The sequence below is a fragment of the Heptranchias perlo genome, chromosome 3, assembly GCF_035084215.1.
Source record: "Heptranchias perlo isolate sHepPer1 chromosome 3, sHepPer1.hap1, whole genome shotgun sequence".
Lineage (NCBI taxonomy): Eukaryota > Metazoa > Chordata > Chondrichthyes > Hexanchiformes > Hexanchidae > Heptranchias > Heptranchias perlo.
The window spans coordinates 102135057-102378849 of record NC_090327.1 but is presented as its reverse complement, the minus strand read 5'-3'; the positions used below and the strand labels follow the sequence as shown (position 1 = coordinate 102378849).

General features: G+C 42.6%; 1 protein-coding gene across 3 annotated transcripts; it reads right to left on the bottom strand.

The window, feature by feature from the left end:
- Positions 1 to 217: 217 nt before the first annotated feature.
- On the bottom strand, positions 218 to 204207 carry golga4 (golgin A4). 3 transcript variants are annotated; one of them, XM_067981366.1, is made up of 26 exons: positions 203961 to 204207; positions 188100 to 188201; positions 183702 to 183800; positions 154848 to 154931; positions 150884 to 151204; positions 143753 to 143800; positions 132539 to 132595; positions 126010 to 126108; positions 123628 to 123781; positions 122318 to 122505; positions 113777 to 113860; positions 111030 to 111177; positions 97921 to 98099; positions 81465 to 81596; positions 77191 to 77346; positions 61822 to 66110; positions 53658 to 53779; positions 48811 to 48941; positions 44950 to 45063; positions 39318 to 39347; positions 38092 to 38160; positions 37911 to 37986; positions 32577 to 32677; positions 23414 to 23500; positions 4669 to 4729; positions 218 to 741 (listed from the first exon to the last, which is right to left on the bottom strand). In XM_067981366.1, the coding sequence occupies exons 1-25, from the start codon at positions 204024 to 204026 to the stop codon at positions 4700 to 4702; spliced, it is 6966 nt and encodes a 2321-aa protein (XP_067837467.1). In that variant the 5' UTR covers positions 204027 to 204207; the 3' UTR covers positions 218 to 741; positions 4669 to 4699. The 3 variants fall into 3 exon arrangements, with proteins under 3 accessions (XP_067837467.1, XP_067837471.1, XP_067837468.1); XM_067981370.1 differs by lacking the exon at positions 183702 to 183800; XM_067981367.1 differs by lacking the exon at positions 4669 to 4729 and having other exon boundaries at positions 203961 to 204206.
- Between the last annotated feature and the right edge of the window lie 39586 nt (positions 204208 to 243793).

Genomic DNA, 243793 nt, shown 5'->3' with positions numbered 1-243793 from the left:
GAAGTAAAGGCCTTCAGTTTCGCACACTTCTCACTGCAAAACCAAGGAAAGTACTGTGATTAAATGGCAGCCATTTTATGTAGCTCAGTTGTGACAGAGGTGGTGGAAGGGTGCTAAAACGGTTAGCAATGCCATGTAAATCAATCTCGGAAAAGCATTTCTCTGAACATTTACAAACAAGTGGTCGGGCTAACAATAAACAAAGACATCAATGTAGTACAGTAAATAAAACTTTATTTCACTTTTCCAAGTGAATGTTACAAGTTACCCTTCTGCTTAGCATAGATATGAATCATGTATTTACAATTTACAGTAGTGTTTTTCCAAAATACAAGTACAAAAGCTATAGTAAACAAACGAGGTACTGCGATTCAGTATCTTTATAGGCTGAAGCTCCAAGGATATGACCTAGCAAAAAAAAAGCTGTACAGAAAGAAGCATTCCAGTCAAACATTAACAGTGTCCATTAACGGCTTATATCCCATTAGGAATTTATTGCACAATTTATCCTAGTGCCATTTAACAAGAATCTGCCAGAGTTAACATCAGAATAACGTTTTTGTCTTTTTTAAATTTTAGGTTTTGTACAAATCACAGTAAAAGGCCATAGAAACATCATCTTGATAACAGTACCACATTACCCTTCTCCCAAGTCCCAACCAGATAAATAACATCCCAGCAGCATGATCATGGAACAGCTCCCCGTCACTCTTGGAGGCTTCCCAGTTAGCGTAGCCAAGTCTGGAAAAGGAAATAAGGGATCATTTTGTTAAGTACATTGTAAATATTTTCCTGCTTATTCTCAGATCATAATATGCAATTACTTAGCAATGCAATCAAATGACATCTTTGGTCCATGTTTCTAATGATTAAAGTTTTGGCCACCCACAAAAGACATATAGATAGGTTCATGAATACACCATCCATGGTTTCTGCAATACAAAATGTCATTTTAAGTAGCTCAATTACATTTTAAAATCCATAAACAAAAGCACAATTTTCTAATCAGTCGAATGACCAACCCGATCAGAGGGGCAAAAGTGCCCTCACAAAAGATTTCAGTAGTGCACTCTATTTATTGCACAATCCAGACATGAATATCAATATTAATCTAATTACAGAGCAATCGCATGATACGATCTATTCCACTTAAACAAGGAGGAAAATTAGCTGGTGTACTTTCTGCTATAGCACTCCCATCCCGATCTTTCCATTTCAGCTTTAAGAAAACACAGCCATAGATATATATGACTTGTTATGAAATATCTTTGATTTTGTCATCTTACAGAGACAATTTTGGGCCAACATTTCCCTTCTCAGCTGCTCCAGTGATGTATATCCAGAAGGTTTTTGATAAGGTTCCACATAGGAGACGGTTAACAAAAGTGAGAGCGCATGGAATTGGAGGCAATCTATTGACATGGGTAGGAAATGGTTAGGAGGCAGAGAGTAGGGATAATGGGTATGCACTCAAATTGGCAGGATGTGGTGTCCCCCAGGGATCCGTATTAAGGCCTCAACTTTTCACTATATTTATAAATGACATAGATGAAGGAATAGAGAGCCCTATATCCAAGTTAGCTGACGACAAGTTAGGTGGCACAGTAAGTAGTGTAGATGGGAGCAGAAAGTTGCAAAGGGACATTGGTAGATTAAGTGAGTGGGCAGAACAGTGGCAGATGGAGTTCAATGAAGGGAAGTATGAGGTCATCCACTTTGGACCTAAGTATTTTCAGAGAATTTTCTAAATGAAGAAAAGCTAGGAACTGTGGAGGAGCAGAGAGATTTAGGGGTTCAAGTACAGAAATCATTAAAAGCTAGTGGACAGATACAAAAAAAATAATTAAAAAGGCTAATGGAATGTTGGCTTTTATCTCAAGGAGGCTGGAATACAAAGGAGTGGAAGTTATGTTACAGTTATATAAAGCTCTGGTTAGAACCTATTTAGAGTACTGTGTTCAGTTCTGGGCACCGCACCTCAGGAAGGATAGACTGGCCTTGGAGGGGGTGCTGCGCAGATTCACCAGAATGATACCTGGGCTAAAAGCGTTAAGTTACGAGGACAGGTTGTGTAAACTAGGCTTGTATTCCCTTGAGTAAAGAAGATTAAGGGGTGAACTAATTGAGTTATTTATGATTAAAGAGTTGATAGGGTAGATGGAGAGAAACTATTTCCTCTGGCGGGGGAGTCTAGAACAAGGGCCATATCCTTAAAATTAGAGCTAGGCTGTTCAGTGGTGATGTCAGGAAGCACTTCTTCACACAATGGATCATGGAAATCTGGAACACTCTCTCCCAAAAAGCTGTTGAGGCAAGGTCAACTGAAAATTTCAAAACCGAGATTGATAGATTTTTATTAGGCAAGGGTACTAAGGGTTACGGAATCAAGGCTGTTAGATGGAATTAAGATACAGTTCAGCCATGATCTGAGTGAATGGCGGAACAGGCTCAAGGGGCTGAATGGCCGTCTCCTGTTCCTACATCACTGCAATGACTGCACGTGTCCCAAGCGGCTCCATTCACTTCAATTGGAGTTGACAGTCTGGATGAGCCTGTGAGGCAGTACAGAAATGCCCAAGCCTGAAAACCCTCCACCAGACGGTTATCCAACAGTACCTAGTCGTTAGTGTTTTTCCTCCCCCACGATTAGGTGGATCCTGATTACACAGGCTGGAGAGCCAAAGTGTCAGTTCCTGTTAAAACACATGGAACTACTCCAAGATGCACATGGAGCATCCAGGTAATGTTTGTCCTTAGCATGACCAAGGAATGAAAATATCCGTCTGCACAAGATTGCAAAATTGAAGATATTTCAAACTGGGTAATATGCATTTTTGATGGCTTTTTCTCAGGACAGCAACGGGCAGTTATCTGAACAGAAAGCTCTTCCTCCATACTTTCTTTTTCCCTTTGAGTTGTTTTTTAAATCCATTATAAATATAAATGTTTCTTAGTGCACTGACAATTGTGTATGATGAATTAGGTTGTTTTACTGCAGTCTTTAAAAGCTAAGAAGCTTAATTTGAAGACTCAAGGCAAGAAAAATTTCCCCACTGCACTGAAAACTGGCATACACCTAATCATAAAATGTTCTAATATATTTTGGGGGGGGGGGGGGGGGCGCGCGCGGGGAAAGAGGCCTTGAGTCAGACCTGAGGTCAGTCATCTGTCAACCCTGACACAGAAATGGCAGATGACAAGCAAGAGCAAAATGTACCTGTTCTATTACATGCTGTAATCAGGTGAAAACTAAGAAAAATACTGGAATTGCAATCAACTGCTAGAATTGACTTGTACTGCATAAGAATTAGAGAGGTGTGTTATTGTGGAGACACCGCTGAATGTTAAATAATAGCATCTGATTCTCCCAAAAGGAACCACATCTCAGAAAACATGATAGCAAAGCTTGTGATTTCTCAGGGTGCTTTCTCCACTGGAAGGGCCAGATGAAGGAATCACCCCTTTGATATAAAAACATTTTCCTCATATATCACTAGGGTAAACACAAGTAACCAACAAGTAGAACCAACATAGCTATGTCTCCATTTAGAGACTGAAGCTTCATGTATGATCGTCTACCCTTCTGGGTGAGCTAAATTCAGTGCCTCATCATCATGAGATAGTTAGTTAACGACCCAGAGGCCACCAAAGGGTGACTTCAAATCACAAGACTGTAGTAATGCGAAAGCCATATAACAAGCCTGCAAAGGATCAAGGTGAGGTCCCACACCAATACTGAAGCAGTTTTTTTGTGCACATTCTGTGGGCTGCCTCCCAGCTTGTGGTGCTTGAATTTCTGGTAGGAAAACATAGAATGGCTGGAACTGAGCAGGAGACAAGGCCACTTTCAACCCCTGGACAGGACAACCAGAATCCTCAGGGTGAGAGTTTCACTATATAACCATGCCAAAATCCATCTCAATGTTCCAGATATTTTTCTCAGCAAATCTTCAACCCATTCACCATAGAGGGCCTGATTAATGATATGCATTTCTATAGAGCACATCTTGCAAATCTAGAAGTACACCAGGGGACATAGTTTCTGTTGCAGTGGCATCATCTGCATGAGGTTCTTGACCCACAAAGAGGTACACAGACAAATGGTCTAAAAATTGCAACCAAATATGCCATTATGAATTATGCCATTGTCTGAAGGAATTCCTTCTGCAACTTGGTCAAGGCACCAAACTGTAATTGAGTTTGACAAGATTGTAACACGTACATATATAAACCATGTAATCTTGATGTGTTAACAGCTAACTTTTTAAAATATGAACATGATTATTAAAATAACAGGATACATTTTTACGGCTAAAAACACTTCAATCTGTTTGGTGTTGCTATTTGGTCTTTCCATTAAAAAACAGGAGTTGAAGTACACATTTGTTTCCTAGACATTTCACTTGTTGGTCACCTTCAGAAAACTGAAATAAAAAGTGCAATCCATAATAGGGCAAACTATGTGCTGTGGAAGGAACAGACTCGAAGGTTGAATGCCCTTTTCTCTTTCAAGAGTTTTCTGTGTGAATGTTGTCCTGCACCGTTAGTCAATGGCAGTGCCTGGGTAGATGAGCTATAAAATACTGAGCATCAATTTGTTAGTAGGATAGCTTTGTTATGTTACAAAAAGCTGACAAAAAAAGCAGACAAACAAAAGGTATCACTCACCCACGTTAAGTGAATGCACCACCAGCCAATCTCAGAAGATGCCAGAGCGAGGCGAGGGATACTACAGAGCCAGGGGTGGGGGAGGGGGGGAATGAGCATAATGGTTTTTATTAGATGAATAAGAAACACATCCAACACCATGGAAAATGCATGTAATAGAGATAGCTGTTAAATGAATTGTCCAAACAACTGTAAGGATTGTTAAACCAGCATCTGAATTGGTAGAACCAGTAAGGAATGGGGGGGGGGGGGGGGGGGGGGGCAGTGACGAGAGAATGGTTCTACATGGGACAAACAGCTAGTTCCTTGAAAAGGCCTGACAGACTTTTAGAAAAGGGCTCCATTAGCATTAAGCTGGCTTAACATGATACAATTAATGTTAAATTTGAACTCTGTGCATAATCTAATTACCTAAATTCGAACAACTCTCTATTGCACCTTAAATATTTGTATGAAGAAAATCAATAAAATGTGAATTTAAAAACATGAATTGGCCTCTTATAATGTTATTTACAGGTTAATCTGTGATTGACTCAGATGCTGGTTTACCATCCACCAAGATCATCCACTTGTACATGAAGTTAGTTTGCATTTATGGACACCAAATATAAGCTGAAAGTGAGATGCTAAACTCCAGTCATTACTACTGAATATTAAGGTACAGCAATAAACAAATGTTAAAGAATTGGGCAATTTTTGAAAATGGAGCAAGCTTCAATAATGTTTGGATATGCTGGAACAATGAGACACAGCCTGATCAGATGCACATCACTGAGTCACAGACCAGGAAAATAACAATTCCAGTCTGATCTGTGCTAGATTAGCTGATCTCAGGTAGAGTTGTGGAGGAGGTTGCAAATGCCTTTAGCTAAAGGTGAAGCTAATGATTCTTCGATCAAAAAGTACCTGAATACAGTTAGTTGTGCCTCACTCTGCCTGCTGTCAGTAAATGAACTCATCATCAGTTATACTGCTTTTGAGGACTCTCAAGGTGACTGTCAGTCATCCCTGGAAAGCCAAAATGCTTACATAAAATAATGCAGAGTATTATAATGCTCTCTATGCTTTTACGTCCTCAATAAACTAAATGTAAAACACAAATATACAATTAATTACACAATAACAGGAGTGTTATAAATAGGTTACATTCAGGGGGACAGTAAATTATATTTCCTACATGAGAACCATAAATTAGGTGTCTCTTACCTGTTAAGTGTTTCATTACTTCTTTAGTATGTAGTCAATTTTTTCCTAACTTGCTGGTTTCCCTCTCTCTCTCAGTAATAGATGGCATTATACACCCAATTAACATCTCTTCCCAGTTATACTGTCACTGAAGAAATATTTCTACTGCATCAGCTGTGTTTTAATTTGTCAGGACATACAGACATCCAACTGGCTATATTCCAAGAAATGAAGAGATGAACCAACTTTTAAACTGATCAATATTTTCAATATGACTTCCTGGCAAAATACTCTGCTAGATCTGTACTATAACTGGAGACAAAGCTTGATTTAAAGTGTACACTTTGAAATGGAGCCAAATTCACACACATGCAAACCTGATATGGAAAATTGTTGATGCTGCACAAGAACTTCATCTCATCCACTTTCCTGACATATCCAATTGTAGTACAACCAAGCAAAGAGCAAGTCTGATTATATGAAAGGGTGGGACTGCCGATTCTAGAGCCCCCTGGATATCAAGGAGCATACAGGGTAAGGTAAGACAGAAAAGGAAAGCTTATGTCAGACACCGAGAACTCAATACTATCGAAAGCCTAGAGGAGTACAGAAAGTGCAGGGGTGAAATTGAAAAGGAAATTAGGAAAGCAAAAAGAGGGCATGAAAAAATATTGGCAAGTAAAATCAAGGAAAATCCAAAGATGTCTTATAAATATATTTAGAGCAAAAGGATAACTAAGGAAAGAGTAGGGCCTATTAGAGGCCAAAAAGGTAATCTATATACAGAGGTGGAAAACGTTGGTATGGTTCTTAATGAATACATTGCGTCTGTCTTCACAAAAGAGAGGGACGATGCAGACACTGTAGTTAAGGAGGAGGAGTGTGAACTACTTGATGGGATAAACAGTGAGAGGGGAAGTATTAACGGGATTAGCATCTTTGAAAGTAGATAAATCACCAGGGCCGGATGAAGTGTATCCCAGGCTGTTAAAAGAAACAAGGGAGGAAATAGCGGAGGCTCTGAGCATCATTTTCTAATACTCACTGGATACAGGCATGGTGTCAGAGGATTGGAGGATTGCTAACGTTGTTCCATTGTTTAAAAAGGGAGCGAGGGATAGACAGAGTAATTACAGTTCAGTCAGCCTAACCTCGGTGGTGGGCAAATTATTGGAATCAATTCTGAGCGACAGGATAAACCGTCACTTAGAAAGGCACGGAGTAATCAAGGACAGTCAGCATGGATTTGTTACGGGAAGGTCATGTCTGACTAACATGACTAAATTTTTTTGAGGCGGTAACAAGGAGGGCAGTGCATTTGATGTAGTCTACATGGATTTTAGCAAGGTTTTTGACAAGGTTCCCACATGGCAAACTGGTCAAAAAAGTACAAGCCCATGGGATCCAAGGGAAAGTGGCATGTTGGATCCAAAATTGGCTCAGTAGCAGGAGGCAAAGGGTAATAGTCGATGGGTGTTTTTGTGACTGGAAGGATGTTTCCAGTGGGGTTCTGCAGGGCTCAGTACTAGGTCCCTTGCCTTTTGTGGTGCATATTAATGATTTGGACTTAAATGTTGGGAACATGATTAAGAAATTTGCAGATGACACAAAAATTGGTCGTGTGGTTGATAGTGAGGAGGAAAGCCATAGATTGCAGGAAAATATCAATGGACTGGTCAGGTGGGAAGAAAAGTGGAAAATGGAATTCAATCCAGAGAAGTGTGAGGTAATGCATTTGGGGAGGGCAAACAAGGCAAGGGAATACACAATAAATGGGAGGATACTGAGAAGTATAGAGGAAGTGAGGGATCTAGGAATGCATGTTCACAGGTCCCTGAAGGTAGCAGGACAGGTAAAGTGGTTAAAAAGGCATATGGAATACTTTCCTTTATTAGCAGAGGCACAGAACATAAGAGCAGGGAGGTTATGCTGGAACTGTATAAAACACTAGTTAGACCATAGCTTGAGTATTGCATACAGTTCTGGTCACCACATTACAGGAAAGATATAATTGCACTAGAGAGGTTAGAGAGGAGATTTACGAGGATGTTGTCAGGACAGGAGAACTTTAGCTATGAGGAAAGATTGGATAGGCTGGGGTTGTTTTCCTTGTAATAGAGGTGTCTGAGGGGTGATTTAATTGAGGTGTACAAAATTGAGAGGCCGAGATAGAGCGGATAGGAAGGACCTATTTCCCTGAGCAGAGAGGTCAATAATCGGGGGGCATAGATTTAAAGTGATTGGTAGAAGGATGAGAGGGGAACTGAGGACATTTTTTTTCACCCAGAGGGTGGTGGGGGTCTGGAACTCACTGCCTGAAAGGGTGGTAGAGGCAGAAACCCTCAACTCATTTAAAAAGTACCTGGATGTGCACCTGAATTGCCATAACCTACATGGCTACGGATCAAGTGATGGAAATTGGGATTAGGCTGGGTGGCTCATTTTCGGCCGGCACGGACACGATGGGCCGAATAGCCTCCATTCTGTGCCGTAAATTTTCTATGATTCTATGAAGTTTCTTTTTGTTTCTATCATGATATATTGCATAAGATAGAGTGAGAAAGGTGGAGAGAGACACACAAGTTTAACCCAGAAGTTAATTTCCTTTAGTCACATATTTGGTCCGTTTGGGTGTGCTGCTAATCTGTTTCCACTGCCTAGCGCCAGGAGTCTCCAAAGGCAACTGTGGGGCAGGCAGTGAACGCAGGTGGTACTCGTGTTATCTACCGCAGGAGGAAAACGGCTGAGTGCACCGTGCCAAGACTCAAACCAGGGAGCATTCAGTCCAGAGTCCAACATATATCTAACTGCAACATTAAGATTTAAAAATAATTTCAATTTAATAGTGACTGCACGTGTCAAATTATGAGAAGACTTTAAAATGAAGACAAAGTTAAATAACTAAAATTTATTTAGGATTTTAAATTTTAAATCTTGCTACCCGAACAAGATAAAACAGCTTGTATGTACAGTGACATGATGTCAGTTTTCCAAAGTGTAGATTTCATGTCTACATGAATGAGTCCGACCCTTTGTTGTGAGAACACACAGGGCCTGTTCAAGTATAAATACAAAAATACATAGGTCTATGTCTATGCAAAGTATAATTGTACTGCTAGCAATTGAGCCTGCTGGAATCAGGATAACAGCAGTACATTAAAGAATCTAATCATTAGAAAATAAACTACAGTAAATGTTTCCATGAACTTTCATTTGCTAAAAACAATTTATGCATCTTTCTCCTGCGCCCTTAATGGTGCACTTTCTTTACTAGCTAAATATGCAGCAGTATCCAGCTAGGCAGGTTTTATCCAGGCCAGGCCAAAGTAACAGCTGCTGTTAAGGTGAATGGAGCTGCTCTGGGATGCATGCAATACATCTCTGTGACCTGTCATTGGCACTGGATACCAGCAGAGATGTCATGGTTGGTCTCCATGAGGATAAAAATAACTGAATAAGATACTTAATAACTGGTATTATACATCTTTCCATATTTTTATAAACAAACTATCTACATAGGAAGTACTTTTAATGTAAAGTATCACCCAGACTTCACTTCTTCTTTGAAGCACTTCAATTTAAGTTCAAATTTTGTCAAATGTTTTAATTTGACTTCCAGGACAGTAATTGCAGACTACTTCACATGCCATGTGCTGGATCTATTAGAGAGAGATAGATTAAGCAGGTCAATGCATGGCACAGCATGTAATGTAGGAAATTCTTGGCCCACTGGGACCACTTCTGGGAAAGGGAAGTCTGTACTATCAGGTTAACTTTCACCTAAACTGAGGAGGCATCACCGAGGCTGATGGGATAAATAAGAGAGAGTCAGGAATGATTTAAACTAAGGAAAGTAGGTTTGAAGGAATAACTGCATGGATCAATTAATAGGGAGGAGTCATTCAAATACAGCGAGGACAAGAAATGATCGAAGATGTACTACACAGCAGACAACTGGAAAAGATTGACGGGTATGGAATTAGAGGGAGGGTAGTAAATTGGATTAAAACTGGTTAAAAGAGCAGAAACAGATCGTAGAAATTAAGGACGGTTTCTCAGATTGGTTGGAAGTGGATAGCAATGTCCAAATTTCCAGACAATGCTAAAATTGGAGGCATGTTAAATAATTCTGAAGACCCTAGGAAGCTGCAGATAAGACGGCCGAATGGGCAAAAAAGTGGCAGATGAAATTCAGTGTCAGTAAATGTGAGATGGTACGTAATATAATTGCAATATAAGAAAGTAATTTGACTTTCAATGGGGGAAAAGATGGGTGATGTGGAAAAGTAGAGGGATTTGGGGGTTCAGGATCACAAGACATTAAAAGCAGCACCTGAGGTGGATAAGGCCATTAAAAAAAAGCTAATGGAATACTGAGTTTTATGGCAAGTGGCACAGAATATAAAAGTCAAGATGTAATGGTGAATCGATATAAAACCTTTAAACTTTAGGAAGCTTGTTGAGGCAACAGAGGGTACAATATAGAACAACAAGGATGCTGCCTGGTATGAGGAAATACAAATATGAAAACAGACTTGAAAATTGGTGGTGTTTTTATTAAAAAATAAAATGGCTGAGTTAGAAGTGATAATAAATAGGGAGCTTACAGATGTTGTAGGAGTTCCTGAAACCTGGCTAAAGGAAGGGGATGAATGGGGAACTAATTGACAGGGCTATGTACGCTTCAGAACAGAGAAGCGGATGGAGTGAAACCATTTATCGGGGAAGGTTTGTATCTTGGTGAGAGGAAGGAACTGGGAATTGTCAGTCTCTTTGGGTGGATCTGGAAGATACAAAGGGGAAAAAGTTAATGGCAGGATTATGTTACAGGCTATTACAAAATAAAATGGGATTTGGATGCACTGCTGTGGGAAATGATTTTTTAAAAAGTTAGAACCACAGAAGTTTACAGCATAGCAGGAGGCCATGTGGCCCTTCGTGTTTGTGCCAGCTCTTAGCTAAAGCAATCCAAAACTAATTTCAATGTCCCAATCTCTCCCCAAAGCTCTGTATTTTCCTCTGCTTCAAATATTTATCCAATTTTCACTTAAAAGTGGTCTCTGCCCCAACACTCCCTGCTGCAAAGCATTCCTTGCACCTATCCATTGCATCAAGAAAGTTGCTTTTCTTCTCTATTTCAGGAAGGCATTTGGTGCTGTTCCACATATCAGACAGATTCACAAGGTCTGCACCCATGAGATAAATGGCAAAGTATTAGGATAGATTGATGAGATGGCAGAAAGACAGATCGCAAAAAGTGATGGTATGTGGGGAAATGTTTGAGTGGACTCTATTTTATTTCAGACTTCAAGACGATAGGATTGAGGTCTTCAAAATGATGAAGGAAATGTATTCTGTTCAGGTGGATGGGTTATTTGAGCTAGATAGAGAGGGAAGAACTACAGGCTATTAGTACAAAATACAAAGAGAGTTAGCTTAGATGCCAGGAGATACTCTTTTTTTTCTTCACAAAGTCATCGGTGGGGGCGGGTGGATTTTAACTTGCCAGGATGGGGTAAATTCTTAAATATGTGAAACCTGACCCCAACCCGCTTTGGACAAGCCTACTGACTGTTCTCCGCCCCACCCAGCCCCGTTCCCATGCCAACCTGCGATACCTCTTCCCACCCACCACCCCCATATTTTTGGATTTCCCGGCCGCTAAAAGTCGCCTTCACTCCCTCCATGCCTCCCCGTAAATATTGGGACCATCGATTGCCAGAATGTGTGGTATGGATACGCTGCAAATCTTCGAAAAGGAGCTAGATGATTTCCTGTAAGTGAAAGACATCTCGAGTTATAGAAGGTATGTGGGTTAGCTGTGACTAGTGGTATCAGTTACCATAGTCTCCTGGAGCTCGCTTGATTGCCTTAGAATGTCGGAGAGGAACTTCCCAGCAACTGCTTCCACATGTACGCCGATAACACCCAGCTCTACTTCACCACCACCTCGCTTGACCCCTCCACTGCCATTCATTTGTCACGCTGCTTGCCCGACATCCAGTATTGGATTAGTAGAAATTTGCTCCAATTAAATATTGGGAAGACCAAAGACAATAGCCCCGTCTGTCGGCGGCCGGAAAACCCGGAATGCGGAGGTCTCCCCTCCCCGCCCGGGGGGCTGGGGGCTTAGAGATCAGATCGCGGGAGGATTGGGTCGTGGGTTAGGGAGATTGGGTCACCGGGGTGGGGGGGCGCGGGGAGGGAGGAGAGAGAAATCGGGTCGTGGTGGTCTGAAGGATACAGCAGGTTTGCCCGGGCAGCACTCCTGCTCCTCCTGGCCCACAAGCAGTGATGGAAAAGCATGTACCTGCTGGAGCCAGCAGTTCTCACGGTTACACCATTCATGGCGGGTTGGGGTGTGGTTTCCTATTTTTAACAATTTAACAACCCCCCTACCCTGTGCATATTTCCCTCCCATCCTAGGGGGTTAAAATTACACCCATTATCTTCAATCCCTGCCACAAATTCTATTTCCTAGCCACCGACTCCATGGCCATTATCTAAGGCTGAACCAGACTGTTCGCAAATTTGGCGTCTGATTTGACCCTGAGCTGAGCTTCCGACCCCATATCCTCTCCATCACCAAGATCGCTTACTTCCAGCTCCGTAATATTGCCCATCTCCGCCCCTGCCTCAGCTCATCTGCTGCTGAAACTCTGATCTATGCCTTTGTTACCTTTAGACTTAACTATTCCAATGCTCTCCTGGCTGGCCTCCCACCTTGCACCCTCTCTAACTTGAGCTCATCCAAACTCTGCTGCCCGTAATCTACCGTGCACCAAGTTCCGTTCACTCATCACTCCAGTACTCCCTGACCTACATCGGCACCCGATCCAGCAACGCCTCAATTTTAAAATTCTCATCCTTGTTTTCAAATCCCTCCATGACCTCGCCCCTCCCTATCTTTGTAACCTCCTCCAGCCCCACAACTCTCCGAGATCTCTGCGCTCCGCCAATTCTGGTCTCTTGCGCACCCCCAATTTTCTTCGCTACACCTTTGGCGGCCGTGCTTTCAGCTGCCTAGGGCCTAAACTCTGGAATTCCCTCCCTAAACCTCTCTGCCTCTCTCTCCTTAAAACCTACCTCTTTGAACAAGCTTTTGGTCACCTGTTCTAATATCTCCTTATGTGGCTCAGTGTCAAATTGTGTTGGATAATACTCCTGTGAAGTGCCTTGGGACATTTTACAATGTTAAAGGCCCTATACAAATGCAAGTTGTTGTTGATGGTGCATGAAGGTTTAACCATGTCTGGATGGGACAGGCTGGAAGGATCAGCTAATATTTTCCCATCCTTTTCTGTACATTCATTACCCAGTTGCCTGTGACTCCCAGAGAGGTCAGTATTGTTTATAATCTATTAATCTTACACCTGAACACAACATCAACTCTTTCTATTATAAATTCCTATGTCTAATAAAAACTGGCTATGTAAACTTGTCACACTATAATTAGATCCTCCTGCTAGTGGAGCTGCTGCAGTTTTTTTAATAAATAACTTTGAAATGGAATATATTTGCCAAGTTGTTTAAGTTTGCAAATAACACCAAATTGAATGCAATGGCCAATGATGCTAACCAATGTGTTATAATCCAAAAGGAATCTGGAAAGTAGGTCAATAGGCAAAAAAAAATTGGCAGATGGAGGTTAACACAGATGAGGGAAAAATCATGAGATTTGGTAGAAGAAACAAGAATGTGGATTACATTCTAAATGGCAACATGCATGAGGTAACCGAGCAGGAAAGCGATATTGGGGTTTTGATGGGCAGGTTGTTAAAACTATTGGTTCAGTATTCGAAGAAAGCAAACAAAATGTTGCAATGTATAGCCAAGGGCGTGAATTATAAGGATACGGTAGTGATGTTGAAATTGTATCTGGCCTTGGTGAGGCCACATCAGTTTTCGGTGTTGGTCCCAGTATTATAGGGGAGATGTAGCATTACATGAGGGAGTATAACAAACAGCAACTTGCATTTATATTGCGCCTTTAATGTAGTAAAACATCCCAAGGTGCTTCACAGGAGCAATCTTCAAATAAAATTTGACATTCAACCACATAAGGAAATATTAGGACTAGTGACCAAAAGTTTGGTCGAAGAGGTAGGTTTTAAGGAGCATCTTAAAGGAGGAGAGAGGGGTAGCGAGGCGGAGAGATTTAAGGAGGGAATTCCAGAGTTTAGGACCGAGGTAGCTGAAGGCACGGCTGCCAATGGTGAAGCAATTAAAATGGGGGATGCGCAAGAGGCAAAAATTGGAGGAGCGCAGAGATCGCAAAGGGTTGTCGGGCTGGAGGAGGTTACAGAGATAGGGAGGGGCGAGGCCATGGAGGGAATTGTTAACAAGAATGAGAATTTTAAAATCAAGGCATTCCCGGACCGGAAACCAATGTAGGTCAGCGAGCACAAGGGTGATGAGTGAACTGGACTTGGTGCAAATGGTCTGGTTCAGCCTATGACAGTTGCCAGGGGGAGGGATAGAGTCGGTGGCTAGGGAACGGAGTTTGTGGCGGGGATCAATGACAATGGCTTTGGACTTCCCAATATTTAGTTGGAAGAAACTTTTGCTCATCCAGTACTGGATGTTGGGCAAGCAGTGTGACAAATCAGAGGCAGTGGAGGGGTCGAAGGAGGTGGTGGTGAGGTAGAGCTGGGTGTCGTCAGTGTACATGTGGAACCTGGCATGTTTTCGGATGATGTCGTCAAGGAACAGCATATAGATGAGAAATAGGAGGGGACCAACGATAGATCCTTGGGAGAATCCAGAGGAAATGGTGCAGGAGTGGATAGATGGCATTGCAGGTGATTCTCTGGCTACGACTTGGGTAGATAAGAATGGAACCAGTTGAACCCAGTCTCACCCAGCTGAACGATGGAGGAGAGGCATTGGAGTAGAATTTTACAGTCTATGGCTGCAGATAGGTCGGAAAAGATGAGGAGGAATAGTTTATCACAGGCACAGTCACACAGGATGTGATTTGTGACTTTGATCAGGGCCGTTTCAGTACTGCGGAAGGGGTGGAAACCTGATTGGAGGGATTCAAACATGGAGTTACAGGGAAAATGGGTACAGATTTGGGAAGCAACATGTTCAAGGGCTTGAGAGGAAAGGGAGCTTGGAGATGGGGTGGTAGTTTGCAAGGACAGAGAGGTGAAGGGTTGTTTTTTTGAGGGGGATGATGACAGCAGATTTGAAGGGGAAAGGGACAATACCTGAGAGGGAACCGTTAACACTATCAGCTAACTTGGGGGCCAGGAAGGGAAGTTAGGTAGTCAGCAGTTTGGTGGAAACAGGGGTCGAGGGAGCAGGGGGTGGGTCTCATAGTCAAGTTGAGTTCGGAGAGAGCACGAGGGGAGCAAGGAAACTAGAGAAAGATGCGAGTTCAGGGCTAGGGCAGGGGGGAAACTAAGGGGATGTTTGGTTTGGTGGGCTGGGGAAAGTAGGGATGGTCTCAATCTTAGTGACAAAGTAGTCCATGAGCTCCTTGCACTTATTGGAGGAGACGTGAGAGAGGGGTTTAAGAAGACTGTTTGTAGTGGAGGAGAGAAGCTGGGGGTTATCTTTGCATTCCAGGATGATCCTGAACTTAGAAGGCTGAGACTTAAAGAACGAAGAATATGAGGAAAGAGCATCTATCCTGGGACTTCATTCTCGTCAGAAGAGGAGGATGGGAGGGGACCTTAACTGATTGCTAAGATTTTCTAGATTAGAGAAATTAGATCCAGGAAAGTTCTCCTGTCTGGCACAGGGTTTAAGAATCAGGGGACATGGTTTAAAGTTAAGGGTGTGAAAAAAAGAGAGCACTTTTGTTAACTTTTCTTCAGTAGAAGGGTGATAGAATTATGAAGAACATTACCAGCAAGGGTAGTGGAGCAGAAAACCAAAAAAATTTGGTGCCCAGAATTGGATACAATACTCCAGCTGAGGCCAAACCAGTGATTTATAAACATTTAGCATAACTTCCTTACTCAGCTTTTTTTGCCTACATAACAATGACTACACTTTAAAAGTAATTCATTGGCTGTGAAGCACTTTAGGATGTCCTGAGGATATAATATGGTTCTTTAAACACATACAAGTTATTTCTAATCTTTTCAAATTCAGTTTTCACTACTCCAAGGTAACAGTTACATGAGACTACACAGATTACATTTGAGAATTCCAATCAGACCTAACATCAACACTGATATGACTAGAATCTCACAGTGCATATCTTGGTCCACTATAAAGTGGTTTCATTGTCAGCAACTCAAGCTGAGTAAAATAATTGCACAAATCTTGCATTCTTTTGGGATTTTATATTGGGGCTGAGATCATCAGGAGCAAGTAGTCTCAATGCTTCATATCTAACTTGTTTCCCTACATTAGAGCAGTGACTACACTTCAAAAGTACTTCATTGGCTGTGAAGTTCTTTGAATGTTGTGAAAGCCGCTCTGTCAATGCAAGTTTGTTCTTTCTTCACAAAAGCTGCAGTGCAACCAATTGGAGTGAAACTAACTTTCCAAACTTTAAAATGTAAAAAGATTTAAGTTCCTAATATTATGTAAGAGTCAACTCTCCTGCTGGCTTTTTTCTAACATTACAAATTTCATGGGCAAGCTGAAGCTAGAATGTGTTTAAGGTCAGAGTAACTTATTGCAGTCTGCTCATACCATTCTAAAAAGCTAATCTTAAACATGTCAGATAACATGGTGCTACAAACAATGGCACTATCCTCACTGTAACTTTTTGAGCATGAATAATTTTAAGACTGATATAGTTTATGATAGTTTCTACATGATTCCTTGCAATGTATTTTCTAATAAAACAAAGCACATTATTTTAAAAATATGGCCAATTTTTATTCATAAAATCTTCTGCCAAGTATTCTGAATCATGAGTTGAAAAAAATCCAACTTTTAACATCGCATTTAATCATCCCAGCAAGGGCACCTTTTTGGATTGCTGGATGACTTGTCCTGTCAGTGTAAGTTTCAAGAGAATTGTTACATAAAAAAGGTACAGGCTTTTAGTTAGGAGCCAGACATATACAGATAGTTCTTCACAGGTCCACTGCAGAACACAAATTGACCAGAACAATCACACCATGAATGTACTTCAGGAAAATAGGGTGGCTCCTCCTGGCACTGACAAGAGCCAATGTTGCAAATGAGATTTCTCCAAAACACAGAAGCACATGAATGTTGCTCATAAGCAAGCTGAAACTTACCATTTTTCAATGGGATTGCAATCACATAACTTTTCATTCATTTTCACATCACTTAAGTACAATATAGGAAACCTATTCTGAAATTACATCTGTAACAACTATATAAAATATAACTGTCCTGCTTACCTACATATTAAAATATTTAAATTTAGATGTAGTTTGGTATACAGAAAATAGCTTCAACAAAATGTAAGCCAATTAATTATTTCAACCCACTGAACTCAAATATTAGTTACATTCATAGGACAACATGACCATGTACTCTTCGATTAAGTAATGTTGTGGGGCATGTAGAAGATTGCAGCACAATAAATAGGGCAGATTAGAAGAGATGTTAGAGTCAGATTTCTGGAAAGATTGGAATCCCACTCTACAACACATCTATATATTTTTTAAGTCTCCACAACAACTCAAAATATATCAGACATTGTCCAAAGTTATAACGTAATTTGCCTTGAACTTCTTCAGCAATTAGTCAGCTTTCTCTTTAAACTGAAGCTACAATACAATATTATAATTTACAAAAAGGACTTGAGTGCCAAGGCAAAAGGAGATAATGCAATGCCATTTTTGGTAGGAATAATAAGGCGGCCACATTCTCCTTGGAAAATGAGAGTCTAAACAGGTTTTTTTTTAAATTCCTTCATGGGATGTGGGCATCGCTGGCAAGGCCAGCATTTAAAGGAGCAGCAGAGGGATTTAGGGGCACAGATACACAAATCACTAAAAGTAGCGACACATATTAATAAGACCATAAAAAAAGCAAACCAAGCACTGGGGTTCATTTCTAGAGGGACAGAATTGAAAAGCAGAGAAGTTAAGCTAAACTTGTACAGCACCTTAGTTAGACGACACCTGGAGTACTGTGAACAATTCTGGTCTCCATACCATAAAAAGGATATACAGGCACCAGAGTAGGTGCACAGAAGATTTACTAGGATGATGCCAGAACTGAGAGGTTATACATATCAGGAAAGATTGAACAGGCTGGGGCTCTTTTCTCTACAAAAGAGAAGACTGGTGGGGGTAGGTGGTGGTGACCTGATAGAGGTCTTTAAGATTATAAAGGGGTTTGATCAGATAGACAGAGATGATGTTTCCACTTGCGGGGGAGACCAGAACTCGGGGCCATAAATATAAGACAGTCACTAACAAATCCAATAGGGAATTCAGGAGAAACTTCTTCACCCACAGAATGCTAAGAATGTGGAACTTGCTACAAGGAGTAGCGACTAGCATAGATGCATTTCAGGGGAAGCTAGATAAACACATGAGGGAGAAAGGAATAGAAGTATATATTGATAGGGTTAGGTGAAGAAGGATGGGAGGAGGCTCACGTGGAGCATAAACACCGGCATGGACCTGTTGGGCCAAATGGCCTGTTTCTGTGCTGTACAATCTTTGTAATTTTAGTCCTGGTTTTATAAGTGTTAATTAGATTTCTAGACATGGCATTCTAGCTTTATTATAGATTACTTCAACACTCTGGAGACAATTGTTGGTTTTTTTTTTTAAGGCAGCTCACAAAAAGGAGACAAAATTAAAAATGAAATGTAATGTGTAGAAACCACACCAGAAAACTATCAGCAAAAAGAACATGGGTTGTACAGATGTCAACACGTCACTGCCAAGCAGTAACTAGTTTTTACACTTAATTTATAGGCCTTTCCATAACAGACAGGCTCTTGAAATTAATTCTCTGCAGATTGCACAACTCTAGCTGTGAAGGTGTAAAAGGTATCGTACTAAAAAAATGCTGTAACTATATTCAACTTTCAGTGTGACATTTTTGGCTCAATATTAGCATTGAAAAACGGGCGGGTTGAGGGTGGGCGGGGGGGGGGGCATTGAAAATTGCCACCATTTCAGACCCACCCCAACCCACCCATTTCCTGTTTTCACCGGGGCGGACGACCAACCCACTCCCAGGAGGCGGGTCGGGCCTTAAAACCTTTCAAGGAGGCTCCAGGCCTCCATTTTTCTGGACTTCCCGTTTTCAACTCCGGGGGGCCGGGATTCCCGAGCCTTCTGTTTTACACCTTGTGAAAGGAGGCAAGGCGGCCCAAGACTAATAGGTAGGTGCCTAGAAAGGCACAGCTTGTGGGCCCGGAGGAGCAAGAGTGCTTCCCCCAGGCCCAACAAGCCTATCTGCACCGACCCCCCCCACCACAACGATCGCGGACCCCCGACCCTCCCCCCAACTCCGATTCTCGATCCTCCGACCCTCCCCCCCCCTTTCCGATCCTCCGACCCCCAAACCTCCCCCTCAATGATCCCCATGCCAACCTATGCCCACCCATGCCCCCCAATTTAATAAAAGACTTAACTGCAGACTTAACTTAAGACGTCCTCTCCCTGGCTGGTCTCCCGTCCGTCTGAGACCAGCCTGTCAATCAGGCAGGTCAGTCGGACGGAAAACCAACAAAAAAAAACGTCCTGATATCAAAATTGTAAGGACATCCAGGAAACCCATACTAATAGGTTTCCCGACCTCAATTTGACACCCCCGCCCCGTTCCTGGCTCGGTTTTAAAATTGAGCCCTACATTTTAGTTGAAGTAGGATGTAACCAGTGAAACCAACCTTTATATTACTAAGTGTAGCACACACTTGCACTTCTGTATTTTGTATGAGGTCAATATTCAAATCAGTGCTTTTCTATTTAAATGCAGGGGTTCTTTGTGGCCACTGAACAGCACCAAATGTTCTAAGCCGAGCACCAGCTGTTTCAATCCCTGGTGTGCAGCTCAATCTGCTGCTACAGAGAACACAAAGAACCACTGTTTTTAAATAAATAGCACTAAATGAATGTTAAAAATTAATGTTAAAAGAATGTCTACAGGTTCGTATTTAAGAGGAGTGACTGCTCACCGACATTTCAAACAACTGAGCGATGGTCTGCTACGCAGCGCTGGCTCTGCAAGGTTTTGTAGCATCACTACCTTCTTTCCCAGGAGTCCAGCACAAACGGATGAGTACAAACAACTTGAATTAATCAGTATAACCAACTGAAAACATGATTTTGATTTAATTTGATTTGATCCTTACAGCCTTGTGATCATCACAAATGGTGGTGAGTACCTGTGGATTTCACTGTATTACTTTAGGGAAAACTCCTCCATGTTATCAACTCCAGAAAACATGGGGGAAAAAGAATACCTTTCATTTTCTTTACAATCAGATTATTTTTCAACTTTGCCTTTATAGACCTAAACTAACAGCTTTATGAATAGTCAGCAGAACAGAATCAAGACTTGCCAGAAGATAATCTAGGATAAAACTCGGTGCTCCAGTGCTTTCCAATAACTTTGGTTATGGTGCACCAATAATCTGCACTGATTTTTTTGGAAAATCCAGGGCCAAGAACGCATACTGCAGGATACCACCAAGATTGAATAGACGAGGCAAATGAGGAGGCAGCGATCAGCTGATAGCAGGCTTGGGTCTTAAAAGCCTGAAGATTGTAGGTGAAAGGAAAGACTAATGGAGGTAAGGGGTTCAAGTTTTCGGATAAAAACAGAAAATGTTGGAAAAGCTCAGCAAGTGAGGCAGCATCTGTGGAGAAAGAAACAGTTAATGTTTCAGGTCGAAGACCTTTCGTCGGAACTGCAAGATAAAGTCTTCGACCTGAAACGTTAACTGTTTCTTTCTCCGCAGATGCTACCTCACTTGCGGAGCTTTTCCAGTATTTTCTGTTTCTATTTCAGATTTCCAGCATCCGCCGTATTTTGCTTTTGATCATGTTTTTAGATCTTGGGAAAGAATTGAGTTAGAATAGGAGACTGTACGATGAGGCTTAATTTCAACATAGAGGGGATGTAAGGAATAGGTAGCGTGTGGAGGACAACACACTAGCTCAGAAGAAAAACAGTATGGACCATAGGAGTATGGATAAAATACAGAAAGAGAATCTGTGTGTGAGAGAAAGAGACGGAGATTGGAAGCTACACATGAAAGAGGGATCACCTATCAGAGCTGTTTCTTTTATCCTTTGCAATTTGCAAGGTATTCAAGCTTTGCACATACTTTACATAAAGTGATGAAGATGGCATCATAAATCATGACAACAAAGCCTATGGGTTAATCAAAGTGATATCAACGGAAGGAGGCCATACGGCCCATCGAGTCCGCGCCAGCTCTTTGTAAGAGCAATCCAGCTAGCCCCACTCCCCCGCCCTTTCCCCGTAGCCCTGCAAATTCTTTCCTTTCAAGTACTTATCCAGTTCCCTTTTAAAGGCCATGATTGAATCTGCCTCCACCACCTCCTCGGGCAGTGCATTCCAGATCCTAACCACTGGTTGCGGAAAAAAGTTTTTCCTCATGTCACCTTTGGTTATTTTGCCAATCACCTTAAATCTATGTTCTCTGGTCCTTGACCCTTCTGCCGATGGTAACAGTTTCTCTCTATCTAGACCCTTCATGATTTTGAATACCTCTAACAAATCACCTCACAACCATTTCTGTTCCATATACCCCCAGATCTCTCTGTTCCTGTACCCCTTTTAGAGTTTGCCCTCTGGTTTATATTGCCTCTCCTCGTTCTTCCTACCGAAATGTATCACTTCGCATTTTTCTGCGTTAAATTTCATCTGCCAGGTGTCCGCCCATGCCACCAGCCTGTCTATATCCTCTTGAAGTCTATCACTATCCTCTTCACTGTTTACTACCCTTCCAAGTTTTGTGTCATCTGCAAATTTTGAAATTGTGCCCTGTACCCCCAAGTCCAAGTCATTAATATATATCAAGAAAAGCAGTGGTCCCAGCACTGACCCCTGGGGACCACCACTGTAAACCTCCCACCAGTCCGAAAAACAACCATTCGCCACTACTCTCTGTTTCCTGTCCCTTAGCCAATTCTGTATCCATGTTGCTACTGCCCCCTTTATTCCATGGGCCGCAATCTTGATGATAAGCCTACCGTGCGACACTATATCAAATGCCTTTTGAAAGTCCATAGACACCATGTCAATTGCATTGCCCTCATCCACCCTCATCAAAAAACTATCAGGTCAGTTAAACATGATTTACCTTTAACAAATCTGTGCTGGCTTTCCCTAATCAATCCACACTCGTCCAAGTGACTGCTAATTCTGTCCTGGATTATTGTTTCTCAAAGTTTCCCCACCACTGAGGTTAAACTGACTGGCCTATAATTGCTGGGTTTATCCTCACACCCTTTTTTGAACAAGGGTGTAACATTTGCAATTCTCCAGTCCTCTGACACCACCCCCGTATCTACGGATTTTGGAAGGTTATGGTCAGTAACTCCACAATTTCCACCCTTACTTCCCTCAGCAACCTAGGATGCACCCCATCCAGACCGGGTGACTTATCTACTTTAAGTACAGCTAGCCTTTCAAGTACCTCTTTTTTATCAATTTTTAGCCCATCCAGTATCCACTTAACTCCACGACACAGTGAGCTGGGACTCTAGTCAATAGAAACCCACGTATGGCATGTAACTCCTAAAGAACGCTGGGACAAAAGATTTTAAGGATTCTGAAACGCTCATTATGTTGACCTCAGAAAACAGTTTTAAAGTATCAGTGTTAAAGACCGTAACTGTTATTTTTATCCACTGATTTATTTTTACTTCTGAATAATTTTTACGTTAAATAAACTAATTTTTTTTTTAGCTTGAACAGTGTCAGCATGGTATTTTCTGCTGATTCGTAGAGATCGAGAGTATATCGTAGCACTCCCGTTCCATTTCAAATTCTGTTTGTACAAAGAACAAACTTGCAATTGTATATAGCACCTTATCACATCTTCAGGCACTCCAAAGCGTTTTACAACCAATAGATAACTTTTAGAAGTGTATTGTTTACCCTATGACCCACAATCTCAGGTATACTGCTCTTTCGATCAAGTTCAGTTCATATGTGGTAGAGCTCTGGGATTAGGGGTCTGTGATCTGCTCTTTTAGCTGTAGGATATACTTGGCCTGGAGAGACTGGGTTAGGGAAAAGGAAAATGGATTGATCAATATTCAGTAACTGACTGCATTGTATTTAACACAAATAACAGATGATAGGATTTCTTAATAGGTGATTTGCAACGCTTTTTTTTGTTTTGTTATTCTTTGCATAACATGACAAATTTAATATCACAGGGTTCAGTTTTGCTATAATTTTGGTTATTGCTGCACACTGTATCCATTCACATTCAAGTAAATGCAAACTGGGGCATCTCATTTGCAAGGCTTAGTTGAAACCCAAAATCTAATCGATACAAGCATCAAACATTCTGTTCCAAAAATTAAGATTGGTGCCTTACTCTGAAAAGTCACTACATTGTGTACTCTGGAATTGGCTGAAGAGATTCATAAATTAGTACTTAATATAGACTCACCGTAGATCGAGAATCTTCCCGCTCTAATATCTTCTGTGTCTGATCTGCTGGAAACTTCAGCACAGTGGTTATAACTTTCGCCAAAGTCTGAAATTTAAAAAGGCAATATAATTTCACAGATCCAAATTTTTCTCCCCAAAAAGATAACCTGGAAAAATACTACAATATTCTGACATCTAAATGAGTTGTGGACTACAAACCCTCAACAGAATAGTCAATAGTTCCTAGAAATAATTTGGTCGGGAAACATGAAATAGTCCTCTACTTGACTGCCACTATTTCAATTGCGATTGTTTCAAATGGCAGCAAATTACAATGCTAATTATGCTCATCACTTCAGAAGGACGTTTCCTTTGATGGAAGCTTGATTTATGCAATTTAATGTCATACGGATGCTATAAATTCAGTAAAATAAATTATCTTGAAGTTAATAAATTCTCCAGATTAAACAGAGAACTGTTCCAGAGTCGTATACCATTAATTACTTTAAAGATTTGTTAAATACATCTTAGGAAATTAATCTATTCCAGGTGTTGAAACCATTAAAAATACTTCCAGTAGGAATAGGTAACCTTTTTAACCAGTAAAACAGATTAGGTTTTTTTCGTTGTAGCTACCACAAATGAGATCTCCATCTCTTTTTAAAAATACATGCAACATTACATTTTTTTTATATATAGATTATGTAAGTCATAAAACATAAGCAATTTCTCTTTGGAGTACAGATAAATAAAATGATTGGCCAATTATTATTTTAAGCGAACATAAAAATAGCACAAAAAAAAATTCTTGATTTAAGTGTAGAGGAAAGTGTTGTTGAAATTATTTCAAGAGGACTACCACTTTGGATACAAAACTGGCTTAGTGGCAGAAGGCAGAGGGTGATGGTCGAAGGTTGTTTTTGTGACTGGAAGCCTGTGGCCAGTGGGGTACCACAGGGATCGGTGCTGGGTCCCTTGCTGTTTGTGGTCTACATTAACGACTTGGATATGAATGTAAAAGGTATGATCAGTAAGTTTGCTGATGATACAAAAATTGGTAGGGCGGTAAATAGCGAGGAGGATAGCCTCAGTCTGCAGGACGATATAGATGGGTTGGTCAGATGGGCGGAACAGTGGCAAATGGAATTTAACCCGGAAAAGTGCGAGGTGATGCACTTTGGAGGGACTAACAAGGCAAGGGAATACACAATGAATGGGAGGACCCTAGGCAAGACAGAGGGTCAGAGGGATCTTGGTGTGCAAGTTCACAGATCCCTGAAGGCGGCGGAACAGGTAGATAAGGTGGTAAAGAAGGCATATGGGATACTTGCCTTTATTAGCCGAGGCATAGAATATAAGAGCAAGGAGGTTATGATGGAGCTGTATAAAACACTGGTTAGGCCACAGCTGGAGTACTGTGTGCAGTTCTGGTCGCCACACTACAGGAAGGATGTGATCGCTTTGGAGAGGGTGCAGAGGACATTCACCAGGATGTTACCAGGGCTGGAGCGCTTCAGCTATGAAGAGAGACTGGGAAGATTGGGTTTGTTTTCCTTGGAGCAGAGGAGGCTGAGGGGGGACATGATTGAGGTGTACAAAATTATGAGGGGCACAGATAGGATGGATACTAAGGAGCTTTTTCCCTTCGTTGAGGGTTCTATAACAAGGGGACATAGATTCAAGGTAAAAGGCGGGAGGTTTAGAGGGGATTTCAGAAAGAACTTTTTCACCCAGAGGGTGGTTGGAGTCTGGAACTCACTGCCTGAAAGGATTGTGGAGGCAGGAACCCTCACAACATTCAAGAAGCATTTGGATGAGCACTTGAAATGCCATAGCATACAAGGCTACAGACCAAATGCTGGAATATGGGATTAGAGTAGACAGGGCTGATGGCCGGCGCGGACACGATGGGCCGAAGGGCCTCTATCCGTGCTGTATAACTCTATGACTCTATGTCTGATGACTAATTTACTTGCATGCATACAGCACTCCCAGAGCAGCAGGGAGAGGAACAAGGAGGAATTTTTCTCTCTGCCAAACACTGGCCATCATGGTTACTCCCAAAACCATATTTATAGGGGGCAAAAAAAACTTCTCTGATTTATTGAACCTCAATACTGATTAACCAGAGGAAAACTGATTGTCACGAACTGACGTGAGGCCATTCGGAAAAGCTGAGCTGACTACTTTCAGTTTGTTGAACTCTTGCCGAAATTCCTGCAGCAACTAAATATCTTTGCTCTCACTTGGATCTCAGATACAACCCAGATAGTCAGAGATGCAGCTGAAATAAGTGATGGAGAAGAATAGTAGATGTTATAACCAACAGCCTCCAAAATTGCCCCAGCTAAACAATGGAAGGCATGCACACATGACTAAAAACATTGTTGTATTTAGACTAGACTTAGGTTCAAGCTTTCTCTGGCACCTCTTTTCTCACGTGAATAGCAGAGCAACAGTTCTGATAAGTAGACCACATTTCTTAGGAAATGAAATCTGTGTCTTTTATTCTATGCTGTACTGAGTTAGCGTAGTCCACACTCAACAATTAACTCTAATAATGGTAAATTGCTTACAGGAGAATACAAAGAATGCCCACTACTGTTCTCAGTTCAGAAAGCGGAAATTATTACATCGCTAGATCACTCTCTGCAGGTTATACTACTGTGCTGATTTACTTACAAATAAAAATTAACTGAAGCAAAAACAATGTCAGTAACTTAGGATACATGCAAGTGTGATGACTGGTTAAGAGAGTCTGCTGTTTGCCAAACTCCTGCTGACAAATTATTGGAAAGTCAGTTTCTACCTAAGTGTTGTTTATGGAGTTTTACATATCTCTGGCACGATGATTATAAACTAATGAGCAAAAGATAATTTTTGGCTCATAAGGGTATTTCCACTTCAAAATTCAAAGAATTTTTTTGAGCAATATTGTGATTGATTAAAAGAAAAATTTTAGATAAGTTAGTTAAGCTAAAGGAAGGCAAGCATCATCACCTGATGGAATACATCCTAGGATCCTGAAGAAGTTACGGGAGGAAATTGCAGAGGCCCTAGAAACTATATTTCAGGGCTCTATTGAATGTGAAGGTGTGCTGGAGGACTGGAGAGTGGCCAATGTTGTACTCATTTAAAAAAAAAGCTAATCCAGATAATTACAGGCCAGTTAGATTGACATCTGTGTTAGGGGAAATTTTAGATTAAGGATGAAATTACCACATATCTTGATAAAGAGAAAATAGTTGGAATAAACCAGCACTGATTTCAAAAGTATGAGTGTGCCTCAGAATACTTTGAGGAGGTAACAGGCATGGTAGATGGGGGAAATGCAGTAGAAATGGAATTTAGAAAAGCCTTTAACAAGGTACCACATGGGAGATTACCAGGGAAGATTATGGGGTATGTAATTAGGGGGAGGATAGCAAACTGGATTAAAAATTGGTTACATGGGAGAAAACAGAGTAGCATTTAAGGCAGCCTTTCAGAGTGGTTGGAAGTGGCTAGTGGTGCCCCTCAGGGTTCAGTTCCAGGGCCACTTCTATTCACTGTATATATAGCAATAATTTGGATATAGGTCTAGAGGGAGTGCTATTGAAATTTGCAGATGATACCAAAATAGGAGATATAGTTAATTCTTTAGACGACCAAAGGAAACTGCAAAGTGATATTGATAAGATGAAGGAATAAGCTAAAATTTGGCAGATGGAATTCAATGTAAGAGTGAGGCGATGCATTATGGTTAAAAAAAATAGCAGTAGTTATACTCTGAACGGAAGTAGGCTCATTGCTGTGTAACAGCAGAGGGACTTGGAGGGACTATCTGCAGTACTGAGCTCCACATTATAAGAAAGATATTGAGGCTTCGGAGAGGGTACAACACAGATTTGTTCGGATGCTCCCTGGCATGAAGAAATAGAAATACGACAAAAGACTTGAAATATTGGGTCTTTTCTTCAAATCAGAACAGCACAGATTACGGGGCAATATAATCAAAGTTTTTAACATTATGAAAGGATGGTACAGGATAGATAGAAGCAGACTGTTTCCAGTAGTCGAGAGGTTAAGAACGATGGGCCTTAGATAAAATGCAAGAGATTTAGAACACAGGGCAGGAGAAAAGTCTTGAGTTGTGAGGTTGTGGATTCACATCCCGGGTTAGTGATTGAGGCAGAAACTAGGTCAATATTCAAGATTAGATTTGATGGGTGGGATGAAGAAAAAAGGGGTAAAGGGATATGGGAACAGAGTGGGTAAATGTGATTAGAACTATTTGTTCGTGTGGAGGGTAAATGCTGACATGGACTGGTTAGATCAAATAGCCTGTTGCCATGTTATAACTTCTACATATTTCTATGATCTCTTTGTGCACTGACTATTACAGGCTGCAACACCTCTGAATTCCTCCTTGATCGCTGTCTCCAGTGTATTTCCAAGATCCCGAAAATGGCCTTCATCACGTATGGGACTGTGTATCTCAATATCAGAGGGAATATTCCTGAGAGACGCTGCAATTGTACTCACTGCCTTCATGCCTGTCAATAGCCACTGATGCTATATGCCATTGAGTGGTAGTCTGCAGAGCAGATATCTCTCGCTACCTAATACTGCCCATCAGGATGGTAAAATACATCCAGACCAACTAGACCAGTCTCATTCAACAAGGCAAATGACTTGACTTACTCATGAAGGGTCCTGTCTCATCAGTACCACCTGAGCTCAATCTTGCCCTTTCTCACCTGTGATTCGTGACTGTTGTAACGTAGGAAATGCGGCAGCCAATTTGCTCACAAGCTCCCACAAACAGCAATGAAATAAATGACCAGATCATCTGTTTTACATGTTGGTTGAGGGGTAAATGTTGGGCAGGACATCGGGAGTACTCAGCTGCTCTTCTTCGAATAGTGCAACGGGATCTTTTAAGTCTACCTGAGAGGGCAGAAACAGCCTCAGTTCAACGTCTCAACTGAAAGACGACACCTCCGACAGTGTAGCACTCCCTCAGTACTGCAATGGAGTGTCAGCCTAGATTATGTGCTTAAGTCTCTGGAGTGGGGCTTGAACCCGCAACCTTTTGACTCAGAGGCGACAGTGCTACCACTAAGCCAAGGCTGACACATCAACTCACCAACTTGCACATCCCACAGCTGAATTGGCACTCAGCATTATTTTAAGCACTTCTTTAAGCACTATTAAGGAGCCTACTGAGTGATTCAGCAGCATTATTGCAGGGTTTTTGTAATTGGCTGTTTAGCTGTGCATCAGTTGCAAAGCATCCAAGCTCTAAGAATGCAACCCATGTTAAACCCATTTCCCAAGTGCACTAACAAAAATGGGAGAAATAAATTAATTCTCATTTGCATCACAAGTGCATTAAAAGTAAATTAAATGACGAAGAGTGTGGTCTATGAAGGAATGCAGCATGAGTTTATGCAAAATAAGTTTTCGAAAAAGTTATTTGGAATGGAATGGAATGTTCGGAGATCTACAGTAGAAAATGGAAAGTATTTCAGGAAATGTTGATGAGACTACAATCAAAATTCATTCTGAATAGCTCAAAATAGATTAATGGACAAAAGCGGCCAATGTGGTTAAATATCAATGAAAAGATTAGGAATAAACAGGTAGCATTCAAAATTATATAAATTATAAAGCCAAAGTAGGTGAAAAAAGTAACACGATACTCAATTAAACTAAATATAAGGTTGTTGAGCACAAATCACAATAAAGGGTTTTTCAACTATATACACTTAAACAAAGGGTGGTCCACTATAAAACTGTAGTGAGAAGCTGGAATCCAAAGACATAGAAATAGTTACTTCATGTCTGTCTTTACTCAGGAAGAGGAAATAATTGACTACGTCAAGTGTCAGAATTCCACAAATGACAGATGAGGAACTAACCAGTCTACAAATTACATAATATATAACGCTCTTGAAATAAGTACTTGATCCAGACTACTTGCATCCACAAACAAGAGGAGATTGAAGTTAGCAAAGTTTTAACTGAAATACATATAAGTTTGTTCATATCAGAGCCCAGAGTCCTACATCTATTATATCTACTTATATAAAAGTCTGGCGTGTAGATTGCGTCTTCACACTTCAGACATTGAAAAAAATAAAGAAACCCAGATATGGGTGTTGCTGACACAGCAGTTTACAAGCAGTTAACATTACCATACAATTTTACAAGCTGCTACAATTAACTGGTTTTGTCTATTTATACCATTTTCCCACAGAAAGTACACTGACCCTAATGGGACAGGCCAGCAGCTAAACCTGACAACCGTGTGTCCAGACTGCCCATGAATAATGAATGGCATTGGAGATCCACGAGTTACTTAAAAACGCTCAAGAGACATTTGCAGAAACTAAGACCAGTAAGTCTTTTGTAGGGAATGTCTAACATGATTTTGAGGCATAACCGATGAGGACTTGGAAAAGGACAACCTTAAAATGGCAATCAGCATAGATTCAGGAAAGGCAAGAAGTTGCTGGATTTTATTTTAAGATGCCAGCCTGAGGTCTGTGTGTAATTCTAGTCACATAATCATAGGAATATTATTAACTGTGACAAATATGGAGGTGAACAGGCTGCCGGCTCATGCGGTGGACGCAGATTTGCTGAATTCCTTCAAGCAAGAGCTGGGCCTGTTTTTGGCTGAGGCGGAGATCACCTCCTACAAAAGGCAGGCAATGCATAGAATTCAAGGCCAGAGTGATCTCCTGGAATAGTTCTGATCGCCTGCTTAAGGGGGTCGGAGAAGAATTTCCAGGCTTTTTCCTCTTACATTGGCCTGGATTTTTAATCTGTTCGTTTGCCTCTCCCAGGAGAGCACATGGTTTCAGGTGGGGAGGAGAGTCTATATATTGTGTGGCACACGGTATCACAATTGTGTGGGACAGGCTGGATGGACCAGAGGGTCTTCTCCTGTCAGTCATTGTTCGTATGTCCTAATCATCAGCCAAACGATGGAAAGAGTCGGCAACAATGCTATCAAGCAGCACTTACTCAGCAATAACCTGCTCACTGATGCTCAGTTTGGGTTCCATCAGGATCATTCAGCTCCAGACCTCATTACAGCCTTGGTCCAAAGGTGAACTCCAGAAATGAGGCAAGAGTGACTGCCCTTGACATCAAGGCAGCATTTGGCCAAGTGTGGCACCAAGGAACCCTAGTAAAACTAAAGTCAGTAGGGGTCAGGGGAAAAACTTTCCAGTGGCTGGATTCATACTTGGCACAGAGGAAGATAGGAGCATAGGAACAGGGTGGTTGAGATTGTTGGAGGCCAATCATCTCAGTCCCAGGATATCGCTGCAGTTGTTCCTCAATGCAGCATCTTAAGCCCAATTATCTTCAGCTGCTTCATCAATGACCTTCCCTCCAACATATGATCAAAAGTGGAGGTGCTCGCTGATGATTGCAGTGTTTAGCTCCATTTGCAATTCCTCATAATGAAGCAGACCATGTCTGAATGCAGCAAGATCTGGAAAACATCCAGGCTTGGGGAGGGATAAATGACAGATTACATTCATGCCACATAAGTGCCAGGCAATGAACATCTCCAAAAAAAGTGCCTAACTACAACCCCATGACATTTAATGGCATTATCATCACCGAGTTCCCCACAATCAACATGCTAGGGGTCATCATTGACCAGAAACTCAATTGGACCAGTTATATAAATATCGTAGCTTCTAGAGCAGGTCAGAGGCTGGGTATTCTGTGGCAAGTGGCTCACCTCCCAACTCCCCAAAGCCCTACCAGGACCAAGCAAGCACAAGTCAGGAATGTGATTGAATATGCTCCACTTGCCTGGATGGGTGCAGGTACAGTAACACTCAAGAACCTCGACACAATCAAGGACAAAACATTCCGTATGATCTTCACCTCATTACCAGCCTAAACATCCACCCCTTCTACCACCGGCATACCCTGGCTACTATCTTCAGGATGCACTGCAGCAAGTCATCAAGGCTTATTTGGTAGCACACCACAAACCTGCCACCTCCACCACTTAGAAGAATAAGGGCCATGATGTGGAGATGCCAGTGATGGACTGGGGTTGACAAATGTAAACAATCTTACAACACCAAGTTATAGTCCAACAATTTTATTTGAAAATCACAAGCTTTCGGAGGCTTCCTCCTTCGTCAGGTGACATTCACCTGACAAAGGAGGAAGCCTCCGAAAGCTTGTGATTTTCAAATAAAATTGTTGGACTATAACTTGGTGTTGTAAGATTGTTTACAAGAATAAGGGCAGCAGTTGCACGGTAACACCTTCACCTCCAAGTTACACACCATCCTGACGTGGATATATTTCGCTGTTCCTTCATTGTCAGAAAACTCAACTGGGTCAATAATGTCCTTCAGGGTAAGGAACCTGCGACCCCTACCCACTTTGGCGTGCACGTGACTTTATTCTACACTATGTGGTTGACTCTTAACGTCCTCCGAAGTGGCATAGCAAGGCGCTCAGTTGTACATACAATTGTTATGAAATGAAGACCCAGCACCATCTTCTCAGGGTAACCTGGGAGAGACAATCAGTGCGGCTATGCGAGCATCAGCTACATCCGGAGAACAAACTTTTAAAAAAACCCGCTTACAGATTTTACATTTTAGCACAAATATCCTCTTAAGTTGCATAAAGAATAAACTTCTGGTTTTTGAGAAATTAATGAAAACATTTATGATGCCGCCACCTTTTTCCCTTCCACCTCCTGGTCTTCTGCAGGTTATATAGATAATATACTACTGTATAGGATAGAGTTCCTTAAGTCCTACCCCACAGAGATTACTTTCAATAACCTAAGGAAGAATGTTTTAAAAGGGATCTTAATCCATGTAGTCAGTACTTCCTTCCCCCATCTTACAACCTTAATTTTTCCCTCACAAAAGAAAGTATATGAATAATCAAAAGAATGGTGAAATTAGCACAGCATTATTGTCATCTTAAGAAGTCATTTAATGAAGAAATTTCTGGCAGGTAGAAAAACTCAGCAAAAAAATCATCTGAACAAGCCAAGGAAAAAGAAGTGATTCTAGTAATACCGTAAATACCTGAGCACTTGTCAAATATTTTTTCCCTTTCTTTGAAAAATTTTTTTATTTGCACTGAAACTTCGAGGGTTTAGGTAATCAACTAGCACACCAAATATTGTCATAATGCCATACCTTAGTTTCCTTTCCCATCATGTATTCAAAAAGCACCTTCTTGAGGTATTCCAATTCTGTGGGTTCCGATATCACAGAACCATCGACAGCATAATTTCCATCTGTTCATTAACACAGAAAAATATCAGTGAAAGGGAAAATTTTATTAAAAAAAGATGAAATCTAGACAATGCCAACATCTCAGCCAATATAAAAAGCATATTTCTCAAATTGAGATAGAGATAGAAAAACAATGGAACTTAACATCCTTTGAAGGTGTCAGTAAAGACAATTAAATACAGAATGCTGCAGTTAAATCTAAACAGTAACATTTAGTAATGTATGAAGATTGCTCCACATGACAGTCCTGCACGTGCTACCAATTGAAATCTGATCGAGATATGCCCAGGATGTGGCTGTGGAATAACCCTTAATTGGCCCAGTAGCCTCTCCTCCTAGAGGTGTGGTATAAACTTATCACCCGTTTGGCTATCAGCTGTTTAGTCTCCAGCTTGCCTTGGGTCCTTGCACCATAAGAAACAAATGACTTTTGAGACTATCTGAATTGTGGCATGTGATAGGCACAATTTCAGGATCAGATCAACAATGTTCCATTTCCGACTTGTGTGGCAGTGGATAAAATAATATGTGGCACGAATGTTACTTGCCGCTAAGTGCCAGGCAATGGCCATCTCCAACAAGAGACAGCATAAAATAATAAAACCACAATTTCCTGAGCTAAATGAAACTGGGAACCAACCTTAGCTTAAAAATTCCAAATAACCCATATGAGGATGCCAAATAAAATACTGTTAATCTGCAATAAGAGCTAGCAATACACTCAGTCTGTGAAACAGCAAAATGCAAATCACAATGCAGTTTTCCATTTAAGAGATTCGAACAGTACGTGCATAAACCTGTGCAAAACTAAGGTAACAGGTGGAAACCAGTGAAGGGCTAATTAGGCACAATTTTCAAAAAGTTTGCATAGAACAGATACCAATGGGGGTAACAAACAAAATACAAATGGGTCATGAAAAGCTCAAGTGGCCACAACATGAACCCAAATAATACTAGACTTTAAAATCAATAAACTGACACAAACTGGTGGAACTCTAGAACATGAAAAAGGACGAGCTAACTTAGTAACAACATTGCACACCACTGTGTGCTGGAAACTTCAGTTGTGGATATCCTGCATAAACTAATGAAAGTTACCGCAGGACACCAGAGCTGACTTCCAGAGGTGAGGTGAGAGTAATTGACCTTAATATCAAGGTAGCATTCAACCAAGGGTGGCACCAAGGGGGACCAGTCAAACTGAAGTCAATGGGGTTCAGGTGGAAAACTCTCCAATGGCTGGAGTTATATCTGGCAAAAAGTAAGATGGTTTGTGGTTGTCGGCAGCCAATCATCTCGGCCAGAGGATGAGGTTGCAGGAGTTCCTCAGGGCAGCATCTTAGGTCCAACTATCTTCAGCTGCTTCATCAATGACCTTCCCTCCTTCACAAGGTCAGAAGTAGAGCAGTTCATTGATGATTGCACAGTGTACAGCTCCATTCGCAATTCCTCAGATAATGAAGCAGTCCATGACAACATCCAGGCTTGGCTGATATGTGGCACGAATGTTACTTGCCGCTAAGTGCCAGGCAATGACCATCTCCAACAAGAGACAGCATAAACACCTCCCTATGACATTCAATGGCCAACCATCGCCCACCATCCCCCACCATCAACATCCTGGGGGTCACCAATGACCAGAATCTTAACTGGACCAGCCACATAAATACTGTTGCTACAAGAGCAGGTCATAGGCTGGGTATTCTGCAGCGAATGACTCACCTCCTGTCTCCCCAAAGCCTTTCCACCATCTGCAAAGCACAAGTCAGGAGTGTGATGGAATACTCTCCACTTGCCTGCATGGGTGCAGCTCCAACAACTCAAGAAGCTTGAAACCACTCAGGACAAAGCAGTCTGCTAGATTCACACCCCATCCACCAGCTTAAGCATCCACTCCCTCTACCACCTGTGTACTGTAACTGCAGTGTGTGCTATCTACAGGACACACTGTTGCAAATCGCCAAGGCTTCTTCGGCAGCACCTCCCAAATCTGCATCCTCCACCACCTAGAAGCACAAGGGCAGCAGGTGCATGGGAACACCATCACCTCCAAGTGCCCCTCCAAATCACTCACCATCCTGACTTGGACATAAATCACCACTCCCTCATCGTTGCTGGGTCAAATTCCGAGAACTCCCTTGTAGGAGTAGCTTCACCACAAGGATTTCAGCGGTTCAAGAAGGCGGCCCACCATCACCTTCGCATGGACATCGAGGGGTAGGCAATAATTGTCAGCTTTGCCAACAATGCCCATATCCCGAGAATGAATATTAAAAAAAGGGGACAGTAGAACTCAACTACTTGTAGTCATCTTTCAATCACCAGGCCATCAAGCGGATTGTGTCTTGGTGTATCTGTAATATTTGGTCCAGTTGTCCAACTGTGAAAAGCAGAGTGATCCTGCCTCTTCTCACTACCATAATGTCGGAGAACCAGAGGTTTGCAGGAACAGTAAGGAGCTTCAGTACACCTTTTACTCTGTCTATTCATATCTTTAGAACTACCCGAGATCAGGGGAAACAAACAAAATTAATACAGTAACTTTGGTTCCAGGAAAAGGAAAAATTGTCCAGCGTCCAGGCTGGCACAACCATTGTCCTCAACGAGAAGCACTTGAGCTGACGGTTGTTCAGAGAATCAAAATGGACCTAATTCCAGATGCTTCTAACTGCTGAAACTGTTCAAGAACTCCCCTTGAGTGGATCTTGCACATGTGACTGTGAGCTGCGAGATGACCGAGTGTATTTCAATGCTGTAAACCAGGATTATTCCTGAGTCACAACAGCTATCATATAACTCAGAGCAGCAGATAGTAAAAGCATTCTATCTTGCTAAAAGGGCCGAGATCTAAAATGAGGGGACAAGCGTGAGCTGGGAAGCACAGAAGCAAGGACTGGAAGTTATATCCACTGCAAAGTTGTTGAAACATATACATACTGACTTGCCCTGTGCAATGTCTGGAAGATTTCCAGACCTATCTTTAATTCTAATTGATTGATGTTCCAGGTGGACTGCTCCATTGTCCACTTGCCTTGCAGATGGGCATCCCATCCTGTTAAGGATGCATCTTTTACCACCATCAATTGTAGGGAAGACTGTCATAGGAAAATGCCCTATAGTACATTGTCCTTCTGTGATCAGTATCGGTCCAGGCCAAGACCTAAATGATCCTTCCTAGTTGAGAAAGGGCGGGTCTGCCTTGGGACCAGTGAAATGGTTACATAAAAAGTTGCTGGAAACTACAAACATTAAAGGGAAATGAGAGATACTGGATACTATAAATTAGATATTACATACCAGGTACTATAAATTCATCTAAAGATTTAAAAAAAAAACCTTCTCCTCAAACAGTGCAGCTAACAATATTAGTTTCTGCTTAGGCAACAACTAGATGACTATGACTTCAGTGTCCTTGAATTGTATGGAACATCAGCAAAATGGTTTTGCTGGCAGACGTCAAGAATGGGGCCCTTCTGAGTCAAGCTTGTGCTGGTATACTTGAGATGCAGACAAGCATTTAAATCAAAACCCTGGGTACTGAAGTATCTGGAATCATAGTTTATGTTTTGAAACTACCCAACTGTGCTTCAGTATTACAGAATGGAAGTGTACATCTTTTTCAGTCTATGATGCTAACCAGACTGCTGTGTATGCTGCCAGGATAATCAGTGATAATGTGACCATCTTGTACATCTGCTGCTTTCGGAATCAGTGTTGCATATGGAGACTCAGTTTAGGGTGCATTCCCTTGTCTTTCTCGATTTAATAATTTGAGTGCGTCGGCCCAGATCATTGGCATGATGGCCCATAGTAGGCTGACATGAGAACTGCCTGATGTGATCTGTGCAGAATCCAGGGGTTAAGATTCCTGACGCTTTTGGCAACTCTCATTTAAGGTCCTTAATATAGTTAGAGTTTTGATCTAATTATGTACCTAAACCACATTCCTTCTCGGGGAAGGTGGTGGGAAAAAGAGAAAAAGACAGCCCGTTTCCTAATAGACCATGTAGCCTAGGATGACCAAAGGTGATTACTTGTGTCTCCCCTGACTATAGGTGGCGAATCTACATAGGAACAGCTGTAAGCCATTCAGCTCCTCCACCAAGTCTCTGAGAACTGAAGCATCACTTCCTCACTTTTGAATTCCAATCCCCTTGAGATAAAGGCCAACATTCCATTAGCCTTTTTGTACCTGTGCACTAGCTTTTGGTGATTTGTGTCTACTACTATCACAAGTGGTGCCAGGACCTCTGTGTGAGGTGCTACTCTGTGCCAATAAACTGTCGGACTGAATGATTGGTTGGGGGGGGGGGGGGGGGGGGGTGGTGGGGGCACTGGAATCATCTCAGCATGCTAGTCTTATTCTGAATAATACAGCAAACACTGATCAGCCATTCATTACGAGTGTGTCTCGAAGTTCCAGCATTACACTTGGACAACTTTCATATCAAACAATAATTCTGGCTGTTATTGCTTGTGAATGATCTATTGCATTTGCACAGTATTTAAAGCTTTTTACTTGCGTTCGTGCAAACATGCTGACTCAACAATGGAGGTGCATAATTTGTTTTTGATGCAGGCAATGTGTTGCAAGAGCCAGTGCCGCAGTGCTGGGACACGTGCTGAGTGCACAATTCAAATTCATGTCTTAGCATCTTGTTAGCTAATGGTTTTGTTGTTTTTCTTGCCAGATTAGGTTGCTTTTCTATGGCTTTCCAGTGAACGCAGCATTGCTCATTGGTGTTATCACATGACCTAAAAAGTGTAGCTTTTCCCTTTCTTGTATTGTCCCGAAAACGACAGCCAAATCTGATATTTTCTGGTGGTACACCTGTAAAGAGTCTGGACACTTCGTCCCAAGAGGAAATCGACACAACGAGCAAAGATCCTTTAACCTTCAGAAAAGACTGCAACAGCACAGTTCTTGAGCCTCCATGCATCGCAATACTAGAAAACCATATGCATCACCGACTATCAGCAATGTCATAACAATAGTTCAATGCTAGGCACATGGCTTCCTCAAAGTTTCAAGGTAGGCTATATTCCTACAGTGTAAGCAGCGTTCTGAAAGAACCAGCTTTTCAGCCAATTCACAACCCAAAACCTGGATACGTATATCAAAAGTATATCTGCAGCATTTTAAGAGTGAACAATTTTAGGAAACTACCCAAATGTTAACAAGTTGGCATCTCCATCTGTCTGTATTAAGACCAAATGGGATTCCCAATTTCTCACCTCTGTATGGTGCTCCAAATGGTGACATACAGGAACTTTTCTCATGGACCCTAAGTTGATCCTCAAGTGAATGAATCTGGAAAATAAACCCAGGAGAACAATTCAGTGAATAAGAATCTGGGTGCAGAAACTAACTGAAGAGGATAGCTTGTATAATAGAAAATATAAAATCTGCTTTTACCTGCTCTCTAAATTCCTGTTCCTGGAGTCTAGCATCATTAAGGAGAGTAGTCTTCTGTGCTAGCTGTGCCTGATAGGTTAAGTAAAAATATCTTAGCTTCAAAAAATTTAATTTTTCTAAAACTGTAAATTAATTTAAGACTTAGGATGCATTTACACAAGACCTTTGACATCAGTGGGAAGCAGATTTTGGCTTTGCATTGACACTAAAATTGTGCACCATAAATTAGATTAAGGGCCAAACTGACTCCAACACAAAACAGAGCTAGCTTACATCCTCCAGGCAGTCTCACTTGAATTAGCTCTGGTATGAGGTCAGACTCTAATTCTGGATTCAGGGTATTGTATCTGCAGCACTGGTGTGAAACGAAGCCTCTCCACATCAATGTTACAGATGTAGCAAATGTACACTTAGTTTCATTAATCCAAAGGATTTAAAAATCGAATACATGCTACACAGTAACAAAATTAAAAGATCACTTAGTGGCTCAGTAACTCAAGCGGTCAAGCATTTCACTCTTAAATCTCAAGACAGGAGACAGATCTATTTTGAAAATAAATAGCTTTTCAAAGCACAATTCTAGGTATGGCAAACTATTATTTTATTCAGCTAGATTTTCTGTAATAATATTTTCATATTGTGTGCTGATAAAGATTTTTGTGACATTTGGCTCTTAAACACTGTCGGTATATATCACTATTTTGCATACCATTCGATAGTTCAACCAAACAAAATGAATAGAATGATGAATAACACATCAAATTTGGTTTAAAAATAGTCTCAGAAAGTTAAGAGTAAAACTGCATTTAAAGAGTTTGGCTTTCAGGTCATATAGGATTCCAATAAACAAAATCCACAGTACTTTTTGAATCTTGAGAAAACCAAGTAAGTTCAGACAAGCAATATGATTTCAAGCATTAAAGTCAAAGCATAACGAACAGCAGAAAAGTGCGATTTAACAACACAACTTTTTTTGCGAGTACACTAGCCATTGCTAATTATTCCTTGCAAGTAGATCTGAAACACCAAAACCCAAAAAAGTCTTGTAAAACAGAACATCCATAGAACTCCCAAGCACCCAACATAAAAACATGCTTTTATTTGAGAACTATCTAATGCTTTCCGTACTTTTTCATTGCTCTGTATGTTACTTAAATCTGTGTTTCCTGGATTTTACCATCTCAATTAGTAACCGGCATCAACAAATTATTCTAATACTGTCTCACCTGCAGTTCTGTCACCGTGAGTGGACGCCCCTGCATAAATCAAACAAAAAAACATAAAAATACTGATAATGTAGCTTTATAATACAATTATGCTTCAACTCTTCATTAATAGAATCTGTGGTTATTGTATAATAATTATGGAAATAGTTATAGGTTTTTCCATTACAATTTCTCACACTATGAAAGCATCGAGATAATGCTGAACAGTTCATTTAATAGCACATATCCACTGCAACAAAATGTAACATGTGGAGAAGAGTTAGGGGGGAATTTTAACCCCACTCGACGGGCGGGGGGCAAAATCGGCAAATATGCAAAACCCGACCACTACCCGTCGCAAACGCGCCTACTTCCGTTTTGACCGCGGCGGGTTTGGGGGCGTCCGAGTAACCCGCTCTCAAGAGGTGGGTCGGTGATTACAATATGTAAATGAGTCTCAGATTTTGGCAGCCATCTGAATTTAACAATGGCCAGCCGGGTTTACCAAGGCTCATGGAATCTGGCAGCTAAAGGAAGGCGGGAGCAGCTGGATCAAGCAGGTAAGTGCTTTTGAAAGGAGGAGTGCTTCTGATTTATTTTTCCTGTATTTGTTGTCTTACTAGAACCTTATTCCTGCTTTTGTACATTAATTGGAAAAAAAAAAGCCCTGTTTTCTTTGAGGTAGTTGACACTGTCTTTCAGAAGTAAGGAGAGGGAGTCCCTGAGAATGTGTCAGTATTTACAGGGGGTCACCAACACAAAAGTTTGAAGACAATTGGTATGCAGGGAGTAAGATATATTGGTTACTCAAGAGTTAAACATGGACACAGAGAACTGCAGGTCAGTCGTGCTTATTTTAAGTGCACAACGCAAAAAATGGTTTTGTAATTTTATTTAGTGTCAAAAATTTATTATGTATTTTATACAGTGTTATGAAATATAAACAGATTCTTGAAATTTAAAATAAATCCTCCCAGAATAAAGTATTTACATTATCAGAGCTGTTAAGAAAATTAAGAGTCTTAAATTTGGCTTACTCTGGGTTTCACTTACTTTCACACAACTAAAGCTTCTTTTTGCAGAAGTTAATACACATTTTTAGAGAAATGCAGAATTCAACAGTAGAAACAGACAAGACAAAGAATATATGGTAGGAAATTTATTTGGTGCACAAGAATATTCAGTATGATCCCATAATGGAAATTTTATTAAGATTAACTTTCTCATGAAAGGCATTTTAAATTAATGCAGTTGGCCTGCTTTAACACAGGATCTTACCGATTATTATTGCTTACAAGTTATAAATAGATCCTATAGGCAGAATATACCCAGAATTTTTTTTTTGCATTCTTGCAATGTTGCTTGTAAAAAGTGCAATACTGTTTTAAGTATTTTAATTTCAATTCAGCAATAGTTACAACTTTGTTTAGGATCCAATGCATTTATTTTAAAAATGTTTCACTGTAAATTCCATTTCTTAGAAATCAGCTAGCATTTATTCTAATGTGGCTTAACTGCTTTTCAAATTGCTTTAAGTATCAATTTACCCTTTAAAGGATTTATTTTCAACTAGTAAAGGTCTCCTGATTCAATGTATAATTAACCTTTCAAAAATTTTACTCGCATTTTCAGTCTAAAATAAAGCCAAGCTATAACTTAAGTTTTATTTTAAACTGGAAGGATAAGGAAATATTCATTGCTTTTGTATACTGTAGTCATTGCGACCAGTAGTTAAAAGAAAATTGTTTGTGTACTTCAAAATTGATTTGAAGAGTTAGTGTATTAGCATCTTTTCTTGTACAATAAACTTGGTAAGCATGCTCATTTAAACGACACTTCTTTAAAAAAAACAGTATGGCAAATAAAAGTAACTGGCTGCTGAAAGATTTTGGTTCTGCACACCACACACACCGCCAGAATTTCCTCGTAATTTTCGGCACAACAACAGCGTAAGAGCCGCATCGCACTGGGTTTTTCCGAGAAAATTCGTAAGTGACTCACTCTTGTTTTACACCAGAATCTCATAATGCACTAATTTACTCAATCATTTACGCCATTCCAGTGTTACATCCGCTGAAACCCCACTTATCTTATTAACATTGCCCCCATGGAAAAGTCCAGAAATTGTGATTTTTGTGCATTTATGCCAGTTCTAAATGGCGAAAATTTACACCCAAAATTTTAGGCACATCAGGACCCGAAGTCACTATATCTGGAGTTATACAGTGATTTTTTAAAATTTCTCCTTGGAGATCTGCATTGTATTCTCTATGTCTTTGAATGCTTTTTTTTTAAATGGCATCAAAATCTGTTACATTTAGAAGAGAAAAGCTTCCACAATTGCATTTTTGTAAACATGCTATTACAAAATTAAATTGTCATGGAATATAAAAAGAAATAGTAAAGTATTGTACAGATACATAAATAACAAAAGAAAAATCAGGATAGGGATAGGGTCACAGCCACTAAGGGATATACACGATAAACTCAAAGGTAATGACAGCGAAATAGCAGAAATATTAAATAATTATTTTGCGTCAATATTTACCAGGGAGACTAACATGGTGGGCATGACTTTAGAAGAAGAGATCAAAAAAGATATAAAGACATTTAAGATAGAAAGGGGAAGATAATTGATAAACTAATCAAACTAAGGGAGGATAAAACTCCTGGTCCGGATGGATTGCCTCCGCGCATATTAAAAGAAGTTAGGGAAGAGATTGCAGAGGCACTATTACATATATATAAAAATTCATTAGAAAAGGGAATAGTAATAGAGGACTGGCAGACAGCTAATGTGATTCCTATGTTTAAAAGGGAGATAGAACAAGTCGAGGAACTATAGACCAATTAGCCTAACATGGTGGTAGGAAAGATAATGGAATCCTTACTCAAAGATGTAACAGAAAAACATCTAGAAATTGAAAATATAATAAAGAATAGTCAGCATGGATTGCTTGACCAACCTTACTGAATTCTTTGAAGGAACAGAAAGGGTAAACAAGGGCAATGCAGTGGATGGAATATATTTGGATTTTCAAAAGGCCTTAGATAAGGTAGTGCATAGTAGACTCATGACCAAGGTCAGAGCATGTAGAGTCGGGGACAAAAAGCAGAATGAATAGCAAGCTGGCTACAAAACAGAAAACAGAGAGTAGGGGTTAAAGGTAGCTGCTCAGACTGGTAAAAGGTGGGAAGTGGTGTTCCACAAGGATCGGTGCAAGGAATCACTGTTAAACAATTTGGATTTGAGAATCGGAAGTACAATTTCAAAATTTGTGAAGGATACCAAATTGGGGGATATAGTTAATACTGAGGAGGACTGCAACAAAATACAGGAAGACATTAATAAACTTGCAGAATGAGTTTGTAATTGGCAAATGAATTTCAATATTGTGTGAGGTGGTACATTTTGGTAGGAAGAGTAAGGAGGCCACATACTCCTTGGAAAATAAGAGTCTAAATGGGGTAGAGGAGCAAAGGGATCTGGGAGTACCGATACACAAATGACAAGGTAGCGACACAGGTTAATAAGGCCATTAAAAAAAAAGCAAATTAAGTGCTGGGGTTCATTTCTAGTGGGACAGAATTGAAAAGCAGGGAAGTTAGATTAAACTTGTATAGAACCTTGTATAGACCACACATGGGAGTACAGCTCTGGCCTCCATATTATAAAAAGGATGTAGAGGCATTGGAGGAGGTGCAAAAAAGATTCACTAGGTTGATACCAGAACTGAGAGGTTATACCTATCAGGAAAGATTGAACAGGCTGGGGTTCTTTTCTCTACAAAAGTGGGGGCTGAGGGGTGACCTGATAGAGGTCTTTACGTCTACCCTATCAAAGCCTTTCATAATCTTTGAGAAGATGGTTCCACTTGTGGAGAAAGTAGAACTAAGGGCCAAAAATATAAGATAGTCACTAATAATCCAATAAGGAATTCAGGAAAAACTCCTTTACCCAGAGAGTGGTTAGAATGTCGAACGCGTTACCACAAGGTATAGTTGAGGTGACTACTTTAGATGCATTTAAGGGGAAGCGAGATAAACACAGAAGGGAGAAACGAATAGAAGGATATGTTGATGGTGTTAGATGAAGAAGGGTGGGAGGAGGCTTTTGTGGAGCACAAACACCGGCATGGACCGGTTCGGCCGAATGGCCTGTTTCTGTGCTGTACACTCTGTAATTCTATGGAGCTAGATATTAGAATCATAGAAGTTTACAACATGGAAACAGGCCCTTCGGCCCAACATGTCCATGTCGCCCAGTTTATACCACTAAGCTAGTCCCAATTGCCTGCACTTGGCCCATATCCCTCTATACCCATCTTACCCATGTAACTGTCCAAATGCTTTTTAAAAGACAAAATTGTACCCGCCTCTACGACTGCCTCTGGCAGCTCGTTCCAGACACTCACCACCCTTTGAGTGAAAAAATTGCCCCTCTGGACCCTTTTGTATCTCTCCCCTCTCACCTTAAATCTATGCCCCCTCGTTATAGACTCCCCTACCTTTGGGAAAAGATTTTGACTATCTACCTTATCTATGCCCCTCGTTATTTTATAGACTTCTATAAGATCACCTCTAAACCTCCTACTCTCCAGGGAAAAAAGTCTCAGTCTATCCAACCTCTCCCGATAAGTCAAACCATCAAGTCCCGGTAGCATCCTAGTAAATCTTTTCTGCACTCTTTCTAGTTTAATAATATCCTTTCTATATAGTAGGGTGACCAGAACTGTACACAGCATTCCAAGTGTGGCCTTACTAATGTCTTGTACAACTTCAACAAGACATCCCAACTCCTGTATTCAATGTTCTGACCAATGAAACCAAGCATGCCGAATGCCTTCTTCACCACCCTATCCACCTGTGACTCCACTTTCAAGGAGCTATGAACCTGTACTCCTAGATCTCTTTGTTCTATAACTCTCCCCAACGCCCTACCATTAACGGAGTAGGTCCTGGCCCGATTCGATCTACCAAAATGCATCACCTCACATTTATCTAAATTAAACTCCATCTGCCATTCATCGGCCCACTGGCCCAATTTATCAAGATCCCGTTGCAATCAGAGATAACCTTCTTCACTGTCCACAATGCCACCAATCTTGGTGTCATCTGCAAACTTACTAACCATGCCTCCTAAATTCTCATCCAAATCATTAATATAAATAACAAATAACAGCGGACCCAGCACCGATCCCTGAGGCACACCGCTGGTCACAGGCCTCCAGTTTGAAAAACAACCCTCGACAACCACCCTCTGTCTTCTGTCGTCAATCCAATTTTGTATCCAATTGGCTACCTCACCTTGGATCCCGTGAGATTTAACCTTATGTAACAACCTACCATGCGGTACCTTGTCAAAGGCTTTGCTAAAGTCCATGTAGACCACGTCCACTGCACAGCCCTCATCTATCTTCTTGGTTACCCCTTCAAAAAACTCAATCAAATTCGAGAGACATGATTTTCCTCTCAATAAAATATTGTGTCATTTTATGCTTAGTCTGTGTTTATTTACCTTTCCTATGTCGAATAAATCGCAGGTACACCATGTAATCCACACCGCATGCGATGTCACAGCACTAGATATGAATCATTCGTACTGCTCATTTATAGTGTAGTGCTCATTCATAATAATTATTAGTTGCGTTACCTGTTCCATATTCTGATTTTCCTCATCGCACAATATGAGCTGATGTTGAGCTTGTAACTCGACTAGTTGAGCCTGTACCTCAGTCACCTTAGCAGCCATTTCTTCTTCTCGAGACTTAAAAATGTCATAATTATTGTAGTTACAATCACATTTACTCATGCATATTTTGCCAACTCTTGGGGAATGGGGGAGAAGAAAGATAAACATCAATGGTGAGATCAACATCAGGTTTATGAGCAATTAAAACAGTCAATGTCATGTTGACTGTCTGGGTATTGCACAAGACAGACAGCCATGCAGGTGTAGAGTTATTCCTCAACAAAGTACCTTTACAGAAAAACGGACATGGTACATCCTGGTGTTGTCCTGCAGGGATGGGTCCCCCTGTGTTGGGGGACTTTGGGCTGTGCTGATCCTGCCCAATGTTGCCGTATTGTCTAAAGAAAGTTGTATGAGACTTCAAGGATCCTTGGGCCTTTTTCCTCACTTTCATTTAATGCAGAAAATGACTTGGCCAATTCTTCTGATAAATACTATGGGCTCGATTTTACCAGGCCGGCGGGTTGGGTTTCGGGAGCGTGGTCAACACGCTCGGTGAAATTAGTGGGTTGCCAGCGCGATCGTAGCAGGCAAACCACTAATTGGAGCCACTTACCTGCTCTCCCGGGCTCCGCGCTGCTGGTCTGCGCGTCGGGCGGGCTGCGCATGCGCAGTACGATCTGTCAGCTGGAGGCTCTCTAGTTAAAGGGGCAGTCCACCACTGACAGATGCTGCAACCAACAGAACAAATTACAGCATGGAGCAGCCCAGGGGGAAGGCTGCTCCCAGTTTAATGATGCCTCACCCCAGGTATCATCAGATGGGGTGAGGAGGAGGAGGAGGACAGAGCTCTTCCACCCGGCGGGCGGGAGGAAGCGGCCTGCCTCTGCCACCAAGAAGGCCTGGCTCGAGGTGGCAGAGGAGGTCACCTGCACCACCAACATATCGCCCACCTGCATACAGTGCAGGAGGCGCTCCAATGACCGCAGTAGGTCAGCCACAGTGAGAACACGGAGTCTTTCCCCTACACTCCGTCTGCCACAACACTGCCCCCACCCCACATCTCCTTCGGCACCGCCAACACTACTCTGTCACATCACCCCTCATACCCACTCAAACCCCATCCTCATTTTACCTGCAACTACTCACCTCGCGAGTACTCACCCCGCCACTAACACGCAACCCAATCCTCATATAATCTCATGGCTCTATCCCATACTCACCCTCTCGTGCATCTCCCTCACGGCCAGCCTCACTCAACCTGCCACCACCTGTGCTGCAGCCACAGGGCATGCATCACATATGTGCAGTAGGCAGCGTAAGGCAAACGTGTCGTGAGCATGAAGGGGATGCACAAGGGTGTTTGAGGGTTTCTCATGGGTGTTACCTATATTGAATTTCAGAACAACTCACATCTCACATTATATTGGCACCACCACTGCCATGTCTCCGCGAATTGTGTCTGTTTTGTGCAATAATGCCCGCTCCTGGGTATCACTATGAGGACCCATCACTGATGCCACCCATTGTGTTACTGCAGAGTAGGTGCAGGTGTATTTGCAGGGCTCTTCCGCGCAGACGACTGAGACACATCGGCGGTGTACCCGGCTGCACCCTGGAAGGATGCGGTGGAGAAGTTGTGGAGGGCAGTGGTGACTTTGGCAGCGACAGGTAAGCAGATGGTGCTGGGGCCAGCCAGGAGCAGCTCGGCATGAAAGAGGCTGCAGATGTCCACGACTACATGTCGAGTGAATCTGCGCCTCTGTGTGCACTGCTGCTCGGAGAGGTCCGGGGAGCTGCGCCTCGGTCTGTGGACCCTGTGGCGAGGGTAGTGCCCTCTGCAACGTATCTCTCTCTGCGGTTGCCCTCCCTCCTGCTGTACAGGTGGATGTGTCACAGCACTCTGTTGTGGAGCTCCACGTGTCAGAGGTGGACGGCGTGGATGGTGAGGCTGGTGATGCTGTTCGACCTCCGAGGAGGTCATGACTGCAGCTACGACGGCCCCCATCCGCAATATGTACATCTGAGGGAGTCCGCAAGGTAGGCACATGTCTCCGGACCCCGGGGTGAGTGTGCAGGTTGGTGACTTTGACCGTCAGGAGGGAGGTGGTGGAGGCCACACTTTGTCCCAAGTGACAGAGCGGCCTCCTGCAATGGCTGAGGGTCTCCCCCCCCCCCCACACCTGTCAGATGGACCTTTGCAGCTGTCACAGGCTGACGGCTGCAACACGTCCAGTTCAACTAGGACTGTTTCCCCCAGTGTGTGAAACAGTCCCATGTTTCTCCAAAATCTCACAGTGTCCCTTAATCAGGTCAGTTAATGACCTGAACAAGGAAAATAAATACACTCAAGTGGCATCCCGCTGGCTTTAATTGCCTGCGGGATTCCCACCAGCGGGGGCTACGCACGCACCACCGCACGTCATCGGGGAACCCGGAAGTGGGCGGGATCGTGGCGCGATCCGGTCACGTGCCTGGATATCGGGATTTTCGGGGCCCCCCCCGCTGGAAACGCACAGGAAACCCGCCGGTAAAATCGAGCCCTATGTTCTGGTATTGTCACGTGAATGCAAAACCTCAATATAACTCGAATGCAGCTCACAAGTCCTATTGTGGGCTTTACAGATTTCCATAGGGAATATTTATACTACAGTGGAACTTCATTACCACAGATACCTCATTAGCCCTTGGTGCCAGTGGAAGGGCAGCCTCGGTAAAACTTGGAGATGCATAAGGAATTGGCTGAGAGACAGAAGTAGCAGGTACTAGCTAGGGGTGATGGAGGGAGTTGGAGCTCTACTGAGTCAAACACCCCCAAGCAATCAGGGCTGTTGCCCCTTTTGCTTCTAATCCACATAAATGATCTAGAATCAAAGGCGCAATGTAAGCTGGACAAATTTGCAAATGGGAAGAACAATGGCAGATGAAATTCAATACAGGTAAGTGCAGATTTTAGACACAGACACAGAAGACATAATTAATAGCATCAAACGAGCTAGGGGAGAGGTTGAGAGATGGTAGACCACACTGACCAGTCATTGCAGAGCAGCAACTAACAATGCAAAACAATGCTGAGTTACATTGCCAAGTTTACTCAAGTGCAATTCTGAGGCCATTATACTGAAACTGTGGTGCTCTGATCAGACTCCATCTTGAATACTGTATTCATTTTTGGTCACTGCAGCACATCCAAGCTCTGGAAGTGATGCAAAGACGTGCAACAAGGCTGATGCCTAGTATCAGAGGACTGAATTATGAGGAAAGATTAGAAAAACTTAAACTCTTCAATCTTAAAAGGAATTGAATAAGAGCGGACCGTATAGGGTATGTGTACACTAAGTGGGATAGAAATGGTTAATCCTAAGCAGTATTTCAAATTCAAGGTCTTCTGTTAAGGGTAGCAGAGACAAAAACTCTGAAGCCATTCAAGAGGCAGTTAGATGCTGTGATGTGGGATTGCAGGTTTCTATGATTTAATGGCCTCCCCTTGCCTGTACTTACCTTGTGACCTCTACATGGCCACAATTGCAATAAAGTTGGCTGCATTTTTATTCCACAACTGTTCCCATTAGTATTTCCACACTAGTCAGCTCTCATTGATATTCAATTACTAGCTTTTCTCTCAGGCAACTCCAAAACGCAATTCTGAACACCAAATAGTGAGCAATCAGACGCATTTCAAAGGAAGGGCTTATGACTTTTAAATTCCCTGCTGAGCTTTTAACATCAGTATTATTCAGCTATCTTTGTCCATAAAGATATTGTCCATAATGATTTCTGAACAATTAAAAATGTGATCGTTAACACGCCAGCATTTAGTACCTGCAAAATCTCTTCATATTTTTTTGTAGTCCTTTGTAGACAATCATCCTTTTCAGCTATCTTGTGGTACAGCTGGTTTACATCCTCCTTGTGGGTTTCCAATAGCTCAGCCTCCACTTCCTGGGCTTTGCCTGGGAAAGTAAACAAATGTCTGAATTTACCACACTTCAGTTTATGTATCAGGTTCAAATAGTATGTGATTGCACAATCTAGGATACAACAGCAATCAATCTGCAGCCTGAACACAATATCCTCTACACATACCATAAATTGAATTATTTTCAACTTTTTTTGAAGCGCAAACACAGTTAACAATACAAAGTTAAAAGAGCAGTTTGGTGACACAGGATGCAGAAAATCAATGCATGGCACCATAGAGCAACAGGACATGGGTTTGTTTCCGAGGTCCCACACATTTGTCACTGTCCAAACTCAACTTGGTCACTATGAGAAAGCAGTGACCAAATAATCTCCTCCAAGCTACTTTCATGAGCATCCTACTTCCAGTTCAGGATGGAATTGGTAGAGGAATGATGGCGGGTTGCTTCCCCTCTTGGCCACAGCCAGTGGGTAGACCAGGAAGGCCAGGGAAAGCAGAGACAATGAGAGGGAGTCTTACCCTCATATTATTATTATAAAAATTGAAAAAAAGAAAGGACTCCCAACAGCCCCGTGACCAAATTGTCGCTTTTCTACACAATGACTACACTTGAAAAGTAATTTCTGCTAAACAGATCGAGACTTCCTGAGGACATGAAAAGTGTGATATAAAAAGTTCGTTCTTCTTTCTTTCTTAAATGCACCAGCCAGTATGGCACTGATTCATACAAGTCAAAAAGGTCAGAGAATTGATCCTTGGTGTGTGCAAATTTACCCAATCTCAATGCTCAATTTACCTGAGTGTCCCTTGGCTCCGGAAAGGATCCTGGTGAAAGGGTATTTATGTGGCTGAGGACAGGGTCTCCTGGGTAAAATAGTCTGCAGGTACCCTATCTAGGCTCAGACATGAAGAATGGCTATTTAGCCGAGTTATTAGAGGACTGTGGTATCCAGCAACAGTAACCCACCATGAGTCAGAGAAGGTGGAGCAAAATGATAGATTACTTCACCATAGATATATTATGCAACTGAAATTCAACTTGCAAACTGAAGAACTAATTCTCTCCATATCATGGGGGGGGGGGGAAGGGGGAAAGAGAAGGAAGGGGACGATGTCACCTAAGAACAATATCTGTTTAAGAATACATCTCTCTGAAAGAAGGCAACCCCTCATCCCGCCTTCCAGGAACTCAAACGGAACTCAGACTGTCACATTTGCAAACAGGACAGCTTAAAAGATTAAAACAGAGCAGTGCAAAAAACTCTTCCATTTTAGCTTCCAAAGTGGAACCTTCCCTGGATACCTGCAGTAATTTCTCAAACATTAACAAAAATTTCAAGAACATTGTGCAAGGAGATTTAGCTGCAAGGCAAGGATATACAGCATTAGAATGGTGGTTGAAGTCATCAGATAAACGATGTCAAAGCACCTAGTTCACTGCACCTTCAATATGCCTACCTCTTTCTGGGCCTAGGCTCCTCTTCAGTATGTAGTTGGGACATCTCCCAGTTGGCTATGAACCCATGAGCTACAGCTACATTTACTTTACAGACTTCCTCCCTTAAGGGAGGCACTCAAACCAGCCAGCCATCCAGGTAAAGATTAACATGAAACACCATCACCTCAGAAGGGGAAATTTTTACTACCAAGAAGCTTTTGATCCAATTCTAAAAAATGATTCATGCTCAATGGTCAAGCCCTGGAAAACAGTGCTTGGAGAATCTGCAGCAAGGTAGTTATCTTGAACTTATCCTTCAAAATGAAGGCAGAAGCAGAACCCCACAAGATACCTCCAATTAAGTAGAGGTTCTTCGTTTAATCCAACTTAAGTAAATCTTTGGATTGTCTGGAGAAAACAAGGGCCTCTGAATTTGCTTAGAAATGGAAAGCATAAAGGGCTAGATTTTAACTTCAGGCATGCAATGGCAGACAGCGAGCGAAACGCACACCCGTTCCTACCAGCAGGAGGCCTGAGCTATTTTAAAGGCCAGGCCTTATTATCTGCTGCTGGGGTGCTGTGCGCCTTGAACGGGCGCCCTACTGCAGCTCAACGACTGCGGGCTGGCGTAACATTGAGCAGCCTGGAAGCTGAATCAGACAGCAGGCAGCTCGGCCCAGAGGAGGAAGGAGCGATTTCGGGGTTGGGGGGGGGGGGGGGGGGGTGGAGCCCGGGGCGGCAGTGGCCCACAGTATTCTTGTGAAGCCTGGAGGAGCACGCCTGCTCCTTTTGGCCCCACAAAAATAATTCTGTACTTATCTTTTTGGCCCTTATCTGCTTCACCGCATGGTTCAACCCCCCAATCTCTCCCTCCCTCCACGATCTCCACTCCCCACCTCCCTCTCTCTCCTCTCCACTCCCTTTTCCTCTCCGGCTGCGGCCCACCAGCGCAGGCCTTCCCGCCCGACAGCCAACCAACCTCTCAATCTGGCAGGTTGCTGGCCGGGAAAGGATGAAAAAGATTTTAAATGAGTTTCTACCATTAAATTCAGCAGGGTCTCCACGTTACCTGCATTTCCCGGCCACTATGAACCCCCCCAACCCCACTCCCTCCCTGTAAATATCGTGCCATAGTTATTCAGACCCCAACGCCCGATAAATGAAGCTACAGGATTTTGAAATAATCAGAGTGATACAGCACAGGAAGCCGCCATTCAGCTCAATGTGCCTGTGCCGGCTCTTTGAAAGAGCTATCAAATTAATCCCACTCCCATGCTCCCCTATCCAATTCCCTTTTTAAAAGTTATTATTGAATCTGCTTCCACCACCCTTTCAGGCAGTGTATTCCAGATCATAACAACTCAGTGTAAAAAAAATTTCTCCTCATCTTGCCTCTGGTTCTTTTGCCAATTACCTTAAATCTGTGCACTCCGGTTACCAACCCTTCAACCACTGGAAACTGTTTCTCCTTATTTACTCTTTCAAAACCCTTCATAATTTTGAACACCTCTATTAAATCTCCCCTTAACCTTCTCTGCTCTAAGGAGAACCCCAGGTTCTCTAGTCTCTCCAAGTAACTGAAATCTTTCTTCCTTAGTACCATTCTGGTAAATCTCTTCCATACCGTCTCCAAGGAGTTGACATCCTTCCTAAAGTGTGGTGCCCAGAATTGGACACAATACTCCAGCTGGGGCCTAACCAGTTACTTATGAAGATTTAGCAAACGTCCTTGTTTTTGTACTCTGTGGGAGTAATTTTAATCCCCCAGGACAGGTGGGACAGTGGCAGGGGGGTTAAATTACTATAAATGGGAAAGCCAACCCCAACCCACCACGAACGCACCTACGTCCGGTTTTATCTGCGATGAGTTTGGGGTAAGTCAAGTAACCCGCTCGAGAGGCGGGTCGGTAATTATAATATATTAATTAGGCCTCAGATTTATCAGCGATTTGAACTTAACGCCTCCATCACAGGTTTCCCGAGCTTGGGAAATCTGGCAGCTAAAGGGAGGTGAGAACTGCCGGATCCAGCAGATAAGTGCTATTCCAGCACTGCTTGTAGACCAGGAGGAGCAGGAGTGCTTCCACCCCCTGGCCCCTCCCAAGCAATCCTGCCACAATCTTCATGGTTTCATTTTAATCTCTATATCTTCAGTCATCCAGGGAGCTCCAGCTTTGGATGCCCTTTCTTTCCCCCCGTGTGAATGTGTCTAGTCCATACCTGAACTATCTCCTCTTTGAAGGCCTTCGATTATTCATTTACAATTTCACCTGTCAATTTTTCATTCCAATCCACCTGGGCCAGATCCCTTTCCAACTCACTGAAATCAGCCCTCCTCCAGGACCGTGATTACTCATTGCTAGTCTATTTCTGATGTGCAGATGTAGATACAAGGCAGCTTTAATTCTACATGCAAAGCATTTACTGAAATGACCAGTACAATTTTCAGATAATTTTAACTTCCATCAGTAAAATAAAACCAACATTTTACACTGTAGACATGGTCATGAATTATCCATAACCATTTATGTTACTCATGAAAGGCAAACTTTTATAAAAAGTACATGAAGACTTCCCCAAATTATACTAACTAATATGATCTTAATTTCTCTACCCTATTTTTAATACCTTTTCTCACACTTTTTCAGTTTTCCTGGCACCATATATCATGCACCACTTTTGTTAAGGGGATGAGCAGTGATCTGCTCTGATGCCATTTTCTATTTCCACTCAGTAAAAATTACCCTGTAATGTTTGGTTTATACTCTACACTTTACACAACACAACTGAGTGGTCTCCGTCCAATGAACCCTGCCTATTTCATCATGTGGCCTTCTTTTACTTCTAACACATAGTGCAAATAAAGCAAACTGGAAAACAGGATTTGATTCTGCACTCAATTGTTTCAGTTCAGATTGAAACAAATACAACTTGCACATTTTTTTCCCATTTAGGACTTGCATTTCATTTCCGTCTGCCTTCTTTTTGAAAAGCAGGTAGCGAATGGCCAACAAACTTCCCAATGATTAGTGTAGGTCCTGTTACATAATAAACAGTATATGAGCTTTCTGTGAGGTTGAACACTTTTTACAGAGCCTATTTCATCGCATGAAGAACACATTAAATCTACAACCGCAGCAAAGGGATTCAATTCTCAGCGGAAAAACTTCAACCTATAAAAATAAAGGCAGGAAGAGAGGTTTATGATTTCTCATTTTCATAACCAATAGAACCAACAGACTTATATTTACTGAATTATCTTTTTGCTAAGTAAATATGTACAAAATCACTTCTTGTTCTTATACTTACTAATGGTCTCTTTGACCGATGTATCTAGTTCTTGCTCTTTCCGAGCGAGCTGTGTATTGAATTCTCGCATTAACTGTTTGAGAGTGGAGTTGTGTTTCAGCTGCAGATCCTCAAGCTCCAGACTGTAAAACGAAAACAATGGTTTTCAGCACAAGAAAAGCTCAGTAATACTTCCAGCTTGCCTTAAATTAAAATTGTGGTCTCAGTGATAACTTATTACCTATTAGGACAGAGGTAAGTAGGGTAAATAAACAAAATGAAGGATTAGCAAATACAGTGACCACCTAAGATGCCCAAATACACTTAAGCATTCACGGTTGGTACCAATTTTAGATTGCATTCTTGCTTCTGACTGTTTAGTTCACAGAGGTGAAAGTTATAATGTGACATCTGGGGAAAATTCATCAACTGTTTTAATCAAAATTCATTGATTAACATTTGGGAAAAAAAACTAATAAAAAATTGACACTTGGCAAAAGCATAATACATATTTCTGTATTAACACAATGAAGCATTTAGTATTGCCCCTAGTTAATGCTCCTACTGACTTCTTCACAGAACTGTGTGTCAATTGGAAATCTAACAAATTGACTCATTATATATACACTAATAAATCTGAAGCTGTAAATAGATTGCATCTTGGTGACAGCAAATACAGGCTTAACAGTTAAATATTCCAAAATCAAAACTTCAAGTTGTAGTCTTCAGGAACAGACCAACTTGTATTCCTACAGCATCAGGGGCTGAGCATTGCTTCATGTTAAGGCATTGCCCATTCACCTCTAGGATCTGGGTTCAAATTCAGCCAAGCATGATGGGATAAAAGTTTGCACTGCAAACTTTAAGGGTCATAAATGACAAGAGTTGAATGATTCACAACCAAGGGTTAAAGGATACAATTCTCGAGTACAAAACTGGCCAGGATTCAGCAATGACATTTGCAATCTCACTTCAAGTCACAGAATAGTTCATCTAAAAAGTACCACTGAGATAACAGAGCAGATGGCGCTCTTTCAAGGCTGGGTTCAGCGAGCATTGTTGGGCAAGTAAAGTGCTCTTCATTTTACATCTTAAGCCTTTGTTGGTACAAACCAGGCTGCATGAGTAAATATATTAAATATCACTTGATTCATGTTGACCACTTTATGCAGGCCGGGTACAATGGAGTCTTCAGCTTCCTTTAAACTGTTCAGCATCATTGCATAAATGCGCCCACATACATCTGTGTCTCAGGTGGAATTAATGTTTGCATATGTACAGTGCTGTTCCAAATTTAAGATAAAGCCAGAGTACCCATCCCAAATAACCTCATCATATATAGATTATAGCTACCTGCCAATATGAGGCTACCTGCTCAAAGGGTCAGATTGACAGCAGTAGGTAGGTAAACAAGGAATTAATCTACCATTGTTTCATCAGGCTGTATGACTCTCAGTCGAGACAGAACAGCTAGAATCCAAAGAAATTAAGCAGCTCAATACTGTGTGTGAATTAATGCCACTACAGAATCAGTATATTTTCATATTCTTACTTGTATGTTACATTATTTCACTTTTAAAAAAACATAATATTCTTATCACTCTGAATGGAACAAAATAACAAAGGTTTAGCAGCAGCATTTTCGTTTTGGAATGTCACCATGGATGTTTCGAGGTGGATTATTATTTTGACCGCTGCCTTATATTTAAATAGGGAGTTTCTGCAAGTGATTTGCTTTTATTACAATTCCCAGAAAATAAAACAAATAGTTATATCGCAACTTATCTCATCCATAAGACATCCCAAAGCCAATGAATTATTTTGTTATGTAGACAAACATGGCAAACAACCTGTACATGAACCCACAAACAGCAAATTTTATCAATGGCTAGTTAGTTGTTTTTGGTTGTGTTGGTTGAAGGAAGACTATTGGCCAGTAAACCAGGAGAATGCCTTCCTCTTTTACAAATAGTGCCATGGGATCTTTTATGACCACCTGAACTGGTGGATCAGGCATTCAGGGCATCAGTTTAACGTCTTAAGACAGCAACTCTGAAAATGCAGTGCTCCCACCATATTGCACTGAAGTGTCAACCTAGATTGTGTGCTTTAGTCCTAGAGTAGAGTTTAAAACTGCAACCTGATTTCAAGGCAAGAATACTACCAACTGAGGCAAGTTAAACCTGAGTTATTGTATAAAGGTTACATATAAAAATATATTTTGTATATGCACACAATAATCTTTTTTGGGGGAAGAAGGGAAAGAGAAGGGGGAGGTGACTAAATTACAACACAGCAGAATAAAAAAAGAACTGATATAGCAAACAAATGCCACAGTTGATAGCAGAACTCAGCTAGCAGTTGTTTTTCTTGTACGTTCAATACACTTTGTATCATGAAGATAAAGGGGTTTTAATTACATCAACTTAGAGGCAGTCATACAACATCAAAAATAAATGGTAAGTGGTAAATATTCTAGGTGTCAGAACATTACCATAAAGATAGAAAATTGTATTGTGAGCAGAAATCTGTATTTTGGCCAATAGCCCAAATTGTCATGTACTTTCTTTTGTACATTTTAGATGGCTACATGGAGTCCAGGTTTGCAAACTGCTATTCTCTAAGACAGAGCTGAACATCTTCTGAGCAATTTTAGTTTCCCAAGGTTGGCAATGATCTTGATTTATTGTGCTATCCTCCATGTGCCTCAGGATTCTGACCCAGCAGTAGATATTTTGGCCTGGATTCAATATCTGCTTCCAAGATTGATTTGGCAAACTGGATATCTCTTAGATAATCATAGAATCATAGAAAATAGAAGCAAGAGTCGGCCATTTGGCTCTTTGGGCCTGCTCCGCCATTCAAAATGATCATGGCTGATCATCTAACTCAGTACCCTGTTCCTGCTTTTTCCCCGTATTCCTTGATCCCTTCAGCATTAATATATCTATCTCCTTCTTGAATATATTTAATGACTAGGCCTCCACTGCCTTCTGTGGTACAGAATTCCACAGCTTCACCACCCTCAGTGAAGAAATTTCTCCTCATCTCGGTTCTAAATGGCATACCCCGTATCCTGAGACTGTGACCCCTGGTTCTGGATTCCCCATCCATCGGGAACATCCTTTCTGCATCTAGTCTGTCTAGTCCTGTTAGAATTTTATATGTTTCGATGAGATCACCTCTCATTCTTCTAAACTCGATTGAATATAGGCCTAGTCGATCCAATCTCTCCTCATACATCAGTCCTGCCATCCCAGGAATCAGTCTGGTAAACCTTCGTTGCACTCCCTCCATGGCAAGGACATCCTTCCTCAGATAAGGAGACCAAAACTGCACACTATACTCCAGATGTGGTCTCACCAAGGCCCTGTATAACTGCAGTAAGACATCCCTGCTCCTGTACTCAAATCCTCTTGCAATGAAGGCCAACATACCATTCGCCTTCCTAACTGCTTGCTGCACCTGAATGCTCGCTTTCAGAGACTGGTGTACAAGGACACCCAGGTCTCGTTGCACCTCCCCTTTTCCCAATCTGTCACCATTCAGATAATAATATGTCTTTCTGTTTTTGCAACCAAAGTGGATAACCTCACATTTATCCACGTTATACTGTATCTGCCACGTTCTTGCCCACTCACCCAACTTGTCTAAATCACATTGGAGCCTCTTTGCATCCTGCTCACAGCTCACATTCCACCCCAGCTTTGTGTCGTCTGCAAACTTGGAAATGTTACATTCCATTTCTTCATCCAAATCATTGATATATATTGTGAATAGCTGGGGCCCAAGCACTGATCCCTGCGGTACCCCACTAGTCACTGCCTGCCACCTGGAAAAAGACCCGTTTATTCCTACTCTCTGTTTCCTGTCTGTCAACCAATTCTCAATCCATGCCAGTATATTTCCCCCAATCCCATGTGCTTTAATTTTGCACACTAACCTCTTGTGTGGGACCTTATCAAAAGCCTTCTGAAAATCCAAGTACACCACATCCACTGGTTCTCCCCTATCTATTCTACTAGTTACCTCCTCAAAAAACTCCAGTAGATTTGTTAAGCATGATTTCCTTTTCATAAGCCCATGATGACTTTGTCCAATTCCGTTAATGCCTTCCAAGTGTTCTGTTATCACATCCTTTATAATAGTCTAGCATTTTCCCCACTACTGTTAGGCTAACTGGTCTGTAATTCCTTGTTTTTTCTCTCCCTCCTTTTTTAAATAGTGGGGTTAATAAATGCAGCTATTAATGTTCAGTAAAGGTATAGAGTGAAGAGCGTGACATTTTTGGTTTCAGGTTTTAGAACCCTTTTTCTTGTTAACAGTTAAGTTGTCAAGGAAAAAATTCATTGCAGAGGGACACTAGATCTGTCTCTCCAGGAACATACAGAGATTGGAGGTATTGTTAGGCTATCAGAATTACCTGAACTCCCTTCACTTAGGTTTTCTGAATTCGGAGGATAAGGAGGAGTGTGCAACAGAATTTCTTCCGTCAGGGCAGGCTGCACACAGCCAGAGCCATGTCATAAGTTCTTTTCAAACACAAGCTCAAAAGTCTTTTCGTCACAGGTTGTAAAAGATACATTTCTGAATAACTCCATTCTTGGAAAGGGATTTTCCACCTGAGTGTACAGTTCATTTATGGGATTAATATGGTTGCAACTCAGCAAGCCCGTTACTAAACTGCCCACAGATAGGTTCATATGGTGGATCAATAACAATAACAGACCCGATTTAAATCCTGGCAATAGGGAGTGGGATTGAGTACAACCCTTACAAGCAAAATTCATTGCTGTGGTGATGTCACTCTACATTGATCAACCTTGCACAAGAGCCTAACAGCCCCACAAAGCGAACCATATCACCCCTAGTTCTTACTTGATCAGATGCCATCTGGACTTGAAAGGCACCCACAGACCCAAAGACCGCATGTGGGCAGCCCTACCCTACCGTCGAAAGGAAGTATTCATTAGTAGAGCCAGAAACATGTACAGGAAGTTTATTTTGATCTCTCTTGCTTGTTATTGATGAGTTACCTTCCTAGTTTCCTTTTAACCATTTATGTATTGAAATGCCTTTTGTACAACTCCCCGTTCTGTGAAGTACCCCGTTCTTATATACATATATACGTAAGATAAGGATTTGGTTTAATCTCCTATGATTAGGATTTTTGCTTTCTTTTCACTTATAGCTTGTAGACTTGTACTGTTGCTAGAAATAATAAAATGGTTAAGTTGCTCATTCCCAGAAATCTCCAGGGTGTGGATGACATTTAGCAAGAAAAAGCTTTGTCAGCAAGGAGAGGTCTGATGTTAGCAAGGAATGCTGAATAAGGGGTCAGTGGTCTCCCAGATAAGAGGGTAGCCTATATCTACATCTTTAAGTAGATCTTCAGTTTTATGTCACGATTTGAAATGTTATGATCTCAAGCTAGACACTGATATGAAGCAGAAGGTTACAGATTGAGCAACTAAATTTCAACTGCATACTTCATTTATTTCTTTCAGCATGAAGATCATTTTCTTGAGTCATAGCTATTTTAATTTAGTGAGTCAAATCATTCAAACTCCTCTAGGACACAAGAGTCTTGCCCAAAAAGTGATCTCCCAAATCTGAACTTGGAACATCTTGGAGGAGTCCATGACAGGCAAAATGTGAAGAATCTCCAAGCTAGTTCAGGGGACTCAGCACAATTGGCCCATCCTATCTGGGCTAGAGAAAACGGACTCAGACTATGACACAATTCCATCCAGTTGATTTACAAGAGGGAATGGGAAAGAAAAAGACTGCCATTTTCATGTGAAAGCTCAGGGCTCCAGGGACATGCTCCACTGGTTCCTTAACTGTTAAATGCTATGCACACAAACATACCAATAGAAATTATCTGCCACAATGATCGAGGTAGTGGCTACTTGTGAGGTCAAGGAGATTCCTTTCCTTTTTTATCTAGATGATATTAAAGGCTGGTAGATGGTAAACTTGGCATCTTATTAACTACCCCAAAAATCTTACATAAGAAAGAATGAACTTGCATTTATATATCACTTTTCATGTCCACAGGGCATCCGAAAGCACTTTACTGTCAATTAAGTACTTTTGAAGTGTAATCATTGTTACAATAAATGTAAACCAGGACATCTTTCCTGCTCTTCTTCAAATAGTGCCATGGGAGCATTTATGTTCACCTGAACAGGCAGACTCCATGTTTTAACGTCTGATCTGAAAGCTGGCACCTCCAACAGCACTGCACTGAAGTGTCAGCTTAGATTATGTGCTCAAGTCTCTGTAGTGGAGCTTAGAACTCACGACTTTCTGACTCAAGAGTGAGAAGGCTACCGTTGAGTCAAGACGAGGCCAAATGGACCAAAATCACTAACCAAATTAAAAAACTAAACCGAGCAGGGTATGAGGGGATAGTAATGAATATCTATCATTCAAAGAATGAAGGCTGTACAAGGTGGGCAATCTATCTTGGTTCTTCAGTTCAACATCCTTCACCACCAGAGGAGCCATATAAAAATACTGTCCAATTTAAAACAAACAGGCCCTGCCAGACTTGATCCAACCCCTCCTACTAGCCCAGGAGCTCAAGGTCCTGAACAAGATGGCTGAGCAAGCTGATCATTTTGCACCATCTCAAGCTGATGAGCGGCTTTGAAGGCAGTTGCCTCATACTGATGATAGACTGGAAGATGATTTGCTATCAGCTGTAAGGAAGGTGGCTATAGAAGAGCCTCCTTATAATACACTGGTTTTCTGAGTCCACCAGAAGACGTCCTGAACTGGCACTTAGTCTAAGCACATTAGATGAGAAATGGGAAGTCAGCAGTGCAATTCAAATGATTTGAGTAAGGGTTCTCACTCATGCATTGGGAAATACAAAGATAGTCCATGCTATCAGCACAAATGTTGTGCAGGGGGATACCAGTCCCCTGAATATTGTAGAAGGGCAAGAAAAATCTCCTTCCAACTGTGAAGATTTGTAATCCTAAAAGTATCAGTTTTTGCATGGGATCCAGCTGAGATTTCTTATAGTTATCTATGAAGCCCAATTTTTGGAGAACATTTACACTGCTTGTCTGGCAGCATCCCAACTGAAAGCAGTGACATTTGCTACCCTCCTTTCTATCTATTCTGCCCCAGTTTTTCATAATTTTAAACATCTCTATCAAATCGCCCCTTAATCTCCTATATTCTAACAGAGTGTTATGACACTTATCACATTTCTCCAGTCAATCAAGCTTAGTTTGGTATCAACTGTTGCTCATTTGGTAGCACTCTTACCTCTGAGTCAGAAGGTTGTGGGTTCAAGCCCTACTCGAGACTTGAGCACAAAATCTAGGCTGACACCCCAGTGCAATACTAGGGGAGTGGTGCATTGTCAGAGGGGCCGTCATTCAGATGACCTCTCAGGTGGATGTAAAAGATCCCATGGCACTATTTTGAAGAGTAAGGGAGTTCACCCCAGTGTCCTGGCCAATATTTATCCCTCAACCAACATTACTAACAAACAGATTATCTGGTTATTATCAAATTGCTGTTTGTCGGACCTTGCTGTGCGCAAATCGGCTGTAAAGCACTTACAACAGTGACTACACTTCAAAAAGTACTTCATCGGCTGTAAAGCACTTTAGGACAGCTGGAGGTTGTGAAAGGTACTATATTATGCAAGTCTTTTTTTCTTTCTTTTAGCTAAATTCCCATGATGTGCAAAGGTTGCTGAAATGTAGAATGATTTTTTTTTTAAATCAATTAAATTTTTGATCAATACATGTGTTTCATCATTGTCAATCATGCCCTATTCTAGCAATTACTGTATTTTCAAAATTTGGTAACATTTATGCTTCCTCCCAACCCGTTAGCAGACAAAACTTGGTATCTGATCAAGCAATGTCAAGGCAAAACTAAGTCACAATAAATGTTCACTTGTTACATAGTAAACAATTTTACAACACCAAGTTATAGACCAGCAATTTTATTTTAAATTCACAAGCTTTCGGAGGCTTCCTCCTTCCTCAGGTGAATGTTGCCACAACATTCACCTGAGGAAGGAGGAAGCCTCCGAAAGCTTGTGAATTTAAAATAAAATTGCTGGACTATAACTTGGTGTTGTAAAATTGTTTACAATTGTCAACCCCAGTCCATTACCGGCATCTCCACATCATGTTACATAGTGCACACTTACTTGGCTCTCTTTTCAGCTTCTTCATTAATTTCCTTTCTAATGATTTCTATTTCCACCTCGTGTTCTTTGCGCAAGGCACGTAGGTCTTTTTGCAGTTTGACATGTTCTTTACGCACTTTTTGTTTCTCATTTTCTGCCTCTTCCAGTTTGCGTCCCAATTCTGTTTGCTGCTCCCGCATGTCATCCAGCAACTTTTGTAGTTCTGTGTCAGATCTAGTCTTCTCTTCAGAGCTTTCCTCAAAGATCTTAAGCAGAGAGACTTTCTCTTCTAACTGCTCCTGGAGAACCTTCATCTGTTGTTTGTAGCCTTCAGTGAGGGAACTACTCTCCAATCTTATCTCTTCCGCAATTTCTTCCTTTCTTAAGGTGAAACCACTTTCCAGTTCCACTATTGTTCGTTTCTCAATAATTTCTTTTTCCTGCATTTTCTTTTGTAACTCTGCAATTGTCCTTCCCATCTCATCTATCTGTTTGTCTTTTACTCTTAACTGCTCCATAAAATTTTCTAATTTACCAGTTTCCTCTTTTTGTTGTTCTACCAGTAATGAATATGTATGCTTCTGTTGTTTAAGCTCTGATTGAAGCTGGTCTGTCTCTCTCTTCTGGATTTGCTTTTCCTCTTCAACTTTTTCGAGGTGCTTTTGAAGATCTGTATAAGATTTATTGATTTCTTGTTCAGAAATATTCGTTTCCACCTGTCTCTCTTTGTATTTTTGCACCATCTCATCTCTTGCTGATACCTCCTTCTGTAGAACCAGAACTTGTTCTTCATAGCTTGCTCTCAACATCTTCAGAGAGTTCTCCTTCTCAAGTTCCATTTCTTCTTTCACTTTCTCAACCCATTTTTGTTTTTCTTCCTTTTCTGATCTTATTGTAGTTTCTAGAGTTTTCAATTTTTCTTCTAAGGTCCCAGTGGTTGCTTCTCGCTCTTCTGCTTTTTGTTTTAAGTCTCTTATCTGTTCATCCATACATTTTTCTTTCTCTTCTATTTGGGTTGTTAGTTGCTTCCTTATTTTTGCAATTTTCTGTTCTGCTTTTTTCTTGAGTTCAGCTATTCTAGTGGTGCTCTCCATTTTCATTCTGGCTTCTATATCCTTCAATTCTTCCTCCTTGTTACTTACAAGGTCTAATTTAATTTGCTCCCATTCATTCTGTTTCTGTAAAAATTCAACCCGGAGTGATTCCATCTCTTTCTCAAATGTTTGCGCTTTTTCTTCAGCATCCTTGAACCTGTTGTCCTGATAACAAGCTCCAGCCTGAGCCCGTTCAAGCTTCTGGCCCATCTCCTGAAACTCAATTTCCTTTTGATGCAATTGTTTGAGTTCTTCTGCAACTTTACATTCCTCAGACTTGGTAGCAATATCTTGGTTTAGTTCTGCTATCCGAGATTTAGTGGTTTCCAGCTGGGCATTCAGATCATTTACTATTTTCTCCTTTTCATTCTCCACATATTCAATTTCAATTTTAACACTTTGTAAATTGGTAGTCAGTTTTTCTACCTCTGCTGTCAACGTTGACAATTGGTCATCCTTCTCTATATTCTGTTTAACAGATGTCTCAAGCTTTGCCTCAAGCTCTTTCATTTTGTTGTTATGCTGTGTGAATTTTGATTCTGCCTTCTTCTTCCAATCTGTTAACTTGTTTTTATACTGGTCTGCCTGTTCAAGGGCTAAAACTTTCTCTTGAGAAACAGTTTCAATACTTGCAGATAGCTGACCTATTTGGTCCAGCAGCTTTTGTTGTTCCACTTGGTATTGTTTATTGTGCAATGATATAGCTTCTTCCTTATCTGTAAGACAAACACTGTGCTCAAGTTGCAACTTCAGATCCCTCATTTGTTCCTCCAAGCTCAAGATCAGCAATTCTTTTTCCTTCAGCTGCTCAGTGATGGATTTGTGCACATCTGCACTTTCTGACAGTTCTTTTCTATACTGCTCAATGGATGCCTCCTTCTCATCTAATACTTGATTGTGAATTCTGCTTTCTCGCTGGAGTGTGTCCTGTTGTGCAGTCACATTTTGCAGTTCAGCTTGCAAGGCCTTGAAGTTTTGTTGTTCATCTTGCAATTGTTGTGTCCTATGCTGTACTGAATCATTCAATAAGACATTTTGATTTACTGCCTCTTGAAGTTGAGTTTCCAGTTCATCAACTCTCTTGATCCTTCCGAGAAGTGCCTTTTTTACCGTCTCAATTTGATTTTGGTAAACTTTAATATGCTCATTAAGGATGCTGATTTTATCATCACACCTCATATGGAATTCATTGGTTTGTAGCTCTATTTTTGCACCTGCTTCATTGAAACAATTTATTAATTGCTCCACTCGGCTCCTGAATTCAATTTCATTCTGCTGAAGTTCAACACATTTTTCTTGAAGCTGTTTTTCATGCTTCTCGTTTTCTTTGCAACGCAAGTTTTCTAATGCCTGTAGATTATCCTCAGTTTCCTTCAACAAACTGCTAAGCTCATGAATCTTGTCCTGGTTCTGTTCCTCTGTTTTTTTCAGCTCACTTAGTCGGTTTTCCAATTCTGTTCTTTCTAGCAAAGTATGACTGTTAGTCTCTTCAAGGGTCTGCAATTTAGCTTTAAGGGCTGTTTCAATTTCCATCAAAGCACCAATCCGAACAGATGCTTCCTTTAGTTCCTCTTGGAGTTGTTGCATTTTATTTACTCTTATTGCAATCTCCTCTGTAAGTTGTGTTATTTTCCTGAATACCTCTTCCCTTTCATTAACGGAGGCTTCTAGGTTCAGTTTTATCTCTCTCACTTCCTGTTCCTTTTCCTGAAGCTCTATCTCATGCTTTTCTTGTAGTTCTTCAATCTGCTGATCCAACCGTTCCTCGTAGCTTTGCTTAAGTTCTACAACCTCTTGCTTGTGAATCTCATTAAGACTTTCCAGTTGCTGCTTCTGACTGGATTCCAGCTGGGCCACTGTTTCATTAATTCCTGTAGAACTTGCATGTGCCATTTCCACAATCTTTTCATTGAATATTTGCTCCTTTTGAACCAATTCCTTCTGCTTCTTTTCCAGCTCTGCTTTTAGTTTCATCTCCTGTTCAGAAAGTTGTACCTTGAATTTTTCCTGCATTTCTTTTCCTTTTTGTTTAAGTTTTTCCAGTTTTGTCTCAAGTGCTTTTATTTTCTTTCCATATCCCTCACGAAGTGCAGCAACTTGCTGCTCACATAATTTTTGCTCTTTTGATAGCTTTTGAGTGACGTCTTCTGCCTGTTGTTTTTGAAGATCTAGTGCCTTTTGCTTTTCTTCTGAACTTTTCTGCAACTGTGCAATGTCTGATCCCAGCTCAGCAATTTGGATTTCATATTGTTCTGTTAAGGAAGCTACTTTTTGTAGCAACTCACTGTTTTTTTCTTCTAGGCCTCTCAATACCTGTGCCTGAGATTTATAGTCATCTAAATTGGCAGTAAGCTCATTCAGTCTGGTCTGAGCTGACAACTCTTTTTCTTCTAAATGTCTGTTAAGATTCACTTTCTCAGTCTCCAAGTTTCTCAGCAAATCCTGTAACTTTATTAATTGTACTTCATACTGTTGACGTTGGTCATCTAGTTTACAACTCATCTTTTCTGCAGCATCTTCCTGCTCTTTCTGACGGTCCTGGTTCACAAGTTCAAGTTTTGCAGAAACCTCTGCAGCTTCTTTTTGAATCTTTTCAAGCTCATTTATCAGACTCTGTTTTTCTACTTGCAGTTCTCCTACAATTTTATCCTTTCCCTCAAGAAGATGACGGAGGTTGTTTCGTTCATCTGTAAATGCTTTCTCAACTCCACCCAAGGATCGTTCATTGTCTTTTCTGGAAGCTTCAATTTTTTCTTCATAATGTATTTTATTATGTTCTAGTTTCTTCTCATAGTCTTCCTCAATTGCAGATAACTTATTTTCCAACTCTTGGCGTACTTTGAGTGTTTCTGTCATCTCGGTTGACAGTGTCTCCAACTCAGTTTGTTTCACATCGAGTTTCTCTAGTGTTTTTTGGTTCATTTCCTCAATGTGTGCATGAAATTGGGTTTCCTTATCCTTCAATTGTGCTTCTAGTTCTTTACATTTCTCCTCAAGCTCCTCCATTTTAGCCTTCTGCTGATGATTAATGGCCTGTATTTTTTCAATCCATAATTGCTCTTCTTCCTGACGTATGTTTTCCAATGTCTCTTGGTGTTTTTTAATTAAGGCTGCTATTTCCATTTTGTACTTGGCCTTCTCTGCCTCGAGCTCTTCTGATTGAGTTTCACCATCTTGTGACTTCTTTAAAAGCAAACTTTCCAATTCCAATACTCTCTGTGAAAAAATAATTTCATTTTTAAAATAACCACAAGCAGTACTTTGAAACACACACACACACACACACACTAATGAATCTATCCACCTGGAACCAGTGTTTGATGATCTAAATAAAGGCCTGCTAAAGTTGGTCCTCAAAGTTGCTCTCACTCAACAGCTTCACTGTACTCACAAAAGATATTTTAAATAAACTTCAAAAATATTTATAAATTCTGAAGGGGTAAAATTATAACAAAAATGAGGAGACAGAACTAAATATGTCATCAGTGAACAATAATATAGCCAACCCTGGTTAAATGCTGTATTTCTAATCCATCAAAACCCTTGCTGCACTTTTTAAGGATAAATTGTGGCTTTTCTTATCCAAGTGATTTAGCACAAGTGAAGCTGCTCCAAAATAAAGTGATTTTACCATTAATAAGTGCATAGTTAGAGTAATAGTTAGGCTGCATTGAGATTAAACCTCAAAGAGATACTAAATTCCACTGGCAACCCAGAACTGAAACCAATTTTACAAGAACTAGATTACACTACAGCTTGAATTCTAACTCAACTGACATACAAACAACACTTGCTCTTACTGGGCATGTTTTGCCATATTTCTGCTTGGCTACTTAATCAAGTACTGTTCAGTGGGTGGAGTGAGGTGAGAGAGAGGTAAAGGAGAAGAAAAAGCAGCAAATCAGTTGCATTCTGCAGAGGTACATCTCATGCCGCACAGTATGTGAATGGCACTTACGATGGAGCTGGAGAGAACCCGATCCAGATCATTCTCCACCCCTTCCAGAACTCAAAGTGTGGGAAATTGAAAGGAGAAAAAAAGACAGTACAGAATGGATACCTAATATGTTCCACATTGTTTAGTAAACCCTTCGCTAAGTTTTCTTGGCCTTCTTGGCCTGCAAGTCAGGCATCACTTACAAACAAATAAGCTGTCATCCAGCTCAGAAAAAACTTGGGACACTGCCCTATTAATTATCTGGGGTATATGCCAAAGTCAATATATTACTCAAGACTCCCTTCTAGGTAAGCTGACCATGTACCAATACCTTGCCCACAGTTGATGCAGAGAATTATGTTCTGGTACGAGGCAGAACCTTGGCTATTCAGGTGTTCAATGATTTCGGTGGAGCACTAAGGTTGTCAGTGTCCTGAATGACATTTCTCCACTGCCTCGAGCCAAAACAGAATACAACTTGAGTGTTTTTGACCACAATTGCTTTTTAAATTTGGCATGATGATCTGAACTTCCATTCCCCATCTGTCTTATAGCACTCTTCTGGAGTGTTATAGAGGATCAACTTCGAAGCAATCCATCTTCTTTCCACCAAGATAATTTCCCAGCCTGTCAAGCAGTCATGGACAGCCCTGTCAGACAATTTGGAGCCCGCTTTGCATTCTGAAAGTTATGCAATGTTGTAGACAATGCAAGTCCTGATCATGCACATCTGTCACTGGAAAGGACCGAAGCAGCATGTCGAAGTCTTGAAACCTAGCACAACTGTCAACCAAAGCAGATGGTATGAAAACTGGAAAAGGCTGAGAATGACACAGCAACATCAATCAACACAAGTTATCAACTGAAGCATTTGATTCAGATATTACGCAGTCCTTTGCAAAACCATAAATTGATGCTGATGACTGTGTAAAATGGTGAAAGTGTGCCGAATGGGAAAATGAGCAAACATACAAAAAGCTTCAAAATAACCCTAGCTAAAGGAGAATCAGCTAAGGATGTAAATTAATCACATCAGCTAATAAAGACAGCACTGAAAAAATTGCTTCTTGATATGTACAACAACTTGCATTTATATAGCTCCTTTAACATAGTAAAACGTCCCAAGGCGCTTCGCAGGAGCGATTTTCAACTAAATTTAATACCGAACCACCTATTAGGTGATGGTAGGTTTGGTCAAAGAGGTAGGTTTTGAGGAGCATCTTAAAGGAAAAGAGGTAGAGAGGCGGAGAGGTTTAGGGAGGGAATTCCAGAGCTTCAAGCCTAGGTAGCTGAAGACACGGCCACTAGTGGTGGAGCGGTTAAAATCAGGGATGCACAAGAGGCAAGAATTGGTAAAGTGCAGAGATCTCGGAGATTTACAGGAGGTTTCCGAGATAAGGAGGAACGCAGAGATCTTGAAGGATTGTAGGGTCGGAGGAGGTTAGAGGTTTTTCTATTTAAAGAAATATTTCATAATTCTCAACAAATATACATTCCATTGAGAAATAAAAACTCCACGGGAAAGCAATCCATCCATGGTTAACTAAAGAAGTTAAGGATAGTATTAGATTAAAAGAGGCTTATAATGTTGCCTAGAGTAATAATCCTGAGGATTGGGAGAGTTTTAGAAACCAGCAAAGGATGACCAAAAAATTGATAAAGTGGGAGAAAACAGAATGAGAGTAAACAAGCAAGAAATATAGAAACCGATTTTAAGAGCTTCTACAAGTATGTAAAAAGGAAGAGAGTAGCAAAAGTAAACGTGGGTCCCTTAGAGGCTGAGATGGGAGAAATTATAATGGGGAATAAGGAAACTGCAGAGACATTAAAGAAATATTCTGTATCTGTCTTCACGGTAGAGGACACAAAAAACGTAACAGAAATAGTGGGGAACTAAGGGTCTAATGAGAGTGAGGAACTTAAAGTAATTAGTATTAGTAAAGAAAAAGTACTGGAGAAATTTATGGGTCAAAAAGCAGACAAATCCCCTGGACCTGATGGCCTACATCCTAGGGTTCCAACAGAGGTGGCTGCAGAGAGTGGATGCATTGGCTGTGATCTTCCAAAATTCCCTCGATTCTAGAACGGTCCCAGTGGATTGGAAGGTAGCAAATGTAACACCGCTATTCAAGAAAGGAGGGAGAGAGAAAACAGGGAACTACAGGCCAGTTAGCCTAACATCAGTAGTCAGGAAAATGCTGGAATCCATTTACGACATGGTAACAGGTAACAGGGCACTTAGAAAATCATAATATGATTAGGTAGAGTCAACATGGTTTTATGAAAGGGAAATCGTGTTTGACAAATCTATTAGTTTTTTGAGGATGTAACTAGCAGGTTAGATAAAGGGGGACCAGTAAATGTTGTATATTTGGACTTCCAAAAGGCATTCGAAAAGGTGCCACACAAAAGGTTGTTACACAAGATAAGGGCTCATGGGGTTGAGGATTGGTTAACGGACAGAAATCAAAGAGTAGGAATAAAAGGGTCATTTTCAGGTTAGCAGGCTGCAACTAGTGGGGTGCCACAAGGATCGGTGCTTGGGCCTCAGCTATTTACAATCTATATTAATGACTTAGATGAAGGGACCGAGTGTAATGTATGCAAGTTTGCTGATGGTACAAAGCTCGGTGGGAAAATAAGCTGTGAGGTGGACACAGAGGGCCTGATATTGGGAGGGCGGCGGGTTCGCAGCAGGGCTGGGGGGGGGGGCGAGCGACTGGGCTGTCAGCTGGAGGAGCTCTATTTAAAGGGGCAGTCCTCCACTGACCGACGATGCAGAAAATAGGAAAAATTACAGCATGGAGCAGCCCAGGAGAAAGGCTGCTCCCAGGTTTAATGATGCTTCACTCCAGGTATTATTGGATGGGGTGAGGAGGAGGGGGAGGACAGAGATCTTCCCCCTGGCGGGCGGGAGGAAGCAGCCAGCCTCTGCCACCAAGGCGGCCTGGCTCGAGGTGGCAGAGGAGGTCACCTGCACCACCAACATATCGTCCATCTGCATACAGTGCAGGAGGCGCTGCAATGACCTAAGTAGGTCAGCCAAAGTGAGTACACTTACTCATTCCCCTACACTCCGTCTGCCACATCACCGCCCCCACCCCACATCTCCTTCTGCACTGCCAACACTACTCTGTCACATCACTCCTCACACCCACTCAAAGCTCATCCTCATCTTACCTGCAGTTACTCACCTCGCCAGTGCTCATCCCGCCACTACCACTCAACCCAATCCTCATACAATCTCATGGCTCTATCTCATACTCACCCTCTCATGAATCTCTTTCACGGTCAGCCTCACTCAACCTGCCACTACCTGTGCGCCAGCCACAGGGCATGCATCACATATGTGCAGTAGGAAGCATAAGGCAAACGTGTCGTGAGCATGAAGGGGATGCACAAGGGTATTTGAGGGTTTGTCATGGTTTTTACTTATATTTAATTTCTGATCAACTCACATTACATATTATATTGTCACTACTACTGCCACGTCTTTGCGAATCTTGTCTGGTTTGTGCAATAATGCCCTTTCCGAAGGATCACTACGAAGACCCACAACTGATGCCACCATTGTGTCACTGCAGAGTGGGTGTAGGTGTATTTGCACGGCTCTTTTGTGCAGACGACTGAGAGACATCGACGATGTCCCCGATGGCACCCTGGAAGGATGCGGAGAAGTCGTTGAGGGCAGTGATGACTTTGACAGCGACAGGTAAGAAGATGGTGCTCGGGCCAGCCGGGAGCAGCTCGGCATGAAGGAGGCTGCAGATGTCCACGACTACATGTCGAGTGACTCTGAGCCTCCATGTGCACTGCTGCTCAGAGAGGTCCAGGAAGCTGAGCCTCGGTCTGTAGACCCTGTGGCGAGGGTAGTGCCTTCTGCAACGCATCTCTCTCTGCCATTGCCCTCCCTCCTGCTGTGCAGGTGGATGTATCACAGCACTGTGTTTTGGGGCTCCAGTATCAGAGGTGGACGGCATGGCCGGCGAGGCTGGTGATGCTGTTCGTCCTCTGAAGAGGTCATGACTGCAGCTACGGCGGCCCCCATCCAGAAGATGTATGTTTGAGGGGGTCCGCAAGGTAGGTACATGTGTCTGGACACCGGGGTAAGTGCGCAAGTTTGTGAATTTGATTATTAGGAGGGTGGTGGTGAAGGCCAAACTTTGTCCAAAGTGACAGAGTGGCCTCCTGCAATGAGTGAGGGTCTCCCCACCACCCCCCCAACCTGTCAAATGGACCTTTGCAGCTGCCACAGGCTGATGGCTGCAACACGTCCATTTGAACTGGGAGTGTTTCCCCCAGTACAGGAAACAGTCCCAGATGTTTGCAAAATCCCACCTTTAGGGCCCCTCCTAAAATGTCATGTTAATCAGGTCTCTAAACTACCTGAAATACCTTATTGATTACCTTATTGAAACTCCCGCCGGCTTAAATTGGCGGCGGGAGTTCCACATGCAGGGGCTGCGCGCGCATGTCGGCGCGTCACTGGGGAACCCGGAAGTGGGTGGGTTGGAGTCAGGCTCCAGACCTGCCCCGGGAATCCCTGATTTTCGCAGCCCCCCCGCCACGAACGCACCAGCTTGGGGGTGCGAAAATCGAGCCCAAAGTGTCTGCAAAGGGATATCGACGGGTTAAGTGAGCGGGCAACAAGGTGGCAGATGGAGTATAATGTGGGGAAATGTGAGGTTATTTGGTAGGAAGAATAGAAAAACAGAATATTTTTTAAATGGTGAGAAACTATTGGTGTTCAGAGGGATTTGGGTGCCCTCGTACAAGCAACACAGAAAGTTAACATGCAAGCAAAGCAAGCAATTAGGAAGGCAAATGGTATGTTGGCCTTTATTGCAAGGAGGTTGGAGTACAAGAGTAAGGAGGTCTTGTTGCAATTGTGCAAGGCTTTGGTGAGACCACACCTGGAGTACTGTGTACAGTTTTGGTCTCCTTACCCAAAGAAGGAAATGCTTGCCACAAAAGTTCACGAGATTGATTCCTGGGTTGAGAGGGTTTTCCTATGAGGAGAGATTGAGTAGAATGGGCCTATTCTCTCTAGAGTTTAGAAGAATGCGAGGTGATCTCATTGAAACATAAAAGATTCTGAGGGGGTTTGACAGGGTAGATGCTGAGAGGTTGTTTCCCCTGGCTGGAGTGTCTAGAACTAGGGGGGCATAGTTTCAAGATAAGGGGTCTGCCAGCTAGGACTCAGATAAGGAGGAATTTCTTCACTCAGAGGGTTATGAATCTTTAGAATTCTCGACCCCAGAGGGCTGTGGATGCTGAGTCATTGAGTATGTTCAAGGTTGAAGTGGATAGATTTTTGGACTCTAGGGGAATCAAGGGATTTAAGGATCGGGCGAGAAAGTGGAGATGAGGTCGAAGATCAGCCATGATCTTATTGAATGACAGAGCAGGCTCGAGAGACCATATGGCCTCCATCTGCTCCTACTTCTTGTGTTCTTATGAGGGGCGAGGCCATGGAGGGATTGAAAACAAGGATGAGAATTTTAAAATCGAGGTGTTCCCAGACCAGGAGCCGAACTGCTGCTGACAATGCAAAAGAAAGAAATTAGATACACCATCAGAAGCCTCATAGGGGCTGGGAAAAGCACATGTTGCAGGTCACAAGAGCAAACAGGCATAGATTAAAACTCATCAAAATAAAGTTTCGAAGAACTTCTTCATGCAAAGGATGACGACCACTTGGATTAGTCTTCTGTGTAGGATGGTGCAGATGTGCACATCAGACTCATTCAAATGATGTGATAGGGGAATGTAGATACTTAGTTCTGAATAGGTGGGCCAAATTGCAACAACAACTTGTATTTATATAGCGCCTTTAATGTAGAAAACGTCCCGAGGTGCTTCACAGGAGCATAATCAGACAAAGATTGACACTAAGCTAAAGGAGGAGATATTAGGACATGCGAGTAAAAGCTTGGTCAAGGAGGTAGACATTAAATGGAGGTCTTATAGGAGGTGGGTGGAGGGGTTTAGGGAGGGAATTCCGAAACTTGAGACCTGGACGGCTGAAGGCACAGCCACTAATGGTAAGGCAAAGAGGGTGAAAGGTGCACCGAGTTCTTGGAAACATGAAGGAGGTTACAGCGATAGGGAGGAGCAAGGCCTTACAGGGATTTGAACATGAGAATAAGAATTTTAAAACTGAGGCTTGGTGGATCGGGAGCCAATGTAGGTCAGCGATCATTGGGGTGATAAGTGAACAGGACTTGGTACAAGTTAGGATACAGGCAGCAGAGTGTTGGATGAGCTGAAGTTTATGGAGAATGGAAGATGGGAGGCTGGCCATGACAGCATTGGAATAGTTGAGTCTGAAGGTAACAAGAGCATGGATAGAGGGTTTCAGCAGCAGATGGGCTGAGGCAGGGTTGGAGACGGACGATATTACAGAGGTGGAAGTAGGCGGTCTTTGTGATGGAGAGGATATGGGATCGGAAGCTCAAATGGGATGCCGTGGTTGCATACATTCTGGTTTTAACAGAGACAGTGGCCAAGGAGGGGTATTGAATCGGTGGTCAGCGAACTGAGTTTGTGGTGGGGGACGAAGATGATGTCTTCAGTCTTCCTAATGTTCAATGGGAGGAAATTGCAGGTTATCCAAGACTGGATGTCGGACAAGCAGTCTGACAACAGAGACAGTGGAGGGGTCGAGAGGTGGTGGTGCAGTCGAGCTGGGTGTCGTCAGTGTACATGTGGAACCTGACATCATGTCTTCAGATGATGTCGTCGAGGGGCAGCATGTAGATAAGAAATAGGAGGGGGCCTAGGATAGATCCATTTGGACATTGAGGGCAGGCATTGGAGGAGGATGGTGTGGTCAACCATGTCAAAGGCTGCAGACAGGTCGATGAGGATTAGTATCCCACAGTCACTTGAGACTTTGATCAGGGCCATTTCAGTGCTGTGGCAAGGAGTTCCAGGAAAGATGGGCACGAATTTGGGAGGTGACAATATGTTCGAGGACTTGGGAGAGAAAAGAGAAATTGGAAATGGGACGGTAGTTTGCAAGGATAGAGGGGTCCAGGATGTTTTTTTTTGAGAAAAGGGGTGAGGACAGCAGATTTGAAAAGGTAGGATATCCCCATCTGTATCTATCTTAATGAAACAATTTAACTCTGTACATTTGAAGAATGAAATATATTTTTAAATATGTTAACAGGCAATAAGGAGTATAATTATAGGGAGTTAAGAAGTTAATAGAATAAAAACTATGAGCAGCTTTGTAATTATTGCTGAGTTGGTAGTTATTTACCAAGATTAACTTTTTTGACTAATACCGAAGCCACTTGAATCGTCTAACATGGGTAGTTCAAAATTAACATTTTCAGATGTACGTTACCACAGGGATTCCAAGAACAACAAAAAATAAAATTACGCAAATTTGTGGTGAAACAATTAATGGAGACACGAGGTTTCAATTCACCAAAGCTTGAATTATTTAACTTTAAAGCTTATATTTCATATTTATTTGAATTGCTTTTTGGCCCATAATCATACATAGCATCAAAAATTAAGCACCTAGCCATAAGCGAGTGTTAGAGATTTTTTACTCTAACTAATGTACTGTGTATGTGTAGATGGGGGAAATAATTTGTATATTTTTGCTGCTTATTCCTAACTGCTTGCTGGTATAGCCATGCCTAAAAGTGATGGATGAAAATGGAAGAATTCTGTCTAACCAAAACTCAATTAGATGACCATTGTCAGCTGAATGCAGATTCATGGTTCTGTACATTGGAGTTTCCTGAAACAATTTACAACTATTTGTTCAGAACAAATTGAAACAGAATGTACAGGGTCAAATCAGCAGTACATACAAACGAATGAATTTTTAAAAAACTTCCTTCGTGGGAATGCGGATAGGGTTTCAGAAAACTTTTAGAGTTTCCCTTTCTAACTAAACTGCTTCCAGAAATCTAGCCAGGAATTTGAAGGTCTCATGAAAAGGCGTAGGTGCCGTAACTTATTTCTCAATAAATGCAAGCAAAAATAATGAAAACTTAGTCGAAGAAAGACAGCCCCCAAGAGATGGTTTAGGAACATGGATAATACAGTCCAAGAGCTATTCCAGGGACGAATGTCTCCATTCCCCGAATGCATCCTTTTCTGAAGCCAATCCACAATGAGAATGCAACCTTTCAGGCAACTCAAACACAGATCACATAGCCTTGGAGAAGCCCATTCTAAATTTTGTGCCTCTATTATGTCTTATCCTCATGACAGCCATCAAAACCCTTTCCAGAATTTTACCAATGAACAATGCCACATTTGACTTTGAAATAAATATACAAAGACTTTTTTTTAAAAACCCACAAACAACCTACAATTTCAGGTTTGAGTGCCCGAGCACTAAGGGCAGGGTGATGTGGGGTGCTGGAAGGATGCACCACTTCAAGTTATATGATATAGCATCCACAGGCAGTATGTGACACAGTTAAACATGTACCTCTTTTGCTTAAAAAAAAACAGATCTCCTTGCTCACAGACATACGGGCCCCGATTTTTATGCTAGCAGGGAGGTTGCAGGGGAGGCTAAAAAAACCCCAGCAAAGCCAGGGATGCAGAGGTCGTGCCGAGCTTAATGGCAGGGCCTCTATCATTTTTTACTTTCGTTTCCCACCTGGCAACTGGCCAAGTTAGCCTTGCCGGCTGCCGGGCGGGAAAACTAGCGGCAGGAGGCCACAGCAGGGGACCCTGGGGGACAGCCCCCGGCAATCGACAGAGGGAGAAGGCCGGCTGTCATCGCAGCATGGAGAGGTCGGCCATCAGGGCTTTATGTTTGGGGGGTGGTTGAGGGTGAGAAAGAGAGCCCATTGTGGGAGGGGGGACAAGGTTGGCGATTGGGTGGGAAGGGGATTGGGTGGGAAGGGGATTGGGTGGGAAGGGGATTGGGTGGGAAGGGGATTGGGTGGGAAGGGGATTGGGTGGGAAGGGGATTGGGTGGGAAGGGGATTGGGTGGGAAGGGGATTGGGTGGGAAGGGGATTGGGTGGGAAGGGGATTGGGTGGGAAGGGGAGTGGGGAGTGAGGCCATTGCGGCAGAGGGGTAGAAAGAGGCAGTGACCGGCAGAGGGGAGGTTGGAGCACTCCTGCTCTTCCAGGCCCATAATAAGTACTGGAAAAAGGCACTTACCTTGGGGAGCCGGCAGCTCCCGCCTCCCTTAATATCGAGGCCATGATATCAAAGTAAGAGAGTCAATGGAATTGGAGGAGACAGCTCAGAAATTACAGAATGAGCTGGATGAAGTATCCAAGTTGGCAGAACAATGGCAGATGACTTTTAATACAAACAAATATAAAGTACTACACAATGGAAAGAAAAATGGGCAACCCACATAGTCCATGACATAGCTAAGGATAAATGTGAAAAAGACCTAGGAGTCTTAGTAGACCTAGGGCGCTCAAAATATCCAAATAATGGAGAGCAGCAATCAACAAAGCTAATAGGATGTTGAACTATAGAACGAAAAACCTAGAATACAAGTTGAAGAAAGTCATGATTAAATTTTACAGCACTCTGGTCAGACTGCACTCTGAATACTATATCCAGTTCTGGTCACTGAGAAACAAGGGAGACATTCAAGTACTTGAGGCTGATCCCAGTCTTAGAAGTCTGTTATAAAGAAAGACTGAAGAAACTTGTGCTCTTCAACTTTCAAATGAGATGTCGGAGAGGTGGCCTTACAGAGGTATCCACGATTGTAAATTGTGTGGAAAAGGTAAATTCACACATTACTTTCAACTGTGGGATAGGAACACAGGTTTAACCTAGTGAAAGGAAAATTTGGGAATATCAGGACGTTCTTCTTCCCACAAAGATTGATCACCACATGGAATGGACTCCTGTAAACCATGGTGGAAACGAAAACCTTGAAATGATTTACGAACTAGATGCTGCAGTGAGGGAACTTCAGGGTCTTTTGGATGGAAGAGCTGAGATGAGCCAAATGGCCTCCCTCATCGGCAATTATCTCACGACTGGGTTCCTGTTCTCTGATGTTTACTGTAGTCCCACTGCAACTTAAACGTGACAGTGATTTTCTCCACCAATGTAATGCAGCAAGTTCATCATGTAGCTGGCAGAAGGTAAAACTTACTGATACTGTAAGGTACTGCTCAGATTATAATATCTGTAATTTATATTTACTTATCACTTTGCAAAACGCACTTGAGATACCAGTAACTGTTCTTCCCTACCTAAAACCTCTTATTGCAATAAATATTAAATTTTTCCCACATGAAACTCATTTGGAAATGCATTCAATGATTGTGCTGTTCAATATTTTTTTTAAAAAGCATAGTAAAAAAAGACACTGACACTTGGCTCCAATGCAGGATAGCTTACCGTTCTGAAGGTTTCCAATTCTGCTTGCAATTCTTGGATTTGCTTAGTTGCCTGTGCCTGAACAGCCTCTCTTTGCAATTCCTGTTCTTCCAATGCCAACACAGTTTGCTGTTCCTTCTCCTGCTGCTGTTCCCGGTATTCAGCATGGCATTTATCCTGTCAATAATCATTTACGCCGTTTAAACAAGTCATTTCACATTGGGACATACAACTTCTCTCCCATGAAGAACAATGTTTGAAAGCATGTGGAGTCAGGGGACAAGTAGAAGTTTGGATAGCAAGCTGGCTACAAAACAGAGTAGGGGTGAAAGGTAGTTACTCAGGAGTGGCTAAAGTTAGAAAGTGGTGTTCCACAAGGGTCAGCGCTGGGACTACTGTTGTTCACCATTTACATAACAATTTGGATTCGGGAATTGGAAGTACAATTTCAAAATTTGTGGACGCCGCCAAATTGGGGGATACAGTTAAACTTACAGAATGTGCAAATAAATTTCAATAGATAAGTGTGAGGAGATACATTTTGGTAGGAACAAGGAGGCTGCATACTCCTTGGAAAATAAGAGTCTAAATGGGGTCGAAGAGCAGAGGTATCTGGGGGTACAGATATACAAATCACGAAAAGTAGCGACAGATGTTAAAAAGGCCATAAAAAAAAGCTAAAAATGCACCGGGGTTCATTTCTAGAGGGATAGAATTGAAAAGCGGGGAAGTTATGTTAAACTTGTATAGAACCTTGGTTAGACCACACAGAGTACTGTTAACAGTTCTGGTCTCCATATTATAAAAAGGATATAGAGGCATTGGAGAAGGTGCAAAAAAGATTTACTAGAATGATAACAGATACCAGAACTGAGAGGTTATACCTATCAGGAAAGATTGAACAGATTGGGGCTCTTTTCTCCAGAAAAGAAAAGACTGAGGGGTGACCTGATGGAGATCTTTAAGGTTATGAAAGGGTTTGATAGGGTACAGATAAAGAAGATAGTCACTAATAAATCCAATAGGGAATTCAGGAGAAACTTCTTTATCAAGAGAGTGGTTAGAATGTGGAACTTGCTACCACAAGGAGTAGTTGAGGCAACTAGCACAGATGCATTTCAGAGGAAGCTAGATAAACACAGGAGAGAGAAAGGAATAGAAGGATATGTTGAGGGTGTTAGGAGGGTGGAAGGAGGCTCATGTTGAGCATAAACATCGGCATGGACCTGTTGGGCCGAATGGCCCATTTCTGTGAACATTCCATGTAATTCTGAGTAAAATTGTGGCTCTGCACATACTTTAATTTTTAAGACTGTGTACGTAATTCAAACAATTATTATAAACAAAAAGAATACTTCAGAAAAAGTCATGCAAGTGTGTTTTGGGATTATTTGGATGCATAATTGTTTACTAAGAGCTTTTACATTATTTGTAAATATCGTGGAACCTCAATTATCTGCTTAGAATAACAACAGTGAAGACAAAAAGATGGAACAATTCTCCCCTGTTGTATGGAGAAATGTCAAGCTGTTATGCAGATACCCCCAGAGCAAAGTCTAAGGACAGCTTGATCAGCAGATTAAATAGGACTATTTATCAAACAGCAGCTGAATCAGATAATGACATTTCAATTTCCATGAGATTTATAGGCCAATAGGAGTTGGAGAGGTTGAAAGGGAGCAAATGTTTAGTTGGAACAAAAATTTCTTCCAACTAAATATTGGGAAGACCAAAGCTATTGTCTTTGGTCCCTGCCAAAAACTCCATTCCCTAGCCACTGACTCCATCTCCTTCCCTGGCCACGAAGGCTGAACCAGACCATTCGCAACCTTGGCGTCCTATTTGACAGCGATGAGCTTCCGACCACATATCCGCTTCATCGTCAAGACCACCTACTTCCATCTTCATAACATTGCCCGTCTCCACCTCTGCTCATCTGCTGCAGAAACCCTCGCTGATCCAATGGACTCCTGGCTGGCCTCCCATCTTCCACCTTCCATAAACTTAAGCTCATCCAAAACTCTACTGCCCGTATACTAACTCGCACCAAGTGCGATTCAGTCATCATCTCCATGCTCGTTGTTCTACATTGGTTCCCGGTTTCGAAACACCGCTATTTTAAAATTCTCATCCTTGTTTTCAAATCTCTCCATGGCCTCATCTCTCCATATCTCTGTAACCTCCTCCAGCCTTACAACCCTCCGAGATCTCTGCGCTCCTCCAATTCTTGTCTCTTGCACATCCCCGATTTTAATTGCTCCACGATTGGCAACCGTGCCTTCAGATGCCGAGGCCCTAAGCTCTGGAATTCCCTCCCTAAACTTCTCTGCCTCTCTCTCCTCCTTTAAGGCGCTCCTTAAAACCTACCTCTTTGATCAAGCTTTTGGTCACCTGTCCTAGTCTCTCCTTATGTGGCTCGGTATCAAGTTTTGTTTGAAAATCGCTCCCATTAAGCACCTTGGGACATTTCACTACGTTAAAGGCACGATATGAATGCAAGTTGGTTTTTTTGTGATACAGGCAGCTGTGTCCCAAAAAGCTTTCTGTAACAGTCGTTACACAAAACTAGTCATCTTTCAGGCCAGTCAGTCGTCAATCTGCCTGCATTAGTCCGAGATGTTACTGCCACTTTAAATTTCTTCTCTCCTCCTTAAGGCAATTATCAGTGGCGGACAGTTCCACAGGCAACAGCAACCCTCAAGTTCCATTCTTCATATGTGAGCCTAGAGTGTTGGTTAGTTATTGGACTATGGAGCAGCATCACATTCAGCCTAATCCGTTTTTTGACCAATGTACACTCGCACACATCTAGCAGGGGATACTGGTCAGCAATCTGCAGCAAGAACATGCATGAGTCAAATCTGCCTCTCTTCTCAGGATATTCAGTTTTCCTGCAAGAATATTATTTATATGCCTTTATGTTTTGCAATGCATGCCATGGGAAAGGAACAGAAAAATTTGGTTTAAATTCTCTTCGGCAGAAATCTTTTCTATTACCCAAGACTTCTGATCACAATCATCAATATGGGCACCAGACCTCCTTGATATCTGAGCAGCCAGCTCCCACAAACTGCACAACTCAATGCATGAGAGGTTCCCTGACCTGAGCACATGATATGTCCCTTTCTATCCATAATCTGGGTCCTTGAGAGTGAGGCTGGGGGTTGGGGGGGGGGGGCAAATAATTACTGCTTTGCTGAAGCAAAGCCAGAAAGCTATAGCAATTTTTTAAAAATTGTATCTGCTGGTTGAGATCTGCCATAGGGCTCCAGGACACTGGTATAGGAATGTGCTGAAATGGGTGTGAGAAGAGCTTTAGGTGATGGAGAAATGAAGACATTTGGGATAGCACAAAGTACTCAATATAATGACCTGTACAAAGACATGCTGCTGATTGATGCCAGGTAGCCCTGCTGGGAATTGTATGTACTGGCCAGCACCAGTGGAAGCTCGACTGCTGCCCAATGACAAGTGAGTCGAGGTTGGCAAGATGATGCCTCAGTTAGCCTCAATAACACGGATTTCATGGTGAGTCAAGTCATTAGCAGTCACTGAAAACCAGGAAGCACTCGAACATTTTCCCATCAGCATTCTATGCAATACATTGCATCATTTAATCATGGATGGTTAACAACTCTGATTCAGAGGCTTTGGGGCTGGCTAAGAACTTGCAAATGCTCGCCTATGCTTTGGCTTTGTTTGAAGAGCCAATCTCAGTGGTTTAATTGAGACTTGCATTATCCATTTACAAGTCTACAAAAGACTTTCATCCAAAGGTCCTGCGAGTGCAAGAAATTCACTCTACAACTGGGTTGTATAACCCTTTATTGACTGAAAAAAAATTCAAGTTTTTTTGGTTTAGTATCTTGATGCGTCTTACTGTTTCTGTATCATTTCCTATGAAAATAAATCTAATGCATTAGTTTTACACATTGGTTTGTGGGAGAATGAGAACATGTAAGGCATACCATGTGAACTCTGGTATATTATAGAAATATGTGGTAAAAACACCAAACCCGGTCTATAAGGCTTCATGCTAATATAAGTACGGTTAAAATGGGTTGGAAACACTGCATTGAAAAATGGATACCTTTGAAGAAAGTGGGAATCTCTACTCCAGGATCAAGCCAGTATCAGCCATGACTTCACAACTGCATTGACATAACTGTGCTTTGGGGTACTAATGAGACTGAGAACCTAGTCTATGTGGTTTTGTTCCACAAGACATATTTGGCATGTCACAGGAAATGATGATTTGCTATATTTTGCACGCAGTAAAAAAGCTCAGTACATACCAGAGCAATTTTCAACTGTTCCTGAAACTCCCACTGAGAAGCCTGCAGTTGCTGCTCAAACTCTTTTTCTTTGCAGGTCAGTGCTTCCATGTGAGCTTTTTCCAATTCTCCAATACGATCTTCAGAGGACTTCTATGGCAAGAAGCAAATTTACTCCTCAAAATACATGTAAGCATAAGAGGACATTAACTATCCAAATTAACTGGAGCAATGTGCTGTTTTGATAACCAAACAATAATACAGAAAAAATCTTTAGAAGCAATAGTTTTCCTTTCCTCCTACCATATTATGTTACTTGTTAATCCACAATTCTATAATAGTTTCTGAAAAGTTTATTACATATCAGCACGTGCAGCACAGAAACAGATCCCTTTGAATTCCAATTATGTAATGTCACAAAATGACGGTCAAGATAAAAGGACAAAAGCCACCCATTTTTAGATTTAAATGTATTTAGAATTACAGATTCATAGAAGTTTACAGCACAAAACAGGCCATTTTGCCAGTCATGGATGCAGACTTCTTGCAAAAGCAACCCAAAACTAATTCAACTGCCCTCTCTCCCCATAGCCCCGTACCTCCTTCTGTTTTATCTATTCTTCCCTTATTGATGCAATGGTCTTTGCTTCAACCACTCCTTGCAACAAAGCATCCCATGCTTTTAATGACCCTCCACATAAAGAAATTTCCCCAAACTCTTAGTGACAATTTTAAATTCATGAAACCTCACCATTGGCTCCCCAAACAGGAGGAATAGTCCTTCCTTACTGATCCCATCAAAACCTTTCATAATTTTTAAAACCTTTATTAAAACTCCTCTTAAGCCTTCTCTGCTCCAATGTAAATAGTCCTATTAAATCAACGCTCTCATAACTATTGTTTCTCATCAGTAATATCATCCTGGTGAATCTATGCTTTCTGTGGCTTTACTGTCCTTTCTATAATGGGGTACTGAAAACAACATATGGTACCATAACTGTTTTATACGCATTTATTACTTCTTTGCTCTTGTCGTCCATTTATAAAACCCAAATTACTAATTTATTTTTTATGGCTCTTGTAATTTCAAAGAATTATGTATTGAAATCCCTAAGTTTGTCCATTCCTCCACATCCTTCAGTGTCTTTCCATTATATTCCCATTCTTTATTTTTCATTCGAAAATGCATTATTTCACACTTTTCCACATTAAACTACAACTGCCACCTGTTTGTCTGTTCCACTAATCTGTTTATATCTCTCAAAGCCTTTTACAACCCTCCTTGCTGTTTGCCAATCCCCAGTTTTATTCCCTCTGCAGATTTTGATGTGCTTCCTATGCCCATGTCCAAGTCATCTCCAGATACAGACAACAAAAGTGGGCCCGACACTGACTCCAGTCCCAACTGTTCTCCATTCTGAGCAACACCCATTCACCCTAACTGTTTCCTTTCCAATCTGGTTTTTATCCGTGTTGTAACAGTTCCTCTTATACAACACACATGAACTTTTGTAACAAGCCCTCATGAAACGTTATTGAATGCGTTCTGAAAATCCATTTATTTATAGCATTCCTTTTATCTATACAATCAATCAGTCTTTGATTTAAAAATTAGATTTGTTAATCACAACTTTCCTTTAACAAATACATGCTGGCTATCATTGATTATCCCATGAATCCCTAATTTGATAGCAAAGTATGGATTTTAAAGCTTGTCCACAACTAGACTAAATGATCTGTATTTACTTGGTTTAACTTTCTCTCTGTTCTTGAACAGAGGTATTGTACTAGTTACCCTTCAGTTCTCCTTCACAATATATATCTCTACGCAGATTTGAAAAATTGTGGTCAGAGCATCTGCTATCTCCTCTCTGATTTTAACAGCCTCGGGCACGTGGCATCAAGACATTTAAGTTCCGCAACTTTTTTCAGAACCAATTCCTTTTCTACAGTTTTGATTCCTGAGCGGTCCTACACTCTCAAACTGTTCTTTTACTCTTCAAAAAAAAATTATTTCCACGGGATGTGCGCGTCGCTGGCGAGGCCAGCATTTATTGCCCATCCCTAATTGCCCTTAAGGTGGTGGTGAGCCACCTTCTTGAACCGCTGCAGTCCGTGTGGTGAAGGTTCTCCCACAGTGCTGTTAGGGAGTTCCAGGATTTTGACCCAGCGACAATGAAGGAACGGCGATATATTTCGAAGTCGGGATGGTGTGTGACTTGGAGGGGAACATGCAGGTGGTGTTGTTCCCAAGTACCTGCTGCTCTTGTCCTTCTAGGTGGTAGAGGTCATGGGTTTGGGAGGTGCTGTCGAAGAAGCCTTGGCGAGTTGCTGCAGTGCATCCTGTGGATGGTACACACTGCAGCCACTATGCGTCGGTGGTGAAGGGAGTGAAAAAGAGTGGCAGAGCTATAGTGATAGGGGACTCAAATGTAAGGGGAATAGACAGGCGTTTCTGCGGCCGCAACCGAGACTCCAGGATGGTGTGTTGCCTCCCTGGTGCAAGGATCAAGGATGTCTCGGAGCGGCTACAGAACATTTTGGAGGGGGAGGGCGAACAGCCAGCTGTCGTGGTGCACATAGGCACCAACGATATAGGTAAAAAAGGGGATGAGGTCCTAAAAGCAGAATATAGGGAGTTAGGAGGTAAATTAAAAAATAGGACCTCAAAGGTAGTAATCTCAGGATTGCTGCCAGTGCCACGTGCTAGTCAGAGTAGAAATAGGAGGATATTTCAAATGAATACGTGGCTAGAGGAATGGTGCAAGGGGGAGGGATTCAAATTCCTGGGACACTGGAAACGGTTCTGGGGGAGGTGGGACCAGTACAAACCGGATGGTCTGCACCTGGGCAGGGCCGGGACTGCTGTCCTAGGAGGAGTGTTTGCTAGTGCTGTTGGGGAGGGTTTAAACTAAAGTGGCAGGGGGTTGGGAACCTGAGCAGGGAGAGAGAGGAAAGCGTAACAGGAAGGGACAGAAGGTATGGAGTAATAGGTAAAGTGTTAAAAAAGGAAAAAGCAGGAACTAAGCGTCACAAAACAGATTTGAAAGTTCTTTATCTGAATGCACGTAGCATTCGTAATAAAATGGACGAGTTAACGGCACAAATAACTACGTATGGGTATGATCTTGTGGCCATTACAGAAACATGGCTGCAGGGTGACAACGACTGGGAATTAAATATGCCAGGGTATTTAACAATCAGGAAGGACAGGCAGGAAGGAAGGGGAGGTGGGGTGGCTATGTTAATAAAGGAAGGAATCACTGTAATACAGAGAAATGATATTGGGACAAAGCATCAAGATAATGAAACAGTTTGGGTGGAGATAAGGAATAATAAGGGGAAAAAAACATTAGTGGGCGTAGTATATAGGCCTCCTAATAGTTGCAACTCTGCTGGAAGAAGTATTAATCAGGAGATAGTCGGGGCATGTAATAAGGGAACAGCCATAATTATGGGGGATTTTAATTATCATATTAACTGGACAAATCAAATTGGGCAGAGCAGCCTTGAGGACGAGTTCATTGAGTGCATCAGGGATGGATTTCTTGAGCAGTATGTAACTGATCCTACAAGGGGGCAGGCAACCTTGGACCTGGTCCTGTGTAATGAGTCAGGATTAATTAATAATGTCCTAGTTAAGGATCCCCTTGGAACGAGCGACCACAACATGGTTGAATTCCATATCCAATTAGAGGGTGAGAAGGTTGATTCTCAAACAAGCGTACTGAGCTTGAATAAAGGAGACTATGATGGTATGAGAGCGGAATTGATTAAAGTGGACTGGGAAAATAGATTAAAGGGTAAGACGGTACATGAGCAGTGGTGTTCATTTAGGGAGTTATTTTACAACTTTCAAAATAAATATATTCCACTGAGGAAAAAAGGGTGTAAAAGAAATGACAGCCATCCGTGGCTAAGTAAAGAAATCAAGGATAGTATCCGACTAAAAACAAGGACATATAAGGTAGCCAAACTTAGTGGGAGGATAGAAGATTGGGAATTCTTCAAAAGACAGCAAAAAGTAACTAAAGGATTGATTAAGAAAGGGAAGTTAGATTATGAAAAGAAATTAGCAAAAAATATAAAAACAGATAGCAAGAGTTTCTATAGTTATATAAAAAGAAAAAGGGTGGCTAAGGCAAACATAGGTCCCTTAGAGGATGAGACCGGGAAATTAATGGTGGGAAACATGGAGATGGCAAAAATGCTGAACAAATATTTTGTTTCAGTCTTTACAGTAGAGGACACTAAGAATATCCCAACACTGGACAAACAGGGGACTCTCGGGGGGGAGGAGCTAAATACGATTAAAATCACTCAGGAGATGGTACTCAGTAAAATAATGGGACTCAAGGCGGATAAATCCCCTGGACCTGATGGCTTCCATCCTAGGGTCTTGAGGGAAGTGGCAGTAGGGATTGTGGATGCTTTGGTGATAGTTTTCCAAAATTCCCTGGACTCAGGAGAGGTCCCGGCAGATTGGAAAACTGCTAATGTAACACCGTTATTTAAAAAGGGTAGTAGGCAGAAGGCTGGAAATTATAGGCCAGTTAGCTTAACATCTGTGGTGGGTAAAATTTTGGAGTCTATTATTAAGGAGACAGTAACGGAACATTTAGATAAGCATAATTTAATAGGACAAAGTCAGCATGGCTTTATGAAGGGGAAGTCATGTCTGACAAATTTGCTTGAGTTCTTCAAGGATATAACGTATAGGGTGGATAAAGGGGAACCAGTGGACATAGTGTATTTAGACTTCCAGAAGGCATTCGACAAGGTGCCACATAAAAGATTATTACTTAAGATAAAAAATCACGGGATTGGGGGTAATATTCTGGCATGGGTGGAGGATTGGTTATCGAACAGGAAGCAGAGAGTTGGGATAAATGGTTCATTTTCGGACTGGCAACCAGTAACCAGTGGTGTTCCACAGGGGTCGGTGCTGGGTCCCCAACTCTTTACAATCTATATTAACGATTTGGAGGAGGGGACCGAGTGCAACATATCAAAATTTGCAGATGATACAAAGATGGGAGGGAAAGTAGAGAGTGAGGAGGACATAAAAAACCTGCAAGGGGATATAGACAGGCTGGGTGAGTGGGCGGAGATTTGGCAGATGCAATATAATATTGGAAAATGTGAGGTTATGCACTTTGGCAGGAAAAATCAGAGAGCAAGTTATTTTCTTAATGGCGAGAGACTGGAAAGTACTGCAGTACAAAGGGATCTGGGGGTCCTAGTGCAAGAAAATCAAAAAGTTGGTATGCAGGTGCAGCAGGTGATCAAGAAAGCCAACGGAATGTTGGCTTTTATTGCTAGGGGGATAGAATATAAAAACAAGGAGGTATTGCTGCAGTTATATAAGGTATTGGTGAGACCGCACCTGGAATACTGCATACAGTTTTGGTCTCCATACTTAAGAAAAGACATACTTGCTCTCGAGGCAGTACAAAGAAGGTTCACTCGGTTAATCCCGGGGATGAGGGGGCGGACATATGAGGAGAGGTTGAGTAGATTGGGACTCTACTCATTGGAGTTCAGAAGAATGAGAGGCGATCTTATTGAAACATATAAGATTGTGAAGGGTCTTGATCGGGTGGATGCAGTAAGGATGTTCCCAAAGATGGGTGAAACTAGAACTAGGGGGCATAATCTTAGAATAAGGGGCTGCGCTTTCAAAACTGAGATGAGGAGAAACTTCTTCACTCAGAGGGTGGTCGGTCTGTGGAATTTGCTGCCCCAGGAAGCTGTGGAAGCTACATCATTAGATAAATTTAAAACAGAAATAGACAGTTTCCTAGAAGTAAAGGGAATTAGGGGTTATGGGGAGCGGGCAGGAAATTGGACATGAAGCTGAGTTCGGATCGGTCAATGCCCTGTGGGTGGCGGAGAGGGCCCAGGGGCGATGTGGCCGGGTCCTGCTCCGACTTCTTGTGTTCTTTAGATTTGTGGTTGGGATCAGATCAGCCATGATCTTATTGAATGGCGGAGCAGGCTCGAGGGGCCGATTGGCCTACTCCTGCTCCAACTTCTTATGTTCTTATGTTCTTAGGGTGGTGGATGGGGTGCCAATCAAGCGGGCTGCTTTATCTTGGATGGTGTCGAGCTTCTTGAGTGTTGTTGGAGCTGCAATCATCCAGGCAAGTGGAGAGTATTCCATCACACTCCTGACTTGTGCCTTGTAGATGGTGGAAAGGCTTTGGGGAGTCAGGAGGTGAGTCACTCGCCACAGAATACCCAGCCTCTGACCTGCTCTTGTAGCCACAGTATTTATATGGCTGGTCCAGTTAAGTTTCTGGTCAATGGTAACCCCCAGGATGTTGATGGTGGGAGATTCGGCGATGGTAATGCCACTGAATATCAAGGGGAGGTGGTTAGACTCTCTCTTGTTGGAGATGGTCATTGCCTGGCACGAATGTTACTTGCCACTTATGAGCCCAAGCCTGGATGTTGTCCAGGTCTTGCTGCATGCGGGCTCGGACTGCATCATTGTCTGAGGGGTTGCGAATGGAACTGAACACTGTGCAAACATCAGCGAACATCCCCATTTCTGACCTTATGATGGAGGGAAGGTCATTGATGAAGCAGCTGAAGATGGCTGGGCCTAGGACACTGCCTTGAGGAACTCCTGCAGCAATGTCCTGGGGCTGAGATGATTGGCCTCCAACAACCACTACCATCTTCCTTTGTGCTAGGTATGACTCTAGCCACTGGAGAGTTTTCCCCCTGATTCCCATTGACTTCAATTTTACTTGGGCTCCTTGGTCAAATGCTGCCTTGATGTCAAGGGCGGTCACTCTCACCTCACCTTTGGAATTCAGCTCTTTTGTCCATGTTTGGACCAAGGCTGTAATGGGGTCTGGAGCCGAGTGGTCCTGGCAGAACCCAAAGCGAGCATCGGTGAGCAGGTTATTGGTGAGTAAGTGCCGCTTGATAGCACTGTTGACGACACCTTCCATCACTTTGCTGATGATTGACGGTAGACTGATGGGGCGGTAACTGGCCAGATTGGATTTGTCCTGCTTTTTGTGGACAGGACATACCTGGGCAATTTTCCACATTGTCGGGTGGATGCCAGTGTTGTAGTTGTACTGGAACAGCTTGGCTAGAGGCGCAGCTAGTTCTGGCACACAAGTCTTCAGCACTACAGCCAGGATGTTGTCGGGGCCCATAGCCTTTGCTGTATCCAGTGCACTCAGCCGTTTCTTGATATCACGTGGAGTGAATCGAATTGGCTACAGACTGGCTTCTGTGATCATGGGGATATCGGGAGGAGGCTGAGATGGATCATCCACTCGGCACTTCTGGCTGAAGATGGTGGCAAACGCTTCAGCCTTGTCTTGTGCACTCACGTGACAGACTCGGCCATCATTGAGGATGGGGATGTTTACAGAGCCTCCTCCTCCAGTTAGTTGTTTAATTGTCCACCACCATTCACGACTGGATGTGGCAGGACTGCAGAGCTTTGATCTGATCCATTCGTTGTGGAATCGCTTAGCCCTGTCTATAGCATGTTGCTTCCGCTGTTTAGCATGCATGTAGTCCTGAGTTGTCGCTTCACCAGGTTGGCAGCTCATTTTTAGGTACGCCTAGTGCTGCTCCTGGCATGCTCTTCTACACTCCTCATTGAACCAGGGTTGATCCCCTGGCTTGTTGGTAATGGTGGAGTGAGGAATATGCCGGGCCATGAGGTTACAGATTGTGCTGGAATACAATTCTGCTGCTGCTGATGGCCCACAGTGCCTCATGGATATCCAGTTTTGAGCTGCCAGATCTGTTCTGAATCTACCCTATTTAGCACGGTGGTCGTGCCACACAACACGTTGGATGGTGTCCTCAGTGCTAAGATGGGACTTCACCTCCACGAGGACTGTGCGGTGGTCACTCCTACCAATACTGTCATGGACAGATGCATTTGCGACAGGTAGATTGGTGAGGACGAGGTCAAGTAAGTTTCTCCCTCGTGTTGGTTCACTCACCACCTGCTGCAAGCCCAGTCTAGCAGCTATGTCCTTTAGGACTCGGCCAGCTCGGTCAGTAGTCGTGCTACCGAGCCACTCTTGGTGATGGACATTGAAGTCCCCCACCCAGAGTACATTCTGTGCCCTTGCTACCCTCAGTGCTTCCTCCAAGTGATATTCAACATGGCGGAGGACTGATTCATCAGCCGAGGGAGGGTGGTAGGTGGTAATCAGCAGGAGGTTTCCTTGCCCATGTTTGACCTGATGCCATGAGATTTCATGGGGTCCAGAGTCAATGTTGAGGACTCCCAGGGCCACTCCCTCCTGACTGTATATCACTGTACCGCCACCTCTGGTAGGTCTGTCCTGCCGGTGGGACAGGACATACCCAAGGATGGTGATGGAAGAGTCTGGGACATTGGCTGAAAGGTATGATTCTGTGAGTATGGCTATGTCAGGCCTTTTGTTCATACTCCCTTTTAGCCCCATAAATCTCCATTTTCATCTCCCCATTGCACTTTGTTTATATTACTCAAGAATTTCTTTAACATTGTTGACCCTAGTTTTGTTACATAAGTTTCAGGTGAGTTTTAAGATAGAAAGGGGACAGATAATTGATAAACTAATCAAACTTAGAGAGGATAAAACCCCTGGATGGATTTAGATGGATTGCATCTGCAAATATTAAAAAGTTAGGGAGGAGACAGCAGAGGCACTATTAAATATATAAAAAATCATTAGAAATGGGAATAGTGCCAAAGGACGAGCAGACAGTTAGTGCGATTCCTATATTTAAAAAGGGAGATAGAACAAGTCCAGGGAACTACAGGCCAATCAGCTTAACGTCAGTGGTAGGAAAGATAATGGAATCTTTACTTAAAGATGTAATAGAAAAACATATAATGAAGAACAGTCAGCATGGATTTCAGAAGGGAAAGTCATGCTTGACCAACCTTATTGAATTCTTTGAAGGAACAGAAAGGATAGATAAGGGTAATGTAGTAGATGTAATATATTTGCATTTTCAAACGGCCTTCGATAAGGTACTGCACTGTCGACTCATGACTAAGGTCAGAGCATGTGGAGTCAGGGAACCCGTAGCAGAATGGATAGCAAGTTGGCAACAAAACAGAAAACAGAGAGTCGGGGATAAGAGTACATCCTCAGGCTGGCAAAAGGTGGGAAGTGGTATTCCACAGGGATCAGTTCTGGGACCACAGTTGCTCACAATTTAGATTAACGATTTGGATTCAGGAATCGGAAGTACAATTTCAAAATCTGCAGACAACACCAAATTGGGGGGTGTAGTTAATACCAAGGAGGACTGCGACAGTTACAGGTCGTCCTGTATTTTGTCACTCTTTCCCAATTGTTCTCCTACTCTACTGCCACTGCACTTCCCAGAACTCACTCAAGCAATGCTTCTTTCCTGCTTGGACAATAAACACACTGAGCTGGGAAGCAGTTTTTGACCACATACATAGTCTTTATCACAGTATATCTTAGGCTATTTAAAATCACCCAATATTCTTGTCCTGATATTCTTACCTCTCTGAACTGTCTATAAATGTCCCCGTCTCTCTCATTTTTGGTGACCAGTAAGGAATACCAAGAATGGTACCATTCCAAATCCCCTAGAACATACCAACACTGTGGTAGTACCTTTATTAACACTACTACCCACCTTTTTTTCCCCTTGCTCTCCTGAAAGAGTTATAACCAGGAATATTATATTCCCAGTTCAAACCTAAGCAATGTAGTTACTATGTCCTGCAGGCTCTATTATGTGACAGTGTCCCCAGTTGCTCAAGCTCAGAAACTTTGTGCTCGAGGACGAGCGGTCAGAGACACGTGCTGTGCTTGTGGTCATCTAGGCACACAGCATTCAGGACCTTCCATATCATGCAGGCACCACACATCACAAGCTCCAGTTTTCTCTTCACATCGTAAATCAAAGTTTTTTCTTCAATAAAGTCAAATCCAACATTTCAGCGACTAAACACCTCATATCATTTTAGACCAACTGCACCTCTGAGGCTGAGCTCCCACGGAAGCTCGTGTCAATATGTGATTAAGTGACTAAAAGGTACACAACATCCTTTGTAGGATCCTCAATCTGAATTTCTCCTCCTTTGCTCCCACATTCTTCTGGCCTTTCACATTCCATTGGTTTGTTGTTGCTCAAAACTAATCTCTAAGTTAGTTTCAAATTGCACTATTTTAACTTGTCAACCATTGCAGGAAAATTCATGCCACTTGGATAATCAATTAACAAAATACTGATTCAAATCAGCCCACAGGTAAGGCACCAGATAAACAGGTTGAAACAGTGCATACGATTTAACAGCTAAAATGAAGTAGTCAAAACACAAAATAAGTAAAAATGTCAATGCTCTCCAATCACTCTCACTGAGGCTAAACTTCACTGGGGTTGAAATATTGAACTTCTTCCTTTGACACGTTCATGTTGTCATCATCTTGTTAACAGGAAAGGAAGTCATGCTCAAGCTAAATTTTCCAAGCATGCCTTGAAATATTCATGAGCAGGCTCTCCTGCGCAAGAACACAATGATAAGAATTAACTCCATGGCAATGAAGTCGAGGGAGGTGGCGCTACTTCAGCTCAGTTCAACATGAATCTTAAAGTGACTAAAAGGCACACTACATCCTTTGTAGGATCCTCAATCTGAATTTCTCCTCCTTTGCTCCCTATGGTCACGTGGTCGTCTCAGTTTCAAAAATGTAACCAAGATGGAGAAATCAACAGCATGGAAAATCACAGCTATGAACTCACTGCTCTAACAGGCTGCACTACCACATCCCCAGAAAATAATCAAAGGTATAATATTCATGGAGCAAGGCTGCATCATTTGTTTTGTACAAATAAAAAATGGTGGTAAAATGCCATCAATTTAGTGTTGGAAAAAATAAATGCAAATAGTAGAACTGAAAAAAAAATGGGAATTACCAGCAATACAACAGATCTGAAGAGATATTGCTTCAGGTGTAGATTCTTTATTGGAAGTAACTGGAAGGCAAGAAAACGCCCAATTATATTAAACAAAACAATGGGTGGATGGGGAGTGGAGGGGAAGAAGAGAACAAGAACTGGTCAAAATCAAGGATCAGGAATCCTGCCATTGAGTGGAGTTAATGTGTTAAATGCCAACAAGCAGGTTTTTTAAAATAACTTACAAGAGGTAAAAACTGGTAGATAATAACCAAAGGTCATTCTGAGGGGCAATGATGAAGCAGCAAAAAGGAAAAAAGTACAGGAACATGCTTGTGTGAGGTAGTGAAAAGACTTGGGAAAGATCCATACAAAAAGAAAATGAGAGAAATATAGAAGAAAATTGTTGTAAAATCTAAAATAAAAACAGAAGATACCAGACAGAAGCAGCAGATTTCTAAGCATCTGAAAAGAGAATAGAAAAGCCAACACACAGGTGCAGAGACTGTCCTAAAAACAAGCATTTGGACATGAGATTAAAAGGAGAGATGGGTCAGAGGAAAGTGAAGAGGAATTGGGTTGGGGGGCATACAAGAACTACTTGGACTTCTAGTCCTTGCTACCAGAGATAAATCAAAACCAAGACAGCGAGGAACAGAACTTATTTTTAATTTGCCTCTTTCATCCTGTTCACCAAAATTGTTGTCCCTTTGCTTTCTTGTTTATGTTTGTATATATGCCGCAGTTCATAGAATCATAGAAACGTTACAGCACAGGAGGCCATTCGGCCCATCGAGTCCGCACCAGCTCTATGCAAGAGCAATCCAACGAGATCCACTCCCCCGCCCTATCCCCGTTGCCCTGCACATTTTTTCCTTTCAAGTACTTATCCAGTTCCCTTTTGAAGCCCATGATTGAATCTGCCTCCACCATCCCCTTGGGCAGTGCATTCCAGAACCTAACCATTCGCCATGTAAAAAAGTTTTTCCTTGTGTCACCTTTGGTTCTTTTGCCAATCACCTTACGTCACCTCACCTCTGGTCCTTGACCCTTCCGCCAATGGGAACAGTTTCTCTCTATCTACTCTGTCTAGACCCTTCACGATTTTGAATACCTCTATCAAATCTCCTCGCAACCGTCCCTGTTCCAAGGAGAACAACCCCAGCTTCTCCACTCTATCCACATAACTAAAGTCTCTCATCCCTGGAATCATTCTCGTAAATCTCTTCTGCATCCTCTCTAAGGCCTTCACATCTTTCCTAAAGTGTGGTGCCCAAAACTGGACACAATACTCCAGTTGCGGTCGAACCAGTGTTTTATAAAGGTTCATCATAACGTCCATATTTTTAAACTGTATCTATAAAGCCCAGGATCCCATTTGCTTTTTTAACCACTTTCTCAACCTGCCCTGCCACTTTCAACGATTTGTGCACATATACGCCCAGATCTCTCTGTTCCTGTACCCCTTTTTAGAGTTGTGCCCTCTAGTTTATATTGCCTCTCCTCGTTCTTCCTACCAAAATGTATCACTTCGCATTTTTCTGCATTAAATTTCATCTGCCATGTGTCTGCCCATACCACCAGCCTGTCCATATCCTCTTGAAGTCTATCACGATCCTCCTCACTGTTCACTACCCTTCCAAGTTTTGTGTCATCTGCAAATTTGGAAATTGTGCCCTGTACACCCAAGTCCAAGTCATTAATATTTATCAAGAAAAGCAGTGGTCCAGCACCGACCCCTGGGGAACATCACTCTACACCTCCCTCCAATCCGAAAAACAACCGTTCACCACTACTCTGTTTCCTGTCCCTTAACCAATTCTGTGTCCGTGTTGCTACTGCCCCCTTTATTCCACGGGCCGCAATCTTGATGATAAGCTTACCGTGCGGCACTTTATCATTCGCCTTTTGAAAGTCCATATACACATCATCAACTGAATTGCCCTCATCTACCCTCTCTGTTACCTTATCAAAAAATTCTATCAGGTTAGTTAAACACAATTTGCCTTTAATAAATCTGTGCTGGCTTTCCCTAATCAATCCACACTCGTCCAAATAACTGTTAATTCTGTCCCGGATTATTGTTTCTAAAAGCTTCCCCACCACTGAGGTTAAACTGACTGACCTATAGTTGCTGGGTTTATCCTGACACCCTCTTTTGAACAAGGGTGTAATATTTGCAATTCTCCAATCCTCTGGCATCACCCCCGTATCTACAGATGTTTGGAAGATTATGGCCAGTACCTCCACAATTTCCACCCTTACTTCCCTCAGCAACCTAGGGTGCATCCCATCTGGATCAGGTGACTTATCTACTTTAAGGACAGCTAGCCTTTCAAATACTGCTTCTTTATCAATTTTTAGCCCATGTAGAATCTCAACTATATCTTCCTTTACTGAGACTGGCAGAATCTTCTTCCTTGGTAAAGACACACGCAAAGTACTCATTTAGTACCTCAGCCATCCCCTCTGCCTCCATGAGCAGATCTCCTTTATGGTCCCTAATCGGCCCCACCCCTCCTCTTACAACCTGCTTCCTGTTTACATGCCTGTAGAAGACATCTCTTTTCTCTGCATTTGCCTGCAGCTCCAATCCATTCCACATGGATTCCAGTTGAACTTTTGGATCTACTCATGATGATTGATGATATGATATTCAATGCTCCTGAAATCACTGCTTTTGCTGTCTCATGCAGTCCACGCTCTCTGCCACATGCCAGCACACACACTTTTGACCTCTCCCTTCAGCTGCATCAGCTCCAACCAAGTATCACAGCTGTCCTGATCCTCAGTTCCACGTCATCCTTCATCTCATCCGTCACTTCAATTTTACATTTTTTTCTTCCTTTCAGGTATTAAGGACTAAAAACTTTCAAACTTTACAAAAAAGCTGTTTGCTGGCCAGTTAACCCATTAACTCCTCTTTGACAGGAGTACATATTCTTGTCCTTTATCCATCGTTCTCACATCCCTGCCGCACCCCCCCCCACCCCACCCTATTTTGTTCATTTCAATGAAGGGGCTCTTTCCAATTCTAATGAACGATGTACACCCAAAATGTTAAAGTCTTTTCTCGTGTAAATATTGAGAAGTTCCAGCATTTTCTGCTTTTGTTGCAGATAGCATCGTCCACTTAAAAATATTGAAGGATAAAATACACCATTGCATGTTCAATGAAATCAAGATGCTTTAAAGGAAATGGAGTTATTTTTATTTACATTAGATTAGTTTTTCATATTTCTACATTGCAGTGACTTGCACACGCTAAGATTAATGAAAAGCACATGTGAATTTCAGTGCTGAACACTTGCTGCCCAATGTCCAATCTACAGTATAGTCAGCTTCTTTAAACATTCCATTGTAGTTTTATGGTCATAAAACATTCCACATGTCCACGAGTGAAACTACATCCAATCAAACCAGGTTTATTACAGATTTGTGGTTAAACCTGAAACAACACTGGACGACATAAATTCCACAGCACTGTGGAATTCAATTCAGGAGTTAATCAAATCTAATACAATTATTAACTAGATAAATGTAAATCTGGCTACTAAACCACGACTAAATACCACACACAAGAGTCACATACTTGGCATTCACTCTTAGTGGCCCATGAATTTATGAGCCAAAAGCTATTTTTGATATTTGGTGAAGGTACCTCCTTCCACAAAGCTAAATGAAAAAAAAATCAAGAGCTCCTGCTTCTTTGTTAGGACTGCCATCTTGAAACCATCCATGTGTGAGAAGTTGCATCTCACTGTTGTACCCCTGAAGCCTAAGTGCCATTCTCTGCCAGCGTATGGCACGGGAGCAGACACTACAGACTCCCCATAAACATTACTGCTCCGAAACCATGATATTGGAGAGGATAGCAATTGAGTTTCTGACCTCTTCTGAGCCATCATTACAAGCTGCTAAACGGAGGCCAAGTACTTCCTATAGGGGAAAAAACTGAAGACATATTCTTCCTCCGCCTTTGTGCATCTCTTAGCAGCTAATTAGAAAGTAGCAGTTGCACAGGTCGAGAAATACACAAGGCATGAAAAAACCCAATGGGTGGGTGGGTGAGTTGCAGGGAGAAGAGGAGCAAAAAAATATATTAAACACATACAACTTCACTTTCCCCTCCACCGCTGTCTCTATATTTTTTAAATCATCAATACCAGGCAATATTCCCAGCCTTAAGGACAACATATAAACTTGTTCCTAGATCTAGCCATCGATTATGAAGTGGGACTGTGTGGTTCAGGTTGAGTTATCTGTCAATATTCCCCACATACTCCCTGTTAGCACCCTGACAATGCTTGATAGTGGTTCAGGAGCTCATTGGCAAATCATGAGCACAAACCTGCAATAAAATACTGCTCTTTCAAAATACACAGACGTCATCTACCATTTCCTAATCCATGCTCAGAACGTCATTGTAATCTGCGATCTGTATCAGCTGACAGATGCATTGTAGAATATTAAGATATATTCTAATAAGCAAAACAAAATTTGTACAGATCACTCGTGAAGCTACATTTGGCTCACTTTCTGTTTTGGTCACCCTAGCTTCAAAAGAAAGTCGCTACATTGGAGAGCAACAAGGTTAGCTCTGAAAGTTAAGGCTCCAAGTTATGAGGAGCAACTTGCACAGATCAACTTGTTTTCAACAAAGAAAAGATGATTAAGTGGAGTCATGATCGAGGATGAATATCCTGGAGTTTTGTTGAATAACCTTTGGGTGCTAGGCAGTATTTAAGCAGAACTTTCCAGAAGTAGAATACATAAGCAGGGCAGATTGCACATGATGTGTGAAAGGAACAGACTTGATGGCCAAATGGTCTTCTCCATGCTCTACAGCAATAGCCATTAGGCAAATCACGACAAAAACAAGCTTATTCTAAGTATTCAATCATGAATAAATCCATCAACATGAAGGTTAGAAAGAAAACAATCCTCATACAAACACTGCATTTTATTTTGTACTGGTTTTCTTGCCTTCATTATATCGACAGCTTCTTGTTTAACCCGTGTGAGCTCCTGTTTCATTTATATGAAAAAATATTCCTGTTTCATGGATTTAGTAGTTATTTTGCTTAGAAGTCAGTCAGCAACCTTGTGTGCTGTAAGAGTATTCTGTGAAAGGTCACATTGTGTATGGTTGCAATTCAAATAAGGCCGGTCCAGAAATGTTCAACTTCAATTTCAGGATTTCTGAGATGAATTTATTTTACTTCAAAAAGGCCTCAGGAGTAAAAACCTTAGGTGCTGCCCTAGTTTTCTTCCCTTTTTAAATGATGCAGGTGCACATTTCCAAATATATATATTTTTTTGAAGAAGTGTGCTTTTGTGAGAAATAAGCAAAGAACATCCTTTGTGTTCTTGTGGTAAGATAAAAGTTGTGCGTAAACTCCCCACCCATAATTCCCAATGTGTGTAAAGTAACACAGGAGTATTTACAAGAGACCAAATCAGCTATCAACTCCACGTACTACAGAAAAAAAAATCCATCAATGTTAGAAAGAAAACAATCCTCATACAAACATTGCATTTTATCTGGTATTCGTTTTTTTACCTTCATTATATTAACTGCTTCCTGCTTAACCCGTGTGAGTTCCTGTTGCAAGTTCTTTCGTTCTTCTTCACTTGCTTCCTCTATAGCTGTTACCCGCTTTTGCATCTCTTGCCTTAGTTTCTTACGTCTATCTTCAGATTTCTGAGCTGCGACCAGTGCTTTCTCGAGCTCCTCAAACGCTGGAGAAACAATGAAAACTTAACACTAGGATCAAATGTGTTAATTTAATCTGAATTTCATACAGTCCTGTCAACTAAACCCAGAATCAAATATTGTACAGAAGTTGAGCAAATCAAAAGCGAATTACAATTCAGCGAAGCTTTTTACAGCCCAAAGCTACCCTACTCTTGGCGCACAATGCATTTGCTTTTCAGCATCAGGATGGGGCATCAACCAATACAATTAAATCAGATGACTTCAATATGCAGCACCACATTTCATCCACCATTGAAAATTGATGAGCAGCAAATTCGCACACATACACTGAAGTTGCTTAAGATGTTCTTGACCAAGCTGGGTTTTACGTGGACCAATGCAAGTACAGTAGTGAAATATTTGAACAAAATATGTAAACAAAGTTACTAAAGAAGCTCCACTATCCCATCAGTTAGAATCTCCATTAGAAACTACAGTCCCCAGCTTTGAAACATTGCAATGTTCAATTCCATATTTGGTCCAGATTTTTCTGCAAGAAGATTAAGTAATATCTCAATCTAAATTCTCCTTATTATACAAGGTTGTTGAAAACTGATTTAACATATATTCTCAACTCAGATCCCACTCTACCGAATTGATGACTCCAGAAACCATCTAAAACCAGCAATTACTTGAGTTAATGGGAGGGAATAGCCAACAGCTATGTAACAAGTTGAACCTGCCCTTTCACCTTAACTCAACATGTATTTCCATTCCATGCAACTGTCAGTCGAATATATGCTTAAGATAGATGGCATCTAATCAACGAAGAGCTCAGTTTGTGCACAGCTTGTTGAGGCTACTTTGCCAACAGAATTCCCTAAATGAGGAGTTTCACACTTCAACCTTACTTTTCCCATAACACTCCCATACACTTTTATACTGTTGAATAATTCTCATTGAAGTTTCAAAAAAAATTGAAGGATTTACATTTAATTGGTGAAATAACATTCATAAATAAATTGTCCCATCAATTAATTTAGGCTTTCATTCCATTAAATTGCAATAAATTCATATTTATATGCGCCTGAAACAGCAATGCGATAGATGATCAGTTAATCTGTTTTGGTGATATTCATTGAAGGAGGAATGTTGGGGAAAATGGTGTAAGAACTCATTGCACTTCTTTGAATAATGGCAAGGGGTCTACATTCAGCTAAACCATCAGAACAGGCTGGCAGCACCTCAGTTTAACATCTCATCTGAGCGACGGCACCTCCGACAATGCAGTAAAGCACTGAAGTGTCAGCCTAAATTATGTGCTTAGGTCATGGAGTGGGGCTTGAACCCACAACCTTCGAAATCAGAAGGGACAGTATTGCCAAGTGAGGCAAGCAAAAACACAGTTGTTGTCGAAAAACCTCAGGAACAGAGATTTGAGAAGTTGGCTGTCCTTCACATTTTGTGTTAATGAAAAGTAACTCCAGCTTTACGGTGATAGAAATTGCGTACGTTATGACCAATTATGTTACTGGAATAGTAATTCAGAGGCCTGGACTAACAGTTTGAGAATTTGAATTCAATTTTTTTTTAAAATCTGGAAAGAAAAAGCTGACGGAGTTTAGACGTAACAAAAGCGTGGATATTAGTGGAAGCAATTAATCCCACCATAACACTTCATAATCTTCAGAACACTGCACAATCTTCTCAGCTTGAAAAAGCTCGAACTTCTCAAGTATAACTGGATAACTAACCCTCATTCCTGCAATGTCCTCGTGAACCTATGCTGCACGTTTTCTATTAGTTTTATATCCTTCCTAGAGTTGCACGCCTAAAATGGTAAACAATACTCCAACTGGAGCTTAACTAAGGTGTTGTACAATTTCAACATCATCTCCTTTTTGTATTCTATGCCACTAGATACAAAACTAGGAATTCCATACACCTTGTTAATGGCCATGGTGTGGAGATGCCGGTGATGGACTGGGATTGACAAATGTAAAGAATCTTACAACACCAGGTTATAGTCCAACAATTTTATTTGAAAATCACAAGCTTTCGTAAGCTTTTTCCTTCTTCACCTGACGAAGGAGAAAGCCTCCGAAAGCTTGTGATTTTCAAATAAAATTGTTGGACTATAACCTGGTGTTGTAAAATTCTTTACACTTGTTAATGGCGTTATCTACCTACGCTGCCATTATTAATGTTCTAATATACTATCTTGAGAAATATCTGCATTCAAAACAAATTTTACAATAGCTAGGTGGGTAGCAGCCATCCTTCATCTGGAACGTGACTGAACTTCAAGATGTCTCATACTGGAAATCTGAGTTGAGTATAGAATCATAGAATCACAGAAGTTTACAACATGGAAACAGGCCCTTCAGCCCAACATATCCATGTCACCCAGTTTATACCACTAAGCTAGTCCCAATTGCCTGCACTTGGCCCATATCCCTCTATACCCATCTTACCCATGTAACTGTCCAAATGCTTTTTAAAAGACAAAATTGTACCCGCCTCTACTACTGCCTCTGGCAGCTCATTCCAGACACTCACCACCCTTTGAGTGAAAAAATTGCCCCTCTGGACCCTTTTGTATCTCTCCCCTCTCACCTTAAATCTGTGCCCCCTCGTTATAGACTCCCCTACCTTTGGGAAAAGATTTTGACTATCTACCTTATCTATGCCCCTCATTATTTTATAGACTTCTATAAGATCACCCCTTAACCTCCTACTCTCCAGGGAAAAAAGTCTCAGTCTATCCAACCTCTCCCTATAAGTCAAACCATCAAGTCCCGGTAGCATCCTAGTAAATCTTTTCTGCACTCTTTCTAGATTAATAATATCCTTTCTATAATAGGGTGACCAGAACTGTACACAGTATTCCAAGTGTGGCCTTACTAATGTCTTGTACAACTTCAACAAGACATCCCAACTCCTGTATTCAATGTTCTGACCAATGAATCAAGCATGCCGAATGCCTTCTTCACCACCCTATCCACCTGTGACTCCAGTTTCAAGGACCTATGAACCTGTACTCCTAGATCTCTTTGTTCTATAACTCTCCCCAACGCCCTACCATTAACGGAGTAGGTCCTGGCCCGATTCGATCTACCAAAATGCATCACCTCACATTTATCTAAATTAAACTCCATCTGCCATTCATCGGCCCACTGGCCCAATTTATCAAGATCCCGTTGCAATCCAAGATAACCTTCTTCACTGTCCACAATGCCACCAATCTTGGTGTCATCTGCAAACTTACTAACCATGCCTCCTCAATTCTCAGCCAAATCATTAATATAAATAACAAATAACAGCGGACCCAGCACCGATCCCTGAGGCACACCGCTGGTCACAGGCCTCCAGTTTGAAAAACAACCCTCGACAACCACCCTCTGTCTTCTGTCGTCAATCCAATTTTGTATCCAATTGGCTACCTCACCTTGGATCCCGTGAGATTTAACCTTATGTAACAACCTACCATGTGGTACCTTGTCAAAGGCTTTGCTGAAGTCCATGTCGACCACGTCTACTGCACAGCCCTCATCTATCTTCTTGGTTACCCCTTCAAAAAACTCAATCAAATTCGTGAGACATGATTTTCCACTCACAAAACCATGCTGACTGTTCCTAATCAGTCCCTGCCTCTCCAAATGCCTGTAGATCCTGTCTCTCAGAATACCCTCTAACAACTTACCCACTACAGATGTCAGGCTCACCAGTCTGTAGTTCCCAGGCTTTTCCCTGCCGCCCTTCTTAAACAAAGGCACAACATTTGCTACCCTCCAATCTTCAGGCACCTCACCTGTAGCTGTCGATGATTCAAATATCTCTGCTAGGGGACCCGCAATTTCCTCCCTAACCTCCCATAACGTCCTGGGATACATTTCATCAGGTCCCGGAGATTTATCTACCTTGATGCGCGTTAAGACTTCCAGCACCTCCCTCTCTGTAATATGTACACTCCTCAAGACATCACTATTTATTTCCCCAAGTTCCCTAACATCCATGCCTTTCTCAACCGTAAATACCGATGTGAAATATTCATTTAGGATCTCACCCATCTCTAGGTTCAGATAAACAAACTACGCAAACATGGACAGTGTTTCCCAGAAGATCTGAGCAAATATTGACCAAAGACTTGTGCCCAGGAAAGCCTGAGTCAGGAATTGCCTTAACATTAGAGTGAATCTAAACCTTGAGCTATAACAAAATGCAGATCTAACAAGGCTAAACATTAAATCAGATCCAAGAAAGATTTTAGACAGATTACCAGCATACTCAGACTACAGATTAAGAGGCACCCAGCAGAAGCATCTACCAACAAATCAACCAAGTTCAGGTAGAAGATAGATTACCAACTATTTGTTTTCTTTGCTCTTCAAGATCTTTAAGATAAGGGCAAATTATCATGCTATCACAGTATGGTACAGCAGAGGAGGCCATTCGGCCCATCGTGCCCGTGCCGGATCTTTGAAAGAGCTATTCGATTAGTCCCACTCTCCTGCTCTTTCCCCATTGGCCCTGTAAAAGTTTTCCTTTCAAGCATTTATCCAATTCCCTTTTGGAAGTTACTATTGAATCTGCTTCCACCATCCTTTCAGGCTGTGCATTCCAGATCATAACTTGCTGCATAAAAAAAAGTTTCCTCACGTCACCTCCGGTTCTTTTGCCAATCACCTTAAATCCATGTCCTCTGGTTACCGACTCTTCGGCCAGTTATTTACTCAATCATTTTAAACACCTCCATCAAATCTCCTCTTAACCTTCTCTGCTCGAAGGAGAACCACTCCAGCTTCTCCAGTCTCTTCACATAACTGCAGTCCCTCATATCTGGTACCATTCAAGTAAACCTCTTCTGCAAGCCCTCTAAGGCCTTGACATCTTTGCTAAAGTATGATGCCCAGAATTGAACACAATACTCCAACTGAGGCCTAACCAGTGTTTTGTAAAGATTTAGCATAGCTTCCTTGCTTTTGTACTTTATTTCAACTTTATTTTTGTGCTCTATTTATAAAACCAAGGATATCATACGCTTTTTTAGCAGCCTACTCAACTTGTCCTGCCAACTTCATTCTGTTCTTCCACTTCCTTTAAAATTATACTATTTAGTTTACTTTGCCTCTCCTGATTCTTCCAATTAAAATGTATCACTTTAAATTTGTGTTAAATTTCATGTGCCATGTGTCTGCCCATTTCATCAGTCCGTTTACGTCCTCCACATTGTTTAAATTTCTGAGTTTCGTGTCATCTGCAAACTTTGAAAATATACCCCTGATACCCAAGTCCAGGTCATTAATATATATCAAAAAGAGCAGTGCTCCTACACCAACCCCTGGGGGACACTACTGCATACTTCCCTCCAGTCTGAAAAACAACCGTTCACCACTACACTGTGCTTTCTGTCCCTTCGCCAATTTTGTATCCACGCTGCTACTCTCCCTTTAATCCCATGGGCTTTAATTCTGCTAACAAGTCTATTTTGTGGTACTTTATCAAATGCCTTTTGAAAGTACATATACGTAATATCAACCGTCTCCATTACTTCATCAAAGAACTCAATTAAGTTAGTCAAACACTATCATCCTTTAACAAATCCACGCTGACTTTCACTTATTAGCCCATACTTTTCCAAGTGCCAATTAATTTTGTCCTGGATTATTGTCTCTAAAAATTTCCCTACCACTGACGTTATGCTGACTGGCCTGTAATTGCCGGGTTTATCCCTCTTCCCTTTTTTGCACAGGGGTGTAACATTTGCAATCCTCCAGTCTTCCGGCACCATCCCTATATCTAAGGAGGATTTGAAGATTATGGCCAGAGCCTCTGCAATTTCCACCCGTACTTCCCTCAGTGACCTCGGATGCAGGCCATCTGGACCGGGTGACTTTTCTACTTTGAGTACTGCCAATCTTTGAAGTACCTCCTCTTAATCTATTTTTATCCTATCCAATATCGCTACTACCTCCTCCTTTACTGCTACATTGGCAGCATCTTCTTCTCTGGTGAAGACCGATGCAAAGTATTCATTTATTACTTCAGCTATACCCTCTGTTTCCACAAGAAGGTCTCCTTTTTTTGTCCCGAATCGGCCCCACCCTTCCTCTGGACTACCCTTTTATTAGTTATATGTTTATAAAAGACTTTTGGGTTCCCTTTTATGTTAGCCACAAATCTATTCTCATACTCTGTCTTTGCCCCTCTTATTTCCAGTTTTAGATCTCCTCTGTACTTTCTGTATTCAGCTTGGTTCTCTACTACATTATGAATCTTACATTTGTCAAATGGCTCCTTTTTCTGTTTCATTTTAATCTTTAGTCATTCGGGGAGCTCCAGCTATGGATGCCCTTCCTTTCCCCCTCGTGGGAATGTATCTGCTCTGTATCCGAACCAACTCCTCCTTGAAGGCCTCCCATTGTTCAATTACTGTTTTGCCTAACAATTTTTGATTCCAATCCAACTGGGTAAAATCCCTTTATAACGCAGTGAAATTAGCCCTCCGCCAGTTAAGCATTTTTATGCTTGATTGTTCCTTGTCTTTTTCTATTTCTATTCCAAACCTGATATTATGATCACTGTTCCCCAAATACTCCCCCAACCCCACTTCATTCCCCAGAAGTAGATCCTGCACTGCTTCCTTCCTCGTTGGACTAGAAACACACGGATCAAGAAAGTTCTCTTGTACATATTTCAGGAATTCCTCTCCTCCTTTGCCCTGTACATTGTTACTATCAACAACAACTTGCATTCATATAGCGCCTTTAACATAGTAAAATGTCACAAGGCACTTCACAGAAGTGATTTTCAAACAAAATTTGACACTGAGCCACATAAGGAGGTATTAGGACAGGTGGGCAAAAGCTTGGTCAAAGAGATAGGTTTTAAGAAGCTTCTTAAAAGGAGGAGAGAGAGGCCATTTAGCCCCTGGAGCCTGTTCTGCCATTCAATGAGATCATGGCTGATTTGTGACCCAACGCCATGTACCCACCTTAGCCCCATATCCCATCATACCTTGGATTAACAAAAATGTATCTACCTCAGATTTAAAACTAACAATTGAACTAGCATCAACTGCCATTTGTGGAAGAGTGTTCCAAACTTCTACCACCCTTTGCGTATAGAAGTGTTTCCTAACTTCACTCCTGGCTCTAATTTTTAGGCCATGTCCCCGAGTCCTAGACTCCCCGATCAGCGGAAATAGTTTCTCTCTATCTACCCTATCAGTTCCCCTTAATATTTCGAAAACTATCAAATCACTCCTTAATCTTCTAAATTCCAGGGAATACAATGCTAGTTTGTGTAATTTCTCCTCATAATTTAACCCTTGGAGTCCAAGTATCATTCTAGTAAATCTACACTGCACTCCCTCCAAGGCCAATAACGTGCCACTTAGGTCCCATGCTCAGGAATTTACTCCACAAACTCGTCCATCTCTTCACCGCCCTCTCCTCCTTTAAAGCCCTTCTTAAAATGCACCTCTCTGACCAAGCTTTTGGTCATCCCTCCTATCTCCATTTTTGGCCCGGCGTCCATTTATTCCTTATGTTTCTGTGAAACGTCTTGGGACGTTTCTCTACAGAACCGCAAAAGGTCCATCCAATACAATCAAAGCTACAAAAACTCATTGAAGCAACTGCAGAGTTTAATATAAAGCTACCCGAACAAGTCATCCTTTTAATGGTGGATTCCAAGGGAGCAGTAAACACAATAGCCCCATACCGTTGCCAAATATTATTTCAAAGGGAAATGAAAGATTTGGTCTTCTACACTTTCATTTGTTGCTTTATATAAATTTAAGTACATTTTTGTGGTCTTATTCACTTGGACCAGCTGCTGGTTAGAAAATAATTAGCTTAAACTAAAGCAGCTGCTTTGAAAAGTGATAAAACTTTGAAAAACATTTGCAAAGTCTCAACGAATCCAAAAGTCTTGTCGGAAAGCAAAATTTATACACATCTGGGGAAAATCAACGCAAAAATCTGAAAAATAACAAGAGTACTACAAGGACAATGGACTGAAGCAAAGACTGCACTAAAACAGTTAAAACAATTTTTTTTTAAAAACCCAAGATAATTATTTTGTTCTATGGTATTTACACAGTTACTTTTATCTGCTAGAATCTTAATTACACCCACAGACTTTCTAAAATTTGGTGCAATTAAAAAAACATGCACATGGTTTTTTTTTTGCAGTAATTGTAATCTATTAGCACTGTAAACCTATAAAACTCAATTTATAAATTCCACATCCAGAATTGTAATGCAATTAATCCCAAATTTTTTATCTGTAATTATTTCCTTGACAAGTTCAAAGTAATAATAGTAGCACCCACACAGTGTCACAAGGCACTGTGTGGGTGCTACTATTATTACTTTGAGCCAAGTATCAAATCACCTGTACCATTCCAGCTGCTCTATACACAATGAAGCCCATAATAAACATGTTACTATGAGCCCATGTCAGGGGTTAATATGAAATTACTACCACAGTGTTACAATATAAAAGTGGCAGATGCAAGTTGGATTCTCAGTTAAGTCTGTTTCCAAGGTCTAAGTAGGAAAGAATAACAAGTAAGAGAAACCGACTCCACAAAACAGATTACATTTTAGTTTTAGGTGGGAATTATTCTACGTGAATCTTTCGAGCTATCTGCTGGTCAAGACAAGTGATTGGTCCTTGTACTTGCCAAGGTCCATTTTGCACATTTTAAGATAATCTACAATGCTGAAGCATAGCACAACATGCAAAAGCACTGCGTTATTATGTCACATTCATATCAGCAGATACTTTCTTTGCAGTTAAAAATGGCACATCTATGCAAGAAGCAAGCAACAATGACAAACTTCCACAAAACTACACTTAAGGCTACTTAAAGTTAAAACTATGAATCTCAGGCAATTAAGCTGCTTTACATTCAGGATTCCACCCCCCACCACAAAAGTATCAGATTTTAAAAAATAATGCACAGGAAAAAAAAAATCAAAAAAGCCATGTCAATTTGCATGGGTCACTATTTACAAGACAACAAACAGGGCTGCTCTGGAAGGAGTTACTTCGTTGTTGCATAGATTAATAAATTAAGACATAGTTGACTAAGTTTTAACTTTCTGTAACAGTATTAAAATTGAAATATTTTCAACAATATTCATCTACATAACCAGAATTTTTAAAAGTGCTATCTCCAATTGCCCAATTTTATCAAGGTCTGCACTCAGCTAACTCACGCTATTATATTTACCTGAGCAACATGGTGCATCGAACAACATCTCGCTTATGTATACACACAAACACACAGCACTGTTCACAGTTCAGTAGAAGCCAAAATGGCCAATGTATGCGATGAGTACAACCTACCTGTACACATACCTATCTATCCACCACTGCAAGCCTAATATTATGAGGAGTCTGACTGATGCCAATTGGTAGGTATTGGGCAGTTTCAATGTCTGTTGCAACATTCTGAGGTGCTGTGTTTGCTCCATCTATTAGACTGGACCTGACAGTATTACTCTGGTCAAGCTGGTACAATTTAACAGATATTTAGTGGTTCATAACATTGATTCGGACAAGTATTCGCCACTGGTCAAATTTTAAAGCCCAGACTCAAAGCAGCTTACCAAGTTTAATCAAAACCCATATTATTGGAGATCACCAATGGTTCAGCTAATTAAGGCAATGAGTCGCTCAGCCATACTGACCAAGTAAATTCCAGGCTAACCCCCAACTTGTACTGAATTAGCTGATTTCAGCAGGGCTGGTCGTAGAGGTGTAATGATTAACTTCATTGTCCCTTGGTTACGGGAAGGAAGGGAAGAGGCGAAAAGATAAATAAAAATCAGACAATATTCCCACCTCTGGTCACTATCCAGCGTCATCCATTGAAAGTGCAGGCATGGACGTCAGGTGAGGACAGGATTGGGCTGGGTTATGATGCTCCACAGATCAATACCCTGTCAACACTTGCACATCTGAAAGGTCACTTGAGAGAAGACTCAACGTCTTCAGCAGACTAATACTGATGGTGAGAAAATGGCAGACAAAGGAGAATGAGAAAAAGAAAGAAAACCTAAATAAGTCAATTACATTCCATGGATAGCTTGCTATATCACACCAGTGCTGGTGTGAATGGTATCTGAAGTTTTATATACAAATCTATATCAATCTGGAATACTGTTTTGTGTGTGCGTGCATGCCTGCCATCCTAAGACACTAAGCTGTAATTCTTTCCTTGGACTTCTTTCTAGGACATTACTTCGACTGTGTAAGCAATTAACTTTAGGCACTTCAATACCAACTGTATACATTGAACAAGCTCCATCACCAAAGTTACGATTGGTTCTTTAGTCTCCATAGGTACATGTTATTCAACACTCTACTTATCATTTCAAATGAACATTTTGGTCTAGCACCTGACAATTGTCAAACTGTTCATGTACCATATCTTTTTATTCTACGGAAAATTTGAATGTTGCAGTACCCTGTTGTTTCCACTGGAGGACATTGGTGAGCTATGGAGATGAACTGATACTGAAGCCAATTTATTGTACAGGGCTCCTAGTTTTGTGCAAAGATTTTCTGAAGGATCTGACTGAAGAAAGCAAGCTCACGTGTTCAGAAATGTGCAATATTTCACCCTTATTGTACCTGCTGAGAGTATAAAACTTCCCCATTTCATATAAAAAATTTTAATTTTAGCACCTGGAACAGATGCAATGCATTTATAAAATATGTGCTGAAAGTAGGTAAACAAATCTTAAAAATATGATTTGATTAATACTTCCATCTTTATCTTAAGAAGGGGTTTTACATGAGTGCAACAACTGATGTTTGTAATAAAACAGCGAGAACCATGAGTATAAAGGATTAAAACTATTGCCTGAGAAACATAGGGTTTACTTGCTGAGCCTAGTGCAATCACTATGGAGTGTAAAAAAGAAGAGCCCTTACCCCAGTCCTGTTCATACAAGGCTTGGGAAAGGCACCATGATTCACTTATTGGCATGCGTGGATGTACAGAAATAAAATGCTGTGTAAGATTTCTGCTTAGTGAACCGCAAAACTAAGAAAAAGTAGAAAGCTAATAGTACCTTCCATTTAAGAAAAGAGTAACTTATTAAGCCAATACTTATTGCACTTTCTATACTTCACCTCCTTAGTAAAAATTATCAACATCTAAGAATAGACGCTTGTGTCAATAATGTTAGCTTTGGTCAGATACCAAAAAATAGACATTGCTGCCATGTTAAATTTGCATATGATGATCAGATAGGAATTTAATTGGACATGTAAACTACCCAGAGTCAGAATTGTCTAAACAAATAAAATTTATACAGATTTGTTTTTTAAAAAATTCTCCTGAAAATGGTGACTCATTTTGGGGTACAGTTCCACACGTGCCAGCCATCTTCCAGTGCCTCAGCCAAGAGGCCATTCTTTACGCAAGGCTGAGTGCCAGTCGGCTATTCCATCATTGGGGAAAAGGCATTAAAGTTGAGCCTGATCCTGTCCTCACCTGATGTCCACAAATGTACCTTTTCCAGCAGTTTCACTGGATGGTAATCAGAAGTGTGAACTTTGGCTGTTATATTCCCCCCTCAATAACTTGAGCCCAATGAAGCCAATTGTCCTGCCCCAACAACTCACTGGCAAAGAAAAGATTTCTAGTTTTTATTACCTATAGCTTTAATAATTTGAACACAAGGAAATTATCCAGCACATTGGTGTTAAAGATGCAAAAAAAGGTTGATAAAAATAAAGATCCAAAATGAAACATGGTGAATCATTGCTGTCAAATATAGTGTGTCTTGGGTGTTTAAATGTAAACTTAAAGATATAGAAACTCAACAATTGAGACCAATTTACCTGTGCTGAGATACAACACACACAGCCATCCAATGCAATTTTTTTTTTTTAAAAAGAGATTATAAAGATGGGTGTATGACATATAAAAAAAATCTTAATTTTATACCATTGATAATGGATAAAATGTACAAAAGTAATATGTGGGCAAAAACATTTTTTGGTTATTTGAGTAAATTTAACACTACCTCATCACTGTAATAACAAAAGCTCCACCAGCCAATGAGCTGATTCCAAATTATGCTCCCATTAAACAGGTGGCAACACTGGACAAATTAGGTCATGAATGAAAAAAAGTACACAATACATCAAATTCTCACTCAACCCACAGTTATAATGCTAATTGATACAAAAAAATTCTCGTCTTTGACCCAGAGAAAGACACGAGTACTGGGTATAAAGCAAGTGGCTATTTATTTCATCACTATCACTGTCTTGGCAGATGAAAAGTTAAAATCTTATTTATAAAGCTTGATCCTTTCAGTATTAGTAAATTTTAAGTAGCATACAGTCTACGGCCTGCATGACTATAAAAGCATTCTGTCTACACCCAGCGTAGTTATCACCAGCAAACTGCACCAGCAGAAAAAATGCCAAAGGAATGAGAGGCAACAAAGCAATGTTAATGAATATTGAGGGACAGCGTCTGCAAGCATCACAAGTCTTCATCAAATTAATGCTCAAATGTACGTGTCAGCAGTCTTTGAATAGCAAGTTGATGAAACACCTTACAGTGAACAATGAAAATGTTCCTTTGACCTACGATTGGGGCATAGGTGCACCTTCCAAAGTTCAGAATCCCACAACTAGGTTAAAACATGCAATAGTAAACTAGTGCAAAAAGTATCAACACAATAAAAGCTGGTGGAAATAAGCTAACAATCTAAGCTCAGATTTCACAAATGCTCATTTCTAAAAGTACACTTTGTTGAGTTGTTGACAAAAGTATCTCTCTGAACCAGACCCGCTATATTTTTCCTTCAACCAAATCTGGATTCACTTAGTCATTTTATTGAATTCTACTGAGCTTAGATGGATATCTATTTTATGATAATTTTTTTAAAAATTCAACAAGCTAAAATAGGAGCAAGACAGCAAGAACTGCTTACCAGCTTTGTCAGACTTCTCTTTTTGTTCAAGCAGCTCCTCACGTTGTCCACTCAACAGCTGAATTCTTGCACGAAGCTGAGAGATTTCCTCTTCTTTCATTTCCAATGTTTCATGCATCTGCCGTTTTGTTTCTGCGATCACCATTCCCTGTAATTTATCAATTCTTTAAATTTTGCTTATAAAGAATTTACAGCACAGAAATAGGCCATTCAGCCCAACTGGCCTATGCTGGTGTTTATACTCCTCACGAGCCTCCTCCCACTCTAATTACCTCTTCCCACACCTTGTTCACACCAAGCAGTTTATAAGCACTTACATTTGCCTCCTACAATGCAATTCTTTGCATTTCTGAAAGCTGCTACTTTCTTTTAAGACAAATCTATGTTTTTTTGCCTGCCTATTTAAGCAGAAGGAAGAGGGAACTTATATAGCACTTTTCATGACCTCAGCATGCCCCAAAATGCTTCACAGTCAATTAATTCATTTTCAAGGTGTTAACAAGGTCCCCGAAAAATAATGTTTATCTGTTTTTGATGGTCTTCGGTGAGGGATTAATATCAGTCAGGACACTGGAAGAACTCCCCTGCTCTTCTTCAAATAGTGCCATGAGATCTTTTAAACAGACAGATGGAGTCTCACTTTAATGTCTCATCCAAAAACGTGACATTTCCAACAATGCAGCTCTCCCTGTGAAATGTACAAAAATGTCAGCCTACAGTATATGCTCAAGTCCTGGAGTGGGGCTTGAACCCATGACCTTCTGACTTAGAGGTAAAAGTGTCACCAACTGAGCCAAGCTAACATGGTACATGATCTACTGCTGGCAAAATGCTGACCTGATGCCTCGGGAGGACAAGAAAACATTATATTGCTAGGAAATACTTGCTAAACATTGGAAGGTCAAATATAAAACATGAAATGCTGGAGGAGCTCAGCAAGTCAGGCAGCATATGTGGAGGCAGCCTAACTTGCTGAGTTTCTGTTTTCTGTTTTTTCTGCTTTTACTTCAGATTTCCAGCATCCACAATATTTTGCTTTTGATTAAATATGAAACATTTACAGTCAAGATGTGGAAGAGATTTTGGTCATCAAGTTATGCGGCTACACTTGGAACACAGATTCTAACAGTGCAGATTGTAAACCAGTTAAGTATATGGTTCATAACTCAAATGGTTCAGAAACTCCCCTAAGAAATGAGATTCTTAATAAATTTGGAAAATGAGAGTGCACCTTCTGTGCAGATTCATGAAAAGACCCCAGAGTCCATCAAGAGAGAATACACTGGAAACTTGACTGCAATTGCGATTTTAAATACTGAAGTCAAAAACTTCATCTGCTGCAGTGTGTAGGTGATTCAGATCATTTTTTTTTAAAAGGAAGGGAAAGAAAAGTGCTGTGCATAATGGTATTCTATATCATGTTTTTTTTAATCGCCTAATGTAGTTTTATTTTGTATTTGCTGAATATAATTTTATTACTCAAAGCTAGTTGTGAACTACAGGAATCCACGAAATTTGTAATCCTAATGAAACAAAGGCATTTTAGAAACAACCTTGAAAAAGAAACTAATTAACACTGAATTAAATTGAAAAGAAACCTCAAACAAAATTAAGGAAGATGGATTGATCACTTGCAAATGTCTGAGTTAAGCTGAGTAACACCTTACTATCGTAACAGATTTAGAGACAGTACACAAGGGTAGTTGGAACTTTGCTTAAAATCGAGTGAAACATAAGAGATGAGATTTTAAAAAATATTACAGATGTACAAAAAGATTTGAGGAATCTCCTGGATTTTGGTAGGAACCAAAATGTCCTACAGGAGGGAAATTGTCTGCTTTCCCTCCCCACCCTTGTAATTTATTTTTCTCCTCAGTCACACAGCACCTCTATCTCAGAGGGTAGCTTGAGACCCGATTCAAACCCCATGTCAATATAACCAGTCATTGGGAGGAGCGCACAAGTGGTTCAGAGGTGATTGGCAATCTCTTTCCCCCCTACTTAAATCCAGTTGAAGAACTTAGGCTCCTTTCAGCAATTTCCTATGGTAATACAGTTGTAATTGGGACCTGTGTGCTGATGGATTATTCGGATACAAGAGGGACCACAGGGAATCAAGACTACATACTAAATTAAAATCCTGGCTACATGTTAATTATTTCACAACTGATTAATTTTCACTTCAAGAGGACATGCAACAAAGTTTCCTTAGATGTTAACCTTTAACCTATGACGCTGACACTAAAAATTAAATGTAGGCCTATTTTGAATGTCATCTTAAACATAAGATCAGAGGGGAACGGAGGAAGTCTCCTCCCAGTCCTGAGAAAGGGTCTTGAAAAGTCAAGTCAACTGACTTCTGTTTTTCCAGATGCTGTCTGAGCATTTCCAACTTTTCTGTTCTGGTTTTCAGATTTTCAGCATCTGTAGCATTTTGTTTACTAAGAAACATGACTTTGGCATTTGTTAAAAAACATTTAACTGTGCATAATGGGGCTCACACCCAGTTCCTGATTTATGTTAGAGAAAGTCATCCATCACCAATGAATCTACAGTAGTAACAGTGAAATAACTTGGACTAGCTGTAATTCACTGAAATATATCAACTATTTCACTGCAGTACCTTACTGTATAACTGAATAATTCAGACCTGGGTCAGCTCTGCCACAACTCATTTCATTCAAAATGTAGTTACTCCTGCTGTTAAGCAGACATCACAACACTCACCTCACTGAAGTACTGCTTACCTTATCTTGCTCCAACTGTTCAATTAAATTCTTTGCATCTCGGAGCTGAGTAATCAGTTTAGTCTTTTCAGCAGTGTGCAGATCCTAACGATAATAAACATTGTGTAAAGACATATTCCATCTGATGTCCCCATTATATTACATAGAATTTACAGCATAAAAGCAGGCCATTTGGCTCAACTGGTCTATGCCGATGTTTATGCTCCACACGAGCCTCCCCCCACCCTACTTCATCTAACCATATCAGCAAATTCTTCTATTCCTTTCTCCCTCATGTACTTATCTAGCTTTCCCTTAAATGCATCTATGCTATATTCACATACTACCTTGCATACTTTTTTTTTTGAAGAAAGTTGTTTTAAATAAACACAGTATCTCTGTTAGATACTCCTACACCATTCTCCAAAAACAGGGGCAACAGGAGGAATGCTCACAAGGCCATGCCAATGTCATTCCCCAACCAGTCACCAACCTAACATCACACTCCAATTTTGTTTCTCTCCTTATGTAAAAGCACTTGGTTTCTGCTTAATACTTCCTCTATTGTGAATAGGAGGAAATTGGGAATTTGTTGCAAGAGTAATTGAATTTACTATTCGGTTTGAGGGGGAGAAGGCTAAGTCACGAACTTCGGTTTTAGATTTAGATAAGGCAGACTTGAGGGATGAGGCAGAAATTGACCACAGTAGACTGGGCAGATCTATTAACAGATAAAATTACAGATCAACAATGGGACTGTGTTCAAATAAGTACTTGGTAGAATACAAGACCTGTACATGCCCCTAAAAGGCAAGAGCTCTACTTGAGTAATTAAACAACCTTGATCAGTGAGAGATAGTATAAAACTAAAAGAAAGGGCTTGTTCGAATGGAAACAATAGCAGCGGTCTCATGGACTGGGAGAACAGCAAAGGGATACAAAAAGTAGTAAGAGGTGCAAAAACAGAAGAAAAAAACTTGCAAGGGTTCTCAAAGACAACACTAAAGGTTTTTACAGGTAAGAGAAAAAGAGGGTGGCTGAGAGTAATGTAGCCATGATGTGGAGATGCCGGTGATGGACTGGGGTTGACAAATGTAAGGAATCTTACAACACCAGGTTATAGTCCAACTGTTTTATTTGAAAATCACAAGCTTTTGGAGGCTTTCTCCTTTGTCAGGTGAGTGAGTGTACGAGAGTAATGTAACCAGAGGACACAGATTTAAGGTAATTGGCAAAAGAGCCAGAGGTGAGATTAGGAGAAATCTTTTTATGCAGCAAGTTATTATGATCTGGAATGCACTGCTTGAAAGGGTGTTGGAAGCAGATTCAATAGTAACTTTCAAAAGGGAATAATTTTTTTTTGAAATTCATTCATGCGACGTGGGCGCCGCTGACAAGGCCAGCATTTATTGCCCATCCCTAATTGCCCTTGAGAAGGTGGTAGTGAGCCACCTTCTTGAACCGCTGCAGTCCATGTGGTGAAGGTTCTCCCACAGCGCTGTTAGATAGGGAGTTCCAGGATTTTGACACAGCGACGATGAAAGAACGACGATATATTTCCAAATCAGGATGGCGTGTCACTTGGAGGGGAATGTGCAGGGAGTTTTGTTACCATGCACCTGCTGCTCTTGTCCTTCTTGGCGCTAGAGATCGCGGGTTTGGGAGGTGCTGTCGAAGAAACCTTGGCAAGTTGCTGCAGTGCATCTTGTAGATGGTACACACTGCAGCCACAGTGCGACAGTGGTGGAGTGAGTGAATGTTTAGGGTGGTGGATGGGGTGCCAATCAAGCAGGCTGCTTTGTCCTGGATGCTGTCACGCTTCTTGAGTGTTGTTGGAGTTGCACTCATCCAGGCAAGTGGAGTGTATTCCATCACACTCCTGACTTGAGCCTCGTAGATTGGATAAATACTCGAAGGGGAGAAAATTGCAGGGCAACAAGGAAAGAGCAGGTGATTGGGACTAATTGGATAGCTCTTTCAAAGAGTCAGCAAAGGCATGACGGGCTGAATCGCCTCCTTCTGTGCTGTAAGATTCTATGAACTTCCACTTTGTATTCCAGCCCCCTTGAGATGAAGGCTAACATTCAGTTAGCCTTTAAATTATTTTTTGTACCTGTCCACTAACTTTGAGTGATTTCTACACATGGAACTCAATCTCCCTGCTCCTCCAATGTTGCTAGCTTCTCACCATGTGGAAAATACTCTGATCGATCTTAATTCCAAAGTGGATGATCTCACACTTCCCTACATTGAACTCCATCTGCCACGGTTTTGCCCACTCATTTAATCTATCAATGTCTCTTGGCAACTTTCTGCTCCCATCTACACTACTTACTGTGCCACCTAACTTGGTGTCGTCAACAAACCTACGTACACTGCTCTCTATTCCTTCATCTCAGTCATTCATAAAGCTGAGGCCCCAGTACAGATCCCTGAGGGACACCACTAATCACATCCTGCCAAATGAAGTACATACCCATTATCCTTACTGTGTTTCCTACCTTCTATTTCCTACCCATGTCAAAAGGTTGCCTCCAATTCCATGAGCTGTCACTTGTGCTAACAAAAATTATGAATTGCTGATTCTTTGTCGATTACTTTTAGCTCAACTCACAGCCTGTTTATTTCTTTTTTGAGTTTGCGTGACTGTGCGGGGGGCTTACACTACACCAGGACAGGACTGGCTCAATGGACCAGCCAGTTTGCCAGTTTCATTCTGGATTAGACTGTTGATATCCTAGGCCTGAGCAAAACTTGACTCACAGACTGACTCACCTACTCACATGCTCCACCTTGTCCCCTGTCCAAACTGGCATGGAGCTAGTGTGGCACTAATCACTGGATCTCATCCATCTCTGTGGTTGGGTGATCGCTTTGCTGAACACCTCCACTCAGTCCGCAAGCATGACCCTGACCTGCCAGTCGCTTGCCATTTTATTTCCCCATCCCACTCTCATTCTGACCTCTCTGTGCTTTGCCTCTTACACTGTTCCAATTAAGCTCAACGGAAGCTCAAGGAACAGCACCTCATCTTTTGATTAGGCACTTTACATTCTTCCGGACTCAACAGTGATTTCAATAACTTGAGATCATAACCACTGTTCCAATTTTTTCAGACAAGTGTTGCCAATGGTTTTGATGTTGCCATTTACAGCTCCTCTCGACTCCTCTTTTGTTTCCTTAATTGACCCATTACCACCCTCCTTACCTTGCACCATCATCCCTTTTGTCATTTCATCACTCCTGCCCTCCACCCTGTCACAGGCCTTCCCTTTTGTTCTTTCCTCTCCTTCCTCCACCACTTTCCTGGCTCTGTACTTGCTTAAAAACTGTTTAATCTTCAACTTTTTCCAGTTCTGACGAAGGGTCATCGACCTGAAATGTTAACTCTGTTTCTTTCTCCACAGATGCTACCTGACATACTGAGCTCCAGCATTTTCTGTTTTTATTTCAGATTTCCAGCATCCACAGTATTTTGCTTTTGGTTTCATCCATCTGTGCTCTTTACACAGCTCTTCCTCATTTTGAACACCTTAATCTTTATCAGCTGTTACGAATTCAGGTCCGTTGCAGCTATCTGGTCATGTTCAAGATATTCGAAGTGGACGAAAGGCTGGTATGAAGCAAACTGGCAGAGGCACGATGTCAGTGCAGAGAGCAGGCCACAGGAGAGGGAACTTGGGGTTAGGTTGGCCAGAGATCAGAGAGAGAATGAAGGGGTCAGAAAGCCAGGCAGCTGCTTGTGGTGAAAGAAGTAAAGTGATCAGAATTGGTCTTGCTGTTGAGCATGTTGAGGCCTTGTGATAGCAAGGCTGATGTTATTTTTACCTATATGCACTGAACTGAGTAAAGAAGCAAAATGTGGTCAAAACCAGTTTGAAGAAATTTCTGCAATTTGATTGGTAGCTTCATAAATGAATGTTTACTTGAGCCCATGATAATTTTTTGCATATAGCTATATGCACATATGTGTATGAATATATGTACGTATATGGTTTTGAAACAGTCTTTTTTTGTGAAAGCTTTGGACACAGCACGCTATAACACTGCCTGTTTCCATTGCTCTCAGAGTCTGTTTAATAGGTAAAAGTGGGGTTCTGGTGAGATCTTCAGGCTTAGCAGTGTTTATCCTGATATAAGGCTTTTCAGTCTTGGTTGGTAATCTTCTTCGTGTCAAGCAGGATAGAAATGAATAATATTTCTATCGTTTCCCCTCCCAATATCAGACCACTGGGTCTTGGTAACTATCTGCTCCTGTGTTCAGGTCTCTGTAACACAGTTCCAGTCACAGCATTGGATCATGATGAAAGAGTCATGTGGTTTTCACAAACCCTGTTTTAAATTTCATGCTGGTAGTTCAATGTCAGAATTTGACGCATAAAGTCTATTTTATGTGCGTATGAAAATCAGGTTACACCTTCACTGCGTTACCAGATGGAGTTCATTTACATATGATAAAAAGGGCTTTATTAAGTCAAATCTTTCTCTGAGTTCAATAAGAGCAGAGAAAACCTAGAAAATAAATGGGTTTTTTTAAATGTACAAAGCAGAAGTTTAAGATGCTGAATAATCTAATAGTAATGAATTCTCAAGGCGTGGACATCAAAGTTTCTGGCATGCCACGTTTTGACATCATAAACTTAAGAAATAAGAGCAGGAGTAGGCCAAACGGCCCCTGGAGCCTGCTCCACCATTCAATCAGATCATGGCTGATCTTCGACCTCAACTCCACTTTCCCGCCCAATCCCCATATCCCTTGATTCCCTTAAAGTCCAAAAATCTATCTATCTCAGCCTTGAATATACTGAACGACTGAGCATCCACAGTCCTCTGGGGTTGAGAATTCCAAAGATTCACAACCCTCTGATTGAAAAAATTCCTCTTCATCTCAGTCCTAAATGGCCGACCCCTTATCCTGCGACTATGCCCAATAGTGTACTACCATTCATTGCCTAAATACTTCACTTCTTAAAAACAGCCCAGTACTATCTTGATCCCTATTACAAAACTGCAACGGTAGATGGCTTCTCTTGTTACCACAATGATAATTAATGGGTATAGAATTTATTTTTATATTCATTTTGCTGCACCTTTCAGGCACTAACCTGTTGTGTGAATACTGGTCTTAACCTTTAATATTCTATTACAGGGTCATTTTGGATTGTTGCTATCAATGTTCTTTTTATAGTGCAATCAAGAGGACACCACAAATTAAAACATCTTTCTTGTTATATGGCGTGTAAATCCTGTTTTATATAAACTCACACTTCAACAAAGTGGACAGTTTGAATTCGTAACAGTAAAATTCAATTTTGGCCAAAAAAGTTGGTTGATCGTAATAATATTAATTTACTCATGCCAAACATTACAAAATAAGCTCAAATATTCAAGTTACAACAATGAGCACCAAGGTGGATGAACCCTGAAAGAGCTTCAGCCGATTCCAATAAGTATTTGGTTGACTATGTGATCAGCCTCAATTACATCACCTCATGCTCTTCATCAAAATCAACACGTTTTCATTCATTCTAAATATAGGTAGTGATCAACTTGTGCCTCATAGGTGAAGTAAAGATTTTTCCAAAATTACCAAAACCTGAACTATTTTGCTCACAAAGGGCCCTTGGAACATCTAAGACAAGTCTGCAAGTAGTGTTAAACATCCAATTAAGCATTTTACAATCTTCTGGACTTAATGAATACAATAACTTCCGATCATAACCACTGCTCCCATTTTTTTCCAGACAGCAGGTTCTGGTAATGGTTCTGCTGTTGTCATTTACAGCTCCTTTAGACCCATCTTTCGTTTCTTTACTTGTCCCATAATCACCCACTTCTGCCTTGCAGCATCATCCCTTTTGTCATTTAATCAATCCTGCCCTCCACTATCACAGACCATCCCCTTCATTCATTTCTCCAATCCCCCCCCCCCCTTTCCCTGTACTTGCTTAAAAACTGTTAAATCTTGAACTTCTTCCAGTTCTGACTGAAACGTTAATTCTGTTTCTCTTTCCACAGATGCTGCCTGACCTGCTGAGTATTTGCAGCATTTTATATTTTTATTTCAGATTTCCAGCATCCGCTGTACTTTGCTTTTGTTAAATATGCAATGCTGTAGTGCTTTCACTTAAAGCCATCAATTTTTTTTTCATGTGCACTGTCTTACACGAATGATTAAATAGGCCTGGAATCCACTGGTGCATTTATATGTGTTATATTTCTTTTTATTCGTTCATGGGATGTGGGCGTTGCTGGCAAGGCCAGCATTTATTGCCCATCCCTAATTGCCCTTGAGAAGGTGGTGGTGAGCCGCCTTCTTGAACCGCTGCAGTCCGTTTGTTGAAGGTTCTCCCACAGTGCTGTTAGGTAGGGAGTTCGAAGATTTTGACCCAGCGACGATGAAGGAATGGCGAAATATTTCCAAGACAGGATGGTGTGTGACTTGGAGGGGAACGCGCAGGTTGTGTTGTTCCCATGTGCCTGCTACCCTTGTCCTTCTAGGTGGTAGAGGTCGCGGGTTTGGGAGGTGCTGTCGAAGAAGCCTTTTCGAGTTGCTGCAGTGCATCCTGTGGATGGTACACACTGCAACCACAGTGCGCCGGTGGTGAAGGGAGTGAATATTTAGGGTGGTCGATGGTGTGCCAATCAAGCGGGCTGCTTTGTCTGGATGGCATCAAGCTTCTTGAGTGTTGTTGGAGCTGCAACTGGGGCAGATGGATATGCAAACTTTATTGCCCAACTAGAGTTTATCCTCCACAGGAGTACGGTGGGGGGAATGGGGAAGGAAAGAGAGGTGAGTAAGGTCTCTTTGGGCTCAAGTTGTCCCAATGATAACATGCCTGGTGATGGACAATTGAAACAGAGAAGATTCTCTTTGGCTGACTCAATAATCTGATACTTGAACTACACAGGTCTAAACTGGTCAAGGGCACCATTTATGAATCATGAGCCAGCCTGGCTCATTGATGGGGACTGGAAAGGTAGACCTACTCAGAGCCTGGGATTCTTCCCATTCAATCCCAGGTGGCTCCAAAGTCAAGATTGAATGGACAGTAGTCCAAGATGGACAAGCAGCAAGCTTACCAATGCTCTGTGCTCGTAATATGCACAGTTTTAGTTCCAGCAGCAATGCCACAGTAATCTGAGTCCCTAAACTTTAGCTCTCTGCAAACTGTGGCAAGCTTCTCTGCACTTAGTTGAGTGGGCTATGCCTTTACGGAGAGAATGTGCGCACTCCATCAGTCAAATGGAAAACTTACTTGCATAGAGTTCTCAGTAGTATGGTGTGACGATCCAAACATCATGATGTATTTGCACACGTCATACGGCCAGCTAACCAAAAAAGGCAAACTTTTTTTTAAAGCAGAAAAATCGAACACATATGTATTGTCATAAACATCAAGCACCTAATCCTGTGGTATCTGCCTCAACTATTATGGGTACATCAAGTTCCTCCTCGAGAGCTGAAGAGTGGCCACCAACACCTTGCAAAATGCATGATTCTAGAGCTGGAGTTGTTTTGAGGCAAATTTGCCTTTAAATGGCTCAGGAGGACCTACCCACATACTTGTCACGTTCCACAGGCTTGCCACACCCCAGAGAATTGACTATGTGTCTCAAGCTCACCTTCAAATTCCTCAATGGCCTCGCCCCTCCCTGACTCCCTGCTCCAACAGTGTTCGCTCCTTCAGGGATTCTGCTCCCACCCTTTGAAATCTCCCCTCAGCATCTCCGCCTTGTCACTTCCCTCCCTGCTTTTAACAGCTTCCTCTTTTGCCCCCTCCTCCCAACACTTCCTCTTACCTGATGTACACCTTTTGCCCACTGTTCTACTAAACACTGAGATATCCGTCTGTACTTGAAGATCATTATAGAAATGTAAGTTGCTGGCAGTTGAAATAGGAAGTATTTGCAAATTATAAGTGGCCAAGTCAACCAAAGGAACCGCAGAATTGTGCAAAAGGAGTAAAGACTATGATATTGATAGAATCCCCATATTTATTCTTCATCCAACCAAGGTCCAATAAAATATACAGATTGTAGGTCATTGCTGTACTAGAAATCAAACTACCATATATTATAAGCAATTTATTATTTCAGTTCAATTACCAAAAAAGAGACCAGTCTGGTAGATTCTGCTTTTGAAGAGCTCAGCAGTCGATCAACAATCATTCCCTTCGATGACACAAAGATCAGCAACCTAGGCAACGTACCAGACAGCAACCCACCCCTGTAGAGCTATAGTGCAGCACCAATCAGTGCTTTTTAAAAGAGGGGAAGCAAACACATTAAAAAAAAATGCTACGCAATTGGAAATTTGTTCTGTGCTGGTCGATATTTTATTATAATTTGGTGTGATCCGGTTGCCTCACAGTTTGGGTGGTAAAAGGGCCACAGGTTTAACAGAAAACAAAGCAATTCGGTTATGAGCCAGATATTCAGTGTTCCACTGTATTTGGACTTGAGACCCTGCCAGCAAATATTGTACATGTTGTTAGACTGGCAAGACTATCCAGAGCAAAGGCAAGCTCTACCAATGATAATGGAGTTTTTAAAATTCACCTTTATTTTCTCCAGCTCCTGATAGCGCTCATCTAATTGCTCTTGGAGAGCTTCCTTTTCACTGGTCATCTGAGTGCAACGCTCCTTGTGGGTGTGAATCATCTCTTTACAACGCTGTAGGAGATTTTCTTGCCTCTTCACACGTTTCTGAAGAACAGCCAAAGAATTAACAGCATCTCCAGCTCCCTCTGCAGGACACATAATGATAACGCAGTTATTAGCAACAGAACGGAAAAAAAATCTCCAGTCCAATGCAAGTTGCACCAAATAAAACTTTCTAGTCTTAGCGTAGACATTGAAACAATTGGAATTATTTTCTGATGTTATAAAATCAATGACGAACAAAAAGCAAACGTGAAATGTCACATTACCACTGAATGTACTCAACAATCTAATTTTTGAAAATTAGAAATGCACAAGTTAGCAATGGCCGACAGGACATAAAATTTCCTCCTCGTACCAAATAACTTAATTCATCAGGTACCATTAAAAAAATACCTGAAATATTAAAACTTCAAAGCCATCCTTGCACAAACTCAATGTATAAGTAGCACATAGTGTAGAAACAATTATTCAAGCATATTTGCGGAAAATAAGACTTCATAAAGTGAGGGCAGCCAACATTTTTCTTCATTCACTTCAACTAATCTGATGGTGCGATAGCAGCTGAGCTCCCACATGCACCCGCCTTAAACTCTTACCACTGACACAAAACAGCCATCTAAAAATTCTCCTGCGTCAATATCAGAGGGTGAGCTGCAAACCTAGAAAGTCAGTCAGACCAAGCAGACAAGGCTCTCTCATATTACTGGCAGTCTTGAGGATTAAAATGTGACTGCACACTTAATTCACATCCTATTGTGGAGCTTTTTGCAATTCTAGCAGAGTCTATTGTCGAAATTCCAATTTAATTTGCTAACCGACACCAAAAAAAAAATGGTATAACCAAGAACTTGGAATTAAATTACCACCAGGGAACTTCAGGCTTTCTTTTTGTATCTGCATCATGCTCCAAGACAGGCCTATTCTATTTTAGTTTTAATCAACATGTAAATAATTAGAATGACAAAACTTGAGACCTGAAAGCTGCACAGTGAGGAAATTACTATTGCTGGGATTCACCTCATGCCCTTTGTGGTGTTGAAAAAAATCCAATTACTTCTGAGTACAATGAAGAAAATGTATTGTGGCTGAACATACACCCATCTGTTTCACTGAAACTCCTCCGAGAGTGCTTGCACATCTATACCACCAAAGCTTTCTTTTTCCAACATTTTTTAGTTTAGTTTCTTGACTGTGATAAACATCACCTCCTAATCCATCAGGGCTGTCTGTACTATTTTCTTCATTGTTGGGGCTCTGTTGACCTGTTTCAGTATTTTCCACTTCAGAGGCTTGAGCTGTGGGTTTGTGTAGATCCGCATTTGTCCCTCCAAGCACCATCCTTTGCTTTAGTAATGCAACCTGCAGATGTAAAATGTTCAACGTCAACAAACTGAAGTGCTCTCAAGTTCCAAACATTTAAACACAATTGCCTTAAACTGTAGATATGAAAAGAAAGGCGAGCAAAAGTCCATCAGGCAAATCAACGATTACCCTATCCATTAAGCAGAATAACCTTGTGCCCCACCCTCCCCAATCACTAGTAATGCACCCCAAGGGTGCAAGAAACAGGCCAATTTCAGGGAAAACTCTGGGGCCGCTACCAGTGATTACAACTGGAAAAGTGGCTGGATAAACATCAAAATGACACCTAAGTCATAGCCCAGATTTTTGCAGTTCATAAAAACCTGCAACAAGATTAAGTTAAGCACCAGACTTATTGGTCAGTACTTTGTAGAAAAAACTGAGGTAAAAAATTCAACATTTCAACTAAATCGAGTGACAATCAAATTAGAACATTTAATTAAGTGGTTAATGATAAAACAGTTCCAACAAGCTATGAGAACGGAAGCATTTTTTTAAAAATTCAGTCATCATCAAGCTAAAGATTACTCTGTATTGCAGTGGTGGCATGCTCTGCTGCTACAACAGGCAATGCCACAGCATGGAAAGATATTTGTTCAATCTCCCATGCTGTTGAGGCTCTAAGCTCAGCCAAGGTGGTACTGAGAGCTGGTTATGTGTTTGCCCATTGAGCATCGTGGAAACTAGATGAGGAGCCTCCAGTTTGCTGCAGCCAGTCAAGAGCAACATCCGTGGTGTATGGGAGCAAACTACCACCTTAATCTCTGACCTAGGAAAGTTGCTTACAACCTTTGTTAAAATCAAATGGCATTTTTAAACTTACGATGGTCATAAAGCCATGATTATAACTTCCACAATGTATATGGGCACAATATCAAAAGGTTGAATAAAAAATCCTGATACATTTGATGAAAATCTAAGTTAGCAAAGTGAGGAACTGGTGAAATAAAAATCGTTTATGCACTGTCTATTCTCAAGCATGCCTATTTTAGCAATAATAGACAAAATTTGTTGATAATTTTCATTTTTGCTTAAGTTATTGAAATAATGCATCACTAACAATAAAAAGTCAACATGGCTGCAGATAAGTCAAAGCACAAGGGTAGTCCATAAAATGAGGGGAACACACTTATTGAGTTTTATTTAAAAACTTGCAAACCATTTTCAAGTTATGAACATGACAGTTAATGGTTAACAAATGCCACATTTCTTGCAGATTGGACAGAGAGGGAGATTAAAATGTTCAATTTTGTAATCAACTAATGAATTATTAGCTGCACATTATGGTCCCGATATTCACCGGGAGGCGGGGCACGGTAGCAGGGGAGGAGGGGGGGGGGGAAAGAGGTGGGCATCCTGGGGACATGGATGCCCTGCGGAGTTTAATGGCAGGAGCTAATCATTATCATTGACAGGCTGGCTGACTGCCAGAAGGGAAAGCCAGTGGTAAAAGGCCGAAGCTGGGTGCCATTGGGGACAGTTCCCTGGTAAATCGTGAAAGATTGGGGTTTGGTTTTTGGGGGGGGTGGGGGGGGGGGGGGGCGCGGCGATCAGGAGGGAGCAAGGGAAAGATCTGTCGGGGGGGGGGGGGGGCTCGTCGGCCGATCACGGGGCAGGTGGCTCAAGCTCAGGGTCTGGATGGGGAGTTTGGCCAATCACAGCAGCGAGGAGAGGCCGCGATCAGGAGAAGATTTGCTTGAGGGGCCGGGAGGAGCACGCCTGCTCCTCCTGGCTCACAAGGAGTGCTCCAAAAAGCACTTACCTTCTGCAGCCAGCTCACATCTCCATTTCACTGCTGGGTTTCCAGAGCCCTGGGAAACTGGGCCGGCAACCATTAAATTTAAATCAGGCTCCCAATTGCGCAATGGGAGCCTGATTTAAATATTATGAATTGTCCCGCCTCTCCAAGATGGGACACAGGCAAGCCATGCAGCCCACTGCCGTAAAAGTGGTGGTGAGTACGTACGTGACGGGTTGAGGTCGCATTTCAGGATTTTAAACTCCTCCCCAACTCTCCCCCGCTCGTCATTGCTTGGGGGGGGGGGGGGGGTTAATATTGACCCCCATGCATCTGTAGAGTTTGAATTTAAATACTGAACACTTAAATCAAGCAATTGAAACCTGGAGTCCACAATCACTTGCCTGCTATGGTAACAAAAACGTTCTAACCGATTTGATTACCATCTGGCATTTGGTCAAAATACGGACATGCTGTGCCCTTATACCTGTGTCTGTAGAACACCAATAAATTGGTCTTTCTCCTCTAGGGTTGCTTCAAACTCATCCTGAAGATGCTTCTTCGCTTGTTGATCCATTTGTAATTCCTAAGAATTTAACAGAAGCTTCATCGAGACACGGCATTAGCTTTTTTTCTGGTATTTCAACAAGACTTAGTGAAATTGTACGACTGTTATTTCAACTCTTGGCATGTGTGATACAGAGAAGGTGAAAAGCACAGTATAAATGGCACTGATATCAAAAATAGTGGGGAACCAAGGGGTAAATGAGAGTGAGGAACTTAAAACAATTACTATCACTAGAGAAAAAGTACTGCACAAACTAATGGGATGAAAAGCCAACAAATCCCCTGCACCTGATGGCCTGCACCCGAGCGTTCTAAAAGAGGTGGCTGCACAGATAGTGGATACATTGGTTATGATCTTCCAAAATTCTCTAGATTCTGGAATAGTCCCAGTGGATTGGAAGGTAGCAAATGTTACCCTGCTATTCAAGAAGGGAGGGAGAGAGAAAACAGGGAACTACATGCCAGTTAGCCGGATATCAGTAGTCAGGAAAATGCTGGAATCCATTATTAAGGAAGTGGTAACAGGGCACTTTGCCTAATCGTATTATGATTTTCTGAGTTAACATGGTTTTCTGAAAGGGAAATCGTGTTTGACAAATCTGTTAGCGCTTTTTGAGGATGGAACCAGCAGGGAGATAAAGGGGAACCAATAGATGTGGTATATTGTGATTTTCAAAAGGCATTTGGTAAGGTGCCATATAAAAGGTTGTTACACAAGGTAAGGGCTCATGGGGTTGGAGGTAATGTATTAGCATGCATAGAGGATTGGTTAAAGGACAGAAGAGAGTAGGGATGAACAGGTCATTTTCAGGTAACTAGTGGGGTGGCGCAAGGATTGGCCTCAGCTATTTACAATCTATATTAATGACTTGGATGAAGGGACCAAGTGTAATGTGACCAAGTGCAATGTATCCAAGTTTGCTGATGATACAAAGCTAGTTGGGTAAGTAAGCTGTGGGGAGAACACAAAGAGTCTGCAAAGGGATACAGACAGGTTAAGTGAGTGGGTAAGAAGGTGGCAGATGGAGTATAATGTGGGGAAATGTGAGGTTATTCACTTTGGTAGGAAGAATAGAACAGAATATTTTTTAAATGGTGAGAAACTGTTAAATGTTGGTGTTCAGAGAGACTTGGGTGTCCTCATACAAGATACACAAAAAGTTAGTATGCAGGTACAGCAGACAATTAGGGAAGAAAATGGTATGTTCGCCTTTATTGCAAGGGGGTTGGAGTACAAGAGTAAGTCTTACTACTGTTGTACAGGGTTTTAGTGAGACCTCACCTGAAGTACTGCAAACAGTTTTGGTCTCCTTATCTAAGGAAGGATATACTTGCCTTAGAGGCGGTGCAACAAAGGTTCACCAGATTGATTCCTGGGATGGGGGGCTTGTCCTACGAGGAGAGGTTGAGTAGAATGGACCTATACTCCCTGGAGTTTAGAAGAATGAGAGGGGATCTCATTGAAACATAAAAGATTATGAGGGGGCTTGACAGGGTAGATGCTGAGAGACTTTCGCCTGACTAGAATGTCTAGAATTAGAGGGCATTATCGCAGGTCAGCCATTTAAGAATGAGATGAAAAGGAATTTCTTCACGCAGAGGGCAGTGAATCTTTGGAATTCTCTACCCCAGAGGGCTGTGGATGCTGAGTCACTGAATATATTCAAGGCTGAGATAGATAGACTTTTCGACTTTAGGGAATCAAGGGATATGAGGATCAGGCAGGAAAGTAGAGTTGAGGTTGAACATCAGCCATGATCTGATTGAATGGCAGAGCAGGCTCGAGGGGCTGGATGGCCTACTTCTGTTCCTATTTCTTATGTTCTTATGTAACATAACTTCCACTCCTTTGTACTCCAGCCCCCTCGAGATAAAAGACAACATTCTGTTAACTTCTAAATTATTTTTTGTACCTGTCCACTAGCCTTTAGCGATTTCTCAATTTGGACCTCTAAATCTCTCTGCTCCTCCACAGTTCCTAGCTTCTCACTATTTAGAAAATATTCTGATCTATCTTTCTTAGGTCCAAAGTGGATAACCTCACACTTCCCCACATTGAACTCCATCTGCCCCAGTTTCATCCATCCACTTAACCTATCAATGTCCCTTTGAAACTTTCTGCTCCCATCTACAGTATTTACTGTGCCACCAAACTTGGTGTCGTCAGCAAACTTGGACATACAACTCTCTATTCCTTCATCTAAGGCATTTATAAATATAGTGAAAAGCTGAGGCCCCAGTACAGATCTCTGGGGGACAACACGAGTCACATCCTGCCAATTTAAGTACATATCCATTATCCCGACTCTGTCTCCGACCTCCTAACCAATTCCCTATCCACGCGCTCTCATTTTTGTTAACAATCTCTTCGGTGGAACCTTATCGAATCCCTTGTGGAAGTCCATATAAATAACATCCATAGACACTCCCTCATCTATGCTTGTTACCTCCTCAAAAAATTCAACTAGGTTTGTTAGAGATGACTTACTCTTTACAAATCCATGCTGGCTCTCTGATCAGTTCATATTTGTCCAAGTGCTCATTCACTCTATCCCTAATAACAGTCCTCATATGTTAGGGATCAGTGGCTTTTTGAACGACTCCCTAGGCCCAAATAATTCCCATGTCCCTCAGTGACCAGAACTGGACACTTTAGTCAGGGTGTGGTCTGACCAGAGCACTATACAATTTGCGCATGATCTCCTCAGTATTGCACTTGACTTTTTTGACCATATAGTTCAGCTTTCTATTTACTTAAATATTTGGAAGTCCCTGAGCTGTCTCCTCAGATTCATTTGTCCCTCCTAGTTTTCTATCACCTCTGAACTTGACCAGTTTGCTCTGAACATCTGAAGGCAAGACATTAATGTAAATTAGAAACGATAAGGGTCCAACATTGATCCCGGAGACACCAAAATCACCACTCCCCCTCCCCACCATGACATAACTTATCCAACAAGTACTCATTGCTTCCTATGCTTCAGCCAATTTTTATTAACCAAAAAAAATCTTACTGCACTGGGAAAAAATATATTCCTTTTAGCCTGTCACAAAGTGCCAGGACACAACTTCACAAACCTAATCCATCACATGCTGATCTAACCACTCCACAATAAGGGTGAAACTCAACACAAACCAAGCCCTTGCCCGGAGGGAGGAACAGCAAGAGGGAAAGCCACCTCTGATCATCCTGGTGGCAGCGAGTTTCAAAGCAGCACTGGCGGAGGCCTGGGAGCAACTGGACCATCTTTTGAGCTGAGAATACTATGTGACATGGGAAACTCAGGTGAAAATACCATTAAGCAATGGATTTGGTGCTGCCTTGTTGGTTCAGTAATCGGTCACATAGAATAGATCTGAGCCACACAGAGACCAGAAAGGTCCCAGGTTTGATCCCTGATCTCAGCTGGATGACTATGCAAGCAACACCATTAGGGGTAAGTGTTATAACTGGATAACCTTGTGGAGCCTGGTCTTCAGTTGTTTCCAAGCCTTTATTCTCAGAGATCCCCCTTACACAGACACCACACCCGAGACAAGCTCTCATCGAAAATGGATACAAGTGTGTCCCCAATTGACACGTAACACCTGAATACAATTAACACTAATTGATATAAATCACATGATACAATTAACAGTAGGGAGGGGGTAAGAATAAAAGTGCCAATGCTCCAGCTCCAGATCTCTATCCAATGACGATACTGGAAAGGATGTGTGTATATGAGGATAGGATTGGGCTTACTTGTGCTGGACTCACAGTAGAATGGCCAACCTGGAGGAGGTACTGGAGAGCTGTCAGCCCCCATGGACCAACAAGTTGCATTTATATAGCACCTCCTAAGTTTTTTTTGCAAAGCCCCAAGGCATTTTATGGACAGATGATGAAACAACAAAATTGCTTCAATATAGCACCTTTCACAATCTCAGGATATCCCAAAGCGCTACACAGCCAATTAAGTACTTTTGAGGTGTTGTTCCTGTTGTAATTTCGGGAAACACCGCAGTCACTTGAACACAGTAAGGTCCCACAAATAGCAATGAGGTAAATGACTAGACAATCTGTTTTCATGATCTTGGTTGAGGAATAAATATTGGCAAAGACACCAGGAGAACTCTCCTACTCTTTTTGGAATAGTGCCATGGGATCTTTTACACCCACCTGAAAGGGGAGACAGGGCCTGGGTTTAATGTCTCATCCAAAAGAAGGCAGATAAAGAAAGAGGTAGATAAGAGAACAGGCACCAAGCAATGAAGGGAGAGATTTGGAGGATTGATCAAAAGTTTGGTCAAAAAGATGAGTGTTGAGAAAGTTTTTGAAGAAAGAGAAGTGGTAAGGTGGAACGGTTTAGGGAGTCAGTGCCAGAGAGTAGAGCAAAGGCAGCTAAAGGCTACGTGGCCAATGGTAGGGCAAAGGCGGGGTGGGGGGGTAAGGATGAAAAGGCGGCCAGAGTTTGAGGACTCAAGGATGTAGGATGAGATACTGGACTTGAGAACCTTGGAGAGAACGCGCCAAGGTCACAAAGGGATCCATGGATGAAGAGGCGAATTTTAAATTTAATGCATTTGGGGACAGGAATCAACGTAGATCAGCAAGGAATGGGGCTATAGGTGACCAGAATTTGCTGCAGGACAGAATACAGTGGGCTAAATTTTGAACAAATTAAAGCTTATGGAAGGTGAAGGATGGGAGGTCAGCAAGGAGATCATTGGAGTAATCCATTCTGGAGGTGACAAAAGCATGGATAAGGGTTCTGGCAGTGGCGAGACTGAGGTACGAACTGAGATTGGACTAATTATTCTGTAGTAGTGGTGCCCTCTCACAGTGATATTTGTCCTGGTGGCGTTGGCTCAGATTCAAAGTGGAACCCAGCTTTTCTCCTATCTATTGACTATATAGTCTTCAGCATTGTTGCATTTTACCTCTAACTTGGGTGCATCCCAGTCTTATCTAAGCAATGCCTCCTCAAATTTACACAAAATTGCAATTTATATTGATAAAACAAAGCCATATTTGCTCTTCCAGATTTAACCTCATCAAAGTGCAGTGATACTAATCCATGCTTCTGTATGTGACTGAAAGCCTTTTATAGCCCTTTTAGTTACGGTTTTCATAAACAATAAGGAGCAAAGATATGCATCATCAGTTCGATGAGCTGTTCCAGTATTGTCCCTTGCTACATCCTGAACTGTAAGCTGTTATGCATGAGTGTTGTCAGGCGAAGCAAGGTAAAAGCATGTCTTGACCTATTCCCCAATCAAGTTATTTACTAAATCAAAAGTAAAATACTGCGGAAACTGGAAATCTGAAATAAAAACAAAGTGCTGGAAATGCTCAGCAGGTCTGGCAGCATCTGTGGAGAGAGAAAAACAGAGTTGACGTTTCAGGTCGATGACCTTTTGTCAGAACTGTTCTGACAAGAGGCCATCAACCGAAAACATGAACTCTGTTTCTTTCTCCACATATGCTGCCTGACCTGGAGTATTTCCACCATTTTCTGTTTTTACTTCAAGTTATTTACTAGCTGTGAATGCATCACATTCCCACAAAGTACATATGTTTACAATAGCAATTCACAAACTATCCAGATCAATTTTATCTGAAGAAGCTTGCTGTGATTAGTTGGCATTAAGCTTTTTTGTAATCTGTAGGTGGACAAAACATTTTCTCGAGGTGCAGAAGCAGTATAATCCAGTACACAAAAAAGTGTGTTTCTGAAGGACTGATTTCTAGCAGCCAACATCATGGTTTAGAGCAAGCTTGTATGGGGAGAGGGAGTGTTACATTGCAGTAAAGGTACATCAACACTGAAATTTGCATGTCCAGTGTGTTCTGACCAAATACTACAGATAACACTGGGGCATTGTGCAACTGAAACTACACATAAACCATATGCATTCAATGCACAACTCTGTCAGCAGTCATCAAATGATTTTTTTTACTCCACTGAAATTCTAGCACACAACCACACATTGTTTCAAGACTCGTACAGCAAAGAAAATTTCATGCAAGTATCTTAATCTTAGATTTTTAGTTAATCTAATTCCCTTGTGAATCCTTCCCTTCAACCCCCCCAGTCCAATTAACATGCAATATATAAAGAAACATGTTAAGCATTGTTTTCAGGCACCTCAGTTGTATTCACAACAATACTTTTGACTTGTACTTCACCAAAACTTACGACCAACAGTGGTGTTGTAAATACTATTGCCACTTCTGTTGTGCAGCAATATGCATCTAATATACCAATCAACTTCAACAAGTTTTGTTTCTTTTCCCCCCAAGTAAAAGTGCCAGCCAATACAAACTAACCACATCTTAAGAGGACAAAAAACAAATTAAAAAGATGACTTCAGAAGTTTCATAACATTTGGTCACCCTCTAATTTTGAGTGGTTTAACGGCACAATAGACAAACAATGCAGCTTAATTCAAAATATGCAGGGTCTTACCTCACGTAATTCTCCAATCCTGCGCAGGGCTTTATCTTGACCCTGACTCAAAACTGCCTAAAAGCGGTAAGTAGGAAATATTTTAGAATCAATGTACAGGACATACAGATATAAACAGGTTCATGAATTAACTAGTCTCCATTTTGGATTTCTCCGTGTTGAAGCAAGCTTTTTCAGAGTCCTTTTTGACATTCCCACGCATGATAAGGTTGTTAAATAACAGGGTTTAAGTAAAATAATAAAATTAAGTTATGCTTTTGAACGTTTCATTGTACATCATATTTAACTATTGGGCTGTAAAATAATATTTTATGCTTACAATTTAGACCATTCTTTTCATTGATGTTTTAGAAGCATGCTTCTCACAAAACTATGTGTGTGTTATGACAGACAAATTATCAAAGCATAAGTCAGCAATGTCACACATGACTGACTCACAACAGGCTTGCCAAAGCAGAGATTAAATAGATGCAAATATTCTGAAAACTATGCTGTACCGCTTCATCTGCCTTACATGGTTACACAGACTAAGGATGATTGATTTGACTGCAAAATTTGCACTGTGGTTTTCAATTGCAATCAACAATCAAACCAAGTCAAATTTCTCACCACTGAACAAATTGAGCTGAGTGCATTTCTTGCAAGAGCTCCCTCTGCAGATTCCATCACACACTATACCTTGCACATTCTAAGTACTACATGTAATATTAAAAATTAAATGAATGAACAAAGATGATCTCATTAAAATCTGATAATATTTCTTTCATCCAGAGACCACACAAAAGTTTTTTTTTCCAGTACTTCGAGGGGTAGCCAGGAATGAAGATTATTTCCTTGTCAAGCTGAAGCATACAAATGCTAAAAACAGAACATTTTCCGATTTTCTGTACTGGATACCAGGCCAGGTATAACCATAGAATCAAAGAATGGTTGCAGCACAGAAGGAGGACATTTGGCCCATGCCGGCTCTTTGTAAGAGCAATCCATTTGGTCCCATTCCCCCGCTCTTTCCCCGTAGCCACGATTGAATTTGCTTCCACCACCCTTTCAGCCAGCGCATTCCAGATCATAACCACTCGCTACGTTAAAATTTTTTCCTCACGTCGCCTTTGGTTCTTTTGCCAATCACCTCAAATCTGTGTCCTCTGGTTCTCGACCCTTCCGCCAATGGGAACAGTTTCTCTTCATTTACTTTAGCTGAACCCTTCATGATTTTGAACACTTCTATCAAATCACCTCTCAACCTTCTCTGCTCTAAGGAGAACAAGCCCAGCTTCTCCAGTCTATCCAGTCCCTCATCCTTGGAACCACTGCAGGAGATCTTTTCTGCACCCTCTCCAAGGCCTTCACATCCTTCCTAAAGTGCGCTGCCCAGAATTGGACACAATACTTAAGTTGTGGCCGACCCAGTGTTTTATGAAGGCTCAACATAGTTCCTTGCTTTTATACTCGATGCCTCTATGAATAAAGCCCAGGATCCCCTCTGCTTTTTTTAAACACTTGCTCATCCTGTCCCATCACCTTCAAAGATTTGTGCATATATTCCCCCCAGGTCTCTCTGTTCCTGCACCCCCTTTAGAATTTTACCATTTAATTTATATTGCCTCTCCTCATTCTTCACATCTCTGCGTTAATTTACATTTGCCATGTGTCCACCCATTCCACCAGCCTGTCTACGTCCTCATGATGTTTATTACTATCCTCCTCATTATTTACTGCACTTCCAAGTTTTGTCTCATCTGCAAACTTTGAAATTGTGCTCTGTGCACCCAAGTCCAAGTCATTAGCATATATCAAAAAAAAGCAGCGGTCCAAATACCCACCCCTGGGGAACACCACTGCATACCTTCCTCCAGTCCGAAAAACAACCGTTCACCACTACTCTGTTTCCTGTCACTTTGCCAATTTCATATCCATGCTGCCACTGCCCCTTTTATTCCATGAACTTCAATTTTGCTGACAAGCCTATTATGTGGCCCTTTATCAGATGCCTTTTGAAAGTCCATACACACATCATCAACGGCACTGCCCTCATCAACCCTCAGTTACCTCATCAAAAAAATCTATCAAGTTAGTTGAACACGATTTGCTTTTAACAAATCTGAGCTGGCTTTCCTTTATTAATCCAAATTTGTTGAAGTAACTACTAATTTTGTCCTGGATTATCGTTTCTAAAAACTTCTCCACCACCGAGGTTAAACTGACTGGCCTGTAGTTGCTGGGTTGATCCTTACACCCTTTTTTGAAAAAGGGTGTAACATTTGCAATTCTCCAGTCCTCTGGCACCAAACCCATATCTAAGGAGGATTGGAATATTATGGCCAGCACCTCTGCAACATCCACCTCAGCAACCTTCCCTCAGCAACCGAGGATGCATCCCATCCGGACCGGGTGACTTATCGACTTGAAGTACAGGCAGCCTTTCTGGTACTTCCTCTATCAATTTTTAGCCCATCCAGTATCTCAGCTACCTCCTCTTTTACTGTGACTTTGGAAGCATCTTCTTCCTTGGTAAAGACAGATGCGAAGTACTCATTTAATACCTCAGCCATGCCCTCTGCCTCCACAAGATGATCTTTTTTGTCCCCAATCGGCCCCACCACTTGCACGCCCAGACTTCCCTGTTACTTATTATATGTTCATAAAAGACTTTTGGGTTCCCTTTTATGCTAGCCGCTAATCTATTCTCATACTCTCTCCATGCCCCCCTTATTTCCTTTTCCACTTCTCTGCACTTTCCATATTCAGCCTGGTCCTCATTTGTACTATCAAACTGACATCTGTCATATGCCCCCCTTGACTGCTTCACCTTACTCTCTATCTCTTGCGTCATCCAAGGATCTCTGGCTTTGGTTGCCCTACCTTTCCCCTTTGTGGGACTCTAGCTTGACTGTACCCGAACCATCTCCTCTTTAAAGGCCGCACATTGTTCGATTGCACTTTTAGAATCATAGAAAATTTACAGCACAGGAGGCCATTCGGCCCATTGTGTCTGCGCTGGCTAAGAAACAAGCCACCCAGCCTAATCCCACTTTCCCGCATTTGGTCAGTAGCCCTGCAGGTCACGGCTCTTCAGGTGCACATCCAGGTATTTTCTGAATGAGTTCAGGGTTTCTGCCTCCACCACCCTCTCAGGCAGTGAATTCCAGACCCCCATCACCTTCTGGGTGGAAAAGTTTTTCCTCATTTCCGCTCTAATCCTTCGACCAATCACTTTAAATCTATGCCTCCTGATTATCGACTCCTCCGCTAAGGGAAATAGGTCCTTCCTATCCACTCGATCTAGGCCCCTCATAATTTTGTACACCTCAATTAAATCGTCCCTCAGCTTCCTCTGTTCCAAAGAGAACAACCCCAGCCTATCCAATCTGTCATCACAGCTAAAATTCTCCAGTCCCAGCCACATCCTCATAAATCTCCTCTGTACCCTCTCCAGTGCAATTACATCCTTCCTGTAATGTGGTGACGAGAACTGTGCGCAGTATTCTAGCTGTGGCCTAGCTATTGTTATACAGTTCCAGCATAACTCCCTGCTTTTATATTCGATGTCTCGGCTAATAAAGGAAAATATTCCAGATGCCTTCTTAACCACCTGATCCACCTGTCCTGCTACCTTCAGGGATCTGTGGACATGCACCCCAAGGTCCCTCATTTCATGGACACCTCTCAGTATCCTCCCATTTATTGTGCCTTGTTTGCTCTCCCCAAATGCATTCCCTCACACTTCTCCAGATTGAACTCCATTTGCCACTTTTCTGCCCATCTGACCAGTCCATTGATATCTCCTGCAGTCTACAGCGTTCCTCCAATCAACCACACGGCCGATTTTTGTGCCATCCGAAAATAACTTAATCAGAGAGAGCAGCAAGAGAGGGGAAGACCCAGGGGAAATTTACAATACAAATAGTACAAACAGTTATTCAAGAACAAGTGAAAGGGAAAAGCATAGAGCAGCAGAAAGAAAGTGTACTTCAGACACTACAGATCAAGTGAAAACTAGAAGGTGTAAGGCAATTAACCCAGCATCAAAGCTGAAGGTCAGGCTAGGGTGTGTGGCCCCACTAAGAGTTCTATATACAAATGCATGGAGTATAAGGAATAAATTAAATGAACTACAGGTTCAAATTCAAACTGGAGGGTATGACATGATAGCTATTACTGAGACATGGCTGCAGGATGGTCAGGATTGAGAACTAAATATACCGGGTTATAAGGTCCACAGGAGAGATAGGGAAAATGGAAGAGGGGGAGGAGTAGCCTTTGTGATTAGAGATGAAATCAATTCAATGATAAAGGAGGATATAACGAGAGGTAAGCAGCTAACAGAGACCTTATGGGTTGAACTGAGAAATAGGAAAGGATCTAAGACTATAGTGGGAGTTGTGTATAGGACCCCTGGCAGCAGCTTTGAAGTGCTAGATTGTATGAATGCAGAGATTAGACAAGCGTGTAAGAAAGGCATAGTGGTCTTAATGGGGGACTTTAACCTTCACATAGATTGGGAAAAGCAGACTAGCAACTGTCAGAAAGGTAGCGAATTTCTTGAGTGTGTCCGGGATAGTTTTCTACAGCAGTATGTCCGAGAGGCAACAAGAGGGCAAGCCATACTAGATTTAGTAATAAGTAATGAACCAGATTTAGTTAACAGCTTAACTGTGCGTGAACATCTATCCAATGGCGATCAGAACATGATAGAGTTCAATGTAGTGTTTGAAAGGGAAAAAAGTGAGTCAGCTGCTAAAATTCTAGACTTGGGTAAGGCCGACTTCAATGGGATGAGACAGAGACTGTCCACAGTAAACTGGGCAAATCTGTTAATGGGTAAAACGACTGATGATCAGTGGGAAATGTTTAAAGAAACATTTAACGTGATACAGAACCGGTTTATACCCCTGAGGGGCAAGAACTCGACTTGCCAAAAAAAAAGCCATGGACAACTGAAGAGGTAAGAGACAGTATAAGGCGTAAGGAAAGGACATATAAAAAAGCAAAAAATGGCACAGATCCTGGCGAATGGGAAAGATACAAAGATCAACAAAGGGTCACAAAACAGACAGTAAGAGCTACAAAAAGAGAGTATGAAAAGAAACTTGCAAGGGATATCAAAACAATACAAAGAATTTTTATAGTTATATTAGGAAAAAGAGGGTGGTCAGGAGCAGTGTTGGCCCCTTAAAAACTGAAAGTGGGGATATTGTCATTGACAATGGGGAAATGGCAGACATGTTGAATTATTACTTTGCGTCAGTATTTACAGTCGAAAGAGAGGATAGCATGCCGGAAATCCCAAGAAAACAAATATTGAATCGGGAACAGGGACTCGATGAAATTAACATAAGTAAAGCAACAGCAATGAAGAAAATAATTGCACTAAAGAGTGACAAATCCCCAGGACCAGATGGTTTCCATCCAAGGGTTTCAAAGGAAATAGGTGAGCAGATTGCAAATGCCCTAACTATAATCTTTCAAAGTTTTCTCGATTCAGGAACTGTCCCTCTCGATTGGAAAATTGCACATGTCACTCCGCTTTTTAAGAAAGGAGAGGGAGGGAAACCGGGGAATTATGGACCAGTTAGCCTAACATCTGTTGTGGGGAAATTGCTGGAGTCTATAATTAAGGATAGGGTGACTGAACACCGAGAATTTTCAGTTAATCAGGGAGAGCCAGCATGGATTTGTGAAAGGTAGGTCGTGCCTGACAAACCTGATTGAATTTTTTGAAGAGGTGACTGAAGTGGTGGACAGGAGAATGTCAATGGATGTTATTAATATGGACTTCCAGAAGGCATTTGATAAGGTCCCACATAAGAGACTGTTATCTAAGATAGAAGCCCATGGAATCGAGGGAAAAGTGCAGACTTGGATAGGAAGTTGGCTGAGCGAAAGGCGACAGAGAGTAGGGATAATGGGTAAGTATTCACATTGGCAGGATGTGACTAGCAGGGATCTGTCTTGGGGCCTCAATTATTCATAATATTTATTAACGACTTAGATGAAGGCATAGAAAGTCTCATGTCTAAGTTTGCCGATGACACAAAGATTGGTGGCATTGTAAGCAGTGTAGATGAAAACATAAAATTACAAAGCGATATTGATAGATTAGGTGAATGGGCAAAAGTGTGGCAAATGGAATTCAATGGAGAAAAATATGAGGTCATCCACTTTGGATCAAAAAAAAGGATAGAACAGGATACTTTCTAAATGGTAAAAAGTTAAATACAGTGGATGTCCAAAGGGACTTAGGGGTTCAGGTACAGAGATCATTGAAGTGTCATGAACAGGTGCAGAAAATAATCAAGAAGGCAAATGGAATGCTGGCCTTTATATCTAGAGGACTGGAGTACAAGGGGGCAGAAGTTATGCTCAGCTACACAAAACCCTGGTGAGACCACACCTGGAGTACTGTGAGCAGTTCTGGGCACCGCACCTTCGGAAGACATATCGGCCTTGGAGGGAGTGCAGCGTAGGTTTACTAGAATGACAGCCGGACTTCAAGGGTTAAGTTACGAGGAGAGATTACACAAATTGGGGTTGTATTCTCTAGAGTTTAGAAGGTTAAGGGGTGATCTGATCGAAGTTAATAAGATATTAAGGGGAACGGATAGGGTGGATAGAGAGAAACTTTTTCCGCTGGTTGGGGATTTTAGGAGTAGGGGGCACAGTCTAAAAATTAGAGCCAGACCTTTCAGGAGCGAGATTAGAAAACATTTCCACACACAAAGGGTGGTAGAAGTTTGGAACTCTCTTCCGCAAACGGCAATTGATACTAGCTCAATTGATAAATTTAAATGCGAGATAGATAGCTTTTTGGCAACCAAAGGTATTAAGGGATATGGGCCAAAGGCGGGTATATGGAGCTAGATCACATATCAGCCATGATCTTATCAAATGGTGGAGCAGGCACGAGGGGCTGAATGGCCTACTCCTGTTCCTATGCCCTCAACATTTAAGTCCAAATCGTTAACGTATACCGCAAAAAGCAAAAGGACCCAGTACCGAGCCATGCGGCACCCCACTGGAAACAGCCTTCAAGTCACAAAAACACCCGTCGACCATTACCCTTTGCTTCCTGCCACTGAGCCAATTGTGGATCCCATGGGCCTTTACTTTTGTGACCAATCTGCCATGTGGGACCTTGTCAAAAACCTTGCTAAAATCCATGCAGACATCATCAAATGCACTACCCTCATGAACCCTCCTAGTCACCTCCTCGAAAAATTTAATCAAGTTAGTCAGACACGACCTCCCCTTAACAAATCCGTGCTGACTGTCCTTGATTAGTCCATGCCTTTCTAAGTGACAGTTTATCCTGTCCCTCAGAATTGATTCCAATAATTTGCCCACCACCGAGGTTAGGCTGACTGGCCTGTAATTACTCAGTCTGTCCTTCGCTCCCTTTTTAACAATGGTACAACGTTAGCAGTCCTCCAATCCTCCGGCACTACGCCTGTAACCAGTGAAGTCTGGAAAATGATTGTTGAAGCCTCCGCTATTTCCTCCCTGGCTTCTTTTTCTTTGCGTGCCAATTTTTGATTCCAATATTCAGGGTACGGCAGCATAGTGGTTATGTTACTGGACTAGTAATCCAGAGGCCTGGACTAAAATCCAGAGTCATGAGTTCAAATCCCACCACGGCAGCTGGCGAATTTAAATTCAATTAATTAAATTCAATTAATTAAATAAAAAATCTGGAATTAAAATACTAGTATCAGTAATGGTGGCCATGAAACTACCGGATTGTCATAAAAACCCATCTGGTTCACTAATGTCCTTTAGGGAAGGAAACCTGCCGTCCTTACCCGGTTTGGCCAAAATGTGACTCCAGACCCACAGCAATGTGGTCGAATCTTAATTGCCCTCTGAAATGGCCCAGCAAGCCACTCAGTTGTACAATCTCGCTACGAAAAGTCATAACAAGAATAAAACCGGACGGACCACCCGGCATCAGTCACGACAAAGGCAAACCAAGCCCAGTCGACCCTGCAAATTCCTCCTCACTAACATCTGGGGACTTCTGCTAAAATTGGGAGAGCTGTCCCACAGACTAGTCAAGCAACAGCCTGATCATAGCCATACTCACAGAATCATACCTTTCAGCCAACGTCCCAGACTCTTCCATCACCATCCCTGGGTATGTCCTGTCCCACCAGCAGGACAGACCAACCAGAGGTGGCGGTACAGTAGTATACAGTCAGGAGGGAGTGGCCCTGGGAGTCCTCAACATTGACTCCAGACCCCATGAAATCTCATGGCATCAGATCAAACATGGGCAAGGAAACCTCCTGCTGATTACCATCTACCGTCCTCCCTCAGCTGAGAATCAGTCCTCCTCCATGTTGAGCACCACTTGGAGGAAGCACTGAGGGGAGCAAGGGCACAAAATGTACTCTGGGTGGGGGACTTCAATGTCCATCACCAAGAGTGGCTCGGTAGCACCACTACTGACCGAGCTGGCCGAGTCCTGAAGGACATAGCTGCCAGACTGGGCCTGCGGCAGGTGGTGAGCAAACCAACACGAGGGAAAAACTTAAGTGACCTCGTCCTCACCAATCTACCTGTCGCAAATGCATCTAGGAGTGACCACCGCACAGTCCTCGTGGAGACGAAGTCCCGTCTTCGCACTGAGGACACCATCCAACATGTTGTGTGGCACTACCACCATGCGAAATGGGATAGATTCAGAACAGATCTAGCAGCTCAAAATTGGGCATCCATGAGGCACTGTGGGCCATCAGCAGCAGCAGAATTCCAGCACAATCTGTAATCTCATGGCCCGGCATATTCCTCACACTACCATTAACAAGCCAGGGGATCAACCCTGGTTCAATGAGGAGTGTAGAAGAGCATGCCAGGAGCAGCACCAGGCGTACCTAAAAATGAGTAGCCAACCTGGTGAAGCTACAACTCAGGACTACATGTATGCTAAACAGCGGAAGCAACATGCTATAGACAGAGCTAAGCGATTCCACAACCAACGGATCAGATCAAAGCTCTGCAGTCATGCCACATTCAGTCGTGAATGGTGGTGGACAATTAAACAACTAACGGGAGGAGGAGGCTCTGTAAACATCCCCATCCTCAATGATGGCGGAGTCCAGCACGTGAGTGCAAAAGACAAGGCTGAAGCGTTTGCAACCATCTTCAGCCAGAAGTGCCGAGTGGATGATCCATCTCGGCCTCCTCCCGATATCCCCACCATCACAGAAGCCAGTCTTCAGCCAATTCGATTCACTCCACGTGATATCAAGAAACGGCTGAGTGCACTGGATACAGCAAAGGCTGTGGGCCCCAACAACATCCCAGCTGTGGTGCTGAAGACTTGTGTGCCAGAACTAGCTGCGCCTCTAGCCAAGCTGTTCCTGTACAGCTACAACACTGGCATCTACCCGACAATGTGGAAAATTGCCCAGGTATGTCCTGGCCACAAAAAGCAGGACAAATCCAATCCGGCCAATTATCACCCCATCAGCATACTCTCAATCATCAGCAAAGTGATGGAAGGTGTCGTCGACAGTGCTATCAAGCGGCACTTACTCACCAATAACCTGCTCACCGATGATCAGTTTGGGTTCCGCCAGGACCACTCGGCTCCAGACCTCATTACAGCCTTGGTCCAAACATGGACAAAAGAGCTGAATTCCAGAGGTGAGGTGAGAATGACTGCCCTTGACATCCAGGCAGCATTTGACTGAGTGTGGCACCAAGGAGCCCTCGTAAAATTGAAGTCAATGGGAATCAGGGGGAAAACTCTCCAGTGGCTGGAGTCATACCTAACCACAAAGAAAGATGGTAGTGGTTGTTGGAGGCCAATCATCTCAGCCCCTGGATATTGCTGCAGGAGTTCCTCAGGGCAGTGTCCTAGGCCCAATCATCTTCAGCTGCTTCATCAATGACCTTCCCTCCATCATAAGGTCAGAAATGGGGATGTTCGCTGATGATTGCACAGTGTTCAGTTCCATTTGCAACCCCATAGATAATGAAGCAGTCCGAGCCCGCATGCAGCAAGACCTGGACAACATCCAGGCTTGGGCTGATAAGTGGCAAGTAACATTCGCGCCAGATAAGTGCCAGGCAATGACCATCTCCAACAAGAGAGAGTCTAACCACCTCCCCTTGACATTCAACGGCATTACCATCGCCAAATCCCCCACCATCAACATCCTGGGGGGTCACCATTGACCAGAAATTTAACTGGACCAGCCATATAAATACTGTGGCTACAAGAGCAGGTCAGAGGCTGGGTATTCTGCGGCGAGTGTCTCACCTCCTGACTCCACAAAGCCTTTCCACCATCTACAAGGCACAAGTCAGGAGTGTGATGGAATACTCTCCACTTGCCTGGATGAGTGCAGCTCCAACAACACTCAAGAAGCTCGACACCATCCAAGATAAAGCAGCCTGCTTGATTGGCACCCCATCCACCACCCTAAACATTCACTCCCTTCACCACCAGCGCACAGTGGCTGCAGTGTGTACCATCCACAGGATGCACTGCAGCAACTCGAAAAGGCTTCTTCAACAGCACCTCCCAAACCCGCGACCTCTACCACCTCGAAGGACAAGAGCAGCAGGCACATGGGAACAACACCACCTGCACGTTCCCCTCCAAGTCACACACCATCCCGACTTGGAAATATATTGCCGTTCCTTCATCATCGCTGGGTCAAAATCCTGGAACTCCCTTCCTAACAGCACTGTGGGAGAACCATCACCACACGGACTGCAGCGGTTCAAGAAGGCGGCTCACCACCACCTTCTCAAGGGCAATTAGTGATGGGCAATAAATGCCGGCCTTGCCAGCGATGCCCACATCCCATGAACGAATTTTTAAAAAGGCCAGATTCGTTCTCAACCCACTGAAATTCGCTGTTCTCCAATTAAGCATTTTTACTCTCGATAACATGGGCCAGAACTCGTATTACTGCACTTCAACCCCAGAGCACCTTCGACAGCAGCCACATTTGCATTTCCTACACCAGGCACTAATGTGGCTTCTGATTGTGAAAGACAAATTTTGAGCAGGACTTCTTTCATGCCCAAAAAATGAGGAAATAATTCCTAACTCGCTGCAGCACCCAGTCCCTGGAACCAAACTGTAATGAAAAACCTGTGCAGTTCACTTATACTCAGAAATATTTACCCTTGGTTACCACTTTGCTGATTGATAATTGGACTAGTATATAATGGGTTAATGTAGCTGGACTCTTCAATTACCTGCATTTTTTCTTTGTCTCTCTGCAAAGTTCGATAGGCAGTGACTAACTGAAAGAATAAAAATATGGGGTTATGAAAATGTTCAACATCAAAATTCCATTCTAAACACATACATTCCCAAGTACATGGAGCAAGCAACAGTGCTACAAATAACTGATTTGCCTGTGCTCAAACAATCCAAATGTTTATATACTTCTACAATGCGACAAAAAACATCAACAACTTGTATTTACACAACGCCTTTAACATAGTAAAACGTCCCAAGATGCTTCACAGGAGCGGTATCAGACAAAATTTGATACCGAGCCACATAAGGAAATATTGGGACAAGTGACCGATAGCCTGGGCAAAGAGCTAGGTTTTAAGGAGCGCCTTACAAGAGCAGAGAAAGGTAGAGAGGCAGTGAGGTTTCGGGTTCGGAAATTTCTGCTCATCCAATACTGGGTGTCGGACAAGTAGCGTGACAAATCGTAGGCACCGGAGGGGTCCAAAGTGGTGGTAGTGAGGTTGAGCTGGTTGTCGTCAGCGTACATGTGGAATTTGACGTGTTTTTGGATGATATCACTGCGGGGCAGCACGTGGACAAAAAACAGGAGGGGGCCAAGAATAGATCCTTGGGGGCCTCCCGAGGTAACAGTGTGGAAGCGCGAAGAGAAGCCATTGCTTCTCTGGCTACAACTGGATAGATAAGAATTGAACCAGGTGGGGGCAGCCCCACTCAGCTGGACAACGGAACACAGACATTGGAGGGGGGTGGTGTGGTCAACTGTGTTAAAGGCTGCAGACAGGTGGAAAAGGGACGATAAAGTGCACCACTGTCACAGTCACATCGGATGTCACTTGCGACTTTGCTAAGAGCCGTTTCAGTGCTCTGGCGGGAGCAGAAACCTGATTGGAAAGGTTCAAACATGGAGTTGTAGCAAAGATAGTAACAGATTTGGGAGGGGACAACACATTCAAGGACTTGAGGCTTTACCCAGAGAACATAAGAAATAGGAGGAGTAGGCCATCCGGCCCCCACAGTCTGCTCTGCCATTCAATAAGATCATGGTTGATCTTCTACCTCAACTCCACTTTCCTCCCGATCCCCATATCCCTTAGTGTCCAAAAATGTACTGATCTCAGTCTTGAATGTACTCAAAGACTGAGCATCCACTGTCCTCTGGGGGTAGAGAATTCCAAAGATTCACAACCCTCTGAGTGAAGAAATTTTTCTTCATTTTGGTCCCAAATGGCCGACTCAAGAGTATGACCCCTCGTTCTACACTCTCTAGCCAGGGAAAACAGCCTCTCAGAGGGCTTGACAGGGTAGATGCTAAGAGAGCGGTTAGAATGTGCAACTTGCTATACATGGGTCAGTTGAGGCGAATAGCATTGATGCATTTAAGGGGAAGCTAGATAAGTTTATGAGGGAGATAGGAACAGAAGGATATGCTGGTAGGGTTAGATGAAGTGGGATGGGAGGAGGCTCGTGTGGGACGTAAACACCGGCACAGACCAGTTCGGCTAAATGGCCTATTTCTGTGTTGTAAATTCTGTTATTCTACGAAAGGAAGATTGGAGATGGGACGGTAGTTTGCAAGAACAGAAAGGTTAAGGGTGGGTTTTTTGAGGAGACGGGTGATGACAACAGATTTGATTCAGTGTATATTTTCAAATACACTTATTGGCTATCCCATGGCATTGCTCAGGGTGGATTGAAGGATATGGAAGAAGTTTGAGAGAGATGTGATAAAGACTGTGAAGCATGTGAATAGTGGGAAAGTGCTCTTTTTCAGTTCCTTCCTGGAAAATTTGAGCCAATCAGAAAATTTCAGATTGTTTTTGGTTCGGACATATTTAAAGTATGATGTGAATTAGCCACAAGATTTAAAGATATTACTGATGGAACTCCTACGGCATTACTCATATTAAGACAGAAGACACACTGTCTTGTAAGGGCAGGATTGTTAAACCATGTGACACACAACATATTATTCTGCTGCTAAGGTGGAGCTATGCTGCCCCTTAAAGGCCACAAAGACTAATTGCTGTGAATAGGAAAATCCGAAGAAGTCAACTGCTTGTTTTCTTCTTGCATTTTTTTTTGAAAAGATGCTCTTGGTTGATTGTATTTGCTACTGTTTCAATGCATATCATATTGAATAAATCAGGTGCAAGTGCAACACTTCCAAGATGGGCTGTGAGATTGTTATACAGATAGATTTGCCTGGAATAGCATCTTCAGTTTCACTGCTAGCTGCAAATGTATTTAAAATCACACTTTAGTACATCATACTGAACAATGAAGAATGTTGAAACAGGTTCAGTTCTGCATATTCCCAATAATGTAAGGCTACCTAATGTTTGAAAATTAGAGGCTTGTACATTTAGTTGGATTTAATTTATCACATTATAGCTACAAAAGAACACTTGAAAATGTACAAAAGGAATGGGTCAGTGGAATAATAGTGAACTATGATGCGACAATGGAGGCAAACAAGTTTGACTCCTTGCACCTGCTGAGTTTTTGATCGCTCCTGCTGTCCTGATTCCAACTCAGGAACCAATGCGTTGGGCATTCCTACCACCTAGATCAGAGCAACACAGGCAAAAGCCTGGGAATAAGTTGCCTGTTTTTACTGTGGGTGCTGGATGGGCTTGGGAAATTCGGGGATAAAAAGAGAATTTTGATAAACTCAACAAAGAACCATGTAAACAATTACTGCACATCTCATTACGTATGCATTAAGAATTATACATTAGCTTTGGGTCTAGTGTAGTGTGATAAAAACATTGCTCCAATAAGCACCCGCCTGACGTGATCTCAACTCGACTATTTAAAGGGTCAATGCAAAAATGGAATTTGGAGGAGACTGTTAAGAGTTATCAAATATGGATTCAGGACCAGCAAGGCCAGCACCCAGATTTAATGATGTTTCCCTTGACTGACTGCTGGGTGCAGTCAACAGCAGGAGGGAGATAATTTTCCCCAGCAATGGGAGGAAGAAACCTGCTGCTTTGACCATTGGAAGGGGCTGGGGTGAGCAGCAGCAGCATTGTGCACCGATCTTGGCTGCAGTGCAGGAACTGCTTTAATGACTTAACCAAGTCAGGAAAAGTGAACACAGTTGCTGATTCACCGACATCCTGTGGTGTACAACAACTCCCCCCTCGGTCTTGCCAAGCGCTCTTGCGCCTTGTTGGTGGAATTCCTCACAGGTGTCGTGAGCCAAGTTTGAAGGGGGTATCTCGTCTCCAATGAGCCAGCCCTTAAGTCTGTTTCCAGGAAGGAATTGGTTTGCCACAGTCTGTTGGACTGCCGCAGTATAAAAGCATCATTACAGCTCCCAGGGAATCTGGCGCGCACCTGCACGAACCTCTTCTTGTGGTTGCACACCAGCTGTGCATTGATGCAATGAAATCCTTTGCAGTTGACAACAAGAAACTCCTGGTTCATGTGGTGGTCCTCAGATTGCCACGTGTGCGCAATCGATGGTACCCTGTACCTGTTGGAAGCCAGCCAGAGATGCGAATCCGACTGCCCGTTCATTCTGGCTATTATCGTCGCTGGGGAAGTTGTCAGAAGTCGACGCTCTGGCAAACAATCCATCAGTTAAATGCCTTATACATTTATGTGCAGCCAACTAAGACCCTCGCGTTGTCTTCAGTGGCGCACTGGAAGGAGCCAGAGGCGAAGAAATTGAGGGCAGTGGTGAGGGCAGTGGGCAATGCGTGGCCACCAGGTCAATAAGGGAGCAGCTCTTCTTGAAGGAGGCTGCAGATGTCTGCAACCACCTGCCATGTCAATCTGAGCCTGTGGAAGCACTGTTCTTCAGCTAGGTCAAGGAAACTAAGCCTCTGTCTGTAGACCCTTCCACATGGATAGTGCCTCCTGCAACCTCGGCCACGCTGCTGCTCTCCAGATCTCTCTTATGCACCTGCAAATCCCACCACAGCACAACGTTGCCGCCGTGGATGGTGATTGTCTTCCTCGTCCGATGTCCTATCTAAAACATTCATGGCGCCGCCCCCGCCCCCCCCCCACCATCTTGATCATATCCGTTTGAAAGCCTCCAAACTTCTGAAACACATCTATAATCACAAGAACTCTCTGTGAAACGTTTGCTGGGGGAGCTGAGAAAGCAGCTCTAAGCACGGAGCCTTTATTCATATCGGGTAATCAGAACTTCAAATACCCCATGCAGTGCCGTTCAATCTCGCCTCCGTTTCACTGGCGAGTTTCCCGAGTCCCAGGGAACCTGTGCTGGTAATGTTAAATTCAAATCCGTTTAAATCTCTTCAAATGCACCTCATTAACGTGATAATGATCGACCTGTCTCCGGTGAGCAGGTTACTCACGCGCCTCCATTAAAAACTGAAGTGGCGCAATGGAGCTGGGTTGGTGCAGGTTTGAGAATTTTACAATTTTAACCTTCTCACCCGCCCCACCCGTCCTTGGTAGTTAAAATTCCTCCCAATCTGTTTTGAGGCATTTTGGTTGAGGGATGAATGTGTGCCAAGATACCAGGAGAATTCCCTGCTTTTGAGGCTTCAGGTTAACCCGTAAGTACATCACATCAGCCAATACAGCACTCCCTCAGTACTGTACTGAAGTGCCAGGCAAGATTATCTGTTCCAAGTCCAGAAGTAAGGCTTCAAGCCCAACTTTGAGGCAGAGGGAAGAGTGGTACCCACTGAACCAAGCCTGTTCACATCCTTTCACTGACATTGACAAAGGTCATTGAGAATGAACAAATCATTTGGCTCAAATCTAAATTCACAGAGCAGGATTTGTTACAGCTATATGCAGTACATAGCCTTACTGTCCCAGATCTAAATAACTACATTGTCTCATCACTAATTACTAGCATATGCTATTTTCATGTCAAAAACCAGCCAATTTCGAGCCCTGCAATTTTATATTCCTTTTCATTTACCTTGTCATTTATTTAGATTGCATTAAATTGATATTTACACTCTGTCATCTCACATGAATTGCTTAACCTGTGAAATCTCCAGAGCACAGAATCTGTATTTACACGCTCTAAAATATTTTGTATAACATACTGTACTAAGTTTGATAGCAAAAATTCCAATTTATGGAAGGAAAATTGAGCAGGTTCCTTTCAGGCATGCACTCAGACCCACCCTTTTTGCAGATATTCTCTATGACCATGTGTCTGGGCCCGGGGAGGGGGTGGTGGTGGGGAAGACCCAGAAAAATCCCCCTTGGTGAGCTCTGAGCAGGCTGGCCATCACAGTGGAGTCCAACCTATCCTCACTTCAATCTCCCACACATGCACTGGTGAACAAGAGTCACTAGGTGACTATCAGGAGAAGGAATACTGGCTTAAATTTCACTTCATTTGTCCAGGGACAGAGTCAATTTGTATTACCCCAACTGCAGCCTGGCTGAAATCAGGACATTTTCAATTTTTAAAATCTCACCAGTGGATTTCCCATGGTGTTGCTTATGGTTAATATTTTCAAGTGTGGATAATTTATTTCTTGTATCATATTTCTTACCTTCTGCATTACATTCAAAGTGAAATCATTCTAAAATAAAGTGGACCACGGTGGTGGGAGAGACAAAAACAAAATAAGCTCAAGTATCAAAATCAAAAACTCAAGGTACAGTAAAAATTAAGCGAGCATATGAAAACCTAAATCATTTAGAGAAAATAGAAAGAAAAGCATGGAATAAGAGGTGGCAGCAGGAAAGAAATATGAAATAAAAATCCACACTTGGAAAAAATTCCCCATAAGAGATCCAGCTGCGAGTCCATATTTACATGTACTTTCACATATTTTCACATTATAAACAAAATGTATGTATCCATTTGTTAAACACACACATTGTATTTCATGTATATCAACTTGATTCAGTTGGGAGCACTCTCTCCTCTGAATCAGAGGGCACAGATTCAAGCCCCAGTCCAGCACTTGAGCACATAATTTAGGTTGGCATTCCAGTGCTGTACTATAAAAGAGTGCCACATATCAAAGATGTCCAACTCTGGGTGTGCTGTTATACCTTAGCTCCAAGAGAACACAGCTTCTGAAGTCCAGCCTTCACCCACCATCACCGCCAAAAACAGATGAACTGGTGATTCATCTCGCTGCTTTTTGGGGGACCCTGCTGTGTGCAAGACAACTGCTGCATTTGCCAACACTACAGTTCTAACATAATTGCACTTAGCTATTCATTGTGTGAATGCACCAATAAATTAATGAAAGGGTTTTTTGAGTTTTAATTTGTGTTACTTTAGCTGATTGGTAACAGTCACCTTGAGTCAGGAAGTTGAGGGACCAGGTTCCATTCTAGGACTTGAGCACAGACCACAGCTGACATCAATGCAGTAACACCGGAGAACTGCATTGTCAAAAGTGCTAATCTTTAGCTGATGCCTTAAACAAAATTCCCACGTGTCTATTCAAGTAAAAGGAGGGGGAGAACCAAGTCCCATTCACCCCTGTGCTCACCAACCTACATTGGCTCCCGGTCCAGCAATGCCTCGATTTTAAAATTCTCATCCTTGTTTTCAAATCCCTCCATGGCCTCCTCCAGCCCTATAATACCAAGATCTCTGCGCTCCTCCAACGCTGGCCTCCTATGCATCCCCGATTTTAATCGCTCCACCACTGGCGGCCATGTCTTCAGCTGCCTCGGCTCTAAGCTCTGGAATTCCCTCCCCATACCTCTCCACCTCTCTCTCCTCTTCTGACGCTCCTCAAAACCTACCTCTTTGATCACCTTTTGGTCACTTATCCTGATATCTCCTTATACGGGTCAGTGCAAAATTTTGTTTGATAACACTCCTGAGAAGCGCCTGAAGACATTTTACTACGTTAAAAGCACCATATAAATCCAAGTTGTTGTTCTTGTGTGTTCTGGCCAACATTCCTCCCTCAACCAGCACCATCATTCATCCCATTGCTGTTTGTGGAACCTTACTGTGTGCAAAATGAATGTTGCATCTGCTTATGTAACAGTCAATGCACTTCAAAGCAATTGATTGTGTGCGAAGTACTTTGGGGTATGTGAGAGACATGATACGGAGTTTTGCTTGTGGATGACAAGGGAATGGTTGGAGCCTGCAGGAAAAATTGTGGCACCTCAGAAAAATATACCATTTCAGTAGTTCTTACCTCTGAATACTTCAATCTATAGTTGCTCAAGCTCCGCTCCATCCTGCGGAATTGGTTGGATGATGGGTCCTTACTAAGGCTCTCAAAGTTACCAGTAGAATCTTCTGCCTCACTTTCGATGTCTGACGATGGATCAAAGGTGGTACCAGAACTTTGAACATCTGCATCATTTCGATTGAGGGACTCTCTTGAGGCAGAGCGTACCAGTGACTCTTTTGAAGGAGATTGAAAAAGGGCCTCTTTTGAAGAAGCTCGAAATAAAGACTCCATAGATGGAACACGAAGCTGAAGTTTTTGTGCAAAGGACTGCGTCTCAGGCTTCTACAACAGAAGAGACATTTTTCTCCAAATGTTACAAAAAAATTACTTTATCAAGTCCCAGAAGAGAAGTGATAAATGACATCTTTAATTAACCAAAAATTTTCAAATGCTTATTTTGATTTGTCATACATTTGCTTATTTTGAAATGCCACTGACCATTGGATCATTCGTATCTAAATCCAGTATCAATTTCATGTCAAAATAGGTTTACCCTGAATAAGAGCCTCAGATTCAGAACTTACTTCTGCGATATAACCCAAGGGACAGAATGTAGTTTCATAATTTTAATAAAACCTGCCGTGAGCAGTTGCAACTTCAATTCATTTTTAGTCCATTATTAAAAAAACTTCTAATTTGCTGTTTCTACAATAAAAATGTCATACATTGATTAAACTACTAAAAGCTTGAAATTGGACTCTTCAGTTCTTACTCTGCAAACAGATAATAGACTCCTCTGAAATTACTTTGCTATTAACAGAAGCACATCCCAATTTAGAGCACAATCGAGAATTCAATATCCAATTCGCCTTTTGACACCTTAAATCATCTTATTTTATATAGAGTTACATGGAATTTATAGCACAGAAACAGGCCATTCAGCCCAACAGATCTATGCCGTTGTTATGCTCCACACGAGCCTCCTCCCACCTTACCTCATCTCACCCTATCAACATATCCTTCTATTCCTTTCTTCCTCATGTACTTTTCTAGTTTCCCCTTAAATGCATCCATGCTATTCGCCTCAACCACTCCATGTGGGAGAGAGTTCCACATTCTCACCACTCTGAGTAAAGGAGTTTCTCCTGAATTCCTTATTGGATTTATTAGTGACTATCTTATATTTACAGCCCCTAGTTTTGGACTCCCCCAAAAGTGAAAACATCTTCTGTACATCTACCCTATCAAATCCCTTCATTATTTTGAAGACCTCTATCAGGTCACCTCTGTGTCTTCTCTTTTCTGGAGACAAGAGCCCCAGCTTATTCAGTCTTTCCTGATAGTACCAGAACTGAAAGGGTACCACGATCTTTGTAAATCCTTTTAGTGCTTTCTCCAAAGCTTCTATATCCTTTATGTAATATGGAGACCAGAAATATGCACAGTACTCTAAGTGTGGTCTACCCAAGGTTCTACATAACTTTGCTTTTGAATTCTATTCTTCTAGACATAAACTACAGTGCTTTGTTGCACTTTTATGACTATGTTAACCTGCGTTGCTACGTCAAATGATTTGTGAATCTGTACCTCAAGATACCTTTGCACCTCCACCCCATTTAGACTATTTTATGCCACATTGGTCAACAAAATGTACAATAATGTTATAGATCATGGAATTAAAACTAAATATTCCTGTGGTTGAACTTTGCCCTGTGAAAGCACTTGCAGTATTTGAGCTTGGATATTAGAATGCAGAGTTAGCATGCGTGCACACAACTCTGGAAAACATTGTAACCACAAACTGTTACATCAAAACTACAGAAACAGGCCATTCGGCTCAAATGGTCTATGGGCCACACGAGCCTCCTCCCTCCCTACTTCATCTAACCCAGTGTTTTTGCTCCGCACGATCCTCCTCCCTTCCCAATTCATCTAAACCCATCAGGATACCCTTCTATTCCCTTCGCCCTCAGGTACTTATCTGGCTTCCCCTTAAATGTATCTGTGCAATTTGCCTCAACTACTCCTTGTGGCAGCACGCTGCACATTCTTACCATTCTTTGGGTAAAGATGTTTCTCCTGAATTCCCGATTGGATTTATTCGCAACTATTTTATATTTATGACCTATAGTTTTGGACTCCCCCACAAGTGGGAACATTTTCTCTACGTCTTCCCTATCAAATCCTATTATCTTAATGGCATCTATCAGGTCACCCCTCAGCCTTCTCTTTTCTTGAGAAAAGAGCCCCAGCCTGTTCAAGCTTACCTGATAAGGATATCCTCTCAGTTCTGCTATCATCCTTGTGAATCTTTTGTACCCTCTCCAATGCCTCTATATTCTTTCTATAATATGGAGACCAGAACTGTGCACTGTACTCCAAGTGTGGTCTAACCAAGGTTCTAAATAAGTTTGACATAACTTCTTTGCTTTTCAATTCTATCCCTCTCGAAATGAACGCTTATGCCTGATTTGCCTTTTGCAAGGCCTTATTAACCTGCATCTCTACTTACTCATTTGTCAATATATACCCCTAGGTCCCCTTGCTCCTCTATCCCATTTAGACCATTATCCGAGCAGTATGCAGCTTCCTTATTATTCCTACCAAAATGCACCACCTCACACTTATCTATATTGAAATTCATTTGCCAATTACACACCCATTCTGCAAGTTTATTAACGTCCTCTTGCTTTTTGAAGCATTTTTCCTTTATATTAACTACACCCCCCCAATTTGGTATCATCTGCAAATTTTGAAATTGTACTTGCGATTCCCGAATCCAAATCGTTCATGTCAATTGTGAACAACAATGGTCCCAGCATCGATCCCTGGGGAACACCACTTCCCACCATTTGCTCGTCTGAATAGCTACCTTTAACCCCAACTCTGTCTTCTGTTTTGTAGCCAACTTTCTATCCCTTCTGCTACCTGTCCTGACTCCACAAGCTCTGACCTTAGCCATGAGTCTACAATGTGCTAAGTTATCAAAGGTCTTTTGAAAATCTAAATATATTACATCTACGACAATACCCTTGTCTGCTCTCCGTTTCTTCTTCAAAGAATTCAATAAGGTTGGTCAAGCATGACTTTCCCTTCCGAAATCTGTGCTTTCTGCCAGCTCTTATGGCACTGTTCCCTTTTTTAGTGAATGAATAGATAGATAGATAGAGACACATAGTGCCTCTGCTATCTCTTCCCTAGTTTCTTTTAATATTCATGGATGCAATCCATCCGGACTAAGGATCTTATCCTCCCTAAGTTTGATTAGTTTATCAATTATCTCCCCTCTTTCTATCTTAAATGTTTTAATATCTTTTTTGATCTCTTCTTCTGATGTCCTGTCCACCTTGTTAATCTCCCTGGTAAATACAGAGGCAAAGTAACTATTCAATATTTCTGCCATTTCGCTGCTGTTACCTGTAAGCTTATCGTGTGTAGCCCTATCCCTTTTGTTTTATGTGTCTATCGAATACTTCACTACAAGTCGATCTCTTAGTTCCTCTTTGCTTACCTAATTGTTTTTTTGACTTCTTTCCTAACCTCTTCATATTCCCTATTGTCATCCTTTCCTTTATTGTCTATGTATTTAGTGTATGCCTTTTTCTTCAGTTTCAATTTTACCCTTATCTCTTTATTCATCCATGATGTTTCATTATTGGCTCATTTGTTCTTGGTCTTTTTTTGAAAAGAGGAAAATACTTCTCGAACTCTATGGATCACCATTTCAAATATTACCTGATGTTCTATTTCTTTGTCCATCAAATTTTTTTCAAGTTTACCTGCCCTGGTTCTATTCTCATCCCCTCAAAATTAGCTCTTTTCCAATCTATTACTTTGGTCTTAATCTTACTTATGTCTTTCTCAATCATTATTTCAAACCCTGTTACGTTATGATCACTATTGCCTAGATGTTCCTCTATACTTACTTCTCTTATGTCAATGAGCCTGATTAACAAATAAAAGCATTAATTGCTGAGGGTCTCACCTGAGCAGCAACTGAACCATCACCATTGAAGTTATCTGTGAACTTTGGAGAAGACAAGTTTTCTGTTGATGTCTTAAGTACATTCTGGAAACAAAATTAAAACAGAGTGTGAATTCAGTCAATAATACTTCACTTCAACACCAGTTTCATGTTGCTGTGAGGAAACGAAAACAAATAGCATTTCCATTTCCCCAAGGCCACAAAAGGAAAAATACTGTTGCAATTCTATCTAGGTCTTTCAGTTGGGCATAATGCAACTCAAAGTCATGTTTATCATAGCTTTTTAGCACACATTCATTATTACTATTAGATCATGGTCCTCAATACTTGGATATACATTTTCCTTGATGTGCATGATCCTCCTGTGAACAAATGCAGACCAATGAAAAGTTCTGACATTGCGTGAACTCATTCATCTTGAAGTTTTTGCAAACATTCTCAGCCAATTCAAGCTTTCTTTGGGTATATCCATGATTTAATGCTAAGCAATATTCAATATAAAACACTATGCTCCACTGCACAAAGACGTTTCATACAGAATGGGTTAAAATCAGCAGCAGTCTTAGATCGGGAAGGGGCAGAAGATTAGTTCAACAGCATTTTTAAAAATTAGGACATATAATTAGTTATGCAAGTAAAGCAAAGGACTACCAACACTGGCAAAGACATCTTTGTGACGAATGGTTTTGGAACATTCATGTGGATAAGGCAATTACAGAAATAAAAACATTCTGCAGCTTCCAGGCATAGAAACAGAGAAAATAGAAGCAGGAGTAGGCGATTTGGTCCTTTGGGCCTGCTCCGCCATTCAAAACGATCATGGCTGATCGTCTAACTCAGTATCCTGTTCCCGCTTATTCCCTATATCCTTTGATCCCTTTAGCATTAAGAAATATATCGATCTCCTTCTTGAATATATCTAATGACTTGGCCTCCACTGCCTTCTGTGGTACAGAATTCCACAGCTTCACCACCCTCTGAGTGAAGAAATTTCTCCTCATCTCGGTTCTAAATGGCATACCCCGTATCCTGAGACTGTGACCCCTGGTTCTGGACTCCCCAGCCATCGGGAACATCCTCCCTGCATCTAGTCTGTCTAGTCCTGTTAGAATTTTATATGTTTCGATGAGATCACCTCTCATTCTTCTAAACTCGAGTGAATATAAGTCTAGTCGACGCAATCTCCCCTCATACGTCAGTCCTGCCATCCCAGGAATCAGTCTGGTAAACTTTTGTTGCACTCCCTCCATGGCAAGGACATCCTTCCTCAGATAAGGAGACCAAAACTGCACACAATACTCCAGATGTGGTCTCACCAAGGCCCTGTATAACTGCAGTAAGACATCCCTGCTCCTGTACTCAAATCCTCTTGCAATGAAGGCCAACATACCATTCGCCTTCCTAACTGCTTGCTGCACCTGAATGCTCGCTTTCAGCGACTGGTGTACAAGGACACCCAGGTCTCGTTGCACCTCCCCTTTTCCCAATCTATCACCATTAAGATAATAATCTGTCTTTCTGTTTTTACAACCAAAGTGGATAACCTCACATTTATCTACGTTATACTGCATCTTGCCCACTCACCCAACATGTCTAAATCACATTGGAACCTCTTTGCATCCTCCTCACAGCTCACATTCCACCCCAGCTTTGTATCGTCTGCAAACTTGGAAATGTTACATTTCATTCCCTCATCCAAATCATTGATATATATTGTGAATAGCTGGGGCCCAAGCACTGATCCCTGCGATACCCCACTAGTCACTGCCTGCCACCCAGAAAAAGACCCGTCTATTCCTACTCTCTGTTTCTTGTCTGTCAACCAATTCTCAATCGATGCTAGCATATTCCCCCCTATCCCATGTGCTTCAATTTTGCACACTAACCTCTTTTGTGGGACCTTATCAAAAGCCTTCCGAAAATCCAAGTACACCACATCCACTGGTTCTCCCCTATCTATTCTACTAGTTACATCCTCAAAAAACTCCAGTAGATTTGTTAAGCATGATTTCCCTTTCATAAACCCTTGCTGACTTTGTCCAATCCCATTAATGCCTGTCAAGTGTTCTGTTGTCACATCTTTTATGGTACTCTAGCATTTTCCCCACGACTGATGTTAGGCTGACTGGTCTGTAATTCCCTATTTTTTCTCTCCCTCCTTTTTTAAATAGTGGGGTTACATTTGCCACCCTCCAATCTGGAGGAACTGTTCCAGAGTCTATAGAATTTTGGGAGATGGTCACCAATGCATCCACTATTTCCAGGGTCTCTTCCTTTAGTACTCTGGGATGTAGATTATCAGGCGCTGGGGGTGTGTCAGCCTTTAGCCCCATTAATTTCCCTAGCACTACTTTTTTTTTTACTAATACTGGTTTCCTTCAGTTCCTCCCTCTCACTAGACCCTTGGTTCCCTTACATTTATGGCAGGTTATTTAATTGTTCTGCCATTTCTTTGTTCCCCATTATAATTTCTCCCATTTCTGACTATAAGTGACCTACATTTGTCTTCACTAATCTTTTTCTCTTGGCATATTTAGAGAAGCTTTAAGAGTCAGTTTTTATGTTCCCTGCTAGTTTACTCTCAATCTATTTTCCCCTTTTAATCAATCTCTTTGTCCTCCTTTGCTGAATTCTGAACTGCACCCAATCCTCAGGCTTGCCACTTTTTCTGGCAATTTTATGTGTCTCCTCTTTGGATCTAATATTATCCCTAATTTCTTTTGTAAGCCACGGTTGAGCCATCTTTCCTGTTTTATTTTTGTGCCAGACAGGAATGAATAATTGTTGTAATTCCTGCACATGTTCTTTAAATATTAGCCATTGCCTATCCACCGTCATCCCTTTTCGTAAAGTTTCCCAATCTATCATAGCCAACTCGCACCTTTTACTTCCGTAATTTCCTTAATTTAGATTCAGGGACCCTAGTTTTGGATTCAACGACTTCACCCTTCATCTTAATGAGGAATTCTATCATGTTATGGTCGCTCTTCCCTAAGGGACCCCGCACAACAAGATTGTTAATTAATCCTTTCTCATTGCACAATACCCAGTCGAAGATCGCCTGTTCTCTCGTTGGTTCCTCAACGTATTGGTCTAGAAAACCATCACGTACACACTCCAGGAATTCCTCCCCCACAGTATTATTGCTAATTTGGTTTGACCAATCTATATGTAGATTGAAGTCACCCATGATTATCGTTGTACCATTCTTGCATGCGTCTCTAATTTCCTGTTTAATGCCCTCCCCGACATCACCACTACTGTTTGGGGGCCTATAGACAACCCCCACCAACATTTTCTGCCCCATGGTGTTTCTTAGCTCCACCCATACAGATTCCACATTGTGATTTTCCAAGCCAATATCCTTCCTCACTATTACATTGATTTCCTCCTTTACTAAACGCCACCCCACCTCCTTTCCCTTTTTGCCTGTCCTTCCTAAATATTGAATACTCCTGGATATTCAGTTCCCATCCTTGGTCACCCTGCAGCCATGTCTCCGTAATCACAACTAAATCATAACTGTTAATATCTATCTGTGCTGTTAATTCATCTACCTTATTGTGAATGCTCTGTGCATGAAGACACAATGCCTTTCGACTTGTCTTTTTAAGATTGCTGGTCATCTTAGTTTTATTTTGCACTGTGGCCCTATTTGTTTTTTGCCCTTGTTTTCTCTGCCTTCCACTATTGCTTCGTCCCTTTGTCTTTTATTTCTATCCTTGTTTTCCCCCTCCTCTGTCTCCCTGCTCAGGTTCCCATCCCCCTGCCATTCTAGTTTAAACCTTCCCCAACAGTACTAGCAAACACCCCCGCGAGGACATCGGTCCCAGTCCTGCTCGGGTGTAACCCGTCCCGCTTGTACAGGTTCCACCTTCCCCAGAACCGGTCCCAATGTCCCAGGAATCTAAATCCCTCCCTCCTACACCATCCCTGCAGCCACGCATTCATCTGGTCTATTCTCTTGTTCCTATACTCATCAGCACATGGCACTGGTAGTAATCCTGAGATCACTACCTTTGAGGTCCTGCTTTTTAATTTATCTCCTAACTCCTTAAATTCACCTTGCAGGACCTCATCCCTTTTTTTAAGCCTATGTTGTTGGCACCGATATGGAACACGACTACTGGCTGTTCACCCTCCCCCTCCAGAATGCCCTGCAGCTGCTCCATGACATCCATGACCCTAGCACCAGGGAGGCAACATACCATCCTGGAGTCACGTTTGCGGCCACAGAAACGCCTATCTGTTCCCCTTACAATTGAATCCCACATCAATATAGCCCTGCCACTCTTATTCCTCCCCTCCTGTGCAGCAGAGCCACCCGTCATGCCACGAACTTGGCTCTTAGCCTCACCAGCAGCTAAGGGTGTGTGTGATTGCGATCAGGCACTTTACAGTACAACTGCACTTGCAGACTGATGTACAGTACTGATATGCAACTTTTTTGTAAAGAAGGTAGAAGTTTAGAAAATATCAAATGTGTACTTTCATGGCAAGGCACCTAACTAAACAAATTACACTAGTCTTGTATTTCAATTATGAAATTTCAATAACTTCAATTATGAAAGCAGTAGTTTATTTAGAGCAGCATACTCCATGAATTTAAACATCTGTAGAAATTTTCAAGAGAGGCAAATGGCAGCTTGCACTTTCTTCACTGGTTATGCTCCTTCCCTTATAAAAAAGTAAACAAAGTGAAAAATGATTCATGTAATAATTCAATTCTATTTGAGTTCACACACAACTTGGTATGAAGGGTAATTAAATAGCCTGAACTATTCTAATCAATTAGGAGCTGAATCATTTACAGCAAGGGTTTCAACAAGATATAGTGTTGCTCAAACACTCTAGGTATTGTTAAATAACAAAATGAGGATTTCCCAGAGTGGAACTCTAAATAATTTTCAAGCAGAACACCTTGAACTACCAAGACCTCCTGAAGAAAAATTTTCTTCCATTTTGATGTCGGTATCATTTATTTTAACACGAGTGGAGACACAAATCCACTGAATACAGTCAAACTTCAAAAATACCAACATCTCAGGATCAGAGGATTTTCAAAGGTCATAAAACTTAAAAATAGCTGGCACCCACGGCATCTATAATGTCACTGGGTCTAATAGCAGTCTAGGGGTTCAGACTGTCATGTATTATTCTGCATCCTCGGGCAGTGGTGTGGCTTCCTTCGGTGCCAGAACTCCACAGCAGCTCGAAGGCTGGCTTGAAGTCATGGTCTGTGCTGTGTTTCATGCAGTCCTCAAGACACGTGTGACCATACCTTCTCACCATCACCACAGCAACCTGGCAGCATGCAATCCAGAAATGGAGGGTGTACTTACCAGTAAGAAAATTGGTGTTTTTGCAAAAGCATTAAACAAAATAGTCACTCATTTCTGTAGAGTGAGGGAGTAGCTTTAAACCTCCCCTTAAATACCTCACAAAAACTATCCTCTGATATTCAGTTTACTCGTGGTTTCACTGTTCATAACTTCAATGTTGCACTGTGGGTTAATGTCCGTAGTAAGCACATCTGATCTTCAGTTATTTTTAAAGGATGATTAACTTCATAAGCATCACCTTGGCCCAGTTAGAAATGTGTGGGTTCGAGTCTCACTCCTGGACCTAAGCATATAATCCAGACTGGCACTTCAGTGCAGTACTGACGGAATGCTGCATTGTCTGCCTGCTCAGTTGGATGCAGAAGATCCCTTGGCACTGTCTTGAAGGGCAGCAAGGGGTTCTCTCAGTGTTAAAGCCAACAATTCACCCTCAGCCAACATCACCAAGAACAGATTAATTGGCCATTCAGCTCACTTGCTATCTGTGAGCATCTGGCAACAGTGCAGTTCAAATGTAATACATTGGTTGTGAAGTGCTTTGGGAAGTCCTGAGGATGCGATAAGGTGGAGCATTAACCTAAGCTCGTTTTATTCTTTAAGTTGGTACATTTTACTTTAAAGTCGAGTGACAATGGAACAGTGGAAACTGTGAAGGAGTTAAGTGAACAAGTAATTGAAACAACATGATTGCCAAAGCATCTACTTTATATTCCTGACACTGTCCCACCGATTATGTCCTCAGCAAAGTTAGAATACAATAACCTTTTTGCTTTTTTTGAATCAATTCTATTTTAAAAAGGAATACAGAGAGATAGCTTCTTCAAATATTAAAGCAAGGCCCAAAGGTATCGCTTGCTATTCTTTCAAATTATTTCATCATTCATTATTCATGCAGACGAAACAAATACTCTTATGTGATATGCCCTCTCGTGATCAGATATCATAATATAATACTTTAAGCATTTTCCATACTTAGTTCCCTCAAAAATAATTACTTTGAAAAGAAATGACATATTTTCTCATCGACGCCCCAATTTATTTCACAACGCCGGGGGAATGCTCTGCTAATTGGTGAATTAGTGATGTATTAGAGGTATGTGGAACAAGAAGGGATGTTCCAAAAAAAAATCTCAAATATTACCACGTTTCATGCACATTTTCTTCATCTATAAAATACTGCAGTAATTGGACATGAAATTTTGAACATTCGGCAAATATTTCACCCATGAGTACATTTTTTAAACCCTTAGACTGCCAGTAGCTCCAGGGAAATCCCAGTCTCTTTAGGGCAGCCACTTAATTTTTCAGCTGGTATTAGACAGGAACTTTCAGAAGTTGATTGGGAGAGTCTGTTGGCAGGCAAAGGGACGTCTGGTAAGTGGGAGGCTTTCAAAAGTGTGTTAACCAGGGTTCAGGGTAAGCACATTCCTTATAAAGTGAAGGGCAAGGCTGGTAGAAGTAGGGAACCTTGGATGACTCGGGAGATTGAGGCACTAGTCAAAAAGAAGAAGGAGGCATATGACATTAATAGGCAGCTGGGATCAAGTGGATCCCTTGAAGAGTATAGAGATTGCCGGAGTAGAGTTAAGAGAGAAATCAGGAGGGCAAAAAGGGGACATGAGATTGCTTTGCCAGATAAGGCAAAGGAGAATCCAAAGAGCTTCTACAAATACATAAAGTGCAAAAGAGTAACTAGGGAGAGAGTAGGGCCTCTTAAGGATCAACAAGGTCATCTATGTGCGGAACCACAAGAGATGGGTGAGATCCTAAATGAATATTTCACATCGGTATTTACGGTTGAGAAAGGCATGGATGTTAGGGAACTTGGGGAAATAAATAGTGATGTCTTGAGGAGTGTACATATTACAGAGAGGGAGGTGCTGGAAGTCTTAACGCGCATCAAGGTTGATAAATCTCCGGGACCTGATGAAATGTATCCCAGGACGTTATGGGAGGTTAGGGAGGAAATTGCGGGTCCCCAAGCAGAGATATTCGAATCATCGACAGCTACAGGTGAGGTGCCTGAAGATTGGAGTGTAGCAAATATTGTGCCTTTTGTTTAAGGGCAGCAGGGAAAAGCCTGGGAACTGCAGACCGGTGAGCCTGACATCTGTAGTGGGTAAGTTGTTAGAGGGTATTCTGAGAGACAGGATCTGCAGGCATTTGGAGAGGCAGGGACTGATTAGGAACAGTCAGCATGGTTTTGTGAGAGGAAAATCATGTCTCACGAATTTGATTGAGTTTTTTGAAGGGGTAACCAAGAAGATAGATGAGGGCTGTGCAGTAGATGTGGTCTACATGGACTTTAGCAAAGCCTTTGACAAGGTACCGCATGGTAGGTTGTTACATAAGGTTAAATCTCACGGGATCCAAGGTGAAGTAGCCAATTGGATACAAAATTGGATTGACGACAGAAGGCAGAGGGTGGTTGTAGAGGGTTGTTTTTCAAACTGGATGCCTGTGTCCAGCGGTGTGCCTCAGGGATCGGTGCTGGGTCCGCTGTTATTTGTTATTTATATTAATGATTTGGATGAGAATTTAGGAGGCATGGTTAGTAAGTTTGCAGATGACACCAAGATTGGTAGCATTGTGGACAGTGAAGAAGGTTATCTCGGATTGCAACGGGATCTTGATAAATTGGGCCAGTGGGCCGATGAATGGCAGATGGAGTTTAATTTAGATAAATGTGAGGTGATGCATTTTGGTAGATCAAATCGGGCCAGGACCTACTCCGTTAATTGTAGGGCGTTGGGGAGAGTTATAGAACAAAAATGTAGGAGTACAGGTTCATAGCTCCTTGAAAGTGGAGTCACAGGTGGATAGGGTGGTGAAGAAGGCATTCAGCATGCTTGGTTTCATTGGTCAGAACATTGAATACAGGAGTTGGGATGTCTTGTTGAAGTTGTACAAGACATTAGTAAGGCCACACTTGGAATACTGTGTACAGTTCTGGTCACCCTATTATAGAAAGGATATTATTAATCTAGAAAGAGTGCAGAAAAGATTTACTAGGATGCTACCGGGCCTTGATGGTTTGACTTATAGGGAGAGGTTGGATAGACTGAGACTTTTTTCCCTGGAGAGTAGGAGGTTTCGGGGTGATCTTATAGAAGTCTATAAAATAATGAGGGGCATAGATAAGGTCGATCGTCAAAATCTTTTCCCAAAGGTAGGGGAGTCTATAACGAGGGGGCATAGATTTAAGGTGAGAGGGGAGAGATACAAAAGGGTCCAGAGGGGCAATTTTTTCACTCAAAGGGTGGTGAGTGTCTGGAATGAGCTGCCAGAGGCAGTCGTAGAGGCGGGTACAATTTTGTCCTTTAAAAAGCATTTGGACAGTTACATGGGTAAGATGGGTATAGAGGGATATGGGCCAAGTGCAGGCAATTGGGACTAGCTTAGTGGTATAAACTGGGCGACATGGACATGTTGGGCCGAAGGGCCTGTTTCCATGTTGTAACTTCTATGATTCTATAAATCCTGCAGTATTACACCTGCTTAAATGGCAAGAGATTTATTACAGTAACATTACACAATGAAACATTAAAAATAATTTTATATAAAACATTTTAATGCACTTCAGTTCTTCTAGCCCTGTCTTTCCCTTCTGTTCTCATTACTTGAACTTTATTTTCAATTCTATTTCATTTCTAGCAATAACTCATCAATTGTCTCCAGCAACTATCGGCCAGTCAGTTTAACCTCGGTAGTGGGGGAAACTTTTGGAAACGATAATCCGGGACAGAATTAACAGTCACTTGGACAAGTGTGGATTGATTCGGGAAAGCCAGCACAGATTTGTTAAATGTAAATCACGTTCAAAAAACTCGATCAGGTTGCTTAATGAGGTAACAGAGAAAGTAGATAAGGGCAATGCAGTTGATGTGGTGTATCTGGGCTTTCAAAAGGCGTTTGATAAAGAGCCACATGGTCGGCTTGCTATTAAGATGAAGGTCCATGGAATAAAGGGGGCAATATCAACATGGACACAGAATTGGCTAAATGACAGCAAACAGAGTAGTGGTGAACGGTTGTTTTTCGGACTGGAGCGAAGTGTGCAGTCGTGTTCCCCAGGGGTCGGTGCTGGGACCACTGCTTTTCTTGATATATATTGATGACTTAGAAGTACAGGGCACAATTTCAAAATTTGCAGATGACAAAACTTGGAAGGGTAGTGAACAGTGAGGAGGACAGTGATAGACTTCAAGAGGATATAGACACTCTGGTGGCATGTGCGGACACATGGCAGATGAAGTTTAATGAGGAAAATGCGAGGCGATGCATTTCGGTAGGAAAAATTAGGAGAGGCAAAAGAAACTAGAGAACACAATTCTAAAAGGGGTCGAGGAAAGAGGGATCTGAGGGTATACATGCACAAATGAAGGTGGCAGGGCAGGTTGAGAAAGCAGTTAAAAAAGCATACGGGGTCTTTTTTTAAAAAAAAATTCGTTCATGGGATGAGGGAGTCGCTGGCGAGGCCAGCATTTATTGCCCATCCCTAATTGCCCTCGAGAAGGTGGTGCTGAGCCGCCTTCTTGAACCGCTGCAGTCCGTGAAGTAAAGGTTCTCCCACAGTGCTGTTAGGAAGGGAGTTACTTGGAGGGGAATGTGCAGGTGGTGTTGTTCCCATGTGCCTGCTGCCCTTGTCCTTTCAGGTGGTTGAGGTCGCGGGTTTCGGAGGTGCTGTCAAAGGAGCCTTGGCAAGTTGCTGCAGTGCATCCTGTGGATGGTACACACTGCAGCCAGTGTGCCGGTGGTGAAGGGAGTGCATGTTTTGGGAGGTCGATGGGCTGCTTTGTCCTGGATGGTGTCAAGCTTCGAGTGTTGTTGGAGCTGCACTCATCCAGGCAAGTGGAGAGCATTCCATCACACTCTTGACTTGTGCCTTGCAGATGGTGGAAAGGCTTTGGGAAGTCAGGAGGTCAGTCACTCACTCACCGCAGAATACCCAGCCTCTGACCTGCTCTTGTAGCCACAGTATTTATGTGGCTGGTCCAGTTAAGTTTCTGGTCAATGGTGACTCCCAGGATGTTGATGGTGGGGGGTTCAGCGATGGTAATGCCGTTGAATGTCAAGGGGAGATGGTTAGATTCTCTCTTGTTGGAGATGGTCATTGCCTGGCACGAATGTTACTTGCCACCAATCAGCCCAAGACTGGATGTTGTCCAGGTCTTGCTGCAGCGGGCACGGACTGCTTCATTATCTGAGGGGTTGCGAATGGAACTGAACACTCTGCAATCATCAGCGAACATCCTCATTTCTGACCTGATGATGGAGGGAAGGTCATTGATGAAGCAGCTGAAGATCGTTGGGCCTAGGACACTGCCCTGAGGAACTCCTGGGGCTAAGATGATTGGCCGCCAACAACCACTACCATCTTCCTTTGTGCTTGGTATGACTCCAGCCACTGGAGAGTTTTCCCTGATTCCCACTGACTTCAATTTTACGAGTGCTCCTTGGTGCCACACTCGGTCAAATGCTGTCTTGATGTCAAGAGCAGTCACTCTCACCTCACCTCTTTTGTCCATGTTTGGACCAAGGCTGTAATGAGGTCTGGAGCAGAATGGTCCTGGCGGAACCCAAACTGAGCATCGGTGAGCAGGTTATTGTTAAGTACCGCTTGATAGCACTGTCGACGACACCTTCCATCACTTTGCTGATGATTGAGAGTAGGCTGATGGGGCGGTAATTGGCCGGAGTGGATTTGTCCTGCTTTTTGTGGACAGGACATACCTGGGCAATTTTCCACATTGTCGGGTAGATGCCAGTGTTGTAGCTGTACTGGAACTAGAGGCGCAGCTAGTTCTGGAGCACAAGTCTTCAGCACTGCAGCCGGTATGTTGTCGGGGCCCATCGCCTTTGCTGTATCCAGTGCACTCAGCCGTTTCTTGATAACACGTGGAATGAATCGAATTGGCTGAAGACTGGCTTCTGTGACGGTGGGGTTATCGGGAGGAGGCCGAGATGGATCATCCACTCGGCACTTCTGGCTGAAGACAGTTGCAAACACTTAGCTCTATCTATAGCATGTTGCTTCCGCTGTTTAGCATGCACTGAGTTGTAGCTTCACCAGGTTGGCACCTCATTTTTAGGGACGCCTGGTGCTGCTCCTGGCATGCTCTTCTGCATTCCTCATTGAACCAGGGTTGATCCCCTGGTTTGTTGGTAATGGTAGAGTGAGGAATATGCCGGGCCATGAGGTTACAGATTGTGCTGGAATACAATTCTGCTGCTGATGGCCCACGGTGCCTCATGGATGCCCAGTTTTGAGCTGCTAGATCTGTTCTGAATCTATCCCATTTAGCACGGTGGTCATGCCACGCAATACGTTGGACGGTGTCCTCAGTGTGAAGACGGGACTTCGTCTCCACGAGGACTGTGCGGTGGTCACTCCTACCAATACGGTCATGGACAGATGCATTTGCGACAGGTAGATTGGTGAGGATGAGGGCAAGTAGGTTTTTCCCTCGTGTTGGTTCGCTCACCACCTGCCGCAGGCCCAGTCTGGCAGCTATGTCCTTCAGGACTCGGCCAGTAGTGGTGCTACCGAGCCACTCTTGGCAATGGGCATTGAAGTCCCCCACCCAGAGTACATTCTGTGCCCTTGCTACCCTCAGTGCTTCCTCCAAGTGGTGCTCAACATGGAGGAGGTCTCCTTGCCCAGGTTTGACCTGATGCCATGAGATTTCATGGGGTACAGTGTCAATGTTGAGGGCTCCCAGGGCCACTCCTTCCTGACTGTATAGCACTGTACCGCCACCTCTGGTGGGTCTGTCCTGCCGGTGGGACAGGACATACCCAGAGATGGTGATGGAAGAGTCTGGGACGTTGGCTGAAAGGTATGATTCTGTGAGTATGGCTATGATCAGGCTGTTGCTTGACGAGTCTGTGGGACAGCTCTCCCAATTTTGGCACAAATCCCCAGATGTTAGTGAGGAGGAATTTGCAGGGTCGACTGGGCTTGGTTTGCCTTTGCCTTGTGGTCCGACGCAATGTGGTCCGTCCGATTTTATTGTTATTATGACTTTCTTTAGCGAGATTGTACAACTGAGTGGCTTGCTAGGCCATTTCAGAGGGCAGTTAAGAATCAACCACTTTGTTGTGGGTCTGGAGTCACATATAGGCCAGACCGGGTAAGGACAGCAGGTTTCCTTCCCTAAAGGACATTAGTGAACCAGATGGGTTTTTACGACAATCCATAGTTTCATAGCCACCATTACTGGTACTAGTTTTTTTTTAAATTCCAGATTTTTATTTAATTAATTGAATGTAAATTCCCCAGCCGCCATGGCGGGATTTGAACTTATGACTCCGGATTGTTCGTCCAGGCCTCTGGATTACGAGTCCAGTGACATAACCACTATGCGACCGTACCCTATATGGTCCTGGGCTTTATTAATAGAGTACAAAAGCAAGGAAGTCATGATGAACTTTTATAAAACACTGGTTCGGCACAACTGGAGTAATGCGTCAAGTTCTGGGCACCGCCTTTGTGGAGGGTGTGAAGGCCTTGGAAAAGGGTGCAGAGGAGATTTACTAGAATGATTCCACGGATGAGGGACTTTAGTTACGTGGATTGACTGGAGAAGCTGGGATTGTTCTCCTTGGAACAGAGAAGGTTGAGGGGAGATTTGATAGAGGTATTCAAAATCATGAAGGGTCTGGACAGAGTATATAGAGAGAAACTGTTCCCATTGGCAGAAGGGTCAAGAACCAGAGGACATAGGTTGAAGGTGACTGGCAAAAGAACTAAACGTGACACGAGGAAAAACTTTTTTTTCAAACACAGCGAGTGGTTAGGATCTGGAATGCACTGCCCGAGGTAGTGGTGGAGGCAGATTCAGTCATGGCTTTCCAAAAGGGAACTGGATAAGTACTTGAATTGAAAAAAACGTGCAGGGCTACGGGGATAGGGAGGAGTAGGACTAACCGGATTGCTTATGCATAGAGCTGGCGCAGACTCAGTGGGCCGAATGGCCTCCTTCCAGGCTGTAACCTTCAAGATAACTTCCATGATAAAATGATACCGCGCTTGAGTTTACAACAGTAGTGGGAAGGCGAGATGAAGTTCAGAAATGAGGGAGAGGGGTTGGATGGAGGTGGGGAAGGGAGTAGGTAAAGAAAGATCTGCCAACCTTGCAGGACATTCCAACATCCTTATCAGACTTAGTATATATAAGGTGCTGGTGGAAGTTCTCGCATTGGCAGTCCAACATAATGGATGAATGTGATTATGGAGTGTGGACTGACCAGTTGAGTGTTCCCAGCATTTTTTGTTTTGGTCTCCTAAGCTTTTCCTTTTTTCCTAAAGAAAGCTCAAGTTTAAAATACTTACCATATCTTATCCTCTCAGAACTCATCTATTTTGAAGGTGGAATGACATTAAAATAATGAGCCTCAATCATTCATCCATTTTTTTGGACTGCCAATGCTGGAACTACCATCACCTCTCAGACACCAAGTCTGAGAAGGATGTTGCAATGTCCTGTATGATTGCCAGACTCTTCTTTACCTTCTCCCTTCCCCCACCCCCATCCTACCCCTCTACCTCATTCCTGAACTTAATCTCACCCTCCAATTATCATCCCAAAACCAAGTACTATGTCACCTCACCATTACTTCTCAATTTGCCTCGTCTTCACTTCCACTCTTTCCGACCTTCGTGGTTTCCCAATTCTTAAAAAAAACAATCCTATGTGTCCAGCTGTGGCATTCCAAAGCTCAATGAGGGGCGGATGTGAGTTACGACTGGTATTTATATAGCACCTTTAAACATAGAAAAGCAATGCTGCGGAGATGGAAGTCTTTGTGATGGAGAGGATATGGGTCAGAGGCTCAGCTCAGGGTTGATTCGGACGCCAAGATTGGCACAAGTCTGGTTTAGACGGAGACATGGCCGGGGAGACGGATGGAATAAGTCGCAAGGGTGCCTACCAAGTTTGTGGCGGGGACTCGAGTCAATAGCTTCAGTCTTTGCAATGTTTAAGTGGACGAAATAGCGACTCAACCAGAAATGGATACCAGACAAGCATTCTGGCAACAAAGAAGAAGTGGAGGGGTCGAGAGAAGTAATGGAGAGTTACAACTGGGTGGCGTCACCGTGCATGTACTTCTCACTAATATGTTTCATAAGTGATACATTTTGGTAGGAAGAATGAGGAGAAGCAATATAAACTAAATGGTACAATTTTAAAGGGGGGTACAGGAACAGAGACACCTGGGGGTATATGTACACAAATCTTTGAAGGTGGAAGGATTAGTTGAGAAGGCTATTAAAAAAGCATATGGGATCCTGGGCTTTATAAATAGAGGCATAGAGTATAAAAGCAAGGAAGTTATGCTAAACCTTTATACAACACTGGTTAGACCTCAGCTGGAGTACTGTGTTCAATTCTGGGCACCACACTTTAGGAAGGATGTCAAGGCCTTAGAGAGGATGCAGAAGAGATTTACTCGAATGGTAGCAGGGATGAGGGACTTCAGTTATGTGGAGAGAATGGAGAAGCTGGGGTTGTTCTTCGAGCAGAGATGGTTAGAGGAGATTTGCTGGAGGTGTTCAATATCACCAACAGTTTTGATAGCGTAAATTAGGAGAAACTGATTCCAGCGACAGAAGGGTGGGTATCCAAAGGACATAGATTTAAGGCGATTGGCAAAAGAACCAGAGGTGGCATGAGGAAACATTTTTTAATGCGTTGAGTTGTTATGATCTGGAATGCACTGCTTGAAAGGGTGGTGGAAGCAGATTCAACAGCAACTTTCAAAAGGGAATTGGATAAATACTTGAAGGGGAAAAAGCTGCAGGGCAATGGGGAAACAGCAGGGGAGTGGGACTAATTGGATAACTCTTTCAAAAAGCCGACACAGGCACGATGGGCCGAATAGCCTCCTTCTGTGCTTTAACATACTATGATATACGACTAAAATACTATGACTTCTTATGCTTCATGCATTCATGTACTCTCATTTGGGTAACTGTCCTCACCCTGCCCATAGAATTTACAGCACAGAAACAGGCCATTTGGCCCAATCGGTCTATGCTGGTGTTTATGCTACACACGAGCCTCCCATCACCTTACTTCACCTCATCCTGTCAACATATCCTTCTATTCCTTTCTCGGTCACGTACTTATCTCGCTTCCCCTTTAGCATTAAGTTCTTCAAAAATTCTCCCTCCGAAAATGGTTTTGATGACACAGCTATTTCATAGGCAATCACATTGCGCATCTTAACAGCAGCATCACTTCCATTGATGGTGTATTTATCACACTTTTTGACCTATCACCGTTGGTTGCCAATGCTCTCAACATTGCTATATAGGCAATTTAATATGTTTTTCTTTTTCATCACTCCTGCTTTATTTTAACCGGTATATTATTACATTCTATAATCTTTTCTGTTTCCAGAGTATTTATATTGGGCCGGATCTTGCTGGAAAACTAACGGCGTATTAACAACGCACATCGTTATTAATACACAAACTCTGCTTTGCACAAATGACATCTCGCCCTTAGCCTTCCCATTATTTTTAAGAACTTGCTGGATTTGCACATTTATTGCCCATTAAACTCGCCGCAGAAATTTCGGGCTGGAGCTTAACAAGTACCTTTTAAATGACTTGATAATTGGTCATGCAATGCCAATTAAGCTCTCTGGCCCAGAAAGGGAACAGTTCAATCTCATTCCAGCATGTAGTAAATTATTGTTTGAAATTTTAAAAATATCAAATTTTAATTTTTATTTCCTACTTTTCCTTTCTCTCTTCATCCAATCTTTTATTGCCTCCTTATTTCTCTTTCAGTACCTGATTGCCATTAATTCACCCTCCTTCTCCCCCATTCCTTTGTTTCTTTCTCCATCCTTAAATCTCACTGTTGGTACTATCGTTCACTAAGGTCCCAGATGCCCTGTTGCCCTCGCCACAGAGTTATCAGCTCGCACTTATAGCAAGTTGCAGCGCAAAATAAATTTGAGCTGAAGGGTGCGAGAAAAAGTCGAACTTATGGTTTATGCCACAAGATGCCGCGCTCCAGCAAGATCTGGCCAATTATCTTTGTCTCTTTTTGTATCCTAACTCTTGCTATTATCCCCTCTTCTTCTTATCTTTAGGTGATTTCCATCCAGACCCTCCCCTCCCTTTATTGGTTTGGAATTCTTTCTTCAGATGGGCCGAATGGCCTCCTTCCGTGCTGTAACCATTCTATGATTCTCTACATCTTTTCCGCTAGAACCTTGGTGCAGCCTGTCCCAGCGGTACAGCTCCTTCCTGTCCAGTACTGGTGCCAGTGTCCCATGAAATGAAACCCCTCCCACCCACACCAGTCTTTCAGCTACGCATTTACTTTCCTGATCTGTTCATTCCTATGCCAATTAGCATATGGCTCGGGTAGAAATCCGATGATTACCACCCTTGAGATCCTGCTTTTTAAATTTAGCACCTAGCTCCTGATACTCCCTCAGCAGGGCCTATTCCCTGTTCTTTCCTGTATTGTTGGTTCAGACATGGATCACATCAACTGATTCTTCCCCCTCCCTTTCCAAGTTCCTTTCCAGCTGCTTCGAGATATCCTTTACCTTGGCAACAAATCCCCCTGGACTCTCGATCGCTGAGAATCCCCTGTATCACCCTAATTATCGAATCCCCTACAAGTACAACCTTTCTATTCTGCTGTTCCCACCCCCTCCCCTATCTTGGACTGCCTCCTGCTCCATGGTGCTTTGGTTAGCTTTCTGGCCATCCTCCCTGCAGCCTTCTTCCTTATCCCCGCAGGTAGCAAGTACATCGTATCTGCTGGACATGAGCAAATTCTGCAGTTCTTCCTTCCCTGCCTCCACTGTCAGTCACACATTCCTCTTCCTGTATCGTTTTACGTAGTGAGACTCTGTTCTGCAGTGAACGATCCATATATTCCTGCCCCTCCTTATGCGCTGGATACAATATGCTTCCTTAGCAGTGGTACAAGAATACATAAACTCATTATGCAGTGCTAAATAATATTCAAAATGAAAATAGAATTTCTTTTTTAGAATTTATTCCACAACAAATATTTAAATGTGTATTTCTGCCATTATTTCTAGCAAGCAGCACATAGTAAAGTTCTAACAAGCTGCACTAGACTGATAGGTCATGGGCTCATGTCTGAATTACCATCCTTGACTATACTATTCATAGGGAAGTGGAGACACACAGTTAGGTATACTTGCACGGGGGATAACAGACAGTTTCTACTACACTCACCTTGCCCCTTCACTCATTTCTGAGCAGCTGTTCAGAGCGGCACAAAGTGGTTTCTGATGACCATGCAGATGTGAAGAAAAAATTTACAACAATGAGGGTTCTGAATGCAGTTGTGCTTAAGTACTTCCCACAGAAGATATCTAATACTCACTTGCATCGCATAACAACAGTATGTGCAGTACCCTTTTCTTTGGTTATACCCCTCTCACCTGTACATATATCATACCATTGAGGCAAGAATACAACATCAAAATTAAAAACATTCTCAGTCATCCATCGCCCTGTTTATGCAGGATTCAGACTGATCAAGTAAATCTTCAGATGGCACACTATTTGCACCACCTCAAGGACTGCAGCAATTCAAGAAGCCAACCTACCATAATCTTCTCAGGGCAACAAGAAACAGGTGCTAAATACCCTGTGTCAGCTTCACCCATGTCAATTTTTTTTTGAAGTAAGTGGGAACAGCAGAACAGCACAAACCTGGGATTTCAAGTTACAACCCAACATCTCATTGTCCAGTAATTACAACTAACTAATTGCAAGAGATACATATAACTTGTTTTGAAAATTTCCCACAGCGGAAAAAAAAATTCCACCAGGTAACTTGCCTTTATTTTTAAGGATTAATAGAAGCTACACTGGAAATGCATTGCTTTCATCATCTCTATTTGTCTCTTGTTTTTCTTCCTCATTTCATCTTTTACTCTGCCTATCACTTTCAATGCCACGAATATACAAAGGTAATGCAACCATCAAAAATCAGATTTTGAACAGCTTAATTTATCAACCTTAAAAAAAACTGCTTGCAGCATTATCACATGGAGTTAACACTACTTCCCTACAACACAAATGGGAAGTCAATCTGCCCATAGCCTCAGACATGCATGGCATATCAGTATGAAGGCCAGAAAAAACTGAATTATCTATTTCGTGCCACATAAAAGTAACTATACTGCAGTTAAAACTGCTAAATTGGAAGATGCAATGTTGATACAGAAAATTATATTAAAAGCATAATGAGCTCTTACCCATTTTATCAAACTAAGTCTGAATAAAATGATAACATTTAAATTCAGGTATGCTGCATTGAGGGTGGGAGCAGTCGCATGTTGATTGCCTGGTCATTTTTGCGTCAGTGTTTACACTTATGTCGAGTCTGCTGGTTGCACAGTTATCAGTTGCTGATGATGGTCCAGGAATGGAGACCGAATCTGGAAGTTCTCTTGGTTCAGCCTCATTGAATGTTTGATCTTTCCAGATTGGAAACACCTCAGGTCACGTCAGATGGGTAGGACAAGAGTCAAAGGAACAGGAGTCGGCCATTCAGACACTCGAGCCTGTTCCACCCTTCAATTAGATCATGGCTGATCTGTATCTCAACTCCATCTATCCGCCTTGATGCCGTAACCCTTAATACCAAACAGCTTGCATTTATATAGCACCTTTAACGTAGTAAAACGTCCCAAGGCGCTTCACAAGAGCGATATCAAACAAAATTTGTCACCGAGTCATATAAGGAGATATTAGGACATGTGACCAAAAGCTTGGTCAAAGAGATAGATTTTAAGGAGTATCTTAAAGGAGGAGAGGTAGAGGGGTTTTGGGAGGGAATTCCAGAGCTTCGGGCCTAAGCAGCTGAAGGCACGGCCACCTATGGTGCAGCGATTAAAATCGGGGATGCGCAAGAGACAAGAATTGAAGGAGTGCAGAAATCTCGAAGGGCTGTTGGAGGTTACAGAGATAGGGAGAGGCAAGGCCACGGAGCGATTTGAAAACAAGGATGAAAATTTTAAAATTAAGGCAGTCCCAGAACCGGGAGCAAATGTAGGTCAGCAAGCAGAGGTAATGGGAGAACGGGACTTGGTGCAAGTTAGAATATGGGCAGCAGAGTTTTGGATGAGCTCACGTTTATGGAGGGTGGAAAATTGGAGGCCAGCCAGGAGAGCATTGGAATGGTCAAGTCTAGGGCTAACAAAGGTATGGATGGGGGTTTCAGCAGCAGATAAGCTGAGGCATGGGCGGAGACAGATTATGTTACGGAGGTGGAAGCAAGCGGTCTTGGTGATGGAGCAGATATGCGGTCGGAAGCTCATCTCAGGGTCAAATAGGACGCCAAGGTCGAGAATGGTCTGATTCAGCCTCAGACAATGGCCAGGGAGAGGGATGGAGTCCATGGCTCGGGAACGGAATTTGCGGTGGGGACCCAAGACAATGTCATAAGTCTTCCCAATATTTAGTTGGAAGAAATTTTTGCTTATCCAGTGCTGTATCCAAGCAGTGAGACAAATGAGAGACAGTGGAGGGGGTCGAGAAAAGTGGTTGTGAGGTAGAGCTGGGTGTCCTCAGCATACGTGTGGAATCGAATGTTGTGTTTTCGGATGATGTCACCAAGGGGCAGCATGTCGATGAGAAATGGGAGGGGCAAGAATAGATCCTTGGGGGACTCCAGAGGTAACAGTGTGGGAGCAGGAACAGAAGCAATAGCATGTGATTCTCTGGCTATGACTGGATAGATAAGAATGGAACCTGTCAGATCTGTATCTTAACTCCATCTATCCGCCTTGGTTCCGCAACTCTTACTATCCTTGCCTAACAAAAATCTATCAATCTCATTTTTGAAATCTTCAATTGGCCCCCCCAGCCTCCGCAGCTTTTTGAGGCGGTGGGGGGAGGGGTGCAGAAAAAGGGAAAAAAAGTTCCAGATTTCCACTACCCTTTGTGTGAAGAAGTGCTTTCTGACATCACCCCTGTATGGCCAAGCTCTAATTTTAAGGTCGTGATCCATGTACTGGACTCTCCCACTAGAGGAAATAGTTTCTCTCTATCTACCCTATCAAATGCTTTAATCATCTTAAACAACTCAATTAAAATCACCACTTAATCTTCTATACTCAAAGGAATACAAGCCTAGTTTGTGCAACCTGTCCTCATAATTTAATCCTTTCTGGTTCTGGTGAATCGTCACTTCCTAGGCCAATTTATCCTTCCTGAAGTACGGTGCCCAGAACTGAACGCAGTACTCTAAATGGGGTATAACCAGAGCTTTATGTAACTGTACCCTAACTTCCAGCCCTTTGTCTTCCAGTCCCCTTGATATAAAGGCCAACATTCCATTAGCCTTTGAAATTATTTTTTGTACCTGTCCACTAGTTTTTTGTGATTTCTGTACTTGGACCCCTAAATCTCTCATCCACAGTTCCTAGTTTCTCACCATTTCGAAAACACTCTGATCTATCTTTGGTCCAAAGTGGATAACTTCACACTTTCACACCTTAAATTCTAACTGCCACAGTTTTGCCCACTCACCTAATCTATCCATATCCCTTGGCAACTTTCTGCTCCCATCTGTACTACTTACTGTGCCACCTAACTAAGTGTCATCATATACCTTCATCCAAGTCATTTATAAATACAGTCGAAAGCTGAGGCCACAGTACAGATCCCTGGGGGACTACACTAGTCATATCCTGCCAATTTGAGTTCCCATTATCCCAACTCTCTGTCTCCTTCCTCCGAACCAATTCCCTATCCAAGCCAATAGGTTGCCTCCAATTCCATTTGCTCTCATTTTTGTTAACAGTCTCCTATGTGGAACCTTGTCGAATGCCTTCTGGAAGTCCATATAAATATCATCCATATTAGTTACCTCCTCAAAAAATTCAACTAGGTTCATTAGATATGATTTACCCTTCACAAATCCATGCTGGCTCTCTCTAATCAGCTACTACTTCTCCAAATGCTCAGTCACTCTGTCCCGAATAAGAGATTCCAGTAATAGATTCAAGTCCTATTTTAAGTAGACCAGTGAAAAAGTGGGGCCAAGTAAACATAACTCCACAAGGACATAAATAAGTGTCTCACTGAGGTGGCTGCAGTGTTAGTGGATGCATTAGTTATGATCTTCCAAAATTCCCTGAATTCTAGAACCAGCGGATTGGAAGGTAGCAAATGTAACACCACTATCCAAGGAAGGAGGGAAAAACAAAACAGACAACTACAGGCCAGTTAGCCTGACATCAGTCGTCGGGAAAATGCTGGAATCTATTATTAAGGACATGGTAACAGGAGAGAGAAAATCACAACATTATTCAGCACAGTCAACATGATTTCATTAAAGGGAAATTGTGTTTGATAAATCTATTAGAGCTTTTTGAGGATGTAACTAGCAGGGATAAAGGGGAACCAGTGGATGTAGTATATTTGGATTTTCAAAAGGCATTTGATGAAGTGCCACATAAAGGGTTGTTACACAAGATAAGGGCTCATGTGGTTGGGGGGGATCTATTAGCACCGATAGAGGATTGGTTAATGGACAGAAGAGAGTAGGGATAAATGGGTCAATTACAGGGTGACAGGCTGTAACTGGTGGAGTGCTGCAAGGATCAGTGTTTGGGCCTCAGCTGTTTACAATCTATATTAATGACTTGGATGAAGGGGTCGAGTGTAATGTATCCAAGTTTGCTGATGATACAAAACAAGGTGGGAAAGTAAGCTCTGAGGAGGACACAGAGTCTGCAACGGGATATGGACAGGTTAAGTGAGTGGGCAACAAGGTGGCAGATGGAGTATAATGTGGAGAAATGAGAGGTTATTCACTTTGGTTGGAAGAATAGAAAAACAGAATATTTTTTAAAATGGTGAGAAACTAGTAAATGTTGGTGTTGAGAGAGATTTGGGTGTCTTCGTACAAGAAGCACAAAAAGTTAGCACGCAGGTACAACAAGCAATTAGGAAGGCAAATGGCATATTGGCCTTTATTGCAAGGGGGTTGGAGTACAAGAATAAGGAAGTCTTACTACAATTGTACAGGGCTTTGATGAGACCTCAACTGGAGTACTGTGTACAGTTTTGGTCTCCTTACCTAAGGAAGGATATACTTGCCTTAGAGGCGGTGCAATGAAGGCTCACTAGATTGATTCCTGGGCTGAGAGGGTTGTCTTGTGAGGAGAGGTTTAGTAAAATGGGCCTATACTCTGGAGTTTCGAAGAATGAGAGGTGATCTCATTGAAACATGTAAGATTATGAGGGGGCTTGACAGGGTAGATGCTGAGAGGTTGTTTCCTTTGGCTGGAGAGTCTAGAACTAGGGGGGCATGGTCGCAGGATAAGGGGTTGGCCATTTAAGACTGAGATGAGGAGGAATTTCTTCACTCAGAGGTTTGTGAACCTTTGGAATTCTCAACCCCAGAGGGCTGTGGATACTGAGTCTTTGAATATGTTTAAGACTGCGATAGATCGATAGATTTTTGGACTCTAGCGGAATCAAGGGATATGGGGATCGGGCAGGAAAGTGGAGTTGAGGTCGAAGATCAGCCATGATCTTATTGAATGGTGGAGCAGGATTGAGGGGCCAAATGGCCTTCTCCTGATCCTTTTTCTTATGTTCTCACCACTAATATTCTCCAGGGTTGGTCTGACTCACCCAAATTGATTTTTAAATCAAATTAAAATACATTAAAACAGTGAGGACAAGAGAAATTATTACAAAAATTCTATGTGGTGCTCTTGGTCTGTGGATGGCATTTTAAAAACCAGCAGACACAGAATATTCATGCTCAAGGGACACCCAGGATGTGACCTGTTACTCAAAATGTGGGCAAGCAGTCAGAGAAAACCTACCCCACTATCCTACAGACAATGGATAGCAGGCAGCTTAACCTCCTACCCCAACAGTAGGATGGGCAAGCAGACAGAAATAAAGCCGACGTACAGGAGTCTGCACATATTGAAGGCTTATCAGGGTCACTGTGATGGTCCAGAGAGGCAGGTGGCTGGGTCCAGTTCAATTGTGGCTGGGCACTATGAGATTGCTCTTGTAAATGTTGGAGGGAGTAGAGTGCGCGCAACAGTTTATTTTCTTTCCCTTCAGTTCTCTTCTCCTGAAGGCAGGTCACAGTTTCATAAATGGCAGGATTCTTGGAGTATATTATCCAAGTGTCAGCACAGACAGAGGCTATTTAGTTATGGGGGCACTGAAAGCAGGTATCATGGCTGAGTCAAATCCTGTCCTAAACTTGAACCAGGCTGGGACCAGGGTCCGAATGGAAAGGATAAATAGGGCGGTAACCAGGACTTTAAACTTGTAAATTGGGGGTGGGCTCAGGTAAATGTAGGATAAATAATAATTCTAAAACAAACCAAAAGGTAGAGGCTAGAGTAAGAAATTATGCTTTAGGCACTATAGGTAAAGGGACAACTAAAAGATGTGAAATAATTAAATCACGAGAGAGAATTAAGAAATGTGACAGAAAAACAGGTTAGGGTGTGTGGCCCAATTAAGCGTTCTTTATACAAATGCATGGAGTATAAGGAACAAATTGAATGACTTGCACGTGCAAATTCAACGTAGAGGGTACAACATGGTCGCCGTTACTGAGATTTGGCTGCAAGATGGTCAGGACTGGGAAATGAATATACCAGGTTATAGAGTCTTTGGGAAAGATAGGGAAAGTAGTAAAGGGGGAGGAGTAGCCTTAGTGATTAAGGATGAAATTCTTTCAATGATGAGAGAATATAACGAGAGGGTTTTTGGGTAAATTCTTGTGTGTTCAGGACAGCTTTTAAATTTAATCATGAGTAATGAGCTAGATTTAGTTAACAGCCTAACGATGTGTGAACATTTATCCAATAGCGATCATAATATGATCAAGTTCAATGTTATGTTTCAAAGGGAGAAACCCATATCAGCTGCTAAGATTCTAAATGTAAGTATGGCCAACTTCAACGGGATGAGACAGAGACTGTCCACAGTAAACTGGGGAAATCTGATAATGGGTACAATGACATTAGTGGGAGGTGTTCAAAAAAAGAATTTAACTTGATACAGAACCAGTTTATACCCTAAGGGACAAGAGCTCTCCTTGCCCAAAAAAAAGCCATCAACGACAAGAGATAAGGGACAACATAAAACTAAAAGAAAAAGCATACAGAAATGCAAAAAATGGTACAGATCCTGGTGACTGGGAGAGATACAAAAAACAGCAACGGGTGACAAAACATACAGTAAGAGCTATAAAAAGGGAGTATGAAAAGAAACTTGCAAGGGATATCAAAATCAACACAAAAATTTTTTAATAGGAAAAAAGAGGGTGGTCAAGAGCAACATGGGCCCCTTAAAAACTGGTAATGGTGATAGCGTAAATGAAAATAAGGAAATGGTGGACATGTTAAATAATTACTTTGCATTAGTATTTACAGTAGAGAAAGAGGATACTAAAGAAACTAATTGAGTCAGGGACGGGGACTCACCATAATTAACGTCAGCAAATTATCAGTAATGAAGAAAATAATAGCACTGAAGAGTGATAAATTCCCAGGACCAGATGGTTTCCATCCCAGGGGTTTTAAAGGAAGTAGGTAAGAACATTGCAGACGCCCTAACTATAATCTTTCAAAGTTCTCTCGATTCAGGAACTGTTCCTGTTTTGGAAAATTGCACGTCACTCTGCTATTTAAGAAAGGCGAGAGGGGGGAAATCAGGGAATTATAGACCAGTTAGCCTAACATCTGTTGCCAGGAAATTACTAGAGTCTATAATTAAGGATGGAGTGACTGAGCACCTTGAAAATTTTCAGCTGATCAGGGAGAGCCAGCATGGACTTGTAAAGGCCAGCATTCCATTATCCTGACGAACCTGATTGAATTTTTTTGAAGAGGTGACTGATGTAGTAGACAGGGGAATGTCTGTGGATGTTATTTATATGGACTTCCAGAAAGCATTCGATGAAGTCCCTCATAAGAGGCTGTTAGCTGAAGTATCATGGAATGGAGGGCAAATTATTGACCTAGTTAGGAAATTGGCTGAGTGGCAAGATACAGAGAGAAGGGATAATGAGCTGGTACTCAAATTGCAGGATGTGACTAGTGGTGTCCCACAAGTATCTGTGTTGGGGCCTCAAATATTCAGTGTTTTATAACTACTTAGATGGCAGGATAGAGAGCCACATATCCAAGTTTGCCAATGACAGAAATACAGACAGCATCGTAAGCAGTGTAAACGGGAGCATAAAATTACATAGATATTAATAGATTAAGGGAATGGGCAAAACTGTGGCCAACGGATTTCAATGTAGGCAAGTGTGAGATCATCCACTTTGGACCTAAAACAGACAGATCAGAGTACTTTCTAAATGGTGAAAAACTCAAAACAGTGGAGGTCAAAAGAGACTTTGGGATCCATGTATATAGATCATTGAAATGTCATGGACAGGTGCAGAAAATAATCAAAAAGGATAATGGAATGCTGGCCTTTATATCCAGAGGACTAGAATACAAGGAGGTAGAAGTTATGCTGCAGCTTTACAAAGCCCTGGTTGGACCACATCTGCGGCGTTCAGTTCTCGGCAGGATATATTGGCCTTGAAGCGCAGCGTAGATTTACTAGAATGATACCAGGACTGCAAGGGTTAAATTATGAGGAGCGATTACACAAATTAGGCTTATAGTCCCTGAAATTAAGATGATTAAGGGGTGATTTGATCGAAGTCATCAAGCTATTAAGGGGAACCGATGGAGAAACTATTTCCGCTGGTTGGGGAATCTAGGACTTGGGGACGTAGCCTAAAAATTAGAGCCAGGACTTTCAGGAGTGAAGTTGGGAAACATTTCTACATGCAAAGCATGGTAGAAGTTTGGAATTCTCTTCCGCAAATAGCAGTTGATGCTCGCTCAATTGTTAATTTTTGATCTGAGATCGGTAGATTTTTGTTAACCAAAAGGTATTGAGATATGGGGCTACAGCGGGTACCTGCAGTGAGGTCACAGATCAGCCATGATCTCACTGAATGGCAGAACAGGCTTGAAGGGCTAAATGGCCTACTCCTGTTCCTAAACTGATATCCACACCCACACATTTTCAACATAACATAAGTGGGGGGGTTCAAATGTGACTGAAGCAGTACCTTTTTTAAACTTATTCTTTCACTTCGTTGTTGGTTTGAATCTGTGCGCTGTTTCACAGATCCCATTCCGTCAGTCATTGGTTAAGTCCTTCCAAATTCTCTTAACTACGTTCATTCAGCTTTCAATACCCCAGATTTTGTTGCAGCAGGGCATCTAACAGTATCTGCCGTTAGTTAAACTTGCCCTTGCACACTTCGGGCTTTACAGTTTTTGCGTGGCAAGTTGCTGCGCAGGGAAATAGGGCAACCAACTGTGTATCTCCTTAACCAATCAGGTTGAAGGATTGAGAAATAAACAGCACAAGGACTGAGAAGTAAGTGTAAATTGAAGTGGGTGAATTCAATGTCAAATCAAGTACAGAAAGAGAAATAAAAAGAGCGCAAAAGATAGATTGGATTGAGAGAGAAAAAAAGCAAAAAAGTTTAATAAAGTTAAAATCGCCAACAATTGGTACCTGAAGGAATGAGACTCCACACTTGTAATAGTTAATTTTCGGCGTCAGAGAGGTTGATTGGCAGTAATTAACACTTATCACATTGTTAAAAGGGTAAACTAACACTTGAAATGACAAGACTTAACTTGCTGTGGCGAGTTTAATTTGTATCTACCTCGCAAATACAGCAACTTCACGCCATTTAATGCATTTCAATGGTGAGGCAGACAGCGAGATGCCATTTTCGTGATTGTAACGGAAGAGCGGCACAACTCAGACAGCAACTTTTGGATATTTGCATTTAACTGCGCATCTGCCCCTCACCTGAAGTTGCTATATCATTGCGCATAACTAACGGTGATTGCCATCAGCCTTGCCATTATTTTGATGGCAAATCTGGCCCTGTGTGTTTTCTGACCGCACTGCCAAATTTATAGTGTATCTCCATAAAACTAGCTTTGTCAATTTGTAACAACAGATCTCGCTTGTCAGGAATTGACTATTTACACGCCTCAGTGAAATCTACTGGTGGAAAAAACACAGTAGTGCAGTGTTATTCCAGACAAGCCATTGTAAAACGTCAACAGATCCTACGGATTTTAAGAGTCAGGTCCCGAACCAATTCCTTGAACAGTCATGGGTTCTCTACTTGTTGCCACATGGGGCAAGCTCCATGGAACCTGCCACATTGTCCTTCAGTCAACAGTGCGCAATGAAGTGCACATTACACCTGTTTGGACAGTAATTACAATAGGTTAACCCTAAATGTCTGTGAGCCAAGAGAGATCTTTGAACAAAGTCTTAATCTGAATAAAACACCAACAAAATGCCAGTGTTTGAGTATATATATATATATATATATATATATATATCTTATACTTTCATTATTTCCAGACACCAATTTCCATATTTAACATTTAATCTTCTCTACTTGTCCTTCCAACTCTTGTTTGTTACCAATGAAGTTTGTACTAAAATTTCTCTTTCTAGTGTGAGGGTAAGTTATTTTTCATTTCAGTCTTTGTGGAAATGTCTTCGACCTACTTGAAAAGGACCTGAAAGAGAGTACAGCCACATCTGCCTATCTGATCAAGGCAAGAACAATTTCATATTTGATATGCAACCCCTGTGACAGGATATTGTGGATATTGGGAACCTGTTGGCACAATATTTTTGAAGGATATATACATATTCAGTACCAAGACTTCTGTAACTTCTTGTAAGAGATGATTAAAAATTCAGTTGGTCGTGCTGGAGAACAATTTGTGGTTCAGAAACAAAGCAGTTTTTAGAAATCGAACATTTCTTTGGGCAACTCAGTCAAATGTGGCTTATTATAAGATGGATAATTTTGAACATTCACAATGGTCATGCTCATTGATAGATACTTGGTAAAGTCATTAAAAAATGGTCAATAGATATGGTTTCAATTTAATTCATTTTTTACTTTCGATGTAAGTTTACAAACAATACACAATCGATGTGAGCCCATGACTGTTAAGATGAAGTAAACCTTTGCTTTTTAGTATTAATTTACAAAAACACACATTTGTAAATATTATTCACAGCAGCTAATATTTGACAGCAACATTTAGTGAAGATATTAGAGCAAAGCGTACTTTGAATATCTAAGGGTTTCATTATTTTCTTGGAGACTTGCGTCCTCGGAACACTTACTAAAGATTTCTACAATACAGAACTCCACATTTTAAATTATGGCACAATCCCGGAAACCTAAAAAGATATTTTGAACACATGTTATGTAAGTTTGTCAAGTCGGCACTAGCATCAGACACCTTCTAATGAAACCCCTAGATAAACTCAGGGTTAAGTGGTAAATGCCTTTGAAAGAATGCAAGCATCAAGCAGCATAATCTTCTCTTGCTAAACGCTTCTCCTACCCTGCCGTGGCATTGCTGGAAGGGTGGGAGGACTCACCACATTGATATTCAGCGGCTTAGGCCGTTTGGTGCTTTCCAGAGCAAAGATAGTATACTCAGAGAGAAAAGCAGGCTCTGCTATCATCTCGGCCAACAGCTGTCTCATTCACAAGCAGAAAAGAAGGAAACAAATAAAAAAAAACTCAGAGGAAATGATGCACATATCATTGACAAAACCGGTAAATGGTTAAAACTATATTGTCCACATGAGGGTTCAGACTTGAATCCGACTTCACTGCAAATATATTCAAAGGCACACGTTTGGGGGAAGGAGAATAATGTTTGGGCAAATCAAAACATTTTTCAAATTTGCAGCAAGTTACAACAGCCTAAGTCAGGTATGGGTGAGTTATGAACAGTTTAAGACCATAAGAAATAGGAGCAGGAGTAGGCCATTCGGCCCCTCGAGCCTGCTCTGCCATTCAATGAGATCATGGCTGATCTGATTTTTACCTCAACTCCACTTTCCTGCCTTTTCCCCATATCCTTTGACTCCCTTGATCAAAAATTTGTCTAACTCAGCCTTGAATGTATTCAATGACTCGGCCTCCACAGCTTTTTGGGGTAAAGAATTCCAAAGATTCACGACCCTCTGGGAGAAGAAATTCCTCCTCATTTCCATCTTAAATGGGTGACCCCTTATTCTGAGACTATGTCCCCTAGTTTTAGATTCCCTCATGAGGGGTAACATCCTCTCAGCATCTACCCTATCGAGTCCCCTCAGAATCTTGTATGTTTCAATAAGATCTCCTCTCATTCTTCCAAACTCCAATGAGTATAGACCCAACCTGTTCAATCTTTCCTCATAAGACAACCCTTCCATACCCGGAATCAACCTAGTGAACCTTCTCTGAAGTTTACAGCTTCCTCCACACATCCCAGAAGTGCCTTGACTTGGTCCATGATTCCTGTTTTGGCTAAATGAATCTCAAGTCTGGAAGATTAATCCCCAACATGAGCTGCATCTACCATGATTTAAACAAGGTACAAGGAGACCATTGAAAAAAGCATTTGGACCTCTTAGCTGCAAAAAAAAACTGTAGTAAATTTATCAGTTACAATGAGAACTTAGCATTCTGGTTTGACCAGACTACTTTGCAGATTCACAGTCAATATGTCAAAAGCCACAGCACCCAGCTGTTCCATGGTTAACAGAAATTTCATCCACGTTGATGCTTCATTGTTCAAACACTAACCACCAACACAGAACATCTTCCACATACTACCACATGCTGTTCCAAACGGTGTGGAGACACTCAGGGGAGCAGGGAGAGAAAAGAGTAAAATAACAATATTAAACTCTCAAAATCATCTGCAAGCAAAATATTGAGAGAAGTAAAAACAAGTTTTAAGTAATGCAATGAATACAAGCTCAAATGTTATAAAAAAATTGCACTGTGCTTTAGTCTTTAAATTTCAAGATGCACAAAATCAGAATGTAACAGAAGATGGCTTAAAAAACTTGGAAGGGAGTGGTTGGCACAGTGAAGTACAATGTAGCACATTACAGAGATCCCTTGGCCTAGTGCATAAATCACTATTAGTATGGAGAGAGCTATATAGACAAGGAATATCCCAGATTCAATCCCTGACCTGTGCCAAGTTAAACGACCTTAAATAAGTTGGCAAAAGGTATGCTATGACTGCTTTTTATTACTTCAGGTCATATATGAAAAGAAAAAAAAAATTGGCTCCAGTTCCCTTGACTGCTATCAGTGACTCTGCCTTTACAGCATGCATGGGTTTCTGATGAAGACAGAATTAGACTTCGCTTTAATGCTCTGTCTTGGTTGAAACATCTGCCAATAATCATCGTTCAGCTTCATACCTGAACAATGGATATTTAGGAAGTGTAATATAGCGCAGAACACACCATTGAGACAATATAGGAGAAGGTTTACACTACACTGAACATGTATTGACATGGTGCAAATACTGGAAAACATGCCATTCCTCAGTTCAGATAGCTCTCACTTTGATGAGCATAAAATTATTAAAAAGAAATTAAAGGATTTTGTATTCAACTTTACAGGAGTCATTGAACCCATCTTTATGGAGAGGATGCAGAAGGTAGAATAGAAAAGCCTAACACACATTTTATGAATTTTCCCATTGAGTGTTGTGATGCTTTGAAGTTCAAATTAAAACTTGCCTTAATATGCATTACCTGCATAAATACCTGTGCATGCAACGCAATACTGAAGTCAGAGAGACACGTTCCTCCATAAAAACATGGATATATTTGATTACTTGCTCAAAAATAATCACCCATTAAAATTCAACTAACCAAGTCAATTATACTTCCCTCTTCTTTTGCCACCCAATTGTTGTCTTTTTCTCTCATATTAACTTTTACTTCTTCCTCTCCCTTAAGCATATTAATCTATTTTTTGTATTTTGATTCATTTTTGTTTTCTCTCCCCCGCCCACCCCCCCTTCAAATTCATCGGTATCTCACTGGTTTAATCAGAGCTAGTAAACGCAAAAAATGTTGCACTCTCAATGAGTTGAAAGCTTAATCACTTTCAGGATTTGATTAAAAAGCCGGAGGACATTGACACAAACAAGGAAACTAGTGAAATTGTTATGAAAGCACCAAGTAACACAGGTAACTTTTGAAGAAAATAAATGGTCGATAACTTTCCTCAGTTCCTGCAGTCTAAAGGCATAGATGAATATTTTAAAAATGTTTTACAACTAATTAATTGCATTGATACTTAAAATGAAAAGGAAAATAATATTCTGAGTTTAAATTCCAGCACTGCATCAAAATGAAGATTTTTAAAAATATTGTTGACCCCTTATCAGGTGACATTAAAATCTTATTTTGTGAAATTCAAAATGCGCCTGAACAGATGTGGGACAGGGCACAATGCAAGTGTGTATTGAAGTTGAATGGTTGCCAATTTGAATCGTTTGCCATGCCCCAACAAAAGATCCCTGCTTTGAAACATAACATGGAAAAGACTTGAAATCTCTCCCATAAAGATAATCTTCGCAATAATAAACAGAGCTACAAAACAGAACACAAGTACACCACATATTAAAGTGTTCAAGAAAATATATACATATTTACTTAAAAGCACGGAAAATAATCTTAATTAAATTTCACACATATTATTCCAATAGAACACAGCGTCACCCAGAATGTCAGGGTGTTGGTGCTGCAGTGTTTCACTTCAAACTTGTATCATATCAACAGAAAGTCACTGATACCAACTCTTAGTCAATTTATATACTTAGCCATCATTCATATTGGAAATGCAATTAATGCTCAATTAAAGAAAACAATTAGCAACTAATCAACTGGTCAACAAACCAGTCACCAGTACAGCTTAATATTGTACGAACATCTGACTTGGTCATTCAGATCTTATTCTGCAGCAAGCCGGTGCTAAAGTAAGCAATCTTCAATACTGCAATGTATTTAGCACTCAAGCATTTGGTTTTGCCATTGAAAAAGGATGAATCAGATATAGTTCACTGAGCGTGAAAATGCATATCACTAAGCAGGTATCTAACCAAGCTGCTGTGCTTTTAACAGATACTTAATGTATCAAAATATATGACCAATCATACCAACAATAAATAGAATGATCCTTTGACAAGGCTGTAGGAACACGTAAATCATTCATGGCTCAAGCAGTGCATTGGTAGGTATTCTGAAGAACGAGGTCAAATTGACCAAAGTGCCTTATTCATTCAACCTCGCCAATGATCTTCTGATGGTTAATTGGGGTGAATGAACCAATCCAATACACTGCTTGTCTTCACTTGGTCATCCGGAGTGCTCCTGTGCAGAAATTGTTACTTTACATCTGGCTGCGTCATACTTGACCTGACAGTTCTCAATATTCAAACTAAATACCAAAAGTGGAAAAGTACTTGATTCTCCTAGACTGGTATCCATCACTTAAAAAAATACAAAGAATGTGAATACTTGGGTCTATTTAAGGAGCAACAGTACAATGCTGCTACTGAAAACGGATGAGAAAAGGAAGCGCAGGCTGGTCTGATGACCGTTTACGTATCGCAATGACCCGTAATAATGAAATAATTAACTTGAGGTGGATGTTCGAACTGCATGAACTGTCCCTCCACAATATTCACACAAATCGGAATAGTGTTCCATTTTCCAGTACAATCAGTTCTAATAATGAAAAGCAAGAGAATAGTGGAAAGAAACTGAAACAGTTAAATGTACAAGTTAGTACAGCCCACACAGAAGTCCTTGTTATGGTGTTTTCATAGGAGGAAATAAAGCACTGGTGCAGCAGATCACATTAATGTTGCTTTGATCCTGCAAACATTTCAACACTTAACCAAATAAATATAAAACCTCAATGGTGATGTGCATTTTGTCCCGAAGTACTAACATATTTGGACCTGAACTTACCTCTCTGTCATCTGGAGTGAAAGTGCCTTCATTATGCTGGCCTGACAAGGAAGAGGTGCGGTTTCTACCTCCTGTTGAAGGTGGAGTTGATTTAGGAGAGGCCTGGGGAAAAGAGACTGTTTTCAGAATTTAAAAAAAATATAATAAAAAGGACCAGGCTTAAAAATCTGCATCTGAGAATCCCATGTACTTACCATTTTGGGGCTTTTGTTTTAATGGTCCCATAAATTTGTCTTTGGGAGTCTTTAGAAAAGGCATTATAATGGCAGAGGTTTATTAATTCACCAGTTATGAGAGCTGTACCAAAAAGTGCTTCATATCCACGTGTGCCCATGCTGTATACAATATTAAATTTTATACATACATGAAAATTACTTTGAGAACTGTTAATTCTTTTACCAATTCCAGTTTAAGATGCATCTTTGTATTGCTATGATATACTCTGACTTCACAAACTTTTATTAGTGCTATCTACAATGTTTGATCAATCGTACTTGATGCAATGTGATAACCTCACGTAGGGTGATATCCCTATTTATTGCAACCGGGTTGGTGTACAAGAGTAAAGAAGTCTTGCTGCAATTGTACAGGGCTTTGGTGAGACCACACCTGGAGTACAGTTTTGGTCTCCTTACCTAAGCAGAGATGTACTTGGCTTAGAGGCGGTGCAACAAAAGTCCACTCGATTGATTCATGGGCTGAGGGGATTGTCCTACGAGGAGAGATGGAGTAGAATGGGACTACACTCTCTGGAGTTTAGATGAATGAGAGGTGATCTCACTGAAACGTATAAAGATTCTGAGAGGGCTTGACAAGGTAGATGCTGAGAGGCTGTTTCCCCTGGCTGGAGTATCTAGAACCAGGGGGCATAGTCTCAGGATAACGGGTTGGCCACTTCGGATCTCTCCATCCTCCTCCAACGCCTCTCTTCCATTGTCCAGCGAAGTAGGACTGCCTAACTTGGTTCCATTTTTATCTATCCAATCGTAGCCAGAGCATATCCAGCAATGGCTTCTTCTTTTGCCCCTGAACTGTTACCTCTTAAGTATCCCAAGGATCTATCCTTGACTCCCATCTATTAAATATCTACATGCTGCCCCTCGGCGATATCATCCAAAGATACAATGTCAGGGTACAAACGTACACTGATGCCACCCAGCTCTACCTCTCCACCTTGACCCCTTCACTGTTGTCAGCTTGCTTATCCGACATCCAGTCTTGGACGAGGCACAATTTCCTCCAGCTAAACACTGGGAAGGCTAAAGCCACCATCTTCAAACCCCACCACAAACTCCATTCACTCGTTACCAAATCCATCCCCCTATCTGGCCACTGTCTCAAGTTGTAGCCGACTGTTTACAACCGTGGCATCCTATAGGGTGTTCCTAATGACATCAGTTGATAACTTCCAGTGGCCATGTTGAATTGCAAGCATTAAATGCGAGGTGGATGGTGGATAGCAATCGCACGATGGCCACAAAAAAGAAAAGGCCAAGTTATTATGTGACTCGGGGGTGGGGGGGTGGGAGGATGCTTTAGAACTGAAAACAGTGAGAATTCACATTCAGCAGAGATAAGGATCACAAATGTGTCAGCAATCTCCTCTTCCACTCACTGCCTTTCTGATCACATTATCTCAGGATTACTGAGGTTATTAAACGATTTACTTGACTTAAATGAAGATTTTGGTGGGATGTGATTTTTTTATATAATAAATAATTGTTAATTGTGCGGTGTTTCCTTGTGGTTGTAGCAGTGGAGAAGTGAGACACTGTCTTGACTCCCATCTAGTTTGTAGCTGTGAGACTTCATCCAATGCGCCCAGTCTTCGGCAGACCTCAAGGCTTTTCACTTTGCTCACTTTTCCACCAAGTCAAGGATACTAGTGAAACATTTTATTTACCTGGTTCAGCAGTTCATTGTAGAACTCTATGTCTAGCTGAAGTTTGAAGAGTACATGCCCATCCAGCTGACCTGCCAGGACTGCGTTAAAAGGTTACCTACAGTTTTAGTTAGTGCTACTCAACTCATACACTAACTGTGAAATCTTGAAATTGTCGGCCCACTGGTACTTAATAACTAGACAGTGAATTCTTAACATTTGTAGTATTTGTAATACGATTTCTTCAAAAGAAAGCAATGACATTTTTTGTTAAGATGCAACATCTCCATAGACCAGCTGGAAGACAGATTTATATTCCTGTTATTTCTCAAAGATGTGACTGGATTTTTTGGTAAACCTTCTGTAAGATAATAACATTTGCTATGGTCACTTAAAGGATGGTCAGTTGAACAAAGCTGTAGTGAAATTAGCTGCAGAACATGTTTGAAGTTATATGGTTATTCAGGCAATACATGTAATAAAATAACAAGTACCCAATGTGTTAATTAAATTACATCTTTAAGCTGAAATTCTAATATTATTGTAAATGTCTTGAGAAATGCAATTGCTTCGTATTTAACTTGGGTTAAGTGTTTCAGTTTGGTAAAATGACAGCTGGCCTGTACAATAAGGAAGACATAAATTATTTATTACAACCATACAGACCAGTCACAAGATATATATCTGATTGCTTAGTTCAGACATGTAATTAGCACCAATATTCTGGGGAAACATTTACATAATATACAAATACATGAATATAATAAAGGTCCTGTTTTAAGCACTACTTTGTGATTTAAGTACATTGTAACTGTACAATCCAGTTACTAAAACTTAATCTGTACAAGATTATTTTTCACTGTTCTGTATAATTTTAATACATTATCTTGTAGTTTATCTGAAACTGCAATGACAAGACATCAATTGAATTTATATTGTGTAAGCAAAAAAATATTTTTTTAACAAAAAGTTGCTGCAGAGATGCTTTCTTAAGCGTTCTAATTTTAATCACAATGTAACAAAATTAAATATATAAAGCGTAGGAATGAACAAATACTTGAAATTGAGCTCAGCATTGGGCGCACAATTGTGAATAAATCTCTACATTTTTCGCACGAATGCTCATTTTCCCGATCTCTACAGCGGGTGTCAAAACACAAGAGCTGAAATGAACTGTGTTGTATGAACAGCACTACTTGGAAAGATGCTTGCGGTTATATTTTTAAAAATGGGATTACTCACCTGTGGGTGCCCAGCCCGCAGGTTTACATGCATTTCAACTCACAAACTGACACCAACCAGAGGGTACTAGCTATACTCCAACACACTTGCACTCCAACATGGCACATAATGTGACGTGTATTAGCAACACCCGATTCCATCCAAGCTCAGCTTCCATCCACATATCTTCTCCATCACAGACAGCCTATTTTTACTTCCGTAACATTGCATGTCTCTGCCCCACATCATCCCAACTGCTGCTGAAACCATCATCCATGCTTTGTTACCTCCAGACGAATCTGTTCCAATGCTCTCCTGGCCAGCCTCCCAACCTCAATAAACTTTAGCTCATCCAAAGCTCTGCTGACTGTATCCTAACCCACATCAAATCCAGCTCCCCCATCACCCTTGTGCTTACTAACCGACACTGACTCCTGGTTCCCCCAATGCCTCCAATTTAAAATTCTCATCCTCTTGTTCAAATCACTTCAAGGCCTCACCCCACACTATCTCTGTAACCAGCTCCAGTCCGACAATCCTCCGAGAACTCTGCATGCCTCCAACTCTAACCTCTTGTGCATCACCCACTCCTGTCGCCCCACCATTAGTGACCGTGCCTTCAGCCATTTAGGCCCTAAGATTTGGAATTTCCTCCCCAAACCTTTCCATCTCTCTCTTCACCTTTAAGATCCTCCTTAAAACTTACATCTTTGACCAAGCTTTTAGTCACCTGACCTAATATCTTCTCCTTTGGCTCGGATCAATTTTTGTCTGATTAAACTTCTGTGATGCACCTTGGGAGGTTTTTCGACATCAAAGATGCTGTAACAACAAATTGTTGCTGTTAAAATTCTGACTGGTCAGTTATCAGGAATAGGAAACCTACCAAGCTTTTTCCACTGAAAATGGCGAAATCAGTAGATCAAGTATGTTACAAACTGGTTGTATTTACCCTCTTAATCGTCACACCGTTTCAATTAATTTTTTTACACCTTGAAAACACTATAAGAAACTGTACAAATTACATAGACTACATAACACAGAAACAGGCCATTCGGCCCAACAGGTCTATGCCAGTGTTTCTCCTGAATTCTCTATTGGATTTATTAGTGACTATCATATATATGCCCCAAGTTTTGGTCTCCCGCACACAGTGAACAAACGTATTGGTTGTCATTTCCCAATTGTAAATCTTATTTTCAGTACTGACCCCAACTTTTTTCTCATGGATCACTTTTTTTTGCTAATTTTTTCACCTACTGAAGGTATGGGGTATGGTTTCACAGACATTGGCAGCTCTCATCCAAGGTGTCAATCTGAACATATGAAGCTATATACTGTTTACATGGAGTCATCACAATGGAGAAACTCCTGTATGCACCTGAAATGTTGACTTTCCAGCAGGATGGTCACAGAATATCCATCAGCAAAGACCCTGGCTTTTTTTTGTCCTTCTTAGTCCAGGGGTAATGATGCCAAGAATGACATGCCACCGACAGCTCCAGGACGAATGCTTGCTAAACATGGACTGGGTATCAACCCTGGAACTTTATAGTCTGTACTATTTAAACCAAGTCTGGGCAGCGCCTTTAACTATGAGGTCAACGCAATTTGTGTTTTATTTGCCATTCCAGTCAACTGCAAAATCTGGCAGTTCCTGCTGAATGAATGAAGTAATCAAAACATCAAAATTAGGAGTCAAGCTTTCAAATGCTTGCTTTTCGTTTTACCCTCCCCAACTCAAAGAATAGGTCTTAAAAAAGATCATAGGAACAGGAGCAGGCCATTCAGCCCCTCGAGCCTGTTCCTCCATTCAGTGAGATCATAGCTGATCTGTATCCTAACTCCATCCACCTGCCTTGGCTCCATATCCCTTAATATCCTTGGCTAGCAAAAATCTATCGATCTCAGATTTAAAATTATTAATTGAGCCAGCATCTACCACTTTTTGGGGAGAGAGTTCCACACTTCTACCACCTTTTGCGTGAAGCAGTGTTTTCTAACTTCTCTCCTGAATAGCCTGGCTCTGATTTTAAGGTTATGTCCCCTTGTCCGAGACTTCTCCACCAGCAGAAAAAGTTTCTCTCCATCTACCCTATAAATTCCGTTCAAAATCCTAAAAACCTCAATTAAATCACCCCTCAACCATCAATATTCCAGGGAATACAAGCCTAGTTTATATAACCTCTCCTCATAGTTTAACCTTTGGGGGCCAGGTAACATTCTGCTGAATCTGCGCTGCACTCCTTTCAAAGCCAATATATCCTTTCTAAGAGGCAGTGCCCAGAACTGTACACAGTACTCCAGATGTGGTCTAACCAGGGTTTTGTGTAGCTGCAGCAAAACTTCCTCCACCTTTATATTATAGCCCTGTAGTTATAAAGGATAACATTTCATTATCCTTTTTGATTATTTTTTGCACCTGACTACTACATTTTAGTAATCTGTGTACATGGACCCCTAAATCTCTTTGGACCTCCACTGTTCCGAGCTTTTCACCATTTTAAAATTACTTGGATCTATCCTTTTTTAGTGATGGATGACATCACACCTACCTGCTTTGAAATCCATCTGCCAAAGTTTTGCCCACTCACTTAATCTATCAATGTCCCTTTGTAATTTTATGCTCCCGTCTGCACTGCTTACTACGCCACCAATCTTTGTGTCATCGGCAAACTTGGATATATGGCTCTCTATTGTGTTATCTAAGTCATTAATACAGTGAATAATTGAGGCCCCAGCACAGACCCTTGTGGGACACCACTAGTCACTTCCTTCAAATTCAAGTACAGACCCATTATTCCTACTCTCTGTCTTCTACCCCCTAACCAGGTCAATAATTTACCTTCAATTCCATGGAGCTTTAATTTTAGCTTGCAGTCTCTTTTGTGTAATTTTGATGAATGCTTACTGGGAGTCCATGTAAACTACATCCATCGCCATTCCCCTGGTCTACTACTTCAGATACTTCCTCAAAAAATTCAATTAAGTTCATTAGATATGACCTACCCTTTACAAATCCATGTTTGCTCTCTCTAATCAGCTCAAATTTCTCCAAGTGCTCAGTCACTCGTTTTTTCTTTTTTTACAACATGGAAACAGGCCCTTCGGCCCAACATGTCCATGTCGCCCAGTTTATACCACGAAGCAAGTCCCAATTGCCTGCACTTGGCCCATATCCCTCTATACCCATCTTACCCATGCAACTGTCCAAATGCTTTTTAAAAGACAAAATTGTACCCGCCTCTACTACTGCCTCTGGCAGCTCGTTCCAGACACTCACCACCCTTTGAGTGAAAAAATTGCCCCTCTGGACCCTTTTGTATCTCTCCCCTCTCACCTTAAATCTATGCCCCCTCGTTATAGACTCCCCTACCTTTGGGAAAAGATTTTGACTATCTACCTTATCTATGCCCCTCATTATTTTATAGACTTCTATAAGATCACCCCGAAACCTCCTACTGTCCAGGGAAAAAAGTCTCAGTCTATCCAACCTCTCCCGATAAGTCAAACCATCAAGTCCCGGTAGCATCCTAGTAAATCTTTTCTGCACTCTTTCTAGATTAATAATATCCTTTCTATAATAGGGTGACCAGAACTGTACACAGTATTCCAAGTGTGGCCTTACTAATGTCTTGTACAACTTCAACAAGACATCCCAACTCCTGCATTCAATGTTCTGACCAATGAAACCAAGCATGCTGAATGCCTTCTTCATCACCCTATCCACCTGTGACTCCACTTTCAAGGAGCTATGAACCTGTACTCCTAGATCTCTTTGTTCTATAACTCTCCCCAACGCCCTACCATTAACGGAGTAGGTCCTGGCCCGATTCGATCTACCAAAATGCATCACCTCACATTTATCTAAATTAAACTCCATCTGCCATTCATCGGCCCACTGGCCCAATTGATCAAGATCCCGTTGCAATCCCAGATAACCTTCTTCACTGTCCACAATGCCACCAATCTTGGTGTCATCTGCAAACTTACTAACCATGCCTCCTAAATTCTCATCCAAATCATTAATATAAATAACAAATAACAGCAGACCCAGCACCGATCCCTGAGGCACACCGCTGGACACAGGCCTCCAGTTTGAAAAACAACCCTCTACAACCACCCTCTGCCTTCTGTCGTCAATCCAATTTTGTATCCAATTGGCTACTTCACCTTGGATCCCGTGAGATTTAACCTTATGTAACAACCTACCATGCGGTACCTTGTCAAAGGCTTTGCTAAAGTCCATGTAGACCACATCTACTGCACAGCCCTCATCTATCTTCTTGGTTACCCCTTCAAAAAACTCAATCAAATTCGTGAGACATGATTTTCCTCTCACAAAACCATGCTGACTGTTCCTAATCAGTCCCTACCGCTCCAAATGCCTGTCGATCCTGTCTCTCAGAATACCCTCTAACAACTTACCCACTACAGATGTCAGGCTCACCGGTCTGTAGTTCCCAGGCTTTTCCCTGCTGCCCTTCTTAAACAAAAGGCACAATATTTGCTACCCTCCAATCTTCAGGCACCTCACCTGTAGCTGTCGATGATTCGAATATCTCTGCTTGGGAACCCGCAATTTCCTCCCTAACCTCCCATAACGTCCTGGGATACATTTCATCAGGTCCCGGAGATTTATCTACCTTGATGCGCGTTAAGACTTCCAGCACCTCCCTCTCTGCAATATATACACTCCTCAAGACATCACTATTTATTTCCCCAAGTTCCCTAACATCCATGCCTTTCTCAACCGTAAATACCGATGTGAAATATTCATTTAGGATCTCACCCATCTCTTGTGGTTCCGCACATAGATGACCTTGTTGATCCTTAAGAGGCCCTACTCTCTCCCTAGTTACTCTTTTGCACTTTATGTATTTGTAGAAGCTCTTTGGATTCTCCTTTGCCTTATCTGGCAAAGCAATCTCATGTCCCCTTTTTGCCCTCCTGATTTCTCTCTTAACTCTACTCCGGCAATCTCTATACTCTTCAAGGGATCCACTTGATCCCAGCTGCCTATTAATGTCATATGCCTCCTTCTTCTTTTTGACTAGGGCCTCAATCCCCCGAGTCATGCAAGGTTCCCTACTTCTACCAGCCTTGCCCTTCACTTTATAAGGAATGTGCTTACCCTGAACCCTGGTTAACACACTTTTGAAAGCCTCCCACTTACCAGACGTCCCTTTGCCTGCCAACAGACTCTCCCAATCAACTTCTGAAAGTTCCTGTCTAATACCATCAAAATTGGCCTTTCCCCAATTTAGAATTTTAACTTTTGGGCCAGACCTATCATTCTCCATAGCTATCTTAAAACTAATGGAATTATGATCACTGGTCCCAAAGTGATCCCTCAATAACACTTCTGTCACCTGCCCTTCCTTATTTCCCAGGAGGAGGTCAAGTTTTGCCCCCTCTCTGGTCGGGCCATCCACATACTGAATGAGAAATTCCTCCTGAATACACTCAACAAATTTCTCTCCATCCAAGCCCCTAATGCTATGGCTGTCCTAGTCAATGTTGGGAAAGTTGAAGTCCCCTACTATTACCACCCTATTTTTCTTGCAGCTGTCTGTAATCTCCTTACATATTTGCTCCTCAATTTCCCGTTGACTATTTGGGGGTCTGTAGTACAATCCTATCAAAGTGATCTCTCCCTTCTTATTTTTCAGTTCTACCCATATAGACTCAGTGGGCGAACCCTCGGATATATCCCCTCTCACTACTGCCGTGATGTTCTCCCTAATCAAGAACGCAACTCCCCCTCCTCTCTTACCTCCTGCTCTATCTTTCCTATAGCATCTGTACCCTGGAACATTGAGCTGCCAGTCCTGCCCCTCCTTTAGCCATGTTTCAGTAATAGCTATAACATCCCAGTCCCATGTACCCATCCATGCCCTGAGTTCATCTGCCTTGCCCATCAGACTTCTTGCATTGAAATAAATGCAGTTTAATCTAGACTTCCCTTGGTCTTTGCCCTGCTTTCTCAGACCATCTGTCCGGTCATGTTTTGTACACTCTCCCTTACTGCCTTTTGTTTCTGTCACCACTTTACTTCCCACTGACTTCCTGCATCGGTTCCCACCCCCCTGCCACATTAGTTTAAACCCTCCCCAACAGCACTAGCAAACACTCCCCCGAGGACATTGGTTCCAGTCCTGCCCAGATGCAGACCGTCCAATTTGTACTGGTCCCACCTCCCCCAGAACCGGTTCCAATGGCCCAGGAATTTGAATCCCTCCCTCTTGCACCATCTCTCAAGCCACGTATTCATCCTAGCTATCCTGTCATTCCTACTCTGACTAGCCAGTGGCACTGGTAGCAATCCTGAGATTACTACCTTTGAGGTCCTACTTTTTAGTTTAACTCCTAACTCCCTAAATTCAGCTTGTAGGACCTCATCCTGTTTTTTACCTATATCATTGGTACCTATATGCACCACGACAACTGGCTGTTCACCCTCCCCCTCCAGAATGTCCTGCAGCCGCTCCGAGACATCCCTGACCCTTGCACCAGGGAGGCAACATACCATCCTGGAGTCTCGGTTGCGTCCGCAGAAACGCCTGTCTATTCCCCTTACAATCGAGTCCCCTATCACTATAGCTCTGCCACTCTTTTTCCTGCCCTTCTGTGCAGCAGAGCCAGCCACGGTGCCATGACCCTGGCCGCTGTCACCTTCCCCTGGTGAGCCATCTCCCCCAACAGTATCCAAATCGGTATGGAGGGAGATGACCGCAGGGGACCCCGGCACTGCCTTCCTACTCTTCCTCTGTTTGTTGGTCACCCATTCACTATCTCCCTCAGTAATTTTTATCTGTGGTGTGACCAACTCATTGAATGTGCTATGCACGACTTCCTCAGTATCGCGGATGCTCCAAAGTGAGTCCATCCGCAGCTCCAGAGCCGTCAAGCGGTCAAACAGTAGCTGCAGCTGGACACACTTCCCGCAGGTGAAGGAACCAGGGACACAGGAAGGATCCCTGAATTCCCACATCCCACAAGAGGAACATGACACGGGTCTGGGATCTCCTGCCATGACTTAACCCTTAAGTTAGCTTAACAACAACTACAATGTCAAGAGAAAAAAAAGAAAAACTACTTACTACTCCCTTTAAGGAGTTTACTCCTTTAAATTATTCTTAATTTAGAGAATGTTAACTACACTAGGGACCTCGATTCACTAAAAAAACACTACTTGCTCTAAGACCTGCAGACCTTACCTTTCTTTTTACTTTAGTTACTGTAGATAAGTCGAAATACTCTGTCTTTATAGATTCCAACAACTTCCCCACAACAAATGTTAGACGAACAGGTCTAAAATTTCCTGTTTTTTCTCTCTCACCTTTCTTAAATAATGGAGTTACATTTGCAATTTTCCAATCTAAAAAAGGGACAATTCCTAAATCGAGCACGCTTTGGAAGACTATGGCTAAACAAAAGCAATTTCCTCACCTACTACCTTTAAAACCTTGGGGTGGAAACCACCAAGTCCTGGGGATGTCAGCCTTTAGTGCCCTTATTTTTTTCTAATAGTGTTTTCTTGCTTACGTTAACTTTAGTGAGTCCCAGTCCTTGATTCATTATTAATTTCCCTGGAACAGAATTAATGTATTAAACTCTTCCTCTATTGTGAGGATATACCAGTTCTGTATTTTAAGAAGATTCCTTCAGTTCAAATTTTTAACATTTTTCTTTCAATAAAATATTAACAATAGTGAAACACAATCCTCATGACAAGAATTTTGAAGTCAAATGTTGTGCTGAAAATCCCATTATATTGTTGTGAAGACTGCCTGCCTGGTTCCAAATAACCTTAAGAGAACTACCTGGACTGAAAAAACTACGTAAGGTACGTCGGAACAAGAGTAGGCCATTCAGCCCCTCGTGCCCGCTCTGCCATTTGATAAGATCATAGCTGAGCTGTGATCTAACTCCATATACCTGCCTTTGGCCCATATCCCTTAATACCTTTGGTTGCCAAAAAGCTATCTATCTCAGATTTAAATTTAGCAATTGAGCTAGTATCATGCCGTTTGCGGAAGAGAGTTCCAAACTTCTACAACCCTTTGTGTGTAGAAATGTTTTCTAATCTGCTCCTGAAAGGTCTGGCTCTAATTTTTAGACTGTGCCCCCTACTCCTAAAATCCCCAACCAGCAGAAATAGTTTCTCTCTATCCACCCTATCTGTTCCCCTTAATATCTTATCAACTTCGATCAGATCACCCCTTAACCTTCGAAACTCCAGAGAATACAACCCCAATTTGTGTAATCTCTCCTCGTAACTTAACTCTTGAAGTCCGGGTATCATTCTAGTAAACCTACGCTGCACTCCCTCCAAGGCCAACATGTCCTTCCGAAGGTGCGGTGCCCAGAACTGCTCACAGTACTCCAGGTGCGGTCTAACCAAGGTTTTGTATAGCTGCAGCATAACTTCTGACCCCTTGTACTCTAGTCCTCTAGATATAAAGGCCAACATTCCATTTGCCTTCTTGATTATTTTCTGCACCTGTTCGTGACACTTCAATGATCTATGTACCTGAACCCCTAAGTCCCTTTGGACATCCACTGTATTTAACTTTTTACCATTTAGAAAGTACCCTGTTCTATCCTTTTTTGATCCAAAGTGGATGACATCACATTTGCCTACATTGAATTCCATTTGCCACAGTTTTGCCCATTCACCTAATCTATCAATATCACTTTGTAATTTTATGTTTTCGTCGACACTGCTTACAATGCCACCAATCTTTGTGTCATTGGCAAACTTAGATATGAGACTTTCTATGCCTTCATCTAAGTCGTTAATAAATATTGTGAATAATTGAGGCCCCAAGACAGATCCCTGCGGGGCTCCACTTGTCACATCCTGCCAATGTGAGTACCTACCCATTATCCCTACTCTCTGTCGCCTTTCGCTCAGCCAACTTCCTAACCAAGTCCGTACTTTTCCCTCGAATCCATGGGCTTCTATCTTAGCTAACAGTCTCTTATGTGGGACCTTATCAAATGCCTTCTGGAAGTCCATATAAATAACATCCATTGACATTCCCCTGTCCACTACTTTAGTCACCTCTTCAAAAAATTCAATCAGGTCTGTCAGGCACGACCTACCTTTCACAAATCCATGCTGGCTCTCTCTGATTAACTGAAAATTCTCGAGGTGTTCAGTCACCCTATCCTTAATTATAGACTCCAGCATTTTCCCCACAACAGATGTTATGCTAACTGGTCTACAATTCCCCAGTTTCCCTCTCTCTCCTTTCTTAAAAAGCGGAGTGACATGTGCAATTTTCCAATCTAGAGGGACAGTTCCTGAATCTAGAGAACTTTGAAAGATTATAGTTAGGGCATCTGCAATGTGCTCACCTACTTCCTTTAAAACCCTGGGATGGAAACCATCTGGTCCTGGGGATTTGTCACTCTTTAGTGCAATTATTTTCTTCATTACTGTTGCTTTACTTATGTTAATTTTATCGAGTCCCTATTCCTGATTCAATATAAGTTTTCTTGGGATTTCCGGCATGCTATCCTCTTTTTCTACTGTAAATACTGACGCAAAGTAATTGTTCAACATGTCCGCCATTTCTCCATTGTCAATGACAATATCCCCACTTTCAGTTTTTAAGGGGCCAACACTGCTCCTGACCACCCTCTTTTTCCTGATATAACTATAAACGTTCTTCGTATTGGTTTTGATATCCCTTGCGAGTTTCTTTTCATACTCTCTTTTTGTAGCCCTTACTATCTGTTTTGTGTCCCTATGTTGATCTTTGTATCTTTCCCATTCTTTGCCTTTTTGTATGCCCTTTCCTTATGTCTTATATTGTCCCTTACCTCTTTAGTTGTCCATGGCTGTTTTTTTTGGCAAGTAGCGTTCTTTCCCCTCAGGGGTATAAACCGATTCTGTATCACGTTAAATGTTTCTTTAAACATTTCCCACTGATCGTCAGTCGTTTTACCCATGAACAGATTTGCCCAGTTTACTGCGGACAGTCTCTGTCTCATCCCATTGAAGTCGGCCTTACCCAAGTCTAGAATCTTAGCAGCTGATTCACTTTTTTCCCTTTCAAACACTACATTGAACTCGATCATGTTATGATCGCTATTGGATAGATGTTCACGCACAGTTAAGCCGTTAACTAAATCTGGTTCAGGTGAACATAATCTTATCAGAATAGGTTTTTCCGTTTACAAAACTGACACCCTTTTCTGGAGTGCTGCTTGCAGTGTTTTGGCTTAGATATCTTAGGATGAACCATTATGAATATGTGTGAAAGGTGAACTCTGGGGCTCATTGCTTTCCAAGGCCTGTATTCACTGTCCAAATGTCCTGATCTGGAGTTTAAGAAAAAGTATACCTTGACTAACTGTTCATAACTCAGTAAATATCTCAAAGATGGGTTCTACCCCACAATGGATTTGTATCTGGTGCCCAGATCAGCTGAATATTTTTTAAGCTTGTATTTGGGAATTCCTTTCTTCATGTGCTCTTGGCCTAAAGGGACCTACAGGTTTTGGGATGCTTTTTAGATCTGAAATTTCATGTTGCTATCAATATTGAGTTTTTTTTAATACTCATTTCAGATGGCTGTGATCACAATTAGGAAATTATTTCCTTTTCTTGTTCTGGTCTACTTGGTTTCAATTTCATGTTTTTTGATTGTACTTTACTTTTTATATAAAATTCTCAATGTTTTTACACATTTTTCCGATATATATTTCAAAATAACAATTAAAATAAACAGACTGTCATAAATAAAACATGTAAATCTCAAGGATTGAGTACCCTTCAATGTCCAGGAAAGTGGTTGGATAAGAAACCAAAGATGCAAAGGAAAACAGCCATGTCATGGCCTTACTACACCTGAATGTTGGCCCATAATAAAAGTAAATAAAGGAAGGAACAGCTGCACATCTCTCTAACAATATATTCTGATGTGACAGAGAACCGGTTGAGTGAGTGTGCGAAACATATCCTGTTTCTTTTCTCAAATACATCTTTAGAGGGCTCCACTTTCCTCTTTTTAGTTTCCACTGGTGAGTGCAGCATTGGTGCTGCCAATTCTCCCTTGAATTCACCAGGTTCAGTGTTCTGGTAAAGCTGGTAATAAGAATTTATTTAAATTGCCCTCTTTTCTCTCGCCTACATGAATCATCTTTCAAATCTACAGATGTCCAAACATCTTACCTGAGAGGATAAACTTCAGAGTCCAACATTACACTACTCAGTGCACAAAATTGGTTCATCTTAGGTGGGATGGCAATGGCTGTGTTACAATTAGCCTTTCTAAAAACTGCTAGGTTTCCTGCTCCTGACAGTTGTCCAGTGACTTCTATTGACAAGTGTATGATTGCATTGTGTGAGAACAGCATTGGACCCATCTATGGTGCCACACATAGAGAATCTACTGACACATTATCCAGGCTCTCACATTTTCAAAAAAAGGTTTGAAGCATTACATCAACAAACCAATGTGAAGAGACAGTTATGTCAATTCACACTTAAAATCCATAAATTTCTCATGAAACAGGACACTAATGCAATATCAATAATATCCCTAATAGCAACACAACCAATTCTCTGTTACTTGTCACACAAGTCTGCTAGCCACAGGTTGTGATGAATCACCAAGTGAAAAACACACTTGCATTTTGTAACTTCTCGTTAGGATACAAAGAATCCAAATGGCAGTTTATCTTCAAAAGCTGCCTAAATAACCAATAAAGTTCTACTCTCTTCAAAATTACAAACAAGCTGTTTCAATGGTTTAGTGGGCAAATATCCTCTTTAACCAAGACTCACAATAACAATCTGAATCATTAACTCCACCGTTGCTAGCAATGTAACTTGGTATTGACCAGAGAGAAATGCTTAGCAATTTCTAATGTGTGTCCTCCCTCACAGTGATGCGGTAACTCCACAATACTGAAGCATCCCATCCAGCAATCTGAAGAGTCAATTAGAAACTCAACTGGAGGTTAACCAAGATTGTGATTCAAACATAATCAACTAAATACTCTTGGCTACTGGGCTCCTAAAACTGAAAATCCATAGAGAAATCCTGACAGAGAATTACATACCCATCTTTTATTATGTAGGATGAGTATGTCATAAATGAAGTCAGCCTTATTTTATAAAACGTTAAGCTTCTTTCCCTTCACTCCCCCTCAAAAAAAAAATTAGGTTTTCTTGCCTTCTGAGTAAATTACAACAAAACGTTTGCTGTGACAGTGTTCTAAAATATCACACAGGAAATCACATATAAAGCCGAACAATTTTAAATATTAAAAAAATACTTCTGCCACCCCCCGAAAAGGTGAGGGTTTGAAAACCCACGAGCCATTCCCACCTTATCAGAGCCCCATCCACCCCAGCAGCGCCGATGTGCGAGGCCTTGACCCACTGCTCTGAGGGACCTCACCTGGAAGGTCTCCAGACGGTGAAGCTGAACTGACAGGAGGACTTCGAACTATTCCCGGTCGCTCCGCCCGCCCTCCCCCCTCCTCCTCACTCCGATTGAAGCGCAGCTTAAACAGACATGGCCCCGCATTTCGATTTGAAACCTGCGGCCCTCTGACACCTGTTAGTGACGGGGCTCCAGGCCGCTCCACTGATGTGTCCCCCCGCCCGCCCGCTAATGATGAGGGTTCCGGGACCGTCCTCTTCCCACCCACCCCACCCCACCCCGCAGGTGGGCCCGCTCCAGGGGAGGGGGGGGGGGGTCTTGATCCCAGGCCTGCCCTCCGGCCCCTCTCACCTGAGCTTGGCTGCTCCTGGCCGGAGACTGCTCCTCGTTAATCTTCTGCTTGAGTTTCTTGAACATGGCTCCTGCTGCCGGCTGCGCGGAGACGAGGGAGAAAAGCTGGCGCCGCTCCGCTCAGCCCAGCCCAGCCGCCTTCCCACTCCCACTCCCAGGCCACGGGCTCGAGCCTCGCTCACCGGCCAGCCGCTCCGACACCAGCGCGCATGCGCCGGCGACGTGGCCGAAGCTGCGCGAGGGCGGACGCGCAGCCGCATCGAAAGATGATCGATCCCCAGCCAGGCCGGCAGAGGCGCTGTCCTCACCCAGCACCAGGACAAGGGCGAAGGAATGGGGGATTTTATCCAGGATCACCAACCCTCCAGGAATTAATCTCCAGGACACTGCTGCGAGCAACGTGGGAGAAAAATCATAGCGGCTTTTTTAAAAAAAAAATTGTGTTATTTTTCACTTTCTTTGAACGCTTTCATTTATTGAGGGTAGGAAAAACTGGCAGTTAAGAATCATCCAACAAGATCAAGAAGTCTGTTCATTTCCAATTGGTGTGGGATGGAGATGTCAGGCGACCATTGGCAGGAGAATAGGGACAGGACAGCTGATGAAACCTTCCAGAATACATCCAACCAGAGTTGGCAACCCTAGATTCGCCATGAGAAAGGTTGCATAGGTCTCAAACACATGAATATGGGTTCAGTTTTCATATCAAACTAGGTCGCCATTTGTTTAAAAACAAAATGTCCCAGGTTGAATATAACTGCCAGATCTGCTCCATGTGGTATTGGACTTCACCCAAAATACTGCAGCTGTCAGTTCTCGCTGCCATTGATTTTTAACTGATTGGTTTAGTTTGTAGCACTCATATCTGAGTCAGGACTGTGTGAGTTTACACCCTACTCCATGTCTTGAGCACATAATCTAGACTGACACCTAAGGGTAAGATGTTTAACTAAGCCCCGCCCTTGCCTGTCCAGGTGGACATTAAGGATCCTATGACACTATTTGAAGAGAAGGGAGTCCTGCTGCTTTGCTGCCTAATGTTCTTACTTCAACCAACATGACCATAAATAAATTAAGTGCCCATTCATTTCATTACTGCTTGGGGTATAAGTTTATGCTTAAAGTCGCTGCTGCAGCAACAGTGACAGAACTTCAGAAGTACTTCATCGTATGTGAAGCACTTTGGGCCATCTTGAAAGGTGGTAAAATACTACGATAAGTGCAAGTTCCTACACTTTTTGAAATTTATATCACTACACTGAAATGGTGTTTCAGTTATACTTGTATAATAATTCTATCCTGGCATTTTGATATTGGCAGCTGTTAACACCCCTTCTCAGCTATTTGTATATTAATTTGTTTAAATGCAACCCTTGGTCCTAAACTTGTCATCATTATTAATGACTTGTCTATAGTGCTAAATGTTAAAAATATAAAATAAAGAGGCTATTTTAGAATAGAACTGGACTCAATGCTTCAAAATTTTCAGGACTGAGCACATGTTGACCAAGGTTTCCTTCTACCTCTTGAATTTTTAACCCTTTACTTGCAAAAAACTGTCATTTAATCTTTTAACCAGAGGAAATTAATCCTGAAATGGACAAAAGCACCACCTAACCCCAAAAGCTCTACCATCAAGAAAGACAAGAGCAGAAATATCATGGACTTACATTTATACAGCACTTTTCATGACTTCAGGACATGCCAAAGCCCTTTACAACTAATGAAGTATTTTTGAAGTGTAATCACTGTTGTAATACAGGAAAATGCAGCAGCCAATTTGTGCACAGCAAGGTCCCACAAACAGCAATGAAATAAATAACCAGATCTTCTGTTTTAGATGTTGCTTGAGGGATAATTGTTGACCAGGGCATCGGGAGAACTCCCCTGCTTTTCTTCGAATAGTTTCATGGGATCTTTCCACCGGAGATTGCAGATGGGGCCTCAGTTTAAAGTCTCATCCGACAGATGGCACCTCCAACAGTGCAGCAGTCCCTCAGTACTGCACTAAAGTGTCAGCCTAGATTATGTGCTTGAGTCTCTGTTGTATTAGGAGGTAGATTAAGAAGCAGGATCTCCAAAGTAGTAATCTCAGGATTACTACCAGTAGCCACACAATAGCCAGGACGAGATCTGACAGATTAGAGCAGTGATTGCATAGCTAGAAGTATGGTGTAGGTTCAGATTCCTGGGCTGCGGGGACCACTTCTGGGGCAGACATGAGCTGTACCAACAGAACAGTCTGTAGCTGAATAAAGCTGGGACTAATATCCTCCTTGGAAGATTAGCTAAAGCTGGGGAGGGTTAAATTAAAATGGCAGGGGGAAAAGCAAGACAATAGAATAGGCAGCCTGGAAGGGAAAGTAAACTTTAGGTGTATCAGGATTTTAAAAATATAAAGACTGAAAAGGTTTAAATGTTGTGATTTTACAATCCTCTCCCCTTTGGGACGATCCCAGATCGGGCTTACTTCTCAGGCGTTCACTCTCAACCTCAGGTCGAGGTCGCCAAATCCTAAAGACTGGATCTGAAGGTCTGGTCTATCTCTCCCCCAGGGAAAGGGATCACCCGAGAATATTACCGTCCTCCAGATAGCGTTTTTAGCAATTTAGCAATTGTGAGGGTCCTGGGGTTTCTCCTTAGTAATGTACCTCTTCACCAAAAGAATGTACGGTGATGGGGTTCACGAGTGGTGATGCAGAAGACTATGTGAGACAGTATAAAAACTATACAGCGCTTTATTGATGAAACAATTTGCAATCTACAGCTGGTGAGACCAGTCAATCGCAACATTAACAGTTTCCTAAAAAGGTAAAAATTATAATTCTTAAAAGTATTTAGACAGGATATCCATCAATTATCAAGGTAGCTTTTACATTAAATCCCCGAGTAGTAGAAGACTATAGAGTCACCTTACTCTGATAGTCGAGGGACGCTTCAGCCCTTCGAAGCGAATCTAAAAAACTTGAGCTGAGCTCTCAGAATTTATACCATTTTTTCCGATTACTTCATCTTGGCTGTGAGCATTCTTGTTGACAAGGCTCTTGTTGATTAACTTGGTTTTAATCCTTACTGATTAATATTAATCAAAACTAGTTACATTTTAGCTGACCGCTCTTTTTCTTCAGCCAATGTTCATTGTAAAGAGTTATTTCAAGTACTGGTTAAAGGTAGGTGCCCTTGAGCCTGCTGCTGTTTTCAGATTTTTGCTTATCTTTGTCTCATTGTGTAGGGTTAGCAAGGAATGCTCTAAGGTAGACCCTCTTGACCATATCTGCTGTCCTCATCATGTGTTATTTGTGTCCCATTGTGTAGGGTTTATCAGTTACTTATCAAAGGTATGTTCCCTTCATGAAATTAATCATCCATGATTTAGCTGACTGGTGTTCTCAGCATTTGCTTACTGCAAAGTATTTTCAAATGATTATTTAAAAATGTTAGAAGTTGTTGTAAAAGGTCTTCAAATGATTATTAAAAGTAGGTACCCCTTGTCCCCAAATTCCTTCACATAAGCAGGCAAAAAAAACAAACCAGGGAAATCCAAACTGAGTGTCAGGATCAAAATTGGGAACTAGAGTCATTGATTAAAATAAAAAATAATGACATATTTGCAAAAAATATGGTGGCAACTCGGCCAGGATTGACAATCAAATATATACCAACATGCGAAAATGATGGGCAGGAAAAGACCAGCTGTTCCATCAAGCCTGCCCTCACACATGATACATAGAGCATCATGACTAGGCCCTTCCCAACCCCCCGCAAGTATGTAATCTGAGAGCGGCAAAAAAACAGAAGAACCCAGGGCCAATAAGAGCAAAACAAACCTAAAAAATTCTTCTTCGACCCTCTCAGGTGATCAAAACCAATCCAGGAGATCACATTGACTATGCGAATGTAAACTGTAAATCCACTTATCTTTTATATGATATGATCTCTGCCCCAGCCAAGATCCAGTCCAGCTCCCTCTTGAAGCCATGCAGAGAGTCACCACACCAGCCAGCAATGCATTCCAGAGACTTACTACTCCCTGGAAAAAGAAGAACCATCTAACATCTAGTCTATTCCTATTCTTGCATAGTTTAAATGTGTAGCTCTCCCCAATCCGTCAAACTGAAAAAATGCATCACCTGGCACGTAATCTAGCCCTTTCATTATTTTATGTCCCTCTATCAGGTCACCTCTAAGTCTATGCTGCTCTAAAGTAAATAGACCCAGCTCTTCAGCCTAAGCCTATATACCTACATGTATAAAAGTTTCAGGAGGGATAGAAAAGGGAAAAAGAGAGGGGAGATAATAGCATTAATTAGAGAGTATCGCAGCACCAGAGTACAAGCATTTAAATAAAAAAGTGGTCCAAATAGAATTCCTTTTGATTGAGCTGAGGAAGGATTTGGTCAGATGGCTTGGAGTATATTATAGATCTCCGAACAATCAAAAAGTAATCAAAGATGAAATGTATAGGCAAATTAGAGAGGCATGTATTAACAATAGAGTTATACTTGTAGAAGGTTTAAATCATTCGAAACTAGTTTGAGACAGGGAAAATATTTATGGTGATAAAGTGGAGTTTTTTTACAGTTTGTATGGGACTGTTTTCTCACTCGCCATCAACATGTTGCTACTCTATCAAGGAAGGAAGCACTTTTTGACCTGTTTCTGCGTAAACTAAAAGCAGAGAAACATTTGGAGAACAGTGGCCACAATATAAGTCAATTCATAGGAACATAGGAACAGAATTAGGTTATTTAGCCCCTTGAGCCGGTTCCGCCATTTAATTAGGTCATGGCTGATCTGTATCTTAACTCCATCTACCTGCCTTGGTTCCATAACCCTTAATACCCTTGCCTAACAAAAATCTATCAATCTCAGTTTTGAAATTTTCAATTGACCCAGCCTCAACAGCTGTTTGGGGGAGACAGTTCCAAATTTCCACTACCCCATGTGTGAAGAAGTGCTTTCTGACATCACCCCTGAACCGCCTAGCTCTAAATTCAAGGTTATGCCCCCTTGTCCTGGATTCCCCCACCAGAGGAAATGGTTTATTTCTATCTATCCTATTAACTCCTTTAATCATCTTAAAACACCTCAATTAGATCACCCCGTGATAGGTACCATTCTGGTGACTCTGCAATGCACTCCTCCAAGGCCAATATATCTTCCTGAGGTGCGGTGCCCAGAACTGAACACAGTACTCTAAATGAGGTCCAACCAAAGCTTTATATAACTGTAGCATAACTTCCACCCCTTTGTAGTCCAGCCACCTTGAGATAAAGGCTAACAATCCATTAGACTTGTAAATTATTTTTTGTACCTCTCCACTAGCTTTTAGTGATTTCTGTACTTAGACCCCTAAATCTCTCTGCTCCTCCACAGTTCCTAGCTTCTCACCATTTAGAAAAAGCTCCGATCTATCTTTCTTAGGCCCAAAGTGGATGATCTCACACTTTCACACCTTAAATTCCATCTGCCACAGTTTTACCCACTCACCTAATCTACCAATGTCCCTTTGCAACTTTCTGCTCCCATCTACACTATTTACTGTGCCACCGAAATTTGTTGTTGTCAGTGAACTTGGATATACGACTCTCTATTCCTTCATCTAAGCCATTGGGGAACACCACTCGTCACATCTGCCAATTTTTGTACATGCCCATTATCCCTATTCTCTGTCTTCTACCTCCTAATCAATTCCCTACCCCTATCAATAGATTGCCTCCAATTACACATGCTTTCATTATTGTTAAGAGTCTCTTGTGTGGAACCATATCAAATCCCTTCTGGAAGTTCATACAAATAACATCCATGGACACAACCTTATCTACCACATCAGTTACCTCCTCAAAAAATTCAACTAGGTTCGTTAGACATGACTTACCCTTTACAAATCCATGCTGGCTCTCTGATCAGTTCATATTTGTCCAAGTGCTCAGTCACTCTGTCCCTAATAACAGATTCTAGTTTCTTCCTCACATCAGACGTTAGACTAACAGGTCTACAATTTCCTCATTCAGTGTGAAAATATAAGAAGAAAAAGTCAAAAACGAGGGTACTTGACTGAAGGAAAGCAAATTATAGCAAGATAAAACAGGACCTCACCCAGATTAAATGGAAGGAAAAATTAGCAAACAGAAGTTGGCAACATTTAAACAGGAGACAGAAAGGGTACAAATCAAGTATATCACAGTAAGGGGGAAAACAAATAGTGCATTGAAGACTGAGGCTCTATGGATGCATGGGGAGATGAAAATAAAAATGAAACTTAAAAAAATTCAAGTTTAATTATTTTAGAATGAATCATTTATGTTGATATGTATCTTATTCAATTAAAGTTATTTATAAAGCTACATATGCAGCTGGATCAGAAATCCAAGATAGTAGCTAGAATTACTTTGGAAAAATAAATTAAGCAATGCAATTAGTTCAAGGTGTAACACTGAATTGTTGGCTTTTCGGTGAGACCTGAGCACGTCAGCCAATCTGTGTGGTTAAACTCTTTCGATAAACCAATCAGAAAAGCTTGCCACTTGATATTTGCCACCGGCAGATTTAGGGTTAGAATGTCCTCTACGGCAGGTTTGCTGATGGAGGAGGGTCGGGAGGGAATTTTGCCTGCAGTCCTCACCTTGCCCCATTTTCCTGGGTCAGCGATCATTAGTTACTCAGAGCAGACTCCTAAGCGGTTACCCACAATAAAAAGGGAGCCCACCACTTCTGCCCAGGGAAATCCAGCTGTGCTGTGCCAGAGGGAGAGGAGCCATCTTTAAAGAGGCCAGGACACGCCAAGGATCTAATGACAAATTTTATTTTAGGCCTTGGATTCAACAGAAGCCTTAAAAAAAGTTCAGTGACTGAGGGTGGAAGAGAGGGAGACATGCCCACAACTGGGCCATCTCCCTCCAAAAAGACCTTCAAAGGCCCTTCCAACCAGTGCCCCCAGGGCGTGCTGACACCTCTCTTCAGGCAGTCCCTGATATCGACAGTAGTAGAGACAGGGAAATTGGCTTGGTTCCAAGGCCTCGCCTCCCTGCCATCATTTTTCATGTGGCACAATGGTCAAAGGGCATTCTAAAATAGAATGTTCATTAATCACAAAACACCACGTGTAATCAAGCTGATTCAATAAAACATTTGGAAGGAACAAATAAAATCCATTAACAAAATCTTGCATATTTTGGGTCAAATCTTGCTGGAAAAATAACGGCATGTTAACGATGCACGCCGTTATTAATGCGCAAATCGGCCAGCTGACATTCCTGCTGGGGTGGAAGGGAGGAAGATTCCTGGCGGAGCTAGCAGAGGTAGGAATATGGCAGGAGGCCACCCTGTCCCCATTTCCCTTGGTTTTCCAGCACTACACCGATCAGTACAGCGGAGAAAACTCCAGCCCTTAATGTGACACCATTTAATATGTGACACAATGGGCCAGATCTTGCTGGAGCGGGGCATCTCGCAGCATATACTGTTAGTTGGACTGTTCACTGCATCTTCAACTCGAAATTTTTTTGCATCAGAACTTGTTGGAAATGTGAGCTGATAACGCGTGGCGAGGGCAACGGGGCATCTAGGACCAACAGTGTAACAACTTAGCAAATGAGATTTAAAGATTGAGAAAGAAACAACAGGGAAGGAGGGATAGTTAGAGTCAAATCAGGTATAGAAAGAGAAATAAAGAGAGGGAAAGAAAGGTTGGATTAAGAGTGAGAGAAAGATAAAGTAAGAACAAAATTTTAAAATTTTAAATTTGACATTTTTAAAATCTCTAACAACAATTTACTACATGCAGGAATGAGATTGAACAGTTTAAATTGTTCCCTTTCTGGGCCAGAGAAGTTGATTGCCATTGCATTAACAATTATCACTTGTTAAAAAGGTACTTACGCTGTTAAGTTCCAGCCCGAACTTTCCGCAGCAATTTTAAGGGGCAATTCATTGCAAATCCAGCAAGTTCTTAAAAATAACGGGGAGGCTAAGGGCCAGATGCCGTTTGTGCGAAGCAAGTTCTGGAGATTTGCAACTCACGGCGTATCTCTGAATGCCCTGAACTTGCGGGCCGATTTGCACATTAATAACGGCATGCATCGTTAACATGCCGTTATTTTTCCAGCAAGATTTGGCCCAAAATATGCAAGATTTTATTAAATGGATTTTATTTGTTCCTTCCAAATGTTTCATTGATTCAACTTGACTACACGTGGTGTTTTGTGATTAATGAACATTCTATTTTCGTCTTGACTGCAAAAGCAATTATTTGTTCACGGCTGATTTCCCCCCATCAAATTCAGAGAAAAAAAATCCCGAAAATCAGAATTAACGATTGTGTCCTTCATACACATCAGCTTGTATGTATTTTTGAAAGTTGAATATTGAGCTCATAGATGTCAGTGTTGTTTGTAAAAATACACCACACTGTAACGTCCTAATTCGATAACATTCAGGCTTTAAAATCAGGAGTGACTTTTGATTGCAGAATGTCACAATTTGGTGGATTTGTTTCTCCCTCCCAATTTTTTCTCCTCCTCTCTCCTCTCCTGAAGATGGTAACTTATGCTGGTTACATTTTTATGGTTATTAGCAACCCTCTGAGCTCTCCCTATGTGGCCAGCTTGCATGTCTGAGCCTAGAAAATAGGTTCTCAAAATGGGATCTGCAGACTGTACACCTCGGCTTAGTTTTGTTTTTTCTCTTCTCCTCCCTCCACTGCCCTCTTCCAGTAAAGGGATAATGAGGCCAATTGCAGCATCTCCAGCAACATCCCAGCTGGCAACTGGGTGAACTTCTTGGTCTGTATTATTCGGTACCAGACCGGTTGATGTATTTGCCCTCTCAACTGTTGGGGGGAGGGGGGGCTCCACATTTTGGGGTCTATTTTGACTCTTGGGTGGCCGTCAATTCCCGCGGCGAAGTGGCCTCCGTGGTTTTGAGGCTCCGGCCTCATTTCCATTTGCCAGATGAGCCAAACAGGTGTCCCGACGCAGCTCGCCATATTCGGCAAAGAAAAATGGGCCGGGGCTGCCACCTGGAAGGTAATTTACGAGTGGGGAGGTGTCATGATCACAAAGGGTGGGTGTCCCAGGCCGGCAGCAGCCCATATTATTTTTGAGGGCCCTGGAGGTGCACTCCTGCTTCTCCAAGGCCCACTAAATTTATTCAAGACTTACCTCTGCTGGGCCTCTTCTCCTCCATCGCCCTGGGAACCAGTCGAAGTCTGCACTGTGCAGGCTCTGACCTGTTCCTACCTAAAATAGCAATCAGGGTCCTCATTATCCCGATTTCCATATTAAAAGGGGCCTGACGCCTGAAACAGGCGGGTGCTTTGGATACCCAGAGGTAAGCCCCTTTTAAAATGCAGCCGGCCACATCGCCGTGTTAACAGGGTGGTAAGGCGATCGACCCTATTTTGAGGCCATTGCTGCCCCATTAACGCCAGGTGGAAGGAGTGAAATTCGACCCCTTTGTGTTTTTCTATACAGCTATCAAGTTGTGGATTTCACTTATACTAATGTTACATCACATCTGTCCCTTTTAAGTTATTTTGAATTTCTATAGCATTTTTAAAATTAAATGGTTTAAGCAACTTGCATTGTGGCTGATCATGTACTGTCGCAAGGAGTTTGTGGTACAAAGGTGGCAGTGATTTATTTTGCACTTTTTCTTAGAATTATGCTTCCTACAGTTAGTGAGACTTGTGTGAGGTGTAGTCATTTTATGTATCTTTCACCTTCCTGCCAGATATTTAATTGTTCCGAGGCTGCCAGTGTGAGATACAATTTCCCAAGAGGGCAGGATAGTTAACTTGACCGTCGGATTTTGCCAAACAACTTAGCAGCTAACCACTAGGTGGTGCAAAATTCTCGAGGTCATGTCTAAGCTTTTTGTCTTTGTGGGCCAATTAGGTGAGTATCATGTGGCGTTGAGGATCACCTATCAAGTTTAAATTCATGTTCGTATTATGCTTCTATCTGAAGCTCTGGATACGAAGAGATCATTTAGGGTTTATCCATCAACTCTAAAGAACTTAAGAGCAGCCATTTCCAACCCTCAAGGTCCACAAAATTCAAATAGGACAAAGCAGCAGGTAAGGAATAAAAGTGCAAATAGGGCTGAGTTGCCTGGGCTTTGTGGGCTGGCATGTTGGGGCTCATGGGCCAGATATGTTTGGACACTCTAGGGGTTAAATTGTGCCGCATAGTGCCCATTTTTAAGCGCTATGCACCCACCTGAGGTTTCAGATTGGGGTCCAAAATGCATGCACACCCTTCTGACAGGAAGTGCGCAGGACGCCACCTTGATAAAGGGGTTTGTGGTGTGCGCCTAATGACCACCGGCAGCATGCAGAGCAGGCAGATCATGACACGAATCTGTGTTTAACATTCACTTGAAGCCACCATTGCCATTTTGGAACTCCACACTCCAGCCAACACAAACAGCTGAACACAATGTTAAACAGCATGAAGGACCGCACCCCCCCCCCACCCCCCGCCACCAGGGATCATGAAGTACTTACAGGTTAGTTGCTGGATTATTCTGGCTGCTGGTGCAATTGTATGCATTTTTGGAGGTTTCCTATACTTTGCTAAAGTTTCAGTACTCTATCGGGAGTGGTCTGGCTGATCTTGCAGTCCTTTGTGTCATTTAAAATATTGTGGCTTGGTCGGGCTTTCTCTGGGAATTGAACATGACTGGGTGAATGAAGAGAGGCCACACAGAGCAGGACAAGCTGCTAGAAGAGGGAGGAGAAGGAGGAGGAGGATGAGGAGGAGGAGCAGGGCACTCATCAGGAGGCCATATCCGCAGAGAGTCTTCAGGGAACAATTCTCTTACCTCGACTTCGGCAGCGACCAGTGCATCAGATGTCTTTGGTTCACAAAAGAGGTCGTGACTGAAATCTGTCAACTGCTGTCGTCACAACTGCAGCCTCAAAGCAGGGCAAGAACAGCATTTCCTGTGGCTGTTAAGGTGATTTTTATGGCATAATTTTTATGCCTCTGGTCCCTTTCAGGCTGCTGCTGGAGATATAAGCAAAATCTTGCAGTTTGCAGTTGCTGCAGTATAGCAGAGGTCACTGTGGCTCTCTATACAATGAGAAACACATATATCTCATTCCCTCTTGCCAGAGACAAGCAGGGGGAGGGAACACGAGGTTTTGCATGGATTGCAGGCTTCCCCATGGTGCAGGGTGCCATTGACTGCACGCATATTGCCTTGTGTGCTCCACATCTGCACTCAGCCATATTCATCAACAAAAAGGGATTCCACTCCTTCAATGTACAGCTGGTGTGCGACCACATGCAGCGCATCACACACGTCAATGCCCGCTATCCTGGCAGCCGTCATGATTCGTTCATCCTGCGGCAGTCCTCTGTTCCACCTGTATTTCAACCAGCACAGCAAGTCAAAGGCTGGCTACTGGGCGACAAGGGTTATCCTTTCATGACATGACTCATGACTCCGGTCAGGAACCCTCGCACATGTGCACAGCAGGCCTACAATGAGAGCCATGCTGCCACAAGAAAGATAATCGATAACACACTTTGGCATCCTCAAGCAATGCTTCTGCTGCCTGGACCACTCTGGAGGAGCCCTGCAGTACTCAGCTGAGCAGGTATCGAGATTTGTGTGCACTGCATGCTGCACAACCTGGCCATAATGAAGAAACAGCCCTTGCAGCTGTTGCAGATCCCTCCTCTATCCTATCCTTTAAATTACAGGCAGTGCCAGTCTCTGAGCTGGTGGCTGCAAGTGTAAGATCGAATGATGGTGTCTCTTCATCATCATGGTCTTCTCCCTCCTCCTTTTCATCCTCCTCTGGCTGGAAAGGTTCCAGTTCTTGGGTATCTGAAATGAAATTGGGACAAGGGCTGGGTTGTGGTGAGGGGAGAGGAGAAAGTAAGCAATGCGTGCTTACACCATCTGTAGCTTGGAAGTCAGAAGAGATTGTGGGATGAGGGCGAAGTCTGAAGAGAAAAAGAGGATTAGTTATGCAGAGACCCTCAGCATCAATCCCTCCAACGCTGCCAGTGGCCATGAACTCAGTGATGCCCCTTCCCATGATGGTCAGCACCGTCTCCTCCAGGGGAGTTAAAACTTTCAGGCGTGCTTTTCCTCCTCCGGTTTCTTGCTGCTGCCTCCTGTTTTGTGTCACCTTCTCCTGCAAGAAAGAGGGATGTGTGTCAGTGAGTGGCCTGAAATATGTTTGGGTGATGTGGCTGTCATGGTTGAACAGCTGCCAGTCTGTGTGAGCTGTGAGGTTTGCAACAGTGCTAAGTGTTGAGGTGAGGTAAAGCCTTTGAATTGAAGGGTTGTGTACTGATTGATAGAGATTGTTGGTAGGTGGGTGAGGGGGTGTAGTGAATGGTGCAGTGGATGAGGCTAGTGGTGCAGTTGATAGGATATGCCATTTTAAGATTGAACTCACTCACCTTCACAACTCGTGTTAGATCATTAAACTTGTTCCTGCACTGATCCATATTCTTAAAGCTATATTCCTGGCATTGGCCTCCACTGTTACTTTCTCCCACTGCCTCCTGACCATATGTCTCGAGGGCCTCCTGCCCCTCTACTGATACAGGATGTCCCTCCTTCTCTCCACCTCCTACACCAAGTCCTCCATTGCATTACTAGAACACCTTCGTGCACACTCTCTCACGTATTCAGCCATTCCTCAAAGTATTACAGATTCAGTTCACCATTGACTCCCACCACTTCCTGCAGCCACAATGCACCCCCTCCTTTAAGAGGTGCAGGCTGCCTTCAAGTAGTGCTAGCCACTTGTGATATCAGGCCCCCTGCTGATGCGCGCAGCTAATGAACAGCGCAGGTAGCATTGCAATCATATAAAACAGCAGGCAGTACCAATTTAATGTGCTGCCTGTAGCACAATGAAGGGGCGCAGGTTAATCGCGTACCATGATCCCCTGCCTGTTTTAGGGGGTTATCCAATTTAGCCCCCTTACTCTATGTATGGGTGTTTGAGAATTTGCTTTCTATTGTTAGTTATTTTCCCAGTTCCTATTTGGGGAATGGGCACATATGTGGCTGATGTCCTTGAATGTGGACAAGTACAGTGCAATCACTTGGGGTTGGGAAACTCCAGGCGTGTTTATATCATGCAGGGGTACCCATTAGAGGTGAAGGATGAAGAAAACTCTAGGGGTAATAGTTGATATAGCTTATGAAAGGTGCACAAGCAATACAATATAGCTATAGGGAAGGTCAATATGGTTTCAGCTTGTATGTTTAGGTGTCAGCCTTGTCTCAGTGGTAGCATTTGTGCCTCCGAGTCAGAAGGTCATAGGCTCAAGCCCCACTCCAGAGACTTGAGCACATAATCCAGGTGGATATTTCAGTGCAGTACTGAATGAGTGTTGGAGGTGCCAACTTTCAGATGAGATGTTAAACCAAGGCCCCATCTTCGCTCCCAGATGGACGTAAAGGATGCCACGGCACAATTTGAAGCAGAGCAGGGGAGTTCTCCTGGTGTCCTAGCAAACATTTATCCCTCAACCAATACATTAAACATGATGATCTGGTCATTTGTTTCATTGCTTTTTTGTTGAACCTTGCCAACCCAAAACTGGCAGCCGTGTTTCTTACATTGCAACTGTGACTACACTTCAGAAGTGTTTAATTGGCTGTAAAGGGCTTTGGGACGTCCCGAGGTTGTGAAAGACGTTGTGTAAATACATGTCTTTCTTTCATTCTATTCACAGGACCATTACATATAAAACAAAGAGCATTATACTTGGTGCATTCCCTTTAGGAGTATTGGGTACAGTTTTGGCATCCTGCACAGCAAAGGATATGAAGGCTTTTGAGAAGGTGCAGACAGGGTGACCAGAATGATACCTAGCCGAAGTATGAGGGCTCCTTACTTCAGCAAAATATAAGCTCAGAGGAGATATGAATGAAGTTTTTCAAATGATGAAGAGATTGGATACAGTCCAGCTGGATAGGTTATTTGAGATGGATAGAAATGGTAGGATTGGAGGGCATACATATAAAATCCATAGTCAAACAGTGAGGTTAGATACCATGAAGTATTTTTTTTTGCAGAGAGTCATTGCCATCTGGAACAAACTATAAAACATGCAGTGGATATGGAGTTGCTGCAGTTCTATAAAAGGGAACCCAACAATTTCTGGAGGGAAGAGGACATTTCAATTTATGGAAGGTGAGCAACAAGTTAGGTGGGAGTATGAACAGTTATGGGCAACCACAGTCTTTGAGTCGTCTGGGGCTTCAAGGACTGCATTGCCAGGGCTTGGAGATGCAAGATAAGTTAAGAACCTGGTGGACAATAAATGTATGTCGAGTGTAGGATAGTGTATAATATAACAGGAAAAATAGCTTAAAAATACAGAAGTAAGTATTGATAGCTTTGTATTATGAGAATGTATTCTGTGCGATAGAGGCTAACACATGGTTTAGATTAGGTCATTAGGATTCCGCAGGGACAAGCTAAGTAAACAGTAGGTGCCAGGTTAATGCAATTTAAGAAGCATCAAAGGGTTTGTATAAAGAATTATAGCTAGTTTGGAGACAAGTCTACATTTCAGTTATTATCCTGGCAGGGTGTGATATTTATAATCATGCAAAATTGTGTTATCTTCCACAGATAAGAAATAAACGCCACCCACATTCCAACTCTGGGCAGGAAAGTGGAGTTGAGGTCGAAGATCAGCCATGATCTTGGTGAATGGCGAAACAGGCTTGAAGGGCTGCATGGCCGATCTCTACTCCTTTATTTCTTATGTTCTTATTGAGAATGGAGTGTATGTGGTGCAACATTGCCATCTACTGGTGTAGTAGGTTATTATACATAAAGATCACATGTTCAGAGCAAATCATCTGACATTGTCCACCGATGTGTATAAATAGCCTCACTTTCAGTAATCCTTTGGTATTCTGTGCTGAGATCTTGCCTGGATTGATTAGTAGTTTGCAGACCCCTATGGATTTCCTACCTGGAAGTATGTTGTGACGGGATGATGGACCTTCAGTAACATCAGAGAGCATGATGGACTGCTTGTCTGCTATGTGCAGAAGCTTCTTGTCACAAAGTCACGAGAAAATGCTAAGACTTCAAACCAAAATTGGTAACATCAGAGAGCTGAGACTTCAAAGCAAATAGGTGTCAAAGCAACATACAGCCACATAATGGTGCTGTATTATCAGATTATCAGAAGGAACTATGTCAACAAACCCTCGGCTCTGGTGAAGTCATGTCTTTTAATCGAATCGATTGGACAAAACAATGACTACAGAAGACTTCAGTCTATCCATTTCTTAATTAGAACTTGTGTAATGTAGACATGAAAGCAGAGATGAGGTATAAAGAAGGCATGACTCCTGAGCTAAGGTGTGCATCCAGTATCAGGAAATTCTGAAGAAGAGGAGACGTCAAAGGACATCTAGGAAACACCGTTAAAGAAGGAATGGATGATGACGTGTCAGACCAGCTCCCAAGACTGAGGACCTGATCAATCCAATGTTTTGAGTGCCACTCTTCAAGTTAAGGTTGTATTGCTGTTGTTCATTCCTTGTATAACCAGAGTCAGCTTCGTTAATAAAGTTAATCTTGAATTGACAAAGTAACATATGTTTATCTCTTGCTCCGTAACCAGTGGTCCCCACAGGTTGAACTTATAAGGAACGGATGGAAGTAATCTTTTATCTTACAATAGATGTATAACTTGCTTGTACTTTCTGTCAATATTACTAAAACCAACAAGTTGATTTATCTCTGGTATCCAACCTATATAATTTGGATGAATCTACTCAGTTGATCTAACACCTAGTTTAAAGCAAGCAAACAAAATGAGACAGTTGTATAAGCAAATATCAGAAATTGGTAAAATAACTGAACGTAGCCAAGCTATGAGTGATGTGGCTGCCACTCTAATTTGTGTCACCTCTGAGCTACCATTTTGCGAAAGTAAATAGCCCTAAATCTCGATGCTTATTCTCATATCTAATAGCCCTTAGGCCAGGTGTCTTTCTAGTAACTCTTCTCTGCATCTTCTCAAGAACATGATCTAATTTGCTGTGTGTGGGAGCCAAAACTGGATACAATACCTCAGTGTGGCAATATAGCCACACTGAGGAGTGTCAACAAACTTGATCTGGTTGCTTTTGTTAGACACTCCCCAGCAATGGCACTGCTGTCACAATGCCAGATTACTCTTTCTGCACAGTATTGAGCAGAATGAGTAAAATGAGTGTAGTAGACATCCTGAACAGGAAAAATGTATTGATATAGATAGATGTGATCCTCACCAGGTTGGATATGCTAGTCGCTTTGCAGAACAAGAGATTGAAGAGATTTTGTTTTAGGACACAGGACCATGAAGATGAAGCCTGTTCCCTCTGATCTTTTTGGAAGCAAACATTTTTGGATGCATTTCCTTCTTTTAAAGGATTCTGCAGAAGGTTTGAGTAGATCAATCATATTTATTCTGGTAACCACGACACCAATGAATGATGAAAGTATGATTTGTTGACCTCCTGCAGTTAGAAATAACCTCAAGCCCTTCCTCACTGGCGGCATCCTTTGTCTCAGCTGAACAAACAGTTGGATGAAGCCATCTCTATGGAAACAAGTGCAATCGTTGGGTTACAACACCTGAGTTGCTCAAATTGGCTTTAATGGAAATGAATAATAGCCAGCCTGAACCTTGAACTATACATTTTCATGGTCCTGCAGGCAATCGTTATGTAAATTTCTCTCCATAAGAGGTTATCAAAAAAATAAACCCCAATCTTACTGAACCAAGGGCTATTCCAGACAGTGACTGAAATTACCATTCGCTCTGTATATAGACTCAAAGCTGCAGACTCCCCTTGTAAATAAGCCCGATAGACACAGTCTGTTTCATTTTATGTGTTTGTCCTCTCTAGCTCTGTAATGTCTCGTTACTTTGACTTCACAACCACTGATCATCGTGATGAACATGCATCTATCCATCTACTGATGACACAGTAATTATATGAAGAGTATAATTGTTTTGAAACAGCAGCAGAAACACTTGCACAAATAAACTGGGCTTGGAGGTGCACCAAAAGCTGTTACAAAGAACATCGGTCCATAAACGTAGGAACAGAAATAGGCCATTCAGCACCTCAAGCCTATTCCGCCATTCAATTTGATCATGGTTGATCTGTACCTCAACTCCATTTGCTCGTCTTTGGTCCATAATCCCTTAATACCCTTACCTAACAAATCTATCTATCTCAGTCTTGAAAATTTCAATTGACCCAGCATTCACAGCCTTCTAGGGGAGAGAATTCCAAATTTTCACTACGCTTTGTGAGAAAAGTGCTTCCTGATTTCACTCCTGAATGGCCCAGCTCTAATGTTAAGATTGTGCCTCCATGTTCTGGATTCCCCAAAAGAGAAAATAGCTTCTCTGTATCTATTTTATCATTTTAAACACCTCAATTAGATTACTCCTCAACCTTCTAAACTCAAGGGAATACAACCCAAATTTATGCAACCTGCCCACCTAATTTAACCCTTTAAACCCTGGTATCATTCTGGTGAATCTGCGCTGTACCCCCTCCAAGGCCAGTATATCCTTCCTGAGGTGATGCATGCAGAATTGAACGCAGTATTCCAGATGGGGTCTGACTGAGGCTCTATACAAATGAAGCATCACTTCCTCCCCTTTGTATTCCAACCTCCCTTGAGATGAAGGACAACATTCTACTAGTCTTTTTGATTGCTTTTTGTCCGTATGCACTAGCTTTTAATGATTGTGTACCTTGCCACCCAAACCCCTTTGCTCCTCCAGTTTCTAGTCTATAAATATATATGTTAAGAAAATATTCCAATTTTTCTTTCTTGGAACCAAAGTGGATTATCTCACACTTCTCCACATTGAACTCCATCTGTCACAGTTTTGTTCACTCACTTAAAGTCAAGACGTTGAAGGACTCTTATTTGACATGGCCCCTGCTCTTCCCTCTGATTTACATTAAAATATTGGCCCAAATCTTGCTGGAGTGCAGTGTGTCCCGTTAGTTAGTTAGATCGAGATCTATTTGAAACAATAGTTTAATTTCTTCTTTTGTGCAAAACAGAATTACCTTAATGTAAAGCATTGTCTCACATTTAATAAAGATTCACAATGGATGACTACAAAACAATAGATTTGAAATACAGACTTTCAGAACCTGAAGAACAAGAAAAGAGAGCGGATTTTCAATTTTCTTTCATTTTCATAAGAACATAAGAAATAGGAACAGGAGTGGGCCAGACGGCCCCTCGAGCCTGCTCCACCAATCAATAAGATCATGGCTGATCTTCAACCTCAACTCCACTTTCCCGCCCAATCCTCATATCCCTTCATCACCGGGAAGAGGTAAATAAAAGTGAAATAACCTTCTAAAGTAACTCTTCTATTAGTTTTTAGTTATTTCCTTTAACTCTATTAATAAATGCAGAAAATACATAAATGTATCCCAAAATATGTTTATATACACTGTTGATGAAAATCTAATTGAGCTAAAATTACTTACTGTTATGCATAGGTATAAACTATTAATATTAAAGTATCAGTTTTAAATGAAGGTATCAGGAATAGTCTATGGAGTAATCGAAAGTACAATGGCCATTGGCTGTGCCATTTCTGGTTCACTGCTGTGCTCGCTGGGGCATATACTAATTAGAAAACCAGGAAATTTTGGATTAAGTTCACAGCGGTAAGATCAGTGTGCAAAACAACTAAATTTACGCTGTACATTTCCGATCTCAGCGTTGCAGGAAATTCTCATCCATTGGGCCTGAGTTTACTGGAACGGCGTGTTTGGCTGTGCATGTTATTTGGACTTTTCAGCTCCCCCTTCATATCGATCTATATTTACGTCATGATGTGCACTCACCTGACGAAGGAGGAAGCCTCTGAAAGCTTGTGATTTTAAATAAAGCTGTTGGACTCTTACCTGGTGTTGTAAGACTCCTTATATTTACGCCATAATTTGCTGGAACATCGTGGACGACACAACCAATGGCTTACCCCGCAGACCAACCACATGGTACCATAAATATCTGAGAACAGATGCCATGGTCTCGATATTAAAAACCCCCCCACCCCACGATGGGCAGGAGAGGGTCGGGGGTGGGGGGGGGGCAGGAGTGTTAAAATGCTGAAATCGCGTAACCTGACCCCAATGCGCCGCGTATGTACCTGCTGCCATTTTTACGACGGCGGTTATTGGGCCAGCCGAGTGTCTCGCTTTGGAGAGGCGAGGGGCTCATTAACATATTTAAATCAGGGCCCTAGAATTCAATTCAGACCCCGAATTGAATTTAACTGCTGCAGCACAGGTTTCCCGAGGGTCGGGAAAGTCGCTAATGAAACAGTGGTGAGATTGCTCACTACTTTATCGGGGTGATTAAAGGTCAGGAGGCTCGAGGTGAATAAAGGTTCAGTTCGTGCAGATCCTTCCTCAGTTCTTAGTTTCTTAGTCATATTATGATATTGAACAGAAGGGAGCCATTTGGCCCACCACATCTGTACTGGCTCTTGGGTGGAGCTATCCAATTACTCCCTGGCACTTTTCCCATAGCCATGTAAATTTTTCCCCTTCAAGTATTTATCCAATTCCCTTTTGAAAGTTATTATTGAATCTGCTTCCACCACCCTTTCAGGCAGTGCATTCCAACTCATAACAACTTGCTGCTTAAAAAAATGTTTCCTCATGTCGCCCCTGGTTCTTTTGCCAATCACCTTAAATCTGTGTCCTCTGGTTACTTACACTTCTGCCACTGCAAACAGTTTCTCCTTATTTACTCCATCAAAACTGTTCATGCTTTTGAACACCTCTATCAAATCTCCTCTTAACCTTCTCTGCTCTAAGGAGAACAACCCCAGCTTCTCCAGTCTCTCCACATAACTGAAGTCCCTTATCCCTGCTACCATTCCAGTAAATCTCTTCAGCACTATCTCTAATGCCTTGACATCCTTCCTAAAGTGCGGTGCCCAGAATTGAACACAATACTCCAGCAGAGGCCTAACCAGTGTTTTATAAAGGTTTAGCATAACCTCCTTGCTTTTGTACTCTATGCCTCTATTAATAAAGCCTAGGATCCCATATGCTTTTTAACAGCCTTCTCAAGTTGTCCTGCCACCTTAAAAGATTTGTATATGTGCACCCCATGGGCTTTAATTTTGCTAACATGTCTATTATGTGGTACTTCATCGAATGCCTTTTCAAAGTCCATATACACAACGTCAACCGCACTGCCCTCATCAACTCTCTACATTACTTCATCAAAGAACTCAATCAAGTTAGTCAAACACGATTTTCCTGTAACAAATTCGTGCTGACTTTCATTTATTAGCCCATACTTTCCCAAATGCCAATTAATTTTGTCCCAGATTATTGTCTCTAAAAGTTTCCCCACCACCAACGTTAGGCTAACTTGCCTGTAATTGCCAGGTTTATCACTCTCCCCTTTTTTTGAACGGGAGTGCAATGTTTGCAATCCTCCATTCCTCTGGCACTGTCCCCATATCTAACGAGGATTGGAAGATTGTGGTCCGAGCATCTGCAATTTCCACCCTTACTTCCCTTAGTAAATGATGTCATCAATAAAACATTTCCCTCTAGATCAGCCTCTGAATACACATTGTATTTTGCTCTGGTTCCACAAGAGCTCAAATGACAATCCATGAGAAAATATGTTCATTAAATTTAAACTTTAACCCCTGTTGTTAATGTCTGCTAAAAAGCACCATGATTAAGAATGCTTTCAGCTTGGTATTTATTGTCGCGACAAAGGATATAATTATTTTTCAATAATATATATACTGTAAAGATTTTTCAACATGTGAAAGTCATGGCTGATGTTTTTAATGGAGATTTTTAGGGTAAATTATTCTAATATATGACATTCAGAAGATACAGACAAACGAACATACGAACATACGAATTAAGAGCGGGAGTAGGCCATTCGGCCCCTCGAGCCTGCTCTGCCATTTGATAAGATCATGGCTGATCTGATTGTGACCTCAACCCTACTTTCCCGTCTACCTACTATAACCTTTGACTCCCTTGTTAATCAGGAATCTATCTAAATCAGCCTTAAAAATATTCAATGACTCTGCCTCCACCGCTCTCTGGGGAAGAAAGTTCCACAGACTCATGACCCTCTGAGAGAAAAAAATTCTCCTCATCTCCGTCTTAAATGGAAGACCCCTTATTTTTAAACTGTGGCCCCTAGTCTCTCCCACAAGGGGAAACATCCTCTCAGCATCTACCCCTTCTGCTCAGGATATTATATGTTTCAATAAGATCATCTCTCATTCATCTAAACTCCAGTGTATACAGGCCCAACTTGTCCAACCTTTCCTCATAAGATAACCCCCTCATCCCAGGAATCAGTCAAGTGAACCTTCTCGGAACCAACTCCAAAGCAATTATGTCCTTTCTTAAATAAGGAGACCAAAACTGCACACAGTATTCTAGATGTGGTCTCACCAATGCCCTGAACAACTGTAGCCAAACATCTCTACTTTTATATTCCATTCCCCTTGCAATAAATGACAACATTCCATTTGCCTTCCTAATCACTTGCTGTACTTGCATACTAACTTTTTGTGATTCACATACGAGGACACCCAGATCCCTCTTTACCTCAGAGTTCTGCAATCTCTATTTAAATAATATACTGCTTTTCTATTCCTCCTGCCAAAGTGGACAAGTTCACATTTTCCCACATTAATCTCCATCTGCCAAATTTTTGCCCACTCACTTAACCTATCTATATCCCTTTGCAGACTCCTTATGTCCTCTTCACAACTTACTTTCCGACCTACCTTTGTGTCATCAACAAATTTAGCAACCATACATTCGGTCCCTTCATCCAAGTCATTGATACAGATTGTAAATAGTTGAGGCCCAAGCACTGATCCCTGTGGCACTCCACTCGTTACATCTTGCCAACCTGAAAATGACCAATTTATGCCTACTCTGAAGGAACATAGGAACAGGAGTAGGCCGTTCAGCCCCTCGTGCCTGCTCCGCCATTTGATAAGATCATGGCTGATCTGTGATCTAACTCCATATACCTGCCTTTGGCCCATATCCCTTAATATTGTATATCTTTTTAAGGTATTTTGTTTCCTTGCTTTCCTCTCTTTGATCGCCCTATGTTATGTACAATTCCTGGCTAAGATGCTAGGCAAGCAAGATGCTGCCAGGAATCTGCGAGCTGTACAAACATATTAACTGGTCATTCATCTCATTGCTGTTTGTGTATGATTTTCCCTCACTCCAGTGAATATAAGAGGAAAAATGTGAAAGTTGGAAATGCAGAGTAGGTTAATCACTAACTGAAAGAGAAAAGCACATTAAGGCAGGTGACTGACAGGTTGGGAGGTATGTAAACTTTCCCTGTGATGACAATAGCCAGAATGAGCATGCATTGGGATTTGGGTCTCTGGCTGGCTTCCCACAGGTGCAGGATACAATCGACTGCACACACGTGGAAATCTGAGCACCACCAGTTCAACCAGAAGCATTCGTCAATCCCAAGGGATTTCATTCCATCAATATTCAGCTGGTGTGAAACCACAAGAAAAGGTTCATGCCAGCCTGCGCCAGATTCCCTGGGAGCTGCCATGATGCTTTCACACTGCGGCAGTCAAATATCTCCAACATGTTCTGACCTGGAACGAACCTGAAAGGGTGGCTGCTTGGCAACAATGGTTATCTCCTTCAAAACTACCTGATGAGACCTCTGAGGAACCCCACCCATAAGCACCGGGAATGGTACAACTCGAGCCATGGCACAACCAGATGTGTCATCAAGCAAGCCATTGGCATGCTGAAGTTGCGCTTCAGGTGCCTGGACAGATCTGGAGAGCCCTTCAGTACGTACCAGCGAGGGTCTCGAGGATTATCGTAGTCTGCTGTGTGCTGCACAACATGGCATAGCAGCAAGGACTGGAGGTCCAAGAGGAAGAAGCCGCTCAGGACTCCTCATCTGATGAGTATTCCAATGGCATGGAGGAAGATGCAAGGCGCTCAGTGCAAGACCAGACGATCACATTGCTGCTTGAGATGCCAAGGTTGCCCTGATATCTGGAAGGTTCAGACAGACACTCACACTGAACCAATGTCATGATACCATCCTCCCCTCACCACACCCACCCCCCCCCCACCCAACCGCTGCCACCCCCACGCCACCGCTGCCACCAGCCCTCACACAAGCATTCTTACAACCATCCGTCCACTGGTTCCACATCTATCAATTGGTGTCAGCCAATTCATCTAGCCACCTTCAGCACCAAACAAATGAAAAGCAGAATAGGCACTCACCACTCAATAATAGTGCACACAGGAAACTGGAGTGAATTTATAAATTTAATGTGATCCAAGAACTAAGTATTTATGACAAATATAAAAATACAGCCATGTGCTTACCCTTGGTGAACTATAAAGCCTTTCTTTTCCTATCCCTGCCACTTCCACATGGTGTTACCCCTGTGGTTTCAGTCGAGGTAGTCGCAGGCTGTTCTGATCCTTGTTCTGACTTTTGAGGTACTTGCGGCGGAAGACCTCTGGGTGTTGGATCCCGTGAGGGCCCCGCCAAACACTGCTCCACCAGCACAGGGGCAGACTGGGCCAACGGGAGAGGAGGCAGCTTATCGGGTACTGGTTGGGGGGGGGAGGGAAGAGGGGGCAAAGGGTGAGATGTGCAAACGCTCTAAGAAGTGTGTGCCCTTTCCTCTCCCTTATCACCATCCTCCCTCCCCTGGGCCAATGGCACATCACTCCTGCCTCTCTGTGGGAGAGCAGCTTGGGTGAAATCAGTGACTCATTTATAAGCTCACGTCTAATCTATCTGCCAGCATGTGGAAGCTGGTAGAGATATTGTCAGCCATAGTTTGCAAGGCCACCTTCTGGGCCTGCAGGGGCTCATTTATGCACCGTGATGCAACTTCCAGAGAGGCGGCCAAACTCTCAGAGGACGATTGTATGATTGAAATGCCCTGTGACCATTACTCCACAAATGTTCAAAGCTGGACTTCCCCATCCTCTGTGCTATTGTCGAGAGAGTGAGGGGAAATGAGGATGAGAGGATGTGTTTTTAAATGGAATGCTAGGTGCTGATGAAAGTGAAGGTGGGTGTGAGTAGTGCTGTGAATGGAGTACAATTGACAAGACAGTGAGAGGGGGTGCACTACAGGATGTCGCTGCATCTTTAACTTTCCTCACCTTTCCTGACCTGGTCAGGTCATTGAAATGTTTGCAGCACTGGCTCCACGACCTGATGGTGACGCTCCTGCTGCTGACCTCCTATGCCACATCCAGCCACGCCTTCTTTGTGGCGGCAGCAGGTTTCTTTTTCCCATTGCTGGGAAAGAGGACCACCCTCCTGGCCCTTACTGCACCCAGTAGAACATCCAAGGATGACTCAGTAAACCTAGGGGCAGCATTTGCTCTCCTTCTAGCCATCTCAACGTTGTTCTTGCACTACACAATCTTCCAAGCTACAAACACATTCCTCTGTTTCATCTCTGAACTGGGCCTTTAAATAGTCGAGGGGAAATCGTGTCACGCCTGCTCACGTGCAGTGGAGACGTGAAATCCGGAAGTAAAATGATAATGAGGCATCCCTGTTAAAATTGGCCATTCCTACCCGTCCCACGATGTTGCACATTCATCACCCGCAATTGGCCATCCCCATTTCCTCCCCATCCCGTTCCTGTTCCCGGGTTAATACCAGGGCCCATATGTCAGAACGCGTTGTGGCCCTCGGAGGTAAGGGAGCTGCAACTTCTGAAATCAACCTAAATCAATTTTATAAAGTTAATGACAGTTTAAAAAAAAAATTTAAAAACTGTTTTAAAAGTAATCTCTCGGGTCTGTATATCCCTGACGTGAGCGCTTCCCCGATCCACTGCGTTTACATGCAGAATCCACAGTTGGGCACTGCAGACAATTCGCACATTAAGCGAATGATCACCCTTTCTATTGATAATAGTGACAGGTTCCTCAAGTGGAGCATTCAGCGGCACAGGGGTTCCATCGATAGCCCCCTGCACCCTGGGGAAGCCAGCATCCTGTGGAAGTTGATGGACCTGTCTCTTTGCTGCACAGGGGACATGTCGTATTTAATGAAGTCGGATGCTCTGTTTCCCTGTTGCATCTGTCACCTGTTGAATGCAGGTCCTCACAGCAACTTGGCTGAAGTTGCAGAGCTCTCCACTGCCTGACTGAAAAGAACTGGTGCTGTAAAAATTGAGGGCCATTGTCATCTTCATTGCCACTGGCAAGGCCTTCATGGAGCATCTCACATACGTGGCATTTGATAAAGCGCAGTCTGCGCATGCAGAGCTCCTCCGACAATGCCTCAAATGCCTGTTCTCTTAATTGGGGTATAGCCTGTTGACAGTGTGAGAACACATATGACCTTACAGCGAACGGAAATAGATTCAAGATTTTGGAAATGGGTAACTGTATAATATAGTAAGGAACCACACAAATCAGGAAGGACTCAGGTTTGAGTCATGGTCTGGGCTGTACGAAATGATCTCAGCTGCAGCAGTGATGGGCAAATAATAACCGGCCTCAGTACCCCTGGGCTGAAGATTAGAAAAATTTCGACAGCACCTCCCAAACCCTCGACTTCTACCACCTAGAAGGACAAGGGCAGCAGGCGCATGGGAACACCACCACCTGCACGTTCCTATCCAAGTCACACACTATCCTGTCGGAATGGCGGAGCAGGCCCAAAGGGCTGAATGGCCTACTGTTGCCCCTATTTTCTATGTTTCTATGTGAATGGTGGTGGACAAATAAGCAACTAACGGGAGGAGGAGATTCCATGAACATCCCCATCCTCAGTGATGTCAGAGCCCAGCACATGAGTGTAAAAGACAAGGCTGAAGCTTCAGCCAGAAGTGCCAAGAGGATGATCCATCTCGGCCTCCTCCCGATATCGCCACTATCACAGAAGCCAGTCTTCAGCCAATTCAATTCACTCCTCGTGATATCAAGAAACGGCTGAACGCACTGGACATGGCAAAGGCTATGGGCCCCAACATCATCCCAGCTGTAGCGCTGAAGACCTGTTCTCCTTAACTAGCTGTGTCCCTAGCTAAGCTGTTCCAGTACAGCTACAACACTGGCATCTACGCGACAAAGGGGAAAATTGCCCAGGTATGTCCTGTCCACAAAAAAGACAAATCCAACCCAGCCAATTACCATCCTATTAGTCTACTCTCAATCATCAGCAAAGTGATGGAAGGAGTCGTCAACAGTACTATCAAGTGGCACGTACTCAAAAATGCTCAGTTTGGGTTTGGCCAGGACCACTCGGCGCCAGACCTCATTACAGCCTTGGTCCAAACATGGACAAAAGAGCTGAATTCCAGAGATGAGGTGAGAGTGACTGCCCTTGACATCAAGGCAGCATTTGACCGAGTGTGGCATCAAGGAACCCGAGTAAAACTGAGTCAATGGGGATCGGTGGAAAACTCTCCAGTGGCTGGAGTCGTACGTAACACAAAGGAAGATGGTAGTGGTTGTTGGAGGCCAATTATCTCAGCCCCAGGACATTGTTGCAGGAGTTCCTCAAGGCAGCGTGCTGGGCCCAACCATCTTCAGCTGCTTCATAAATGAATTCCCCTCCATCATAAGGTCAGAAGTGGGGATGTTCGCAGATAATGAAGCAGTCCGTGCCCACATGCAGCAAGACCTGGACAACATCCAGGCTTAGGCTGATAAGTGGCAAGTAACATTTGCACCACACAAGTACCAGGCAATGACCATCTCCAACAAGAGAGATTCTAACCACTATCTCTTGACATTCAATGGCATTACCATCACCAAATTCCCCACCATCAACATCCTGGGGGGGGGGGGTCACCATTGACCAGAAACTCAACTGGACCAGCCACATAAATGCCGTGGCTACTGGTGCAGGTCAGAGGCTGGGTATTCTGTGGCGAGTGACTCACCTCCTGACTCCCCAAAGCCTCTCTACCACCTACAAGGCACAAGTCAGGAGTGTGATGAAATACTCTCCTCTTGCCTGGATGGGTGCAGCTCCAACAACTATCAAGAAGCTGAACACCATTCAGGAGAAAGCAGCCTGTTCGGTTGGCAACCCATCCACCACCTTAAACATCCACTCCCTCCACCACTTGTGCACCGTGGCTGCTGTGTTTACCATCTACAGGATGTGCAGCAGTAACTCACCAAGGCTTCTTCGACAGCACCTCCCAAACCTGAGACCTCTACCACCTGGAAGGACAAGGGCAGCAGGTGCATGGGAACACCATCACCTGCATGTTCCCCTCCAAGTCACACACCATCCTGACTTGGACATATATTGCTGTTCCTTTATCGTCATTGGGTCAAAATCCTGGAACTCCCTACCTTACAGTACTGTGGGAGTACTTTCACCACACTGACTGCAGCGGTTGAGGAAGGCGGCTCACCACCATCTCATGGGCAACTAAGGATGGGCAATAAATGCTGGTCTTGATCGCGATGCCCATATCCCAAGATTGAATTAAAAAAATATTGTAACAAAATGCAATGCTCTGTGGGCAATGCTTGCATTTTATACTAATTGGGTGGGGGAATAGCATGGGGGGTTTACATGGTCAACATCAAATTTTAATCTTACTAGTACCTGAAAAGGACATTGTACCTTTTTGTTCTTCTCAATTTTTTGGAACATATTCATCCTGACAAACCCATCAGTGTGTTGAGGATGCCTGCATGTGAAGAAGGAAGAAGACCCTATCACCAGGTAATCTTTCTTTTTAGAAAAGCTTTATAAAAGATCATGTGCAAATAATAAATTTTACAAGAACAACACAGAACAATGTGCAGACAAATGAAAGATACTACACCCTAAAATGGAGTTGCCACAGAACCAGTGGCCAAACAGAAAACCTGAACCAGTCAGGAAGCAGAAAAGAAGTCAGTCAAGCAGGAAATCACATAAAAATACAATAGAGGGAGAAAGGGCATACATATAAGTGCAGTTAAATTCAGATTTCCCAGTGATCAGCAGTACCAAGTCTAAAGTGCTGGATTTGTTTGCTGGGGAGGGAAGGGGAGATTTTCAGGAGTGGGAAGTGAGGGTTGTCAGGAAGGGACAGATCATCACTAGTCCATGGAGTCTCCATGGACCTCTTCTCTTGGGCGCAAACTTAAGTCATCTTTATAAGTACATATAACAGTCATCGAGCTGAGTGACTCTTGCAGGATAACAAAATCACCTGAACGAGCACACTCAAAGCAGAGCATTCGAGATTAAGAACTACTGCTTTCTGTTTCAGTGCTGAATTTTCTTGGGTTGACCCCTTGTGATTTGTATTCAGAGCTGGAAATGAACAGTTTTCTAACTGTCCTACAACTGATGTCAGCTCAGCATCTCCCTGTTGAGAAAGGAGAACCTAAAAATATCGCCCAAGTGATAGGATTTTTTTAAAATTGGAATTACATAGACTACAAAAGCACTTTCACCTCGACCTTCCTTTCTTGAGTCATTACCAACTGAATCTGGGTCAAAGGAAAAGAGTTCTGTGAAATCAATGTGAAAACAATGATGAAACAGTTACAATTTCAGGTTTTTATTAAAATGTTTTCTCTCAATAGTTTAACAGCGATTCCCACTATAGACCTTGTCCCCTATAATCCAAAAGCTGTACCTTTCTGATAATATGCCTTCAGCAAAGATGCACGACCTGGGAATTAGCAATTACCCTACTTGCAATGATATGCTTATTGGATTGAATATAATCACACGATACACCACCACTTTTCAAATTGGTGGATATTAAACACAAACCACAGCTGTTACAGATTATATATTTATTGACAATTGGGACAGGAGGCTACAATCTACTTGGACATATGAGAAATGTGGGGGGGGGGGGGTGCGGGGGGAGGGGGCGAGCGATACCGGGCAATGAACACACAATATCGTGAACATACGGCTATATTCTTCTAGATCCTGCACTGCAGCCCCTCTCACTTCGTCTTGTCAGTCCTACTCCATTCACACCACTCCTCATCATTACATCACTATCATCAGGACAGAATCAATGCACTTCCTGTCACCCTCACTCCCTTGGCATGCTTATCTCCTGTTCCCTCCCTCCACCACTACGAGAGACCGCAATCCTTATTTCATCTTGTACGACCTCAGTCACCTTCAACGACTCTCAGCACATACCCTGAAATGGCATCGTCTGCACAATCCTCAAATGCATGCTACTCGTTCCTTATGTATGTGCCAGATTCTCACCTTCACCGTTTGCACTGCATCCATTGGATGTACACATTCCTCAGAGACACTGATAGGTCTGTTGTGCCGCCCTTGCAGAAGAAAAGAGCGCAAAACGCCAGGGAGAGAGCGAGGACTGGTGGAGGACCGCAAGACATAATAGAAATTTCTCCGACATTGGCGATGGCAAGGCTGGCAGTCCAGCGGAGAAGGGTGACATTAATCTTTCAGACCCGCATCTCCCACAAAGCAACTTCACCATCAGTGGACCTCAGAACATTGACAACTCTGATGAAGTGTTTCAAGTGCAGAACAACATTATCAAAGTGCCATCACTTAATATTATCCCTTTCTTCTCTCCTCCAGGGCCATCACGTAAAGATCAAGAGCCCCATTGGGAGAGGACGAAGACTCCTTCGAGGAGTTCATACCTGCTGAGGATGCACCATCACATGACACAAGTGTTGCAGGGACCAGCACAGATACCAGCACCTCGGATGGGCCTCCTAGACAGGTAGATGGGACTACATTTGGTTACTCTCATGGTGGAAGGACAGGTGATGAGATTATGCATTGGACTGCACCATCCTCTCCAAGCTCTGCTGTTCAGGATAAAGATGCAGAACCCCTGGGTCCAATGCTGAAATACAGAATTCTGGAGGCACAGCAGCAACTGTGTGAGTTATTGGCAGGCCTGCCAGGCACACTGTCCAATGGCAGAGAAGATGGAGGAGTCCAACTCAAACCTAAGTGGGGTGATAACGCAGGGCTTTTCAACTCCGCAATCCACCATGGAGGGTGTGATGAGCTCGATGGAAATTGTAGCTGGCCACTCACGAGTCAATGCTGACAGCCATCATGTCCTGCACACAGGCTCAGACGGCGGCTCTGCAGACTTTGGCCGCGAGTGTCTCGGCCGGTTTTGACAAGATTGTAGACAGACTAGATTGGGGCTTCCAAGGTGTCACTGATCTCCTCCACTCTGCTTTCTCAGAACATCTGCATGTCTCATCCATTGTCATTCCCTCAACCAATACCTGACATGGTGCCTCCACTCCAGTTGGCCCACACTGCCCCTGCACAAGTACAGGAGGAGCAGTTAGTGGAAGGGCCCGCACACGGTTCTCCAAAACCCAGAGATCGTTGGCCAGGAGCAACTCAGTGAACTGAGAAAGGTGAACAGCGGCCTTCCGCCATCTCTGCTAAAGCCACAGGGGCAGCACTACATAGAAGTGATAGGCAAAGGAAGAGAAAGAATATGTAGATCTCAGAGGGTCAATACATGGGTATCACATTTATTTTTTGTTTAAGCCAATTAATGTGTTCACTATTAAACATTTTTTACTCACACCAATCCCGTATGTCCCATTGTGGAATGCAGGCTTCACAGTAAGATTTTAATTTAAAGGGTGTGGAAGGTGGAGAGGTGGTTTGGATCTCACAAGTTGGGGGATGTTGGACCAGTGCATTGAAAGTTACATGACTGCCTGTACGAGGGCATATGGTTGTTACGATTACAATGGTGCAGTTGACATTGGTCCAACTGAACCCATGTGCTATTAAAGCATCTCTTGCATCACGGGCAGCAATATGTTCCAGTGGCCATTTGTCCAGGTCCCCATGGTCTCTATTATCATTGTTCTCCTCATCTAATGAGTCATGAGCGCCTTCTTCATCCTGCATCTCCAGACCTCTTGTTTGCGCTATGTTGTGTAGGTCGCAGCATGCAACAGTGATCTGCGACACCCTGGCTGGCGAATACTGTAGAGAACCTCCAGACCTGTCAAAGCACCTGAACCTTAACTTGAGCATTACTAAGCCTTGTTCAATAACGCATCACGTGGTGATGTGGCCAGCGTTGTATCTCTCCTGCGGTTGAGTGGAGGGGTTCTTCAGAGGTGTCATGAGCCACATTTGAAGGGGATATCCCTTGTTCCCAAACAGCCATCCTGTCAGGTTGGTCCCAGGTAGAAACATTGTGGGGATATTCGTCTGCTGCAGTATGAAGTCATCACAGCAGCTCCCAGGGAATCATGCGCAGACCTGCATGAACCTCTTTTTATGGTTGCAGACAAGCTGAACATTGATGGAGTGGAAGCCCTTGCAGTTCAAGAACCCTCCTCGCTGGTTGGGGGTGCTCTGATTGTCAAGTAATTGCAATCTATGGCACCCTGTACCTGTGAGAAGCCTGCCAGAGATGTGAACCCTATTGCTTGCTCTGTCTGACTGTCTTCATCACAGGGAAACGTTATATATCTGTTAGTCCTGGAAAATAATCCAACCGTCACCTGCCTGATGTATTTGTGAGCTGCCGACTGCGACACCCTCGATATGTCTCCTGTCGCAACCTGGAAGGAGCCGGAAGCAAAGAAATTCAGGGCGGTGGTTACTTTAACTGCCACTGGCATGGCATGGCCGCCAGGTCCAGTTGGTACGTCTTCCTCTCGGAGGCTGCAGAGGTCGGCGACCACCTGCCATGTCATCTGGTGCCTCCTAAAGCACTGCTCCTCTGAGAGGTCAAGGAAGCTGAACCTCTGCCCGTACACCCTGGTGGGTGTGTATGGCTTTCTGCAAGCATGGACCCTATGTTGCTGCCTTCTCTTCTGCCCACCCGCAGCTCCCTCAGCTCGTTCTAGCTGCTGGTGCTCCTCTTCCTCCTCCTCTTCAGTCCAGAACACTGCAGCAACGGCAGCGTCCAGAATGGACTTCTCCCTTGCCAGCTCTCGTGTCTCCAAATCAGTATCTGACGCCAAGGACTATAACAAAACTATAGCCCACAATGAACTGAGGAAGCACCTGTGAGTGCAGAAGCTTTCACATGGAAATTAAGCATCTAAATAAACATCCTACCAATCCTGCCTCTGCTTCCCTGATGACCTTGCTAACCCACGGGAAATCTGTGCGCCAGGACTTAAATTCAATTCAGGGTCCTTATTGCAACATAGGACCCCAATTTAAATATGCTTATGAGCTTCCCGCTCTCCTTAGCGGGACACTCATTGGACCCACTGTCAGCCGGCGTTAAAATTGCGGTAGCCGCGCCGGCGTGGGATTGAGGGCAGGTCGGGCGATATGTACATTTTAACTATTCGCCCGTTGGAGGATGGGGTTATTATTGAGGCCCTGGTTTCTGTCAAGGTGAATTCAGTAATTTCTTCCTCACTTTCTGAATCAGCATATTATATTGTAACATAGTGTTTCAAGCGCTGCAGGTGGTGGAGTCCTTTGTCTGATTACATAACAGAATTCTGAAAAAGCTACTGAACTGCTTGAACATCTGGTTCTTAAACTCTTAATTCAACACCCTCCCAATGGTTCATTTGTTTAGGGAGGGAATAACTAAGACTTCCAGTCCAGAATGAGAAGAGATACCAGTCAGTTCCAGTCCAGAATGAGACATCAGTCATTTCCAGTCCAGAATGAGACGAGATATCAGTAAGCTCCAGTCTATAATAGGAGATACCAGCGAGCTCAAGTCCAGAATGAGATATCAATGAACTCCAGTCTATAATGAGGCTATACGAGTGAGCTCCAGTCCAGAATGAGAAGATGTACCAGCAAGCTCCAGTCCATAATGAGACATATCAGTGATCACCAGTCAAGAATGAGATGCGAGTGATCTCCAGTCCAGCCCTGAACAAGCTATGCAATGCAAAGTTCAGTCGTTTCGCAACACACCATGTGATTGTGGTTTGCTGCTGATAGCACGTTCATTCACAAAACTGTCAATTTTATTTACCATAAAAAAAGTTTAATTTGCATTTAGTTGTCAGCCATTTCCTCAGTAATTACACAGAAATGGACGCCATGGCCGTGGTGCTGGCTGGTTTTGCTACCTCTGTATACTCACTGGATTCATCCACCCAGAGGATGCCTTCACTCTTACCACCAGCAGCATCCTCCCACACAGCAACAAAAATTCTTCTGTCGGTCAGTAACCCGGACGTTGGGACTTCTTTATCAACATGAATTCAAAACTGATGAATGCTGGCAGTTGCAATGAGAATTCATGCACTGCTTTAGTGTCGACCATCGTTACCTGTGTGGGATACTCGCCTACGTCAGACGCAGCTACTTACTCTGCTGGTGAGATGAATGTACAATCGTGAAAGCTGACGGCAGTGGATCCTGCTTTTGAACGTCGGCACTTCAGGTCAGCCCCACAGTTGTCAGCCATCGAGGCAACTTTTCTGTCTTTCAATAACATGCTTTGGTCAAAGTGATGCAGCAACTCCTCAAAAAAGCACCTTTTTGTCATCTGTCAGTTACAGTCAAAGTAATACCACCACGAAAATATTGTTTTTTTTTGGAATTCCCAATCACCAGCTATTTTCTTTTCTCCTCAATTATGCTAGTGCCAACTGATGGTAATTTGCTGCTTAGCTTTTTTTCCACCTGAGCATACTTCATTGATTAAAACTAGCATTCTGCTTGGGTGCAACTTGTAAAAAAAAAAGGGCCAGTTTTATCAACATAAAAGATGTCTTTGGGCTTATAATGTGATAAGATTTATGGGGGTCTATCACTCGGCTTGTGGTTGATACTTTTTGTGGGAATGTTGCTGTCTCTCCATGTGTGCGCCTGTTTGAAGCAGCTGATCCACATTGCAAAAGCAGAGTCAGTTCCAAATTCTTCGCCCAATTAATTCACCTTTAACAGCAAGACGAAGGTGTATAGCCCAAGCAGCTCAGTTGGTCACAGAGTTGAATTTTGAATTAAACGGTGGACTTCACCGCTGAGCATCCATTTGTGGTGAGGCATAAATTAAGCAACGAATTTTCAACCAGAGGTGCTTTTTGTGTGATTTTTATTCGAATGAACAGACAATTCGAATAAAGCAGCTTCAAATGAAGAGCAATAGATTATATTCACATTTGGCTTTTGAGCATTTTTGCTGGCACTGAGCATCAGAATCTTACAAATTTCAGTGCAGAAGGAAACCATTTGGACCATTGTGCCTTTGCTAGTGCTTGCTCCAGATCGAAGCTATCTACTCTAACTTCAGTTCCCTGTTCTTTCCTAATACCCTTTAATATTTTCCTCTTGAAGGTGTGATTACGTGATTGCCGTGCTTGCAGGTTACAGATCGGGCGACAACAGTGTAGTCTCAGTTCTTCGACTGGTGCTCCCTGCAAGTACGGCTTTCCACTGCATGGAGGAAAAGGAGGAAGGCACTGCGCAGGAGGCCATATCCACACAGGGTATTCAGGGACATTTCTCCTACAACAACTTTATTGAGGAGCAATGTCTGAGGTGCCTTCACTTCACGAAGGAGGCGGCCATCAAGCTATGTCACCTGCTGCAGCCACAACTCGAGCCTTGCACCTGGCATTGGACAGCACTGCCTGTGGCTGCCAAGGTCTCCATGGTCCTGAACTTTTATGCCACAAGGTCCTTTCCAGCTGCAGCAGGTAACATCAGCGACATATCCCAGCTTGCAGTACACCAATGTATCAGGGACATCATCAAGACTCTCTACGCTAGGAGGAACACCCACATGTCCTTCCCTATGGACAGAGTAAAGCAGGATGAGACAGCATAAGTTTTGCCCACATGGCAGGTTTTCCCAGAGTCCAAGGAGCCATAGACTGCACCCACGATGGCTTGCATGCGCCCAATCATGAACCTGGCATCTTTATTAATCGTAAGGGATTCTACTCTCTCAACGTGCAGCTGGTTTGCGACCACAGGCAGCACAAGGTGCAGGTCTGTGCCTGCTATCCCGGCAGCAATATGACTTTTTCATCCTGTGCCAGTCCTCCGTGCCACCTTTATTCCAACCAGAGCCATCATTTTACAGGCTGGCCACTGGGCGACAAGGAATATCCTCTCCGGGCATGGCTTGTGACTTCTGTTAGGAACCTGGGCACAGCCGCAGAGCAGGCCTACAATGAGAGCTATGCCGTCACCAGAAACGTGATTGAACAAACAATTGGTATATTCAAGCAATGCTTCTGCTGCCTATATCGTTCCAGAGGAGCTTTGCAGTATAGTGCTGAGCGGGTATCCAGATTTGTGGGTGTCTGTTGCATGCTGCACAACTTTGCCATCATGAGGGACCAGCCCTTACCACCACATGGGCAGCCTGTTGCCACTACAGCAACTCTACCCTCGCCCTTGATCGCCAGCACATTTTCTTCAAGGAGGAAGAGGGTGTGCAGGGAGGTTCAATCTCCTCTGGTGGCAGCTTCCTGCTGCAGGTTGTGAGCAACCTTCTCTTGCAAGAAAAAAGAAAGGGTGTTAGTGACAGTCCTGTGAGGTGTTTCAAGAATGTGCCTGTCATAGTGGAATATCTGGTATGCAGTGTTTCAGGTGTGAAGCATGGCAAAGTGAAGGTAGGAATAGTGGGATTGATAGATTTTTGCTAGCCAAGAGTACTAAGGGATATGGACCCAAGGCTGGTGGATGGAGTTAGGATACAGATCAGCCATGATTTTGTTGAATGGTGAAATAGGCTCGAGGGGCTGAATGGCCGACTCCTGTTCATATAAGATCACCTCTCCGGTCTCTCCTTTCTAGGCTGAAAACTCCAAGCTCCAGTTTTTCCTCATAACTTAGACTTCTGACCTCAGGGATCAGCCCCTTGGCCCTTCTCTGCACTGCTTCTCGACCTTGAATATTGCTCTGGCTTATAGGCAACTGAACATAATATTCAAAGTGCAGTCGGACTGGTGCACCAGAGTTTCATCACGACTTCCTCTGATATTATATTCTACTGCTTTATGTAGTTCAACATTTTGATTGCTGCTCTGCATTGGTACGACATGTTTTGCATTGAGTCTACGAAGACTCCAGCTCTCTTTCCTTGCTAGGGTCCATGTTGCTGCTTTGCTGGTATTCCTGAAGTCTGCCACAAATAAAGCTTAAATTGATTTTAATACACAGATGTATGTAATCGTGTCTGATTCAAAAGGCTTGAACCAAAATTATACTGAAAGACACAGTACAACTTTGGCTAGCAGCTGCCCCCGCCAACGTCCCTCTTAGATTGGTGTTCACTGCAAATTTGATCACTTTGCACGTCAACCTGGATTATGTGCTACAGTCAAGGCAGCATTTGACAGAGTGTGGCCCCAAGGAGCCCTAGTTAAATTGAAGTCAATGGGAATCAGGGGGAAAACTCTCCAGTGGCTGGAGTCATACCTAGCACAAAGGAAGATGGTAGTGGTTGTTGGAGGCCAATCATCTCAGCCCCAGGACATTGCTGCAGGAGTTCCTCAGGGCAAACCATCTTCAGCTGCTTCATCAATGACCTTCCCTCCATCATAAGGTCAGAAATGGGGTGTGTTCGCTGATGATTGCAGTGTTCAGTTCCATTCGCAACCCCTCAGATAATGAAGCAGTCCGAGCCCGCATGCAGCAAGACCTGGACAACATAAGTGGCAAGTAACATTCGCACCAGACAAGTGCCAGGCAATGACCATCTCCAACAAGAGAGTCTAACCACCTCCCCATGACATTCAATGGCATTACCATCGACATCCTGGGGGGTCACCATTGACCAGAAATTTAACTGGACCAGCCATATAAATACTGTGGCTACAAGAGGAGGTCAGAGGCTGGGTATTCTGTGGCGAGTGACTCACCTCCAGACTCCCCAAAGCCTTTCCACCATCTACAAGGCACAAGTCAGGAGTGTGATGGAATACTCTCCACTTGCCTGGATGAGTGCAGCTCCAACAACACTCAAGAAGCTCCACACCATCCAGGACAAAGCAGCCTGCTTGATTGGCACCCCATCCACCACCCTAAACATTCACTCCCTCCACCACCGGCGCATCGTAGCTGCAGTGCGTACCATCCACAGGATGCACTGCAGCAACTCACCAAGGCTTCTTCGACAGCACCTCCCAAACCCACGACCTCTACCACCTAGGACAAGAGCAGCAGGCACATGGGAACACCACCTTCACGTTCTCCTCCAAGTCACACACCATCCCGACTTGGAAATATATCGCCGTTCCTTCATCGTCGTTGGGTCAAAATCCTGGAACTCCCTTCCGAACAGCACTGTGGGAGAACCTTCACCACACGGACTGCAGTGGTTCAAGCAGGCGGCTGACCACCACCTTCTCAAGGGCAATTAGGGATGGGCAATAAATGCCGGCCTCGCCAGCGACGCCCACATCCCATGAACGAATAAAAAAAAGTCCTGTAGTGGGGTTTGAACTCACATCCTCTTACTCAGAGAACCAAACTCACACCAAGAATAATATCCAGATGCAGCGATGTATTACGAGCAAGCATAGTGGATTGGTTACGTATTTTTCAAGAAAAGTGAACAACTTTAAACCTGAAATCGATAGATTTTTTGCGAGCCAACAAGACTATTTGTAATCTACAAGCAGTAGTTCCTTTAGGCTTCCTGCCATCGGTCCTGAAATGGCAGAAACGTTTCCATCAACTGGGCGGATTCCAACTGCCCAACTCAACAAAGCAGAAATGCGACCTTGGACCCGAGTCTGTTCCGGACTCCGACTCCCATAGTTTTACGCCGAATCGTTTTCAGAGGAAAAAGAATAACTTTCTCTTGAGTTCCAAACAAAATACCCCCCCCCCCAGCGTGTCTCTCACTCTCCCCCCCCAGCGTGTCTCTCACTCCCCCCCCCCAGCGTGTCTCTCACTCCCCCCCCCCAGCGTGTCTCTCACTCCCCCCCCCCAGCGTGTCTCTCACTCCCCCCCCCCCACAGCGTGTCTCTCACTCTCCCCCCCCCCCCCCCACAGCGTGTCTCTCACTCTCCCCCCCCCCCCCCCACAGCGTGTCTCTCACTCTCCCCCCCCCCCCCCACAGCGTGTCTCTCACTCCCCCACCCCCCAGCGTGTCTCTCACTCCCCCACCCCCCCAGCGTGTCTCTCACTCCCCCACCCCCCCAGCGTGTCTCTCACTCCCCCACCCCCCCAGCGTGTCTCTCACTCCCCCACCCCCCCAGCGTGTCTCTCACTCCCCCACCCCCCCAGCGTGTCTCTCACTCCCCCACCCCCCAGCGTGTCTCTCACTCCCCGCCCCCCCCCCCAGCGTGTCTCTCACTCCCCGCCCCCCCCCCCAGCGTGTCTCTCACTCCCCGCCCCCCCCCCCAGCGTGTCTCTCACTCCCCGCCCCCCCCCCCAGCGTGTCTCTCACTCCCCGCCCCCCCCCCCAGCGTGTCTCTCACTCCCCGCCCCCCCCCCCCAGCGTGTCTCTCACTCCCCGCCCCCCCCCCCCCCCAGCGTGTCTCTCACTCCCCGCCCCCCCCCCCCAGCGTGTCTCTCACTCCCCGCCCCCCCCCCCCACAGCGTGTCTCTCGCTCTCCCCCCCCCCCCCACAGCGTGTCTCTCACCCCCCCCCAGCGTGTCTCTCACTCCCCCACCCCCCAGCGTGTCTCTCACTCCCCCACCCCCCCAGCGTGTCTCTCACTCCCCCACCCCCCCAGCGTGTCTCTCACTCCCCCACCCCCCCAGCGTGTCTCTCACTCCCCCACCCCCCCAGCGTGTCTCTCACTCCCCCACCCCCCCAGCGTGTCTCTCACTCCCCCACCCCCCCAGCGTGTCTCTCACTCCCCCCCCCCCAGCGTGTCTCTCACTCCCCCACCCCCCCAGCGTGTCTCTCACTCCCCCACCCCCCCAGCGTGTCTCTCACTCCCCCCCCACCCCCCCAGCGTGTCTCTCACTCCCCGCCCCCCCCCCCCAGCGTGTCTCTCACTCCCCGCCCCCCCCCCCCCAGCGTGTCTCTCACTCCCCGCCCCCCCCCCCCAGCGTGTCTCTCACTCCCCGCCCCCCCCCCCCAGCGTGTCTCTCACTCCCCGCCCCCCCCCCCCAGCGTGTCTCTCACTCCCCGCCCCCCCCCCCACCCCCAGCGTGTCTCTCACTCCCCGCCCCCCCCCCCCACCCCCAGCGTGTCTCTCACTCCCCGCCCCCCCCCCCACCCCCAGCGTGTCTCTCACTCCCCGCCCCCCCCCCCACCCCCAGCGTGTCTCTCACTCCCCGCCCCCCCCCCCCACCCCCAGCGTGTCTCTCACTCCCCGCCCCCCCCCCACCCCCAGCGTGTCTCTCACTCCCCGCCCCCCCCCCCACCCCCAGCGTGTCTCTCACTCCCCGCCCCCCCCCCCCACCCCCAGCGTGTCTCTCACTCCCCGCCCCCCCCCCCACCCCCAGCGTGTCTCTCACTCCCCGCCCCCCCCCCCCCCCCCAGCGTGTCTCTCACTCCCCGCCCCCCCCCCCCCCCAGCGTGTCTCTCACTCCCCGCCCCCCCCCCCCCCCCAGCGTGTCTCTCACTCCCCGCCCCCCCCCCCCCCCCAGCGTGTCTCTCACTCCCCGCCCCCCCCCCCCCCCCAGCGTGTCTCTCACTCCCCGCCCCCCCCCCCCCCAGCGTGTCTCTCACTCCCCGCCCCCCCCCCCCCCAGCGTGTCTCTCACTCCCCGCCCCCCCCCCCCCCAGCGTGTCTCTCACTCCCCGCCCCCCCCCCCCCAGCGTGTCTCTCACTCCCCGCCCCCCCCCCCCCCCAGCGTGTCTCTCACTCCCCGCCCCCCCCCCAGCGTGTCTCTCACTCCCCGCCCCCAGCGTGTCTCTCACTCCCCGCCCCCCCCCCCCCCCAGCGTGT

Excerpts from the sequence above, each read along its gene's own strand:
- golga4 (XM_067981366.1), bottom strand. The coding sequence starts at position 204,026 with ATGTTCAAGAAACTCAAGCAGAAGATTAACGAGGAGCAGTCTCCGGCC. Across the intron at positions 154,932-183,701 it reads AGCCGCTGAATATCAATGTG|AATGTACTTAAGACATCAAC; the intron begins GTGAGTCCTCCC and ends TTTTGTTTCCAG. Across the intron at positions 81,597-97,920 it reads AAGCAGTTAATATAATGAAG|AAGTCCTCTGAAGATCGTAT; the intron begins GTAAAAAAACGA and ends TTCTTGCCATAG.